The sequence below is a fragment of the Prosopis cineraria genome, unplaced genomic scaffold (genome assembly GCF_029017545.1).
Source record: "Prosopis cineraria cultivar Desert tree isolate PC_DT_omini unplaced genomic scaffold, ASM2901754v1 PC11, whole genome shotgun sequence".
In the NCBI taxonomy this organism is placed as follows: Eukaryota; Viridiplantae; Streptophyta; class Magnoliopsida; order Fabales; family Fabaceae; genus Prosopis; species Prosopis cineraria.
The window spans coordinates 8,370,115-8,592,746 of record NW_026555342.1 but is presented as its reverse complement, the minus strand read 5'-3'; the positions used below and the strand labels follow the sequence as shown (position 1 = coordinate 8,592,746).

General features: G+C 34.4%; 31 protein-coding genes, 1 long non-coding RNA gene and 2 pseudogenes across 43 annotated transcripts; 19 read left to right on the top strand and 15 right to left on the bottom strand.

Annotated features, from left to right (window-relative positions):
• The first annotated feature begins 8,202 nt into the window (after nucleotides 1–8,202).
• On the top strand, nucleotides 8,203–9,043 carry LOC129287262 (auxin-responsive protein SAUR71-like). The gene has a single exon (XM_054923465.1). It carries the CDS (start codon nucleotides 8,227–8,229, stop codon nucleotides 8,758–8,760), a length of 534 nt encoding a protein of 177 aa, XP_054779440.1. The 5' UTR covers nucleotides 8,203–8,226; the 3' UTR covers nucleotides 8,761–9,043.
• Nucleotides 9,044–21,935: 12,892 nt separating this feature from the next.
• On the top strand, nucleotides 21,936–23,771 carry LOC129286067 (uncharacterized). The gene is made up of 3 exons (XM_054922104.1): nucleotides 21,936–22,156; nucleotides 22,327–22,958; nucleotides 23,629–23,771. The coding sequence occupies exons 1-3, from the start codon at nucleotides 21,936–21,938 to the stop codon at nucleotides 23,769–23,771; spliced, it is 996 nt and encodes a 331-aa protein (XP_054778079.1).
• Nucleotides 23,772–26,688: 2,917 nt separating this feature from the next.
• On the bottom strand, nucleotides 26,689–27,678 carry LOC129285692 (protein SMALL AUXIN UP-REGULATED RNA 12-like). Its single transcript, XM_054921469.1, has one exon. It carries the CDS (start codon nucleotides 27,589–27,591, stop codon nucleotides 27,265–27,267), a length of 327 nt encoding a protein of 108 aa, XP_054777444.1. The 5' UTR covers nucleotides 27,592–27,678; the 3' UTR covers nucleotides 26,689–27,264.
• A 3,490-nt stretch (nucleotides 27,679–31,168) lies between these two features.
• Nucleotides 31,169–35,028, bottom strand: LOC129285690 (putative pentatricopeptide repeat-containing protein At3g23330). Its single transcript, XM_054921468.1, has 3 exons — nucleotides 33,163–35,028; nucleotides 31,542–32,239; nucleotides 31,169–31,380 (listed from the first exon to the last, which is right to left on the bottom strand). Exon 1 carries the CDS (start codon nucleotides 34,750–34,752, stop codon nucleotides 33,310–33,312), a length of 1,443 nt encoding a protein of 480 aa, XP_054777443.1. The 5' UTR covers nucleotides 34,753–35,028; the 3' UTR covers nucleotides 31,169–31,380; nucleotides 31,542–32,239; nucleotides 33,163–33,309.
• A 574-nt stretch (nucleotides 35,029–35,602) lies between these two features.
• LOC129286066 (auxin-responsive protein SAUR21-like) lies at nucleotides 35,603–36,062 on the bottom strand. The gene is made up of 2 exons (XM_054922102.1): nucleotides 35,791–36,062; nucleotides 35,603–35,723 (listed from the first exon to the last, which is right to left on the bottom strand). Exons 1-2 carry the CDS (start codon nucleotides 36,060–36,062, stop codon nucleotides 35,603–35,605), a joined length of 393 nt encoding a protein of 130 aa, XP_054778077.1.
• A 1,329-nt stretch (nucleotides 36,063–37,391) lies between these two features.
• Nucleotides 37,392–38,205, bottom strand: LOC129285693 (auxin-responsive protein SAUR24-like). Its single transcript, XM_054921470.1, has one exon. The coding sequence runs from the start codon at nucleotides 38,075–38,077 to the stop codon at nucleotides 37,802–37,804; it is 276 nt and encodes a 91-aa protein (XP_054777445.1). The 5' UTR covers nucleotides 38,078–38,205; the 3' UTR covers nucleotides 37,392–37,801.
• Nucleotides 38,206–42,152: 3,947 nt separating this feature from the next.
• Nucleotides 42,153–49,943, bottom strand: LOC129285691 (auxin-induced protein X10A-like; annotated as a pseudogene).
• Nucleotides 49,944–52,248: 2,305 nt separating this feature from the next.
• LOC129286650 (auxin-induced protein 15A-like) lies at nucleotides 52,249–52,670 on the bottom strand. The gene has a single exon (XM_054922626.1). It carries the CDS (start codon nucleotides 52,619–52,621, stop codon nucleotides 52,370–52,372), a length of 252 nt encoding a protein of 83 aa, XP_054778601.1. The 5' UTR covers nucleotides 52,622–52,670; the 3' UTR covers nucleotides 52,249–52,369.
• Nucleotides 52,671–54,037: 1,367 nt separating this feature from the next.
• Nucleotides 54,038–56,306, bottom strand: LOC129286065 (auxin-induced protein 6B-like). Its single transcript, XM_054922101.1, has 3 exons — nucleotides 56,085–56,306; nucleotides 55,150–55,214; nucleotides 54,038–54,215 (listed from the first exon to the last, which is right to left on the bottom strand). Exons 1-3 carry the CDS (start codon nucleotides 56,304–56,306, stop codon nucleotides 54,038–54,040), a joined length of 465 nt encoding a protein of 154 aa, XP_054778076.1.
• A 13,667-nt stretch (nucleotides 56,307–69,973) lies between these two features.
• LOC129286649 (auxin-responsive protein SAUR21-like) lies at nucleotides 69,974–70,423 on the top strand. The gene has a single exon (XM_054922625.1). It carries the CDS (start codon nucleotides 69,998–70,000, stop codon nucleotides 70,310–70,312), a length of 315 nt encoding a protein of 104 aa, XP_054778600.1. The 5' UTR covers nucleotides 69,974–69,997; the 3' UTR covers nucleotides 70,313–70,423.
• A 2,936-nt stretch (nucleotides 70,424–73,359) lies between these two features.
• Nucleotides 73,360–77,584, top strand: LOC129286897 (uncharacterized). 4 transcript variants are annotated; one of them, XM_054922991.1, is made up of 6 exons: nucleotides 73,360–73,902; nucleotides 76,139–76,435; nucleotides 76,600–76,818; nucleotides 76,920–77,048; nucleotides 77,138–77,178; nucleotides 77,291–77,429. In XM_054922991.1, exons 1-5 carry the CDS (start codon nucleotides 73,648–73,650, stop codon nucleotides 77,156–77,158), a joined length of 921 nt encoding a protein of 306 aa, XP_054778966.1. In that variant the 5' UTR covers nucleotides 73,360–73,647; the 3' UTR covers nucleotides 77,159–77,178; nucleotides 77,291–77,429. The 4 variants fall into 4 exon arrangements, with proteins under 4 accessions (XP_054778966.1, XP_054778967.1, XP_054778964.1 ...); XM_054922992.1 differs by having other exon boundaries at nucleotides 77,119–77,178; nucleotides 77,291–77,398; XM_054922989.1 differs by lacking the exon at nucleotides 77,138–77,178 and having other exon boundaries at nucleotides 77,228–77,584.
• Nucleotides 77,585–84,039: 6,455 nt separating this feature from the next.
• On the bottom strand, nucleotides 84,040–85,082 carry LOC129286064 (probable aquaporin TIP3-2). The gene is made up of 2 exons (XM_054922100.1): nucleotides 84,945–85,082; nucleotides 84,040–84,856 (listed from the first exon to the last, which is right to left on the bottom strand). Exons 1-2 carry the CDS (start codon nucleotides 85,080–85,082, stop codon nucleotides 84,074–84,076), a joined length of 921 nt encoding a protein of 306 aa, XP_054778075.1. The 3' UTR covers nucleotides 84,040–84,073.
• A 1,692-nt stretch (nucleotides 85,083–86,774) lies between these two features.
• LOC129286063 (probable aquaporin TIP3-2) lies at nucleotides 86,775–88,084 on the bottom strand. Its single transcript, XM_054922099.1, has 2 exons — nucleotides 87,866–88,084; nucleotides 86,775–87,479 (listed from the first exon to the last, which is right to left on the bottom strand). The coding sequence occupies exons 1-2, from the start codon at nucleotides 87,995–87,997 to the stop codon at nucleotides 86,775–86,777; spliced, it is 837 nt and encodes a 278-aa protein (XP_054778074.1). The 5' UTR covers nucleotides 87,998–88,084.
• A 1,848-nt stretch (nucleotides 88,085–89,932) lies between these two features.
• LOC129286062 (COBRA-like protein 1) lies at nucleotides 89,933–93,919 on the top strand (annotated as a pseudogene).
• A 3,343-nt stretch (nucleotides 93,920–97,262) lies between these two features.
• LOC129287075 (5'-methylthioadenosine/S-adenosylhomocysteine nucleosidase-like) lies at nucleotides 97,263–102,359 on the top strand. Its single transcript, XM_054923232.1, has 8 exons — nucleotides 97,263–97,486; nucleotides 97,609–97,672; nucleotides 98,491–98,582; nucleotides 99,131–99,237; nucleotides 99,466–99,540; nucleotides 99,980–100,054; nucleotides 100,958–101,050; nucleotides 101,845–102,359. Exons 1-8 carry the CDS (start codon nucleotides 97,435–97,437, stop codon nucleotides 102,040–102,042), a joined length of 756 nt encoding a protein of 251 aa, XP_054779207.1. The 5' UTR covers nucleotides 97,263–97,434; the 3' UTR covers nucleotides 102,043–102,359.
• A 1,623-nt stretch (nucleotides 102,360–103,982) lies between these two features.
• Nucleotides 103,983–105,717, top strand: LOC129286731 (type III polyketide synthase B). Its single transcript, XM_054922737.1, has 3 exons — nucleotides 103,983–104,202; nucleotides 104,343–104,603; nucleotides 104,858–105,717. Exons 1-3 carry the CDS (start codon nucleotides 104,019–104,021, stop codon nucleotides 105,595–105,597), a joined length of 1,185 nt encoding a protein of 394 aa, XP_054778712.1. The 5' UTR covers nucleotides 103,983–104,018; the 3' UTR covers nucleotides 105,598–105,717.
• Nucleotides 105,718–105,850: 133 nt separating this feature from the next.
• Nucleotides 105,851–109,234, bottom strand: LOC129286732 (uncharacterized). The gene is made up of 6 exons (XM_054922738.1): nucleotides 108,759–109,234; nucleotides 107,483–107,682; nucleotides 107,055–107,195; nucleotides 106,880–106,960; nucleotides 106,480–106,604; nucleotides 105,851–106,144 (listed from the first exon to the last, which is right to left on the bottom strand). The coding sequence occupies exons 1-6, from the start codon at nucleotides 108,979–108,981 to the stop codon at nucleotides 106,096–106,098; spliced, it is 819 nt and encodes a 272-aa protein (XP_054778713.1). The 5' UTR covers nucleotides 108,982–109,234; the 3' UTR covers nucleotides 105,851–106,095.
• A 3,118-nt stretch (nucleotides 109,235–112,352) lies between these two features.
• On the top strand, nucleotides 112,353–113,122 carry LOC129286713 (uncharacterized). Its single transcript, XM_054922717.1, has one exon. It carries the CDS (start codon nucleotides 112,511–112,513, stop codon nucleotides 112,901–112,903), a length of 393 nt encoding a protein of 130 aa, XP_054778692.1. The 5' UTR covers nucleotides 112,353–112,510; the 3' UTR covers nucleotides 112,904–113,122.
• Nucleotides 113,123–116,105: 2,983 nt separating this feature from the next.
• On the bottom strand, nucleotides 116,106–118,876 carry LOC129284982 (transcription factor bHLH121). Of its 6 annotated transcripts, none has more exons than XM_054920514.1 (7): nucleotides 118,564–118,876; nucleotides 118,373–118,401; nucleotides 118,168–118,240; nucleotides 117,931–118,054; nucleotides 117,368–117,495; nucleotides 116,801–117,286; nucleotides 116,106–116,705 (listed from the first exon to the last, which is right to left on the bottom strand). In XM_054920514.1, the coding sequence occupies exons 4-7, from the start codon at nucleotides 118,028–118,030 to the stop codon at nucleotides 116,553–116,555; spliced, it is 867 nt and encodes a 288-aa protein (XP_054776489.1). In that variant the 5' UTR covers nucleotides 118,031–118,054; nucleotides 118,168–118,240; nucleotides 118,373–118,401; nucleotides 118,564–118,876; the 3' UTR covers nucleotides 116,106–116,552. The 6 variants fall into 6 exon arrangements, with proteins under 6 accessions (XP_054776489.1, XP_054776491.1, XP_054776488.1 ...); XM_054920516.1 differs by having other exon boundaries at nucleotides 118,373–118,398; XM_054920513.1 differs by having other exon boundaries at nucleotides 118,168–118,401.
• A 2,862-nt stretch (nucleotides 118,877–121,738) lies between these two features.
• On the top strand, nucleotides 121,739–125,330 carry LOC129284983 (translocon-associated protein subunit alpha-like). The gene is made up of 8 exons (XM_054920518.1): nucleotides 121,739–121,934; nucleotides 122,850–123,011; nucleotides 123,127–123,177; nucleotides 123,454–123,542; nucleotides 123,682–123,759; nucleotides 123,861–124,064; nucleotides 124,704–124,772; nucleotides 124,932–125,330. Exons 1-8 carry the CDS (start codon nucleotides 121,865–121,867, stop codon nucleotides 124,980–124,982), a joined length of 774 nt encoding a protein of 257 aa, XP_054776493.1. The 5' UTR covers nucleotides 121,739–121,864; the 3' UTR covers nucleotides 124,983–125,330.
• Nucleotides 125,331–127,522: 2,192 nt separating this feature from the next.
• Nucleotides 127,523–128,322, top strand: LOC129284984 (peptidyl-prolyl cis-trans isomerase-like). The gene has a single exon (XM_054920519.1). It carries the CDS (start codon nucleotides 127,581–127,583, stop codon nucleotides 128,097–128,099), a length of 519 nt encoding a protein of 172 aa, XP_054776494.1. The 5' UTR covers nucleotides 127,523–127,580; the 3' UTR covers nucleotides 128,100–128,322.
• Nucleotides 128,323–133,756: 5,434 nt separating this feature from the next.
• On the top strand, nucleotides 133,757–137,622 carry LOC129287031 (probable magnesium transporter NIPA6). 2 transcript variants are annotated; one of them, XM_054923174.1, is made up of 9 exons: nucleotides 133,757–134,286; nucleotides 135,106–135,162; nucleotides 135,267–135,357; nucleotides 135,441–135,601; nucleotides 135,717–135,811; nucleotides 135,922–136,059; nucleotides 136,646–136,738; nucleotides 136,842–136,959; nucleotides 137,108–137,622. In XM_054923174.1, exons 1-9 carry the CDS (start codon nucleotides 134,163–134,165, stop codon nucleotides 137,200–137,202), a joined length of 972 nt encoding a protein of 323 aa, XP_054779149.1. In that variant the 5' UTR covers nucleotides 133,757–134,162; the 3' UTR covers nucleotides 137,203–137,622. The 2 variants fall into 2 exon arrangements, with proteins under 2 accessions (XP_054779149.1, XP_054779148.1); XM_054923173.1 differs by having other exon boundaries at nucleotides 133,760–134,286; nucleotides 135,684–135,811.
• A 994-nt stretch (nucleotides 137,623–138,616) lies between these two features.
• LOC129285961 (eukaryotic translation initiation factor 4B3-like) lies at nucleotides 138,617–141,076 on the top strand. The gene is made up of 2 exons (XM_054921960.1): nucleotides 138,617–139,800; nucleotides 140,664–141,076. Exons 1-2 carry the CDS (start codon nucleotides 138,695–138,697, stop codon nucleotides 140,701–140,703), a joined length of 1,146 nt encoding a protein of 381 aa, XP_054777935.1. The 5' UTR covers nucleotides 138,617–138,694; the 3' UTR covers nucleotides 140,704–141,076.
• A 758-nt stretch (nucleotides 141,077–141,834) lies between these two features.
• Nucleotides 141,835–144,753, top strand: LOC129285962 (uncharacterized). Its single transcript, XM_054921961.1, has 4 exons — nucleotides 141,835–142,090; nucleotides 143,000–143,177; nucleotides 143,516–143,957; nucleotides 144,045–144,753. Exons 2-4 carry the CDS (start codon nucleotides 143,027–143,029, stop codon nucleotides 144,394–144,396), a joined length of 945 nt encoding a protein of 314 aa, XP_054777936.1. The 5' UTR covers nucleotides 141,835–142,090; nucleotides 143,000–143,026; the 3' UTR covers nucleotides 144,397–144,753.
• Nucleotides 144,754–145,963: 1,210 nt separating this feature from the next.
• LOC129287063 (dirigent protein 23-like) lies at nucleotides 145,964–146,748 on the top strand. Its single transcript, XM_054923203.1, has one exon. The coding sequence runs from the start codon at nucleotides 146,073–146,075 to the stop codon at nucleotides 146,604–146,606; it is 534 nt and encodes a 177-aa protein (XP_054779178.1). The 5' UTR covers nucleotides 145,964–146,072; the 3' UTR covers nucleotides 146,607–146,748.
• A 1,382-nt stretch (nucleotides 146,749–148,130) lies between these two features.
• On the bottom strand, nucleotides 148,131–152,671 carry LOC129285785 (translocase of chloroplast 120, chloroplastic-like). The gene is made up of 2 exons (XM_054921665.1): nucleotides 152,536–152,671; nucleotides 148,131–152,181 (listed from the first exon to the last, which is right to left on the bottom strand). Exon 2 carries the CDS (start codon nucleotides 152,152–152,154, stop codon nucleotides 148,453–148,455), a length of 3,702 nt encoding a protein of 1,233 aa, XP_054777640.1. The 5' UTR covers nucleotides 152,155–152,181; nucleotides 152,536–152,671; the 3' UTR covers nucleotides 148,131–148,452.
• Nucleotides 152,672–157,854: 5,183 nt separating this feature from the next.
• Nucleotides 157,855–159,153, top strand: LOC129287079 (uncharacterized). Its single transcript, XM_054923234.1, has one exon. The coding sequence runs from the start codon at nucleotides 158,084–158,086 to the stop codon at nucleotides 159,035–159,037; it is 954 nt and encodes a 317-aa protein (XP_054779209.1). The 5' UTR covers nucleotides 157,855–158,083; the 3' UTR covers nucleotides 159,038–159,153.
• A 2,043-nt stretch (nucleotides 159,154–161,196) lies between these two features.
• On the top strand, nucleotides 161,197–161,691 carry LOC129286061 (chaperone protein dnaJ 11, chloroplastic-like). Its single transcript, XM_054922098.1, has 2 exons — nucleotides 161,197–161,528; nucleotides 161,622–161,691. Exons 1-2 carry the CDS (start codon nucleotides 161,197–161,199, stop codon nucleotides 161,689–161,691), a joined length of 402 nt encoding a protein of 133 aa, XP_054778073.1.
• Nucleotides 161,692–162,920: 1,229 nt separating this feature from the next.
• Nucleotides 162,921–164,025, top strand: LOC129286595 (glycine-rich protein 2-like). Its single transcript, XM_054922542.1, has 2 exons — nucleotides 162,921–162,957; nucleotides 163,051–164,025. Exons 1-2 carry the CDS (start codon nucleotides 162,936–162,938, stop codon nucleotides 163,689–163,691), a joined length of 663 nt encoding a protein of 220 aa, XP_054778517.1. The 5' UTR covers nucleotides 162,921–162,935; the 3' UTR covers nucleotides 163,692–164,025.
• Nucleotides 164,026–180,542: 16,517 nt separating this feature from the next.
• Nucleotides 180,543–183,555, bottom strand: LOC129284988 (auxin transporter-like protein 5). The gene is made up of 7 exons (XM_054920523.1): nucleotides 183,259–183,555; nucleotides 182,984–183,169; nucleotides 182,787–182,899; nucleotides 182,416–182,599; nucleotides 182,216–182,313; nucleotides 181,155–181,620; nucleotides 180,543–181,065 (listed from the first exon to the last, which is right to left on the bottom strand). The coding sequence occupies exons 1-7, from the start codon at nucleotides 183,412–183,414 to the stop codon at nucleotides 180,757–180,759; spliced, it is 1,512 nt and encodes a 503-aa protein (XP_054776498.1). The 5' UTR covers nucleotides 183,415–183,555; the 3' UTR covers nucleotides 180,543–180,756.
• Nucleotides 183,556–191,769: 8,214 nt separating this feature from the next.
• LOC129286663 (thaumatin-like protein 1) lies at nucleotides 191,770–193,448 on the top strand. The gene is made up of 3 exons (XM_054922640.1): nucleotides 191,770–191,975; nucleotides 192,055–192,727; nucleotides 193,015–193,448. Exons 1-3 carry the CDS (start codon nucleotides 191,921–191,923, stop codon nucleotides 193,274–193,276), a joined length of 990 nt encoding a protein of 329 aa, XP_054778615.1. The 5' UTR covers nucleotides 191,770–191,920; the 3' UTR covers nucleotides 193,277–193,448.
• Nucleotides 193,449–194,386: 938 nt separating this feature from the next.
• Nucleotides 194,387–197,209, bottom strand: LOC129286749 (endo-1,4-beta-xylanase 5). Its single transcript, XM_054922761.1, has 8 exons — nucleotides 197,007–197,209; nucleotides 196,880–196,914; nucleotides 196,644–196,806; nucleotides 196,287–196,459; nucleotides 196,100–196,201; nucleotides 195,863–196,009; nucleotides 195,012–195,650; nucleotides 194,387–194,932 (listed from the first exon to the last, which is right to left on the bottom strand). Exons 1-8 carry the CDS (start codon nucleotides 197,074–197,076, stop codon nucleotides 194,597–194,599), a joined length of 1,665 nt encoding a protein of 554 aa, XP_054778736.1. The 5' UTR covers nucleotides 197,077–197,209; the 3' UTR covers nucleotides 194,387–194,596.
• Nucleotides 197,210–198,158: 949 nt separating this feature from the next.
• On the bottom strand, nucleotides 198,159–202,253 carry LOC129286750 (protein NUCLEAR FUSION DEFECTIVE 4). The gene is made up of 3 exons (XM_054922762.1): nucleotides 201,775–202,253; nucleotides 200,810–201,606; nucleotides 198,159–198,991 (listed from the first exon to the last, which is right to left on the bottom strand). The coding sequence occupies exons 1-3, from the start codon at nucleotides 202,111–202,113 to the stop codon at nucleotides 198,541–198,543; spliced, it is 1,587 nt and encodes a 528-aa protein (XP_054778737.1). The 5' UTR covers nucleotides 202,114–202,253; the 3' UTR covers nucleotides 198,159–198,540.
• A 63-nt stretch (nucleotides 202,254–202,316) lies between these two features.
• Nucleotides 202,317–206,463, top strand: LOC129286751 (uncharacterized). Of its 3 annotated transcripts, XR_008587514.1 has the most exons (4): nucleotides 202,317–202,458; nucleotides 202,897–203,249; nucleotides 203,962–205,952; nucleotides 206,030–206,463. It is a non-coding gene; the product is annotated as an uncharacterized LOC129286751 (long non-coding RNA). The 3 variants fall into 3 exon arrangements; XR_008587512.1 differs by having other exon boundaries at nucleotides 202,897–205,952; XR_008587513.1 differs by having other exon boundaries at nucleotides 202,347–202,479; nucleotides 202,897–205,952.
• The last annotated feature ends 16,169 nt before the right edge of the window (nucleotides 206,464–222,632 follow it).

Genomic DNA, 222,632 nt, shown 5'->3' with positions numbered 1-222,632 from the left:
TTTTTATTATATTATAAAATTTATTAACTTTATCATATTACAAAATATTATGATTTCAATTTTCATCAAATTTTTTAAACTTAGTTTTTTCATTTGATAACATAAAATGATATAAGTTCAAGAGATTTTATAAATAATTTAAATTTAAAATTTGTAAACATGCTTTTTACAATGAAATGATGTGACTGTCAAAATAATATGATTTAGGATTAATTAGGATGAGGGATAAATTAGTAAATAAAATTTTTCAATACAAATTTTAATTTAAAAATATGTTTTTATAATCTTTTTAGAATATTCCTAACAAAGTTAACAAATTAGACTAAATTGTATGTTTTTAAAATAGATGAGAGGTTTATGTAATTAAGGTAAAGTAGAAAGGTGGTCAAAATATTTTACTTTATTTTTTTAGATCAAGTTATCAAAGATCTCCTTATAAATGACATTAAAAGTTATATATATGGAGTGATCATATTCATCAATAACCAATATTTTTAAACCTCCCTGTTTCAACCTAAGAAAAAATAACATATAATTAGTCATGAGTGAAAATAAAATGAGGCAAGTACAAACTATCATAAGAAGTCCTTGCCCTGACTCTTATTAATAGTCATTGCAAATGCTAACATAATGAGGAATGGTCTCCTTCTCATAGTAAATGGAAACTTGAAATTAGATGGACACATAACAATACGCGATATATATACTTTTGTTCCTGCATTTGATCTATCCATTTCTTGAGTCTCAATAACATGTTTTTCAATTTATATAATTATGATATAAATACCATTACACAACTTCATAGACTTATCAATATTTTGTATTAGAATCATCATGACACTCACGTTGAGTCTTATTTCATGATTCAAAAGGCTTGACATTGTAATTGAATTTAAAAAATTTATAGAGTATATGTTATCAAGTGAAAGCATTGAATGAAATAGTAATTAATACCATTTATTTATAATTGGAATTGGAATAATGCCTACACATGAGAAAAATTTGAATTAATACTATCAAAGTTATTAACTTATCCAATATTGGAATTTTAACTGATTAGGCTTTAAATCCAAAATTTAAACCTAAATACCTTTTATTATTAATTACCTTATGTTGACAATTTCACAATGACTAAACATATTGACCGATTATCTTATTCAAAATATAGTATTTCAAATACTTTTAAGGGGTATGATTTATCCTAAAAAATTAATTTTTTCAAAGATACTTGACTTCGATAATTTTTCACATCTTTAATTAATTTTTTTTCCTACACGCTTGACTTATATTGGTTCAACGTTTTAATTTCAAATTCCAATATTTAATAATTAAATTAAATTATCAATTAACAAAACATATGATTACATTAATGAATATAATGTCTAATTAGTTAATATAAAGAACAATTCCTGACTCTCTCTCTCTCTCTCTCTCTCTCTCTCTCTCTCTCTCTCTGTTGATTTGTTATTAATGATTTTTAAATTGCTCTATGATGATGATTTTGGCCAAGCTCTTGTAGCCTATTTGTTGTGGTTTATTTGGAAGAACCGTTGCAGTGAATTGTATGAACATTTTGCTCTTAATCTTTCTTGGGTTATCAGTTCAGCCAATAAGGCTATGCATGACTGCTAGACAGATAATGGTTGGTTTGAAACTAAAGAGAAAGACTCAAGGGCCTGTTCTAATGTTTGTGTGTGGAATTTACCCCCTTATGGGGAGTTAAAACTTAACTCTGATGGTGCTTTTGATGTTATTAACAATCTAGGTGGCCTTGGATTTATTCTGTGAAATGACGTAGGAAATGTGATTAACCCATGCTTCAAGAGAAGTAATGCATCCTCTTCATTTCATAGTGAGGCAGTGGTCGTTTGAAGCTATTGAGAGCGTGCGTGGCAAGCAGATGGGACATATTCATGTGGGATCAAATTGTAAATTACTAGTGGATCTGTATTGTGCAAAGCTTCTTGTCTTGACAGGTAATCTAAACTTTTGGTAGATGAGCTTTTTGCTATTTTTAACATGAATGAGGACATTTCTTTTTCCTTAAGTTATTTTAATAGAGTATATTATCCTTAAGAATTTTTAATATAAAAAAATCTAATGTGGTATCATGTGTTACTTGCTCGGGAATAAAAAAAAGGAAAAAAAAAGAAAAACAATGAAAGAATGAAAAAAAAAAAAGATTAAAAAGAGAGAGAGAGGAGGAGGGGGAGAAAAAGAAATTAAATAAATATAAAGCCTCTGAGACTAAAAAAAGTACAAAAGAAGAGTAAAAAATAGTAAAGAGAATATTAGAATATAAAAAAAGTCTCACATTTAAATATTAGAAGATAAATCATAAATATATAAGTTATTTTGGTAGAGAAAATATTAAGGTAGACTTGTTACAAATAAAGGAAAGACAAAGTAATTAAACATTAGCTATATAAATACACAATGATGAATTGAAATATAATTTTAATAACATACCTGCAAAATAGATTCATCGTCATCATATCATGGATGATGCATGAGTTAATTGAAGTCAAACATGTGAAATGAAATTATTGCTAAACACATCTATTTATAATTGGTATAGTATAAATATTAAAGGAAAATTTAAATTGCTAATCTATTCTAATCTAATCACTTTATATCATAAATAATTATTATGAGTAATTTTAAATTTCAAAATTCAAATAATCAAGCTTTGAAATACAAGTTATTGTATATTCAAAAATTCAAATTATATTTAGCATAAATAATTATTATTAAATTCATGATTTAAAATTTCATGAATTTCAACTATTTATATATCGAAACGTGTGTATTTTAAAATTTACAATTTATCCTCTAACTAGTTAGCTTTTTTTTTTATTGACACTAATTAATTTTTATTATTAATACGTTTAATCATATGAAATTTTAAAATTCATCCATCCTAATTTAATTACAACCAAGTAATTTTTTTATATAAGATATCAAGCACCAACATTTTTTCCTTAATTATAAACAGTAGGCACTACTCACCAAGAGTTGTATCTCTGGTATTTTTTTAATTCTATTTTCTACATATTTGCAACCAAAATAGATAGACTTAGTTAAACCTATAATTGTCTTCTAAATATTTAGATAGATATATAGATATTAATTTGATCAAACGGATAAATATTTATACTTTATTATATGATGAAATTTTTTTGAAATCATGAGAATAGATCTAAATATTTAATCACATTTTTTTAAAATTTTAAATATATAGATATTAATTTGAATCTATATACACAAACTCGATATGAAGATTAATTTTTAGAATATTTTTAGGTAGATCAAAATTTTGGAAACTCATCAAGATATATTAAAAATTTTAAACACGATTCTCCCCTAAAATTTTAAATAAATATATGAAAAAATATAATTTTAAATTTCTATACTTTGTTCATATTTTGTTATTGATCCTTGTATTTTTTTGGTGTTTTAATCATTGTACTTTTATTTTTTACTGTTTTAGATTTCTTTACAAATAAAGTATAGGGATCTTAGAGAGATTTAAAATAATAAAAAATGAACGTACAGGAACCAAAAATATAAAAAAATACAAAGACTAATAACAAAACACGAATAAAGTACATGGACCTAAAGTTATGTTTTTTTCAAAATAGACATTGATTTGAATTGAAATAGATAGACATCTTTGGATTTGATTACTCTTTTTTAACTGATCATATTTAAATTTTAAATAAATAAAAATTAATTTTTATACATATAAAAAATGATAAATCATTATGAAATTTAACTACAAGCCTGAATATTCTATTTTACATACATATAAAAATAATAAACTATTTCGAATCTAACCTAAACTTGACTTCAGAGCACATGATTTCAAAAAAGGTATTTTGAAGTATAAAATTACAACAAACTTAAAAATGGATACATGATATTTTTTTTATAATTTTTAACCCTACTTATATATATATGTAATGATTAAATAATTAATTTTTTAAAAAATGATTATTAATTTTTGTCCAAAATCATAACGATCATTCGGCATTCAAGTCAAATCTATACCCTTTTTTTAAAAAAAAAACAAAAAATCCCAAGCATTACCAATTAAAAACACAGCATATTGTCAAAGAACGACATTCTATCCTCTTCGCGTTGCTGGCTTAGCAATGGTTACCCCAAAGGCACTTCACATCACTATTCGGTATCCTACGTAAAATGTAGCGAAATAGCCCAATCGTATGAGTATGATGTTCGAGTATTATAAAGAAGAACACGCACTAGTAACGTGTTCAAACTCAGCTTTGTAATATGGCATATCATAATTTGGAAAATTTGTAAACAGTGTACTTATATATATTAATAATATATAGAAGAAAATAACAAAACAATTAAGTCGCACAAAGCATACTGAAACTTTTGTCCCTTATGTCCATAGTAATTAAGAAGAAAGTCGGTAAATTAATGTGCTATGCCCACAGATTACTCTCCCTTGTCTTTCATATGCAGTGAACTTGCCACCCAATACACACAAAAATAATAGGAATAGGAATAATCACAATTAAGTTTTAAGGAGACCAATTAATTTAAGTTAAGTCCTAACTAATTTTAAGGTGTCAATAAAGTCCCTTAGTCTTTTAGTGATAATAAGTTTAACATTTTCAAAAATTTATAAGTTCAACTCTCAATTTTATAATTTTATTGTAATGCATTTGTAACTTGTTTTTAAAAATTTAACAAAATTTAAATAATGAGAAATGGAGAAATGGAGAATTTATTTATTTTATTGATAAATAGGCAATAGGCAAAGAATAATCAATAGATTTAATATTTTCAACTTTATATTTGAACATTTGTGTTTCTTATTAAAATTTAATAAATAAATTATAAATTTATTACAATAAAATTGTAAAATTAAAAACCTAACTTGCAAATTTTTAGAGTTGTTAGACTTAACACTTTTTAATATTAAAGGTGAAAATGGTATTTCTTGTTAAAATTAGGAAAACAAGTTACAAATGCATTATAATGAAGTTGCAAAATAAGGAATCGAACTTAAAATTTTTTGAAACTACTAAACTTAATACTTTTCAACATTAAAGATGAATATTTGTATTTCTTATTAAAATTTTAAAAATAAATTGCAAATGCTTCACAATGAAGTTGCCAAATCGGGAGCCAAACTTACAAATTTTTGCAAATCCCTATTTAACTTATTACCACTAAAGGATCATGGAACTTTGTTGGTGTTCTAAAATTGGTTAGAACTTAATTTAAATTAATTAGTTCCCTTGAGATTTAATTGTCATCCTCCCAAAATAATACTCTTTCCAATTTCTTTTATAAGTCATCCATATCAACCTCACCAATACTAATACCAAAAAATATCAAAAATAAAAGTGTAAAAAATTCCAAATATATCTCTGTGTAAAAAATGCAAAATGTGATATTATGTTATTTTTTTATCTCCTATGAAAGGTAATTTTAGAAATATATTTAAATGCTGTACAAAAAATCACATCATGACTTATAAATAAAACCAAATGGATCTCCTAACATGTGCCTTAAAATGGGATTGGAGGAAATACTCCTTCCATCCTAACTTACAAGAAGTATTTTAACAAAATTTAATATATTAATAAATTTTATTAAATATATTTAACATCCTTAATTTTATTTAAAAAATAAAAATTTTCATAAACATTCTTCATTTAATATATTAAAAAAAGAGAGAAATGAAAATTAAACAATAATAAAACATAATATTAAAATAAATTCATTTTATGAAATATTAAATTTTTTAAAGTGTTTTATATTTTATAATATTAAGTTTTTTTTTATAAATGTTTTATAATATGAGATAGATAGAGTAATATTTCCTCTATGTTAACAACTGCTCCCTCTCTTGTCAATGGAAGACTGTCAAGTGTCATGTCGGCTTTTTGTTTTTGAATACATGGCCACAGTAAAAAACTGTACAGGAGGATCAAATCAGATCATGTCCAAAATCAAAAAGCTTCTACAATCATTAGGAACGTCATCTAAAATCATAGTGTCAAAATGGTCGCTAGAAACTTTATGAACTAGAAGATCTGCACAACGATTTGCTTCTCTGTAGACGTGATCCAGGGTGACCTTCCAGTTCCTCATGATGAGATTTCTGATATTTTTTATGATAGTTGAGAGCGGATGACCCTGAAATAGATTGCCATTAATGAGGGATATGGCCTCTGTTGAGTTGGTGTAAACATTAAGACTAGGAATTTTAGCATTCCAGCAGATGGTTAGGCTTTCTAGAATCCTAATAAGCTCAGCAGCTGTGATATGTTGGTAACCAAGGTTTTTAGTGAAACCTTTGATCCAGTTACCCTTGTCATCTCTTATGAGCCCTCCACAAGCTGCGGCACCATTTTGTTTGACTGAGCCATCAACATCAAGTCTCATCCATCCAGGCTTTGGAGGCTTCTAACTTGCTTCATGTCTGATATCTAAATTGTTCGGATGAGCATACTTGGATTGGAGCTGCATGTCAATTATAACTTGTTGGGTGCTAGAAAAGGCAATGTCTTTGTCCACAGTATCATCATCAGCAAAAATTTCCTTGCATCTTACTTTCCAAATGTTCCAACAGGCTTAGGCAAAAAGTTTCTTCCAAGACAATCCTCTGGTATAACTGCTTCCTGCTTCGCTGTTAGCATTCCAAATTATCCAGTCCTGCACAGGAAGAGAGAAAAAGTTATTATATTTGGAAGGGCTAACTAATTTTTTCCAAACCTTTTTAACTTCTTTACAATTTCGTAAGATATGAATAGAAGATTTAGGAGAGTTACAACCCCATCAACAGGTGCTATGCTGTATAGTATTTCCATTAGAGAGCATGACATTTATTTGTAAACGATTAAATAAAAGTCATGTCGGCTTTGAGGATAGTGATCCTCTCCCACATGTTTAGAGTTTTGAACCATCAGACATTGAGAGAGGGGAAGAGTAAAGAACTACTCCCTCCCTTTCATTGTATAAACTTTTTTTTTTTTCTGGTGACTTGAATTTTAATGTTTCATAATATAAGATATTTTTAAATATAATGATTTATTAATAAAATTTATTTTAAATTTTTTAATATTTCATTCTTTAAATATTTTCCCTCTCCGTATTTTTTAAATTTTATATTTCTTTTGAAAAATTAAAATTTCAAACTATGTTTAATTAATTTTATTAGCATTTACAATTTTATAAAACAATTTTACAAAATGAAAGGAGGGCATTATGTTTTAAAATATCCCCTTTGACCACAGTATAGGTTAATTTTTAAAAAAGTTTAGTTGTTGAAATTTTAATCTCTTAAAAAAAATTTCATCTTTATAATTATATTTAGAGATATTCTTGGCCCAATCCTAAAATAATTAAAGTTGATGGCCTCAACTCTTTTAAACCCTGAAACAATTAGACGGGCCACTACTTTAATAAAAAATAATAATAATAATCTTTTTAAGCTTGAAAATAAAAAAATTTTGTCCTTTTAAATTCATTTTTTATTTTTTTAATTTCAATATAAAAAAAATAAATTACTAAGTATTTAATTAACAAAATAAAAACCTTAAACTCATTCTCCCCTCCCTTATTCATTCATCAAAATTTAATGGATGATCCTAACAAAATTTAATTTTTATTAATGTTAATTTTGATATTATTATTTAATATTAGACTTATATATTTAAGTTTTAAATATTTATTATGGTTTAGATTGACTTAAATTTATTTTTCTGAACTTAATTTTATGTGTAATAATTTTTTTAAAATTATAAATATATATTTTTTATATTTTTAAATTGAAAAAAGAGACCTTCAACCTTAAGGGTTAAGGATGAGTTATGCAAAATGAAACTCTAAAATGTAATCAGGTTTATCAGAATTAATCTATTTAAACTCTAATCTTTTAAGAATTAGCTTTTTAGAATCATACTAATTAATAGCTATAATTATGTTTTTATTAAATATCCTGAATAACTGATTTAATAATAAATATTAAAATTTCAACATATCATCTTTTTACAAAATAATAAAGAAATAAAAATATAATTAAAAAATAATTATAAAAAATATTAAATACCTTATGCTAGAGACCAACAAAACAAGGCTTCTAGTCTAAAAAAGATGGGTCGAGTAGTCCAAAAAATTAACAACTGTGAAGAACACAGTGATGTAATTATCGACAACTCCAATGGTATTTTTCCCTCGGCCATGGCCGCCTATAAATGCCCCCAAACCTTGCCCGAGTCTTCGTCAATTCCACACTCTCCACCCGACTTTTCAACCGAAACTACTTTTCTCACAACGATGTCACCAGGCAGCGGAACCTGCATCAAAATCCGCCACATTGTTCGAGTCCGGCAAATGCTTTTACGGTGGCGAAAGAAGGCATCTGCGACGGGGTCTAGATCTTCTTCGTCGGATGTGACCGCCGGACATGTGGCCGTGTACGTAGGCGCCAGGAGGAGGAGGTTCGTCGTGCGGACGACGTACCTTAACCACCCGATCTTCAAGAAGTTTCTGGTGGAAGCGGAAGAGGAATACGGCTTCTGCACTCAAGGTCCGTTGACGATCCCCTGCGACGAGTCGCTCTTCGAAGAGGCCCTGCGAGCCATGTCCGGATACCCGACCCGATTCATGAGCCTCGATGATTTGCAGAAGCGTTGCCACGTGGATGCCTTCAGTAATTTCGATTTTGTTGGAGGAGAATCTCGGCCGTTGCTTCACGACGCGCCGATCTGTTGAAGCATCTTTCCGTTCTCCGCGACTTTGTGGCTCTGCACTTTGGGGTTTAGCTTGCGATTGATTAACCAACTATTTTTTTTTTAAAAAAAGGGATTATTTTGTAACTTTTCCCCTTGTAGTTTTATATGTTTAGGGAGTTTGTTGTACATGCTAGCAGTTGGCAAGTGCAAACCATGGTGTTCAGGCTTTGCAGTGCTTTTTTTTTTTTTTTGAAGAACGACAATTGAAGAGCATGTAAAAAAATTAATGTGAAATAAACATATTTGAATTATAAATTCTCTAAGTTTTAGTTGCAAGATCCTTGATATTTTTTAAAGGTTTTTATTTGTCATTTTCCCATCTTTTATACTGTCACTAATTTTTCAGCATTTTTTTTTGGTCAACACTAATTTTTTAGCCATAGTTCTCTAAAAATAATTTTATCAGCGCACTTTCTCATATTTAATTAATGGATTTACAGTTTTTAATTCTGAGAATTGAACTTACGGACTTCAAAAGCATGAAAATATTGAATTTTTTGTTGAATAATTTTCTATGAATAAAATAAATAGACACCTGAATGTAAGGCAGTAGAACTAGAAATGAAAGCATATGTGATATGTTGAGTCTGTTTGGTTATGTTGTCATTTTTCATTTTTAAAATTTATTTTATAAAACAGTTTTTAGAATTGTTTTAAAATAAAATAAAATAAAATATCTATTTGATTATGTTAATTTAAAAACAATTTTAGAATTAAAAATTAACTGATAATGTCAGTCATTGACAGCAAATAATGGTTCCTTGTGATAATAATTGATGATACTAACTGATCAAACTAATAGTAATTTTCAATAATAAAATGTAGTGTTTTTTGAAAATAATAAAAATAAAATTAAATCAATGACTTGAACATATTTTTGTTTTTTTGTCTTTTTAAAAAATAATTTTAAAAATAATTAAATCCAAAACACTTATTCAAATAAGTTTTTAAAAGTAAAAAACAAACAAACCCATTATCTCCTTTTCCTTTTGATTTTTCTTTTTGTTGTTGACGCAGCTGTATAGATTATGACAAGATTTATGAAACCCACTTATAATTAATTGCTTGTTTAAACCATCATCTCGATCAACTATTTTCGTGTATTCAAGATCAACTATTTTGTGCATATTTAAGATCATCTAATATATTTATTCAAAAAAAAAATCATCTAATGTATAATGATTTTCTTTCTTAAAAAAAATTAACATATATTTTGCGCTTGTGAAAATACATTCTCAGTGACAATCAATGCCTGTTATAAAACATAATTCCCAAATGGTGGGTTATAGTGTTTTTTCATAGAAGTGTTTAGGTCTAAAATGAAATAACATTTAGTTATAGCTTAAAACTATAAAAAGAAAACATCGAGTTTAATAAACCATCCATTAAGATAAGGCATGATTTATTTAATAAGAGACATTTTAAATTAAATAAGTGCTAAATTGTTAAAGAAATATGACACTTACACCTCGAAATGATTGAGTTAAAAAGACCATTATTTAAATATAGTACTATTATTTAGACGTGCCTTGAAATCTCGCAAGAATGTGCCTAGCAAGAGTGGATATTGAGGCATGAAGCAGTCGGCTCTTAGTTTTGCGGGATATAAAGACCTCAAATAAACATTATAAATAGAGCTCTAAAGACACTTTATTACTCATATTATTTTTTGTATTGCTTTGAACTTAGAATTCAGCTCTTATTTTAATTCCTTGTAATTCTATAATTTTTACACCATTAATCAATCTCCTTTCTTTATAATTGTCCCACATCTTTGCATCGGTGCAAATTATGATAAGGAAGTTTGATGATCCTTATTGATATTGTAATTCTGTGTTTCTGACATACTTGATATTTTTTAAAACCACAAACAAGAAAAATTTGCAAATACACGTGTATTTAAAATAGTTTACCAATTTCCAATAACTCTACAAGTTATTCCAAGTCGGGATTCGTCTAGACATAATTACAATTTTCACATTTATCTCAATCAGCAGGTAGCTGAGCTGGTAGAGGGCCATGTTAGTTCATTCAATAATTTCAAATTCAAACCATGTTAGATGTGTAATTGTGCTAAAAATTTGCTGGAAAAGTATGCTATTTTGTTCTTGCTTATGGAGTCCTATTTTTGTTTTTTTAAAAAAAACCACCAGTGTGGAGCAAATAAATTGAAAGTTTTATTACCAACTCAATGTTAGCATAAATGACAGGGACTATTATCACGTAAACAAGTAATTAGGATTTGAATCGTAGCTTTTATATATATAGCAATTTAGTTTCAAAATTTGGCTATTTTAATTTAGTATTTTGATTATAGTAGGTTGTAATGGACAAGGTAATATTGTTTTCACAAAAAGACTACATTATTGAAACTTGAAAAGTATAGAAAGAAAAAAAAATTAATCATTTAATCTTTATAATTTTGATTTGATTGTAACTCAATTCTTGAATTTTGATTTGATATAATTTGATCTTTATAATTTTGATTCGATTATAATTTAATTCTTAAATTTTGACTCTTGCAAATCAATCCTTATAATTCTAATTATTTAAAATATTGGTCCCTAGTTATATTTTAAAAATTAAAATTATGTTAAAATTCAGTACTAATATTTTAAATTACTAAACCTTTTTAATTTTTGTAAAGTTTATAAAGATTAAAACTTTAAAATAGTTTTAATTTTTATAATTTTATTTTGTAAAATATAAGGATAGATATTTTAATAGTTAAAATTATAAAGACTGAATAGGGATTGAGTTATAATTGAGTAAAATTATAATGAGTTAAAGTTTATGAATTAAATTATAATTTGATTAAAATTATAAATATCAAATGATTAATTTTATTAAACTATTGAGGATGCTGACAAGGATTTCTCTGTTATTGGTGTTTTAATAAAGCAACGTCAAGTCTCGTTCATGACTCATGGAATGAACTGTCCACATTATTACGTCAAAATCAAACACTAACAATTAGGTTTATGTATTTCCATTGATTTGATGCAGGAATTGAACTTGATAGGGATGTGTCTGCACTTTTGGGTTTTAATGACGTTGGTTTGGTTCCGTTGTCTTTACTCATGTGATTCTTAGCAAAACAGTTCCACTTTTCCTCGCTACTAGCTCGATAGTTCTTATTTTGTATCTTCAGAATCACGGTTTCACTTGAATTCACACTAGATTAATTACAAGTCTATTCACTATATTTATTTGTTTATTTATTTAATTATTTGTAAATCACGGGTTTAGTTGACTTTGCAGGAAAATAGTTTTGCTTCGATGGACCGTCAGCTTGTAAGCGACTTGAGTATTTTTAAACAGGGATTAGCTTAGCGATGAGACCCTATTAATTAAAATGGGGTTAGGTGGAACAACCTTTGAAAATGTTTATCATAAATTTGGCGTCTTAAGTAGAAAAAGTTTCTATGTATGCATGTCGATGGTTGTTTGTTTTTTCATTCTCATTCAAAGTACCTCATGTTCTGTCGTCTCTTTCATAACTTGTTACAACTGTCACTTGAAATTTGAAAAACAAGAGTTTTCCGATGGAAACTTGTGAGTACTACAATAATATCATGCATGACTAAAATATAGTAATTTTCTAAAACTTAGGATGCATGGACCAGGTAAATAGGACTTATTTGGTTCCTGTTTCTAAAAAATAAAAAAACTTTAAAAAACTTGTTTATATAAGTGTTATGGATTTAATTGTTTTAAATGTTTTTCTCAATTCTTAAGTTGTTTTCATTTTTTTAAAAAGCACACTATATTTAATTATTAAAAAAATATGGTTAGTTTGATCAATTTTTATAAAATAATTAACTGCTTCACCTTATTTTTTAATTCGAAATTTATTTTTAAATTAACATATCTAAATAAAATTTTTCATTTTATTTTGTTTTAAAAAATAATTCTGAAAACTTTATTTTTAAAAATAAAAAATTGGAACACAAGCCAAACATGCCCATACACACCCATACATGTATATTTATTTAATGTGTAATTAATTAATCAACTCATTACAAAATAAGAAGAGCGTCACATATTCTAAAAATTATGATAAAAATGCTAAAAAAATTATAAGCATGAATATAATAAATGAAACATGCTTCTATTAATAAATTTGCAGTAAGATTCTTAGTTTTCTTTAAATGTCGCTGCTGGCTACTGACAGTCTGAGAGGTTTAATTAACTTTGAGAATTGTTACTCTAGAGTTTTTATTCATTTTGGGAAATCTCCTACAAACTTTCACTCAATCTTTTTGGCATAACTTTCAAATTTTATCATTGGTCCCTTACGGGGCATTTGAAATGTTATCATTGAAAAGTTTACCCTTGACAATGACATTATGCTAAAACTATTTATCCACATTTCAACCCAAAAAAAAAAAAATTAACTTGCAAAATTGAGCGATGATATTATAGTTTTGGGGGAAAAACTTACCTGTGACTTTTCAAGGAAGTTATCTCAGCTTTATAAATACTTTTCTTTTCTTGATACAAGATGCTTTCAACTAAGATTAAAAGATACACAATTAGTTAAAAGTAATACGTATAACTCTAAAGTTATACAAAAAAATTACCATTCTTTTTCAAAATATTCATTCCGTCTTAAATTATAAAATATTTTTAAAGAAGATTCAGCGTCCCAAAATATAGGACTCTTTAATAAAAATAAAGTTTTATTAATGATACTTTTTCAATATTACCCTTTTCATATATTTTCTTTCTTCAATATTATTTTATCAATGGAATATTAAATAAAGATATTTTGAAGGTATTTTTAAAAGTTTATATTTTTATCTTAAAAAAATAAGATTGTAAAGTATATTTAATGAGCTTTATTAGTATGTGAGAATTTATTTAAAAATATCTTATAATTTGAGATAGAGAGAGTAATAAGCTAATTAAAAGTAATTTTAAATTAATCTCTCTGTCTTAAATTATAAGACACTTTTAAAAAAAATTTCATACACCAATAAATCTTATTAAATACACGTAAAAACCTTTTTTTTCAAAATAAAAATGTAAATTTTTTAAAATGCCATTCATTTAATAACCTTAAATTTACACTTAATTAGTATTAAATAGAAAAAAATGATAATATTTGAATAAGCCTATTTAATGAAACCTTAATCTTTTCAAAGTGTCTTCTATTTTGGGATGACAAATCTCTCCTAAAAGTATTTTATAATTTGATATGAAGGGAGTACTTTTTATTTCATTTATACATTATCACCAAATACAATACAGTTAATTTAAAGACAGTCATAAAAAAATAGGACTTAGTTCTATTGGCTATCTTAAAATATCTTTTATTTAAGATCACATAAACATCCTAAAATGTGTCTTGTAGTTGTAGATGAAGTATATACATTCAGATAAAAAATCATAAGAATAATTAGCTTCACCTGTCCCATTATTTGTTATTGAAATAACAGCAATTATATAGCCATCTTGTTTCCTTGTACTCCTTCCATCTCAAATTATAAGGTAATTTTAAAAATATTTTATTATTTTAAAATATAAGATAATTTAATAAAAATAAAATTTTATTAATAATAGCTTTTCAATACAATTCTTCAAATGAGAAGAAAAATGAAATTATTGTAGTATAATGACCAATTGTGTAAATTTAAAATTATATTAAATTAATGTCATTTTTGAAAATTTTTATTTTTATTTTAAAAAAATAGGATTGTAAAGTGTCATTATTAAATTTTATTGGTATAATAATATTGTCTAAAATCATCTTATAATTTGGTGTAGGTGAAGCATTGTTTACCTTTAGCTATTTATGAACACACACACACACTGAAAAAACAACAACTTATCTGAAAATAATTCGTCTATCGAAAATGGGCACACCTAAAGAATGCTCAATTGAAAAATGCGATTTAAAATCCAGTAATCTATCAATAACAAAATAGAGATCAATATTGCCGAGGAATTGAATTTATGAATGAAAACAATTCGTGACCTTCGGGGCCTGTGATCTGCAAAAGTTTTCTCATCACTGGCATCTTTGACCCTCTCGTCATCGCGTCTTTGAAGATTCTTTGTCACCGGCGTCTTCCACCCTTGTTGTAGCTTCCTGGTCACTGACATCTTTGATTGCAGATCGGGATAGCTCGTGAATACCGATGGCCGGCATTGAGATGACGACGAGGAAGCAAGTTTGGGTTACGAGATGAGAGTTGAAAGTTGAATGTGGTGGGCAATGGAAGAGGGGCAAAGCGGGGATATTTTTTTTTATTGGGAAAATAAAAATTTTCCTTGGCCTCCTCTCAAGAATCTAAATTCTGTTCTCTCTCCTGAAATTTAATTCCTAAGTAGCGAAATTCCTGCCAACCAAACTAAAGATTTTTCTTTTTTCTCTTTCTTTCTTTTTTTTCCAAGTTCAAATTCCAGCAAACCGAATATGTTTTAAAATTTTTCTTAATTTCAATAAAATATATTAGAACTGAATTATAAACAAGACTGATGGGAGTATTGAACGGTAGATGCAAGCATGTGCCGTGAGTTTGGGTCGCGCAAATGCATTAATTAAAAATAAATTTACAATTTTATTTTATTTTGATAACATTTTTAATTTTATTTTTAATCTCTTCCGTTTTCTAAGCTTTTTTTTTTTTTTCTGTTGCTTTAGCCAAAGGAAGCTAAGTAGAATATACAGTGTATATAATTTGAAGTGTTGATTTTTTGATAGACAGTAAGTGTTATTAGACATTAATCTTATCTAATCCTCTTTTGATCTCATCCTGTCCCCGCCAACATCCATCGTTTTATCAGCAATGTCTAATTTGATTAGATTGATGGAATCATCTTTAGCGTACCTTCAATTATTCACCAAATAACTGTTTGTTTGGATTATACTCAAAAAACATCGTCTCTAAGCACTATGTTCGCCCAAGGTTTACGAATTTTGAAGGTAACAAAAAGTTAAATTTCAATCGATTGATTATTTTCGAAGACGTGCATGTCTCGCCATACGTCTGGCTCATTGACTCTGCATTGATAAGGAAACAAGGGTTGAAAGTAGTGAGCAGATTACAAAATACTATTACGAGTGTTGCGTGAGTGTGTCAAAAAAATAAATTGAGCATGGAATTAATAGATTAAGATGGATAGTTGTTAGAATAATATAGGACAATCACGCACAAAAATCTGACTTTGAAGCAAAAGCCCAAGCATGAATCCAGAATTGGCAGAGAACATGGGTGGGCACACTCACAAGATACACTATTTTTTTACACTCGAGCGTAGATCTACCATCTACCCAGGAAAAGACAACAAATATTTGAAGCATTCTAAAAGAAATTTGGAATTTGTATGAACCATTGATGCAGCAGGTAGCGTTTCTTTATTTCTTTTTGGAAATACATGGCCACAAATAACTGTGCAAGAAAAGGAAATCAAGACATGTCTTGTTTTATAAGGATTTCACATCCTAGAGATAGATTATTGAAAATCAAAATATTAACGTTGTCATTTGGCGCATGACAAGCAAGCTGATATGCACATATGTTGGCTTTTTTAACCACATGGTTGAAAGTAATCATTCCATCCCCCTAGCAAGGTCTTTGATCTTTTTTATATGATGAGAGAATGATTCAGGGTGATGTTGCTTTGAATAAGTGTCAAAGTTTCAAGAGAATCAGAGTAAATGTTTACATTGGCGAGTTTGTTCCTACTACAAAATCTGAGACCCTTCAGGATGTTTAAAAATTTAGTGGCAATGTTGGGTGATAATCAAGATATTTGAAAAAACTTTTAACTAATTACCTTTGTCTCATCATGAATTAAGCTTCCACAAGTGGTGGCATCATTGGTGGAAATTGAGCTATCTATGTCCAATCTAACTCTATCAAATTTGGGTGGGATTCATTTTACTAGAGATCTATCATGGTCCAAGTCTCCATTCCAGAGTTTTGATTGAAGATTAATATCATTATTAATGCCTTGGGTGCAAGTGAAAACAATATATCTGACATGAATGTGTTCTTCAAAATAAATTGATTTACAGCAATCTTTTCAAATGTTCTAGCACAAGTGAGCAATGGGATTTTTCTAGTATTTGAACCTTTAACATTATTTTTTGAGTTTCAAAATATTCAATCTTACAAAAAAAGAAAAAAGAAAGTAAGTTCGGAATACTTAACCAATTTCATCCATACTTCCTTTGACTTTGTGCATCACACAATATGTGGATAGAGGAGTCACGGGGATGGCAACAAAAGGGGCAGGTTCTCATGCAAATGTTTGAATCACTAACATTGACAAATTTGGTGTTGAGAAGTTCTCATGTTGCTTTCCAATAAAAAGGATATAACTTTTTCATAAGTAGGCAATTTTATTCCAAATTTTAAAATTGGTATTTCTTTAATGATTTTCAAAAACTTTATAAGTAGATTTAATAGAGAAGTTATCATCAAAAAAAAGTTTCTAAACAATAATATCATTCTCTTCACAGAGGATTAAGAGGTTGAATAAGTAAAACAAAACTAACCACATTAAAATGAAGATAACACTTTATTTTTTTTAACATTCTATCCACCTGTTGTTGAGTGAAAATTCAAGATTCTAGTATATAAAATGGCATTAGCTTTAAGGGGGCATAAGTAACAAGGGGTTTAGAGAGAGTAGGCCGCTTATTACACTAAAATAATATTTGATATCCTTTGTCGGCTTTCCAACTAGCACGAGTTTTAAAGGCAGTCCAAACTTTATAAGTACAAATCCAGATATAAAAGGTGCTGGAATTGAAGACTATAAAGATAGTTTGCCTATTACATTTGTATTTATAGTAAAGTACCCAAACCCAAAGGTGATTGGGCTTTATGATAACACCCCAAGTGACTTTTAAAAGGAAAGTGATATTTTGATTTTTGATATTTCTGAAACCAGGGCCTTCGCTTTTTTTCTCTTTAGTAATACAGTCCTAAAAAAAAGATGACATTGCTTAAAACATTGAGAGAAGTCTAAAAGGAAGTTACAAGAGCATTAGGCAACATTTTATATACTCTCTTTTTATCACTTTTGACTTATTTTTTTATATAAAAAATCATATTTTTTAATAAATATTTATTATAAACTTTTTAAATTACTCTTCATGATTTTATCATTCATAATCATAAAAATAATTAATGAAAACTTGATTAACACAATTAATTAAGGGTATTGTAGTTTAATTTTTTTCTTCAAACACAATTAATACAAGTAATTAATTTTTTTAAATTATGTGATAGAATTTTACTTTTTTATAAATAAAAATAGAGGGAGTATTTGGTTGGTCATAAACACTTAGAGCCGGTAATTCAAGTAGGCCTAACTTATTCAAATCGGGCTTAAAATATCCTATCTCTTCTAAAAAGCTTATATAATTAAGCTCAATCCTAATATTTTCGGGTTTATTTGGACCGGCCCAAATACCTAAAATTTTTTAAAAAATATTTTTTTCTTTATTTTTTAACCAATTTAAATTTTTAAATAATTTTGTTAAGCATAAAATATTATTTTAAATTTAAAATAAAAAATAATAATTCATCAACTTTGTATTTAAGTAGCTTTGTTACTATCTTATTGTATTATGTATACTTTATTCTTGAATGTTTTCTTTACTTGTAAATTAATGTCTTAGTTGTTTAAATGTTGCTCTTATTATAATCACATATAAATATTTTATATTTTAATTAAATTATATTATTTTAATTATCATCAAGTTAATCTCAATTCAATTACAGTTAGATCACTAACTTAAAATTATTGCCTCGATTAGTCTAAATTTTTTAATAACTTTTGAATAAATTATACTTTTTATTTTTAAAAATATGAGAAAATAGCCATCATTATATTATATAAAAATTATTTAATTATAATTAAAATATTATTTTTTTAGAATTATTTTTTCTTTAACTTTTATATTGTTTAACCCCTACATATAAGGGATATTTACTCTAATTTATTTTTAATTTTCAATCAAGTCTAGCATGGCTGATAGCCAAATAATTATTCAAAAATATTGTTCTATTTAATATTATTTTTCTAGTAGTAGAGTCAAGAATTTGAAGATGACCAAATTTTATTTTTAAAATTAATTATCTTATTTTATAAAAAATATAAAATATATTTTTTTGATAAGCAAATGATGTATAGGACTCAACTTTTTTTTTAAAAAAATTGGGTCTTAAAATATTATTGATTAAAAATAATAAAAAATGAAAATATAAATATTTTTAAAAAATAACTATAGTAATACACTCAAATATAAAATATTTTAGCACAAAATAATATAAAACTTAAAGAATTAATTAATGTTTACTCCATCCGTTAAAAAATATAATGCATTTTTAATCGATTCTCATCCGTAATAAAGTAGTTATTTACTTTTAAATTAATTTTATCTTTTCGTATTTACCTCTATTAAATACCCTATAATAAATATAAAGTCACTATCAATAGGGGCACTTTTAAAAAAAGACAATGATTATATCTCGAAACACTAAAAATATCTTACATTTTTAAATGGAGAGAGTATTAAATTTTATATATTTTTTTAAAAAATTTTATTTGGGTATTTGAGTCAAGCTCGAACTGATCGAGCTTGGCTCAAATTTTTTTAGGCTTAATCAGGCTGTTCGAATAAACTCAAATAATAAAAAATTAATATTTTTTGAATAAATTTGGGCTGATCAATAGGATTTTGTTCAAATTATTGATTCTATATACACTCCTTGAAAGCAAGTATAACGGAAGTTGATCACATGATGATGAGATTTGAACGAGATTTTGGGTTCGACCGAGGTTGAGTGTTTTTGAATGGGAATAACATAGACGTTGGAAGTAGGAACTAGGAAGAGGATTGAGGGAGACCGTTGAGAAAGGGAAGAGAGAGTGTGTCAGGAGGGGTTGGTGCGGGTTAAACATAAACGGTCAACCCAACCAACAGACACAGTCAGAAAAGCATTCATTCATTCAAAATTATGGTATTGAAAATCGAATCGAACCGACCGGGTCAACCCGAAAACCGGTGACTCGGTCCCTTGTCCGGTTTGGGTTTACCCCTAAACCGGTGAGGGAGTGAATTGGTGTAACCCGGTCAACCCAGGGTCAACCCGGTATAACTCGGTAGGTTGACTGGGTTAACCGGGTCATGATTTTTTAGACAAAAGCCCCAAAACGATGTCGTTTTGGGGGATTTGTTTTTTTTACTTTCTTTTGGTCCAAATCTAGAGCTGCAGACACAGACGCCAGACACTCAGCATAAGCTTTCCCTTTTGTGAGTTTCGTCTGCGTCTCACTGTGATTGTCTCCTCTCTCTCGCCCTAATTGGCGTACGACTCTCTGACCCTCCTCTCTCACCTTTCCCTGTCTCCGACCATCCGTCCTCTCCAATTCTCCCTCTCTATCTCTATTGTTCGGTCTCTCCTTTAGCTCAGTGTACGACTTTCATCTCTTAGCCTAATCGATCTGAAATCTCAGCCGGTCAGTTCATGACAGCTCAGTGTACGCAGCTCGCATTTTGCTTCAGGTTAGTCACTGTTGATCATGCTCAACTCTGTTTTTTGTTTCGTGATTCAGCTTAAGTGGTCGACTCTGTTGCTCGTGATTTGTTTCTTGAATCTTGCTTGTTCGGCAGCTCATTTTGTATGTGTGAAACTTTCTGGTGTTTTGTGTTTTTCTGGTTTTAAGGTTTCTTTACTGTTGATCTGTGCTTTTATGTTGCTTGGGAAATGAAGCTATATGTATGGACTGGTTTAGTTTCATAATCATCTGTGGATCTAGGCTTTCTTCTGGTAATTATTTTGTGTTTGATCTTGTTTGATAATATAATGTCAGTTTATGGTTCTGTTTAATATTTCAAGTAAGTATGGAGAGGACTTTGAATAATTGAATCTGACAGCTCAAACCTATGCTTCATGACTTTGTAGATCGATTATGTCCAAGCCCTTTAAAATTAAATAGGGATTATGGATGGCGCTTCCTGATCTTTTCCTAGTCTGTGATCTATTTATCTTGTTTATGATTTGGGGGTTATATATGTTGGTTGGGAAAATGAGATCTTTGCACGTGAATTGCTATTATATAGATTGCAATCTCAAGGCACATGTTATATCCTCTGCTCAGGTTCGTATTGTGTGTGCATTTTAAAAATGTTGTGATTTTCTATCTTAATTTTGAACTACGGATTGCACTATGTTATAGATAGGGCATATCTAGCTTCTTATTTTTCCTTCTTTCTTTGTGGCCAAACCTGAAAACTATGTAGTCAGCATTGAATATGACTAATCAGCATTTGTGTGGAAAAATGAAATTGAAGCTTAGTCATTATTTTAGCTTGCAGGTTAAAATATAATTATTGCATTGATCATGGATATTGGAAGTAATCCTAGTAGTCCTAGAAATGAGAATCCTACCTCCAATTCCAATGATCCCCCTCCTAATGGTAATGATTCAACATATGAGGTCCCATCTATGTGTGGAAAAACTGATCCTACTTGGGCACATGTTGCCTTAAGAAAAGAAGGCAATAAAAATATATATATATACTTGCCTTTATTGTGCATCAAGCTATGGAAGAGGTGGGATTAACAAAATGAAGCAATATCTTGTTGGTTTAAGTGGTCAAGTAACTTCTTGTAAAAAAGTTCCTCATGATATACGTCACAGGATGGTAGAGTCTTTGAAAGGTGGGAGAAAAAGGAAGGTTGATGATAGAAAAGAACAAGAACAAGAACAAGTAGACATAGGGGACCTTAAAACTAATGATCCAATTGCTCCTACTCCAATTAAGATAGTCCCTGAGACAGGTGCCAATAAGAGGCAAGCTTCTACTGTTTTAGTTGAGAATTATTTTACCCCTAGGACAACTCCTGGTTCCCAGCCTAGTATCAAGAGTATGTTTGCAACAAAAGAAGCATAATACAATGCAAAAATGGCTATTGCTGAATGGGCTATCATCAATTGCATTCCATTTAATGCATTAGATTGCCCTTCATTTCAAAAAGCCATAGATGCTATTGCTTCTATTGGGCCAGGGTTCAAAGCCCCTAATGCTTATGAATTTAGAGTCAATTTGTTGACAGATTAAAAAAAGAATGTCAATTACTTATTGGGAGTCATCGAGCTAAATGGAAAAACACTAGATGTACACTCATGGCTGATGGTTGGGTAGATGTGAGGCAACAAACTTTGATTAATTTCTTAGTCTATTCTACACATGGAATGGTTTTTGTGAAATCTGTTGATGCTTTAGATTTGGTAAAAGATGCTAGGACTTTGTTCTCGTTGTTCTGTGAAGTGATTGAATGGGTTGGTCCCAAGAACATTGTTTATGTGGTGACTGATAATGCTATAAATTATGTAGCATGTGGCAAGTTGATTAAGGAAAAATATAAAAATATTTATTGGTCACCTTGTGCTGCTTATTATTTGAACCTTACTTTAAAAGATATAACAAGCTTAAACAATGTGTCAGCACTTGCAACTAAGGCATCAAAGATAACTGTTTTTTTTATAATCATATGATCTTCTTGTCATGGCTTAGGAAAAGATCGGGTTGGAAAGAAATTGTACGTCCTGGTGCAATAAGATTTGCTACTACATTTATCACGTTGCATAGCATATATATGCATAAGCATGACTTGCAAGCTTTGGTGACTGATAATTACTTTTTGGATTACAAATTGTCAAAGACTCAAGCTAGAATAATTGTTACTGCCATCATATTAGATAATGGCTTTTGGGGTGATTGCTTAGAAATTGTGAAAGTTGTGTCTCCTCTTATAAAGTTGTTGAGAATTGTGGATTCAGATGAGAAGCCTTCTTTGCCTTATGTTTATGAAGGCATGCAAAGGGCAAAAAAAGCAATTAAGGCAATATTCAACAATAAGAAAGATTATTACAAGCCTTACACAAGTATTATTCAAGCTCGATGGGATAAGCACTTTAAGACAAATCTTCATACAGCGGCATATTTGTTGAATCCTGCATTCTTGTATGATGAGAATTTTGTTCACAAGAGAAGGTTAATGGATGCAATGCTTGATGTGTTTGAGTCAAATGAAAGTGAAGAAATTGATTATATTATGATGATGAAGCAGTTGAGCTTGTATCGTGATCATAAAGAATCTTTTAACAAAACTTCATGTGAAAAAGCAGCCCAGAAATTAGATCCTTGTGAGTATTCATATTTATTATTTAACATGTCCATGGTAATTCTAGTTATCGTATGATTAACATCTAACTAAGTGTCTTTTATTTGCAAATGAATGGTGGTCATTCTATAGAGGTTCTGTTCTAGAATTGCAAACTCTTGCAATGCGTATTCTTAGCCAAACTTCTTCTTCTTCTGGCTGTGAAAGAAATTGGAGTTTGTTTGAACGCATCCATACCAAAGACGAAATAGATTACAACATCAAAGATTGAATGATTTGGTTTTTACAAATTATAATCTGCAATTGAAGCATAGGTAAGAATTAGAGTTTTAAATGGCAATGTTTTTGTAATTTATAATTGAATATGAATTTTATTATTGCTTATCATATTTAATTGCTTTATTTTTTTTTCAAGGAGTTAATTGAGGAAAAATAAAAGTTATGATCCTATTGATTATGAATCAATTGACAAAATTGACTTTTGGGTGGCTGAAGAAGAGGAAGAGCCAGCTCCTGAGTTTGATTCTCAAGAAGTTACAAATCTTGAAAGTGTCATTCACAATGAATCCATAGCTACTCCATTAACTCTTGAGAGGGACTATGAAGGTTTATTAAATTTACTATCATGTCTAATACAAGTATATGAATTTTTTAAAATGCCATTCATTAGTATTAATTTCTGTTTGTTGTAGGTGATGAATATATGAATGTTCTAGAGCCCCCATCTTTGCCTGATGTTGCTAGTGGTTTTGGTTTTTTTCATTCCAGTCCTAATGTCTCAATGCCTGGAGATTTGAATAAAGTTAATGATGACTTTGGTGTTGGTCAATATTAGTTACCATGGACATGTTAATCATATGATAGAAAGCTTATCATTGTAAGGATAGATATTTGAAGTCTAGTATTTGGTTGAACGTTTTTATAATTAATGTCTTTTTATTTAAATTGTATTATTTTAATCATGACTGGTTTGCCACTGATTCAACCCCCGGTTCAACTCTAATTGAACTACTAACCCATGACCCAGTGCCATGACCGATTCAATGATCAGTTCGGTTTTATGTACCTTGTTCAAAATAACGCTCCAGCCTGCAACCTTTCCTCCTTGCTTTCCTTCTCTTTTGTAGAAATTGCCACCAAGGACCATAAAGTCAAGTTATTTTTAAAAAGTACCTCCAGATCTTTTATTTCAAATAATTCACCTCATCGTCTTTTCTATCCTGCAACCCAAGGGCATGTTTGGTTTTTGTTTTAATTTTTAAAAACTATTTTTAAGAACAAAAAAATTATTCGGTTGTATTAATTTAAAAATAATTTTGAAATTAAAAGATTAGTCAATAGTGATGATTAAAAAAATTTTAGTTTTCAATAATAAAATGTAATATATTTTGAAAACAAGAAAAATAAAATGAAAATAATTTTATGATATTTCTATTTTTTAAAAAAAATTAAATAAAAAATTTCTGAAACAATTAAATTTAAAATACTAATCTAACCAAGATTCATATTTTTTTTTTTGTTTTTAAAAACAAAAACCAAACAAGCCCATAATCACTGCTTCCCTCTCCCCTTTTTAGGGGTGTTCATAGGCTTGGTTTAGTTTTATTTTGGGCAAAAATCAAATCGAATCAAACCATTCAGTTTATTCATAATTAAAACCTGATCAGTTTTTATGGAGCTCAATTTGGTTTGGCTTTACTTTTAGTTTGACTTGATTTGGTTAAAGTTTGGATCAGGCTTCAATACACTTATTTAATTTTTTTTCTTTTTTTTCATCTTCATGATGGGGCTATGTATTAAAATTAAATCTAATTCTTTTTTAATCCTTTTTTTTCGTAATAGAGGTATAAAAATATAATAAAATTGTAATGTGATAACAATAATTAATCATAAAAATTGATATAAGTTTTTAAGATTAAAATTATTTAATATTATGCATTTCCATTCAAGTCTTTGAAAATGTTTATCTATGTATCTATATTTTAATAAATAATAAAAAACTTATTATACAAAATTAAAAACAAAATGCTTCTTATAGATAAATTAAATACTAAGGGTTTCAAGTTGTAAATAATTAAATGATGGTCATGGCATGATTATTATAATTATTTAATATTATACATTTTCATTCAAGTCCTTTAAAAATATTTATATATTACTATAAAAAATTTAAAACAAAATGCTTCTTGTAGATAAATAATTGTATATTTTATAAATATATAAATAGTATTTTTTAATCAGGTCTGACTCGGTTTGGTTTGGTTTATAGTATTCAAACCGAACTTGAATCGAACCAATTGATTCTCATATCATAAAAACTGAAGCAGACTTGATTATTATTCAGTTTTAATCGATTTCTTTCAGTTTGGATTGGTTTGGGTCGGTTCTTTCGATTTGGATCGATTTTGAACATACTTACTCCCTTTTGCTCCCAACCTACTAGCTTCTTTAACAAACATAATACAAATATTCCCTCTCATCATATATATATATATATATATATATATTATAAATCATTTTTAATAAGAATGTATGATTATTTTTATAAATCACTTTGTTTAAAAAGATAAAGTATTCATTACTTTTTCTAATTTTATGGTTTTGTAAATTTTATGAATAGAGTAAAAATATTATATATATGAAATAAAACATACTTTTAAAAAATGACACAATTAACAATTGCAAATAGAGAAATTTATTTATTTTTAAACAATATCGATAATTCAGCCACATTTTTTACGTTGGTCATGCACTTTATCCTCGCTGGCATCATGTCCCTCGGTCTCCCACATCATTTCTACCCGAACAGAAAGATTTTTCTTACCTTGGTTTCGTTCCATATGTTTCCAATGATCAAAACCTTAACTTGACATGCGAATGCAAACTCACTTTATGTTTCCATATATTTCGCTTATGTTCATTTCTGGTTTTTAGTTCAATGTCAACTATTGCATGTTATTGAGGACCTTAATGGCAGACTTTTTAACTATCCAAAGCTTTGGCTTGGTTCTCTCAACTCATATGAGAGATTTTCAATAACTTGGTTCGCCAACATATTCGCCAACATTCATACTTCCTCTGTTTTTATAAAAAAAAACTGCATCATACATTTTTAAAAAATTGGTCAGTTGTAATAATTATATTTGAAAATAAAAAAAAGACTTAAATGCCCTGTGTAAATTATAAGCATACACTAATTATTTTTTATTAGTGTAAATTATAAGGGGTGGTTTAAAAAATGTAGAATAAATTTTATTGAAATGAGTGATTTTATTTATAAAAAATAGAAAAAACTAATCATTTAATATTTATAGTTTTGATCCACTTGTAACTTAATCTTTTAACTTTAACTCGTTATAACTCAGTTTCAAATCAGTTTTTGAACTTTACTTCTTACAATATAGTATCTAAAATTTCAACCTCTTAAATATTAGTCCCTATATTTTAAAAAATAAAATTATAAGGATTCAAAATATTTTAAAATTTATTACTGATATTTTAAATTATTAAACCCTTTTAATATTAAGAATTTAAAATGTTTTTAATCCCTATAATTTTATTTTTAAAAATATAAAGATTAATATTTAAAAGGTTAAAATTTCATGGATTAAATTGCAAGAGATAAAATTTAAAAATTAATTTACAACTGAATTAAAAGTTTAGAACTGAGTTATAATGAATGAAAATTAAAAAATTGAGTTATAATTGGATCAAAATTATAAAGACTAAATAATTAATTTTTTTAAAAAATATAAATAAAAAGTGAGTGAGTATTTCATCTAATAATAAAAAATTGAGGGAGTATATTAACATGGAGGTGGGACATTCTTTTGTTTTGTAGGTGGGGTAACAAAAGGCAACAGCAACTGCGCGCGCACGAGATCCGTACATCTTGGGTACCGCATCTTCTCTGACAAGCTATGCACGCCCTGTTTCCTCTTCTTTCTTTGGTTGTGGGATATTCAATATTTACGATTCTTTCTTTGCCTTAATCTTGCAGAACCCCATGTGGATAAAGAGAGGAAAAGGAAGAGAAGAACAAGTTAAGGGCTTAGGGCACATAGTAAGCGCAGCTTTCATAGGCACAACCAACTTCTCAACCTCTGTGAGGAATATCTCAGACCTTTATACAACTTTTAGAAATGCTCACGGGTCCTAAGTCAGAGTCACGTGATAATAACCCTTAAAAAAATGAAGGAAAGAATGAGAGACGCACTCTTAAAAAAAACAGAGAGAGAGAGAGAGAAGCAAAAAATGCAGCTTCATCCTGGTCATCATCAGCATCTTGTTCTTCTTGTTCTCGTTGAAAACCATGAAGAAAGAGGGAGTCATAGGAGCATTTGGGTGAGAGACTTGAAGACAACTTCTTCACAGGGAATAGTGAGGCCCATGTGGGGATGGAATCCGAATTCCTCTTCAGCTTGCCTGAGGAGGGATTGGAATTGAGGGTGCGTCAAGAAGGAGATGGGCACAATGTACCTTGTCCTGTTCTCTCCCACATACACTGCAAAATGGCCCTTTGGCACGTCCACCGGGATTACCCCATCTTCATCTTCCTCCTCGTAACCTTGCTTCTTTCCTAAGCTTGAACATCTTTTCAGGATTTGCTTTATTCCTGCACTCTGGGGAAGCTTGTTTGCTTTTCTAATGGCCATGTTATGTTCTCTCTGTGAGACACAGGCAGAGAGAAGCAGAGGAGTTGATGGATGAGGATATCAGAGAAGTGGGAACAAGAGAGTTCAGTGGTGATGGCAGGAATGGCTTGGATGAATGGGGTATTTATTATGAAGAGCTTGGGTGGAGAAATTATGGCAGATCAATCTTTTTTTTTTTTTCGGTGGTTTTAAAATATTCAATTCAATTACATGAGCAGTGGGAAAAAACATGAAAATTCATAAAAAGATCCATGAGGGTCCCAATTTGGAAAAAGAAGAGGGTCATCACTCATGTGGAGGGTGGGGGCCATGGACAGACCACGGGTAAGTGTAATTTGGGGAGAACATGGTGGGGCCCAACCCCACTGGCTATTCCTATGTTAAGTTGCTCCTGCATCTGGCGAATGGGCCCCGCTATCCCTTATTATTACTTTTACTTTTATTTTTCGTACACATAATATTTTTTAAATAAAAATAATAAAAAAGATATCTTTGCTGCTAAATAATAATTTGGCTATAATAAGTATTTCATCCGTGGAGTCTTGAAGGATGAATTCTTTTTTTTTTTAATCGTAAAAGGATTGCATTAACTTAGAGAGAACTGTACAGAGATTCCAAAAGTACAAAGCCAGAAAACGGAGAGAGCAAAATTACATCAAAGAGATAAAAGTAGAAAATGCTTTATTATAACACTAACAATTGCCTGGACCCGAATGAGAAAATAGTCCACTGTGGGGGCATCATTAGTGGAGATCCGTAGCCTTCTTGCTTTCCAAAGCTCAGTAGATAATGCTGATCCCCATTTCCATGAGATGTCCAGTGATGTTGATTTTTGGGTGTTCAAGAACCAATCACTAGAGCCAAACTTAGAGAATTCCTGAAATGAGTCAACTTGTAAAATTTTCTTCCAAACTTGAGCGGAGGAAAAGCGGTCTCTAAACACATTGTAACATAGAGGGGGCAACTGCCACCACAAGCCCAAAAAAAATACATATAATGACCCTAAATATTGTGTGGGGTGCAGCACTTTAGTGAATTCCCAAAAAAAATAATGACCCTAAATTTGATTAAATCGTGTGCAGTCCATTATTAGCTTAAGCTTATGATTATGAAGGTATGATGGATGCCTCACTTTGATTCTACCAGAATTCACGGACCCTACAAGATTAACTCTACTCTTTGGGTACAACCCGTGAAGGGTTGTGAGAGTTTTGGCTTTTTCTGATTGTTGAGCCTTGTGATCCTGTGGACTTCATCACTTAATTCCTAACAAATATTTATAACCAAAGTTAAAACCACCTGGATCTGGTTATTAGGACAAAGATTTTGATCACGTTGAATTGATTATGGGCTCTTGAAACTAAATTCATAGAAACTTTTTTGTTTTCTTTCTACTGCAAACGCCATATTTTTTTTCACACGGAGATCCATGCATCTGTTCCTCCTTCTCACCTGATCTTGACCTCATTAACTATTCCATCTTCCTAACAGGCACACTTGTTAGCAAATTACTGTACATAATTTATGCTGCAGTGTCAGCTCTCACATAGTACTTGTTTCTCTGCCCATCCATTATTTCATTGCGTGATCTTAAGCCTATCACCGTCTAATCTATTGCTCTACAAAATTTGTCCTTTCGTTCCTCCCATCCCACATCTCGTGTCTCTGTGTCCTCTGTAATCTCCCTTTCAATTACAATATTACACACAACACAAATAGCTTGTCTAGTAATTTTGTGCTTCACAGACAGATAAACCAGCTAAGCCTATATGCATATATATGGTTTTGCTTCGTATAGGAAGTGGAAGAGGTTGGTTTCATTCAATGAAGGGACTGGTAGGTTGTTGCTTTAGGTCTTGGAAGCCATAGATATTAAAAGTAGGGAGTGAAAACACAAAGTAAGGATGGGATCAGAGAATGACAAAGGTGGCAATGAAAGGAGCAAGTGCATGCTTCTCCATTCATCAACCTCCGTACATTTCGGACCATCCACTAATGCTCTGTTTGTTTCTCAAAATTAGTGCCTTTCAACAATTCTACCCTCCCCATGTAGTCATGTCTCAATCTTTTTTTTTTTTTTGGCCCTTTTTAGTTTTCCTTTACAATGTTCAAAGTTCAAACACAAAATCTCACTTCAAGGTTATTTGATGCATTTCACTTGACTTAACTATCATTGGTAAATATATCATATCTAATATTATGCGCTAAAATGCTGGTGTTTCTTTATGTCTTGCAAAATTAAAAACTTACGATATATTTTTGAAGTTTCTTATAGACAATTTAAATTCATCTTGTTCCTTACCTGGACATGTTTCCAAGGCTCACAAGCTGATATTAGGAGCCAAAATTACAGCAGTGTCCGTCACTTCTAAGATCTGTCCCTCAAGCTGCTAGCATTCTCAATGCCAAACACTCCTGATCTTACTCCGAGGGGCAAAAATTCAAATAACTAATATGCAATTTGCGCATGTAAGACACGCCCTTCAATCTATAGTATAAGATAACCTCTAAAATCTATGTTCTCTATTCATTTACCTCATAATTCGGTACTGTTTATTTATTTATTCATTCCCTGTTTGTTTGTTCTAAAATTGTTATTTGGATGCAAGAAAGCGATCAGTTTTAGGTTTTAATTTTATACGAAAAAAGAGTTGCCGTCATGCTGCATGTCGCCATCGTTCCCAAGACTCTTTCATGTTCTGTGAATGAGATTAATTGGACCAGTTAGAAAGGCCCACCATTTTCTTCAATTTGTGGTGCTCTGTAGAGTCATAGAAATAATTCAGATACAAGTATCATCTTATTGTACAACGATGGAACTAGAAAAATTAGTCAGTGAGGGTAAAATTTATGTATAGAAATGTAAGGCATTTTTTTAAGATAATATATTAAAAAATATAAACTATTTTGAGTCTTTTAATATGTAATTAATGAAGTTCTTTTAAAAATATCTTCAATAAAAGGGTGAAATTAATAAAGTTTTTAATGAAAATTCTATTAAACAAGGATAAACATAAAAATAACTGTATAATTTTAAAAATAATTAATTAACTTATCAAGAATGTAACACGGTTAAAAGTTTCTTATAATATTGAATAGAGAAAGTACAACTAAAGAGCTATGTATAAAATATAAAATTATAATAACATGAAAACTTGCTTATCTTTTTTTGTGATAAAATTTACAACTTATACTATCAAAGAAAATTATTTTCTAAATTATTGCTCCATTCTAAAACTCTAGTTATTCAAGATTATAACATATAGATAAGATTTTGGTGAAGTAATTTTTTTAGGGAATAAGCAAATTTTTTTATTGGGACACATGAATTTTCTTTTCTTTTCTTTTGAAGGGGTTGGGATAGTCAAAATTTTTTAAGGGAAGCAAATGAAATATTTAATATCACTCTACCTGTAATATTTTTCTTGGCTGTGTACAACCAACATAAGGTGTCAGAGCAAACTTGAAAGGGATCAAATTGCCCAAAATTGTCATCAATTCTAGAATTCTTCACAGCAAGTGTTAATAGATTTCAAATGGCGAGCGAAACAGAGTAAAATTATGCACGCGGCTCACATTTCCGGTCTTCTTAAACCGTATAAAGATTGTATAACAAAAAAAGCTAGGGAAAAATAAAATACAAACTCAACGTATCGGTGGCATATATAGGTATTGGTAATTATTGTGAGACGAAATCAAAGGAGGGATATTCTTTTTGAGATGATGGTGACCTGACCTTTCCTTGAGCACATGAAGGCCATGTTTCTCTTGCCTCCAAGATCCTCTGGCCTGGTTAGGACAACATAGTAAGGCACTGTAAGAACATTTACAAGCACTTGAAGGGGAAAAAAAAACTTATCTTCCTCCAAATAAATTTGTACGTCCTTCCCTCCCCACTCCACCCCATTAGGAACATCACACGCCATTGTTGAATGCACTGTACGATTTACCATTATTGTCATTTCCCTGTTGCCTTTTGTTGTCGAATCGAATCAATGCTAAAAATAGAGTACAAACCTCCAAATGTGGGAATGTATATCCTAAAATGTTGCAGATATGGTGGCTGGTTATGGTTGGAATCAGAGAAAATGGGATGCAGTATTAGCTTTCAGTGATATCACCAGGACCATGTGATGCAATAGTGGGTTGTTATGAAAGATTGAATTGAGACGAGACATAGTAACATTTATCTAAAAGAACGAATAGCATCATACCCGCATGAACTCCTACACGTTGGGAACCTTCCCAATCTGAAGCCTACAATTGCGCGAGCCATGTTCTGTACTAGATGGTGAGAGACTACTGATGAAACCACCTGGGGGCTTATTCGTAATGCAGAGTGTGAAAGTTTAGGCTCGTACATGTTAGGTTGCCAGATGTTTCAATTTGATGAAAAAACTGTTAATGATATTATAAAGTTATAATCGAAAATGCTAATCTTTTTCCTCTATCCTTCTTTCATATAGTTAAACCAATCAAATCAAACGAGGGAATCACATGCACAGCCCATCAGAAGCCATGAGTAGCACGAACGAAGGTACCTACTGCCCCAACAAACAAGGGCCCTCCCTGGATAAGAAGCACACTTTGTAGTTTCGTGGCTCTAAAAAGCATCACGGTAGGATCCTTTCTCAAGTACAAAACCCACCTAATTAATTATGCATGTGTTAGTTACATTCCAATTTAATTGCAAATACCTGAACACCACAAGCATCAACCTCGCTCAACCGTACACTAAATTTAATTAGGTCTTAATAGGAGAAAATATTTATGTGTCTCTACACGGACACACACATTAAAACATTTTCTTTCAGTCCCTCCTAACAAGAAAGCCAGCCTTTTTTTACAAGCACTAAGAGGAAAATTACAACATTGCGGACAAAAAAAAGAGGAAGATAGAAAAGAACATCCACCAAATACAGCTTAATATGAGGAATTTATAATGTTTCTATATTGACTAAAAGGAAAAGTCTAAGTCCAAGATATCCTAACTATACCGATGCTGTTCATTTATCAAATTCATCCCTTATCTGAGATTAGGCTTATGAGCTTGAATCCTAGACATCTGGAAATGACTCATCCATTTTTTATTAAGCTTTCGAGGTTAAGATCATTCAAAATCTTCAAGCAAAAAACGTATGTATTCAACAAGAAAGTGAAATTATGTCATCAACCTCCATAGATGGGGATATGTAAAAAGCTCTAGCAGTAAAAGAGATGGAATTACACATGTTAATTACTGAATAAAACCAAGACAAATGCTTCAGCCCGACATATCCTTTAGGGTCAGCGCTAACTTCTAGTTCTCTCCGCTAAATGTTTGAGATTGATGCGTCAATGGCAATGATATCTCCAATTGTATTCTGATAAAAATTTGCAACTGGAGACCAGATAATCACCATATTCATGCTCTTAATGCTGGTGAGATGTGTAAGTTCACAGGTCATAGTGTTTCTGAGCAGCTAAGACCAGTATAAAATACACAGTTCACGACGTTTTATGTAACTCATGAAAGATGTCAAATGGCAAATCAACATTTAGTAATTAATCTGTTTCTAATTGTAGTCTTACCTTCTTTTGGTACAGAGACTTATGTAATAATATACATTACTACATCTAATCAGATGTATCTTCAGAATTTGGAACAGAGGCCTATATATCAGCAAGCTCAGAGAGGAACAAGAATATTACTTGGAGCATTTCCAAGCAACTTAGTGATTAACACGTCACCAGGACCCAACTGTAGCCAACATCTTTTTTTAACCCCCTTTCTCTAATTAACACCCTCCTCAACTTCCCAATCTCATCCCACATGCCAAACCGGGCATATAGGTTTGATAGCATAACGCAAACCCCAACAGTTTGGGGATCCAACTCAAGAGCTCTTTCAGCTGCCAATTTTCCCAATTCAATATTCCCTTGATCCACACAAGCACTAAGTAGCGCTCCCCACATGGATATGCTAGACTTTCCCATTCTCTTGTCGTGTTTCTCACTCAATAGTTCCCATGCCTTCTGCAATTCACCAGCCCTACAAAGCAAATCAACTAGGCAGCTATAATGCTCTGGACCAGGGTCTATTTCAAAGTCATTAGACATGGATTCAAAATACTTGATTCCATCTTGTAACTGCCCTGTGCGACTACAAGCTGAGAGTACGATCAGAAATGCTATCCTATCAATTCTGATACCTTTTGCTAACATTTCATTGTACAAGGCAAATACTTCCTTGTAATAGCCATTTCTACTGTACACCCCAAGCATTGAAGTCCATAATACAATGTCTTTACTTTTTTCACCTCTTATTTGCATTCCAGTCAACTTGAAGACCTGCCAAGCCTTCTTCACCAGGCCACACTTGCCATACATCTCAACTAAAGCACTCAGGAGAAACACATCACTCTCTACGTTATGCACAGCACGAAGCAAATAACTATGCACTTGTCTGCCCATTTCAATTGCAGATAATCCAGTGCATGCGCGTAAAGCAGCTGATAATGTAAAGTGATCACATTTCAATTCCAACATGGGCATTTTCCTAATCAGTTCAAGTTCTTGGACCCATAGTCCAGCCTCACCATAACCTGCCAAAAGTGCATTGAGACAAACAGTATTCTTGTGGGGAATTTCGTCGAACATAAGGACTGCGTCTTTTACATGTGAGAATTTCGCGTACAAATCAATGAGAGCAGAACCCACAAAAACACTAGATAACCAACCTGACTTTCCCCCAACGGCATGAATCTGTTTTCCAAACGTGATATCTTTAGTTTTAGATGAGGCAGTCAAAGAACTACACAGAGTATACGAATCGAACGGGACTCCATTCGTATGCATGAAGGAGAGAGTTCTGAGAGCAAGAAAAGGTAAACCTTTCTGACAGAAATCAGATATTATGGCATTGAAGTACAATGGAGTTGCAGAGTTGATGCATTTGAAGAGATTAGTCAAGGTTTGAAGCTTGCTCCTGGGAAAGCATTTGGTATAAGTGGCTATGAGTTCAGAGTCAAAGTCATGCGAAACAAAGAGCATGCCCGTTGTGACCAGGTAACCATGAACCTTCTTGATAGCTGCGTGATTCTTAGTTAGATGGCATTGTTGCAAAAATTGAATTGTAGAGTCAAATATTTGGGCTGATTTGGAGAAATTCACGTTGGACATATGAAATCGGATGAATTAGAATATATACTTGTTACCTTTGAAGTTTATCATTCATCCATTCCCTTCCCCATACCATTTTTCCCCTTCTACATCTGCTCATCGCCATTCGTCATTTTCTAAATCAATTACAAAGAGATATAATACAAGCATTGAGATATATCAACATTCGAAGTACGTATGCGTATCCATAATATGTAAACTGGTTGTGCATGTAAAAAAAAAAAATTCTTAATATATAAAATAATGATAAATTTAATTGGCACATCCCTAGAGGCAGAAAATAGTTGCGTTTTGCTGACGTCTTTAGCTACAGTGTGCTAATGTGATCCCACACACAAATTGGAAAGCAAAAGCCATAAAAAAGCATGAAAAGTCCTTTTAGATGATAGTGCCCATAATCGTTTTCAACAGTAAAGCTTTCATTATCTTTCCCTAAAGTCATCGGAGACAAGGATAGAGTTTGCAAGGTGGCATAGATTATTTCCAGTTATTAATCGTGTCTAATGGATATGCTTTTACTCATTTTAGTCCAAAATCACTTTGAATTTATGTCATGATACGATATTTTACCCATCTTGTTCTCATATTCAAACGGCTTAATTGATCTTTGAAAGCATTGAGATTTATGAATGTAGACTAGAGATCAGAAAAGTATAGAATGAATGGAGTCATTTGCAAAATTCAATAGTAAATTTCATTTCAATCACATAATCTGTGTAACAATTCACTCCTCCTCGAAAAATGCGGAAAACTGAATAACCGTGTCTCATCTCTTGAGAGCTAGATGTTACTAGAAAGCCAATGAAGGCTTTTGCTTCGAGTTCTGAGTGATCATTGATCCTTGCCTTGATCAATGAAACTTACAAGTATTCTTCTCCACCCAGACGAATGCTTCAACCATGAAATCTCTCGAAGATTGCGCAGCAAACTGCTTGGCATCGTTCTCATCCCACGTTCTGCCACTTGAATATCTTCACAAGTGGTCTCCATTTTTCATGGTTTCATAAGAGAAGCAGATGAAACAAAGAAAAACTTTACGGTGCGAAGCGAGAAGTGAGATTGATGAAGGTATCTTCTCTGCAAGGAATTGTGAGGCCACCCATCGGATGATCAAACCCAAATTCTTGCTCAGCCATGCCCAGCAACTCTTGGAATTCAGGCACGTATAGGAAAGCTATAGGCACCACAAACCTCCTCTTTTGCTCTTCTCCAACGTACACCGCAAAATGCCCTTTTGGAACCTTAGGAGACATGGAAGGCCTTTCTTTCCCTTTTGAAAGAGAACGACGCAGGATCTGCTTAATAGCCATTGTTGCTATGGGAGAAAGTTAATTTGTTTGTGAGAAATGTGAGAAAACTTGACGATGAGATGTGTGAGAATGGTGAATGGGTGTGTGTATATATAGAGATGAATTGGTAGCTATGCAAGTAGGTTGTAATGTCTGCACTATGTGGCGTGTGATAGAGGAGAATTGACATTGGGGAGACATAAGCAAAAGCATTTAAAGGATCACGTGGTTGTGTCTGGAAAAGCCAACGACCGTATACTAAGGACACAACTTATCTGAGAAGAAAGCAAAGGGGGCAGACGTACAAATTGCATGTTACTCTGTCTTGTGATGGCTCAGTAATTAGGCACCCCAAACCAGAAACTAAATTCAGAGACATATATGTCGCAGCTTTTATTTACAATTTAACTGTCACCTGTTTGTGTTTACTTATTGCCATGTTGCTACTGACATATTTGGTAACTTGGTTTCTTAAGAAGGAAAATAGCTCCCGAGAAGAAATCATGTAATGTTAGTGTTAAATAAAGAACTCATCTCAACTTTGGAAATAGTATGGAGTGATGACTGAAGCTCAACCCAATCAATTTTGGCTTTTAACTGAACCTGGATTGAGTTTAGATTATATGACTCACTTTTACCAGCCCTGAGCCAAGATGAACTTGACCATCTGTCCGCTGGATCATTTTTGATTTCATATTCTTTAACTCTTTTGAAGCCATGAAGTTTCATCAATATTGGGAGTAAACCCCAAGAGCTTTAATTTTATTTTGGTGAATTTTTACTCTAATCAGTTAATTTAAGTGAAAAGTACATCCCAACTAGTGCCAGAAGTTGCACAATAGGCAGAAAATGGTTGCATCTTATAGACGTCTTTCGGTGTAGTCACTTGCACTGTTGCTTTCGTTACAACCACAACTTGGAAGACAATAACCCGTGAAGAACAGGAGAGGTCTTTTCCAACATAGTCCCCATCAAAACCTTATTGTTTTCAACATTAAAAGCACTCTCTTATTGGCCTAAAATTCTTGGACATTTAATTTTTAATTGTGCATAATTGGGTAACCTAACCTTGCACTCAACTATCTCGAGTTTTACTCATAGGTAAAAAATATTTATTGTAACAAACCTCGACAGCGATGCTCATATCATGTTATATCACAACAAATTTAATTGAAGTGTAAGATAATTAAGGGATAGGCCGACAATGATGTGTTAAGTGAAGTTCCCTGAAAAAGTTTTGTTACCACTTCTCACTCTATTCTCATATTCAACGTATGGCGTGGAAATGCAGCATGAATAGACAAATAAATGGGTAACATTAATCCAACAGTTTTGAATAGAGAAAAATCATTTCAATATTATTTTTTTTCCAATTAATGAATGAAACTTTACAATTCACATTATCTGTGTTACAATTCAATTTTCCGGATCAAAGAATGAAGAGAATTATTGGGGCAGCTCTGGCATTGTGTAATTATGTCTTCGCTGGGGAGCTAGATGTTACTAGCAGATCAATGGAGGTGTTTCTGCCACCTTCCTTTAGATGAAGAATTACAATTTTTGTTCCCCTTGAGACAAATGCTCCAACCATGAAATCTCCTAGAGCTTAAACAACAAATTAACTGGCTGTTACTTTCACTCTTTCCAAAGTTGTAACATTTGTGCCTGCATTCAACTGCGTAGGCTTTGAAGTCGAACCATTTGTGATCTTGACATGGTATAATTGGAACCTTCATGATCAAGTGCAGATGGGAAAAACATTATGGTACAAGGCGAGAAGTAAGATTGATGAAGATATCTTCACTGCAAGGAATTGTGAGACCACCCATGAGATGATCAAACCCAAATTCTTCCTCAGCCATGCTTAGCAATTCTTGGAACTCAGGTGCGTTCAAGCATGATACAGGTACTAAAAACCTCTTCTTTTGCTCTTCTCCTACATACACTGCGAAATGCCCTTTTGGAACCTTTGTAGACATCGAAGCTCCTTCTTTCCCTCTTGAAAAAGACCTACGAAGGATCTGCTTAATAGCCATTGTTTCAATGAGAGAAGAAGATTGATTTGTTTATAAGCAATGTGAGAAAACTTGATGAGATACATGGAGGATGGTGTGTGGGTGTATTTATAGAGACGGCGGGGGTTGAGTACTTGAGCAGATTGTGATCTCTGTAACGAGTGGTGTGCAAGGAATGTGGAAGAAAAATTGGTGAGAGATGATCTGTGTAACAAGTATTTGAAGGATCACGTGGCTTTGTCCTCAAATCTAGTGGTTGAGACTTTATGTATGTGGGGACACATTGTGCTCAAACTTCATGTGAGAAATCAAGTATACAGGACCCCGCTTATCCCAATGAGAAAGTAGAGGTCCTTGTTGAAGTTGGGCACCAAACTAAGCCAGTTTCTTGTTGTATAGAAGTAAGGGAAGCAGATGGATCAGTTGCATGTGACTCTGTCTCGTGATGGTTAAATCTATATAATTCTGAAGGCATCTTCCCTCAGATAAACTAGTCAGGTGATCATGTCCAAAATCTTCCTCTACTTCACTCAACAAATCATGAATTGAAGTTTAGCATAGCAGGGAATTTGTTTTACGTCCAACATACACTGAAAAATTCCCTCTTGTTTTTCTAGAGGGTTTGTTCATGCCTTGTGCCATAGCTGCTCTTGTTTAAGGCATGTTTCAAACATTACATGGGCCACTTACATTTGTGTGACAACACATACACCCCGTAAAAATTTGTTGATAGCTGTAGGCTAAGTCACTTTATGGCAAATATTTATGATAAATGTGGAATATGTGTTGGACAAAGTACAATATCATCTCATTTTATGATGTTGTCAACCATAACAGAACCTTGCAACTCTCCTTAAAGGAAGATGAAATCAACAGTGTTTCATAAGGATGAAAATAGGAGTCATAGACTAACACGCTCAACTCTGTTATAACCCAACCATGTTATGATGTTATCAACATAGTAGATTTGCTCTGTTCACAAATTTCTCATTCATTGAACAAATTTTATGTGTCAAACCGTTGCATACCATTTTACACACGCGCGCGCGCGCGCACACACAAAAGGAACGGAAAGGTTTGCTGTAAATAATTTGAAGAACATGAACATGACAGAGATATTGTATATAACCATTGAAATTGGACAAAATTCATTGCAACATGACAACAACAAAAAAGCAAATTAAAAAAAAAATTATGTCCGAAACTATCCAATTCAATATTTATTTAGCCTTTTCCTCCTATAGAGGGATGATAAAAAAGAATCCTTCCGTACAAAATCGCCTCGGGTAATTTACGCCACTCTCCCTCAGCATCAATTATAGTCCTTTCAAACAAGAATAAGATCTAAGAACACATCCTCTCTGCACGGAATTGCGAGACCATCTATTAGATGATCATATCCGAATTCTTCTTCAGCTTGGTTCAATAATCTTGAAATGAAGGTTGACTATGATATGGGAATCACAAATCGCTTCATTTTTTTTCTCTAACATATATTGCAAAATAGCCTTTTGGCACTTCCACTGACTTGGAAGTTGGCTTTCTAGCAAAAAATGATGCTTTTTTTTTTTTTAAAATACTAATCAAGAACATCTTATATCATACAGGCACTCATTTCAAAATCATAATACTCATATACAATTTCAAATTTAATTCATTTTCAAATCAATCATTGTATTAGTATTCTATAATAATTTTTCAACAAAAAAACATAAATCTCACCAAGTAATTCCATGTATCAAAGTAAAATTTTTCATAACATAACTCATGTTCCAATTTCATCAAAACATACTATAAATTTTTCAATAAATCATATCAAATTATACATTTAAAAAATAACTTACAAAAATGCAAAAGTATGCACAATAAGCAGGAAATTGGCTACTTCTCACCAAAGCAAATAAAAGTATCACAATTCTTGAGAACCCCATGTTTAAGATTGTAATTAAAATAAGCCTAAATGAGTTATATAGATAATCATTAGCATACAATTTCTTGAAAGATAGTTAAGCTAATATATAAGTTTAAAACCCCAATTATTACCATTTGGGTTCATATATAATTTCATATCTAATTTCCAATCATCATTTAGCCTTATCAATTCAATTGAACTCTTAATTATCAATTTTAATTTTTAATTGATGATAACTCTAAATTTACATTACTCAAAGTTATAAACATAAAGATGTAAAAACGGTAAACTTGAATGTAAATTCATGAGTTTAATCGAATTTGTATTTAATCTTAATTTATGAGTGAATTGTCATGATTTTATAAGTTAAAAGGGTAAAAATGTTAAACTCAGAGGGTCCACTTAAAATTTTGACAACTATGCTGACTTCTTATTCTTAAATTCTTCATTTGAATTCTAAATCATATTTTCTTAGTTCCATCATTCATTGAAAACCTCATTTTATCATTGAATCCTCCAAATTATACAAAATACTGAAAATTCATTAACTTATGATTAACATCCAAAATACTAAACTTTAAATTTTATCATTATACTTCCAATTATATACTCCCTCCATTCAAAAATATAAAATATTTTTTAAAAAGTTAATGTTAAAAATGTAAGGTATTTTTAATCTTTTGGAATATAATCATTGTCTTTTTTTTTTAAGTATCTCTATTGATAAATGAATTTATATTTATTGTAAAAAGTTTAATAGGGATAAATATAAAAAGATAAAGTTAGTTTGAAAGTAGGTAACTACTTTATTGAAAGTAAAATTTGATTAAAAATGTCTTATATTTTTAAATGAAGAGAGTAATATATATATATATATATATATAAATTCAAATATACGAAATGAATCTTATAATTCCAATCATCTTATAACTTTTTTTTTACGTCCAAACTACTCCCAAAAACTACAAAAAAGCTCATATCCCATAGTTATACCAAAAAGTTTATCTTTAGAGTAAGAATCTCAAACAGTTAAGAGAACTAAGATCAATTATAATTATCATAAAAATTTAAATAAGACGCTTATTAGCTAAAGTTTTTAACTGAAATAATTTCTTTGCCAAGCATTGTCTAGATTGCTCATATAAAAGATACCTCAAAAGTTCGCATTAATTCATCCAAAATTAGAAAAATTACTCAAACTTATAATTCAATACCACAAACAATTTCTAATGTGTATTTTTGAGAAGCTCATAATCAATTATCAAAGTTCTAAGTAATAATTAATTTTAAAAATTAAAATTTCTCATTTTACACTTAGGGCTCAATCTTAACGTATCCATATAAAAAAATGCAATCTTATTCAACAAACTAAATCTATTAAATTTAAGTATTCATTTTTCTCAACAATCTTATGATTCTTGATTAGTAAAACTTCATACTTGTTCCAAGCCCTAATCCTTGAACCTACTCTACTACTACCCTCAATATTTATATTGTTAGAAAACTCTAATTGTGTAGGGTTTTTTTTTTTTTGAGTTTTGTCACTTGAAGAGATTAGAAGCACGAAATAGAACTTATAAATTCTTGAAATTAGTCGTTTGGCTTTCTCTCTGTATTGCGGAAAAAGAAGGCGCTGAGGGGGAAATGAATTTAGAAATTATTAGAAGTTGTGTGTGGGGTGTTACCTTTTTTTCCCCTATTATTTCTTCATCTTTCTTTTCATCTCCTCTCTTGTTTATGTCCCCTTAATTCATTATATAAAATTTTTATTTACTCTCAAAGCCTGATGACTAATTCTCAAATCATATTCCAAAATTTAAATGAGCAGACTTAACTTAGATATTAAACAATTATAATCTCTTTAGTAAGAAGAACATTTATTTATTTCCATTAAATTTCATTTATGTTGTTATTTTCTTTCTCTCTCGTTTTTAAAATATTACTTCTAAATCTCAATTTATATTTAAAACTGTAACTTAAAATATTAATTTACTGATTATTAAAAGTCAAGAAACATGAGATGTTATAGAAGTTCAATGCCTTTAATAATCAAAATGATAATTCATGAATTTCTCGTTTACATGAACAACTTTCCACTTCCCCAAAAATGAATAGAGAACAAGGAAATAATCTTTACAAAAATATATTGTCAACTCATATGTGTTAGTCTAATTTCTATACGAGTTAGCATCCATTGAAGCCAGAGGTAATGTTGAGAAAGACATCTTCAGTGCAAGAAATTGTGAGGCCACCCATTGGATGATCAAACCCAAATTCTTCCTCAGCTCGACTTAACAACTCTTGAAATGGAGGTTGATTCAAGTATGATATAGGAATCACAAATCTCTTCATTTCCTCTCCAACATAAACTGCAAGATACCCCTTCGACACTTCACTGGATTTCGAAGGGGAAGTCTTCTTGATTCCAGGTAAACGGAAACCCATTGTTTCACTATGTTAAAGAAGAGAACAAGAAGCAAGTCTTTGAATTTGGATGCTAGAAGATGTTGTGAAAGATTTGTGTTGCTTCCAAATGTTTGCAAGAATGGATATATGTAGATGAAAGGATTTATGTTGCTTGAATAATTGGTGGAGGGAGGGCTACGTGATGGGGCTTATAGGGAGAGATAAGGCCTCATGAGAGATCACATGGTATTGTCTTAACAAATCTTTTCCAAGAATCAATCATATGTCCCACGCTCTTGAGTCCTAATATGATCTGTTTTAGCTATGTACGATTTGACTTGTTGCATTATTGATCTTCTTAATGGAGATATTTCACTCTCTCTCTCTCTCTCTCTCTCTTTCCTTTTTCCCTCTGGCAAACAGATATATAGGGAAACTTGTGGTACAGAGTGGATGTTTGATTGAATTCTAGTATTGCCTTCTTATCAAACGAATTGTCATTGTCATAGTCTACGTTACCAGTAAAAACTGCAGCAATGTGTGCTATTTTTTCTATCTTCAGCTGCTGGTTTTCTTTTTCTTTAAATAGTACAATTCAAACCTAATGTCTGGCTAATGTTTATCGTTGTTGTCATTTTAATTTCAAGACATGCTTAAGACATCTATTATCTTTCTTTTAATTTGATCACACGAACTATGTAGCATGTTGCAGCAGTGTTTAATTGAAGCTATGTACTTGTTGGCATGTTTTCAAATAAAGAACTTTGAGCCTTTTGAAATGTCTTTTGTCAAATTCCAATAAAAAATCTTCTCAGGATCAGGTTAGCGAGTGTTCTGAAATGTTAGCCTCTTAGGGGATTCTTTTTTTTTTGGGCTCATTTATAGATGCAACTAGATGACAAAAACGTAATCTGGTAACTAGCTTGTTAAAATTAGGAAAAATTTCTATGAAGAGAATGACAGTTTGCTGCAGTTGATTAAGTTATTGATGGAAGCATGGTAGTGAACCAACTTTAGCCGAAGACGTTGAACTTAATTATGACTTCTATCAAAAGTATGGGTAAACCTTATTTTCTTGAAGCTAGGGAGAATATACTTTTCGAGTAATTTGTAGAAGGTGGAAAATGCTTTTTAAAATCTCAAATAACTATGTCCAGTGAATCTGAAATAAGAAATTTCTCCCCTTATTTTAAAGTTCTGTTTGATGCACAACGGGCTACTCGAATGAATCAAAATAATACAATCTTCTCTTTATGTAATAATCTATGTTTAGACCGGCTTGAATTTGTCTTATTTTGTATTTATGCAAAAAACGACCTTGATATCTAACAAAATCAATTCTTTGACTAACGTCTAGCTTACAAACATAGTTGAAAGTAACTAATAGATCAAGGAATCTGTGGACAAGAATACTGTAGCAAATAGGCTGAAAAACTCTTATTACATAATCCCAAGGTATGTACACCGATTTATACATGAGAGAAGATAATCAAATCTCCAAGAAATAAGGAGATTGAATCAGGAGAGGATATTTGGGAATAAATTATCTATAAAATCCCTACTTTTACTACCTACAGTATCGCCTTTAATAATAAACAATATTTACATTAAATATAATAAAATGCGGTCAACCACACTCCCCCTCCAATTGGATCATAGATGTTAATCATGTCTAACTTGCTCATACAACTATCAAATGCTGGCTTGTGTAATCCTTTGGTGAGTACATCAGTGGCTTGAAGCTTTGTTGGTATGTAGACGAGGCACACAACTCCTTTTTCAACCTTTTCCCTTATAAAATGTCTATCAATATCTACATGTTTGGATCTTTCATGTTGAACTGGATTTAGTGCCATACTTATGGCAGCTTTATTGTCACAATACAACTTCGGTGGAGGATCAGTCTTGACGTATATCTCATCCAGTACTCGCCTTACCCATAGTACCTCTGATATACCTTAGGCCAACGCCCTTAGTTTTGATTCTGCACTACTCCTTGAGACCACTCTTTGTTTTTTACTCTTCCATGAAACTAGGTTTCCCCATACACATGAGCAGTAGCCTGACATTGATCTCTTATCCTTGTATGCTCCTCCCCAATTTGCATCTATGTAGATTTCTATTGATCGTAGATTTTGCTTTTTGAACAATAATCCTTTACCTGGTGTCCCCTTCAAGTACCTTAGGATTCTGTATGTAGCCTTCATATACCTTCTCTAGGGTCACACATATACTGGCTTACAACACTTACTACAAAAGCTATGTCTAGTCGAGTATGAGAGAGATAAATCAGTTTCCCAACTAGCTTCTGGTATCTTTCTTTCTCCATGGGCTCATTCTTCTCTTCTTCTTCTTCATAATCATCTTCCTCAGATTCAACTTCATCTTCTTGATTTTCCATATCTTTCGTTAATTTCTTCCCTTTCTTCTTCACAATAATGGGTGTCTCTGCAGGTTTACATCCCAACATTCCTATTTCGGTAAGCAAGTCGAGAATATATTTTCTTTAAGACATATAAATCCCTTTTTGTGATCTTGCAACCTCCATGCCCAGAAAGTATTTCAAGTTACCAAGATCCTTCACTCCAAATTCCTTTCCAAGAGCCTTCTTTACTCTATCTACCTCTTCCTCATAGTCACCTGTGACAATTATATCATCGACATATACAATGAGAATACATCTCTTACCACCTTCTATTTTTACAAACATTGTGTGATCAGACAGTCCCTACTTATACCCTTCATTCTTCAAGACTTCTGAGAATCTATCAAACCAAGCCCGTGGTGATTGTTTTAAGCTATACAAAGATTTCTTGAGCTTACACACTTGATTGTTCTTTCCCGCCTCAAAATCTGGAGGTAGTGTCATGAAGACTTCTTCCTTAAGGTCACCATTTAGGAAGGCATTTTTAATATCTTAGCTGATGGAGAGGCCAATCTAGATTTATAGCCATGGAGATTAGGATTCTAATAGTATTAAGCTTGGCTACAGGTTTGTAGTCCAAGGCATATGTTTGGGTGAACCCCTTTACCACTAACCGTGCCTTTAATCTGTCCAACTTACCAGCAGCATCATACTTTGGGGTGAACAACTACTTACAGCCCACAACTCTCTACCCTTTTGGTAGCTCTACAACTTCCCATGTGTCATTTTTTATTAAAGCACTCATCTCCTCCATCACAGCATTCTTCCAATCTGGTATGCTAAGAGCCTCATACACATCATTGGGAATCTTTACTTTATCAAGGTTAGTTACAAAAGTACGAAATTGTGAGGATAGAGTTTGATAACTCACAAACCTTTAAATGGGATGTTGTGTGCAAGTTCTAGGTTGTTTTATGAGGGCTATAGGTAATTCTGTCTCCACTTTTCTAGCTTCAGGAGCCTCTTGTGGTTCGAATTCTGGTTGTGCTTCAGGTATAACAGTCTCCCTTTCTCACCATTTCTTCCTTGAGTAGACTATGGGTGTCTTTTCCAGTGCATTTCCAGCAATTTCAGTGCAATTTGAAAGACTTTTTACTTCAGCTTCTGGCCTAGGAGATTGGATCCTAAATTTAGTGGGCTGTGGGTTTAAGAGTTCAGACTCTATTTGAGGGTTTGCTTGGTGCAAGAATGAAGGGATCAAAATCATGAATGGTGGTAATTTCTTTACCCCTTTACCTCTCACTTTCACTTTCCAAAGACTGAAAGTCACTCCCCCTCTCCCCTTAACTTGAAGTGTTTGGGTAAAAGGACTCATGTTTAACAAAGCTAATGTCTCTGCTTATGTAAAGTTTTTTGGTATGAGGATCAAAGCATTTATACCCTTTTTGTGTAGAGGAATAACCAAGAAAGATACATTTGACGGCTTTAGGGTCCAACTTTTGGGAGTGATGGGAGTGAACATAAGTGGAACAACTAAAAATTTTAAGTGGTAGGTTAGTGTCAAGATGAGTAATGGAGTGAGATTCTTTTAATTACTCAAGAGGTGTGGTAAATAAGAGGACACGACTTGGCATGATGTTGATTAAATATGTAGCGGTAAGAATTGCATCGCCCTAAAAATATTTGGGGACATTATAAGTAAATAGCAAAGCATGTGCAACTTTTAAGAGGTGTTTGTTTTTCCGTTCTACAATACCATTTTGTTGGGGAGTGTTAGGACAAGTACTTTTATGGACAATTTCGTGTTCTGTGAGGAACTTATCCATGGTTTTATTGAAGTATTCAGTGCCATTGTCAGTGTGGAGGACTTAGATTGTGGTGTCAAACTGGTTTTTTATCATTGTATAAAATTGAGAAAAGATAGAGGGCACAGTAGATTTATCTTGTAATAGGTAGACCCAACACATTCTAGTATGGTCATCAATAAAAGTAATGAACCATTTAGTATTTGTATGATTAGCAATACGAGTAGGACCCAATAAGGCACTATGAATAATGGAAAAAGGATGGGTAGATTTATATTCAACAGGTTTGAACACAGATCTGTGATGTTTAGCAAGTTCACACTCAACACAGTGAAATGAAGAAATTTTATTAACTTGAAATTCAGGAAATAAACAACACAGGTATTGAAAATTTGGATGACCCATTCTTCTATGCCATAACATAAGATCATTAAAGTCTTTATTTGTGGAAGTAGATGCAATATGGCACTGGATTCGAGACCAAAGACTACTCACGATTGATTCATCGAGATAGTAGAGACCATTGTACTTCTTAGCACTGCCAATTATCTTCCTCGATAAGAGGCCTTGAAAAATACAATGAGTAGAACAGAAATGAGCCCAGCAATTTGCCTCTTTAGTCAACTTACTTATAGACAATAAGTTACAAGCCAAGTAAGGTACATGTAAAACATGATTCAATCTCATGACTTTAGAAATAACCACACTACCCGTTCCTGCTATTGATGAGGAAGACCCATTAGCTGTACTTACTATTTCATTCCCAACACTAGAAATATAGGTATTGAATAGTTTAGCATCTGAGGTCATATGATCAGTTGCCCCAGTATCAACAATCCATTTGGGGTTGCTATTAGAAGTAAGTAAGGTACATTTACCTTTGTGAGCCACAGATGCAGTAAGATTCAGTTTCTGGTTCTTCTCATTCCTCTGCAACACACTAAGCATCTCAAGTAGCTTACCTAGTTGTTCCTTATCAATTTCAGGTATTGAGTCTAGTTTATCTGGCCATACATCATGAGAAGTTTGATAACTTCGTTGCTTGCCTTTCTTTGGCTTCTAATTAGCTGGCTTTCCATGTATATCCCAACAAGTGTCACGGGTATGCCCAATCTTCTTGCAATGTTCACAAGTGACCTTTCCCTTTTGGTTCTTATGACTTGAATCACTGCCCTTGCTCACAAGTGCAGCAGTGTCTAAGGAAGAAGTTGGGGTAGAAATAGCTCCAGGAGTCATTACCTTGCATCTTGAAGCCTCCCGATGTACCTCTGAGAATACTTCTCTAGTGGATGGAAGTGGTATACGGCTTAGAACTCGCCCCCGAACATCATCTAAAGATTGATTCAGTCCTGTAAGAAACTGAAATACCCGTTCATTTTCTACTTGCTCCTTATAACGGATTACATCGTTACTGCTGGACCATTCTACTTTTGTCATCAAGTCTAATTCTTGCCAGATGGTATTCAGCTCTAGCCAAAAAGTCGTGACCTCATGTTCTCCCTACTGCAGTGACCATGCCTTTGTTTTAAGCTCATATATTCATGCCAAATCCTTCCCATCAGAGTCTGAATCTCGCACAGCTTTCTAGATTTCATGAGCTGATGAAAGAAATATGAAACTCTGTTGAATTTTTGGAATCATGGCATTGATCAGCCATGATGATACCAATAAATTTTCAGTATGCCATCGCTGTAGCTCCTGTGTTCTGGATTCTTCTGGAGTTTTTGATGAGCCATCAAGGTAACCCATTTTCCCTTGGCCTCCAATCGCAAGCTACATAGCCTATGCCCACGTGATAATTTGAGCCATTAAGTTTTATAGTAACCACAGGCACCGATGATCCATCATAACTAGTGATCGACCCGAGGGGACCACCGGCCTTGTCTGGATTGATTTGCAAGGACCTATCACTCTTCAACATTAGAGAAGTATGAATCGAGTGCAACTCTTGTGTCTCGTCCTCGATGCTTTCTGTCTCAAAGTTTTTGGCATCTATGTTTGCTAGAAGCTCTGCTACCATATAGTAAATAGGCTGAAAAACTCTTATTACATAATCCCAAGGTAAGTACACCGATTTATACATGAGAGAAGACAATCAAATCTCCAAGAAATAAGGAGATTGAATCAGGAGAGGATATTCAGGAATAAATTATCTACAAAATTCCTACTTTTACTACCCACAATATCTCCTTTAATAATAAACAATATTTACATTAAATATAATAAAATATGGTCAACCACAAATACTCTCTTGCTTTCTTCAAAAAAAAGGACAATAATCTGAATAGTGAAAGAGCAGCCCTAGAATTTTATTTGTTGTGGCCCTACAATAACAAACAAGCTCATGTGAAGATGTTGTTTGACTCATTAGAGAATTGAAAAATCACTTCAATCATAAAGAAAAAGGGCCTTACAAAAGCAGAGGGAGAAACATGACCACAAATTTTATTAAAAATCTTACTAGTGGCCATTACTTCACAAAATTTACAAAATATCCATTGATAAACTTCTAGACTTCTAGTTTTACTTTTATAAATGAAATGTCACTTAGGATTTCATCCAGAGGCTGCATAAAAATCTATAAATAACATAATGGACCATATAAAATTAATATAATTGCTAGTTTTACAAGTTTTTACGTCCATATATGTTTATAAATATGAGATAATATTATTGATGATGGAAACAGAAGTGATGCTAGCTCTTCCCTAATAAATTGTAATTTTGCTTTGAGAAAAAGATAAAATACAATCATTTTTATTATAGGATTTGTATGAAATGTAGATCCATTTTAAAGTATCAAATAAAAATGTTTTGCTAAATCTTGTTGAGGGTTTCCTAGGATCTACTTGCACTTTTCTACAGAAGGCTTTGGCGCTTGGAAGCAAATCCCTTAATGGAATTTTATTAGAACTAAAAATACAATTACGTATTTCCATAATGTTGCCATAAGTTAAGAATATAAATTCAATAAGCCAAAATTGAAAGTTCAATGCCTTTAGTAGCCAAACTGAGGATTCGTGAGTTTCTTCTTCGTATGTACATTTTTTCTTTCCCAAGTAGGGAAAAGAAGGAAGGGAAATAATCTTTACAAAAATGTATTATCAACTCATCTATGTTAGTCTAATTTCTAAGCAAGTTAGCAGCTGTTGAAGCTGAAGGTAATGTTGAGGAAGACATCTTCAGTGCAAGGAATTGTAGGGCCACCTATTGGTGATCAAACCCAAATTCTTCCTCAACTTGACTTAGCAACTCTTGAAATGAAGGCTAGTTCAAGTATGATATAGGGATCAAGAATCTCTTCATTTCCTCTTCAACATACATGGCAAGATATCCCTTAACCACTACGCTGGATTTTGAAGAGGAAGCCTTCCTGATTCTAGGTAAACGGAAACCCATTGTTGCAATATGTCAAAGAAGAGAACAAGAAGTAAGTGCTTGAATTTGGATGCTAGAAGATATAGTGAAAGATTTGTGTTGCTTCCAAATGTTTGCAAGGATGAGTATATATAGATGAAAGGATTTTTGTTGCTTGAGTGATTGTGAAGGGAGGGGCTATGTGATAGGGCCTTTAAAGAAGACAAGGCCTCATGAGAGGTCACATGGTGTTGTCTTGAGAGGTCTTTGCAATGATCACCAGTATGCCCCACCTTATTGAGGAGTAATATTTTCTGTTTTAGCACAGTACTAGCATACCCGTGGAATTATTGAGCTGGCTGGATTGTGACTACAATTTGGAGTTTGTATGGTCGAGAAATTGCTGGTGAAGAGTTAGCCAAACCAGTGAGAAGGGTCATGTGATGATGTCTTAAATGACCTTTTGTCTCTCTAATGTTTTTCATTGGTGTCATATTAATTTCAATACATGCTTAAGACATCTCACGTCTTTGTTTTATCTTGATCAAGCAAACTGATGTAGCGTCTTCCAACAACACTCATGACATTGAACTTTTTTATGATTTCTTCTGTCAGAAGGTATGGATAAACCTTGTTTCCTGAAATGAAGTTAGGGAAGTTATGCATTATAAATAACTCGTACAAGAAGAAAATACTCTTTGTAAGCTTAAATAAGCCTATGCAATGAATTGGAAGAATGGATTTCTTACCCTTATTTAAATGTTCCTTTTAATTCATGCTCCGCTAGTTTGTTTGATCAAAACACATCTTGTAAGAGACCGTTTCGTGTAGATGAACTACCATGGAACATGCTTTTCCCCTAAAACCATACATTAGCTTGGATATTATAAGGTTTTCATTGAATCCTTGTAGGCTAGTTCCATGAGATTTGGAATTAAATTTGTTACCTCACAATTTTTTAAATTAATGATTGTCTTAGAAACATAATTGAAGGAAGGTAATAGATCAATGAATCTATGGATGAGGATACTCCTTTTTCTTCAAAAATGGGCAACATATTTAATATTAGGGTTAAGGGGCAAAAATGCTCAGTAACTTTTTTTCCAAAAAGACCTAGTATCTTTAAGTGAACAATGGTACAGGAGTACCCAATGAACTTATTTTAATGAGTGCAATCCTTCACAAATTGTGAAAAATGCCAAATGTTCGATAGTTTTGTAGAGTAAGTCTTGCACTTATGATCCATTTCGAGACTAGCGAATGTTTGGCATTTTTCATGTTTTGGAAAAGGTTATACTCATTAAAACAAATTCATGGGTATTCCTGTGCCATTATTTATTTTGGGCAACATCATTAATATTGAGGTTAAGAGGCAAAAATGCTAGTAACTTTTTTTCTAAAAACACCCAGTATCTTTAAGTAAACAATAGTGTAGGAGTACTCATAAACTTGTTTTAATGAATGCAATCCTTCACAGACTGTGAAAAATGCCAAATGTCCGGCAGTTTTGTAGAGTAAGTCCCGCAATTATGGTCCATTTTGAGACTAACAAATGCTTGGCATTTTTCATATTTTGAAGAAGGTTGCACTCATTAAAACATATTTATGGGTATTCTTGCGCCATTATTTATTTCTGGATATTGGGTATTTTCAGAGAAAAAGTTACTAGGATTTTTGTCCCTTAACCCTTAATATTGGTAAAGCAGAAACCATAGCTTCATTTGTTGTGGCACCTAGAAAAACAAGCAAGCTCATGTGAAGATGCTGTAATATTAGATCTATTGTGTTGCTACTAAAAATCAAATGAACCTCATATTTTAGACGAAATCTAACACAATAAGTGGCTGTTTACAAACATCTTGTCTTACTTTTATGGATGAAATGTGATCTCACGTCAAAAAGGACTTACTCCAGTGGCCACAACGTATCCGAAAGCATGGCCCCAAAAAAAAATCTAGAAATAACAAAGTGGACCATGTGAAATCAATATAGCTGATAGTTTTGAAAGTTCCTACGTTCACATGTTTTTGGTAAATTTGATAATATTAATGAAGACGAAAACAAAACTGATTTTGGTTCTTCCCTCCTTAAATATAAGTACAGTTCTGAGAAATAAAGTACAGTTATCTTTATCGTGGTATCGATTATGAAATGTAAATTTTCTTATTGAATCTGTAATAGAAATGTTTTGTACTTTTGCTCATTCAAGAAGGCATTTTAAAGGACCAAAGGATATAATTCTTTTTCCCTCACAATTTCACTGCAAGCTAAGAATATAAATTCAATAAGCCAAGATTGAAAGTTCAATGCCTTAGTAACCAAGCTAAGAATTCATGAATGTCTCCTTCATTATGTACAATTTTCCTTCCCAAGTAGGGAAAAGAGGAAAGAGAAATGATCTTTACAAAACTGTATCGTTGACTTATCTTTGTTAATCTAATTTATCTCCAAGCCAACACCCGTTGAAGTTAGAACTTAGAAGTGATATCCAAGAAGACATTTTCTGAGCAGCGAATGGTGAGGCCACCCATTGGATGATCAAACCCAAATTCTTCCTCAGCTTTACTCAGCAACTCTTGAAATGAAGGCTTGTTCAAGTACGATACGGGGATCACAAACCTTTTCATTTTTTCTCCAACATACACTGCAAGGTATCCCTTTGGAAATTCTCCTGATTTTAAAGATGAAGCTCTTCTAATTCCAGGTAAGCGAAAACCCATTGTTGTAATGTGCCAGAAGAGAACAAGAAACAAGTGTTTGTGGATAGTGTAAAAGAATTGTACGTGTTGCCTCCAAAACCATGGAAGCAATAGTATATATAGAAGAATGGATTTGTGTTACTTGAACAATTGGCGGAGGGAGGGACAATGTGAAGGGGCATAGAGGAAGAGACAAGGCCTTGTTGGAGGTCACATGGTGTTGTCTTTTGAAGTCCTTTTCAAGGATCAACAATATGCCCAACCTTCTTGAGGCCTAATATTTTCTGCTTCAGCGATAAACCACATAACCCTTTGCATTATTCATATGCTTAATAGAGGTATCTCACATTATTTTGTTTTCCCGACAAAGAGATATATAGGGGAAACTTGTGGTGTTCATGAGATGTTTGATTGAAGTCCGGTGCTTCTTCTTATTAAACAAGTCGTCATCGTTTATAGTCGATGCTAACAGTAAAAGCTGGAATAATATGTGTTATTGTTTTCATTGTATGTATGTATGTCATCAAACCCCTGCTTTTCTTTTCTTTTTTCCTTTTTATTTTTTAGAATCTGAAAGTAATAGTATTCATCTATAGCTTGGATAGCATGGAAGTAAGATGAATTCCCTCGGTGCTATGGAAAAATTAGTTTATGCTTCCTGTTATGATTTGGTTTGGTTTGTGATAATTAACTCATAAGCTCAAGTTAAATATGTTGTCTATCAAATGGTATGTGAATGTTCTTCAGTAGTTTTAGTATGTAATTATAATTATTAATTTCAAGTTCTTTTAACTTACATTTCACTTGAATATCCAGTCAATAAATAATCCATAAGCGTATTATGTTTTCTTTATCTTTTCAATTTTCATTAAAAAAAAAAGACACCTTTAACAGTTGTATTTTGAGATATAAATAAAACATGGTTATTAGCCTTCCAATTCTCTCTGTCATGTTTGATCAACAATGTTTAACTCTGATGGTCTCAATTCTTCCTACTCAAGAAGTCGAGATTGTTCATGAATTTGAATTTATTAATCTATATATGATCTTCATTAGTCTGGGACAAAAGAAATGATCAATAAAGAAAAGTTAACTTCCTCTCTAGATCGTCTCTAAGGTATGAATTTGATCCTCATTCCATAAATAGGTCCATCAAAAATGATTTTACAGTCAATTTTAGGCCATTAAAAATGAAAGACAATCAAACTAACACTGAGATAAACAAAAGGCCGAAGACAATGTCATGAAGAGAATCAATCTAGTAGCAGAAAAATCTATTCATTAATTTCTGTAGATGAATACATCTCTCTATTTCTCAGGGAGGGACCAAAAAGAATGAGAAGAAAGATTTACAATATTGTGAGACCTTTTTAGATTTCATATTCTTGGTCTCTTTATGACCTATACAAGCAGGAAGTGAGATCTAGGAAGATATCTTCAGCACGAGGAATTGTGAGGCCACCCATTGGATTGATCAAAACCAAAATCTTCTTCAGCTTGACTCAACAATTCCTGAAATGAAGGATGGTTCAAGTATGATATTGGAATCACAAAACGCTTCTTTTGGTTCTCACCTACATGCACTGCAACACAGCCCTTTGGGACATCCCCATACCTTTGAATACCAGGAAAACAAAAAGCCCATTTTCTTGAAGTTCTATTTGGTGAAGCAGAAGAGATCAGTAATTTCAAAGCACTTATTTTTAAGAGAGTATTTGATGCTTCAAAAATGTCAAGGACTTGACTTGCTTGTGCCTGTAAACCATGACTCTATATATACAGGTGAAGAGAGGACTTTCAAAAATCCATTTGGTTGAGAAATTATTGATGTAGGTTAGCCAAAGGGAGTCTAGTTTAAAGAGAAAGGTGAGAAGGATCATGTGATGATGTCTTAAATGTCTTTGTCAAATATCAAGAAGTATCCTATGAATTGTTCAATTCAAAACCTAATGTCTATCTAATGTTATTTATCATCATTTTCATTGTAATTTATAGACATGCTTAAGCCATCTCATGTCTTTCTTTTATATTGATCACACAAACTCATAGCATGTTCCAGTAGCATTTAATCGAAGCTAAGTAATTGTTGGCATGCTTTTAAATTGAAAAATTGGAACCTTTTTTTTTAAATTAATTTGCAAGAAATAAACTTCATCAAGTTAGGGGAATTTGCTTGGATTATTCTTAGGTGTAACTGGATAATGAAAATGAAATTTGGTGGCTTTAAAAAAAATTAGAAAATTTTCTGATATTGAGGAGAACAACAAAATTTTTGTTGTAATTAATGAAACATGTTCTACTATTAGCTAATCTGGAACAATTAAATAACGAAAATGAATAGGCAATTTTTTATTAACATTAGAAGTATTTATGGATAATGATACTCTCTTTGGTTTCCTCAAAAAATGAGAAATGTCTTCAATATTGAAGTATAGTGGACAACATAGCATCATATGTTGTGGCCTTATAACAAGAAGCAGGCTCATGTGAAGATGCCGCTAAACTAATTATAGAATTGAAGAACGGCTTTTATCATGAAGAAATGGGACCTTGTATAAGCAGGGAGGGAACACCAAAGAGAAGTCCATGTTATATTGGATCTGTGGTGCTGAATCTGATAACAGAAACCAGATCAAATTCATATTTTATATGAAATCTGACACCAAGTGGCTGTGACTTGCCCAAGTTTGTAGAACATCAAGTCTTACTTTTGCGGCTTGATTTTGATCTCATGTCAAAAAGGACTTGGTTCAGTGGCCACAATGTATCAAAGAGGCTGGTCCGAAGAAATCTATATATAACAAAATGGACCATAAAAAATTAATATACTTGCTAGTTTTACAAGTTCTTGCATTCACATATTTTCGTTAAATTTGAGACAATATCAAGGAAGATGGAAAAAGAAATGATGCTTGCTCTTCCATCATGAAATAAATGTAGTTATTTGAGAAAAACAAAATTATGAAATGTGGATTTGTTTACTGAGTCTCATGTAAATAAAATGTTTCATTAACTTAGCGTGAGCGTTTCCAGGATATCCTTGCATTTTTCTGCAGAAACCTACCATGCCCCCAAGACAATTCAAGATTAGTTTTCTTAGACCAAATGATATAATTCTTTGCTCCTCAATTAGCAACAAAATAAGAATATAAATTCAATGATATAAAATTGAAAGCTGAATTTTGGAAGTAGTTTCTTTGGCATTTTAGAATCTATCCTTATGGTTGTTCTGTATATGCAGGGTAGTTGCTATATTTGACGTTCATATAAAAACAAAACAAAAAAAAAAAAAGGAAATTGAAAGTTGAATGCCTTTAACAACTAAAATGGGAATTCATGAATTTCTTATTCCTATGAACAATTTTTCACTTCCATAAGAAAGAGAAATGATCTTTACAAAATTGTATTGTTGACTCATCTATGTTAGTCTTATTTTCTCTTCATGTCAGCAACCTTAGAATCTAGAAGTAATGTCCAAGAAGACATCTGCTGTGCAAGGAATTGTGAGGCCACCCATTGGATGATTAAATCCAAATTCTTCCTCAGCTCGACTTAGCAACTCTTGAAATGAGGGTTGGTCCAAATACGATAGAGGGATCACAAATCTCTTTGTTTTCTCTTCAACGTGCACTGCAAGATACCCTTTTGGCACTTCACCAGATTTTGAAGATGAAGCCCTTCTAATTCCAGGCAAACGAAAACCCATTGTTTTAATGTGTTAAAGAGAACAAGAAACAAATATTTGAATTTGGATGTGGCTGAGGATGTTGTGAGAGATTTGTGTTGCTTCTGAAGGCATGCAAGATGATATATATAGATGAATGGATTTGTGTTCTTTGAATAATTGGAGAGAGGGACTATGTGATAGGGTCTAGAGGGAGAGACAAGGCCTCATGACAGATCACATGGTGTTGTCTTAAGAGGTCTTTTTCATGGATCAACAATGTCCCCCCTTCTTCCCTAAGGCCTAATTTAATCTGTTCGAGCTCTGTACCACCTGACCGATTGCATTACTGATAATCTTAGTCAAGATATCTCACATTATATTTTCCTTTTTATTTTTTTGTCTCAAACAAAAAATATAGGACAACTTGTTGTACACAGGAAATGTTTGATTGAAGACCTGTGTTGTCATCTTAATCAACAAACTGTCACGTTATAGTGTATGGCAACTTTGCAAACTACAGTACTGTGTGCTTTTTTTTTCATTATTTTTATATTAAGCTCTTTCTTTTCCTTTTTCTTTAACGTAATCTCAAACCAATAGTATTCATCTTATTACTAACATGAATGGAAGTATGACGAGTTCTTCAATACTAGGGAAAAGCTACTTCATGCTTCCTTGATGATTTAGTTTGATATAGTTCCTTATTTTCTCGTTAAATACGTTTGTCTATGAAAGATGGTAAGAGATTGTTCTTCAGAGTTTCCACTAGTTATTAATGCTAAGTTCTTTAACTTACATTTCACTAAAATCTAATCAATAAATATTTTGTTAGTTTTCTGTAGCAAGTATGACAAAACTAGCATTCTGATATCTTTATTTTAAATGTCTCTCAAAAATTAGATGCCTTCCAGTGTTGCATTTTGCCACACACACACGCGTATAAAACGTTGTTACTAGGCTTTCGATTCTCTTCCTGCTGTAATTAACAATGTTTTGATTAGATGATCTCGTAATTCAAACTTCCTAACAAGTTGAGAATTAATTCGTAAATTTGGACTAACTTATCTGTATTTGGTCTCCATCATCAGTCTAGGACGAAAGGAAAAATAATTAAAGGTTAACTTCCTCTGTAGATTATCTATGAGGTTTTAAATTCGATCCTTACTCCATAGGTAGGTCCATGTACTATGATCCTTCAGTCAATTTTAGTCCATACAAAATGAATGACAATCCAACTAGCTATGATATAAATAAAAGGCCAGTGAACATTTCATGAAGGGAATCAAACTAATAACAGGAAAAAAAAATCTGTTGATTGATTTCTGTATATGAATACATCTTCTATTTCCCTGGGAGGGACAAGAAAGAATGAGGAGAAAGATTTACAATATTGTGAGACCTTGTTAGATTTCATATTCTCGATCTCTTTATGAGCTATACAAGGCGGGAAGTGAGATCCAGGAAGATATCTTCAGCACAAGAAATTGTGAGGCCACCCATTGGATGATCAAAACCAAATTCTTCTTCAGCTTAACTCAATAATTCGTGAAATGAAGGATCGTTCAAGTATGATATTGGAATCACAAACCGCTTCTTTTGGTTCTCACCTACATACACTGCAACGCAGCCCTTTGGGACATCCACACCCCTTCGAAAACTGGGAAAAAGAAAGCCCACTGTGATGAATTTCTATTTGGTGAAGTAGAAGAGATCAGTAATTTCAAAGGACTTGATTTTAGAGACTATTTAATGCTCCAAAAATTTGAAGGACTTGATTTTCTCGTGAATCCACACTATGACTCTATATAGTTGAAGAGATGACATCAGAAACCCATGTGGTAGAGAAATTATTGATGATGGATTAGCAAAATGGCATTTGGTTCATAGACAAAGGTGAGAAGGATCATGTGATGATGTCTCAATTGTCTTTGTCAAATATCAAGAAGGATCATATGAATTGTTCAATTCATAGCCTATTGATATCTATCTCATGTTTATCATCGTTCTCATTTTAAATTTTAACATGCTTAAGGCATCTCATATCTTCCCCTTATCTTGATCACACAAATTCATATAGCATGTTCCAGCAGCATTTAATTGAAGCTAAGTAATTGTTGATTTGCTTTTAAATTAAAAAATTGGAGGCTTTTTTTAAGTTCATTTTTTTAAGCTCAGGTTAATAAATGTTCAGAAATGTTAGCTTCTTAAGGGGATTTAGCTTGGCTTATACTTAGGTGCAACTAAATACTGAGAACGAAATTAGATTACTTGATTAAAATTGGAATTTTTTCTCATGTTGGAGAGAATGACAAATTTTGTTGCAATTAGTGAAGTTGTTGGTGGAAGCATGCTTGCTAAAACTGTTAACTATGTGCTCTGGTTTTCATACAAACAAAATGCATCCCGCTCTTTGCCATTATTTCTTTGCAACTTTTTTTTATCACTATTTCTATGCAATATTTAACAGAAACACTGGAATTAATACTGCAGAATAGTTAGGCCAAAAAAACTACTGAATAGTTTCTTTAATTTGTATGTAAGATTATACTTAATAGTGTTGTATGGGAATGCTCCTTTTTAAATGAAAACCATGCCTCTATGTTCAAAGTAAAGCTTTCTTCAAAATCTATCTTTGCTCTCTTCTGATTTCCACCGGATTGGCCATAGATGCACATAAGAAAGTGAAACAGATCGAGCAGAATAACTATTAGAACAGGTTTTTCTTTTTAGGCCCACAGAGAACTCTTGAGTTTGTTTTTAAAGATTCAAATGTATTAAATTTTCAGTTCTATATTCTTTGTTGAATTTAGGAATTCGATGAAAATTACAGACAAGCTTTGAACATCAAAATTGCAAAGTTATGAAAGAAAGCAAACTTTCTGGTAATCAGAGGTGAATATTTGACTGGATAAAGCCTTTAATTATGAAATAGTTTGGTGGGCTAATCAGCAGAAAATTACAGTAACTCTGTTCTTGAACTTCTCAATTAGATGGAAAATTTTCCTGCCCTCAGGAGGACAAAAGGGAGGAAAGTAAAGCAAAATCTCCCTTGCTAAGTTTTGAACATTATGATTTGACCAAGACTCGTTGTTTAGATATCATTAACTGTGCTATGTTGTGCTGTTTAGATATCACGAACTGAGGTATCTCACAAACTGCATGGCTTAAGTTATTCGCTTTTGAAAACTAATCATCATGTCCGGCAAACGCACTGAAGAAAAGCATCATCCTTTCAAGTATAGTGGTGTGGGTAGCACACTAATTGCCTAGGAGAATCAAAATCTTTTCAGCAGTAAGTTACATCTTTCTGCAGGAAAGAATGTCCTCTAGAACTAGAAGCACCAGTTAGTGGCAGTAAAAGGAGATTTCGTATGCAAGGATCCTGATGAAAACCACTATCACAAAGAATTTTGTTTTCTTGGTTAGGATTCATGGAACTTAATGACTATTAGTGACTATAAAAAGTTATCATCATTACTCGAGTGACTTAGCAAAAAAGAATATAGTCAACTCTGCACCAGAAAATCTGTTACCAACGATCTTGTTTCAGAATAATTGAGGGTCCATTATCACTCTAGATGTCAGCCTTCACTTGTTATAATAGGAAAAGGCCACAAAATAATACCAGTCTAAATTCGGAGCTCCTTTGGATAAGGAAGACCAGACCAATGCGAAACCCTATTGATTTCACGCTCATACTAGCATGCTATGTCAAGGGCATGTCTAGAGTCAAAAAGTTCAAAGCAACAAGCAATAGTATTATATATCTTTTAAGCTGAACCACACTTTTCTTTTTGGATCCTAAAGATAGTGGGTCCTCGTGTTTTGGCACAAACTAGGCAAAATCATGTGAACCTACCTCAGGTCCTTCACCTGCAATGTTTCTGAGCATTCTGTAGCAAGTACTTTATGGCTTGCCTGCCTCTTTGTGCGTGTGTTTGTATATATATATAATTTGTAATGAAGAGTTCAACACAAGTCTATTAACTCTAGACTGATATTAGTTTAAGTTTCTCCACCATGAAGAAACTTCAGAAACTGCAGAGAAGCCTTTCAGCAAGAATCAAAATGGCTTCAACTAATAGCAGTGATGTCCCAAGAGGGCATTTTGCAGTGTATGTTGGGGAGAGACACAAGAGGTTTGTGATTCCTATATCGTACTTGAACCACCCTTTGTTCAGAGATTTGTTGGATTGGGCTGAAGAAGAGTTTGGGTTCAATCACCCTCTGGGAGGTCTAACCATTCCTTGCACTGAAGAATACTTCATCACCCTAACTTCATCTCTTGGTTATTCATAGACTCTGATGATTTGGTTTTTATTTGAATGATCATTCTCCAATTTAGATTATTACCACAAAGATTGGAACAAGAAAGCCAGTCTCTTCAATTCGTTTTGTACCATGTGATACAACCAACATCATCCCAAGAGGTGTCTCTTGATTGTATATAATTCATTTACCATTCTGTTGAATCATATTGATGACGTCTTTTTCTTTTCTTTTCTTTTCTTTTCTTTTTCTTTTCTTTTTGTTTTTTAGTTATGCAATGGCAAAACGTAATGCAGAGCTTCTTATCCCCTTTACCAAGCAAAATCATCGCAGACGATTATTTCTTTTAAAATATCTTTAATTATCAATTACATTTGGCTAAGTATAAGCTGTAAAGAAATAAGAAAGTGAAGTTGTTGGCTGGTTGCAGTCCACGGTGCCAGCATTTCCGATATTTTCTTATTGAGGTTTGATTTCTTCAGACAATATCAATATATATACTATATAAAATTACATTTATTTATGGATGTGCCATTGTTATAAAATAAAATCATTTTTCTTTCAAAATAATTGAATATTATTGCACGAAAAATATTTCAATTTGCGATTATAAAATTCTAAATGGATAAGTTAAGTCTGTAGTGTATCCTTGAGTTTCTAGATAAACCTTTTTTTAGGCAAAGTCAAAAAGATGTCTTTAATATCAAAAGAAAACGATAATGAAAAAAATTGAATAACACAAAGCATAACTTAATTAAAAGACAGAGACAAGTTAAGAGTGAGATATTAAATTATAGTGTGAATTTCGCGTCATATGTTAGTGATTTAGTTATGTTTGAAAGCTTGTTTAAACTTCAAAGTAAGATTTTACAACTTTTAAGACAAAGCAACACTGACATTTTTATACCAATACCAATGGATTTGCGTGACTTTTAAGATAAAATATTTTCTCACAGCTTTGATCAAAATCATATTTTGACTTTTTGACCAAGACCAATAGGTTTCCAAACATACAATAAATAACTTGCTTCCTATGGTTGCGTAAAATATAGTGAAGAAACAAGAAAATGAAGATAGAAATTTTAAGCGGGGCACAACTTTTATTGCTATATGCAAATTGACAATTGGACCTGTAGGATCATGGCCAAAAAAGGAGAAGTTTGGTTCAATCATTTTACATGTTTTAGCTGTTAGTCATTATTACCTAGGCAACCCTTGAAAACCCATAAAACAACTTGAAACAAGGAACGGTTGGACTGTTTTGACTTTTTTTTAATGTATATGTGTGTGTATATATATATATATATATATGTATGTATGTAATTTTTTATTTAATTATTCTATCACTGATTTGAGTATCAGTTTATTCGATTAAACTATGAGAATCATAACTTGTTGGCCTTTTCAATTTATTGTTTGCTTCAATTTTTAAAATATTGATGCAAAGTGGCAAAACAAAAAATAACATAGAATACCACCAGGCATTTAGATTAATTGGTTAAGAAGTTAATATAACTTAACTAGAGATCTTGAATTCAATATAAATTAGCATGCATCAAAAACTTAGAATATCAGAACCAAAAGGAGAAGAAATAACATAAAATATGCACATGGTGTATGATGTAATACTCAATAGAAAACTCCTCCATTTTCAATAATATAAGATCAGGGTTTTTTACATTATTAATTTCAGACTAGAAATTGAACATCAAATAAAATGTGTGTAACATACCAAAATTTAATCTAAAAGTAATTAAGTTAATTAAGGATAAATAAGTAATTTTTAAAAAATATTTAAATATAAATAATTTTAGTTAGGGAATTATTATTGAATTTAATTTAGAATGAAATTTTAAAATATGATTTTTTTAAAAAAATAGAAATAATAAGAAAAGGGGGCACGGATTTATATCATAGTGTAGGTGGATATAGCGGGGGAAAAAGGAGAGGAAAGAAAGAAAGAAGAGGACTCACTCTCTTTTTTAAAACAACACACGCATTTCCCTTTTCTTTAATTTCCTCTTCCTTCATGACCAGAGAGAGCGGGAGAGAGCGAATCGCTGGCGATAGGGGAGCCGACTTAAAAGGTAGAGTTTTATAATAGAATATTTTTAATGTGATTTTAAGTATTTTAAAGTTATATAAGTGTCTTAAATATTTTTTTATAATATTTTTTTTGAGTTTCTGATTTTGGGATTATAAAAAATTTAGGGTTTGAAAGGCATGAATTTATAATGAATAAATGTAGTTGTTGAAGTTGTTAGGAATATAATAAATATTTTATAGCATTAATTTATTGATGAGATTTAAATTTGAGGCTTATGAGTTAAACTATAAACCTCTATGGGTAGATTTTTTATTAAATTTAAAAATATAAGTTGATTTGTTGATGTTTAAATAATTATTGGGGATGAGAAATAAATTATTACAACTATAGAATGATAGTTCTAGATTTGATACTAAATTTGTAATTTTTGAGTAATTTTAATTGCGAATTTATGAAATAAAAATGAAAATTTTGATACTAAAAAATTATTTGAAAGATAATTTTAGCCAAAATTTTAATAAAACTATTATAAAGGAAGTTATTGAACTTAATGGATAGGTTCAAATACATAAGAATTAAATTTTAGAATTTAAAAGGCTAAGACTAAGGTCTTGAAAAATATATATATATATATATATATATGCGCTTAAGTGTTGGAATATGAGTAAAAATTATATTAATAATATTAGTGACACATTATAATATGATTAATTATAGATTAATTATCATTTGGCATCATTCAAGCTTTAGAAAGCTTTGAAAGTATTGATTTGAGGGGTTATCTTTGATTTCTTAAAAGTTGAGATAATCAAAAATAATATATTTTATATATTTGTGTCTTAATTAATTATTTATGTTTGTAAAACAAATATATATATATATATATATATCATCGAAACTTGAAATTGTTGTTTGTAATATATATGTGACCTTGTGAAATCCTATGATTTGTGACAAAATTAATTATGGCACTTGTAAATAATTTGAACAGGATAGACATATTAATATTAATTTATTCTTTCATGGGATAATGTGACATGATTTAAGCAATGAGATTTAGGGTTGATGATGATGTACACATTTTTTATTATAAATTGTAGATTATACATGGTAATGAATTATGTATGAGCATGTTGAGTTTTCATATGATACTAATGTGATTTATGTGATATCATGAAAATTGATGCATGATTGAGATATGATAATTTTTTATGCTTGCTGAGCATGAAAATTGATAAACATGTAGGATAATTATGAACTATATATGTGAAGGTTATTGAAATGTATTTTTTCATAGGCATGATCATATAGCAGGAGTTCGTCGTAACGAATGAGCAAGCGATTGTACAAAATCTATATAATATTTGGCTATTAACCATTAATCTTAGAGGTTATAGTCGCTCCTAATCTTATAGGGCACTGTAGCCTTGTTCTTATTAAAGGACTTAACCTTATTGGCCTACCTGGAATTTGGGTAAAGTTAATCCTTTGTATGACACCACATAGTGTGTGATTTGGGGGGAAATTGTGTTCATAAGTAAGTAAGGTAATTTTGGCCCAGTAGCCCTTCACGGTATAATAAAGGCTTTAAGTAGTCTCACCACATAGACAATCCTTTTCAGTTGTTAGGCCATGGATTTCATGTCAAAGGAAATAAAGGAAGATATAAAGAAGAGATCGGTCGGACATTTCATTATTATTATGCCATTTAAGTGATTGATGACTATATTTGAGACTATGATTGTAATTATAGAAATGAAAACACATGGTAAATGGGTGAAAAATGTACATGTGGGCACTTGTGCTAATTTTATATGAACATTTAATACTTGTGGGCAGTCATGCTAATTTTATACTTGACTTTATTCTTGAAACTATTCACATAAGTTAGATGTTAATGTGATTAACATGATCCTGATATGATTATTTATATGGTTATCTTGATGAAATTATTAGCCACTTGTATTCATAATTAATTAGCATGCATTTGTATAACTTAGATATATCCTAGTAATCAAGTGGTTGTACCTACCCCTCTCTTTTAACATATTATAAGAATTAGCTCATATGGAAAGAACAGAGGAAAGGAACATCAAGCTAAGTGATAATAATTATTTCTATTGGCCTTCTTTTTTTATTTTAATATGCGTATTCAATTTATGATATTATCAACTAAGACAATATATTATTGACCCATTTACATTATAGGTTTTGTGTTTGGTGGAAGTGTATTTTGAGCCCTTGAAATTATGGTTTGGTGAGTATATTTATATTAGCAGGACCAAATACTTGTGTAAGTGAAAATAATTATTATATGCATAATTTGATAACTTGAATATTGTTATAGTCTCCCTTTGTGTTTTTTATACCCAAGGGTGAGTAATTGATATTAACTATAAATATATGAAAAGGAAAATTTATGCATGTAATGAGCTATTGATGAATATATGATATGCATGGAGTATGATGACTAGATGATAATCATTGTGATAAATGTGATTGAGACCTTAACCCCCCACTGTCAATTATGAATAGATTTGAGCAGACAAGTATTATATTAGTAAATATATGTGTTATATTGGTGAATATATATACACTACGTGGTGTAGAACATAGAGAGGAAATGAGGGGGGATGTTTTTCTCTCATATTGAAATGTCTTTTTTAATACTTAATTAATCTCATGCTTTTATACAAGTTTAATTGAATGATTTGAGGTCTTGAATTATCTTAAAGATTTGAGATCCCTTTACTTTAAATAGTTTGTGAAAATACATATTAATGACTTGTTTAGGTTAGTCTCTTATAGGATAATTATTTTGGATTAATCCTTGATTAACTATGATTAATGTGATGACTTAAGTCCTAATTTAAAACACCCTTACAATGTGAATCTAACATGACAATTTTTTTTCTAAAAATTCATGGAGAAGATTATCATATTATATTTCTACAATTCAATTAGATGCGAAATCTAAAAATAAATTTTTTATGTTGTAAAATGTTTTTTGCTAGAAACCCTCTTTTTTTTTATTAAAAAAGTGGGTTAGTTGACCATTAAAAAGCAATAACAATAGCAGTAATAGATAATATTTAATGTCAGACAAATAATACATAATTCCAATTTTTAGAAGAATTTTATTAATATTCAATTCATGGCACATGCATCGTTCTTCTTGTATTACACTCAAAAGCTCCTTCTTGACTTAATTACTTAATTTTAAGGATAGAGCTTTATCCTATGTTAAAATAAGAAAGGAGAAAAAAAAATAGAGAACTCTAGGTTTGAGCGATTTGGTATTTTTTTTTTTGTTGGAGATATCATGAGAATGAAATCTTGAGTTAAAATCAAAGTAAATGCATTTGTTTACTTTGACAATTAATAAAGTGAAACATTAAGATTGCCATGCACAAACACGGGGTGCAGATGGACATTCTCTCGAGTGTCAAGGTGTTCATAATTTAACAAACAGGGTCTCCTTTAGTGTGGGGATCAGAGGGGTGCTATGCTATTGATATTGGGCCTCCACAAAACAGACACCCTTTGGGCCAAGCAAACATATATACATTCAATTGGTTCATGCTAAATTGGGGGAAATGAAAAAAAGATATTGAAGTCAAGTCAATCATTAAACTAATCATTATTTTAATTTAAAAGTTAATGGATAAAACGGTAATTGAAAAGTGATCAAACCATTAATAAACCAAACATTTTATTAAATAGGTTAATACATTTATTTAACTAGATAAGTGACCCGAATTTTCATACCATATAATAAATTTCATTAACATAGGCAAATAATAAAATATAATATTATAGTATCATAAAATAGGATAATTAATATGAAATCTATAGGGACTTATTTGATAATTTTTATGAAATTATATTTTTAATCTTCTACAAAAATAATTAAAAATGTAATTATTAATAACAAGTACGCTTTATGCCTTAACAATTTTAATTTAAATATTAATAATATAGTTTGTCATACTGGTTAGCTCGATTTTGAGTGAAAGTCGAATTTTTTATTGTTTATTGCTTTAAAGAATATCGGAAATTCCAAAACAATACTATTTGATGGAGAAAAGGTGATAAACAGCGGGCTAAGCCTAATAAATAAGAGGCTGCCAAGCTGGAAATATAGCTATTATATATCACTCTGCTATCCTATTGTGTAAGATGACAAAACAAATATACATGCATGTTCTGTTTTGATTCATCATGATCAAGCACCTCCTTCCCTTTTATTGTTTTATTTTCCATTCTTTTTTATTTTGAACAAAAAAGGTAATATAATCTTATTAAGGCAAAAAAAAAAAATCATTACCTTAGTGCTTTACATTAATTCAATTTCAAACAAACGTATTGCCGCCACCAAGAAATATATACTGGTTACTTTCGCGTAAGGTGACTGATTGGCCAAAGAAAAAGCAGAAGTAAAAATGTGGTGGTAACGATTTAAAAAAGTCTGCTTTTTTTTCTCTTTATATGTTGCATGACAATAAAATATATAGTTTTGAATAGAAAATTCCAAAGATGCATTAATTAATACTCCCCCCATTATAAATTATAAACTAATTTGAGATAAGACCATATATATATCAATAAAATACAATAATAATACTTTACAAATTTATTTTTTTAAATAAAATTATAAAATTTTAAAAATATATTTAGAGTGTGTTTAGATTAGTTTCTAATTAAGGTTAGAATGAGTTAACTGAGGTTATGATGTAAAAAAGATAAAAAAATTTGTTTGGATGAGCAAAATATTTCAACTTCAGTTAACGTTAGGATGAGCTTTTTCTCCAAAGCCATTAAACCTGGCTTATGCATTCTTATTAGCGTCAGTGTTGATGTGTTGCTTGCACAGTCACACTTTAAGATCTCAGTATCTACTCTCTCCATCCCTTGCATAGTTGCACTCTCAATCTCTCTCTCATGGAGTTACGGTTGTCGCTCATGGCATGGTTCAAGCTTACCATACTAGTCACCCTTACGGCCTCACCCCTCGGTCTTGGCCTTCTTATTCCTCTTTGAGTTTGAGTACTCTCTCTCACTCTCACTCATGGTCATAAACTCATGGCTCACTAGTGGCAATCACCCTTACCCCTCAACCTTCTTCTTCTTTAATGAGTTCAAGTTTCTCTTAGTCTCTCTTGCACTCTCGTTTGCCCCGTTCTCAGTCTCTCTTGGCTTCCTTACTTCGCCTTGCACTTGGGAGTATGTGTTCGTTGTTGCTATAGACGTCACTTGTTGTTGATCATCCTTAGTCGCTGGGCATCGCCAGTTGATGGTCGTCCCTAGTCGCCAGACCAAGTCGCTACTCAACTCACCGTCATCATTGTAGCTTCACCTTTATCACTATTTCATCTTCCTTCTTTTTATCGCTTCAAACTTGCAAATCATTTTTTAGTATATAGAAATAATTTTTTTAGCATAGAGAAAGATTTTTTTTTTTGATATAGTCAAGGAGTATTATAAATTTTTTACTTATTAGTTGTAATTTTAAATTTAATATTTGTAGTCAAAAAATATATACAAAAAATTATGTTTATTTTTATTATTAAACATCTCAACTGGCTTTTAAATCAAAACATCCAAACAAATTTTAATTTATCTAACTAACTATTGAAAAAAAAGTATCCAAATATAAATCACGTTATATTAATTGACTTTTCTTCTAACATCAATTTACTAACTTCAGTTGAATCGTAACCTCAATTGTAAATTTTTTAATCTAAATACATCCTTAATTATTACGTTACAATATTATTTCAATTATTTCTCTATTTGAGGGGCAATATTGAAAAAGTATAAATAAAATTTTATTTTTTAAAATTATTTTATATTTTAAAATAAAAGAATTATTTTAAAATTGTCTTATAATTTAAGATAAAAATAGTACTCCTACATTAAAATTGTTTTTAAGAGGTTAGATATTTAAAAATATAAATTATTTTTAATTTTTTAAGATATAATAATTATTTTTTTAAAAAATGTCCCTATCGAATAACTTTATATTTATTTTAAACTAAAACACCTTATTAAATATAAATAAATATAAAAAATATAATTAATTATAAGATAAATAATTATTTTATTAAAAATAAAATTTAATTAAAAATATAAGAGTCAGTAATAATTATGAGTACGACAATAGATGGTTGCATGCATTATTGAAATAGTTGTTATTATATTATTAATATTTGGCTGGAGCTGCAATGTTGCATATCTCTGGCAGGGAGGGAATGATGAGGTACTACTTTCCACAGTATCTTCACAAGATTGCCCATCCCCCTTATCTTCTGACATAATATTAGTATTCTCTTTTCTGAACACAATTTAAACTATTGTTAATTAATTTAAAAAAAAGGTTAATTAAAATTTTGATTTTTTTAAATTTTTATATCTTTTTAATTATGTCTTTAAGTACAATGAACATAATATTTGACTTATGTAAATATTATCATTAATTACTCAATAAGGTAAAAGTATAATTCAAAAATATATATAAAACCTATTCAATATTATATATTTTAAATTAAATAAAATTTTTAAAAAATGACTTATATTATGATCTATATATCCTGCGCTACTCATACTGTAGTTTTGTCTTATTCATTTTTCTGCTCAATTTTCCATTTATGACTCCATGTATGAAATTTTTTAACGTATGAAAAATCATACTGAAAGCACTGGTTCTTCTTCTTCTTCTTTTTTTTTTTTTAATAAAGTTAATGTTGAATCATGATCAACCAGTTATATACAAAGTATTTCTGTTAAAAATCATTCAAGATATTAATTTAGTAATTAAGCATTAAATTGAACGAGTTGGCCTGAATTTTCATTATATGCCTTTTAATCTACATTTTGCTTCTCCAATTTTCGCTGCTTCATTATATATTCTTTGAACTCAACTGATACATTTGGTATTGTTTTGTTTGTGTCTTTCTAGTCACAACCTCAATAAAACTGAACAAAGTTTTATAGAAGAAGGAAGCTTATATTCCAATCAAACAAAAAATATAAGTCATTACTCAATCACCCTCTAAATAAATAAACGTGTAAAACACTCGTTTGGAAGAATGAAGTTTGAAAACATGATTGTGGAATGGGTTTATTCGTTTTCAGTGTACGGCACTTAGTTTTGGTTTCCGACGTCTTCAAAAGAAGGAAAATACGTATGGAGCGATCAGGAAGAGGCCAAGTAGGATACATTAGCAAACTAGGCAAAACCATGGGAGGGTTTGGTTAACTTCGTCTTGGACGTGGTGGGTCCTCGGAACTTTGCCACCATACTCATCAACTTGTACTCACACCATTCACTACAAATATACAATGCCACTGAGCCAAACCCTTCACTTCAAGGCAAGAAATATAGATTTACACTAGCTGCTACATATCAGAGAAAATGGGTGGTCGTCTGCTATCTATGGTTCAGCAAGCGAAGAAAATAATGAAATGGCCGCAGAATCATGTTCATAGTCGAAATCATGACACGTCGTCGAAAAACAAGAACGTGGTTCCGAGGGGACACATTACGGTTTACGTGGGAGAGTTGCAGAGGAAGAGGTTCGTGGTTCCGATATCGTACTTGAACCATCCCACGTTTCTGGAACTGCTTCAGCAATATGAGCAAGAGTTTGGGTTTCACCATCCCCTGGGCGGCCTCTCTCTTCCTTGCAAAGAAGACCAGTTCCTTAATCTCACCTCCCAACTCAGATGATGAGTCACCTTCCCAGATCTTTTGTTACCAGCTAAGCCTATTATATATGTGTAATTAATTTCCCAGTTTATAAAATGCTTAGCTTGTAATTAATTTAAATTCTTCCCTCTCATTCAGTTTAACGACTATTCCTTTCTTTAAGGATATTGCTGCTTTCATCTTGTGAGATTGTCTTTTAATTAATTAATTAAGACATGGGCCAAGGCGTACTGAATACAAAACAATGAAGGAAGAATCCAACCACTCCTGTACATCTTATTTATAAGATGAGGTGTCATTTATTGGATAAGAGAGACGGAATCTTCAGGAGATTCAGCTTTGAGGGGCGAACGGAAGGTGGTGGATCGGAGGGGTTTGATGGCAATGAAGGAGAAGGTGGTGGGTAGGGTTTGCTTCCACGGAAGAGTGGGTTTATAGGAGGAAGGGAGGGGTGGGGTTTAAAGGAAGTAAGTTTGGGTTGCCATAGCTCGTGGATTACGATGGAGAGGATAACATTTGAAAGAGGAAGAGAAGGGTGGAGTGAACAGAGAGGAAGCTTTGTCTTCTGATGATGAGGGGGAGAGGAGGTCTAAGTTGTGTAAGAGACGTAGAATATTGGTCAAAAAAATTTCAGGATACATGGCACTTTATGTGGGACCCTTTTTTTTTTTGGGGGGGGGGGTAGATATACGCTCAACGATAAACAAAAGTCAATATTAATGGAGGGCGACATTGTGTTATGTTTAAAAACACAAGGCTAATATTGTGTCTTTTTAAAAAACGTTTAAGATAGATTTATACTTTAATCATTTTTTAAAAATAAAAATCCATCAAAATTCATTATATATATATAACCATAAGAAGTTATTCAAATAAAAGAAAATGATAAATATAAATTTTTCACTGTATTTCACATCAAATATATATATTAGCATATGAAATATATAAAAGTTTTATCAAACAAAAAATTCATGTAAAGTAAATCAATATTTACGAGATAGAATAAGTACATTATTCCAACCGAGGCGAAACCGAACATAATAATATGCAACTTGAAAACGAAAATAAACAAAAAAAAAAAAAAGGTTTAACGGACAAAAGTCCTAGTCGGAAGTCGTAAGTGCAAATCAAAGACGAGTGATCAAGAAAGGAGTTTGACCCATCCAATAGGCTGAACCCATGTCCCGTAGAAAGAAAATGGACGATGGGGAGCAATGGTATGGTGATGAATGGCCCTGCCGTGCAACTACTCGCTACCAGTACTTACGTATAATATCTCTGCCTTTAAGAATAACTCGATTCTCTCATCTCCTTCGTTTCAATTTTAACTATACCTAATCTCTGTAATTTTAACATATACTCCCTTTAATTCCATTTATAAAGTATATTTTAGAATCTTCATTTAATTTCATTTATAAATTATGACGTAATTTTTTAAATAATATTTAAAATATATTTTTAAAATTATTTGTTATGAAAGAGAAAAAATAATAGATATAACTTTTTAATTTGTTATATAAGGACATATTTAAAATTTTACACATTTTTATTTTTTTATATTTTTTTATATTAATTTTGATAAAGTTAATAGAAATAACTTATAAAAAAAATTAAAAGAGTATTACTTTAAATTGAAATAATATAATTAACATAGTCTGAGATGATAGAATAGATATTAAATAGCTAGATGTTTTAAATAAATACCAATAAAGACAAATTTATCTTATTATTGTCACGTGGACAAATTGATAACAAATGCAACTGACCTCAAATTTTGTGATTAGTTTCTCTTATTAAATTATTTATAGCTCTGCGGACTTATGATTGATGAATCTATTATGATCTTCCCCGACTATCCCCGTGATCAAATCATCAGAATATCAATTGCAATTTTAATGGGAACGGTTCAACGATTTTTGCGCTGCATATATGTACAAGTGTGGTTTGTGGTTCTCTTCTAAAAAAATGTAACTCTTAATTTCTAGTTTTTTTACAAGTTTTCATTTTTTCTTTTTAAATATTCTGAATCTCTACATTTTTTATTTTTCAGTATTCTATTCTAAAATATTAAAAAATATATATAAAAATTTATAATGTGAGTGAAGTGTGAAAAATTAAAAGTTATATTTTTTTATTTTTTTTTAGTTGCCATTTTCATTGAAGCTCTGGTATTTCATGCCGAGAGACCACGGTGTCGTATTCTCCCATTCACTTGGTTGAACTAGATAATTGTCATATTAATCGTTATTTGTTCACTTGTATTGGTGAATTTTGTAAAATTTTATATTTAAGACTCTATTCTCTTTACTGATTTTCTATCACTTCTGGAAAAGTGGCAGGCATTGGCGCATGGTTTAATTAAGTAGCTATGATAGGTGGCCATCGTCAATGGCCCCACGTGTCCCACCCACGAATTGATTAGTGGTCTTCTCCTAATTAGCACTTGTTTGTTTCATCTCAAAATGCAGCTTCCTCCTATCGCATTAAATTATTATAATATCTTCATCAAAAATAAAATTTCAGGACATATGTAATTTAAATTTCAAGTTTCAGGAAAGTTTTAAAAAATCAAGTTCAAACATAATTTTAAATTTAAATAAGTTGTATATAACATTGTTGCTATCTTTTTAGATGCTGTACTCCTAGAAACAATCTTATTCAAAGCCTGATAAGATGCCAACTCTTGATTTAAACACAGAGAAAAATAAAAAGAAGAAAAATACTGGGGAAAAAAACTACGAAATTTACTATTTTTTCTGATGGGTTTTTTTCCCCTGATATTCTTTTTTCCCATTTTTTCAATCCTTTTTTATTTAAACTAGACAAACATGTAACTTCAAAAACTCAAATATTAGTCCTTCCTGCAACACCAACTCCATCGATAATGAAGATGATTATATTCCACTCCATTTACTTAATCAATATGTTAAATAGACTCGTTAAAAAGTTGATTTTCAAAAGCGTGGAAGATTTAAAAACAAAGTTAGAAGTGAGACAAGACAAGGCCAAGAATTTCAAAACCCATTTAAAGCGGTGAGGAAAATTTGAGAGGGGAAATCCCATCCAAACAGGACCTAAAACTTTTCGCAGCACATGCGGTGTTTGCCCTTCCTGGGAAGTAATAATTCTTTGATATTCCTTTGCTATTTCGGGAGGCCATTGCTGGCCCAGTGATCCTTCCTTCATCTTCTCTTTCGTCGATTAAGCCCTGAGACTCTTGCACAGGACAAGGAGGCTTTCAAACTCCGAATCCGAACCCTCCAAGCAAAACACTCCCTCACTCCAGCTCCAAGTTCGCAGGACTCACGAGACAAAGCAAAATCCCAATCAGTTGTACTAGTTAGCTGTAACGTAGAATGGAGGCTGTTTTATCAAGCAAGAAGAGAAGTGTCGCAAATGGACAGGTTCTAGATGGTTCCAGTATAATGGAGTTGGTTGGGAACCATCAAGTATTCACCAATTTCGTGGACCATAAGTTTCGGGAGTTGGATAGAGACGGTGACGGTAAGCTCTCGGTGAAGGAGCTCCAGCCTGCCGTCGCCGACATCGGTGCTGCTCTCGGATTGCCTGCTCAGGGCACGAATCCTGAGTCCGATCACATTTATTCTGAGGTTTTTACTCTGTCCTCAATATTTTTCTTGTTTTGTATGCTGGGAGTGTTCTATACGTGTTCTAGAGTTCTCTTAATTTGGTGATTAAGCTGAAATCGCTTGGAGTTTTAGCAATGTTGTCAGGTAGGTGAGTTGAATATGAAAATTATGTTGGAATATTTATTTATTAATTAACATTAATTAATAAGCTTAAATAAATTGATCTTTATGATCTTGTGTGGACTCTACCACACAAGTGAGCCTAATGGACAGAGATCCAAACCACAGTCCAATAACCATCAGTTATTCCCTATCTCTTAAAGGAGTAAGTCAGAGATGATAGAATATAATTATTTAATTATTTAATAAAATAATTATTGATCTGATCTTCATAAATCGATCAGTCGATAACCACTAAATACACGATACTCTTACTTTCTCCATTATCTCTGCACTCTTTGAAGACTATAGGAGTTTAGTGAGTTGTGCGTCTGTTTACATTCAAAATAATCGAGGTGTCTGTAATAAGTAGTCATGGATTCCATGTTATTTTATTCTATTTTATTATATCATATATGAATTGAGATATTAGATCTAACACGTGGGAATAACTTAATTAGGTTAATTTATTTGGATTTTGAGTTTGGAATCTGCAACATGGGAGAAGAAACATTACTAGTTTTAATTAATTATTAAATGAGGGTTAAGTAGAGGGTCCTTGGAGATGAAGTCATAATTCTAAGAGAAGGATGGAAAGATTAACCGTAGAGCTTATCTATCCTCATTGCTAAAACGAGGGCTTAGATATGCTTAGACTTTTGGTTCTGGTTGTGGAATTCTGTCATTTCAATGTGTTCGTAATAATTATGATTCCTTCAAAGAATTCTTGAATCATTATCATAATCTCATTTCTTTTCATTCTCGTCTGTCGGTTCTTCATTATCATGTTCTTTCCGTGGGTTTTAAGCTTTGTTGTGCCATTGGAAAGAACTAGTCACTTCTTTTTTACTTTCCTTTGTTAAATCTCCTAGTTTGATGCTTTAAGATGCCAAGGCAGAAAGGGACTAAAATTCGTTTCGCTTATGATAAATATAGTTGATATTTTGAGTGAAATAAATGTAGTTGATATTCTTTCTTCTCATTTGATGCTAGTAAACAGTGATATTCTTCTTCTGTTTCAAAGAACGAGATTTCGAAGTCTACTGCCCCACAAATATCCTACATATGGCTATGATAGCTTGGTCGGTCGGTAGCGATATTGTGGACTCTGCTTTTCGAATTCAATTGCTTTTCCTGCTCCGCTGTGCTTTTCATTATCACTTAAGATTAAACTATCCTCAAAATTAATTTCAAGCGCTTGCACAAATTTTTAAAATCATACAAGATTTGAAAAAATAAATTACAATCACATCAATAATGAATCAATAGTAAAATAATGATATCCGATGATTATACTTTTATATAATAAAAATATGTTGATATATTGATTATTACCTTGGTATTTTAATCTATAATTATTTGAATGATAAAAATTCAGAATTCTTATGACATGTTAAATATAAAAAATGTTGAATTTTTTATCTTTCTCATAGATTTGTTTCTTCAGGTATACGTCTACCCCAACCAAATGCAATTCCTGTCTTTCTTAACCATATTTAATATAAGGTAAATACTTAAGAATTTATTATATATTATTAACTAATGGTGATGATCGCTGTTTAGACTATATTAAGATTATAAACTTTACTATTTAGATGTTTTTGTAAAGTTTGTACTCTGAAGTTACAAGAAGTCAATGTGCTATTGTAGTCAATGGCTTCTTGTACCCTCTCCTCTTTTTGAAGGCAGTGCTCTTGTGGGGAGTGGGGACAAGCATGGTTGTTCTTATAGTGGCATACTTTAGGGAAAAGCGAATTTCTTGCCTACTCTCTGCTTGAGATAGATAAACAATAAATATGTAATGCGTAGGATGTCATGACCACAAGAGGAAAAAGAAGTAATATAATTCTACAGTAATTGACTTATTTTGGACCATGGCATCGAAGTGTGTGTTTGGGGGGGAGGGTTCTTTCCGGCCTCCTTTTTTTCTTTACCTTTTTCATTCCTTTAAGTTTGTGAAATGCAAAAAACTATTGTCATGCAAAGTAATGTGTTGGGAAGAGCAAGCTCTATGCAATTCCTTTGATAGTTTCTGTTTTTGCAGTTTGGTTGTTGAATTTTCTATGCATGTTAAACTTTCTATTGACTTGCTCTATAGGTCTTGAATGAGTTCACCCATGGGAAGGTGGAGAAAGTGAGCAAGGCTGAATTCAAAGAGGTTCTCTCTGACATTCTGTTGGGTATGGCTGCTGGGCTGAAGAGAGACCCAATTCTGATACTTCGTATTGATGGGGAAGATCTATTTGAATTTGTTAATAGTCCAAGTTATGAACCAGAAATGGCATCCACATTCTTCGAGATTAAGTCCCCTAATTTATCACTCCGTGACCATATAGTTGAAGCTATGGGGAAGCTTACAGTTGAGCAAGGAATTCCTCCCACTTCTGATTCTTGGGTAATTTATTAACTCAACTTTAATATTGCTGTACAGAATTACGATTTATTTTCCCACAATTTTTTTTTTGGAGTGACTAGAACCATGAATATTAATTTAATGTGTTTGTAAGGCTCTTATTTTCCATTTCGATTGTGAGAAATTCTCAACCTCGTTGCATTTAGGTATTTAACAACATTGTGGATCCCGCGCTACAATCTCCAGAAGGCCCTGATTGGGATGACCCCATTTCTCAAGAGATATTTTTGATGGAATTTAGGAAAGTGGCTTTGAGGGTGGCTGAACATCTTAAGGAGCAACCTGTCATTGTTGCCCACAGTCAAAACACTTTTGACGGATCTGGTGTTAAGCGACTATTATCCAGCAAGTTTGAGTTAGAAAAGGTTTATTTTTCATTCGATTTCTCTATAAAATCTTTCATATTCTTGATTGAATTTTGTTGGAGCTCTGTAGACGTAATTTGCCAATCTGTAATGAATTGCAGACCTTGAACTCGGCTTTGGAGAATCTGCCAAAAGATCGTAATGGAAAAGTGTCGAAGGACTATCTGCGGGTGGCCCTGGATGTGGTGTCTCCATCTGCTGGTTTACCTCCAGTTGGTGCCATTGAAGAGGTATGTTGCTAATGCTCACAGTTAATCCATCCTATATTACAAATTCTTTCACTTTATTTTATCTTGCAAGTTCCTGGAGGATGTTTAAGGTAAACAAGCATGCCAGATGACTGAGAAACTTTAAGGCCTGGTATATGATGCTATACTCTGAGTTACAGTTTTTGTTGTTTTCAATTCAGAAGACGAGCATGTGTAGTATTTTTCTGGAGCCACTTGTGCAAAATCATGTTTATGATTTACAGATGGATAAAGTTATTGAGGAAGTCTTCAAGATGATAGATGCACATGATGGAAAGACAGTTAAGGATGGCGAGTTTAAGAAAATTTTAACTGAGATACTGGGAAGTATCATGTTGCAATTAGAGGGCAATCCAATATCAGTTTCTTCAAATTCAGTTGTGCATGAGCCCTTGGGTCCTTCCATGCTCTTGCAGCCTCCCCGCAGTGAAGCAGCCTAACTACCGAACCGCCCTGATTTAAGTATTTTTATAAAGTGTAAAAGAAACTATTTATGATAATTTTTGTTTTTATGTAAATTATTATTGCCATAATTTGTGTTCTAGGAAGAAGATTTGTTAGCTGAGCAGCATCTTCAAGATGAAAATATAGAATGCCCTTAAGATTCAAGACGGAACAGCGTCCCGGGATTACCTTGTTACCACTAGAACAAAATAACGCATTTTATACTATGGCGGGCCTTTTCAAATAGTTTACTTACAAGTAACATGGAGAAAATGTAATTATAAACAAACTTAAATAACTGTTTTGAAAAAAAAATTTGATGTTTCTTCTAATTTTTTTTAATATATCATCTGCACGCTGTTATAATTTTTTTGTTTCAATTTTAAAACTACCTTAAATTAAGGTCAAGTTTTCTAATAAAAATGTAACCTAATATAGTTTTACTGTTAAGATTGAATCACATGATATTTAAAGAAAAAAGAAAAGAGCCTATGACATTTAATTTAGGAAAAATAATCATTTTTCTTTATAGTTTTAAGTTAATTGTAACTCAATTTTTAAACTTAAACTCGTTATAATTTAGTCTTTAAAATTTTGATTTAATTATAATTTAATTTTTGAACTTTACTTCTTGTAATTTAATTTAGCCATTTAAATGTTGATCTTTATATTTTTAAAAATAAAATTATAAAAATTAAAAATATGTTAAAATTTATTACTAATTATTTAAATTACTAAACCCTTTTATTAAAAGTTTAACATATTTTTAATCTTGATACTTCTATTTTTTAAAATATAGGCACCAATATTTAAGTAGTTAAAATTATAAGGATTAAATCGTAAAAGGTAAAGTTTAAGAATTGAGTTACAATCAAATTAAAACTATAATAAGTGAATTATAATGAGTCAAAGTTCAGGAATTGCATTAAAACTATAAAGATTAAATGATTAATTTTTTTCTTTAATTTAAAACTAAACTTGACTTTATGCTAACTTAATAAATAAAATTGTAATTGGAAACTATGAGCCCATGATAGATAGAATTGAACAAATAAAAGAAAAAAAATGTAATCAAAGACCACAAGATAGATATTTAAAAAAAAGTAATTGTGATTGAGGAGGGAGGAAGAGGACCACACGAATTCAACAAGATGAGAACTTGATAAGGAGCAACTGAGCAAGATGAGACTACAGAAGAACAACTATAAAACCACATAAGTCCATGACAGAGCAACCAAAGAAGAAGAGATGAGTTGTGGTCAAGAGACTAGAGAACAAAGATGAAAGCGACAACATAGTATAGATGCAAAATGGGGAGGATTTTAAAAACTGTATGACTTTAGTTCTAAAAACAAAGTTCAAAACACAATGTTTCATATTTGAGCCATAACTATTACGTCCTAACCATATCTCACTATTTTAAATAAAAAATGCATTGGGCTTGAACATACACATCAAATATAGATATGCCGGTGAAAATGTCATATCCATGCTTCCTTGTAAGTGGTATCAGAATAAGGATAAATTCTATATTAGTACAATTACATAGAGCTCTTACAACCAAATTATAATGAAAGATTCTAAATAACTCTTAAATTTGTAGTACAAGTCTAGAAGTATCATAATCTAAATATCAAAACAAGCATGTGAAAGAATCTTTTGACTAGCGTGCAAGCAAAACAATAACAATTGTCAGCTAAGATATCAAAAACAAACTTTTTTTTGACATGAAGTGTATATATTAGTAAAGGAGAGAGTAATTTCAATGCCATGAAAATATTTGGGTGTGTCAAAATCCTTAATTTTGAAACAAGAATCAAGAATGGCCTTCATATGTGGGATTTTGGCAGAGTCACTGCGAACTAGGATGAAAGTAGAAATGGCATCCCTTGCTTCAACAAGTTGGGAAAAAAGATGGGAAAGGTCACTGTCAATCGAATAAAAATAAAATAAATTGAAGCAAATTGAAAAAAATAGCAAAAAAGTGTTACCTAAAGTGATTGCAACTATAGCAATTACATGTAAATCAATTGTAGAGAATAGAAAGGTAAACGAAGGAATACGAAAATGAACTATGAACTAAGAACGAGCAATACGAAAATGAAACTGACATATATAATGCATATAGGAAATATAGGAGAAACTCGAAACTTGTTGAAGTTAAAAATTAACTATCTATTAATTACTTTAAAGTTTATGTATATGCGTGTAAAAAAAAAGTTCTCATTTTACCCAGGTGAGGGGAGCTATAGGTATATAAATAATAATGAGTGATTTTAATGAATTTAGAAGCAAAGTGAGCTTGAATGCATAATAATAACCATCTAAGATAACAAGGTGTGCATTCATAATGTGATTGATAAGGTAACAATGTCTAAATTTGAAAAAGTTATTGTATATAAGTTAATCTTCAATCAATGTGTGGAATTGAATGAATTAAAATATGCAAATAACATGGAAAAATGTAATTACACACAAACTTAAATATTTGTTTTGAAAAAATATTTTGATATTTTTTCTATTTTGTTAAAAAAGAACTATCTAACTACAATTATAATATACTTGCTTCAATTTTAAAGCTATATTAAAATAAGGTGAAGTTACTAACTTGTGAAATTCCAGTATTTAGTATCAAGTTTTTTTAGTGAAAATATAACCTAAAATGTTTTTACTTTTATAAGCACAAAAACATCAATCATATAGTTAGCAATACTTACATGCAATTAACATGCCAACTTACACAAGAAAGGAAGAAAAATATGTGAAGCCTGATGAGACTCTAATTGATATAGTGTGAGGAATGGGGGCTTTTAATAGGTGGTGTTAGAATTGACTCGTGGTATTAGAGCTTTGACACCACATGAATGATAAATTCTATATTAATACAATCCTATAGAATTTTCACAACAGAGTATAATAGAAGACTTTAAATAACTCGAAAGTGATTATATTCTCTCAAAATATCATACATTCACTTAGTGAACCCACCCACCCATATTTTATTATACAAAGTGATATCTCAAAATGATATATGTTAGTATTGAAGTTACAATGAACATTCACGTTACAAGATTTTAAAAGATAACCTATACTAAAAATTTATTTTAATCAATCAAGTTACCATATCCAAATTAGGAGGCTTGAGAAGTACTTTTTTGGTCCTATTTATAGGGCAGAGAGAGAAGAAAAAAATTAGTTCCATTTATAGTTCCAATGGTTTTCTTTATATTTTTTCCCTTATTTAATGTTTTAAATAAAAATATCAGTAATGAAATTTAAGAATATTTATTAGGAATAAAGGTGAAAACTTATTAAATTTTAAGATAAAATTAATGAGGTTTAAGATTTTTCTTAGTTCCAGTAAAACATGCTAGAAGTGAATTATAAATAAGAATAGAGGGAGTATTAAGGGTGAGAATTTCAATCTTATGCCTCTCTGCAGCAACAATCTCAGTTATATCTCCACCCTTTACAATCTCAGTTATATCTCCACCCTTTATGTTAATCTAATTAATTAAAACTAGTATGCTTTCATTTGAAGCAAATGTAATTTTTTAAACAAAATATCAATTGTCAATAACAGTGCCGAATAGTGTTAAATATTAGGGGGATACAAACAAATGCCTAAACCTAATATATTATCAATATCACCGACAGATGGAGATCAATTGCCGCCTAAGAGTGCCAATAGATAGGTGGCAATCACCTTCATATCTCCCTACGATTACGTTAGCACAAAGAAGTTTAGTATTTCAAAGGACATATTTCATCATACCATTTTATAAAATCCAACCCATAGCCACCTGTTGAAGATAGTCATATCCAACCCTCCTCTTAATTGCATTTTATTGACATGTTCAATGATGAATTTGTTAGACCTTATCTTTTGTTGACACAAATTGTTCAATGAATTTGTTCTATACGTGGAAATGTTCAGTTAATGAGACTTAGTGAAGCTATGTTTAGACAACAAATGCTCAGTTAACAAGCAACAACGACTTGACCAAATTAAAAGATGATTTATTTATAGAATTTTATAGTCTTAATTTTGTGGATGAAATATGATTTCATATCAAAAAGAAAGCGACCAAAATATGCCAAAGAGGCTGGTCTAAAAAATTTTTAAAGAAAAAAGTAGACCTTGTGAAGTTTAAATTATCACTAGTTTTACATATTCTTTCATCCACATTATAATTTGATATGATATTTTTGATAAAAAAAAACAAAAATGATACGAGCCCTTAATTTTCTTATAAGATGTCACCGCTAATTTTAGAAGAAAAAAATATGAAACTATTCAGATTTATTTGTACTTTTCTACAGAAGCCTTTGATACCCCAGGCAAATTCTTGATTGCATATAATAAATTATTGTCATTGATATTTTTAGCACTTCAAGAATCATTTGTTTTAATTTGATTGGATAAAGTATCTTAAATATATACATAAGCCTTCCTCTTAAAATTTCTATTCATTTCCTCTTTTTCTTTTTAACTTAGTTTTTTTTTCACTATTTTCTTAATTTTTATTGTTACCTTGCTGTTATTCGAGCCATGTATATATTAAATGCATTTCTAAAGTGTGCATTCATAATATGATGGGTACAGTAACGAGATTTGAATTTGAAAAAGTTATTGTATATAAGTTAATACTCAATCAATGTGTGGAATTGAATGAGTAAAAATATGCAAAAGTGTAACTATAGTATTATACACAAACTTGAATATATTTTTTTCATTTTTTTAAAAAAGCATTATCTAGCTACAATTATAATATACTTGCTTCAATTTTAAAGTCACATTAAAATAAGGTATAGTTACTAACTTATGGAATTCCAGTATTTAGTATCCAGTTTTTTAGTGAAAATATAACCTAAGATGTTTTTACTTTTAAAAGCACTAAAACATTAATCATATTGTCCGCATTACTTACATGGAGCTAACATGCCAACTAACACAAGAAAGAGAGTAAGATCTATGAAGCTTAATGAGAATCTAATTGAGATAGTGTTAGGAATGTGAAGTTTTGATAGGTGGTATTAGAACTGGCCCGTGGTATCAAAGCTTTGATAACACATGAATGATAAATTCTATATTAGTACAATCATATAGAATTTTTACAACTAATTTGCAACAAAAAGACTCTAAATAACTCGAAAGTGATTATGTTCTCTCAAAATATCATACACTCACTTAGTGAGCCAACCCATATTTTATTATTCAAAGTGATATCTTATTATTTAAAATGGTATCTATTGATATTGAATTTACAAATGAATTTTCATGCTACAAGATTTTAAAATATAACCCATACTAAATGTTCATTTTAATCTATCAAGTTACCATATCCAAATTAGGAGGCTTCAGAAGTATCAGGGGTAAGAATTTCAATCTTATGCCTCCCTTCAGCAATAATTTCAGTTATATCTCTACTCTTTCTCTTAATCTCATCAATTAAAAACTATATGCTTTCATTTGAAGCAGATGAGCCAATTACAAAATAAATTTTTTTATGAAAGTATCAATTATCAATGACAACCATAAATAATGCTAAATACAAGGGGAATACAAACAAATATCTGAACCTAGTATATTATGAATATCTCACCAACAGATGGGTATTGATTGTTGCTTAAGTGTGCCAGCAAACAGGTGACAATTACCATATCTCAGTACAATTACATTAGCGCAAAAAATTTTAGTATTTTACTAGCTTAAATGTGGCAATTAATTCTTTAAAGATGACACTGGGTTCTAGAATTGTAGAATGCACTAGGAGTTACATTTTCACCCTAACTTTTTTTTTATATATATATCATAGTTATCACAGTGCAAATTTTATTCAAATCCAAAATTAGCAATCAGCTTAATAGAATTCAATTAGCAAACTATCTGAAGAAGAATAGTGACCTCGCAACTGTGTACAATATGCAATCAGCTTAACATTTAAAAAAAAATGTGACAAATTTCTTAGTTTTTGCGATAACAAATTTTTTATTATTGTGTTATATAAATAGTGACGTTGCAAATTATTTTGTGACAGATGAGTATTCTGTTTTATGGATAGATATCACTATTTTGTGACGGATAAAAAATTAAACAAAAAATCTGCAAGGAATTTTCATGTTACAAGATTTAAAAATATAACATATAATTTTATTTTGTATTATGGCCAGTTTATTATTTTTTTCAATGATATACCGATGCATATAAATAATAAACTCCTTTTATATCAATGTAAATCAACCATACTTTCAAATTTCAAAAAATTGCTCCATATATTTCAGGCACAAGATTTTGTTTTTTGGCTTAATGGGCCAATTTATCCTATAATTAATGTTGCAAATTATTTTGTAACAGATGAATATTCTGTTTTATGGATAAATATCACTATTTTGTGACATAAAAATTACGTAAAAAATCTACAGTGAATTTTCATGTTACAAGGTTTAAAAATATAACATATAATAAAGATTCATTTTAAGATTGAATTACATGGTACTTTGTGAAAAAATTAAAAAAGAACATCCCTACATAATATGTCTACTAAAATATGTCATAGCATTTAGTCTCTTATACTACCAGCTAATTTTGCAGAACACAAGTCCAAACCTAACTTTAAGATATCACCCTCCCCAGCCACACAAACCAAATCCTCCGTTGGTAAGTTGATGGACACACCATAATACAAAAGACATGCCAAGAAGGGCCCAACCCAGAAAATCCAATGTCCATTCCACAGTGGGCCTCCTTGAAGCAATGCAGGGCCCAAGCATCTTGCTGGATTCAAGCCCACACCCGCATACCCGACTTGCCCGGTCACTGTGATGGACACGAATACCGCTACAGCCATGGCGCCTGCCACCACCACACACACCATTGGCAAACCCAAATCCTTAGACCTCCTCTTGTCAAAAGCCAGCGTGACTCCCACAAAAAGAACCACGAACGTGCAGCAAAACTCTAGCAGTAAGGCTTTTTCTTTCTTCATGTCACTAATAGCACAGCCTCCTAAATAATATGAATCTGCCAGTCTTTGCTGCATGACACTCTTAATGATCAAGAAGCAAATGATTGAGCCGATGCATTGTGAGAATATGTAGATGAGAGCGCGAGAGAGAGTTATGACACCCTTGAGAGTAGCGATGAATGTGAAAACTGGACTCATGTGGCCTCCAGAGAGAGGGACAGTGACCAATAAGAAGAGGAAGGCTATGATGAATACCGCAAAAGGAACAAGAAGCTTGGGATCACTCTCGTGTGAGTCCAAGCAAGCTATAATGGAAGTGGTCAAGGTGAACAGTAAGCATGCTGTTGCTGTTAACTCTGTCAAAGCTGCCTTCCACATCTGAAACATGCATACGAAATAATATAGTGAGGGTAATTAGTAAGTTTGACAGAGAAACACAATGTTGCGCTGTATTGGATTATATCACCTCTGGACTGAAGAATTCATGAGCACCAAGGGAAACTCGAAGCTTTGATTCTAAAGACTTGTTCGCTTCGCGGTTTTTAGCAGAACTGGTGCACTGATCTTCTGAGATGACTTGAGAGTTAAGTGATTGTGAATCCATGAAGCCTCGATCTCAAAGTCAAGAAGGAGGTGTTTGGGTTATTTATGAACCATTTTGTCTAACACCCGAAAGGGATATTTATACAGCTCTCTCTTATTTGATCGTGCTACTTTTTTATTTAAGCGTTGTTTCCTTTTAATTATACCGTTTTACTGATTGTGTGTTTGTACTTGGTTTCCAGATGAACAAGTCCAAAACGTTTGATTTTACAACGTCGTAAGTTTTATGTTTTTTATTTCCTTGAAAGCTCTCTATATTATAAACTTTATTCACAATTATATTTTCTCCCGCGTCCTTCTTATAGCTAACAAGGTTAAATAAAGCTTCCCTTTCAACAGTAAAAAGAAAACAATTCTGATTCCTGGTTCCTCTCATCAGTACAGTGTTCCCTTCGAACAAAGTCGTTTAAAGAATATATACTTTTATGTATTTGACAGGCACACTGAGACACCCGTGGAAAACAAAATGAAATGTTACATGTCATGACAAATGCGAATTCGCCACTATAACAGCTAAATAATCTTATAGTAAAAGGAAGAGAAATATTTAAGGATGGTCATAATCGCATGCGTTTGTAAGTATACATAAGTCTCATTATCTGCTAATAGATGTCCAGCTCTGCATAATGTTAAAATAATGGGAATAAATGAATTATTGCAAAATGTTATATAAGCCGTATATTTTTATAGCAAATGATCAAGTTGTGTTCCACGTTGAAGATGCGCAACGCATCATCATGAAAGGTGCATGCATGTTCTGTGTATTTGTATGCATCATTCAAAGTGATCACATTACACGTCTGATCTGGAAATGTTATGAGGCGCAGCGTTATATTTATATGGCAATCATCTTGTGTAGAGTGAAGTCTGAGAAGTAAGAAATAAAACTCCCTTACGTGTTATTTGTCATGAGACTTCAAAGTACTAACAAAGCACAGGCATACAAAGAAATTTGTTCCTTTCATAAACTATTTATGTACTCATTAATTTTCATTCATGCATTAAATTTAAATAAAATTAATAGTTTATTGGAAGAATGGTTGAATCACCGAGACTTTTTCCCCCCTAATTAAACAGGCCTTTGTTTTACATCATGTATTTTTTAAAAAATATACACATACATCAATTAAAGAAATTAAATGATGACCAAGTCAAATCTCTCACTTCATGAAGCAAACTCAACTGGATTAAGGGAAAGATTTTTTTGGAGCAATTTTACTACATTAACACACTGATGGCAACTGATATGGGTTAAGTCTAATGGTAAAGACTAGTCTTTTACAACATGATAAACCAATATTTAAATTTATATTGAGAGATTTATCTGCATTTAGTGCCTATTCTATCCCAAACAAAAATTACCTCCAATAGAAAAGTATATGTGAACAATAAAAAAAAAAACACGTTGCCAATTCTTCTTCTTTTTAAATAGGTCATTCTTTTACATCATGTAATCTTTTTATACATGAAAATCAATTAAAGAAATGACCTCCAGGCTTGGAAAAAGACTAAAGAAATGACCATAAAAAATTCTCATATTTCTTGTTGGTATAATAAAGTTTATATGAGTTAAGTCTCAAAGCTTCATGATCAAGGCATGTTTCTAAGCTTAAAGGAGTAAAGGATACTTACAAAAATGCTTATAAATTATCCAACAATAACATCATCATATCAATAGTAAGATTAATTTTATTTAAACAAAAACCTCGTTAGGTAAGTTTAAAGAGATAAAATAATAGAGAATACAAGCTAAGAATGGTCCAACCCAAAAAATCCAATGACCATTCCACAATGGGCCTCCTTGAAGTAATGCTGGGCCCAAACACCTTGCTGGGTTGAGGCCCACGCCAGCATATCCAGGCTGTCCAGTCACAGTAATAGACACAAAAACTGCCAAGGCCATGGCTCCCGCAATCACCAAACACACCATTGGCAACCCCAAATGATGGGACCTTCTCTTGTCAAAAGCAATGGTGACGCCCACAAAGAGTACCACAAAAGTACAACAAAATTCTAACAACAGAGCTTCTTGCTGCTTCAAGCCAGCAACAGCACAGCCTCCTAAGGAATACACTCGCGCCAATCTTTTGTCCATCAGAGTCATGATGATCAGAAAGCCAATAATGGAGCCGATGCATTGGGATATTACGTAAATGAGAGTGCGTGTAAGAGTTATGACTCCCTTTAAGGCAGCGATGAAGGTGAAGACTGGGCTCATGTGGCCTCCAGAGAGAGGGACAGTGACCATTAAGAAGAGGAAGACTATTATGAATACTGCAAAAGGAACAAGAAGCTTGGGATCAACCTCGTTTGAGTCCAAGCATGCAATAATGGAGGTTGTGAGGGTCAACATTAGTAAGGCTGTTGCTACTAACTCTGTCAAAGCTGCCCTCCATACCTTCGCAAAAGACAATTGTTAAGATTCATTTCGTACACCAATGCATTGTTACGAGTTCCACGCTAGGAAACACAAAATGAGATTTGTAAGTTGAAAGGCTCTTCTATCCTGACATGTTAGTTTAGTAGTTTTTTAGATAGGTTTTTTTTTGGTTTAATTTCGGCTTGTAACACTTTCACTGAGAGGCTGGTATCATAGAGATAATTGCTCTCAAACAGATAAAATAATGTTTATAAATTTTAAAGACTGTGTCACCTAACAGACTAGTTTTTTAAAATGAGCTTTTTTTTTGACTTGTTCTTATAACGTATGTATACAAAAGAGGGATCAGAGAGAGCAATGAAAGGAAATAAGTGATTTAGGAAGACAGGAAATAATTCAATCACCTCTGGTCTGAAAACATCACAAGCTCCTATGGACCATAAAGTTTTCTTGCTAGCTGAACTCATTTCGCCATGCATTCTATCAGAGTTGCTGGATAATTGATCTTCTGCAACTTTGGAGTTTGATAAATCCATCTGGTCTGAACTCAGAGAGAAGGGAATGGCTGGTTATAATCTCTTTTCAAAGAACCCCGTTGTGGAAGAAGATAAAACATACTTGGATTTTAGCATTGATCTTACGTTAATTTTCCTGAAACATTGGCGTCTTTATTAGGTGGTTGATTCTATAGCCTTCGACGGCCATAATATATATAAATTATGACAAACTAGCCCTCCACGAGGCCGTGACATATTGTGGTTTTAGTGCTTCCCTAAGAGTCATTTTGCGTGTTAAGGAAACTGATTAGATGTTGTCCCCGTGAATGTCTATGATATGGATAGGTTTGAGCTTCACTTCCTAGAATATTCACAGGTCACAAACAAGGTTCTGTGGTTAATAGTTATATCTGCAATTTTTCCATTGATCAAGGCAACTTGTAAGCCCAGATAAATACTAAGTATTCTATTACATCGATAAGTTTCATGTACAGAGATTAATATTAATAGTTTTTTTATGTATATAAATCAATGAAATTTTATCAATTAGAAAGCAATTTTTTTTTTTATAGATTAAGAAGACTTCGTAAAAGCCGTATAAAGACTTAAACTCTTTCTATAACCTAATCCACTAACAGGGATTAATGAAATGCTAAATATTAACATCAAAGTCCTCTAGCATATCTAAACTTTCAATCATCATATTTATTAATTTCTTTGTATAGAAGAGCAGAGGATGTGCCCAAAAGAGAAATTCCAATTCTCGGCTAAGTTTGTTTAATATTGGCAATGAAGCAATTGAATGTTCAAAAGTATGATAAGAGGGAATTTTTGGAGGCTGTTTATGACCAGCCTAAGAAGACTAATTACTCCATCATGTTCTCCATCCACATACACAGTTTGTGTGAACACCAACTCAACATGACGTGTGCATAAGCATAACTGTTCGTAAGACATATCCCTTCTCTGTATTGATTTAGCTCATATAATATCCAGTTTTTATCAATAAAACAATTATACGATCAATCTACCGAAACTCAAGTGTTCATAAAACTCTTAAATACTGACAGTAAAATACACATTATTATTGATAGGTTAGAGTGCCTGTAAATAGAGAAGAGCTAGAATTTGGAAAGCACTGTTAGTCTATTAACCCGACTGGAGGATTTCCAATAAAATACAGATAATAATCACAAGCTACATCCTTATCTTACAGCATCTCCAACATATTTATAATGCAAACTGAAATATAAAATTGATCCTTCCAAGCAGTCAATAATTCGAAAATAGGATCAGAGGCTCATTCACGAGCAACTTCTTCTTGTTGTAAGTTGTATCTTGACATGTTCCCTCTCAATTCAAGCCAACCTGTCTGTGGAAGTGAATAAACTGTGAATCTGAAATAGAGCCGTGTACTTGTAATGGGACAGCAAATTACCTAGGTTTTTAATTTAGAGAAGATGTAAACAATTTAAGGTTCAACTTTTAACAATAACATATATGTATTTTTACTATATTGTTTTAAATTTTTCACAAGTCGTTTTTTTTTTTTATTATTTACCAGCAAAAATCAGCCGTTTGTGTTTTTTTGTCTTGCAAGTTTGTGTTTCAGTTCGAACTATATGAGCCGGCCCTTTATACACACGGCACTAGCAGGTACTAAATGGGACAGAAGGGGCATGTCTGATAATCCATTTTTGCAAATTAGCAAGCATCGACGGGAGTGGAATCTTTGGAAGTTTCCTAGACTATCATCTTCCACGGAGAATTTGCTAAATTGGAGTTAGTTGATATTTCCAATGATCCTTGGTTTGATCCCAGTAAGATAATGAGAAAAAGCGCACAACGGATTTCTCTAGACCCAAACAACTTCCCTTTCTTTCTTGATAAAAGGCGATTCTTTGGATTGGATTCTCCTGACATACCACAGGCAGAAATCGGGGTTTTTTTTGGGGGGGGGGGGGGGGGGGGATGATGCTGAATCTTCATCGCCCACGGCCTCTGGCAGTGAAGTTAATTCTGCTAGTTGCCTTCTGCACTTTATCAGGCACTAACTTCTCGTTTTATGCCCTCTGTTTAGCTCAGTTTGCAGAAGCTGCAATTACGCTGTTAAATGGAATTCTTCTTACTTGTATTGGCCCTTTTCCTTTTTCTCATCTGGTTCTAATCCTAATCTGCAGATTGCTACGACCCTTGGATCCAAATGGGAACATTACAGTGACTATTGACACTTACGGAAGGACAGATGATGGGTATCTGGTCTGTACTCACTGCACATTGCGATCACTCTAATTTGATTTTTGAATCACCTATGTAGGGATTTAGATTTTGAAAATGAAAAATGAAGTATTCCAAATAACTTGTCAATTTTCCACAGTATAGACATGAATTTTTAGTTGATTCTTTCGACTCCAACTGAAATAATTGACTAGCCTTAATATTTTGCATATAACGTTAAGAAGCATAACTGCAACCTAGCATCAACATATTGTACAGGCAAGAGTGACTCTTCAAAACTATCATCAATATCGTCACGTAACCAAGCCTGGTTGGAAGCTTGGATGGACATGGACTAACAAAGAGGTGATCTGGTCAATAAGAGGTGCCGTCGCCATTGATAGAGGAAACTGCTCAACCTACACCACACTCCTGCATGGAAAATCCCACAATAGTTGATTTCAGTTCAGATGTCTCAGAAGAAAGCAGGTCAGAGAATTGCTGCCATGGTGGCCTTCTTTCCGCCTGGGCTATCAATTCTATGAATTCACTCTCTTCATTTGAACTCAAAGTAGGCAACTTTGGCAAATGGTTCACTAGAACAAGCACCAAGAAATCTCAAATTAATGGCCCCTGGTCCTGGTTACAGTTGTGGCCCACTTCTTGATACTGATCCCACGATCATCTCAGATTTTGAGGGACTAAGACAAGTTCCTGCTTACAGTAAGTTCTCGTGGCATATAAACAATATGGGATGTAATGTCCAGAAAGGAAGTATTTCTTTTGTTGTAGCATTTAAGGAAACCACATTCATTTCCTCACTAATCTATAAGTTCCTTTTATAGCCATGAATAGCATGAGAAACACAAAGCAAATTGCATATTAAGAAAGAGGTTTATATAGCTGGACAAACAAAATAAAATTACAAAAAACAATTGCAATATCATTCCTTTCTATCAGTCCTCCTAATTGTATACAACATTTTGCAATCCAGGAACATGGAAGTCAAAATGCACGTACTCCAGTTTTCTAGCATACAATTCACCAGTACGCTGTGCTTCGCTCTCAACATTTTACGATCCTACCATTACATCATGCCCCAGTTGCAGTTGTGGATGCCGAGAAGCGGAAAAGGGTACAGAGACTTGCATAAGGTACACTTGCAAATCCTCATTTTCACATAATGTTAGGAATTTGTCTCGGGTCTAGTCTCCACTCCTCTTACTGTGTGTTTGTCTAACCAGGCCAGTTGGTTTCTCATCACAGTCGAATTATGACAATGATCACGACATAATGCAATGCACTGACCACATGTGCCCAATTCGAGTCCATTGGCATATTAAAAACAACTACAGGGATCATTGGAGAGTGAAACTTACAATTTCTAACCACATCCGCAACAGAAACTACTCAAACTGGAATCTATTGGTTCAACATCCTGGCTTCAGCCAGCCAGCAACAACATATAGCTTCAACAGCACAGTGCTTCCCACAGCTGACCTTCAAGGTACTTAATGCAGAATATTTCATAGATCATATGCCTCATTAAATAATATCCAAGCGTCCTGTTGCTATGTTGTTAAGCCAAGTTTCAACTACAGATACTTTCTTATCCCATACTGTAAGGAAGTGGCAAGCCATCCAGTAGGTTTCTTCCCCTCTGGTATAATACTTATTAGGCCGAATATTTCAAGAGATCCGAATTCCCTCCAGCACTACTATTTCATTGTTCCACCGCCACTGGGATTCATTAATTCTTATTAGAATACTCATTACTACTCTCCCGACCTCGACATTTGAAATTTCATGCTCCAGTTTCTTTCACCTCACCCTAAATTTCCAGCTGCTTAGATCCCACGAGCCCTCCTGGAGACGTCGAAAGCCTTCTTACGAGGAAATGGGACTCTCTTAAACTCGTTCAGCAAAAACTTCTGCACAATTCGATCACCCCTAGTCAACCCACTCACGCCCATTCCATCTGGATCTTGCAGAAGTGGATTACGCAGAGGATTCAGAACCTCCAAATTGGACTTCAACATCTTATCCTTCCTCAGAAAGTCACCCTTCTTATCGAACCACTCACCCCAACCTTCTCTCAGTGGCGAGACTCTCCTACCCACTTTCAACAGGAGTAAATCCTCAATCCCCATCACCTGCATTGCCTTCCTCCTGACCTCCTCGTCTACCGGCACGTCATCGGAGCCAAACGCGGTCTTGCTACGATCTTCCGGCCCAGATCCCGGAAAGAGCCCTACTTGACCATCGTCCCATTCGTCAATCGAACGTTTGTTAAAAGCCCTCCTGATTAACCCACTAACATGATCAAACAAATACCCACCAGTCTTGATTTGATCGAACGGTTCCTCCTCTTCATCGACTTCCCCAGATCTTAGATCATCTTCCTCCTGCTGCTGCTCCTCCACAAAATCGAGCGCGTCGATCTTGTCTTCGCCGCCCAAGATTTCGTCACTGACGGAATCCGACAGCAGGGAGTCGTAATTGATTTCGTGCGAAGGCCTAGGGTTTCGGGGGAGGTAATTGTGAAGGTGAGCATTGGAGTGAGAGAGACGACTGTAGAGCAGAGAGACGGAGAGCAGGAGAAGAAGGGCCGAGGAGGCGGCGCATATGAAGGCGCCGTAACGAAGGCGACGCCGGGATCGGAGATTTCGGAGCATGTTTCGTTTCACAGGACTGGTGGCGGTGGGAAAATTGGATGAGCTAGCAGGAATGAAGTTGCTGGAGATCCGCGCAAAATAGAGACGAACCTGTACGGTGCAATTTTAAAATCTTTTGTTTTATTTTCTGCAAGTCCCTCCATTATTATTAATCATTTCTATGTTAAATTCTTGATCCAGTGGATGGAATACAACTAAATGTCATTCTTAATAATAAATCATGGATAATGTGAAATTATCAGTGTTGTTGCCTCAATAACAAAAATATCATATCGTCTCAAATTATAAAATATTTTAAAAAAAATTATTTTAAAATATAAAACACTTTAAATAAATTAAAATTTTATTAATGCATCAATTTTAATATTATTTTTTCTCTTTTTATAATTAATTTTTATTTTTTTTAATATAATAAATGATAAGTATTTTAAAAAGTTCATAATTTTATTTTAAAAAAATAAAATTATTAAATATATTTAATAAAATTTATTAATATGTGAAATTTTATTTAAAAATATTTTATAATTTAAAATAAAGAGAGAGGAAGTAATATAGTGCTTGGTTTGGAAAGCAAAGTGAGAATGGCCTGTCTCAGAATTCGCAAAAGCTGATTGTCAACTTTTATTGAACATTGCTTTGCATTCATAGATAACCAAAAGTCTGTGAATAATAATGGAATGGTGTGCAGATGAGGTGACGTTGTTTTGGGGGATAGAGGACTACAACGATGAGCTTGTGCACTCTGATGAGGAGGGCTTGGGGTTTGTGAGCACAGAAATACTGCTGAAGAAGGACCTGCTCGGCTTCACTCTGACCAATGGATGGGGCTTTCCCTAAAGAGTATACTTCAACGGAGAAGATTGTCAAATGCCTTCACCTGACACCTTCCCCGCCTTGCCTAATGCTTCTTCGACTCCTTCTCATTCCCTTCTCTCCTCTTTCTCTCTACTTCTTGCTTTTCTTCTTTTGAATTAGAAAGATAAGGGCTCATAATTTGAAATTATAAATAAGATCGATATTTCATTTACAAAAGAACTTACATAACATTAGGTTATTTTGTAGTGTTCATTTTTTTATTTCACCGCTCATTGCTTGAAATCCTGCATGTCTTGTCATTTCATCACTTAGATGTTAACCTTTAATTTCACATTCTATTTGTACATTGATTTTTTAAATTTTAGTGAGAGTTCATTTCACAACCTTGTTATGGTGCACTTTCATCTTCAAAACATTATCTCTCTTTTTTTGCTAATTCAATACTTAGTTTCCTTCATGAAATTGACAAAAACAATTATATGGAATTGATATATTGGCTTACAACTGTTAATTTTTGTAGGAGCCAACTCTCTCTCTCTCTCTCTCTCTCTCTCGCACGCACGCACGCACGCACGCACAGAGCCCAAACTAAACAACAAGCACTCTTGGGCTACGAAAGCCCATTCATCCCATATAATAGTAGAATGACATTGTTTTGAAAGAATAACTTCCAATAACTATTTTTTTATATAAATATCTTTATATTGAAGGCTTTCTTATTTGAAATATAGTTGGGCACTAAGTGTGGGCAACTCTTTCGCAAGATTTGAACCCCAATATCAATAACTTTCGATTGTTTTGAAGTAATTTAAGCTTTTGTCTATATATTTATGCATGTACTTTTTTTATTAATACAATCATCTCATATTGTGAAGCTTGATTAAGATCTGAGAATAGGTTTTCTTGTATTATCCATCTACTTATGATGAAGAATTTATATAAACATATATTATGAAAAAATTATAAACAATAGGACTTAGGCCAAACTCAGAAAGCATGGGCCGGCAAACAAAGATTCTAGGTGTCCATGAAGAACGAGATAGAGTTCATGTGCACACATGATGGCACTGCTTAGATAAGGGGTATGCTTGTGCTCAGCCTAATTATAATTCATTATCATTATAACATAAGTATCAAGTTCAAATAAAACAGTTATTAAAAAGAAAATAATGCAGCTTCTTGGCATTTGGCCTTGCATAACTCTTCTTCTTTTTAGGCATTCATGGTGATGCACATTTTAATTTCACAAGTGCAAGCACAAATTGTTGGAAAATAAATTTTTGTTCTGCAGACCTTTTCCTTTTCTTGGATTTGATTTTGCTGTGGACAATTGGATATTTGAATGCTGGATTTGTTGTTTCAAGGCATCTGCATCATATTCTAGTTGTGCTAGTTAATTAAGCCTCGTGTCCATTCTTTGTGTTTTGCTTTGTTACATTTCTTCACTTCATTTATGAGTTACTTGTCATGTTGTTGACCTTTGTTTATCAAACCAAAAAGAAGTTCGGTTACCTAAACAAGCCACTTTTCCTCCCATTTGTTGTTGAAATGAATCCCACATCTTTGCAATGCTCCTCCAAGTGACAAAAACTCTGACATGCTTCTAACTTTAAAAGTATGCTTATTTCCACATCTATACTTAATTCTTAGAACTTGCACCTAAAGGGCCTTAGGATCCACCATGTTGTTTATGATTTTGTAGTACTTCCCAAGCTAAAAGATGAACTTCTCTACCATTTTCCCCATCTCCCCAAAGAAACTCTCTACTAACATTTGCAATCTCATTAAAAATATTCGATGAAAGGAGGATAGTTTGCATATAGTAAGCAGGCAAAGCTAAAATTTACTCATTATTTCTACCATGCATAAAAGATATAAGATGTAACACACATCAATATTGTATATTTATAATAAGTTTTTCTGTTGAAAATTTGAGAAAAAATATATATGCAAGTTTTTAAAATTTCACTCAATTTTGAATCAAATTCCTATAATTTATTTTATTTCAATCAAGTCCCTATAATTTAATCTATTATATATATATATATATATATATATATATCTATTAACCTTTGAAGGTTGAAATTAATAATGAATTATTAAATTTCACAAAAAAACTGTAAAGTTCACAGAAAATTTAACTAAATAAATTTGGCTAAAAAAATTAATTGTTTAATTTTTTTTGAAAATTCTAGTTGCATTAAAAATATTTAGAAGACTATTTAATTATATAAATTTTGAGATATACTCTCTCCTTTAAAAAATATAAGATATTTTTTGAGAAATTAAATGTTAAAAAATACAAGATATTTTTAATATTTCAATATGTAATAATTATATTTTTTTTTAAAGTACCCTAATGAATAAATCACTCTATATGTATTTTTGAGTGAAACGTTTCATTAAATAAGGGTATGTTAGTTTAAAAATAAGTAATTATTTTTATTGAGAGGTGAGATTCATTTAAAAATAATTTATATTTTTTAATGAAAGAAGTAAAAATTATGTAATTAATTCTAAAGTCATATAATCATTTAATCAAAATATAAAAGATTTTAATTTTATTCTTTTAAAGGAAAAATTTAAGGATTTTAACCTTAAGGAATTAAAAATGTTAATATATTAAACTATAAGGATCAATTAAAATAAAATAAATTATAAGACCTTTTTATATTTAGATTAAAATGATCATATGACTTTAGAATTAATTACATAGTTTTTATTCCACCCTTTTAAAAAGGTAAGGCATTTTTAAGTTTTAAAAAATTTCATCCCCCATTAAAATAATTACTTGTTTTTAAATTAATATCATTTTTTTCATACTTACTTCTACTTAATAAGATATATTATTTTAAAATAAATATAAAGTAGTTTATTTATTAGATGAATTTTTAAAAAAGACACAATGAGCCAATAATTACACTTTAAAATGTTAAAAATATTTTATATTTTTAAATATTTAATTTTTTAAAAAATATTTTATATTTTTTAATGAAAGGGGTGGATGCTACATTACATCCTGTTTTTTTTTTTTTTAACAAAAAAAGAGCGCAACAACCATTCAGATTAATCTAATAGTTGAAAAAAAAAATTAAAAGATAAATTGAAGGAATTGCTGATGAGGGATTCAAGTTCCCATTTCTTTTTTTTTTTTTTACAATTCAAGCTCTCATTTCTACTTTCTAGTTACTTAGTAAATAAAAAAAATGTATTTTCAATAAAAAATATATTTGTTTTGTCCATGGACGTCTGAGAAAGTTCATTATATATAAACATATTCTTTTTGCCATATATATAAAACACACACATTTTATTGATTTGATTTGATTGTTATCTTCAAAATAATTTGCATAAGACCGCAGTGAGGATTTAGATTTGATGGCTATATTTTATATAAATGATATATTGAATATAGAGTATTTATATTATTCAAATTATTAAAATTTATATTAATAATTATAAATTTATATTTTATTTAAAATCAATGGATGAATGGGTGTATTTAAACTGTTGATTTGATTTTTTTTTTTATATTAGTACAACCATTTAATGTCCGTGCCACAGTCACATAATCTAGATCCTCCGTGGCGGTGATTCGTGCATACTGATTTCAGTTTCCTTGAACTCGAAAACCTATCGGGAAAATAGAAGAAAACTAGAAAAGTCAGATAACGCAACGGCAGGAGCAAAGGGCTTTATTAAGGCCATAGGACCCTGGGAGCAGCTGTGGCTCTTCGTGGCGACCAATCAGACGCTGGGAAGGGAGCCATGGCTGACCAACTTCAGAAGCGACCTGTTTCCAATATCGTCATCATCACTGGTAATCTCCAATCACCGACACCCTCCTCCTCCTTCTCTGCAATCTCTGTTTTATCCCTACCTCTTTTTTTTTTTTTTGGCAACTTCTTTTTTGTTGTTGACTACGTTAATTTGGATAAACAGCTATGCAGACGGAGGCGCTTCCTGTTGTGAATAGGTTCCAGCTCTCCGAGGACACTAACTCTTTGTAGGTGTTTATCTTATTGATCCTTGCTTTAGCCTCTTATAATTTCTGGACTGCTTTCATAGAGTGTTTGTAGATCACACTTACTTTGTTTTATTCTAGTCCAGGCACACAAGTTTTTTTAACTTCTGTTGTTGTGTCGGGCGCAGCGCAGAAAGAGAAAATCTTTAGCGTATTGTGGAACTTTTTTAAGACTAAATCAATTAGTAGTCTTGAAAAATCATTTTTCTCTTACTTGGGCCCTTGAAAATTATTTTTCTAGTAATTTGATTCTTTGAAGATAAAGGCTCTCCACTTTATTCTCTAAACATGTTGTTAACCAAAATATCCCTTCGTTAGGCAAAGAGTGGAGTAATAGGCACTTGCTCAGACATGTTATGCTTCAAAATGACATTTTGTATTAGAGCCAGATTTTAGTTTATCATAGAACTGCAAATACTTTTGTAGGGTCCATTCAGAGTGGCGAAAATGTTTGGGGAACAAAATTAAGGGATTTTTGGAGGATCAAGTGGAAAGAAATGTGATCTTCTAGGGGCTAAATTCAGGGGTTTTATCTTTTGAGGATCACTTGGGGAGAAGAATGATCTTTCAATGACTAAGTCATTTTTTTACTGAAGAAAAGGACTTGGTAAAGTTAAACACTTAAAATAGTATCCAAGGTTTGTCCTTTTGTTAGAGTAACATATACATGTGCGGACATGACATATTTAACTTAGTTCTTCCCCCTCTTTATCTAGTAGATAAGGGTAAAATAGACTCTTGCTGTGGATTTCAAGGTTCTCCATATATTTACATCTAGACGTCTTTCCACGATGGTGCAGGTTTCCACAAGGGGTCCCTTGGGTTCGCTATTGTGGTACATACAAAGATCTCAATATAAATTTAATCTGGCCTGGAAAAGATCCAACGCTGGGTAAGCTTTTGTGTTAGTTCTAGCTTATTTCCTATTACTTATTGAGTATCCTGTCAAAGGATATAGATGGCTCTAGCTAGACATTAGCAAACATTATCAATTTGCCTTTTGATTCTTCTAATCTTATAATGCGAAGGTAAAGCGTCCAGCAGTTTTACTTTTTACGACGATGCATTTATTCTTTGGATAGAAGACCTGTGACAATCAGGGAATTTTATTGGATGGGTTGCTATTTGCTAACAAAATCATAATCATTACCACTAAAATGAAAACACAGGCATCTCTTAGTATCAATATATCCCAGCAGCATCGTTGCCCATTTGATTTGCTACTTTCAGGAAAACGAGACTTAAATTTTATTCTGCATGACAAGGATCTTTACTGGTAGCACTTTGCTAAGCATCAGAAGATGCCCCACCCCTCCCAGGGGAAACAAAGAAAAGAACCGGGCATGGGGGGATCATACATATCTGTAAGGAGCATAGAGTAAGAAAATGGGAGTTTTTATTTCAGGATTATGTGCTGAGTCCTGCACGCATTTCTTTCAGGGGTTGATAGTATAGGCACAATATCATCTTCTCTTGTAACATATGCTGCTATTCAAGCATTACAGCCAGACTTGATCATAAATGCAGGCACTGCTGGTGGCTTCAAGGTAGGAGATATCTTCCCCACTCAACAAATTTGATGGGATTATTTTTTAATTATTATTTATGACACCAACTCACATATTATGTCGTCTTATTTCTTTGAGTCTTTCTGATTCATTAGCTTTGAATTTTTTTGTTATGGAATCTTTTTCTTTATTTCTCATAGAACAATTTATGGTAAAATTTTCTGTAATCAATTTTCACTCTACTTGTGCTCTTAATTTTGCTTTCAGGCAAAAGGAGCAAGTATTGGTGATGTTTTCATCATATCAGATTGTGCTTTTCATGACAGAAGAATACCAATACCTGTGAGTCTTATGTTTTTCCATAAATGTGGTCAATCTGCCTGGTTTATCTGTTGCTCTTGTATATAAACTTAAATTCATCGCAAGTGTGTGAGGGTGAGAAGCAAGAAATCTTTTTCCCGCCATTTTCAGCTACACATTGTAGGGATACAAGATAAGAAATCTTATTTTTAATAGTAAAAGGATTTCATTAGAAAGTGAGAGTAACAAAAGAATGGAGGATAATAGGATAAGAAATCTTATTTTTAATAGTAAAAGGATTTCATTAGAAAGTGAGGGTAACAAAATAATAGAGGATGTGAAGTGAGTCTAACAAAAGAATGGAGGATATGATATCCTCCAAGTGAAAGCCCAACCAGGGGTCCAAACAATACGATTGTTCTTGTGCATGCAATTTCGGCTTTGCTATCAACAAACAATCATGTTTAATTTTCTTTTACAGGTTTTTGATTTGTTTGGAGTTGGTTCACGCAAAGCTTTTGAAACACCCAATCTTGTAAAGGATCTTAATCTGAAGGTACTAATGTGCTAAACTGCATATATTCCAATATCATGAATATCTTGTTATGGGTGATATCTTTACCTGAATAGCCTGTTAAAGAGGATACTCAGGCATATTTTTCATTTAAAACCCTCTGGTGTAGTTAGGTATATCTGAGATTTACATGGGTATAATGTTTTAGATAAATCATATGCTATATTGCATAATTGCTATTCATGAAATCTGTTGAGTGAATATAGTAGCTCGTTTGAATTAGATCTGGATCCTAGTTCATGTAAATGATTGAAGTTATCCAGTCAACCAGATATATATTCTTTGTGAACTGCATGATAAAAATCTGTATAAACACTCCACATCTTCTGATGTACTTGTTTGTCTTGTGGCTATTTTAACTAAGATTCTTTCCTGTTTATCACATCAATGCTCTTCAGTTGGCCCAAATACCTACCTTTACACATTAGGGCTTCATTGGGAGGATGGTTTGGGAGAGGGGGTAGAGTAGGGTGAGATGTTTAAAAGCCAATGGGAAATGGTGGTCCCATACCCCAATTTTTGAACCTCTCTAAATTGGGTGGTTTAGGTTTTTATTTTTATTTTTTTTACAAATTTTCATTTTTTCCTAACCCTTCCCCTTACCTTTTTTTTTATCTGTGAAAAGGTTAACGTCATAAAGATAATTTTGGAAATTTCACCCTTCTAACCCACCCCATCCCCCTAATGGTATCATAATAATCACTTGGTGGGGAGTGACATGCCCTTTATTTTTTCATCAAACTTTTGATCAATGGAGTGGGTCATGTCCTCCATCCCATCCCCTCCATGCCACAACAACCCACCTAATTTTTTGAAATTCCTAATCAAGCCCATTCATGACTTCAGGCTATTTTTAACCTTAAACAATGGGTGTGAATATTTCAGGCTGGTAAGTTGTCTACTGGTGACTCTCTGGATATGACACAACAGGATGAAGCATCTATCATTGCAAACGATGCCACAGTTAAAGATATGGAGGTAAACTATTTTGTTGTATCTCTTATAAACCAAACATTAGAAAGGCTTTATGCTTCCCTATTGGCGATTTATGAAATCCGTAGATTCTTGTTCTTTTCTTTTTCTTCCTTCCTTTCTTTCTTTTTTTGTCAGAAGAAATTCACATATTCATAGAATGAAGATTTTTCATATTTGCGTTATAATTTCATATTAGGCTATGCTATATACTAAAGATTCTAGGAGAAGATGCTAATGATGGGTGATATCAGTATCACCCGATTGTATTTTTCACTTTGATTTATAAAAACATTCTCTCCTCCCCTCTTTTTTTTTTTCTCCTAACCAAAGGCAAAGTCTGTAAACCCTAAACTTCAACTCTAACTATCAATTCACTCAATTTCCCGACTAAGAAAGTTAATAGCAAGTGATTTGATGAAACTCAGGACCAAGTTCTTGTCTCATGTGGTTACACCATGATAGAAACTTTTCTGCATTTTGCTTCCTCCATTACCTTTATTTGCATTTCACGATATCCTGCACTAAACACTATATGGTGTTGAATTTCTTAATTTGTGTTTCTGCATTTTGTTTTCCTGCACCATGCTTTTGCCTGCCTTGTCCTCTGTGCTATAGGTTAGGCCTCTTTTTTTAGTTAAGCCTAAATCACTTCAATCGACAAGCTATTGCACGAGAAAAATGGGCAATGTGAAAAGTTTAATCAGTGCCCCTCTATCTTATGTAGCTAAATCCATCTATATGTCTTTGTTTTGATTTTTTGAATCTACCATTTATTCTCCATTTGAACTCATCACCAGGGAGCGGCAATTGCCTATGTTGCTGATCTGTTAAAGGTCCCTGCAATTTTTGTAAAAGCTGTGACTGATATTGTTGATGGTGATAAGCCAAGTGCAGAAGAATTCCTGCAGAATTTGGCTGCTGTAACTGCTGCACTTGATGAGGCAGTGGATAAAGTCATTAATTTTATCAGTGGAAGGTGCCTGTCTGAACTTTGACGATCTAATTACACCTTACACCCCATTTTTAATATTATAACGTTACATTATTGTATTACACTACATTTGTTTGGGATTTTATACTTTTTTATGCACAAATAGCAACAGCTTGTAGGTTGATAAAGATTGGTATTGCAGTGGTTGCCACACTGAGTTAGATAGCCAAAGTATGTCCATTGACATCGTTTGGTGAATTGCATTAAGCCTAATGATTCATTGTTGCCACTGGGGATTATTTATCATAAAGAAACGATGGTTTGAGGAGCTAAATTTCTGAAGGTTAAAGGGTATTATTTTGCCCCTTAACTATTTTGCAAGGAGTACTGTGTACTATAAATATTTATTGGAGTAATATTGTTTTCCGAATGTCAAAATGGTTGTAATGTTACCCTTTGAGTAACTAACATTGATGTTGACTATTAACTTTAGGTTAAAGGGCATTCTTACTCCTAAAGTAATTGTAGAAAATTAATTAGTATCTTAAAGTTTTATAATGTTGGGCAATCGATACCTTTGCATTTTTCATTGAAACATTTATATGTCTCTTAAGGTATCAAATGTTTTGCCGACTCGGTATTTATCAATAAAAATAATTTGATCAACTTGAATTGATGATCAATTAGTAACGTTTAACACGTCACAGGTTATGTATGTCTATCATAACTTGTTAACTGGACACTTTGTAAAGAAAATAATTATTAGCACTAATGATCAATATCAAAGCATCATGTACGTGGTTTGGTTAAAAAGGAAAGGATGATAAAGTTGATTTCATTTAGTTTACCAACCAAGGATTTACCAGTAAAAATGAAAATGGCTTGGCAGCTCGCGCTGTAAGTTGGCGTTGTCACAGGTTATGTATGTCTCCTGATACGTTATAGGATTGAGGATACCTATATGACTTTTGATAATATGGATAAATATAGCTTGGGATGATATTGTCAGTTAATTATTAGCGCATATTTACGAACTTTTTTTTTTTTTTACTATGAATATCTAGTTGGCCATTCGTGCGACATCCTAAGCATAATGTGATGTTTTGATAGAAAAACATGGATGTCAACGACTCCAAATTCATGAAATTTGAAGTGTTAGTTACTTCTCAATAATATTTTAGGGATAAAAATGCTTTTTAACTCAGTTAATCGGTAGATAACAGTTAATGGACAATACTGCAATAATTGTAACACTTAATGAGTGATATTACTCTAATAAATAGTTTAAAATACTAAGTATTTCTTTAAAAATAGTTCAAGAATAAAGATGCTATTTAAACTATTTTTTAATAAATGTTCCTTTTGAATAAGGCTCAAGGTTTCATGTCAATATCGAGGATGTCATAGTATGATTTACTTATTATATTATCTTGATCAAAACACCTCAGGTTGATTGGACCGAAAAACTCATGTCAGCTAGTAACCATGGTCAATTTACTACCACCAATGATTTTTACTCCAATACATTAGTTCGTACCATTGGCATTACCAGCATCCTCGTTCAGTGATTAAGCTGTAAAACTTATGATGAGGGTCTGATAACTAACGTGATCAAGTGGTTCGTTATTAACATCATTAATGCTTAATTGTCCTCTCTATAGATTGTTACTACCATCGGATTTTCTGCAGTTTCTCGCGAATTGTACGAACAAGTTATGCCATTAGAGCGTCGTGAAAACACTGAAAAGAAAGTTGCAAGCATTGATGCTGAATATACACTAACCCAACAGGATGTAATTCGCCTAAAACTGAAACTCAACACCTGCCCAATAGCTACCAGCATGATCTCCATGAGTTTCTTGCTTCCCATCTAATCCACATTTTATATAACAATTGCAAACTTCATGTCTCACCCAATACATTTATGTCATGCCAGAGATCCCATCATGCGCATGCTAGGCGGATTATATAAGCCAGTGTGCTGCCTTGTCTGCGTCAGTTCTGCAGAACGTTCGTTGCAGTTGAATTGAAAGAAGAAATATGGGAGAAAAGGGCAGTGTTCAGAAAGGTGTAACAAAGCAAGCTAACCCTGGGAAGGCTACGATCTTAGCTCTTGGCAAAGCTTTTCCTCATCAGCTTGTGATGCAGGAGTATTTAGTTGACGGATATTTCAGAGACACCAATTGTGACAATCCTGAGCTCAAGCAGAAGCTCGCTAGACTCTGTAAGTTTCTACTTCCCGCATTTTTTTGTTGAGACTCAACCTTCATAGGCTCATTAACTATCTTGTTAAAATGTTTAAAACGTGGCATTCCTGTGAGACTTGCCCGGCTTATTCACTGAGTTTATGGAATAAGCAAACAGGCAAGACAACTACCGTTAGAACAAGGTACGTGGTGATGTGTGAGGAGATACTGAAGAAGTTTCCAGAACTGGCGGTTGAAGGGCTTCCAACTGTAAAGCAAAGGCTAGAAATATGCAATGAAGCAGTGACACAAATGGCAATTGAAGCGTCCCAAGTTTGTGTCAGGAACTGGGGCAGGCCTTTATCAGACATAACCCACTTAGTTTATGTCTCTTCAAGCGAAGCCAGACTTCCTGGTGGTGACCTTTATCTAGCCACAGGTGATGCAGGATCAATTCCTCACTAATCGTGGACTATCCTGTTAAAATAATAACAAATCTATTGTCACATGAAACTATAATATTGAGGTCGAATCTTCATAATTTCACTCTTACTTTTAGTTTAGTCACCATAGATGAAAGAATTGAAATGTACTTGAGTTTGTTATATTTTTGCAAATTTTTATTTGAGTACATAGAAGTGAGTAAATTAAACAGATAATGAATATCTTTCATCTTCTCATATTTCATATTAGGTCTAGGACTCAATCCTCAGACTCAACGAACAATGCTGTATTTCATGGGCTGTTCTGGAGGTGTCTCTGGCCTTCGCGTTGCAAAAGACATAGCAGAGAACAACCCCGGAAGCAGAGTCCTGCTAGCTACTTCTGAAACTACAATTATTGGGTTCAAACCACCAAGTGCAGATAGACCCTATGATCTTGTCGGGGTAGCACTATTTGGGGATGGTGCTGGAGCCATGATAATCGGGTCGGATCCTATAGTGGGAATTGAAAGGCCTCTCTTTGAGCTTCACACGGCGGCACAGAAGTTCCTGCCACACACACACAAGATAATTGATGGGAAGCTAACAGAGGAAGGGATAAGCTTCAAGCTAGCAAGAGAGCTTCCTCAGATAATTGAGGACAACATCGAAGGGTTCTGTGACATGTTAATAGCAGATGTTTTTGGGTTCAAAGAGAACAAGGATTATAACAAGCTGTTCTGGGCTGTTCATCCAGGTGGTCCTGCAATTTTGAATCGGATAGAGAAAAGGCTTGATTTGATGCCAGAGAAGCTGAATGCAAGTAGAAGGGCCTTAATGGATTATGGAAATGCCAGTAGCAATACTATAGTGTACGTGCTAGAGTATATGATGGAGGAGGATCACAAAATTGAGAGCGATGACAGAGAGGTTTCTGAGTGGGGATTGATTCTGGCTTTTGGACCTGGCATAACTTACGAGGGAATTCTGGCCAGGAATTTGAGCGCCTGATTGATTACTTATCTTCATACAAGTTCTGAACTTTGAAAAAATAGTAACAGCCGCCAGTTTACATATATAAATAACTTCTAAAGAGAAGAGTTTTATTAGTTCTATCTCCTATTCTTCTTTCCTAACATTCATTTATTCTATTCTGAATTTATTGCATAAGACACAGTAACATGGGAATGGTGAGCCAGATTTACACTTGTTGCAAAGGTAATTAAAGCTTGAGCATGGCGGTGTGACAGGGCGAAAGAAGAAAGAAAGAACAATCAGAAATCTTGTGTATAAAGTATGTTCGACTACAGAATACAAATGACATACTGTAAGTGTAAACGTAAACATTCCTTTACTTTTTTCGTCAAAGAAGGAATCATCTTTCGCATCATGAGACATCAAGACCTAACAAGTGCATCAACACAACATGCTTGAAGCGAAGATGACCCTAAGTGTTGGCAGATTAAGTTAAATCCAAGTGAGAATGTGCTCGTCGCAGAAGATCTTCAATCACACCACTCCAGAGGGAAGACGAAGAACAAGCTGTCCCCCAATAACACTGCGATGGATCAAACAGGGTTAAAAATATGTCTAAAAATGTTATTACTTAGTAAATTAACAATTAGATCTAGTAATTGTTTAGTCCATTTAATCCTATTCAAGTGCCATAGTTAGCTCTAAAGGATCATAAACTCCTTGCACACTAGTTTGTTTGTCAAGGGATCCCAATATGCTAAGAACACCAAATTCAAAATGTTTGATATTTTCAGACTAACTCGTGCACTCATTAAAGTCTAAACAGGCCTTAAATAAGCTGTATACATATTCGCAGTGAAGGCTGCAAGAGAAAGGTGGCAAGATGACAAAAAAGCTGCATAATTCTATTCAACCAACCTTTTAACGTAGTAGTAGCAAAAATCTGCCAAGATGAAAGTCTGGACAATTTCTGAGAAAAGAACCATTGATGGCCATAAACCATATCCCAGGGCAACTAACAAATGCCCACGGCTATCTAACACCTGTCACAAGAAAGTAACATTATACTAGCCATTAGGACTCCCCATGCATTATTAAAGCAGCTTATTTTTAGAGGGTCAAAACTCGAAACAAACAACATAGAAAAGGTAAATTAGATGCGAATGCAAAGGAGTATTGCTATCATCCAATAAAAATTTTGCCTAGACCAAATTTATCCACATAAATGTGAACATTTGACTGTTGATCAAGAATAGGTGACTAAAGCATATGAATTAAACAGGTACGAAGGTAACTAAAGCAATTAACAAAATTGTACCTGAAGAACCCAATGCGCACAGCTTAGGAATCTTGCCACACCCAATGCAAATACATAATGAGCTGTGAATGGCTCAACAATCTGAAAGTATAAAGTGACGCGAGTTATATAAAAAGGTTAACAGAGTGGATCCTGTGATTGCAGGAACGGTGCTTTTTGAGTTAAGAGAATATACTTTGGTGTTCTGCATAACCCGCAGTTGGGGTAACACTGAAACTGCTTCGAGATATACACAGAATGCCCAGAAAATCCTGTTCAATAGATGATGAGAAGTAGACGGATGAATAAACAAGGCTAACACAGCACAGGGTATCACCTGCAATCAATATTCAGGATAAAAGTACGTCAGAGTAAAGAATGGGATAGCACAATATTGTGCAATTCACAAGTTATTAGTCACAATAATATTTAGCTATTAGAAGAGGAAGATAGATATCATCAAAATAAAGAGATAGTCAAACAGGAAAGAAAAGAGAAAAAAAAAATCATAGGAGATAAACACTCAAAGAACACAAGCTCATAAAAAAATTACATTCATCCTTAGCCTGGGAAAATAATATGGATAAAGGTTATGATTTTTGGAAAAGTATAATAGGGGCTTACCACATAGTATATTGCAAAGTTGTCCTTCTCCTCCATGTAACTAGACTTGAGCTTAAAACGTATCATAAAAATGACCCACAGTGTTGTTGCCAAAGTAGCCATGTCAAGTAGAGTGTGTATATCAAATTCCATGACAAAACTGCAGTACAGCCTAACAGCCAAAAAGATAGCCGTTAATTCCTGGGATTTGAGGGACAGTCCTGTACGTCATTCCAAAGAAGTTAAGTGTTGTGATGAAAGAGAAATGAACAAATGTGTGCCATTCACAGAGAAAGATGACATTATCAAAGAAAACACCATCCCCGTAATATTTGCAAGATGGAAATAACAACCCGTCAGCAAAATAAAACAGTTACACATATCGGTCTCCTTTCTATTCGATTAGAATTATCAAGAAATTGAGTAACGAAATTTGGGGAAAAGAAATCATCCAAAAGTTCCGAAGAAAGCCACACACACACACACATGATCCAACAAGCACATTCTGAACCTTACATGCTCTTGATGCTCAATCTGATTGCCAAGAAAATGAAAAAGAAGGGGACAAAATTAGAAAGTGTGCTCCAGGCACTAACAACCCTAACATTGTAACATTTATGGAAACAGTCATTTTGACAGTCTCTCAGAGCTTTAAAAGAAAAGCAAGTCTTACAGTTACAAATATCGACGAAGTAACGATATTAACAATATTCAAATGTCCAAATGTTTATGAAGGGCATTCTCGACGAATTCAATTTTATCAAGAGAAACTCTGAATAAAAAGTAATTGTCACGATAAAAATGAGATGAAAAGCATGCTTGCTGTTGTTTGTGTAAACAAAAGAATAAGTAGCCTCTAGAAAGAGAGAAAATGGATAATCATTAGCCAGGCTCAATCATGCAGACAGCATTTTCAAACATAGCTACAACAAACGAAAATTTTAATCAGAAAAGATTAATCTTTTTCCTTGTCCAGACTACTTTTGTTCATCAAACTAAACATTAGGCGACTTTAAATGCCCCGAAGAACTCCCAATTATATATTCATCACAGAAAGAAAGGGAGGAGGACGCACCAGCCCAATGAGCCGAAAAACTGGGTCAACCCCATTCTCAAGACCCAGAAAAGAGGAATAAGAAAGGAAAAATCTTGTTTAAAGCTATACCAAATGCCGATTCATAATCAAAACTTTTCACCATGAAAATATTTGCAACTCACCGTAGTCCCAAAAATCCTAAGATTACCAAGAATCAATCAAGAAATGAAATCATCCCAGTCGAAGGACGAAGCTATTTACCAGCACACGTCTTCTCTTTCATCAGCTTATAGATGAGGACGGAAATTCCTAAAGAGTGCACAGCCTCAGCGGCTACGAAGAGGTTATCATGATCGTGAACAATGGCTCGAAGCAACACAAGAGCCGCCATACCCGAAACCACGGCCAGAAAAGCCTTCACCTTCGGAGGTTGTCGCCTCACCCATGTTGAGACGGCGTGGATCGGGTTCCTCTGAGGCCTCATGACGACGTCCTTATATTACCTTCACTTGTCTTCTCTCTCTGGATTTGCATGCAAATCTTTTAGTTTATGGTGGCAACAGATCGAAGAAAATCGATTTTGCTTGATCAATGGAATCGAAGATTCAGAGTATGTTGATTGGGGAGTCAGAAAAATTTTCACTTGAAGTCCCCAATTTCTGAAATAGGGTTGAATTTGAGCCTCTGCTATATTCGAGCGCAACTGCGATTGCAAGGCCAAGAAAAGGAAAAACAAGAGAAGGATAGTTTTATTTTTATTTTTTTTAAATTTATTCTTTTCGACTAGTTTATTTAATAGTAGATCATTCAGCCGAGCTTCGGTAATTTCCTGTCAACGAACAATCTCATTTATACCCTGCTTTTTTAAGAATATCATTTCTCCCTATTGTGATAAATTGAATTGATTTGATCCTGTAATCCAAATTAATAATCAAATCTCGACTGATTAGTTATAACTGACTTGGTTTTTTTTTAACCTATAATCTAATTGACTTGTTAGTTTAAAACCTAAAAAAAAATCAAAATGGACTATGAAAATTGGACTGAAAAGTAAAAACATTTTTTCTCCCTCTTGCAACGAGAGATGCAAGAGGATCTAAAATTTGGTCATCAATTTCAGTTCGCAAGTCAAAGATAGCGTCATAGTGGATCATGAAAAGGATGGAAGACAGGTAGAGATTAGGTTGGTGAAGTTGAAAGATTTCAATAAACTATCTGTGCCGAAACGTTTTCGGTCCTATATTTCAATTTTTTTAAAAAAGAAAAAAGGAATGAATCTTGAGAATTTGTTGACTAAAAAAAAAATTAAAGAGAGAGATTAAGAATATGTTTGGCAACTTATTTTAAAAATAATTTTTTATTTTTTAAAATAAAAGAATAAAAAAATTTATTTGATAATATATTTTTAAAAAGTGTTTTAAAAAATAAAGAAACAAAATATTATTTTTGAGAGTAAAAAAATTAAAATAACTTTTAAGTATTTTGAAATTATTTTTTTGAAGAATAAAAAAAATAAAAAAACTCTTATTTTTATTATTTTTTATTTTCAAAATATATTTTATAAAATATTAATTCTTAAAACAATAATACAAAAATAGTTCAGCTCCTGAAATTTCATGAATTTCAAAGGAAAGCCTTTGGGCCGGCCGATCCCTTAATGTTGGGTCTATGGTGTGGGAACCCTACAAAAGTCGTATTGGGCCGATCCGCTTACCCAGCTTTGTGAATTCAATAAAGCATATTAAATAAAAATCAAAATAAAGCCTGTCAGAGAGCATAATTCTTTGGCAAAGTGAAAAGACACAACCAACAAGACTAGTATAGTGGTAAAATATGTCAAATCAATATTTCAACCCGGAGAAAAGATATGTTAACATTTAGCAGACAAAATAATAATTAAATCTTAAAATATTAAATTAATATTTATTAAATCTTTAATAAAAAATTTTATCAATTGAATTATAAATATTAATTTAAAAAATTACAAATAAAATTTTTTATTACAATTTAAAAATTATATTTAATATTTAAATATTTATTTATAATTAAAACTCTTAAATTTATAATGGTTAAAATTGATATTTTAACTTATTTTTTAAAAAAATTGACAGGAAATTAATTAATATTAATTCAGTATTTTGAAATGTAATTATCATTTTTTTTATTTAGCATTTAACTATAAACTAAAAAGGATTGCCTTAAATAGAAAAACACTTATGCACAATTTAAAAAAATAAAAAATAAAAGGATATACATTATTTTAGTTGAAAAATACTACCTCTAATTTAAAATATAAGTATTTTTTCAGCTAATTTTAGTTTAAAATATAACTAATATCGTATATGTAAAAAAATTCATTTTAACTTTTATATTTATTAACTTAAATATTCACATAAATATATTTCTTACTCATCATAAAATATATTGATAATTGAGATTGAAAGTAAAAAAATAATATATATTTGTATAAAAAAGATTTTATTAGTACGATTTTTTTTAAATTTTTTTTATATTTTAAATTGAAGTTAGTAGTATTTATTTAGTTTTGTATATAATAACAACATCTGAAGAATTTTCAGGGATAATAATAACATACATGTCAAACATTGAATCAATCACACATCTACGGGCAAGTCACATGCAATAAAAAGTAGCGTCATAGGCATTTGGAAAGATCATACGGTCGGTTTATGATTTGTAGAGAGGGTTTTTTTTTTTAAAAAAAAAAAAAAAAAAGGCAAAGTAGAGAGGGTGTTAATTACTCGCACCGTTCGTATTTAAGTACACAAAATCAAAATGGAACGGAAAGATACGGGGAGAATGAAAAAGCATGTGAAGAGGAAGATTCAATATGGAAAGTTGTACCCTTTTTAAAAAAAGAAAGAAAGAAAGAAAGAAATGGTAGAACCATGAGCAATCATAAACGAGACAGGTATGACCCACATGAGCTCAATGATTTTCTTTCTTTTCTTTTCTTTTTCTTCCTAATGGACTCAAAATAACTTTGTTTTATACCAGTCTCGGTCTGAAACGGTTATAATATTGAGGTGCACCTATTTGATAGAAAAACAATGTCCAATAATATTGTATTTTGTGGCCTTAACTACAAATTTTCTTTCTTTCCTTTTTTAATCGACTTGAAATAACCTTATTTTATGCCAGTCTGAGTTCGAAACAGTAATAATATTGAGGTACATATTTTTAATAGAAAAACTATGTCCAATAATATTGTATTTTTTTGTTGTCTAACTATAAATATAGATCTCATATATTGTATGAAATTTAAAATGATTTTGGATTATATATAGTAGTTTATAACTATGAAACAAGCGCTTCGTTCTCAATATCAATAAGATGGATAGTGGTGGGGTTGCTTTAAAGCAAGGCGTGGGATGAAGACATGCAATTCGGGGAGTCTTGAGCGGCACCGTCATCGTCACCATTCATAGCAAATAAAGTTTTTAATGCATTAATTAATTAAGTATGCCTATAGCTGTATGACAACTTATATTTGCAAATTTTATATTAAAAATATTAAATGTTGTACTTACGTTCAAGGATTAATGTTTTTTAAGCCACACTACCTGGATTTCCAAAATACCATTAGTTTGATTAATTGGATCGAGTTGAGAATAATTATAAAGACGATAAAACTCTCTCGGTAATTATTTAATGCAATCTTTTGAACCTTAAATGTAACTGTTTCTTTTATCAAGATCACCGTCTATTAAGTTATTTAAAATTAAAATACTAACCCAGTTGGCAAAAATAATAATAATAAATAAATAAAACACTAACCCAGCAGAAGAAGCTGGGCAATTTAAACCGTTGCTGATTTTGTTTGCTTTTGGACAAAGCTTTTGCACATTTTGCGGGATTACTTAAACGCGTCTTCATATAATTGCTTTGCCTCTCTCATAATGGGCTTCTCACTCCGATACTGATATTCAAACCTACCTCCTCAATCAAATCTTTATCTTTTTTCCGATAGCCAGAAAGTTCTTCGCCAATCAATGGCCTATGGTAGAAGCAGAGCCTCCTCTTTTTTCGATGGGTTCACTCTGAACCCTCTCCCATACCCTGTTCTTCTGATCCTTGCCGTGTTATTCGTCTTCCTCGGCATGTCGTGGTACTTATCCTACGAGGAAGTTGTCGAAAGTGCAGAAGAACAATTGGGTTGGGTTCTGTTTGCTACCCCAGTTGCGATCCTACTCTTAGCCCGGTGGTTGTCTTCCGTAGATACTTCCGATTGGTTCTTCTTCGGCTCTTCGCCATGGGAAAGACAGAGAAGGACTCATCACCTTCCATCAGAGGGAAGCTCGCCATGGGGTGTGGCTGCTCTTATTGTGGTCTTGCTTATCATGGTTCAGTACCAGTCTTCCTTTCTTGAAAGCTGGTTCTTTTGATGTGATTTTAATGCTGTTCTGTTTGTTTGCAAGTTTGTTTGTTTTTTAGAGGTTTGATTTTCTAGATAAAACGATAATTCATTTTATTTTGTTTGTCATAGGATAGAAAACTTCGGATCTAAGACATAGATCTTGTCAGTTGTGATTATTGTAAATATATGATAGAAGATGGTGTTGTATGAATCTGGTTTAAGATATGGAACCTAGTTGATCGGAAAAGTAGCTCTGAATTCTTCCGTCTTGGATGCCAGAGAAGCAAGGAGATTAAAAAAAAAAAAAAAGTCTTCAGATTCCTACCGGTAGTCAAAACTTGCCCCGATAGTCCGCGAAAAGGAAAGAAAATAAACGAAATCGTCCAGCATAAGTTTCCTCTTTTTTATTTTTTTGGTCATAAAAATATTGAAATTTCAATTTCACTTATACTTAGTAATTGAATCACAATCATTCAAGGCAGACAAACTTTCTGTTCACCAATCACCTTTCTTAGATAGGCAACTAAGCATTTTTTTTTTTATTGACAAATAATATAATGCGCGGTGTGTTGCAAAATCTAGATGAGAGAACATGAGCAGAAAACACGCGAGGAGAAAGCTTTAATTTAAAGACAAGGTTCTAAAGGTGCCAACACGATGTGCTAGAATTCTCAGTCTCTCCTGTCTGTGGTAATTAGTCTGACCTTCAGAGGCCAAACCACATCGACTGAAATGAAGATTGGTACCAAAGCAAAACCAAAAGCAGAAGCACCAAGATGGACACACTCGAAGAAGAGACAGACACACCAGGTTGCTTCAGCGAGTCATGATCTGAGTGGAGTCAGACGGAAACTGAGCCTTCTACCGGTCGAATATGAAAGAATGAGGAATATCAGTAAGATGGGCAATAGTAAGAGGAATAAGTGAAAGCTAATGGCTGCATGATGAAACTGAGTTTTGTAATCTGTGGATTGGGAGAACCACAACAAGCTAATGACAATGCCAAATATCATAAGGAAGTGGAGTGATGGAGCAGAAATGGAGGACATGGTGTGCCCTGTCCATCCTTGTTTCCATTCTGCACCCCTCCTCTTGGGATACAACCATTCCATCTCTAATCTCTCTTGCTTATTCTGATGACAGGGATGGAGACAAACCAAGTTGTGGCCAATGATTTATATCACGAGCTTCGTTTGCTTCTAGCTAGTACTTGGTTGGCTTTGGCATATATTCTTTGAGTGTAACTTGTGTCCGACTTGCATGTTTTATCTTGTGCTAGTCCTTGGAAGTGTCCGATGCCAAAGTAATGTCTTCATTGAGAAGGATGAGAGCATTCAATTATCATTTCGTGTGTCGAATAAACAACACAACACGCTTCACTTGCCATGAAAGACACTTGCACGGTAATCCATTTAGATAAAGTAATTGGGTAATTGCTCTTCTTTATATCTACATGATGATATATCTTCTACTCAGGTATGTTTGGATCACGAATTATGCAAAAGAAAGGACCTTTTTTTATTAAAAAAAAATCTGAAATAAACCTTCCCTTCCTTTGCTATTTTCTTCGTTCTCCTTATTCCATTCAAATCTTTTTATGGCAACGTGACCATAAATAAAATTGAGGCATAGTCACTTTGTGCTTAGACTGATATCTACCGTATAGGTCTTGTTATCCAACACACTAACACGTGTATATCAACATCTGTAAATGATTGATTAAAAGCTTTTTGTTTCTGTTATCAATCCTCTTTTTTTATGTGATTATTTGATCGTATTAGATTTGAGCATTGTTAAATTCAATTAGAAGTAAATACTCTAGATATGTTTCTTACATTACTTTCGAGGAAAAAAATACAATTGTTGGAATCTCTCAATTATCAAATTAGTTCTAGAATCTGTGGAAATAAATAATAAACGTTGCTTCAATATAAATTTCTATACTGCTACTCACAAGTCACATCTCCTTAGATTGTTTCATAACAAAATTCTTAAATATAACACCCAAACCACTCTATTAAGATGGTGATAGTTAAACATACCTCCAAGATAATAAATTTAAATAAATAACTATCGTGTGTTGGCATGAGATTGCTCATTCACCTAACACCTCTACTGGCCATCTTTCAACGACTAGCTCTACAAGCCAACCCAGTAGAACATTAAGATGCTAAGTATGTTCATAACTTTGAGAATCATACTCTATTCATACCAAAACACTATGGACTTATTTGGTACAAAGCACTGAGAAGATTGGATTGGTATAGGCAATCCCACCTTTTTCATGTTTGGTATGGGATGATGAAAAATTTAATTCCAATCCCACCAAGTCAATACCATTTACTCTTTAGTATTGAAAAATAAATCTTGATATTGATTATTTTTTGGCCCACATGCCCTCCACCCCAACGCTCTCTCATCTCTCCCTCTACCCTCCACCCCTTCTCCCTCATCTCTTCCTCTGCCCTCCAGCCTCCACCCCACCTAACAGCCACAACGGTGACAATGATGGCGATGGCAACCACGTGTATGAAGAACAACAACGATGATGACAGAATGGAAGAGTTGAGCAAGGATGGACAAATGATGTCTCTTAGTTCCCACACTAGTGATGGGAAAGAGAGAAGAGGAAGGTCTCACTCCATCAGCTTGTCGATTTGCATCACCAATGAATAAGTACCCTTCATGTATCGAAAACCAAAAAGGCCATTTGTATCATTGATCACTAGTGAGCAGATCTCCATCACTTCATCTATCTACATGAAAACCAGAAAAGGAACAATGATAAGAAGAAGAAGAAGAAGAAGATTGAACGTGGCCTTCATGCATGGCAAAGAGAGCAAAGGAAATGGCCTTTTGCACCGCTGTGGTCTTTGGGGGGGAAAGAGAGTAATTGTGTTAAATAATAGCTAGGTTACAATTTTTCTTTTTATTATTTTAAGGACGTTATAGTGTTTTTATGATTTATATTTAATTGTAAAATAAAATAAAGGTAAATATTCTCTATAAATATTACTCCATACTAAATATAATTTTGAAATCTTATTTTCACTACCAATTTCAATCCTTTTAAATTGAGGCCTACATATCAAACATGGCCTATATGCATCCTATCCAGCAACTTGTATACACGTGAGTGTTAAATTAACTTGAATGCTTGTTACTCATATCTCATATAGGATTTAAATTTAACACGGTAGTTCCCAAATCAATGAGTTGACAACACATGATATTCAGAATTTATGAAACCATATATCCGTAGCAATCAAATTACTAGTTATACTGCAATTGAAATGAAATTCCAATTTTATACAAGACCCAGGAAATATAACAATTGAACCAGTCACGCTTCTTCTGATTCGAAGTTAGGTAGCATTTAGAACTTGGAGACCCTACAGTTTATCTTTGAACAAAGGCCTGACTACGAACGTGCCGCATGGAATTTAAAATGCAACATAACACTCCTGAACCTTAAGTAGGTCTTGAACTCTTGATGCAAGAGTAAAACGTGATTCCTCTTACGACTGCTTCTAAGACCTTCGCAGCCAGTAATAGAGAACCAAAGCAACCTAGTCCCAGGAACACTTGCTTGCAAACCTTTGTAAGAATGAAAGCAGAAAGAAAAGCCTCAGATTATATTCAAAAAGCACGAGCACTTTCTGTAAAATTGAATCTCCTCATTCATCAGCTTTTCTGCTCCCAATTACGCTACTTGATGAGCTATCCTGTAAGCTATGAGAGGAAGAACACCTGCCAGATGAACTCCCTTCTGTGTAACCGCTTTCCTTCTTGGACAACCTGCTGGATTTTCGTTTCCCAGATGAAAACTCCTGAAAAACCCAACATGTCGACACAAGTTGAATATAATACTTTTCATAGTTATGGTGAAATCTTCTTCAAAAACTGAACCTAAGAAATAACTAACCTGATCTGTCGTAGATCCAGGAGTTTTCAACTCCAGGTCTGTGGTGACATCATTAGCACATTCATCATTTTCAACCTTGCTCTCCCTGGATGATTTGTTTCTGGAATCTTGTGTTCCTGGTGCATGGGAATGGTTACCTGGAGGAAGTGGGAGGGTTACATATTGCGCGGACTGATGTTCAACAAGAGCATTAGGGGCCGGATAAGGAACAAAGGTTGAACGCGGATTTGGGATGACCCCAGGATTTTGATTTGCAAAGAAGGGGTATGGCTGCATGGGTGGATGCATAGGAATTGGACCAGGAGGGATTGCCACTGGCACTGGCACTGGATATGGATATGAAGGTGGAGCCATCATAACTGAGTGATCCATTGCAGTCCAAGGGAAAGTAGTCCTGAGACGCTGCTGGTATTGGTTATTCAAGCTCTCAATGTCTGATTTAAGAGAGGCCTTCTCTTCCCTAAGATCATTTTTCTCCTGAGTCAACTGGATTTAACAAGATGAGATAGTTAGCTTTATTACTTAAGTCCCACAACTAAGTTACAAAATAAGTAAGGCTACCATTACCTCTTGGGATTCTTCAGTCAGCATTGCATATTCCTCTTTGAGTTTACTAACTTGCGCAGTAAGGTCCTTCAGCAATTGGATTGTATCAACAAGAATGGTTGCTTTGTCATTTTTGGGCCTATCAGGATCTGCATTTCAAGTGTGTTTTTTCAGTTCCTAACATTAAATGACTATCATATGCATATCATATCCTAAAGAGCCTAAACTAATAAAATATTAAGCCAAACCAGGTTACTTCAGAAACTAGAGTGCGAATACAATATCGAAACTCCATTACTCACTTTTCTATCTAGACTGACAATTACTCTTTAAAGCCTCTAACATGTTGATGAAGAAACCCATAAACAAGTATCATCAGCAAGGTATAGATATCACCCACCTATAAAACATTTTTCTGCACACAAGATTCTGTTCTAATTTATGACTCATCTGGAAATATTTGCATGCAAAACGGTCCAGGAGCCAAATAATTAATCAATGGAAAGTATGAAAATGTTACATCATAAATCAAGCTCTAGACCACTAGTAGCAATTTTGTATTTCCAAAAAGAAGGTTTCATTACCTAAAATGCTACCCAATTCTACAAACTGTTCATTGAGCCGGTCCCTCCTCAATTTTTCTCTGTCAGCCTTTTGAGTTTTTCTAGCAGCTGTACAGTCCATGGGCTCAACCTCTCAGTCCTTAGGCTGCAAATGTCAGTTCCAAAACGATAACTAAGAAGGCTTAGGCGAATGATTTCAGCTTTGGATAAGAAAAACAAACAGTCTGCATGGTGTCACAATTCAAAATGCAGATTCACCATGTCTGGAAGTCATGACTCTTGCTTTTGCTTTTGGGAGGAGGAAGGGGGCTCAGACAGTTCCTTTTGGGTTCTGCTTGCATATTATGTTGGCAAGACTCAACAGGGTCATAAGAACATATCGAAAGTCGTAACTATTCAATGGAATGAAAAATCAAAGAAGAAGAGAAAAGTAATTTTAATATTAAAAAATATTTGTGCACACCTCATCCACTACTGGAGCCCTCAATGCTACTTTACATTGCAAAAACAAGCAGGATATGAAAAAATAGAACTGCATTAACTATAATCCAAGAAATATTAAGACATAAGATGAAAACAAAAGATGGATAGCGTCAAGACAAACCTATAAAATAATAAATGGAAAGCAAATCATGATAATACAACCCTTCATACCCGGAATTCGGTCGGGATCTGGTAAACGGAACGCAAGGATAGAGGTGCCGAACGAAATTCAGCGAGGGATAATAGATTAAGCTGTGACGAGAAAGTTTTGTGTTCTAGCTGAAGTGTGACAGCACAAGCGCAGCCGAACGAGCGTCCGTCATCGACGAACTACGCTAAGATTTCATCCCTTGGCTTTTCTCGTTATCTGAATCTCGGCGTGTACAATTGATCGATCGTCGTGTTCTGTCGAACGAGTATACGACGTCGAAGATGGTGTCGTTGTGTCTTTAGAGTTGACTGTTGAGGGTGCATAACGCCTGTGTCTTTTGGCACTCATCATAACTTAATAATGGAGGAAGCATATATATATATATATATATGTATATTCAGAAAAAATTTCACTGCAATTAGGATCGGTAATTCAAACAAATTGAATTTATTTGGATAGAGTTTAATTTGAGCCAACTTATTTAAATTAAATTTGAAATATCCTACTCTCTTTAAAAAGTTTATATAACTAATCACAACTCCAACTTTTTTATGGTGAGTTCAGAATGGCCAGTTGAGTTTGGCCCGAATTATCGACTCTAACTATAATAGTCTTAATTATTAGCAGTTAAATCTAATATTTTCAAAATCAAATCAAATATTAAATCAAAAGGGATTAGTGATTCACGATTTGCATGATCCAATTATGTTGGATCAATAGTCAAATTGATAACATAATAATTAAACAAAAATAATATTAAATATATATAATATATAGAAGAAAAAATTCATAGTATGATAATAAAATGACATGAATGTAAATTAATAATATTATAAATTATAATTTTAAAACTTGTCAAATATAGGTGAATCTTAATTAAATTAAATATAAGTAAACTAAAATGTATCTATATTTACATCTTTAATTGTCAACACTTTTATAAAAAATTGTTTTAAATCATATTTTATACATTTGAATTGTCTAAAAATAAAGTTAACTTTTAGTAAGATCTATTTTTTGAATTATTATGATTTTTTTAATTTTTAAGTTTTTTTAAACATTATATGTAAAATTGTCTGGTTTTCTTAAAACTACTTTAATTTTTAGTTTAATTTTGATTAAATTTGGCTCAATCATGAAAATTGTTTTTTGTCCAAATAGAGCTGTTAATGGCTTTAGTCAATAGTTAAATTGATTTGATTGTTTGATTCAATTTGATTTTAAAATGATTAGTTAAATTCCTAAAATTTTGAAACATCAATTCATTTCCTATATGTCTCACTTTGGTTAAATTGAAATTAAGTTTTTGAGAAAAAACAATATAAAGAACTCCATTCCCCCACTTTAGTTGTCTAGTTCTCATATTGTATTTATTCATTTTCTTTTTTCCCTTGATTAAATAGTGGTGTTATCTTATTAATGAGACAATTACAAATGTTCTCCACTTTAATTGTTCATTTTCTATATACAAATTATTTATTTTTACCTCAGTTATTTTTGTAAAAGGTGGATTGGGTTTATTTGTGCCATTTCTTTAAAAATTTAATTTCAATTTAACCCACGTGGGACTCACATGAATTGAATTGATGTTTACAATTTTATAAAGTTTGATTGTCAGTAAGTCTGATCAAGGGGGTTGCAATGAAAGTTCTCCTTGTTTCTATGTTGTAATTATTTTTTTACTTAACTATTTTTGTACAATTATTTTTACCAACACGTTAAAAACGTGTCTGTGCCATTATTGTTGAAGAATACTTAAGGAGAAAAATAATAAATAGGTCCTTACCTATTTAAGAACTTAATGATGAATAAGTTTCAAAAATTTAATTTGCAGATAAATTTTAGGTAGCAATTAGATTGATGGATTTAAATTTTGGATTTGAAATTTTATATTTAAATTTTTACATTTAAAATTTATGTATTTAAAATTTTTATTTGGGTAGTTTTAAAAATTTTAAATAAAGAAAATGAAAATAAAAATGAATTTTTCATTGAATTGAGCTTACATTCAAAATGAAAATAAAAAATAAAAAATAAAAAATAAAAATTTTTCTATATTTTTTAATTGATGGAAGAAGAGAATGAGAAATAAGAAAATATAAAAGAATCATAGATATATCAATAATAAAAATGTGAAAAGAATGAAATGTTTGAAATGATTATGGTGTCAAGAAGATTTAAAATTACAAAGCAATTATGATAAAAAAATGAATTTAGATTTAAATCAAATTCATATTCATAATTTTTTGTATATTTAAATGAAAGATTTAGTTCAAATCCAAATTTAAATCTTTATTAAACCAAACCAACCATGAGGGATTTTATTTTTACGCTTATAGCCCCTTACCCCAACTGTTCCCAAAAAATTAAGGAATTTGAATATTATTTACAAGGTCTTATCATCCTTAATATAACATTCTTTAATTTAGTTAAATATTTATAATAATTTTTTAAAAATATCCTTATATCTGTGACTAATGTCATTAATATTAGAGAATTAGTCAATAAAATTCTTACAAAAATGCTTGAAGAGAGTATTTCTAACATATATGAAAGGATCAAAATATCATTTGACCACGATGGCCTAAATCCAACTCATAACCATATGAATGCCTTTGCATTTTAATTATAACTAGATAGATTCAGACCCACAGGTGATAATAATTTAGAGGAAATTAGCAATTTCAAGGAAAACAATGAAATGAATTGTTTGACATTAGATATATAAAAATAAACATACAAAATTTTCTTAGAAATAAAAAATATTTAATAATTCATGCATATTCTTAATTTAGATTGTAACATAGAATTTAAATAATGACAGTAACTTAATACAAGATAAGTGTTTATAATGTATTAGGTATGGCTTTATCAATAACGCTTATTTTGTTTTTCTTATATGACTATTTAATTATATTAGATTTGAATATTGTCAGTTTAATCAAAAATAATTTTTTTAAAAGACTTTTTTTTAACTTTGTTAAAAATGCATGTTGTATAGTGTCATCACCTATCACAATTCTGTGTCAAAAAGTGTAATTACACATTTCTCTTGACTATGTTTTTTTAAAGCCCGAATAACCAGTGAAAAAAAAAATTGACACACAAAAATTAGAGAATGCTCCAAAACGACAGCAACATTTAGTTGAACCAGAGACAACGTGCCCTTTCAAGGTTTTCCCCAAAAGCAGTGTTGTTGTTGGTATTTGGTAGTACTAAAAAATCCCCGTCGATTTTATGGTTTTAATTCGAAGGCCACGAGTTTCATAACTGTCATCACAATAGTGCAAGCCAACCCTAGACCTTGGCCTTTTCCCACCCATGGCGCCCCTCAACAAAGTTTGGATTTTTTGTGTTGCTTTCTTCCTCCTTGCATCCCCTCTCTCACAGGGTATGTTACTCGGATTCTAGATCTAGATCCGATTTTGCTTCGGTGTACTTTCATAATTGGCTGGTCAGCTTGTCCGTACTTGCACTCTGTGCATTCATTCCGATTTCCCAGATTTTGATTTTGTTTCTCATATGAAGTTTAATTGATGCAAGATCGATGCTTGCATGCGTATTTGGATATCGATGTTTTGCATTGAGGAAAGTCAACCTTTTTTTATTCATTCCAGTGCCGTTACCAGTCTAATTTCGGACCCAATTCACTCGGAGCAGGATTTTGATTTTTGATCTGAATTTTTCCTCTTAAATTTAATTTTTCTGGGCTCTTGACCTTTGTTGGACCATAATATTTTCTCCGCTTTCACTGCTTATCTGCGGCAGAACTGATGAACATTCGTTTTTAGCATCACTTATGCACAAGTTATAGACAGGAGGTTTCTTTGTCAATTTTGGCCATCGTATTGGCAGGCACTTGTATTAGAAGTTTGTCTTTTTAGATGATGATGCCTATTATTGGAACCAATAGTTTAAACTTTAAAGCATTCGGTTGCATTTAATTAAATTCAATTTAGCTGTATCTTTATTACAAAATAAAATTCTAATTGAATTCATGGTTTCGCATGGGTTCTGATTCAGAATCACTTAAAATGGCGATCAACTGTACGCAACTGGATGTTATTTGTATTTAGTTTGGTTCATTTCATTTTAAATTTGATGTTGAAAGTTCATCTATTCTAATATAGCATCTTTTTCAAGCTGGGAACTCAGTGCAGCTCATATCTGATCCTCTTTGGGACCCTAGTTCTGATTCTCAGAAATATCTTGCTAAACTTTATTTGATTAATATTATGATACATTTTGTGCATGGCCTTGATAAATGTACATGATGGTAGTAAAATATAGTTCTTCTACTTCTTAGTTGTTAGGTGCCAGTCAGACACGAATGATGCTGCAGAGACAACTGAAGAAGTGAGTGATCTTGGCATTGTTGGCGATGATGTTCAAGATTTTGGTGATGGGAGCTTTTCCTCTGCTCCTGGAATTGATACAATTTGTCTGTTCCCAAAAAATAGCGCAAAAGGTAAGAATCTTCTTCTGGAGCTCAGAAAAGTATGGTTTGCCTGTTTTATACTTATAATCTGTTATTTCCTCTAAGATAATTCTGGTGGTTACTTTTCCTTACTCATTTGATGCAGTGGCAACAGCTGGAGAAGAGACTGAGCTACTTGTTGGCGTTAAAAATGATGGTAATTGAATCTAATTTGATGCTCATTATAATTTTTTGCTATTCAGCTTCATGCTCTGTTTTGTATCTGTTGTTCAGCCTCTGTGTCTTTTGTTGGTGTTGAATCACTTTTTATGAAAGCAACATCTCCTCATAACATAGTTTTGCATTGTTTTCTTTCCAGTTCCATGGTTTCCCTGCGTTTGGAGCCATTGGGGGTAAAAAAAAAAAGATGAGAAAAGAAAATATAAGTTATCATAAATCAGTTGATTCACTTTATTGTTCGAACTAAAAACAGGGGAATCAGGCTTAAACGTGATAGCAATTAAGGCCAGCGTCCACATTCCATATAATCACCATCTTCTTGTCCAAAACCTTACTGCCCAGGTAATGTTTTTTTAACTGAATTTCCTATATATTATGCTAAGGAGTTGTTATGTTCATATTTTATTCTAGTATTGCTGTTCTGGTTCAGCAAATTGTATTATTTAAATTATTTAAATAGTAGCCTGTGCTTTGATTGCAGGTTTTTAACAATGGTTCGGTGCCAGCTTCATCACAGGCCACTTTCCCGTACATATTTACTCTCAGCAAATTATTCCAAGTAACTCCTTTAGTTTGGAAGCATGACCCAGTTTCTCAATGAGTAACCTCAGAAAGTGAGTCACTATTCAACATACCTAACCTGTTTATTCTGCTGTGCAGCCTGGAAACTTTGATCTTGTGGGTACCATTGTGTATGAGATTGACACACATCCATACCAGAGCACTTTCTATAATGGAACAATTGAAATTGTTGAACCTAGTGGTTTTCTTAGCATGGAATCTGTTTTCCTTGTTACCCTTGGAGTTGCGCTCATTATCCTCTTTGGGCTATGGGTTCATGGCCGTATACAGAGCCTGTCTAAGGTAATGCAGTTCTTATTCTTCTAGTTATCGGTTTCCATGTGGCCTTTGCTGTTAGAGGTGGGTCACGATACTTCATAATTCAAGGGTTCATCCAAAAGTGAGGCTGAGCATTATTTCCACACTTACAAAGATTTGACGCATAAAGTGGCGTATTAGTAAGAGTATTTGGGTACATATCACTAATTTTCTCGATACTATATCTAATATCAATTAGGAGAATATGCAATAGCTGAGAAATTATGATTTGGAGAGAGATGCTTAGATGACCCAGGAGTAAGAGAACCCTCGTGGATAAATCTGAAGGTGTGAAGGAAAAGAATCTTATCTGCGTGGTTTAAACTAATACATGTTATAATTATTGAACTTTGCTTTGTCATATTTACATGGAGGTAGAGAATTCATCTGCTTCCAAAGTACATAAGAATTTGTCTCTGTGGTTTCCTCTTCAATAACTTTGTGCTTGTGGCAGACTCATTATCTAGTCTTATGCATTTTAGATTCGAGAAGAGAAGCTGCTTTTGAATATTTTTGTTAAAATATCTCATTGGTTCTTTTCTCCCACTGAACCCACTTATATCATGTATTCTTGCTCGTTTGGTGATTCTCATATGTCATATATGGATTTCTCTATTTGCTCAGAAAAAGAGAGCTCCAACTGTTGAAGTTGGCACAAAGACTACAGATGCTTCCATGGATGAATGGCTTGAGGTGTGTATTTGTACTTAATTATAAAACTTTTTTCTATTTGATGTCATGGTGATCACTTTTTAATTCTTTCTTTTTACGCCATTTCTATTTACAAGAAACAATTGTAACCTTTCACTGAATTCTCATATCTCTCTCTTCATCCTGCCTTTTGACATCCAGGGAACTGCATATGCTCAGTCACTGTCAAGCAAATCAAAGAAGAAGAAGTAGATAAACAATTCTTGTCAAAATTCAGCCGTACAAGACTGTACCTTGAGGTGCAGAATCTTGTAACAGACAGGTTGGAGAGTTAAATAGAACGCGAGGATGTAGCTCTAAAGTTTAGGCTGGAGAAACGTGCCTTTTCTGTTGTAGCTTATAGCAAAATTTTTGCATTTTCTTTTCACTTGCGTGAATTGAACTAGTGGAGCTTTTTTATTTATAAAGGGGAAAAAAACTAACAAGGATGAGTTAGCATGGGAGCAAACTTTTTGGAACCAACGGGATTTCAGTTAGATTATGCTTACTCCATCTAAATTATGTTCTGCTCCTTGGTGAATTTGGTATTTTGGTTTCTAATTCTTGTGATGCACTTGGTTTATTTGGAGAATGAGACAGTCAACGTGATTGCCTTTCATGATACAGTTGGACATGAATAGAATGGTGCGGCTAGAATTAAAAAAGAATTTAGAACATTCTAATCTATAAGTAAGGTTTTAGCAACCTGTTGAACTGTGGATTTTGAACTTTCACGTGACCCCACCTCCAAACAAAGAATTAAAAAAATTTTGGTGTTTTCGAGACTTCATGATCTCCCTAGCCCAGTCCTAAAGACAATCTGAAAGGAATATGAAATCTCCGAGTCACATATTTGGCACTTTGCCCTGTCTCATTTTCCCATTTGCTACTGATCGTTTATTGTTGGCTTTATTTATTATTCCTAATGCCCCACTCAGCTGAAATATCCATCAATATGCTGTTGCCATTTTGCTATTAATCTTCTTGGACTTTTTCTATATATACATTAGGAGGGTTATCCTTGATTTTTACCGATTCCTTACCCCACTCTTACCGCTTGTGTTAGCATTAGGTATCTTCTTCAGCATCTTTTTACTCCTCATGAAAAGGATTGAATAATAAATGTTTACATGGTAGCACTGGAATTTAAATTGTTAACATGGATTATATCACTTGTCAATAGACTCGATACTAAATTGCGTTGTTCCAGTGATGTAGGATTTTTGAATTAGTATCTTATAAGGTGCGGAGAACAAAGTCAGGATATAGTGGCAAATAGGATGAAATCTTTTATCGCCTATTGTGAAGCTAGGGATATTGGTCATCCACTTTATGTAGTGACGTGGGCTGTGGCGGTTCTTGTGGCGATTCCTTTTAGGGATTCTGTGAGAATTTCATCGGAATCTTTGTGAAAGGAAAGAAAAAGATGGCCATCGTTCTGGAGTGGGGCAATCATGTATGGGCAGTGCCTTGCATGATTGTCAGTGTCACAGACTCACTCGGTTGGAAATCAATGGAATCCTTTCAGTGATATGGCCTTGCTCCTTTGCTTAGCATCTTGTGCTTATGCTCACTCTCTTTTTGGTCAAGCGGTATCAACACTCCCGTCTTCGCCCTCATTGAATACACTCTTTTGTGATGTGAAGCACTCACACATTGATAAATGTTTAGGTAGATGAGGTACACTACGCCAATTATAATCTGTTTAAATAAAATGTCTCAAATAATTTAAATAACAATTATAATCTGCTTAAATAAAATGTTTCAAATAATTTAAATAAAATTTTGTGTGATATTTTTTAATTAATTTTATTCTTATAACAAAATGCATATTTAATTTCTTGCATGTTTTTCTACTATCATTAATATCAAAATAAATTTATATTTAATATCATATAAATGTTATATTTTTATTAAACAGATCATAAATAACGTGATGCATCCGATCTATTTAAAAATTTTTGCTCAGGCATTATCATAAAATACATAACCCTGTATAAATTTTGGTTCTTTTAATCACTTAAATAAATCCTTTTTAAGCCAAATTGATGTACTTTTAACTCTTAAATACATTATTTTTGTTTTCTATAAAATATAATTCAATCTTTCTAATCCCATACACGTTGGAATTTTATTTCTCCGTGACACTCTCGTCCTTGATGCATGTTTCATCACTGCCTCAGATATTTAATTCACGTGCAAGAAATATGCCCTTTCCTTTGGGCTTGGTCACTCTAGAATGTTCGATCCCCATACCCATACCTTCAATTCAACTTCAAGACCTGACAAAGCTACCGTTTACAATGGATCTACACCGTCCGATCTTATCAAGATGGTCCCCTACATTTAGTAATTTCACCGCCTACATTCAATTGAGATTTGGGAGCATTCATCAGGTTTGCACGTCACCCGCACATGAGAAAATCTCTTTGATTTGTCTGGCTGCCCAAAGGTAAAAAATCTGTGATTGACTGATTTCTTTCGACAAAGACAAACGACGTCGTTAATTTTGGATTCGTAAAAGTCCATCTTGTGACTCTCCTCCAAAATTAATCAAGTCACCCAACCCGTAAAGGACACGACTCGAGCATATCCTTCCGCCCGGATGCCCTCTCTAACCGTGGTCAATTTAAAACTTAACCACGGTTACTAGGCATCCGTCAAAATTCTGCCACGTGCTTCAATCCAACGGCCAGTTCCAATGATATTAGACACGGAGTCCTATATATATATTCCTTCTTGCTGTCGCCGGGTTGCAGATTTTGTCTCCAGGGTGATTAGCCTTTGAAATCCGTTCTCAGGAGAAAGGCAATGGCAAACCCTAAGGTCTTCTTCGACATAACCATCGGAGGTCAGCCCGCCGGCCGCGTAGTCATGGAGCTCTTCGCGGATACGACCCCGAAGACCGCTGAGAACTTCCGTGCCCTCTGCACCGGCGAGAAGGGAGTCGGCCGCAGCGGCAAGCCCCTTCACTACAAGGGCTCCATCTTCCACCGCGTGATCCCCGACTTCATGTGCCAGGGCGGCGACTTCACCGCCGGGAACGGAACCGGCGGCGAGTCGATTTACGGCGCCAAGTTCGAGGACGAGAACTTCGTGAAGAAGCACACCGGGCCGGGAATCCTGTCCATGGCCAATGCCGGACCCGGAACAAACGGATCACAGTTCTTCATCTGCACGACCCAGACGTCGTGGCTGGACGGCAAGCACGTGGTGTTCGGTCAGGTGGTGGAAGGCCTGGATGTGGTGAGGGAGGTGGAGAAGGTGGGGTCAAGGTCCGGGAAGACCTCTAGGCCAGTGGTGATCGCCGACTGCGGTCAACTGTCTTAGAGAAGCGTGCGACTCTGACTCTATGGTGGCCCTAATCTACGCGATCGTGTATCTGATGCGGCGTCGTTTTTCCTCTTTTTAAAACTCTTAGGTTTTACTTCTTGTGATGGCCCGGTCATGTGTAATTTCTTCTCTGGGCTTCCCTTTTTTATGATTTCTCCATGTCACTTGTGATGATAAAATGAGGCCACCATAAATAAAGGTGTGAGGATTATTGGCAAAATTTATGTGGTTGATCTCCAATTTAATTTGGAAGTTCAGAAATCCAAATAATGGTACTAAAAAACCTGGTTAACAGTAAGCATAATAGAAGGGAATGATTCGGGGAGATGTTCCAAGAGGATGACAGATATGAAATTTTGCTGGTAGTGGGTTGGGAATAAAGGGTTGATATTGATACTAGAATGGAATGATTTGATTTCTTTGGTAGGAAATGAAAGGAAAGTTCGGTACTGTGAGACCGCGAGTGATATAGATATGTATCTATATTATAGACAGTAATGTGGGGAGTTAAAATATAGGTAGGGTCCATGATAACCAAGAATAAGAACAAGTGGTGGGGAAAGGTAACGTGTTTTGGGCGTTGAGAGGAGGGGTTGCTGCTTGCCAGGGGTCCCCTGACTGGATATTCCCACCCTCTGGATAAGTTTAGTAATACGATGTCGTTTAGCCTCCCTAGTTAAACCACGGCCAACTTAGTGTTTTTAAGCCATTTGTTGGCCTTTGATTCGCTTCAAAAACAATGAGACCCCAGCCCGTCCTCTCTGTTTATTATTTTCTAGTTCGATGATAACATGTGTTTGAATTAAAAAATTTACAATTAAAATTAGAATTTATTTAAAATAAAAAAAAATATGAATGTAATGTAATTTATATTTAAATATTTTTTTAAAAAAATTAATTAGATAAATTAAAATTTATTTAAACGAGTTAAGGTAAAAATCAGTTGAAATGTTTAATTACAAAAATAAACTTAAATTTTTTGTTTATATTTTTGTTACTAATTAAAAAGTAAAAAAATATTAAACTTAAAATTATAATGTATAACTAAAAAATTTTAATATTTTAAAAAATATATAATAAAAAATTTCAATTCTAACTCTATAATATTATCTAATAAGAAATCAAAATATTTAATTGCAAAAAACTAAAAAAATTCAAGTCCTTATATGCCAAGATCGACATCCCTCTACTGTCTTCAATTCAAACTTTAAACAAGCATCATTCCTCCGCCATCTTCAATCCCCTGATCCTAACACTCCTAACTTGACACATGATCAACAGACAACAGCGACAATCAATTCCATGCAGAGAAGCACAAATTTGACAAGAAAAGAATGGACGACAACGATGACGACACTCTCGAAGTACGAACATTGTGTCAACCCAAAAAAAAGGGACGACGGCATGCAAGAATCAACACGAGCAACACACATGGTTAAGATCAGACAATAGCGGCAGTGCTGGTGGCAGCAGTGGCGATCTCAGGTCAAATTTGGCAGCACAAAGGAAAAGAAGGTGAAAATAATAAATGAAGCAGAGCAAGGATTCGGACAATGATCAGGTCTCGTAGCGATGGAGATCAGGTCTCACAAAGGGGAAGGAATGACGACAATGCACGCGGTGGAGATCAAGTCTCGTAGTGGCTGTGATCTCTTATCAAATCTGGCGACTGAAATGTGATTGAAAGGCGAGCAAGAGATGAGCTAGCATGATTCGTGAGTTTGTGATTGTGAGTGAGAGTGAGAGAGAGTACTCGAACTAAATGAAAAAGAAGAAGGTCGAGGGCGAAGGGTGAGGTCGTAAGGGTGATTGGTATGGTCAACCTGAACCATGCCATGAGTGACAACCATGACTCAATAAGAGTGATTAAGAGTGCAATTGTACAAGGGATGGAGAGAGTAGAGACCAAGACTTCACAATGTGACTGTGCAAGCAAAATATCAACACTGACGCTAACGTAGAAGCCATGTCTGATGGCTTTGGAGAAAAAGCTCATTTTAACTTAATTGAGGTTGAAATATTTTGTTCATCCAAACAAATTTTTTTAGCCCTTTTATATCCTAACCTTAGTTAGAAACTAATCCAAACACACTCTTACGAATTCAAATTGAGTTAAGTTGGGCTCTTTTCAACCAAAGTTCTACTATTAAAGAATTCTTTTGACTCAAACTCAATACCCCTAATTAAGATAAAACAATTCCTTTGCTAGTTGAACAAAGCATCTAGTGATATCCCTAGCTTGTTCTCTTTGGGCTTGTCTAATGCCAATACGTTAGCAAACTATTTTAATTATTTTTAATGTGACTTTGTCACAGTTCAAACCCAAGATCCTTCTCTTTTCATAAGTGCTTTTTGCTAGTTGAGTTGTAATATCCTTTTATTATTAACATACAAAATTTAATACACACACACACACACACACACACACATATAACTTAATTAAACGCATATATTCAATATAATGTATTTTTTGCTGGCAAGAAAAATATATAATGTAATTTTTATTTATTTCACATATTATTAATATGTAAATATTTTGATAATATATATTGTCATGTACTGTACATTAATGCACATAAATGTATAAATTAATATATATTATTAACAAAAAGTATTATGTAAAATCAATCAATATATATTATTAAAATAAATATTTGTATATATCATTTTATATTATCCATGTTATAATTAAAATATTTCATATGATAAAAAATTATTTTATATTTAAATTTACATAATAAAATAAAAAATATTTTTGATTATTTTGTATATCATTTTATATTATTTATTTTACTTATAATACAAAAAATATTTTTTTAATTATTTATTTTTTAAATTTTGAATAATTTTTATATGAATCACTATTTATATTATAATTTTGTAAATTTATAAAATATTTAAATACATTTTATTACTTTTTTAATTAAAATATGTGTAAGTAATACAGAGATTTAGTGATGTACAATAGTGATGGATTTAAATCTATCACTAAATTTATAAAATTTAATAAAAATGTGATGACATTTTATATCCATTATTAATCTATCCTTAATTTATGTAATTAGTAACAAATTTTAGTTCATGAAATGGAAATTCATCACTAAATATTCATCATTAATTCTGATTTTTTTAGCAGTGAGAACACATTCCCATTCCACTCCTTACTTGCAACATAGACATCAAATTGAATATAAATAAAAGGATAAAAGTATATTTTTATTCTTTAATTATTTTTTAAGAAGTACCTAACACCTTAATATTTTTATTAGAGCAATTTTACCTTTAAAGTTATTAAAATTGAGTATTTTTGCCTCTCCCTTTAAATTTTCTAACTGTTAACATTTAAGGCCAATATTGAAAAGTTGACAAAAAGGATAAAAATATTCTATTTGAATAACTTTAAGGGTAAAATTACTCCAATAAAAATATTAGAGTACTGGATGGTTTTTGAAAAATAATTTAAGAATAAAAATACACATTTATCTTAAATAAAATAGCAAGTGGAAGGTCATGCAATGCATGGGCCCCATCTTTGTGTGACAATTTTGTTCGTGGGAAACAAAATTAATTGCAAAGAAGAATTTTCACATGACTTTACATGATCGTATCATCTATAACTCATGGTGTAGCAAATACACTGATTTATTCTCAAATTCAAATTTTACATTGCAAAATCACATACCAAATACCATTTGTACGCCTTTTCTCGGTGAGGAGCGTGGCTTCTCTTCTAATAGGAAAAAAAAAAAAAAAGAGGCATGATAATCCTCATTTGTCACCTCACATCAATATATACTAACAAATTTTATAAAAAGCATCCCATTAATCAAATTTTGAGCCTTCTTATTCGTTGTTATATCTTGATTAAAATTTAATTATATTTTTTCATTAGTTCAATCAATTTTTTATGTGGGCCCACCTATTTTCAATTTCAAATTTTAAATTGTAATTCACAATTTAGACGCGAGCGTTAATTGATTCCATTTTTTTTTTATTCATGACCCATGTTTGTTGCATTTTCCCATGTGTTTAGGTTTTTCTTTTCAAGACATCTTATTTTATCATCATCAATATCTATATATATGCACAAATCTTGTAGCTTCAATCTAACCGGTGAACAAAAAAATTAACCCCCATAACCTTTAATTTTTTTTTCAAAACCCCTTATTGTTAATTATATTATTTTTTCATGAGAATTAGAATATCATTCAATTAAAAAATATTATTAAATAATAATATTATATTATATAACTATTTATAATAAATTTTTATATTTTTTAAATAATTGAGGCATCGATAACAAAAAAATATTATTATCACTGTATAAAATTTTAAATATTCATGTTTATATTAGTTTTATCCATGTTTTTTTTTGTTATCAATGGTACATGATTTTATTATTTTAAAAATAATTTTTTATTTATATTTTTATGTTAGATTAATATAATGTACATGGTTAAAATATTTAAAAGTTTAAATATTACCATGTTAGATTAATTTATCTTTAATATTAAAAAACTATGCACCATTAATAACAAAAAATATAAAAAAAACTAACACAAAAGTAAATATTTAAAATTTTATATGGTGATAATAACATTTGTTTTGGCTATTATCAATGTCTCAACTATCCAAAAAATAAAAAAAATTTATTATAAATAGTCATACAATATAATATTTTTGTTTAATAATATTTTTTAGTTAAATGACATTTAAACCCTCATAAAAAATAACATAATTAACAATAAGGAGTTTTATAAAACAAAATTAAAAGTTAGGAGGTTAATTTTAAATTTTAAAGGTGAAGGGGAGATATACAACTATCTTAAAGTTCAAAAAATTGTTTTGCATTTTAGCCAAATTTAAATTACTTACCATTAAACATTAATTCTCCTCCAATGGGCCATTTACATATTTGGATCCCCTTTGCAGCCCAAATCCAATAGAGCCTGGGTCGCTGTACCCTTAAAAATTTGTATGGATCTCCATCAGATCTTGCACTTATTAAAGATGGAAGAAGAAATTTAATGTCAATTACCTTTACAATTTTTTCTTTATCACCTGCAATAATATTAATTAAATTGTATCATTATCAATTAAATATATGTGTATATGTGTGTGTATATATAAGATAATTAGACTTATCAAGGTTTGGAAGACTGTTCAAATCCGAGCCCTTTTTTACAGAGCTTATCAAGGCTAGACCCTCAAGCTCAATTTCTTAAAAAAATAATTTTTAAAACTCAAATCTTTATTTAAATAGGGCTTATAGACCGACACTTATTTCAAGCTATAGCTTCATCCAAGGTATATGTTTTTTTATTTGATGAGTATACTTATTTACTAGCATTTGCAATTTGAAAAACCGCATCAAAGGTCAATGTAATATTTTTTTTTGGCCAAACAATGTAATCAATTTTGAAATACTAGCAAATTGGCTTGTATCATTTTTCAAGAAAAACATATGCTTATCTCTGCAATCATCAAAATATTATAACTTGATGAAATCAAATGCCATTGGAGATTTTCAGTTCACATAAAATTCCTCGGCTAAGAGACATTTCAAAGGGGCCCACTAACCATCTTAGTGATTTCAGGGGTATTTTCGTAAATGGAGATCAGGCCGCCATGGCCAACATTTTATTTGACGAATCCCAGCCTGGCCAAGGGGAACGTGACTGATAATTTCTCCGAGTGTTTTGAGTATGAGAGCTTTGATCAGGAGGAGAGCGTTGCTCCGCTGGACGTATTGCGAAGCGGAGGATCATTGTCGCGAATAACTGGAAACTTCCGACTAGACGACGGCGGCTTAAGAAGGGTTTTAAACTTTTAATTTACAAGCACATCTATCTATTTATCACTAGCAGTCAACTGCGGTCCGGTTCCCGTGACTCGAGGGCTTCCACACAGGACACCTGGACGATTCTCTCTGTTCTTTGATTTAATTTCCCTGGAGGCAATTCGATTCGATCCCTTCTTGGCGGGAAGGCTGTGCACGACGACGTCCTTGCCGTCGTCTTCCACAATTCAATTAAAGTTGACAGGGACCGAGAGATAGAGATGGGAGTTTCCGAGAATTCCAAGGGTTTGATACTGGCTGTTGCATCTAGTGCATTCATTGGGGGAAGCTTCATCTTGAAGAAGAAGGGTCTTAAGCGTGCCGGTGCGCACGGTACTCGCGCAGGTCAACCTCATGGAAATTCTTGTTTGTTTATTTATTTATTTTTTATGTCTTCCAAATGCTCGGGGGCATCATGGTATTGGTTCTTTGCGGTTTCTTGTTCATTGGCTGGTGAATCATGAAGTTATCTGCTCAGGAATCTCGTGTTTGAATAACTTGTCTGGTGATAGGAGAATTTCTGATTTTATGTTGTAAATCTTCATTTTAGGGAGAATGAGTCTTCTTCCTCCTGCGATTCTTGAAACTCTTCATTGTCAAGCCAGGGTTATCATGGGAAGAATGTCTTTTTGACTTTGTTAATCACATTGGCGTTTGGTATAATTGGGCTTGAGGAGCTGCCTCATCCCAGTTCTTTTTAATCACATCAGCCCTGCAGTTTAACGTCTGGTGGAGATGTTCAACTATATAAATACAATGTTTCTTAATTTTGAGGAACCGAAAGAAGAGTAAAAAATTGCATCCTCATGTTGACTGGAATCTTAGCATTTACTGTCGTTGAGCTTGAGTGGTAAGTAGGGGGTGATGCAGAATTCCCCTATAATCTGTTTGGCCATAATAAATTCCTGGCTTTTGTTCTATATGAATGGTGAATTATTGCTGGGTTTGTACTTAATCTCAGATTCAAGCCTGTTAAACATGCTGGTCAGTTTATCATGCAAGAATGCTTTTATCATGAAAACAACGGTGTCAAGAAATCTGTTGGTATTTACCTTGGTGACATACAACTCTCTTCAACTCCATCGATCCTTTAGGCTTCATACTCTGCTGCTATTAGCTGTGGCTTTTGGACGTTGTCAATAATTTTTGTTTTGAAATTGGCAGGAGGTGGTGGCTATACTTACCTACTGGAGCCACTATGGTGGGCTGGCATGGTGACTAGTAAGTTTAGGATTTTGATCTTTCTCTCCCCCCTTCCTCTGGCTTTAGTGTGCTTGAAAGATGAAACAAAATGCAAATGAAGCTTGAAATAATTGGTTTTACAGTGATTATTGGGGAGGTTGCAAATTTTGTGGCTTATATCTATGCTCCAGCAGTTCTGGTGACCCCCCTTGGAGCTCTCAGCATCATTGTCAGGTAAATTTGCTAGTGCGTAGGCTAATTGAATACTTCATCGCTATGATTTTGTGTTGGAACTAACATTCAGTATATATTGCAAGTGCTGTCTTGGCTCACTTCTTATTAAAGGAACAGCTTCAGAAGATGGGGGTATTGGGATGTATATCCTGTATTGTAGGATCAGTGGTTATTGTCATTCATGCACCTCAAGAGAAAACTCCAAATTCAGTGCAAGAAATATGGGATCTGGCCACTCAACCAGGTTCAGTTCGACCCCCTTTTTTTCCCTGGCACAGATTAGATTTTCCCTAACTTCTACCTGATGCTCGTTTTTCTTTCAACAGCATTCCTAATTTATGTTGTGGCAACGATTTCAGTAGTTTTAGCTTTGATTTTGCACTTTGAACCTCGCCATGGACAAAGTAACATGCTGGTTTACTTGGGAATTTGTTCTCTGATGGGCTCACTTACGGTAATTATGTTCTTACCAAGCATCTGGATGGAAGTTTAATATTTAATGCCACCGTGCATGATCTAACTACCTAGGTTATGGCTCAATGTTAAATTTGTGTAACTATTCAGGTTGTGAGCATAAAGGCCATTGGAATTGCAGTAAAGCTTACGCTTGAGGGAATTAATCAAATAACTTATCCACAGAGTTGGTTTTTCCTCACAGTGGCAACGATATGTGTCATTACTCAGTTGAATTACCTGAACAAGGTGTGTGCAAAGATATGAAGGCCTGATGCAACTTATATAACCAGACCTGTAAATTATCAAGGTTTTGATGGTAAATTTCATGAAATGGGTCCTGTAAGGCATGATTGCCACATATGTCCTCATATTGTAGGACCGAAACTGCTACAAACACCTTGCCACAAACCCTTAAATTTGTTATGGCACTACAAAAGCAAGTTAACAGAAAAGATACGGAAGTGCATTAAAAAGATATAGGAGTACATTAAAATTAAACAAAATGCTTATACTCAGGTACTGGGAATATGCAAAGCTTGCTCTTTAGCAATGTAAACGCTGGATAGTACCTTATGCTGTTTTCATATGTCTAGTGCTGGGAACTTTGTAATTATCTGTTTAGTCTTGGTATCTTTTTCTTCTATATACTTGGTCCATCATTTGCTGACTTGTGAACTGATGAACACAGCTAAAGTAACATTTTCTCTAATGAACTGCATGTTGTAATTCTCACTGTTATGACTGTAATTTTGAGCCATCAATGGCTTATCTCTAACTCTCTGGAACTTTCTAACTAATTGAGTGTGCTTTGCACCATTGAATGATATTTTAGGCACTAGATACATTCAACGCAGCAATTGTTTCTCCTGTATATTATGTCATGTTCACAACTCTGACTATTATTGCCAGTGCAATAATGTTTAAGGTACAGTCTCAGATTCATATTCTTGGATTCAATTAGTTATATGCCAGAGTTTTCCTTTTGGCGAATTATCTTGACTTTGTGTTTTCTTCTATTTTTGTTGTAGGATTGGTCGGGTCAGAATGCCAGCAGCATAGCATCTGAGGTATGTGGTTTCATCACCGTTCTTTCAGGAACAATAATATTGCATGCGACAAGAGACCAGGATCAATCTAACACGCAAGGTATATTTCTAACAACACCTTGAGAACAGACGCATTTTTGTTGTCCATTCATTTGCTAATGCGATTATAGGTTGATATGCAGCCTTTAATTCTTTCACCATAGTTTCTAAACCTGATCCTGCAATAAAATTTTCTTTTTATAATGCAGGGACCTTGACGTGGTACATTGGTGAGGATTCGATGAAGGGCCTTGAGGATGAACACTTGATCCTCATACATGGTTCAGAATATCTTGAACATTGATTTTTCCTGCGAGGTTGGTATGAGAGAACATGTTTTGGCGGCAATCATGCAACAGCTTGATCCCATCCAGTTTTGCTGTTTGGAGTGCTTGGCTTGTCACTGATTGTGGGACGTAGATCTGTGCATTTTGGATTCCTGTAGTTTTCTGACCATTTCTCAGCTTGATGCTGCACAGGCGTGCAGCTACGTAAGGGAGCCCCTCCAGGAATGTGAGATGAGCCACCCTAGATTCCAGCGCTAAATCCAATTGAAACTGCAATGGCACTTGAAGATGTTTGGGGATGATTTCACTGTGTTAAATCCTTGTAACTTTGCTTACCTATCAGGTAGTAACGCTAGGCTTTGTTTATGTACAAAATTACCCGGTTATTATTTTGTTATTCAACTATCAGATTCAATCGATTCTTTTTATTATTATTAGTATTATGGAAAGCATTTCTTTTCTTGTTTGTTTAAAAATTTTCAGATATGCTTAGATTCTTGAGAAAATCTTGATGTTTTTACGGTGAAATTACCTTTTGTGAAGCAGACGCAAATGTAGTTATTAGCACCAACGAGTTAAGTAATGGCGATTTTAGCCTGGTTTTGAATACATTAAGCGAGATGGTGATGCTTTTTAGCAGCCTGTAATCTTATACTCTTTCATTATATAATTTTCATAGATAAAATATTTAAATCTCAGCAGAATCGAACTTTAAATGTATCGTATCAGTAGTTTTTATATAAAATCTACAGTTCCCTTGTATTCGTCTAATTCCATAAACTGACGTTGACATGATCCTGGAGACAATATCCAGTAGATACCATGCTGATCTGTTTTTGGCCCAATTAATTAAATGTAGTATAAAATGTTAAACAACTAATTTTTTAATAATGTTATGATTTATATAATTAAATTCATGGTTTGGGCATCTTGATATCAAATGATTAAACTATCAAAGTGATGCTATTTTCCTTATAAAAATGGCGGAGAAAAATATAGATTTTATAAGATACCCATTCTGTTATTAAAATGTTTTAAATCGATTCTCACACATTAATAAAAATTTATTATTTAATTAAAATTATATAAAAGTATATTAATTTTTTATTTTTTTTAATAATATCATAATAGTGGTGGAAAAAGTATATAATTAATATCTTTTTTATTTTTTTAAAATAAAAATAAAAATATTAAATTATTTAAAAATATTATTGACATCAAGTGAAATGAAAAAAATTAAGCCGACAGATTTGCATGGTGGTCACAAATCAATGAATCAGGAACCCTTTTTTAAAGGAAACCAAAAAAAAAAAAAAACACGGAGCGGAAAAACGATATCATGACCGTCGGGTAAGGCAGAATCACGTGATTAGACCTTCGACCGTCCGATCCGAAGTTACAACCCACAGATATATTCGTCTTGCGCGCTTGTTTTCGCTGCCAGCAAACGCAACCTCGAGAGAGAGAGCGAGCAAAGGATACACGGAGAGAGAGAACCAAAGTATAGCAATGGCGGCTTCTGTATCTGCCTGGTCTAAACCGGGAGCATGGGCGCTTGATTCCGAAGAACACGAAGCCGAGCTCCTTCAACAGAAAGACAAGGATGACACTTCCCAATTTCCTTCTCTTGCCGTCGCCGCTGCCACCAAGCCCAAGAAGAAGAAGGGCCAGACTATCCCCTTGGCTGATTTCACTACCTACGGAGGCCCTAAACCATCCCAGGCCTCTCATTCCGATGGCTTGACGCATGAAGACCTCATGTTGCTGCCAACCGGTCCTCGCCATCGAACCGCCGAGGAACTTGAGCGCGACCGGAGTCGACTTGGTGGTGGTTTTAGGTCTTATGGTTCCTATGACCGGCCCAATAGGAATTCTGGCGGGGACGAGTCGTTCAATTCTCGATGGGGTTCATCTAGGGTTTGTGATGAGCCCAGGAGGAATGGTTCCTTCGGTCGGGATTCGAATCGTGAAATGGCGCCTTCGCGAGCTGACGAAATAGATAATTGGACTGCTGCGAAGAAACCGATCGTTGGGAATGGTTTTGAGAGGAGAGAGAGGGATAGAGGAGGCTTTTTTGATTCACAATCGAGAGCTGATGAATCGGACAGTTGGGTAGCTAATAAGAATTATGTGCCATCGGAGGGGCGCAGATTTGGTTCGAATGGTGGTGGATTTGAGAGAGACAGGAAGGTTGGATTTGGTTCGAGCGGTGGTGCAGATTCGGATAATTGGAACAGGAAGAAAGGGGAATTTAACGGAGGAAGCGGCATTGACAGAATTGAGACCCCGAGTGGAAGACCTAGACTAAATTTGCAGCCTCGATCACTGCCTCTGAGTAATGGAAGCCAAGAAGGTTCTGGGAATTTGGCAAAGCCCAAGGGTCCAAACCCATTCGGAGACGCAAAGCCAAGGGAGGAGGTTTTGGCGGAGAAGGGGCAGGATTGGAAGAAGATTGACCAGCAGCTGGACGCAATGAAGATTAAGGAAACAGTCGAGAAGAACGATGGATTTGGGAGGAGGGGCTTTGGTTCTGGCGATGGACGTGCTAGTTTGCCCGAAGAAAGAGCTGAAAGGAGCTGGAGGAAGGCAGTATCTGATGACAGTCGTCCAACAAGGTTTGTCAGTAAAGAGAATAGGAAACAAACTTAAGTAGTTTCATGTATTATGTGTTTGATTGGCTTTATTAGTTGGTTCAGCCATGGTATGCTATTTCTTTCTTTCTCTTTTCCTTCAATTTGAAGTTCGAGATGGTTTCGGGTAAAAATATATATATATATATATATATGTTCTCCAGACTTCTTTTGATTCTGTGATGAGTCTCTTTGTTGGTCGCATTTTTTTGAAAACAACAAACATAAAAGAAGAAAATAGAGTTAAAAGTCAAGAAATTTTTTGTGCTGTGCGATGTTGCTTTGCTTGTTCTGATTTGTCGCAACAGTTTTAGCCTGTCTGCTAGATCCTTCTTTCGGAAGTGTTATGCGCTCTATTTATAAATTGGACATGCTACAATCTTTCCCCAAAAAAAAAAAAATGGACGTACTGCTGGCCGGTGCCCTGCATCAAGGGGACTAGAATTTTATGTGAAGTCATCATTGGGATCCTTGTACCTTCCTTGGGTAGGAGGATCCGTTCAAAGTCTATTCCAACTATGTAGCAACGACTGCTTTTTAAGGTTTAGTCACTTGTTCATTAATTTCCTATGACTTGAAGCTGACCTGTTATGAGTTATGATCGATGTCTTGGTGCAGCTGGGTTGAACATGTCTTGATTAATAATGTTCAGTCATCTTAATTCATATGCCAATCTGTTTTCTCCCGAAGCACCAGAATGTACTTTGGCTTTGAGTCCCTCAGATTGTTTCTGATATTTGGATTCTGGCCATCACTATACAATCGATTTAATGCTTGATACTTGTACTGATGTGGTGTCTCCCTTGATCTTATTTTGATTCTGTTAATTTGTTTACTTTCTGATGCAGCGCTGAGAAATCCGAGGATGGGCAAGTTGAAGAAAACTGAAGGTTTGTGAATTAGTTTTGTCGCTGCGAAATAGACATGTTGATGAAATTTGGAAATTGAATACGGAGCTTCCTTTTTTCGTGTTATTTTATTTTTCATGACTTTTCTAAAAGCATCTATTCCGAGACACTATACTGAAACAGTTATAGACAATTTTGGTTGGTCTGCATGTAGCTTAGATAGTCTTAGCTGTTATATCTTTGTTCATAGCCGACTGTGGCGGCAATTTTCGCCATTTGAAAATCATGTATTAAACATCTAGTGGGTTCTGAGCTACCGATTTTGGTATTTATTTTCAACTCAATAATATTTGTATGTGCGTTGGACGGATTCCCCTCCATTGTTAATTTCATGTAATTTTGTTTTGATTTGATCCGATTCGGTGGGATGACACGAATTTATAGTGTTATATTATTTATATCCTTATGGTGTTCAGGACAATGATCTGTCACGTGTTCCACTGTTAAATGAATCAGCACGGTTTAAGCTAGTTTAACATGTTTCCGAGCAAAGAAAGATGTTGCATGCGAATGAGGTTAAGATGAAAATAACGGTTTTAGTTGTGTAGTTTAGTTGCTCAGTCTTGTATTTGCTGAATTAAATACTGGTAGCTTCCAATACCGTTGATCATTCTTAAATCGATCGGCCACAGAATCCGACCTCATAAATGTCGGTAGAAGCAGGTGCCTTGTCTTGTTCACTGGAAGAGTGTTGTAAAACTATGAGGTGGATCCTTAATAACGGAGGGGATGATGAGCACACTCTCTCCAGGATGCTAATTTCATTTTAAATTTTTTAATAGCAAGCACCAAAACGTAAAAATAAATTACTATTTAAATGTATGTACATGTACGGTACACACAAGGGGTGGGGTAGGGGGCCAAGTTCTATGTGGCTGTTTTCATGGTGATAAGAGGAGAAATCTAGAGTTTAGCCATTGTATTTTAAGAAAGGTTAGCATAATCCAGAATGCTTCTGATCTTAACAAAAACAAAAGCTTGAGTTGATGTATTTAAAAATAAAAAAACTGAAAGCATAAAGTCCGTGCAAAACTGTGTAACTCATTATAAATAGTGTAACATCTAACGTTCATTTTCTGGGGCACGCGCACCAGGAGGTCTTCTGTTATGCAGAAATTTTAGGCCATTTTATTAAATTATGCAGATAAAAAAAAAATTCATCAAACTCATGTCTACAAGATAATCTTGGGCGAGGAAAAATGTTATCATGTTCTGGTTCTTTCCTCTGACTGAAGAAGAAGAGCAGCAGCAAAAGCAAAGCGATGACAACAAAAGCCAGCATCGACATGTGGTCTGTGTGAGGTTGAAATGGTAGCGATTGAGAGTGAGTGCATGAACTGGAAGCAAATTGGGTCCCTCCTGTGAAGGTGGGTTCACACTTGAAACCTTTTTTTGACTTACAGAAAAGGCACTACTTCTTCATTAATGTTTCTCTACCTTGACGGCGAACTAATACCTATCATCGCCATGGCGTTATCAGCTCAAAATATAGCAGCTATTAAACTATCCCACGTCTCCAAATTTTAGACCAAAATCTTAACAGTTTCTTTCATTCATCCAATAATTCATCCCACATATTTCATAATCATTCATTACTGTTTTGCTTTTGCATTGATGGCCTTTGATGCCTATCACTGTGACAAATATTTCCATGTCTCGTATGATTCGCTCTTAAATTGCTACTTATAGACAAATGGAGAACACTCCATGAGACATTGAGAGCCAATGAAGACACCAATCAGACTCATTTATGGGCTGCCATCTCTGGTACCCTACGTTCCCTGCTTTTTTAAACATTTACCAAACCTTCTCGTGAACGGTGAAAAAGGGCCGAGTTTCTAGTCAGAACTCAGAACCCATGGGTTTATTTTAGTAGAAGACACGATGGTTTCATTGATTCGATGATGAGCTCTAATATAAAAGATCTGCTGATAAATAACAAACTCAAAACCACATCTAATGACAGATGCCCATAACAATTCAATAAAGACTATTAAGATTCTTCATAATGGTTGTTGAAACATTGACACTTGTGAATGTTATTTAAGGCATCTTATATTTTCGACACGGTTTTTCTTTGCTAGCACTGATGAATGAAAACAGTACCCTTATTCCTTTCTCAAAAATTTATTTTCCACATACCTCATTAATTCTGGCAGTTGAAGGTTGAATGTATGCACCTTCACTGCTCATTTACTGGTTCTCACTAGCATTTAAGTGTTCATCCCGCTCTGAACATACCAACCCGTGCCTTTGTGATTTTGGTTTCTCCACAGTGGTGTCCTTGACAGCGTCCAAGATTCATGGACTTTCAGGAGAAGCTCCTCTTCACAGCATTCCTCATTCTTGCTGTGGCCACCAATGGAACCCAGGCAGACGCTATGGTCACCGGCACTGTGTTCTGTGACCAGTGCAAAGATGGCCAAATGTCACTTTTCGATTTTCCCGTTAATGGTAAGATCCATGTCCTTCCCTCACTCCGTTTCTGTTTAAAATCCTTACGTCTTCCTACCGCTTGTTGAAAGCACTCTTCTCCAATCACACAACACATTCTAAGTAAAAGTATTGTGACCCAAAAAATTTGATTCTTTAGGAGACCAATTAACGAACAAAATCTTAGATGAATGCGCCTTTAAGATTACCTGGTAGAAAATCTAGTTGTTTCATGACTGTCGAGCTGCTCGACATTTGAGAAGAGAACGAGTATTAATCCATGGTCATCAAGACGTTGAATGTGTTTCGAAAGTTTGAACTGTAGTGATGGGTTTTTCTGCCACTCTTCCTTCTTACAGGTGCTAAAGTGACCCTGACCTGTGCTGATAGCAACGGGCAAATCAAGATGTCGAGAGAAGAGACAACAAATTGGTTCGGAAGCTATGCAATGAGGCTGGACGGCACGCCGGACTTGAATGGTTGCTCTGCTCGCGTGTCAGGCAGTGGTCAGGGATCAATGGGCTGTGGTGAAGCTGCGGGGCCTCCCCAAAACCTTAGACTCGTGTTTAGGATGTTTGATATGGAGATGTACACTGTGGATCCTCTGCTCGCTCAGCCTGCCAAGCCTATGAACCAATGCTCAGGATCTTCCAATCCTGTGCCTTCACCGCCCACACAACACGAGTCCCCTCCACCTTCCCACCTTCCTCCGTTTGCTGGACTCCCCCCCTTGCCACCTTTGCCTCCTATGCCACCTCTACCACCAGTCATCTTTGCAGATGCTTCAGCTTGTCCTTACCAGTAAGTTCACAGACCTTGGTTCCTTCTTAGATTCAAGAAAAGGTTTTATTATGAAGGAAGATTAACTTTCATTAATTACTTCGTCAGGAAGTGGACGATGCCAGAATACAAGTGTTATTGGAGGGGGGTGAACCCAGAAACGAAGGTGGCTGTAGCATTTGGAATGGCGGCAGCAAGGAGATATGGAACTGACATGACACTGTGGAATGGTCTGCATGGGAGAGGAGACCCTTATAGGACTCTCCTCAGGGAAGGAGTCACTGCCCTTTTGAATTCCTACAACAGCCTTCAGTTCTCTTACCATCCACTTGGCGTGGTCCAGCACATGAATTGGGCCTTGATGGGTTCCACCAGGACTGTCCTCCTCACTGCCCTGCGCTTCATGAGGTCTAATTCTGGTGCTGGAAATGTTACCTGCAAGTTCACCTCTTGCGAATGACTCGTGTCTTCCGCTCCCCACCGCTATATGTGATTTTCCATTCATCTTTATCCTATATGCAGATTCTATCATGTGAGGTCTATACCTACAACGCTGCATAGTAAGGCAGATTATTGTCTCTATCATAACATCTCTGCTGCTCTTTATGATATATAATTCAAGTTGAATCATCATTTACTGGGAATTTTGTGTCTCTCTCTCTGTGTCTCCCTTGGTTGCTGATAAGGACTTAGACGATACAAATAACAGACACAGCTATCTGGAGTTATACCAGTTTTTCTGTTTTACTGTCTCAATATAATCTTTTAATCGTCTTAGCATGTTTTGGCTAAGAAAATTCACTGCCACCTTCATCTCTTCATGTCTCCATTACATATTCAGCTATTTATTTTATATAGTTGTAATATCTTCAATTTATTATTTTCATGTTCTGATTAGAATATAGTCAGACCTGATATAATAATAATCACATCAATTGATTAGGCAAGCGACATAAATAAATTATGGTGTATCTCCTAAGCACAACAAACATGACTTGAACGCAAAAAGGCAAAGAAGGAAAAACAGAAAAATAATACTTACATTTACCATTATAATATGCTACACTGCATATGCTTATACCACTTTGATAACCTAGTCAATTATAAGATATTTATGTAGCCCGATGTTGGGTGTAGAATGTGAATATAATTAACAATACTTGCATAGTCGCCGAAGTTTGAAAAGTATGAACACTAATTTAATTGGTATGGGTCCCATGTTAAATATGGAGTTTGAAAATATACAAAAAAAAAAAAGTCAACTCAACAGTAAATAGCTCCATGAAATCCTAAATAAGCAAGTAATTTAAGTAGTTCGAATTGAACAAAGTAACAAAGACTTCAGTACACTAATTTAATTGGCGGGGGTTCAACACAAATATGGGCTTTTTAATTGGCCAACTATACAAAACATGGGGTTGGGAAAAAGGTAAAAAAAATCAAAGGATGAGAAGTCCGGAGAATAGCTTCACCATCACAGGAGTATATGCAAAGATAGAGTAATTGGTTTAAGGGATTATTAAGCCCAAGTCTTTGACATATCAAACAATCAAAATCACAATATTAGTCCACTCATTTAGAAGGGACAGAATACATCATAACTTCAAGGTTGTCTGCATGAAAGATATAAACTAAAGAAGTCATATACACCTTGATAGAGATTAGAAAAGTGAGCATGTTTTGAAAATGGATCTTCTGAAGTTATGCGAGCATGATTCAAAGAAAGTGACACGAGGATTTAATGGTGCATTATATAATTGGGAAAACTAATAATCTGATTGATCCCGCCAACTCTACAGTGATTTTGCTGCAATTCTGGACCTTTTTCTAGAACACCTAATTTAAATTTCATTCCAACCCCCTCCTTGGTTGAGCATGGTTGCTAATACAGCTAAACGACCACCGGCACCTGTAGTCTGTAGACCCGCGTGGCAACCAAAATCCATCATTTGGTCAATTGTTTGTTAAACGCCCTTTTCAAGCAACCTATCATCGCCTTCTTGTATTTAATTATATATACCCAAACAAGCACAAGGCATTTGTACAGCCACTCTCCCGGTCACGCCCACTTGGTGTAAGGACTCTCTGCGTCTCTGTGCATGTTGCGTTTTCTCCGTAACTCGGGACAGAAAAAAGATGTCAAAGCAGGCTTTTGAGATTACGATGCTTGTTTTCTTAATGGCGACATCGACGAACCCATTAAGAGCAATTGCTGAACCGGAGAACAAGGAGACTGTCACTAACCTCCACTTCTACTTCCACGACATCGTCAGTGGAAAGAACCCGACTGCTGTTCGGGTGGTTCAACCCGCCGAGGCATACAAATCCACCACCCTTTTCGGAGTCGTCATGATGGCCGACGACCCCTTGGCAGAGACGCCCGACCCGAATTCCAAGCTAGTGGGCCGGGCCCAGGGCCTTTATACGTCGGCGTGTCAGCAGGAGTTGGGCCTGCTGATGTCCATGAGCTTCTCCTTCACGGATGGAAGCTCCGTCAGCATTTTGGGTAAGAACTCGGCCATGAACCCCGTCCGCGAGATGCCGGTCGTGGGTGGAACAGGGAAATTCCGGCTGGCGCGAGGCTACGCTCTGGCCCAGACTCATTGGTTCGACCCCGCCACCGGCGATGCCATTGTTGCCTATAACGTCACGGTGATTCATGTTCATTAATTTGAATGTGCTGCGCACTGAATCTATTCTGTTTATCTTAACCGCACTTTTTACCGCACTGAGTTACGTCTTAAATTGCCACTCGATCTGGATGTAATACTATTTTATACTTTATATTGATCATGCATTGTTGGTGATTATATATTGATGTAACAGTAATTATATATTACTCCTGTTTTAATTAATAAATTGATATTTTACCAAAATAAATTACTATATATATATATATATATATATATATATACTTATTTTGCATTATAAAACATTTGGACACTTCTCACAGAAGAGAAACGACTTGGGATCACAATCTTTCGTCCTGAGTGCCCAATGCTTTTTGTTGAGCTAATAGCTTGATGCAACGTTCCCCTAAAACTGACCATTCGTATTGTTGTTAACCCAAACAAACCCACAGCAAAACAAAAATAAAAAAACAAAGTCTGCTCACGTGTATCATTTAACTCAGCCGAGATCAGGAATCTTCTAGGCAAAGCACATTGCAATTGACCCAAAATAATTGCGAAAGATGTCTTTCGAGTTATGAAGCACATTGCCCTCGTCCTGCACTCCCAACGTTCTTAATGTTAATCCACTATTTAAGGTTGCATAAAGCAACACCATAAGATCAATTATTCACACAAGCACAACAACTTAGGCACTGCGTCAAAAGATTCTTAGGAACTTACTTGGAAGGTCCTTCCACATGACCTCTTTACAATAATAAGATGTTTCACAGACAACACAAACCAATCATTTATACATATAATATGAAATCTAAAAAAAAAATACAAACTATTTATAAGCCAGAAACAGTACAATTAATCTTGAACTCCATGTATTACACGAGCCACAGATTGCGTTTAAAATGGTTAACTCATCATTTTCGCTGCACATTTTCCATTACCAGGTAGCCTCAGCCATGCAACTGAGAACCCGCAGGGCATTTAACTGTTGTTGAATCAGCACTCTTTCGATTTTCGAGACCAAATTGAATGCACCACCTCTGGTTAAAAGAAATATCCAGGGGAAGTAGAACTTTATTATCATCTTATTCGATTGGATTATGACGTGCAAGCAGCTTATTTTGAGTCATCAAACCGTCAACGAACTGGTATTAATTTAAATCTAGAATTAATTTACGATAAAAAAAATTAGCTTATTCATATTTGTATTGAAAAAGCTCATCGGACATCCTAAATGAGATGGCCAGGCGTTTGGTAATAGCAAAACAGACAAATGCAGCATAATAACAAGAAAAAAAAAAAAACACACAGATGATCATGTCCGCATTCAACGCTAACTTCTATTCTCCTTCCCAGAGTCTGTTTGCCTCTCCATTCAACAACAGTATTCCTCGGGCGTTCGCCACGGCCCAAGAGTAGATATATAGTGACAAGAAAAGCTGTGGCCTGCACTGTCTTTTAAGGCACGGGATATATGTATATGTATATCTCTCCAGGAACCATAAAGAAACGACAAACGAGAAAAGATTGCTCTTGGGGGGTAAAAAAATTATCGAAACACGCATGAAAGCCAAGGGATAACATCATAAGATGACAACAACAAATTCACACTCAGGCAGATAAGATAGACATCAATCAAAAGAAGCATTGCTTGGACTCCAACAGCAAAATGTAAAAAAAAAAAAAAATACTGGAAGTGAATATCTAAGAAGGGAAGCTACAAAGACTAAGATCAAAGAAAAGATACTTGTGGGTATAAAACACAAGAAGCAACTTAGCATCACTCATTTCATGGTATCCAGCAAGACATGCTATCTTAGAAGTTATTCCTAATGGTATTGCCCTGCAAGTGTCGCAGCATACAAAAGCTAACTTTATCATTGTCGTCATTGTCCGAACTGCTTCTGTTGAGCACAACCAGCAAGCTTCTTAAGTAAAGGGGCAAGCCCAATCAAAGCAATTTGAAGTTGTTCTGAGCTATTTAATCTAATACTGATTTGTCCTGCTCCTCTATTGTTCAAATTGGCACGGGCAATGACATTTGTATGCCTTCCAACAGGGATCTGTGATTGTACATTACAGCCAACCGCAAGGTCCCCATGCCAATCCATAATAGATAGACCAAGTGTTGACAACGAGCGTCCAAGAGGATAATCTTTATCTCTCAATTGAGCCTCCAAACTGCCACCATAAGCAACATCACCACGACTTGTCATTGCACCCCCAGTTAAAACCACCTTGAACCGTTTATTAGCAACCAATTTATCTTCAACTTTGACTCCACCCGAAAATGAATCACCCAGGAAAGTGAAGGAGAGCCCGGCAGTCGCCTTGTTTCTCCTAAAATTACTAAACCTTGTCTCACTAAGTAAAGTATAAGCTAAGTCCTTCCCAACGGTCTGCATGTCAAAACCTAATGAAGTTGCTTTCCCTTCCCCATGCTTTATGGAACTGGCTATTTCCATCTGGACATTAGCGTCCTTTTTATCCTTTGAAATCTGACCAGAGAAAGACAAGGGTACCTTGTCTCTGAGAACAAACAACCTTTCTACATTTATTCCTTCATAACCCACATCATGATCCCATCCGTGAGTTTCAAGGACAGGTCTCACAAGCCACTGGTTGGATGAATCAAGATACCGATACCGATGAGTGGGATTATCAGAATCAAAAGAAGCAGGCAAAGCTAAATCTGGCATAGGAACAGGTACAGAAGCTGCACTGCCACTTTCTTCTTCTGCATTTTCACTATAGTCACTTGGCAAATCTTTTGCAGATTCTGCCATTTTCTTCATCATCTTCCGCTGCTTTTTTTCTTCCTTCAATTGTTTTTTCATGAAAAGCTTTTCTCTGTACTCCAATTCATCAAAGTATGCTTTCTTCTGAGCTTTAGACAGTTTTTCCAGTTGGGCCTTTGTTAAAGGTTTAAATGGTGGCAAGTCATTAAGCTCTGTTTCATCATCAGAATCAGATGACTCATCCAGTTCATCATCAATGCTGTCTTCATCGCCAAACTGCTCCTCTGGTGTCTTTAACTGTGGTCTTGACTGCAGAAGGGATGACAGTAGAAAAGGTAATGGTGGAGCTCTAGCGCGAGCTGTGTAAGCTTTTCCAGGTGGACTATCTTGCAACTTAAGAAGAGCATTTGCTTCGGCAAGAATTTTTGATGCAAAAGACAAAAGCAACAAGTGAGGTTTCCAAACCTGGCCATTCGGCAACACTCTCTGGCCAGCCCTATTTGTTCTGCATGCAGAGTGGTTCTCTACCAATGATACAGGATTCATGAGCCGCATATCTCCAGCAGCTTGACGAATGGCTTGTTGCACGACAAGAGAACGTTGGGTGACAAACGTGTCATAGCTAGAGGCTGTACCATTAGGCCCATCAGGTGGAGCTGATGCTGCATGAGTCAAAACCACAATAGCATTGAACCATATTGATGGCCCAAAAATCTCTGTAATTGTGCGTAACAGAGGCATATCACTAAAATCCCTGCTCTGCATGTCCAATCTATCAAGATACAACACAATATCTGGTGGTGTTTTCTTGATAAAGCGTTTGACAGAGTGAAGGATCCTCTCATTATGTCGTTGATCTGACAATGGAGGTAGAAGCCCTGGAGTATCAATGACTCGTACCTTTATGCCCTGCACAGTTCCCACAATATCCTGCACTTTCTTTGTTCCCATATGAAAAGCATCAGTATTGAACTTAACCTCATCAAAAATAGAATTGATTGTGGCACTTTTACCAACTCCAGTTTTTCCAAGAACCATTATTGTGCAAGAGAAATCAAGAGGCTCCTGACCCGCCGCTTCAAGCTGCTCAGCCATAGCACTAGCACGATCAAAACTAAAAGCACCAACACGGCCCCCATTTCTCCCTCTAAGCTGCTCAGCCAATCCTAGTCTATATAAAACTTGTGCTACGACAACATTGTGTGGAGTCTGTCCGAGCCTGTGAGCCAGCCGTAAAAACTTCACCCTAATCATCTGAAGTTTCTCACGAGTTTCATCATTCTCCTCGGCCTCAGCATTTGAGGAGTCCTCAATTTGTTGTGACTGGATACCAGACATGGAACCATTTACTCGAGGCTGTTGCACTACCCTAGGCACAGGTTCCAATAATGGTGCAGCACGCCCAAGGCCAGCAGGATGAACAGGAGATGGATTAGTAACAGCTGGTTTTCCAGTTGAAGAAACAGGCTCTCCAGCATGCTGAACATTCTGTTCCTGAGTGATCTGAGGGACATGCTTCTCTTTGATATTCTTCTCCTGTAATTTTTCCGGCTCCTCAACAACAGGGGAGGTGTCACAGCCTCCTCCACCAAATTCTCCTTCATCCTTCTGAAGTAGACAACCTTTGTCAGTTCCTTCAATAAGCTCAGCTGCTGTAGCTTGAACACTTTTCTCATCAGGAGAAGAATTTTTTAAACATGAGCTTCCAGCATCCAGATTCATATCCCTTTCCCCCACAGATTCAAGTAGATTGGGAGGAGCTTCTCCCAGTTCAGAAATAGCCTTCTGATGTTCTAAGTCTGATCCAGCTGTAGTATCCTTTGTAACAAAATTGCAATAATCTTCACATTCAGTACTATTACCACCAGATATACACAATCTTTCACTATCGTTATTCTCGTGGATTATATCAGTGCCATGGACTTCATAATTCACATCCCCTGTTGTTTCAACCTGATGTTCTGCATCCATATGAGCTGAGTTGCCATGCACTTCTTCACCTCTATTATCTTCAATTTCATGATGAGGATTACGTGAAGCATTCAACTGCTCCTCAGTCTTGCCATGACAAAATACACTATCCTCAATACTCTCCTCCAAATTCTCAGCCTTAGAACCAGCACCTTCATCCAGAATCTTCTCACCTGGTTCAGATTCTGTATGAGATTCAGAAACAACATTATCCACCCTGTCCCCACTTTCATCTTCCAAGACTAGACCAACGTTTGCTCTTGGAGTCAAAAACTCCTCATTTTCAGTCTTCTCAGTCACTAAACCAGGGTTGATGCTCGAAATGCAAGCATTCTCCCTAACAACTACGTCCCCGTTTAACTCAGATACCTCCTTTCCAGCATGCCCATCTCTACCCTCCAATTGATCCTTCCCTATACTGTATGATTCCTCGTGCAATACACCATCTACAGTCTCCCCAGAGTCAATTCCATCCAAATGAATGCCATCAAGTCCCTCGCCGTGCTCATCTACCCTCTGATTAACAATTACTTCCGCCGCCCCCTCCATGTGGTCGCTAGACTCACAAGAAACGGAAACCGCCTCCTCAAAGTTCTCAGCCTCTTGTGGTGCATCAGGATTTTCATGCAAAAGACTAGAAACCGGAGCACTGACCGCATCAGAAGGATCGTCATCCCCGACAATATTATCCTTGGGACAGTTGTTCACTCCCCGATCATGGGAATGCTCTAGACCTTCTGTTGCCTCCTCCGACATCTCCTCTGTTTTCAAATCCTTCAATTCGGCAGGCCCTATACTAGCATCCGGAGAAGCCTCATCTTCCACGCTCTTCCTCTCTATCTCGTGATATCCATTAGAAGGCTCAGCACCATAATCCATGACAAATACTCAATGATGCTTCCAGTCCTAGATTCACAGGAAAATAATAGATACGAAGAACCAAGAAACATAGTTATCGATGAGTCTGTGATAGAAGCGGGGGATGGAAAGGAAGCGCAACCATTATTCAGACGAATCACAATCACAAGCCTCAATAATGAATTGAAATGGACAACATATATTAAAACGTTAAAATGATGGCACGATAAGCTACAAAACCAGGAAAAATGGATCTGTACGGTTCGACGTAATTAATTAATAGAACGGCCCATGAATAGCAGATCCTCAGTGCAGGGGCGGGCGGGATTAGTTTCTATTAGGGTTTTGCATAATCAAGAAAAGCAAGCATTCAATTAGAGTCGCAATATCAGAGGAGCTAACCTGGTTATGGCCTGGCGAGAAAGAAATGAAAGAGAGAATACAAAGGCCTCAGTGTGGGTTAGATGGAAGAGTCAAAAGAAAGGACCTCCCTCCCCAGCTCTTATCTGCTAACCTCGTGTTTCCACTTTCCGGTAAAATTGATCGACGGGTTACGATGAGTCGGGGGATTTGAAAGATCGAACGGTGGATAGTAATAGAGATGCGAGTATCGGGAAGCACCCCTATAAGATGGTGTGGATGAAAACGAATAAAGAATGAAAAAAAAAATGAAAAATATAATATAAATTTATAGTAAAAGAGATCTACATTTAAGTACTACTTAAATAAATTACTCCCTCCATTTTAAATTATAAAATATTTTTAAATAAAATTTTATATATTATTAAATATTATTAAATATATCTAACATCTTTATCTTTTTAAAATATAAATATAAATTTAAAAAATATTTATAATTTAATATAATAAAAAAAAGAATGAAAATTAATTATAAAAAAAATAATATTAAAATTGACGTATTTAATAAAATTTTAATCTATTTAAAGTGTCTTATATTTTGATATAGAAAAATTTTTTTAAAAGTGTCTTATAATTTAAGATGGGGGGAGTATTTATAAACAAGAACTAACAATAAGTTTTAAATAAGTTTTATTTAAGAAAAAGTTATGTTCTAGTTTTAATAACAATACATTATTATTTCAAAAAAAAACCAATACATACATTAAATATTAATTTTTATTTGTAAATAATTTTTTTAAATGATTCTTAAATATAATTATCTCTTATAATTATGAAGTGACACTTTTACTCCTATGAATATAATAGTTTCATTTCATGCCACCTGTAGGCCTTCCAATTGTTTTCTGAGAGAATGACAATAAAATTTTAAAATAAAAATTTTATAATAGTTGAATTTTGATATATTTTTAAAAAAGAGTAAGTTGTAAATATTAATTCAAATAATTACAAAGATAATCTCAATTATAAACTAAAAGTTATATTTAAAATTTAAATGTTATATTTATAATTATAACTTTTGAATTTATAATTGCCTAAGACAATACTCATACTTGATTTTTTTTCAAAAAATTTTGTCAGAACCTAATTGTTATAAACTTGTTGTTTGGAGATTTTAATTCATTCTCTCTTGTTTCTTTAAGTTAGATTCATTTGAACCGCATTTTCATAAATTCACCCCAAAAAACTATTGCTCTGGAATCTCTAATATCCGGTGCATGCTTCACGTTTAGACGATCCATACCATTTTTTGTACCAGAAATTGAGAAGAAGAGCGGTGCAATTAATCTCTCTTGAGTGGATGGAGCTCCAATTGCTATTTGAATATTGATACGGGCGATTCCAGGGTCTTGAATATGAGTCTTGTTAGGAACGACGCAATGATGTCTGAGCGAAGATAATTATTTTGATAGATTACTGTTGACAGTGTATTCATTTTACAAGCCAGGTGTGCCAACCTTGGGAAATTCTTAGGTTTTAGGGCAGTATTCTCTTGATGAGCATATTCATTATCAATGGCACTCCAATAACTTTTTGATCCTGTGTATGTTTACAATGAACATATTGCCCAGAAAATTGCCAAGGGAATGCCTCCATTTAAGAAAAAACTCGAGAGGAAAAAAGAAAATGAAAGCCTACAGTTAGATTCTATATACGTACGGTAAGAATTTCTTCACCACCCTTCTCTCAAATAAGGGAATCAAACTTTCGTCACCGGGCCAATAAATCCAAAGAACCCAAAATTTATAGCTACATTGATGATTGACTATGATATAATTTGTCCCCAATTGAAACTCTAAAAAATGGAGACACCCATTTTCCAAGACTTCAATATAAAAACGTTATATTTTTTGTCTAAAATCTATTAAGAAAGAATCTCTTTTAATTTAAAAGAAGTGTATACTTAGCGCATGATATACAATGTATTTCCACCAAGTCACAGATCTATAAAAATGCTACAAGTATCTCTTAAAATTAGGAACCAGTGATTGGACGCCGATCCCCGTTAAAAATTCAAGTTACTGAGTCTAATATAATTAAAATAATTTCTACAATATATGTTCAGTATATATATATATCACATACGGTTTCAACGTATAGTAACTTTCGTCCTTCAACAGAAAGCCATACTAACAGCACGTAGCAGTCTCTACCTACCGCGCAATTACAGCTACTTAAATTTGCTACATGTGACCATCAAAATCGACTGGGTAAATATTTTTATCCAACCTAAAAAGCTTGCTAACAAAAATATAAATCAGACGGCGAAGGACATAACTTGTGGTGGTATTGCCACAATGTATAGCCATGCCTCATGCCTGTGTACTGTGACAATATTGTTATTACTATTGGCGCCTTGGCTCTTGGTCCTTTCGAAGGAGAATGACAAATAAAAACTTTATAAGAGCATTAATATTAAATTAAAATTTTTTAATATTAATGCCCTTAAATTTTAGTACTCCTTTTATTATGTTTCAATGCTAAAATTTTTAATTTAATATTAATATTTTTATAAAGTCTTTATTTATCATTCTCCCTCCTTCCTGTTGTGATGGCCGCATGAGACCAAAAAAGCAACTTTTTCATGCCAAAACAAACTGGAGCATGGCCATTAAATCACGACGTAACGTACATGTCATATCATATATATATATATGTATGTATGTAGTCCTTGTCCTATATACATGTTTCTTTCAATTAAATGTCCTATATATTTGTAAACATAATAACAAAAAACTTTTGGGTTGCATATGGCAACAGCATACATCAGTTATTCACACAAATGCGCCTCGTCGAGACTGCCTGGAAAGATTCTGCGGAACTTAATGTGCACAGCCTTCCCCGTGACTTCTTCTGATAACTAAAAAGTTGCTGCATTAATTCACATTCAAGACTTGACACCATGATAATTTTTTGTCTAAATCTCGTTGGATGGATATTTGCCTTAAAAGCGGGAGCGCAGCTGCCATTTTAACCCCATGCATGCACCGTGTAAGCACGAGGAGGTCTAAAAGTCGACTCGTTAATTGAGTGCATGAACACACGCACGCCAGATCACTTCACTATACCATGCTCGTGAGGGTGATGGGTTGCTTGCAAAGTGAAATGAACGCAAAATAAGTTACGTAACCATTCAATTCTAAGTTTGGTATGCTGGAGTTAGGAAGAGAGAAATGGAATCAGGAATTAATGTATTCCTCCTTTAGACATGTTTGGTATGTCTTATCCATGTTTCTCATGAAATTTGATTCTATCAGAAGTCCCACCATTGGATTCCTTATTATGACCCATGAAATCCATTCAATTCCATAGAATCGGTTCTTTGTTCTATTTTACCCTCTCCCTCACACTGATCGACTCCCCCCCCCCCTCCCGTCATCTCTTCCACCTTTCCCCATCTCTTATGACTGTTGTGATCAAGTCACCAGAACGTTTCAGCTGCTGCCCCTCTTCCATCTTCTCCACTCTGACGATCGTCGTGATTCTTCTATCTTTTATTCATAAATCTCAAAAATAATTAATAGCGTCAAATAAAATCAAACGGGAGATGCATTCTATTGATTTTTTTTTTTTTGATCAAAATGCATTTTATTAATATTGATATACCAGAAAAGAGCATGTTTTTATATTATTCCTTCATCTTGATAATTGATCACCCACCTTACCTTCGACCTTGAAATGCTTGAACTTGATAACTTGCAAGATGAAGAAGCTAAGAGCGCGTCTATTTCTTCTTCATTCTCTGTTCGATTACCAAGTCTATAAGTCAAATCCTCGCTCGATTGAAATGAAGCTCCGACCTGAAGATCTCTCAATGCCTATTTCTGATTGAAGCAGAGCCCCACCGCGTCAGGATTTGGATATCTTGGCTTGTTGGAGCAGCAAGTGTCTGTAATAGGTTGATTTCACTGCTAACAAAACAACCAAAAACTCAGGAACGTATCAGTGCCGACGGTGCCTTTCACTTCAGCGGCAAGAAATCCGACAAAGAGCTACCATGGGGGTGATGATAATTTTGGGTGGTGATAAAATCCTGGCAGCTACTTAGCATGTTGGTGTATTGTACGTGGGAGGAGTAAAGGAATGGACTGAGGTAACGCAGCATCTCACATCCTCACATGCATTCATGCGAGCCTTGGACCCACTTCTCCAAGGCCCATAGATCTAGTTAAAGCTATTTGTCACAATACTTCCGCTGTGATACTTTGTTATGATATTTGTAAATATGTAAATATCGATAGAGATTTTATAGACTCAATTCATTCATTGATTGGGATCTCATATCTACAAAATATCTATCTATATTTACAAATATCATAACAGGGTATCACAGCGGGAAAATCGTAACAACTAGTAACAAATAACTTTGACTAGATTTATGGGCTTCTGAAGAAGTAGGCCCAAGGCTTGCATGCATGCATGTGAGGATGTGAGACGATGCGTTACTTTTGTCCGTTCCTTTGAGGAGATCAAAAGGCGAAGTGATAATGAGGGCAAGGGTGGGAAAAAGAATGGATTAAGTGAATAGTGACTTGATTCTATGGGTTGATGATGGGAACCAATTTTGGGACTTTTTATGGAATTGGATCCTACATAGAATAAGATTCATCCATACCAAACATTTCATTAACTTAAATTCCAATTCTAATTTCGTTTACCTTTACCTAATTTTGATATACCAAACAAAAAAATCTGGCTTATTGACAATTCAATTGCTTAAAATACTTCAAGAATAAAATGAGAATAAAAAATTTGATATTATTTAAATATAATGTATACTCACATTCTCAATTTTCAAACACATAAAAATTACGAGTAAATAAATTAATTAATTAACTCGTAAATCAAGTGAAACTTGAATGAGCTTATTTGAGAGGCAGAATAAGTGAGTTTATTAACCTTATATAAATAAAAATTTAGATTTAATGATTATATTTAATACAGATACTAAATGTTTTTAGTATTTTTATCAGTTGAGCTGTTAAAATTTAAATTAACAAATTTAATAAACTCACTTATGTCCACTAAATATTATTATGGAATTCAAATCCACACAAGAAGAGATAATATTAATGGTGTGAGTGAATATAAATTGAACCTAATAATTTCTAATTGATATTTGTGGGAAAAAACCTAATAATTGTTATTAATTACTAAATTTATTTATTTATGATGACGGAATGGATATAAATTTAGCATAATCCCTTTATTCTCGCGTGTTGCGTCCCTTTTCCTTTACGTAAAAAGAGGATTAGGGGAATAACCTGTTCTTACAAAAAAAAAAAAGGTGGGGGTGGGGGGGAGAGGAGAGATGGGTCATTATGGCAAATACACACGAAAGGAACATCATTGAAGATTGAAGATTGAAGATTGAATGGATTGGAAAGCAATGGCGAAAAGAATCGAACCGATTCAGGCACAGGCTTTTGTTATCCAACAAAAAAAGATATGCAAGCTATGCAATTTAGCATGCCTAATCCCAGAGGCAAAATAAGCGAAAACTCTTGCTCTCCCACGTCCGAAGTAGAAGATGGGTTCCGTGATTGCCACGCAGATTGAAAGACGAAACGCACTCGAAATCCAAGACAGAACCCTCTCTGATCTTAAACTTTCCGGCCAAGACTTCCCCGGTTCTCGTTACCACCCCCTGGATAGAAAAAACTGGATGTCCATTCTCAACCCACAAAATCTTCGCATCCATAAAATCGTTTGGCCTGGAACCCACGATTCCGCAACCGACAAAATCGGCATCCCCTTTATCTCCCGCCCTTTTGCACAGTGCCAAACGTTATCGGTCTATCACCAGCTCGCGATGGGCACGCGAGTGCTTGACATCCGGGTTGATGAGAATGGCAATGCCTGTCACGGAATTCTGATCACGTACGGAATTCATGTTGTGATGGATGATGTTAAAAAGTTCCTCTCCGAAACAGAGTCAGAGATCATAATTCTTGAGATTAGAACGGAGATTGGGCACAGGGACCCACCTGGATTCGATGTATACCTGGTGGATCAACTGGGGGAGCTTCTGATTCATCAGCATGATAATGTGTTTAAGAAGACGATCGCCGAGGTTTTACCCGGGAGAATCCTATGTGTTTGGAGGCCGAGAAAATTCAGTCAGCCAGAAGCAGGGGGGGCCCTGTGGAGCGCAGGATATTTGAGGGATGACTGGATCAACACAGACTTGCCGTCGACTAAATTCGAGAGCAATATGAAGCATTTGAGGGAGCAACCACCGCTGGCGTCGAGGAACTATTTTTATAGGGTGGAGAATACGGTGACGCCGGTGCCGGATAACCCGATCCTGCACGTGAAACCTGTGACGGAGAGGATACGTGGGTATGCTAGGCTCTTCATCGCTCTGTGCTTCTCCCATGGATGTGCTGATAGGCTACAGATATTTTCTACGGATTTCATAGACGAGGATTTTGTCGATGCATGTGTTGGTCTTACTCATGCAAGAATTCAAGGGATAGCCTGAACTTATCTATATTCCCAGTTCAGTTCTTGTGCATACCTTCTTTCCATCTTTTCTCGATGTAATCAACTTCATTGACATCACATTCACATTCAAAAAAAGCATTAAACCTTAGATCATTTGGAAGCTACTTTTTAAACGTCTAAATGAAGCAATTAGACTTGTCGACGTAATTTCTATTTTACAAACTAGGTTTTTCCTTTTACAAAAACATAAGGATTTGATGTGAAATTGAGCCGATTTTCTCCTTCTAGCTTTTTATGCTTGTGGGAAATTCTATCATGCAAGATGTATGAGATCTTCTCGCATAAACCATATGAAAAAAAATTGATTTTGTGCTTAACGTGGTACTGTTAAAAATTAGGCGAGATCATGTTTAGCGTGTCAAATTTTAAGAAAATGTGAAGTTCTGAAAGGAAAAATAGATCATGTTTAAGATTTAGTTTGAGTTTTTGAAGGGTGAGAATGATAAATAGAGACTTTGTTAGAACATTAATATTAAATTAAGACTTTTTAATATTTTAAAATTTTAATATTCTTTTTATCATTTTTCAGTATTACAATTTTTAATTTGTCAAGTTTTTTATTTGTCATTTTCTCTTAGAGGGGTAAAACTGTGGAAGTCTTCCTCACATGAAAAAGGAAGAGTAATTAAAAAAAAAAAAAGGAGAGAGAGACCTTTACGTTGCTCATACCTTTTATCTTAGCAGAAAAATTAAAAAATTAAAATAATGCACAGGTCCATTAACCAGTTTCTAGCAACAACTGTTGAGCGTTCCTTACTTTTTCTTTCATCTTTACTTACATACATTCTCTACTTTTGCTGCAACAGCAGCAGAGTTTTCCAAGTTTCAATAGATAAAAACTGTTGTGAATCAGTGAACGTGAACCTGATTACAAATCATGGTTTCTGGCGGCACATTTTTGTTTATTATTATGTATAAAAATTGAATCTTCTTTAAGATGAGTCCTGGATTTATCATCAGAATTCAAAAGTTCAGAAGCCAGAATCTAGACCAGTGCTTTCTGTCACATAATGCAAGACGAGAGTGCTCAAATATAAGATCGTGCATATGTGGCGTTGAAAAGGATAAGGTTCGGGGAGCATGACAATTAAGGGTATCATAAGGTTTAGTTTGAATATCAAAAATATTCTGGAAAGATGAATTATTGCAGCACACGTGCATCAGGGTAGCTTAGAGATGTAAAATTTTCAGTAAGGAGTCTTGTCATCAATCTCTTCATTTCTAATCGTTCTTTTCTCCTATGAGAATATGTGTTCTTTTCTTTCTCTGGATTGATTACTTATTTACCTTCTTCAAATGAGGGTGTCCCTTGTATTCTATAGCAAGATTTAGATCTGTGTGCTGGCACTATTCCCTGCCACTGCGATCAGATAAGAATAAGATTACTCTGCCTCCCAATATTTATCCTAAAGTTTCCATCTCTGGATGAGAATGAGATTCCCTATTCCACGCAGCAATCATCACGCACGAAAAAAAGAAAAAAAATACTTGGGAGTAAAATTTGGTATTGTGAAATCATGCTATTTCTAGATCCAATGCCAATCATCAAAATTTTATTATGTGTGATGTGCGAGAGAATTTTTGCAGTTATTTCTTGCTAAGTTTTTTCTTCCAGGGAAAAAATATACACACTATTCACTTATATTTTTTGTCCAACGGACTTGCAATTCTTTTATATAATATTATTATATTTAATTTTTTTTCTACAATAAATATGAGCAATTCGGATTCCTAACCCCATTTTCAAGCTTGAATTGATCACTTTTGCTCACTATCAAGAAAAGAACATTTGTTAATTGTCGTTTCACATTGAATGCGGATTCCACGCATGTTAAACTGTACAACTTCACGTTTTCTACAGAATGGGTAAACCTGTACATGCCGTTACAAGGATGCCAAAAATAATGTCACAAAAGAAAAGTAAATTTAATTATTTTAAATCCATAAAAGTCAATGTACAATGAACTAGGAAAAGAAAAATAGTAAGTCTATAGATGAAATGTCAGTATTCTTCAATCGAACACTGGGCTCTATATAAGCTCAGTCCCCATTGAAGCCTAGTTTAAGTGGAGCTATCCATATTTCCACATCTTTTATTCTGTCTCCTTTATCAAACTCTGTTCTCCTGCTACAGAGATGGCCTCTCCTGCTTCATTTTACGATGTGCTAGGGATTTCAATGGGGGCGAGCTGCCAAGAAATAAAGAGTGCGTACAGAAAGCTTGCAAGAACATATCACCCTGATGTGGTGGCTGTGAATCACAAGGCGAAATCAGCAAACGAGTTCATGAAGATTCACTCAGCCTATTCAACACTGTCAGACCCTGATAAGCGTGCTCAATATGACAGACAGCTTTGCAGGTACAGAATATCTCTTGAGTATTCATCTCTCCCTTCGCAGAATATGGATTCCATGTCAGGTTATCATCAAAGACGTGCTCAGGCTGGACATAAATGGGAGACAGATCAGTGCTGGTAACAGAACACAATCTGCCCGCGGTATGTGTACTGTTTCGTCGGCCCTGGGCGATGATTCCTTTGTTAATGTTACTTATATTTCAGATTGAAGGCGGTGCTTCCCTGCTTTGAGATCTTTCAAGGTACCTGGGAATTGATTCACCACTCAGTGTAATCCATGCTTTGAACTAATTAGGATAAAAGTAATCTTATAGCACATATCCGAGTCTGATGTTACCTTGGCTTGTAGCGTGTATATGAATGCAAGCCATCACTAAGCAGGGTTTTTGCTGCATGATTAACACTAATTCAATTTTATGCTTATGTTGAAAGCGGGATACATAGGATAAGTGAGCTTTGAAAAGAGAGAGAATGGAAATGAGGGATGACAAAGATGAGAGGGAATAGGCAAGCATTGATGATATATATATATATATATATGCGATGGAACGTGGCACCTAAGCATGGAGAAAAGCACGCACCAGACTTGTTTAGATTAATCCGTAAGAAAGCCTTTCTTTTTATCAATCAGTAGATAAGGGAGGAAACAGAAACGGCACAACCTAAAACTTAGATTGTCTAAATTAGATGAAAGCGTCGGTAAATGTCACGAAGGAGTTACAACTTGTGTAATGGATGATCCATTTGCCGAGGGAAGGAAGGGACAGCGAAGGGTCAGGATCTATGATGGTGGGAGAGACCCGGAAAGCGTGCAACATGTTGTGAATTTGCAATCCTCAAAGAAGCTAGGTTTAGGTCGTCGTCATTGGGGCTTATATCAGAGCTCGCACCACAACAGCCAAAATGCCATTTCTCTCCCAGCAACGCGATTCCGTTGCTGCTTTATCCATCTTGCTCTTGAAACCATTCGCGACATATTGCCATTGCTAGAATTGCCAGCCACACGAGAGTGGCAAACATGAAACTAATCCTCACGCTTGTTTCAACATGAAAATCCTGCTATCAAAAGGAATCAAGACCTCTTTTATGCTTTCAAAACGGTTCAGCAACGGCGTTACTGGAGATCACCCAGTGGCGGAGCGACAGCTACAGTAAAGACGCTCTCCTTTCAATTACAAAAATTTATTCTATTTTTTAATTCTTATTACTAAGGTTTCTGTAAATTTTATCATAATTAATTACTACTTTTTTTAAATAATTACTTAACATTAATATTACTCACTACTTTTATTTAACTTTAAGTAACTCTTCCGGCATCACTATGATTTAAACTCCTAATCAAATCAAATTGTAAAGGATCGGGAAATCAGCGTGGACGATTCCCCTACCAATCAGCATCTCGTGGTACAATTAACAATCCAACGCTCAGTGCTCAATAAATTGAGATCTCTGGCCGTTGGATACCTCTGCAGCGAATCTGAAATCGTCACTGTCACTTGGATCACCGCTGGTCGCAAAATGAGGGCCCACAAAAAACACGGTGATATTAATCAGCGATTTAATATTTAATATTTGATCGCGGGCCGGTACTGACAAGTCGAACCCTATTTCTGATTGTTGCATATAAGTACAGCCTCCCTGCAATTCTGGCCCAAGCGCCAAAACCAGAGACGGGAGAAGCAGATCAGAGGAGCGATGGGTGAGAGGGTGACTGGAAAGGTGAAGTGGTTCAGTGACCAGAAAGGTTTTGGCTTCATAACTCCTGACGATGGCGGTGAAGACCTCTTTGTCCACCAATCTGCGATCCGGTCTGAGGGGTTTCGCAGTCTCGCCGATGGAGAGTCTGTCGAGTTTCTGATCGAGTCCGACTCCGGTGGCCGTACCAAGGCTGTTGATGTCACCGGCCCCGCTGAGTCCGATGTTCAGGGGAGCCGACGCGGTGGGGGCGGTGCTGGGGGGAACAGATCCTACGGTGGCGGCAGAGGTGGTGGCTATGGCGGTGGGTATGGCGGCGGTGGCGGCGGTTACGGTACTAGTCGTGGTGGAAGAGGCGGAGGAGGTGGTGGGTACGGTGGTGGATATGGCGGCGGCGGCGGCGGGGGTTGTTATAACTGTGGCGAGGTTGGACACCTGGCTAGGGATTGCTACCAGGGAGGCGGCGGCAGCGGCGGTGGAGGCAGGTATGGCGGAAGCGGCGGCGGCGGCGGAGGAGGCTGTTACACCTGCGGGGAGTCGGGGCATTTTGCAAGGGACTGCCCAACCGGTGCTCGCTGAGCCTGTTGTATGCACTCTAATGTCTCAACCCGATCTTTTTGTGGTGCCGTGATGGGTGGAATTTGCTTATTGTTATGCGATTCGCTTTTTTCTATAATTTTAAACTTATGTTTTGAGAATGGTAGGGTTCTTTGGGTTGAATCTCTTTAGGCGTGGCTTTACTTTGAAGTTGATAGGATAAGCAGTTAGACTTGGGATTTTGTGTTTCTGGCATAGTGAAATGGAGGGACGATGGTAAAAGGTCAGATGTCGTTTGATGTATACTCTCTGTTTCTAAGTGTTAATACACATAATGAACAAAATCTACCCTGGCTTATTCGTGTTTTCTTTTAAATGTAATGTCTTTGTATGTTCGAGTGCTGGTGCATCTCCATCGAAAGAAAATGTACATGTTTTAATATTTGGTGATTGGTTGATGTAGTATCTGTTCGGAGGAGGTGCATGATAAATGAAAGAATCAAGAAAGAGATTCCTCAATGATTCTGGACATTAGTTTTTAATCTCTCAAGCTGACATCTTCCAATTCCATTGTCTGCTGAGGGTCAAACTAGCATTTCTTTATCTCTTTATTCTCAGCCTAAGTCCCTTCATTCTTGTGCATTTATGCATTTGCATTTTTCAGAGTTGTGACATTTTACTTAGGAAGTGTGCCGTTACCCTACCATAAGTTGAGTCTATTGTGCTAGTCGTTACAGGTAGCTGTAGTTTTGGAGGCAGTTGCATCTTGCTTGATTGCAGTGAAAGCAAAGCCAAGTTTAGGCCAAAAAAGGCAAAAGAAAGCGAAGATTAGTTTGTGAATATTGGTAGAAGAGCTTGTTTTAGTTAATGGTCTCAGGCACCTGATGTTTTTCCCCCTTTTTTTGAGTGAATTCTGATGTTGTAAATGTCTGTTTCCTTTTATTACCCAAAGAAAAAGATATAAGCTTATTCGGTGGACAGAAAACCTGGATGATAGTGGCAGCGTTAGCTGTTGGCTGTCTCAGCAATTCTCGGGGGAAAACGTAATTGGCAAAAGGAAAAAGGTCAAGAAGACAGGGAGACATGGTAATTTGCCGAAGTTTCCCCTCATAACATCCGGCAACATGTACTGTCCACTCTAGTCCTTTGTCCAAAAAATAGATGGAGCGGTTCTCGAGAAATGGAGACTTGTGAAGGGCCGTATTCTCCATGGTTGCCACTGGCGTTTGAATCCCCATCATCTGGCCTCTCCTTGGAAACATCAGCTTTGTAGAGCTAGTTGCCCGAAAATCGAATAAGAAAAAATCAGCCTGAAAGAAATGCGGGCAAAGTCGCGCCTGGCCCAAAGGTTAGGCTGGGCAGTGTTTAGGGTTAGCCTTCCCCGCTTCCATTTCCATCTGCGTTGGACTTCATTTCCATCTGCACTGCATCTTCACGCTTCATCGCATATTCTCAATCTCCACGGGCTTCAACTTGAACTGCATTTGCTTGGGCTCGAAGTGTGCCTTCCCGGCACCTGGCCCTCACACTCTTCCTCTGCTATTTTTCCATGTGTTAAGTTGCTGAAGTCTAAACTCTAAAATCTATGTTCTTCCTCTGCTATTTTTCCATGTGTTAAGTTGCTGAGGTCTAAACTCTAAAATCTATGTTCTCTGTTTTCTCTTGCGACGACCATTTTGCTCAACTAATACGTGAGTTCCATTTGTTTCAAAGCTGTTTTATTTATTATTACAGTAGTTTCCTACTTTGATCTGTTGGGTTTTGATATAAAGATTCCAAGGCTCTAAGATTTATGGTTGAAAACAAGCAAAGGAATGTGGCAAGGGATTTCGTTATATGTCACTTCCTTTTTTCTCCCCTTAAAAGGCTGGCTTATGTTGCCAACATAATAAATAGGAAAAATGCCGAGCGTTGTCTAGTGGGCAGCTGGTTACAGGAAGAATGCTGCTACAAACCAACGCTATAGAAGGGAAAGCCATGTTCCTTCCTCAGCTGTTAATGTTTGGCTGATGCAAAAATCTCTTATTCCATCATCCGAAAACCTATGCTGGCTCTCATTTGAAGAAATAGAGTTTGCATTAAGAAATTGATGAAAATTAGAAGTTATTAGTGGTGATAGTGGATCAACTAAATGTAGATCTAGAAATAAGGGTCGGCCTGGTGTTTAAAAAATATAAACTCATTTAAAAAATATAAACTCATTTTTATGAAGAGTTTGGGTTTTAAAAAATAGTATTTTTTAAAGAAATCAAATTTTAAAGCTCAGTTTTATTAAGCCTTTGAAAAAGAGAATTGGGTAGCATGTTCAAGTCTATTTTTTTCTTACTCATAAAAAGTAAAATATTTTTAATTTTTAAATTAATTTTATATGTTAAAATATATGTTTACTTTTTAAAATTAGAATGTCTATTATTTAACTTTGAACATTGTAATATGTATTTAAAAAATATAAAATATTATAATTAAAAATTTTAATTTTAAAAAATTCAAAAAATAAAAAAATAATAAAAAATGACTAACTAAATGTTGAATTTGGTGGAAGTTTCTGCTTAAAAAATGATCAATTTGGAAGTAAACCTTAAACCCATTTTCTGACGCTAACTAAATGTTGAATTTGGTAGAAGTCTGTATGGTTTTTTCTTTTTCTTTTTTCGGGTTAGGGACTAAACATAACTCATTTGTATAATGAGTTTCAAGTTAAACACAATAAATGTTTATTAAATAGACAAACCCATATCTAATCCACCCATGCATAAGCTTAGGTTATTAGAAATTTGCGGGGTGAGGAAGGAGCTTAAACTTGAGTGCATAGATGGTAGCACTCAATCAAACAGACTTGGAAGGAAGTGGAAATTGTATAAGGAAGTGTTCACGAAGCATCCTGAGGGAGTAGTGGAGGAGGAAGATTGGTGGAGTGGGGGGATAGATGGAAGAAGAGAATTACTGTGAGGATAACTGAGAGAGGACTTGACGTGATTATTCTTCTTGTTGAGAAGGAGTGACTCATGAAGAAATGGATCAATTCTTTAATAATGAAGTTGATAGGCTGTATGGTGAACCCTAACCATATGTCAACAAAAGTGCAATAGCTGTGGGGGAACAAGGTGAGGTAGAGGCTATTAATGTAAGGGAGGGATTCTTTGCAGTGCAATTTTGGCCCAAAGATGATTATGAGCTAGCCCTAACAGATGGTCCTTAGTTACTATATAATCATTACCTTGTGTTTGGACTAAATATGAAACGTCACTTAAATAGATCATGAGGCTAGTTGGACTAAGTAGTTGAAATGTTAGGCTCAATATAAACAAAGAGGCCGGCTTTGAAGCTCAATAAAGTCCACAACACATAAATATGTCAAAATCCCGTCAGTTTCAAATATCAGACCGTTGGCACGAAGACACGATCCTAAGTAATACCGAAATCTATGCCCAAGTAGTTCGGTGAAACGGGCTGTTGATCAAAATAGAGAGGCCGTGCCATAAGTTTCATGGGATTCCTAATTCTTTAGTGGAACGTGCTAAGTCTCAAAAAAAAGGCTTCTGCTATCAGACACTATAAATAGAAAAAAGAAAAAATAGAAAAGTCATTCAACATTCGATCAAGACTCACATAATTTACATTTACTAGCCCTTTTCTGCTCTTAGTTTTTAGTCTGTAATTTTCAAATGCTTTAATAAAATTACACACTTGTTCTATCAAAGCCTACTATCATTTTATATCCGAGCAAATTGTGGTAAGAGCACTTGAGACCCTTTTGTTATCTATTGAGACCCAACATCTCTGGCACACCTGGTATTTATTATTCAATCATGAACAATTTGTGGCACGCCTAGTGGGACCTGTATAACAAAGATGGCAAGGATGCGAAAAGATAAAAGGACTGATGAAACAGGTGTTGGTTCTCACGAACCAGAAGGGATCTCTGCGCATGTAGGATCGAACACTTATCGCCCGATGTTGGAGCAGCTAATCATCATGAGCACGTAGTGCCGGTGATAACAGGCAGTAGCAGCACGAGCCCTGGCTCCAAGTCAGGAAGTGGCCAACCTAACCCACTGATCATATCCAACGAACCTGTGGCAGAAGTACTGTGGGAAATTCAAGACCGAATGGATAAGCAGCTAGAAGAGAACCAGAGGTTCTTTGCAATATCCTTGGAAATATCAGAACGCGGGGAGAAAGAATGACAACAGATCATGATGCAGGTTCTGCATGAAGGCATGAAGAGTATAGCCGCATCATTGAAAGGCACTTATCAGGAAGCAAGCTCGAACATAGGGTTGCTTGGGGGGCAGCAAGCTGGAGTCAATATAAGTGCTGGCCATCGGGGTCGCACACTTATAAGAGACATTCCTAACCACCAAGTATTTGCACACACTCATTCGTTAATCCATCCTTCGTATTATCTACAGGATCCTGGCATGAGTGGCACGGGGGGCACGATGGTGATCCCTAAACATGTGGTCGAGCCTCAGAACCAACTGGTGAACATGGAGGCTCTAAGGGATGCCATTCAAGATATATACGGACCAGGGTTGAGGCCAATCGGCTGCCCCACTTTCTCAAGACCTTATGTAGAGTATATAGACAGGGACAACCCATACCCTCGGGGGTACAAGATCCCTGACTTCACATTGTTCTTAAGAGACGGTACACAATCAACCCTAGAGCACATTGGGAGATTCACAATTCAGTGCGGCAAAATTGCTAATTATGATAACTTCGCTAACTTAAAGCTGAGATTGTTTCCAAATACTCTCATGAGCCATAAGCTAATTATGTATACGTTGCTATCTCGCAACTCAATCTTCAGTTGGATGGAGATGGAGCAAAAATTTCACATCTAATTCTATAAAGCAGAGCCAGAAGTTAGCATAGCAAAACTCTACAAGCTCACACAACGGGCAGGAGAGACAGTAGACGAATACTTAGTGAGGTTCAAATGCCTGAGGAGTAGGTGCCATGTGTTGCTTCCAGAAATTAAATTTATCAAGCTAGCGCAGGCAGGGCTAGATATAGAGCTCCAAAAGAAATGCCAGGGGATGGAATTTCAAGATTTCTATGAACTTGTGGCCAGGGTATGGGGTTATGAGGAATTACTCAAGAAAGAGGATTATCGCAGATGAATTACAGCTGGGACTTATTTTGGGGACTTGGACATAGTGATGGCAGAATTGAAGAATGCTGGTAACTATATATGCTCGACCGAAAAACTGCTTAAAAGATTAAACGCAATCCAGTACACCTTTGATACTTTAAAAACAGAGGAAATTTTGGCTTTCCTTCTCAAAGGAAAACTTCATCTCCCTGCCCATAGATCATAAAATTCACTCGAAGGAAAAACAAAAAGGGAACGAATACTGCAAGTATCAGCACTCATAGAGCCGCAGTACCAAGGCATGCTAGGGATTTAAGAACGTCATCCACGACCTGATCAATAAGGGAGTTTTGAAATTTTTTGAGAATCCATAGTGGTAGATGAGGACCCGTTTTCCCCATTTGTTATGGTCAACATAGTGCAGATAGCCTCTAGCAAACGACGGCTCAGAATAAGGGTGAAGTAACTCAAAGAGACTCTAAAACAGTATGGGATCGCCTGGGGAAGCCTACGGGCTAGTCCAATAAAAATGGGTCTTCCAAATGGGATGTAGGCCCGGAGGGGCAGAATATGAAAGGCTTGAATGGCTGCAAAGTAGTTTGGGACCGTTTGGGGAAAACCCAAAATGGAGACAGTCGGTAGAAAAAGAAGAAAAATGGCAAATGACCCTTAAGATGGGATGTTGGCCTAGGAGGATTAGTGATAACAGAACCAGATGGATCTAAAGTGGTCTGGGACCGTTTAGGAGAACCATTTGGCAAATTTGACTTCTTCGTAAAATACTCAGCATCCCTTAGATCAGGTGAACCGTTTGTGAGGACACAAACAGCTGGGATGTAGGCCTCAACTGCATACTGTTACCACCGTTAATGCTATCAGAAAATAGCACAGAGCTTCCTTCAAAACCAAAAGCCGCTTAGGGCTCAGGCAGGATTGTTACACCGCCTGACAACGTGCCACTTCTAAAATGAAGAGTTGTGAGGCATACAAAATTCCCAGCTGCATTAACAAGAACCCAAAAGTGATGTCTTCAGCAAAAATGGGCTACATAGAGGTACCTTGAACAGCAAAAAACTAGGGTACAGGATAGCCCTAACATTCAACAGGAGGTTAGCAAGTTCAAAAGAAAGTCCATCCGGGATGAAGACGAAGGGAGCAAGGCCGAAAATTAGAAAAAGGGACCATTCACATTAGAGAAATACCGCTCAACCTCTGCTATGTGGTCTCGTTAACACTACATTCTCAATTCTGGTCTACCACTGGCAATACCAAGGACTAGCAAGAGCAGAACTCCTCAGGGCCGACACAGACAGGCCTGTATCATTATTACCCAATGAAGCCAAGAAAAGAGGAGGAGTACGAGCCTATAAGCATACAGGCACAGAAAGAAAAGATTGCCAAGCCTATCTGTCAAATTACTTTGCAAGCGATAGAAGAAAACCAAAGCGGACTATCTTGGAGAAACCCAGTGTGAAGATAACTCAACACCTGAAGCCCTTATACATCAGGGCACATTTTGATGGGAGATCGATGACTAGGTTCCTTGTTGACAATGGCTCAGCGGGGAATATTCTGCCAGCTCGCATGATGATCAAGATAAAACGAGAGGATCATAACTTAATGCTGATTGAGGTATCAGTGGTAGGGTTTACTGGGACTACATTTAAGGTCCTCGGCGTACTACTGTTACAAGTTGATGTCGGGACCAAGTCGTCACTAATGGCCTTTTTCATGATCAGCACTATAGGTCAATGCCAGGCTCTCCTGGGATGGGATTGGATTCATACCAATGAATGTATACCCTCTTCATTGCATCAAATGCTCCTTATGTGGAAAGAAAAGAGGGTAGAAGTGGTCTGGGCTGAAAATAAGCCATTTATAACAGCTACTGACTTCGTGGATGCAAGGTATTACGATGCTGACATGAGCTTGTTCACATTTCAAAAGGCTCAAGGAATCCTTTCATGTAGGACAACAACAGACGCTATAGTGCCTCTAACCTGATAGAGGCATGAGCCCATTATAGAACTAGTTGATGACTAGAGCAATTGAAAGAAAGATTGTAGTAGTTGCAGCCATCCAAAAGTTATGGTTGCATAATCTACAAGAGAAACTAGAAAACTACGGACCCAAGGTCTGTGGGACTAAAGTTGTATATGAAGATGAGACTCAAAAGATAGCATAACTGCACGAGCTAGACCCTGCACCTTTAAAATTCGAAGACATAGCCCCAGAGGTCCAGGATCCACTGAAGAAGTAAACCTCAGATCCCCAAAAGAGTTGAGGATCACATTCATTAGCTCACTACTAGATAAAGAATAGAAGGATGCCATCAAGCTAACATTACTAAAATTCAAGGACTGCTTTGCATGGGACTATGATGAAATGCTAGTGTTGGTTAAGCAGCTGGGCGAACATAGGCTTCCTATAAAGCCAAACTATAGACCGCACTAACAGCCCGCCCGGAGAATGTCAGTAGAGGTAAAGCTACGAGTAAAAGAGGAGATCAAACACCTCCTATGGGCTGGATTCATACGGCCTTGCATGTATGCTTAATGAGTTTGCTTAGATTTTTGAAACATAAACACGGCCACACTTAAAGACGTGTACGCAATGCCTATTACAGACAGGTTAATAGATGCTGGGGCCAGAAATGCTTTATTGTCATTTATGGATTACTTCTCTGAATACAATCAAATATTTATCACAAAAGAAGACATTCACAAGACCGCTTTCGGGTGTCCAAGCTCTATTGAAACTTTCGAATGGGTAGTTATGCCCTTCGGACTAAAGAATGTCAAGGCCACCTATCAACGGGCTATGAATGCCATCTTTCACGATATGATAGGAAAGCACCTAAAAGTATATATAGATGACAAAATGATAAAATCTAAGAAGGCACATGATCATATCAAACATTTGAGGATGAGCTTCTTCCGAATGAAGGAGGTCGGCTTTAAGTTAAATCTACTAAAGTGTGCTTTCGATGTAACTGTAGGTAACTTCCTTAGATTCTTGGTCCATAAAAAGGGGATTGAAGTAGATCGAAACAAAGCACAGGCCATCTTAGAGGCAAAGCGCTGAACAACAAGAAAGACCTTCAAAGGTTCCTGAGGCAGGTCAATTATCTCAGGCATTTTATCTCGAACCTTGCAGGGAAGATGAAGGAGTTTTTCGAACTCTTGAAACTTAAAAATGTCGAGGAATTCACCTGGACCGAACATCATCAGGAGGCCTTTGACAAGATTAAAGAACATTTGACAAAACCTCCAATCTTAGTAGCCCCGAGGGAGAACATCCCATTTCTGTTGTATTTAGCTTCTACCGCCACGTTTATAGATTGTATGTTAGCCTAAAATGTTGATGGGAGACGTGAGCAGGCGGTCTATTATTTAAGTAGGTATTTAACTCCCATTGAGACCAGATATTTAGCTGTGGAAATAGCTATTTGGTGCTATATTATGCTTGTTCTAAGTTAAGGCATTATATAATAAACGCAGTTGTGTATGTGGTTTCTCATTCTGATCTGATTAAATACATGCTTAATTGGCCAGTCATGATAGGCCATATAGGAAAATGGAGTTTGGCCTTGGTAGAATTTTCTTTGACATTTTTATCTCAAAAATTAGTAAAGGGCCAAGCATTAGTGGACTTCCTGGCTGATCACCCTTCAGTCGGATTCCCTGAAGATGAGCAAGAATTACCAATGTTTTCAATAGATTTGGATACCTGGGTGCTTAAGTTTGATGGATCTAGCACTGAACAGGCATCTGGGGCCGGTATAGTGATAACCTCTCCTACGGGGATAAAAATGATAGTGTCTCTTCAATTAAATTTTGAGTGTACTAACAACCAGGAGAAATATGAAGCATTGCTCACAAGGCTTGGGATTCTCAGTTAGTCATCAAACAGTTAACTAGCAAGTACAAGTGAACGAGCCCAGCTCTAGTGATGTATTATGCTGGGGCTTTTGAGATTCTAGAGGAGTTCGAAACAGTAACATTGATTAACGTCCCTCGAGCTCAAAACTGGGAAGCTAATGAACTGGCTCAAATAGCGTCAGGGCTAAGGTTGTCACCTGAACTCACCAGAAAGGTAATTGTGGTGGAACGAAAAGAACATCCCTCATTCATTCAGCATAGTTTGATGGTACAGTGCAGTACGTTCTCGCAAGGGTTAGTCCGGGACTGGAGAGATGATTTTAAGAGTTTTCTTCAAGATCCCAGTCAACGTTACCCTTACAGAACAAGGATACATGCTCAACATTTTATTTTAATTAGAGATGAATTATACAGGAAAGGCCCCGATGGGTTATTACTTAAGTGTTTGGCCTTTACTTATTATATGCAGGTTTTAAGACAAGTACATGAGAGAGTCTATGGGGCTCATCAATCGGGGCTAAAGATGCAATGGCTAGTACATAGGCATGGATACTATTGGCTATCGATGACAAAAGACTACATCGAATACACTGGGAGGTGTAAGAAGTGTCAGACTCACGGGCCAATTCAACAAGTGCTAGCATCAAACATGCATTCGATTATCAAACTGTGGCCTTTTTAAGGATGGGCCATGGATATAATAGGGAAAATCTATCAAGCCTCGTCCAAGGGCCACTCATTCATCTTAATGGCTATAGATTATTTTACTAAGTGGGTTGAGGTCGTCATTATGAAGAAAGTAGAACAGGATGATGTTATTATCTTCGTATAGGAGCAAATCGTGTTTCATTTTAGGATTTCTCAAACAATTACAAAAGACCAGGGGACAATGTTCACCAAAAGTAAATTCAAGGCCTTTGCCGAGGAATGTTCACCAGACAATGTTTACAATATTACCTTCAAGCAAACGGGCAGGCCGAAGCTTCCGACAAGATCATCCTCAAAATTCTAAAGAAAACAATTGAAGAGAATCCTCGAGAATGGCACGAACGATTGGTCGAGACACTATGGGCGTACGGGACATCTAAAAGAGAAGCTACAGGTATGAGCCCGTACGTGTTGACATATGAGCATGAGGCCGTTTTGCCTATGGAAATAGTAGTTCCCTCGCTACGTGTTGTGAGTAGTCTGGAAAGATCGTTTGACGACTATAATGAAGCCATGATGAACGAGTTAATCCAGTTAGACAAAATTCGCTTACAAGCGCTCGATCATATGATCGTCCAGAAGAAAGAAGTTTCAAAAATATATAATAAGAGGATAAGACGGAAACATTTTCAGGCGGGCGAATTGTATGGAAACTTGTGTTACCACCTGGTTTTAAAGACCGAACACTTGGTAAGTTTTTACCTAATTGGGAAGGATTGTTCAAAATAAACAAAGTACTTAAAGGGAACACATTCATGTTAGCTAGCGTCGACGAAATTCCACACAGACGGGTTGTAAATGGTAAATATTTAAAGAAGTATTGGCCGTCGTTATAATAAGAAAGAAATAAAGGACCCAAGGCCTAGAATGGTCTTTGGGCATGTAAAACTCACACAGTGAGAAAAAATGTTTGTTCTTTATTTCTATGATTGAAACGTGTTACAAGGAATAAAGAATAAACAAATAAATAAAAAAATATGTGTATTTATACATAAATACACTATTTACAAAGGTTGCGCATAAGCTCCTATGTTGACAGAGCCGAGTCCAGATCTGCAGAAAAGGTCTGGTGACATGTAAGGATCGTTTCAAACTCAAGTATAGCTTAAAGCTTATCATTCAAGACGATCCACACCTCATCCAATACCTTGGTAGCAACCTCCAGCTCGGGTTCTATTGGACCATCCTCAGCCTTCGCCTTCGCCAACTCTTCTTCAGCCGCTATGAGCTAGTGCCTTAAGTCTGCCACCTTAGTTCGTAATGCCTGAATATTATCAACACAGGGGCAATCTCCTGGACCCATTCGGTAGCAGCAGTCATCCGGGTCTTGGTGGCCAAATACTCATCCCTTACTGCCCAGTTGTTCTTCAAATATTCAGATAGGAGGGGGAGTTCTTTGTGGCACTAGTTGACAATGCCATAACATGCTGGGACTTTAGCTCACAGGAGTGCCAACTCAGACATGGAGATTGCCTTTGCCATAGCCTCGAGAGCTCGAATCATTTCCTCAAAATTTTCTTCAGGGATGAAGAAGGGATCACAGCTGAGTTGGAACTGGACGACTCTCCAAGCATCTAATATAACATCCATCTTAAGGACGCGAATACAGGAGAAGAGAGCATCTATAAGTATCACCTCCAATACAGCCAGCTTAATAAAATAAAAGAACATCAGCAAGAGACCAAAACAAAGCTAGCAGGAGTGGAAATAAAAGTAAACAAGACTACCTTGAATTGAGTCCACAAGAGTTTTGTCTTTGCTCGTGGAAGAGGGAAGAGTGCGTATAGACCGTACCGTCGAGCGCAGAGCTTTCTTCACATGGTTCGTTAGAGTGGAAGAACCCACTTGACCCTACATTGAGCCACCTTGAGCAGAGACCAAAGTGGTCAGAGCATCACTCAGGGGCTTCGCCTGTAACCTCTCAAAGCTCCTACCCTCTTGCATATTTGTTAAGTAGAAGGGAAGGATCAGACTGAGTGAAGAGATCATCTGGGGGCCTACAGTAGTAGCAGGGTCCTGGATCTTAAGCTCCAGCTTGTCACTCAAAATAGCAGCAGTAGCTTCCCCTTAATCAAGAGCAGCCACGATATCTCCTGAACCACTTAAGGCTGTGGTAGACAAGGTAGCTCCCAGACCTACATCACGGTCTGCCACTCCCTAGGCCACCTCCTGAGCAACTTCAGCTAGATCCATGGGCGTAGGCTCAAGAGTAGTGGTGGCTTGGAAGGGGACCATTTAAAGATCAGGGTGCCGGGTCTCCTTCTTCCCTTATTGAATTGAATTCACTCTGCCATCATCAGAGTCTACTGACAGGATTATCATCTATTGGCGCTTACGTGTGCACCTTCCCTTTTGAGGTGTGGGGCAGATTTGGAGTGGGGTGGAGGCAGGTTGGTCAAGCAACGGGGATGTCATCTTCTTTCTTCGCTTAGCCTCAGCAAAGGGAGACAGAGCCTGATTCCTCATATCCGGAGTATCTCCTTAGTCAGGATGACTGGAGGAGCTCTTCTTGGCCCCCAAACTTTTTAGAGATAGGGGGAACAAAAATTTAGGAGGAAGCATCGTCTTGCTCCATCCCCTAGACTACAGTCCTCACGGAAGGGGCCGTTAGAGTCTCAAAAGCGGTGAGGGTATTAATGTTGCCCCTTAAAAAGGTCACCAACACGTGGGACTGTTCCAATCACGACCTATACAAGACAAAGCAGGTTTAGTCTAAGGAAACAAAATGAAAAGGACAAAAATAAGATAGATCCGTAGGAAATACTTACTGGTGTGGCTCTTTATTATGGGCCTAAAGCACTGGGGCCACCATTTGTTGAAACAGAGGCAGGCATCTCTATCTACAAGTTCTACCTTGCACTACCTCTAGATGGTGAGTGGAACGGCTATCTGATCAATAGCCTTTCTGTCCAGTAGCTCCACGCTGATTTGGGGGGACAGGCCTCGAGAGATGCACTGGCTCAGTCTAAACTAGCTCGTTATCAATTAAGGATGATAAGACTCTAAGTATACTCTGAGAGACTTAAAGGAGGAGCCAGTGTATGGCAGCCACATCTTTTGGGGAGTAGTGGCTGAAGGAAAGACCTCGTCCCTTAGAGGGTTAGCGAGCTTGTTCTTCTTCTCCACCATACACTTATACCATATGGGAAGGCGGCGGTTGAGGATGTTGAAAGCTTTTAAGGTCCTTCCCAAGGACCAACTCTGTTGACAGAAGAACTCGAAGAAGTTTTTCGACTCCACCAACGGATGACCACCCAAGAGACAGGTGAAGGGATGGTTGGCATGGGAATCATCTAGGAAGGGCTCCCACCGAAGGTTAGAAAAGTAGGCTATCATCCACAACTTTAAAAACCAAACGGGCCCACTGAAGTTGTTAAAGGGCTTCTTGATCAGCGACTCCCTCATGCCATAATAGAGACGGCATAAAAACATAGTCCCCAAGGCTATTTGATTGCCACAAAGCAAAAACTAATCAATCTGGACATGCAGCTGCATGGGCTTTCCTGTCCCCGGGCCAAGATCCATTGGCTGAATAGGATCCAAATAAAGACCAGGTGCTTTATGGTAGTGATGAGCTCGGAGGCTGGTTTCTCAGAGAACAGCTCCATAATCTTTGTATAGGAGCCCGCGACCCTGATCTTGCTCTCTAAGTCAACAGAAGGGCGGTGTAAGAGTTGTGCTTCTCGGGGATGGCATAGAAGTTCTCTTCCTCGGTGATGGGTAGCCCTAGGAACATGAAGACGTCTCATAGGATGAGGGACATTGGGCTGAGCTCAAAGATGAAAGCATTACAGCCTGAAGCCCAGAAACTGAGGAGGGCTGTTAGAAGGTCCACGGGGACGTCAATATCAGCCAGAGACAGTTGGATTAGGCCGTATAGACCCATCTCCTTTCACTGGGGCATATGATCTGACTTCAAACGCTCCACCCAGTTGACCCAAGCACGAGGGGATCAAGGCCAGTTCCTGAGCTTTCTGCAGGACGACTTGGGGAAGGGTGAGGTCGTCTGGGCCAAGACCAAATTGCAAAGAAAGGTCAATGGCCATGGATTCAGCTGCGTAGGGGCATTGACGTCAGATAAGTCGAGAGAAATTATCAGGTGCCCGACGTCGCTTTTGTTAGAGATTTGAAAACTCTAAGGCGAAGTGCTAGACAAAAAAGGAGCACAGTTAAAACATTCAATGAAATAGAAGGGCTAAATATGAGAAGCGAGAGACTTACCAGAAAGCCACCGATTCATGAAATGATAAGCCCTCTTGAAAATAAATGAATGAAAATTAGGATAGGAAACCAGTCTAATGGAAAAAAGGTTTTTTTCAGACCACAAAATACATACCATTACGAGCTTGCCTAATTGGTTTATCGGGTTTCAAATAGTTGCCAGAGAATCCGGCAAACTACCAATGGAGGTGGAAGAAGGTGCAGTGGCAGAAGAAGCAAATGAAGCCATTTAAAAATTAAGGTAGGAAAAGTTTTAGCAGACTGAAGACTTGAAGTTCAAGAAATGGCAAAAAAAGCAAGAGAAGTGACCAAAACCTGGAAACAAGTTTATATCGACAGAGGGCGCACAGAAATGAAGCAACATTTTGATTTTTTTTCAAACGTGCCACTTGGCTTATATTACCAGCCATTGACACGTAGGGGCATTGTTTGGGCTAAATATGAAACGTCGCTCAAATAAGTCACAAAGCTAATTAGGCTGAGTAGTTGAAATGTTAGGCCCAATATAAACAAAGAGGCTGACCCTTAAGCTCAATAAAGTTCACAACACATAAATATGCCGAAATCCCGTCAGCTTAGTGAAGACACAATCCTAAGTAATACCGAAATCTATGCCCAAGTAGTTTGGTGAAACGGGCTATTAATCAAAATAGAGAGACCGTGCCATAAGTTTCATGGGATTCCTAATTCTTCAGTAGAACGTGCTAAGTCTCAAAGAAAAGGCTTCTGCTATCAGACACTATAAATAGAAAGAAGAAAAAACAGAGAAGTCAGTCAACACTCTATCAAGACTCGCATAATTTACATTTACTAGCCCTTTTCTGCTCTTAGTTTTTAGTCTATAATTTTCAAACACTTCAATAAAATTACACACTTGTTCTATCAAAGCCTACTATCTTTTTACATCCGAGCGAAATGTGGTAAGGGAACTCGAGACCCTTTCGTTATCTATTGAGACCCAGTGTCTTTGGCATGCCTGATATTTGTTGTTCAACCACGAACACCTTGATATACAACCTTGGAAAGAAGACTTTAAGCCCGATAAGGAGAGGGTCAGTAAGATTGCTACATGGGTTAGAATCTCAAAGCTACCTCTTGATTATTATGACAAGGGGATCCTGTATGTCTTCGAATCATAGATAGGCAGGGCGTTAAAAGTGGATATGACCCAATGAAGTGTAAAAACGATCGATTGGCCTGTTTGTATGTAGAACTTGATCTAGAGAAGCCACTAAAGCCTATTATCTTGATAAATAAGAAGGAACAAAAAATTGAATACGAAGGAATTCATCTTATTTGCTTCTATAAGAAATAAAGCCATGATAAGAACCATTAGCCGATAAAGCATGCAGTAGGAAGGGATGCGAGTGGGACGAGCACAGGGCCAATAGTGATAAGTGGTGTAACATTCTTGATTTTAAATTTTGAATTTTAGTGTTTAAAAATGATAAATTAGTAAAAATTGAGTTATTAATGAATTAATGCGTTTTTGAATTGTTAATGAGGTTATTAAACTTTTGAACAGCTTTAGAAATAAACTAGGATAGAGTTCAGATCAACTAGGCATGAATGAGTCGCCTAAAATGGCACATTGGTTTGCTATGTACAACTCATTTTTGAAATAAATCATATATGAGCTATGTCTAATTTTAGTAGAGGAAGAAAAGAGAAATAGCAAGAGGCAATAAGGGACAGATCTTGGGCACCTAGGACTTCACTTTTAGACCATATTTGAGGCAATCTACACTAGTTTAACACTTAAGTAAGCTTCCTATTTACTCTCCTCCTCTCATATGCCAAATTTCTATTAGTTTGGAAAGTGTTGAGTGTTTTATTTTCATCTCTCCTTTAGTTTAAATCAAACTTATTGGCTTAGTTAGGGCCTTGAGGAGTTAAATCAAACTTCTAAATTAAGGTTTGATGATTTTATAATGATTTGAAATTTTTGATTAAGGTTTAAACTAACCCTAAGTGAAAATTGGAAAATTAGAAGTAATGTGGGTGAAGAATTGATGTTATTTAAGTCTTTGAGTGCTAGATTGAATTATTGGAATGTGTTAGAAGTGTTAATGGTATTAAAGAGGCAATTTGATTATAGTGGATACTTAAAATTAGACTAAAAAAGAGGTTTAATTAGAGTTATAATTAATTATTAGTGTCTAATTTTATAGATTAAATATTGATTGAGTCCCATTAAGCTAATGAACTATTATGGAGTAACTATTACCACGGTAACCTTTTTTGTAACAAAATAATTGAAGTAATCAAATGATTTAATCTTCTTACTTGTGTGTTTGGATGGTTATAAAAGTTGTGGATAATATATGTATTATTGTCTTGAACTAGTTAATATGAACATGAATGTTTAATTGAGATTTTGAAATGCTATGTGAAGTGGAATGGCTATTTGTAAAGGTTATATATATTTGTAAAACATGCAATAGAAGAAGGACCTTGTTTGGTTCAAAAGGGAAGGGAGGAAAAAATAATTATATATGAACTATTATATTCTTATCTTACTAAGATAATTTTTTTCTTATTTTTTTATAAATATTTAATAAAATATACATGTGAATTTAAAAAAAAATAAGGATTCTTCTCATAAGCTATGACATTAAATATATATATATATATATATATATATATAAAATGGGGCCAATCAGAACTTGTAAGTTGTAACATGCAATATTAAAATTTTTTATAATTTTATTTTAATTATAAAATATTAAAAATAAATATAATCTTCTAACATGCACTTTGAATTAATAAAAAATTTAAATTTATATTGTGTATAATATATTAGGATAGTCAATTAATAAAAATTATAAAATTTTAAATTTTAAATTTGGAAGGCTGTTCAAATTGATGATTATATTTTTTAAAATGTTTTATTGTGATAAAATAAAATTAAATATCAAATCTTAATTTGAAGAATTCAAATTTTCTTGAAGGTGCTAGGAAGAGAGGAGGAGGGGAGGTGCGAAGGAGAGAAATGATGTTGGCTTTATTTGGGGAGGAGCATTTTTGGATTATGAAAATATGACATGGTAACAAGGGACGAGAAATGAATGATGAGAAATGAAGTCCTGGAGTCAATTCACCAAAAAAGACTCTACAAGAGACAGACAGCACCGAAGAAGCAAAAAATACATAAATTTGTTTAGCAGGCGGCCAAATGGGCGGCATTCATGATATGCATCTACGTATATATCAACGGGGAGGAAGTTGATCGATGGGGAGGGTGAAGAGCCGGCGAGGGCGCGGGCGCGGTGGCATTGAAAATTAGCTGCGGCGGCGGCGGCGGCCGCGCGGGTAGTGACGAAGGGATGGGGCACTGATAGCATTTGGTGAAGAGGCCGAAGGTGTCGATCTGGTGTATGAAATTAACCATGCTCGCCCACCCACCGAATCCAAACCCTACCACCATCACCCACACTACCACTATCACGTTGATCGTGAACGTTCCCACCCACCTTCCGACGAACTTTGGGGGCTGCTCCACCGCATTCTGCAAATTAATAAACTGGTAAGTTCCATTTGTAAATGTTGAAATGGATTCAGTGAACTCAGAGTGATATATAGACCAGGCGTACAGACCTGTCGGGAAGAAGGGGAGAGGAAGGTGAAGATGTGGGCCAGAGCGGGGATGATGTAGACGGTGAAGCTGACAAGGAGGGATCCGACGGTGGAATTGATGGGACCGAAGAAAGGGAAGATGATGGCCAAGAACCAAATGGGGATAACGACGGGCAATCTGACGGCGGCTCGCTTGCAGAGGCTGGTGGAGGAGTGCATGCCGATGGCTTTCTCCCACACCAAGTAGAGAGGCGTGCTGGCGAAGCCGAAGGTTATGAACTGGTGGATCAGCATCAGTATCACGGCGGCATCTCGGAAGGCCGATCGGGGAAGCAGAGAGAAGGCGTTGGAGTGATCCAAGAGCAGGTCGCCGAAGGCCCAGTAAACTGCCGCAGCCGACGGAAGCGTCAGCGTCAGCACATACGCCGTTGCCAATAAGTATATGCTCTTGAACTTCTCCGGCTTCCACATCGCGTGCATTATCTCCCTGTCCAATTTTTCTCATCAATTTCTAGTTCATCGCAAACGTGTGCTTTACGTTTACCACATTAATTTTGGTTTGAGGAGCCCTTACTCTCTCAAAAATCCTTGAACATAAGTCATAAATAGAAGAATGAATCACACATAAAATTATATATGCTTTTATATCATTCTAAATGTGATCCAATGACGAGTTGAATAGATGCAAATTAAAATATCAAACCATAGGATATTATATTACGTATGCAGGCTGAATGAATCCAATTCAAAATTCTTCACACCAATGTGGCCAGAGGGCAAAAGGGAAAGAGAAAAAGGAGAAAGCTTTTGGCATGACATGAGAAAACAGAATGATTCAGAGAAAGGAAAAGAGAAGTTACTTTCTAAGAATCTAAAAAAGAATTGGCAGGGAAAATGGCAGTTGCTTTTTCCCCGGACAAGGGCATTTTCGGTACAAATCCTCAATAAAATCGGATGGATATCATGTAGTCGTGCTGATGTTGGGAAAGAGTGGGCCAAAAATGAAGAGAAGGCCTCAGGAAGGCCCCAAAGGCAGAGCCAGACGGGAATTAGATAAACGTGAAATTAAATTACTGTCTTACACTGTAACAGCATGTCCCCCGAATGTGTAGAGAATGTTGGTGGCCCCCGTGAAGTAAAGTACCAGCTTGGTGGGACCCGAATGCCTCACCCCTTCCACCTACCCAAATCAGTTAATCAAAACCACATTAGCATGATGTATTGTCATCGATGACCACAAATGATACTCCATGATTCTCAAAGTTGAAGAAACGATGATAACCTGGCCGTGGAGAAGAGAAGCGACGGTGAGGTACCAGGCAGTGTAAGTGGTCATGAGGAGACCCAAGAAGGACCAGATTCTGTAATTGTGAAACGAAGGAATGAACACGCTGGTGGCACAGCACGCTCCGAATATGTAAGTCCACGTCCTTTTGTCCAGCTTGTCGTTTATGTAGTATATGTTGCTGCACATGTAATACCACCCAAACCAAAACGCTCGTCACGGATCTGCATGTACTTTCTTTCCCCTTTCCTTTATGATCATAACTATAATATATACTATTAAACGCAACATCGCTGATGAAATTAACTGTCAATACACACGATCATCAAAAACAGTTAAAAGCATGGGTTAAAGTTCGATGGAGGTACCTTGCGCAGGCGATCAGCTGGATGACAGATCCGAACAGTAGGAAAGTGCAGTTAAATGCCAGGCCCACGTTTCTCCAGTGCTTTCCAAGCAGTCCATCAAGAACTTCGAACCACTGCCATCAAAAACGGCCAAATGATTCACTTTGAAGAGAAAAGAAAAGCGAGCAGCAGCCATGGATGGATAATTGGATTAGAACCTGGATGACATGGTTCCTGAAATCGACTTTCTCTCGCGCTTTTCTGGTTCTGTATTCAATGTAGAGGATGCTGATGAGGTAGGCGGTCCAGCCGCCCAGCAAGCCGTAGAAGAGTTGAAAAAGTACGCCGGACAGCATTCCCAGCTGGGAAAATGAGTAAGGCAGCGTAAGCAGCACTTGAGCCACCTGCCAAATTCACAACCCATCCAATCCAAACTCATACACCAGCTCACACGAAATCAGAAACGTGTAAAAGGAAGAGAGCGGGAACGAACCTGGTTGGAAGCACAGCTGAACCATGCATCGTAAACAGAACCGCCGTGCCACAAGAGCTTGGACAGCCTGGATTTGATGGTCCTGGGCTTTCCTTCGCTCTCCATTTCTACATAGTTGCCGACCATGGCAGTTTCCACCGCCTTCTCCGATTCCATCTTCTCCTGCGGGCTGTTGGCTGTGAGTGAGGCTATCAACTATCAAGGCCTGACTATATAGATAGAGAGGGGAGTGTTGGGAGTATGTAACTTATATAGAGGAGAGGCACACGAGTCTGTGATGAAGTTATCCGTATCTATCTGAGGAGGGGGGTGTTGTGGAAAACGAGTGAGTCGGCTTTTTTTGGACAAGTTAAATAGGCGGTTCTTACATAATTCACTGGTCCTCGAGCCCTCTTTTTGATATTAACAATAGTTTTGTCATTTGGCTATCAACACTTTTAGGTGTTCACTTTTGTGACATTTCTGTGGGCATAACTTTTGGCACATATCACTCTCTACGTCACAAACTTCTCTTCATTAAACTAATACAACACGTCCACAATGACTTCATTGTCACATATTAACTTTTATTTACTGACTAGGCACAAGCATATGCGCTTCACATAGCACCAGAAGTAAATTAGACTATCCATGAACTCTTCAATAATTCAACCTTGTATAAGTTTTATACCACATTAAACATAGAATAGATTTTGCTGTATAATGTTTTCCATGCTTTTTTGTGCTCAAAATTCAACGATTTTACGACTTTGAATGGCATGGCATTTATTGTGCCGCTTAACAATAGCATTAAAGTCGACAATCGTGTGCTTTGACGGTTGACGCGAGCATTATTTTTTTTTTCCTTGTAAAGTGGGGAAACAGAAGAAACATTGGTGGTTTGCAGGAGGAAGAGCTAGGTAAACTAGGAAGAGAAGGAAAAGCGATAAAAAAGAAAGAAAAGAGGAGAGGAATAATAACAAAATAGACCACATGATTGCTTCCAAACGGGCGTGGTCTCTCGGGGACTCCATGGACATTGCTTTTATCACATGCAGCACCTCCGGAATCCCCCTTCTTCAATCTTCATTACACTTTTCATGCTTTTCTTGGTACCCTAATATTCTCTACTCTACTGTCTCCTTGAAATGCCAAAACATTAAAAATACTATCCTTCTATTTCTTAACTATAAAATAATCCTATTCATTTAGAGTCTTGCCCCTCCTGAAAGAAAACTGTTGTCTCAAAGATTCTCTCTACTTAGCCTCTTCCTAGCTCTGTTTTTCTTTTTTCTTTTTTTTTTTAATCAAATGAATAATAATCCCACCATAATTATTCGTTATGGCCTACCTAACTTGGTGTTGTTGTATAATTAATCACCCAGGTGTGTCTGAATTTTTCCCAATATCTAGAAATTCTCTGACAATATTAGAGAAAAATACAAACTATGTCAAATTTGTCTGGTAAACCCTACGGACTAAAGATTTTTTTTTTTTTTTTGGGAGGGGAGGGGGGGGGGAATGAACATATCCTCAATGATTTATGCCCCCTTGAGCATGTTCAATCTGTTGTGAAGACTGAAGGTTTTTCAAATTTATCCTAAGCATGATGAATATCATAGGCACACTGATAAATATCTGCTCTTTCTGAGGCCAGGAGTTGTAATAGTCATGTTTCCACCGTTTTGGAATCAAGTAGAATTCACTGTCAGGTGAAGTGGGGTTAATGTGGGTGTCTGCATAATTAAGCACGTTCAGTATTGTTGTGCACGTTTAGAAGCAATTTCGAAGCAAAATGATGTTTAAGGCAAATCCCATGTTCCGTTTCAATCATGAAACTTTTGGTTCCCGTGATTAGTATTATTTTTGTATGACAGTTTTGCTTCATTCTCACGCCAAAGTCTACAGTTTAGTGGTATAATTTGACTATTTGGAGATCACAACCCTATTGCGACCGTCCGTTATAGTCATTTTGTTCGAAGTTACTTTTAAATATAAATTTCTCAAGAGAAGACTGAAGACAAAACTTGCTTGTGGATTGTCACTGACAGAGATTATTAGTGTCCACTGCAACTATTACATATCAAGAAAGAAAGGAAGACAGGGAATGTTGGTTGCTATATGTTTTGTTTCTTGAATCATATCATTGAGTGTTTAACGTAGGAGACCAAAGATGAAAAGTTCGAGCATTGAATTTTATTGGCAACTTTGCATGCTTGTGAGTGTCGCAATCAACACACACCTAGCAATCCAGTATTGTTCCTGAAGGTTTGAAAGAACTGAAGGACACAGCTTGCTTATAATCATCCCATAATCATCTGTCACGATTATAAGCAGAAAAATACAAGTCTGAAGTTTCATAAAAGGCTCTGAATTCTGTAACTATATAGAGACTATAGCTCATGTTATGACAAGACCATAGTTGATTTACTGATTAATTAATGGGTGTGGAAGCAACAACTTGAGGTTATGGCGAAAGAAAGGCGCATGGGCCAGCAAATTAAGCTGCAATGAGTTGTGTATGGATTTCATAAGGTCGGTTCATAGCGGTTCTGCTGGCATAATTGGGGAGTTCTTTTGATGCACAAACACCATCATAGTTGCCCATCTTTAAGGCCTTCATGCTGGGACCTCCCCTGTATCATCAACCTCTATTTGTGCTTCACTTTAATGCCTTCCTTTCCCCAGTCAAGATCTGACAAAATATTCCGGTACATGACGTATCAAAGATGCGGTGAAAATCATCATTCATATATTGGAGAACTAATGTGGATTGTCTACTAGTCTTTAATGAAACTCTTTGTGCTAAGTATTCCAAGTTTTTAAGGCGTACACGTATTGCCATGTTATTTTAGGAACAGAGGAGTGAATATGTATGAGCATGTCTTGTGATGATATTTGTTGCGGTTGTGCTTGCTTGCGTGACACGTGGACAAAAATGTCAAACCGGAAGAGGACAGGTGCCATATATGAGTATGTCTTCCAACGTACGATCTGGCCTACTGTAACTAAGTGCAAGGCCACTCTTACAGGTTACAGCCTCTTCCTTGTCCTCCTGTTACTTCCTTTGCCCTTGCTTTCAGGGAATTCGCGAGGCGTTTCTCATCTCTCTCTTCGATTGCCGGAAAGGGATCCATATTCTTCTTCCGTTGGGGATCTTCCCATTCATAAGTTCACTTTGACTATAAGTTGCATTGGCTGGGATAAATTTTTATTATTTTCAAGAGAGAGAAGAGCAGCTTTAAACTCGTTCTTGAAAGATCAATCACCCCTTCCGTCAATGATTCATTTATGTATTCCTGGTAGTTTCTGCTTATATGTTACAGTTCCTAGTTGAGTGGATAGGCCCATTTCTTATGTTATATCTATATTTAAAAGTTTTTTATATGCTTCTTGTTCGTTGGCCCGGGTGCTCCATCAAAGATTCTTGCAGAATATCCTCCATTGTAGCGGAAACCTTCTTTCGGTCTTCTTGGCCTTGCAAATTCAGTTTCCCACTTTTATTCTTTTGATGAATTATTTCATAGGCCGCTTGATTAAGATGCTCGTACGGTGTGGTGTGACTGTGATGTGATATTTAATATATACTACATCATGCCAAAATGGAGATCATAATCCTCCTCTCTGACGATTTCTCGGCCAACCAAAGGCAGAATGGGCACCCGCTCGCCATGCATGCTTTCTTCAAGTTCTGGTTAAGCAAAGCGAATGTGGAAGAACAGCGCAATAAATTCGAAAAATTAAGTTATCAAATCATCCTCTGTCGAGTAATTTTGTTCAAGTGCAATAAATCACGGCCACAAGTCATATTTAAATGACGGAAGGTGAAGCTTGCTAAACCGTATTGAACTATATATTGTTCAACCATTGTGTAATCTCTTGGATCGCGTCTCTCGTTTTGGCTTGCGAAAGGAGGAGAAAGAGGCATTCGAAAAACTCAACTTCAGAAGAGGAATGGCAACAGAAGGAGGAGGAAACAGCAACAGTGAAACAGGTGGGCTCCCTTGGATTGTGACTGGTCGCAGGTCTGCAAATCCAGCAGAAGAGAGCAGATCCAGAAAGCTACATACATTTGATCTTTGGTGGAGGAGTTGGAGGCAATGAATGAGAGTGAAGAGAATGGTGGTGGAGTTGGAGGAGGATAGTTAATTGACCATGAAAAAGCCCAAGAAAGCTACATACATTTGATCTTTGGGGTTGGTGATGGAGCCCATAGAGACTTGGGGCAGAAGAGGCTTGAGGCCCTTGGAAAAAGCGTTCTTTCCTGCAGTGAAACCGTGTGAGAAGGGCATCCTCATCATTCCAAATCTGGACAGCTGGCCTTTTTCTTTCTCCTCTCTCGCCTGGGACATCACTGGGAAGTGTGAAAAATCCAAAAATGAAAAGTCAAAGACATTTGAGGCTCCGATGGCGGAAAGAGCATGAAAAGAAGAGACCTGGAATCCTATGCCTCTGCCAACTACACCCTGCCCTGTCCTTGGCTTTCTTCACTCCCGCAAAATTGCAACAAAGACTTTACTCCTTCAATTTTTTTTAATAAATTATTTCGATTAATTTTATCAATATTAATATAAAAAATAAAAATATATAAAATTTTAAATATTTTTATATAATAAATTTAAAAAATAATTTTATATTATTTTTTCATAAAAAAATAATTTTAAAAATATTTTTTACATATTATTTAAAAAATCACACTTTAATTTATAAAAAGAATTAAATGAATCTTTTAAAAAATGAATTTGGAGGAAGCACTGCCGCCTATTTATTTTATTTACATCGTACCATTGTTTCGGTCAACACTCCATCCATGTAATTGTATTCCCAGTCTGCTGTATGGCAACACTCGCCCGGTTCTTCAGCGGCCTGCTGCTATTTTTTTTAATTAATTTTTGTATGCATCCTTGTGTACATTTTCAAAAAAGTAAAGTAACAAATTTAATTACATATTATTTTTTAAGAAATATTTAATAATTTAAATTATTATATGGTATAAAATAAATTATAAATTTTAAAAAATAAAGTGTCAATAACCTGCCGTTAACTTTAATTAACAGACCTTATGTAGAGCTCATAATGACACGTAGCATGATATGGGCATAACACATAAGAGCATGATAAAAGTATAAATTTAATCACGAATTATTTTTCAATGAGTGTTGGGTAGTCTTAGATATAAAAAAATAAATCATCCAACACTTTTCTCTTAATTTTGACTAAATACCATTTATTTTTATACTTTAAAGTCCAAAAAACATTAATTTCTCTAATCTTTTCACCTTTATTCTCAATATAAGCTTCAAAATAAGAGATTCAATGAGTTCTTATTTGAAAACACTCACAAGGAAGATGTCAATAAAGTGGAAGCTTAATTTTACTACGCATGAGAAAAGCTTGATTATAGCTTAATTTGGTCAAGAATTATTTCTTCTACTTTGTTAACCTCATATTCGTGAATATCTTTAGATAAGAACTTTTTGAACTTCTTTTTCTCAAGCTAAGATTGAGAGCAAAGGCAAGAAGATAAAAGAGATTAATACTTTATGGGCCTCATAAGTATGAAAATAAATGATGTTTGATCAAAATTAAGGGAAATGTGTTGGTTGGTTTATTTTTTTATAATACAGGCTATCTAATACTCATCAGAAAATAGTTCATGACTAAATTTACATATTTACCATATTAATAAGTCATGCCACGTGTGCAGGCTCCATATAACGTCCGTGAGTTGAAGTTAAGGACATACTATTAAATGTTTCATTTTTTAAAATTTATAATTTATTTTACAACATCTAATAATTTAAATTATTAAATACTTTTTAAAAAATAGTTTGTAATGAAATTTATTACTTTACTCATTTTCAAAACATTGGTGAGTGTCCTGAATTAAGAAGCCTCCTAAAATTGCATGCGCATATAAAATGGCAGTGGGGTCATTCATGTTTCTGTTCAACAACTACACGGTCATGGCCCCTGCCATGTCAGTAAAATTTACGAGTCCTTATCATAATGTATGTCTCAATTTAATTAACGAACAAAATTTACTCATTACCCATCATGCTTACTAATAAAAGTAACGCCCCACCTTTATCCGAATGATAATTAAAAACTTCCACATTAACATTTTTAACATCATAAAAAAACTATTATAATATAATTTTTTAAAATATATACATATTTTTTAGGAATGTTTAAACTGAAATTGAAACTATCACCTATCAAAAAGCATAACTTTATATGGGTTAAGTAATTAAAAAGTTAAGCTCAATTAATAATCTTTCTAAGAGAAAGATTCAATTCGATAAATACATTAAAATCTCGTCAATTGCAAACTCACTTCTTATATCATTGGTACATAAAATCACAATCTCAAACAATTTTAAATCTTACAAAGACATCATCATCGTTTCCAAATATCTTAGAACCACAAGTTAATTGTTCAAACACATTGATAGTACACTGTGCCATGTATTTTGCGGATCATGCATAGCCTATCCTTGATATCACCCGAGTGCGTTTTGAATTTTGTGAAAGCAGCCGCCGTAGCTATGTGACCGCAAATAAAGGACCAAACCACAAAAAGAGGACACGAACATTGCTCCAAAGGCTTGCATTTTGTATCTATAACTCTTAAATTTATCAAATATTTTTTTATTCATAGCTTTGAATTTTATTTCTAAATTTGTAATTCTTTATGTTTTATAATCTTTTAATATAAATCAAACACTTGTTTTATTAATTCTTACATATTTTTTACATTTAGATAAATTATGATAAGGAAGTTCTAAAATCTTTTGTCATCAATTGAGATCCAGCGTCTTTAACACACCCGATAATTTATTATTCCCAACAAACAAGAGATAATATATCTGTGAGTCCTCATAATTTCACTCAATTTTAAATTAAATTTCTATAATTTATTTTGTTTTAATTGGACTCTTATAGTTTGATCAATTAAAATTTTCAATCCCTAAAAGTTAAAATCCTTAAATTTTTTCTTAAAAAAACAAAAGAACATTTATATTTTTATTTAAGGATTATATGAATTGAGAATTAATTACATCATTTTTATAGTTGAAAATTTATATAATTAGATTTTCTTTTAAATAATTTTATACATAAAATTTTTTTATAAAAAATTTAAAAAATACAAATAGTGTATTAAATCAAATTTTCTTTTGATATTGATTTGGGCTAAAAAGTTTAAGAGTATTTTTGTTTTGTGAAATTGAATAATTCATTATTAATTTTAAACTTCAAGAGCTAAAAAATATAATAAATCAGATTATTTTATTTAATTAAAATAAAATAATCTACACAAATTTAATTTAAAATTTAACTTGTAAATATATTTTCCTTTCTTTTAATGAGAAATGGATGATAAAGGCATTCAAAGATGATTCACCAACCCCAAGTCCTGGGCGATCCATCCCCCTCCTCCAACCAGTCAAGATAAAGGTTATGGAAAAAGTATTAGAAAACTGCGCTGCGTGCAAAATTAGGCCCGTCCTTAGAATGCATGCATCATGCGTGGAGCCTAATTAATTGATTTTATTATTCATGATTGATAAACAACTTAATCCAGACAAAATTTTATATTATATATTAATATAAAGGATAATGCATCATGTTATTTATAAATTATAAATAAAATAGAGCCACAGGAAAATTTTACTGTTAAATTATATATCACAAGCATTTGAATTCCTAAACTCTTTTTGGATTTAATGTTATTTTTTAACTCTTGAAGACAATATAATATTACCTTTATGTTAAAAAGTTAATTTTAATAGTTAGTGTATTAAAAAAAGTAAAAAAAGGACCTAAAAAATAAAAAAGACTAAAAATTAAAAAATCTAAAAGTTATAGACAATAACATAAAAAATTACAGAAAATGATCAAAAAAAATTTTTAATATTTTTTTATAAATTTTCATATTAATTAATTAGTAAAGTCAATGTTTGTTAATAATCAAGATCATATTATATCATTTTAAAATAGTAAAGGAAAACACTACATCAAAAATAAGTTTAAGATTTCAAACTTTTAGAAATATATAATTTAGAAGTAAATTTATTATTTAACCTAATAAAATATTGAAATGAACTCAAACTTTGGGCTTTCAATTTCGTTTATATTAATGTTGTGAGCTTCATCATATATGCTACACACTATATATTTGAAAAGAATCAATTCCAACCATGTTTGTTGATTTTAAGAATGAAGTAAATATAATATAATGATACTTTAACACACTGTAAAAAGTAGCTTTTATTTAAAAAATAGAAAAGTAAGTAGAATGTTAAAAATAAAATAGACAGCACAATCAATTCAATATTTTCATTTAATATAAAATTTTGTTCAAGATCATTTGGAGTTCAATTTGTGCTTTTTGTTTTTCGCCGAAAGAGTTAAGTGGATATTAAAGAAATGAACGGAGAATAAATAAAATATAAAATAATTGAAAAAAAAAAGTGCGTAATTAAAAAATGCCGTTGCGGGGTTCCCACCATGGTAATTCTTGTTCTCACTTCTCACCTGTCTCCGATGATCCTTAAAGCTGCTTCCCACAAACGCTTTTGTCGTTTCTCAGTCACCTGCTCTCTCTAGGGAAGCCATTGGAAGGGCCTCCGTCCTCATTCTCTTCAGGTTCACAGCCATAGGCTCCTCATCAATCCCAACCATGGATTCCTTCCCTCTCATTCTCACCTGCCTTCTCCCACTCCTCATTCCCGGAGGTAAACACACTCTTGCTTTACTCTGCATAACTTAAACAAGCCTCTTTCTTTTGTTTCTTCTCACTCTGTGCATCCGCAGGTGTTCTCGCCACTACGTTCACATTTGTAAACAGATGCGACTACACTGTATGGCCGGGTATTCTTGCAAATGCAGGAAGTCCAGGGCTCGACACCACCGGATTCGAGCTCCCCAAAGACACTGCCCGTTCATTCCAAGCCCCGACCGGGTGGTCCGGCCGCTTTTGGGCTCGAACCGGCTGCATTTTCGACGGATCTGGATCCGGTTCTTGCCTTACCGGTGACTGCGGCTCCGGTAAGGTCGAATGCGACGGTTCCGGGGCAGCCCCTCCGGCCACTCTCGCTGAGTTCACTCTCGGTACCACTGGTGGCCAGGACTTTTACGATGTCAGCCTCGTGGACGGCTACAACCTCCCGATGATTGTGGAAGGAACGGGCGGGTCAGGTGTCTGTGCTTCCACCGGGTGCATTTCCGATCTGAACCTGCAGTGCCCGGCGGAGTTGAGAGTTGAAGACGGCAGCGCTTGTAAGAGCGCGTGTGAGGCTTTTGGTAGTCCGGAATACTGTTGTAGCGGCGCTTATAGTTCACCAGCGACATGTAAACCGTCTGTCTACTCCCAGATGTTCAAGGCCGCTTGTCCGAGGTCGTATAGCTACGCCTACGATGATGCTACGAGTACGTTTACTTGCGCGGGTGCAGATTATACAATCACCTTCTGTCCATCCTCTCCAAGGTCGACTAATCTTTCTATATGAACAGTCGCTTTCGACCTTTTGTCTTTTTTAGCTCTCTTTCAAACGGCCAAATAATGAAACTTGGACGCTTACGACTATGAATCAATTGCTCATTCGTTACTTGGCATAAGTGGGTCTTTGCTAAGGTTGGTGTTTTCGCCTTTAATGGTGATTATGACACTTGCCCTTTGCAGAACAACCCATTATTTGACAGGAACTTGAGTAAAGTTTTAATCGTTCTATATGAAAAAAACAAAATAATGATTGCCCCTCTGTGATTATGCAGCCAGAAATCTTCACGAGACATGACTCCGATGAACCCAACCATGACAAAAGGGTCAGGGACGGGTGTGGCAGCAACTGGTACCGGGTCCGGGTATGGGTACACGGACACGGGTTCTATGTCGAGTTCGGGATCCGGAGAGGCCGTTCTAGCAGATGGGACATATTTAGCTGGTTTAGCCATGGGAAACTCTGCTAGGACGCTCCCCTTCTCTGCCTTCATCTTCATTTCTAGCTGCTTTTTAGCTATTTTGAGCTTCCTTTAGCTTCGTGAAGCATCATTTTCTTGACTTCGTGCTTATCAGATGTAAATGAGTCGTAGGATTTTGGGAGTAAGCGGGTTCTTGGATTTTGGCTTGCCAGGAAATCTGACATTCTTCCTGATTGTAAACCAGCCACCTCAAGATTCTCCAGGAAAAAAAAATATTCTGTTTCATACTTGGTAGAGTATTTTGGTGTTTAGTTTTATTTTATATTATTTTCTGGGAAGTATTTATCTCTCTTACCAGAGCTTTTCGAAGTTCTACGATTATGTAGTTCATAAAGCGAACATTTTTCCGTAATTTTGAGCCGGCTTTGTTGGTTTTCACATGCGTAGGTCACCATCTCAAATACATGGACAATGATTTCTATACTATTATTGCTTGTTTTCTAAATAAGAGAGACACGAAGGTCTGGGAAAGATTCTCAGCGTGAACATTTTGCCAAGGAAGCTTTCTTATCTTGTGTTTAAGGGATTTTTTCTTATCTTGCTTTTAAGGTAGAGGCTTGATTTTTTGGTCTCACAAATTGTATTTTTGTTTCCCTGGCTTTTGGTTTGTCTGCTGGGGAAGGAGGATGTGATGTGCTCATTTGTGTGATATTATCAAGTTGAAGAAAAATTACTCCAACGAAACATTTTTAACACTGAAGATCTGTAGAGCAATAAAGTCAATTAGAAAGATCATATAATGCTGAAAGTTGAAAATATACTCCACTGCCATGATTCTAATTTGATTATAATTTATTTTTAGTATTTTCAATCATTATAAGAATTAAAATTATTGAACAAATTAAAATTATAAGAATTTATAAAAGAAACAGTCACCTGATTTTTTTAAAATTATAGTAATTGAAAATACTAAAAAAAATTATAAGGGTTAAGAGCAGAACCTGATAAAATTATGAGAAGTGATTATAGTGTTTTGTCTTTTAATTAAAGGTCTTTGACCTTTTTAGCATATTTCAAAAAGGTAAGATTAGCGGTCCGCGTAAATCAGAGGGTCGACCACTTTGGTATGCGTGAATTTATGTGGACTTTTTGGACAACGCATTTCAAGACTTTTCAGCACTGGATTACTTGATGTGAGCACAGATTCTCTTTTGGCTTGCTAGTCTTCTCTTCTGTAACAATCAATTTAGGTTCAACATTTTGAAACCAGAAAAGGCAAAGGGGACTCTATTTCTGGCATTACAAAGCATACAGTTATGAGATTTATGTCATACAAATTAATGCAGCGACGAAGGTGATAAATAAAAACTAGTGCATGGCCGGCAAAGTTAAGATGCGACTGCTGCAGGATTGATTAAAAGAACATTGAGGCGAGTCACAGTGTAATTGTAAAATGTCTAGTTTCTTGACCTTGAGAAAGGGAGAAAGTTGAATTTGCAGTTTTGTTGCCATGGTGGGCACTGATTCTATATTCTCCTAAGAACCCATAAAAGCTAAAGGAACCGTGTTGATCTGTCACTCCCTTTACACTGCAAGTTTGCCATTCTCGAAGAAGTTTATCCACCACATCACCTGCTGGAAGATTCCTGAAACCACTGTCGGTGAGGCACATTTGATAACACCCTTGAGGATGAAATGCTGTCCATAGCATTATTCCATTCACACTAGGGTGACTGAACCCTTCTCTCAGCACGTCTTCCAAATAGCTACCCTGCATGCACAGAATAGATGAGGAATTACACCACATTCAGTCAAAGGGAAGGGAAGATCAATCAGCTTATGTTGATGACCTGTGTATCTTCATCAAGAGTCTTGCTTATGTCAACTTCGGTAAACCAGATGGGGATTCCGAGTGTTGCCAACTTGTCTAGGATTGCCCTAATGAGAGGAGGATTTGGTATTGTGAAGTGACCTTCTAAGCCAATCCCATCCATAAAGATACCATTTTGCCTCAATTCTTGTAGCCTCGAGATGTAGGAGTCAACAGTGGAATTTACATCACAGCAAGTCTCAACGACATTAAAGTCATTCATGAACAAGGTTGCTAATGGGTCGGATGTATGTGCTGTCTGGAAAAAATGCAAGGAGGCATCAGGTCCAAGTCGTCGCTCATAGAAATCAAAGTGAAGCATCTCGTTGCTGACATCCCAGTGTATGAACTCATCTTTGTATTTGCTCATTAAACTTTGGATCCGAAAACTCACGGCAGATTGTAATTGGGGACTGGTTAGGTTATGAACCCATGCTGGTGTGTATTTAGGATCTTCCCAGAATATGTTGTGGCCTCTTGCTATGAGCTTGTTTTCTCTCACAAATTGCATCATCTGATCTGGAATGTTGTAATTGACCTTGCCTTGGTCAGGCTCCGTAGCGTACCATTTGAGCTCGTTTTCAAATACTACAGCATTGAACCGCTTCACAAACCATTTCTGCATGCACAAATGGGAAGATTTTCATTTTTTATTTTTTCATTTCTGAGTTGTCAAAAATGTCATTTGACCCACTTTGAAATATCTAATCAAGCCCAAACTATGTAGAAACTGAGTAATAATGGCTTTTCGGTTCTAATTATGTCAGCGTTCCTTGAATGGACTGGGTAACTTGTAGATATAAACGAATGTGGGAGGGGGTAGATAGAAACCTGGTATGGCAAATTGCCAAGAATGGTCTTTGCTATGGCAGATCCGAAAGGGAAGTCTTTAGAGACCTGCTCTACAGTGATGGAAGCTCCTGGCAATCTGTCTCCATTTGAATTAGACACATGAATAGTTACCGCTCGCTTTCTTCTCTGCGAATCACAAAGTGGGGACAAATTTTAATTCTGCTGATACATGAATCAATTATATGCAGAAAAACCATTAAATTTGAATGCACTCACAGTGTTGATGATATACTGTTGGTTCACTCTCCATTGCTGTTTGGTAAATGGCTGCAAAGAAGGGCTGGCCAGGGCTATTTTGATGTCACTACCATCAGCGTCCTGCAGCACTAGAACAATCAATCAAATATGCTAATGGATTGAAGCTGTTTAGGAAGCTTCAAAATTTCAACAAATTGAAAGGTACCTGAAAGAAGAGTACTGATAATTTTGATGGGGAATCCAGAACAAATCCACCTTTAAGAAATGACCAGCATCCAAGCTTGGCCAAAACTGTGCCAATGCAGTCATATGTCACATTTTCCGTTTGGAGGGTTGCCCTTATTAGAGCTGAACTTCCACTTTCAACTCTTACCCAAACTGTAAAATATGATAGGCATCAGCATCATGACAGTGCAATACCAGCATGCAACACCTAATCTAACCCGTCAATCACATCACAAAAATATAGTTCGAGATACATAGCAAAGAGGCTAAATTTCTAGATGTCTGACGTATTACAAAAATTGAAGTAGGAGAAAGAGAGTAATGAAGACCACGCAACTGGAGAAGCAGTAGATTGTCCCCCGAGTGAGGTTTTGCAAAACCAATGAAGGCATAATATAACCATGGCCTTCCTCAACACTCTGATTCTGAGAGGAAAACTGAGGGAGATGATTGCCGAGAATTCCTCCCCCGTAAAGCGGCTCCTCGGGCTCCCTTTTGCACTGTCAAGAGAACAGTAAGATTGGAAACAAACACAACATCAATCTTCTCTATCCCATGCTGAAAATATCTTACCTCTGCGTGCGCAGTGAAGTCATAGATGGGTCCATCTGCAATGCAGAAGACAAGTAACATCACACACTGGGAATCCCAGTCAACTTAATAGTTGTCGCTCAAATTAGGGTGGGAAAGGAAAGAGAACCGTATGAAGTGGAAACCAAGGAAGCACAGACGAAGAGAACCAAGCCAAAGAATGGAATAATATTTCCCATGTTTTGGACTTTGGAAGTTGAAGGCGGTCACTTTCCTTCTGAAACAGTGAAAGCGATGAATTAAGAAGTCCAGACTGTGGTGAAAGGGAATGGTTTAGCATATATATACAGAGGCCCTGTTATTGTCGGATCTTGGACCTATTCTTACTCTTAAAGAAAGAAAAGTGTTAACTTTTAGTTTTTAGAGGTTAATGACAGTGAAAGTTGACATCACAAGGGAACAGGAGAATTCTGAGCAGAGACCCGTGCTAGGCTAATCACATGGCTCTACGTGAGACATAAAGCTTCATGTGACTATTAAATGAGTGGCAGTTATATAACACAGCCTGTGTTTTTTTGTGCTTGTATGTGAGTGCGATACTCCATAATGCTCTGCAGTTGGCAAATTTTACTACTTCGGTTCGTGTTTTCATTGATTAGCAATTTACCAGGCGCACACTATTTCGCTACGTCATTTACAACTTTCCCGAGACATAAATTGCTTCATTCGGCATCATGGATCCAGACCTATTCTACAGTCTTCCCCTCTCGTTTTGCTTTTTCATAGTGTATACGTTTGGGCTGGTTCTTTCCCATTGCGAAGCTGGATTTAGGTGTTAATAGCGCTGGGTACAAATAAGGATCCCAATGACATAGTAGCAAGGCCCAATTAATTCCTATCTAACTCATTGAAACTTGAACGCAATTCATTTTCCCAACCTTGGTTTGAAGTAGTTGGATCAATTACGGAGAGATGGCATTAAAACTCATGTAAGGCCCATTTTCAGCCATGATTCGTTTCCTGCCACACCAGAGCATGCTTTTCTTTCTTTCGTTTCCTTTTATTATTATTATTATTATTATTATTATTATTATTATTTCCGAATAGACGCTGGTAAAAAGTAGAAACTGTAACGATGAAGCTTTCATGATTGCATTAATTACTCAGTCGCATGCGAGCTCCCTCAGGGTCAAATGGATATGGAAATTTGAAACTGCTCGTGAATTTGATAAGTAATAGACATGAAAAGGATGACGTGTTCATCATAAATGTTTTTCATTTTACCTTGAGAGATTTATTTTTGTGGGGCGAGAAGAGCGAATGGTTGAACTAATGAGGTGGTGCTCACTTTATCAAATACAGTACATGTGGAAGAGAACAATTAATGAACTCATACTCTGACTAGGGCGTGTTAAATACCCAGATTACAGTGATAAATATAACTAACAGATCTTAGTAAAAGAATGATTCAACAACAACAACAACAATTCTGACTTGTAGTGGCAATTTTTTTTTTTTTTTTTTGGTTCTTTGTGAATAGAACTAACAGATCATACAGGGGTGCAGCCTGGCTATGAGAAGTGGGGAATGAATAAATAAGCTTACTGAGGCCTAAAGAAATCAGGATATCACCAGGCAAAAAGCCCATCAATCCTATGATTCCTGAGCCGTGTCTGCACTCAAAGGCAAAAGGGACAATGGCGCTATCTCCTGCCTTTGCTGGCAGAGATCTTTTTGTAGACATTATTGGTTCTGATTGACAACAAAATGTCCAACAAGAAGCCAACAATACAAGCAACAGCCATGATAATGAAGACAAGCCTGTAACAGTGAGCACCCACGCAGGTGTTGCCACCTCCTGAAACGGCGGTAGCCTCTATATCGTATAATATGCCGGCGAGGAGGCCAGAGAAGAGGAAAGAGCCGAGGGGAAGATTGAGGATGAGGATGTTGTAGATGAGACCATAGTATCTGAGTCCGAAGAGCTCGGAGGCAGTCGGGACAGTGATGGCGAGACGCACTCCGTAGCAAATGCCAACCACCACGGAGCCAACATAGAGGGAACCAGGCACAGCCATGGCCATAAGTACGTATCCTACACCCATCACAATCTGCGAACCTGCGTTCCACAGAGGTCTGGGTGTTGCAGCTTTCCTGTCCGCACGCACGAGCCACATATCACGTCAGCTATGTTTACACTAAATGACAAAAGTTCAACCCTGACAACCAAGCTGGGTTACTTTCACTTGTCACTTTCCTCTTTCATTTATGACCTTTTACCCAACTTCCTTGATTGCACCATTGCCCAAGACATTACAATAGATAACGATTAAAACACAGTCAATTCAATATTTTCTTTCCTACTTAAAAATCTTGAATTAGAGGGGCAGACACGGACTACATGAGATTAGAAGCAAGATTGAACTTACAATCTCCCTGCCGAAAGCCATCAGGATCAAATCCACAACCTTCCATGCCAGGAACTTACACGTCACTTGATTATAAGATTATTGAATTCCTATTAAAAGTTTAAAACCACGTGTATAGAACAATATCTAAAAGTTTTTAATTCAACAACCCATCGATAGGCTATTGTCTAAAGCAGGTAAGGCAATTCAAATAGGTGGGTTTAAAATATCCAAACACATAAAAAAGTTATATATAGCCAAGCCCAAACTCAAACTTTCGGACGGCCTGAATATTCAAATTATTAAATATTTTATTATTTTATATTTATTTTTATCTAATTTAAATTTTTCTTATTTTAATATTATTTTATTAATAATAATAAAAAAAATTCAAGTATTTAAGTTAAGCTCATTTAGGTTTGGGTTTGGCCAAGTTTTTTATTTTTTAAGTTTACTCAAGCGGCCCAAATAAGCTTGGAATAAATAAAGATTAAATTTTCAAATATGATATTAAGTCTTGGTTTGAATTATCACCTCCAATATTGTTATTAGTATATTTATTTTATTATAGCACCCATAAAACGAGAAAAGCAACAAACACGAAAGTCAAAAACCCGTAAAACTAGAAGAAAACATGCCGATAAGATTATAATACTCGCTCCGCCTTGATATTTTTAAAAAAAATTTCTTATCTTAAAATATAAGATACTTTAAATAGATTAAAATTTTATTAAATACATCAATTTTAATATTATCATTTCTCTCTCTATAATTAATTTCCAATATTTTTCTTTTTAATATATTAAATAATAAATATTTTTAAAAGTTTATATTTTTATTTTAAAAAGATAAGGTTGTTAAATGTATTTAATGAGATTTATTAATATATAAAATTTTATCTAAAAATATTTTATAATTTGAGACAAACGAAATATATTATCAGGTGTAGAAGACATTCAAGTACTATAGGAGGCGCTTGAATAACTCTCAGTTCATCTCAAACCCTTGAAGGCCCGAAAACCCAAAAAAAAAAATGAGGCGCTATAAATGAAAGAGTTATTTGTAACCAAGATGGATGCATGCATACATACAAATAAAAGCTGGACCTTTTAAATTTAAATATTAACAAATAAAACCTGTTGTGAAAAGCCGCCGCAGGCAACCATATGCAAATTATAATTAGATTGTGGCAGGAAGCTTTACACGGATTCGCAAAGTTTGGGGTCAGTTTATTATAATTATTATTTATTGTAAATCTAAATTGTGCAGATTTTTAAAGATTCTGTATCAAAAATATAAATATTGGGATACAGATGATTTGGAGGGAGCTCAACTGCTCTAGCACCAGAGTTTCATATCATATCATAAAATAAGTAGGGCGGAATGTTTGGTGCGAACTAGAAAGTAGAAACCATCCCCTGTTTGTTATTTAATTTTTTTGTCTTTGTTGCCTTTTCGGCCGAAGTCCTTTTTCTATTTTAATTTATACAAACAAAGAAAGCGTGAGAGATGGAAATTTGACCGTGCAGATGTAGATTGAGGAAAGGTAAGAACGGTGACTTACTTGATAAAATATTCGGAAACCGAACCAGATATGATCCGCCCGAAGAAACCCCAAATACTCGTGAGCGACACAAAGATGGAGACGTCGGAGTATCCGAGTGCCAGCCCGATTTGACCCATGTTGTTCATGACCGCCAAGCCCGTTCCAACTCCGCACAGAAACGACACGAACAGTATCCAGAAATCAATCGTGGCGAGAGCCTCCGCTATCGTGTGTTCCTCTCCCACCGCTGGCCTCCTCTTCCCTGCAACCACCTCATCCACCCTCGCCTTCTCCTCATTTCGAAGCAACGGCTCCTTCCCCCGCTCTTCAATATCCAGAAGGGGTCTCAGGCCTTTGAAGTAAGAGTGCACCGGAATCACCAGCGGCGACGCCAGCAGAACCAGTAAACCAACGGCGAACGCTCGAGACACGAGCATGCTGGGATTGGGTATGAATCCAAAAATCAAGAGATAAACGGCGACGATAACTGCAAGCACGTTCAATATACCGAAATACTTGGATTCTTCTTCGTTCTCGGCGGCGGTAGAAGCGGGGGGTGACTCGCGGAGGAAAAAAATTCCGGCGAGGCAGACGGCGAAGGGAATTATGGAGAGCATGATGAGGAAGGAAGAGGGATCGTCGGCAAACAAAGCAGAACAGAGATTGGTGAATATTCCGGTACTTAAACCAACAAACCCTTTAAGAATGCCAGACACTGGTCCCCTGTTTTTCCGAAAGTTTCGTATGGACGTCACTAAAACCGCCGTGTTCATCCACGTCGTGCTATTCCCTCCCATACACAAAAATATGCACATCTAGACAGAAGCAATGGAAGTTAATTACAGAATGTAAAGTTATTCAGTACACAGAGATTCGCTGATGCTGTCGGAGACACAAAAGTGGAGCCGCTCCGGAGTTAATGAATTTGATGAGGAGGCCCACTGGACAGTTGCGTAAGAAATTAGATTGAGCGTATTGATTACCTGCCAGTAGGGAAGGGGCGGGATCCGTTGACTAACGACGAGCCATTGGACGCCATATCCGAGAAGACCTTCGAGGGAGCCGATGAGGAGGATGACCCACGTGGGGAAACGATCGGAAGCGAGGCCGGCGAGAAGCCCGAAAGCCTTGCCGACATCTTTAGCGACGGAAAGATTGTTGAGCTCGACCTGTGTGAGATGCATGAGGGACTTGAGAGCGTCAGAGTAGTTCGAGAAAGTGTAGTTGTTGCCGGAAATTGATTGAATCCAGACGGCGGTGACGAGGCCGAGCCATTTGCCGGCGGTGGAACGGGAGATAGAGGATGAGTGGAAGAAGCCCATTGAAGACAAGGAAGAAAAGAGGAAAAGCGGATGACCGGGGTTGGAGTCCGCAGTCGCAGAATGTATATTTATAGCAAAAAAAAAAAAAAAACTTTAGAGGCAAGTTGCGTCGGGTCGGCCGAAGGGAAGTCGATGATGAATTGAATTGATTTGTATTCTAGAGAGAGAGAGAGAGAGAGGGAGAGGGAGATGAGAAGTGGAGACGATACGATGGCTTTGGTCGGGGCCCACACGAAGGCCGTGCCCCTTCATTTCAATTCAGGAGCGAGAGCATTGACCGTACGTTACTTGGTGCTTGTGTCATCTATGATGCGCAAATGGCAGGCGCTTCTCAGGATCCAACCAGTAAGCAACTTGACATGGAAAGTAATACTGTTATATCTTTTGTATAATTAATTAATCATAACGATTCTGTTGATATTATTACGTGTCTGTTTGGATAAACACAAAAATCATTTTTGCATCCCATAATCAATTTTTTAATTGAAATTACCCAAACACTAGAAAAATACAATAACCAATTAAAGAGCTTAGACGCACGTTAATTCATAATCTATCAAAACCAGCTTCAAGTTTTTAGCTTTTTACCGTTATTCATGTGCTCTTTCTTTGTGAAAGTTGAAAAATCCATATTACCCTTCACGTGATTTCTCTCTCTTCTTTATAATCTTCATTTGGTCTCATTTCTCATCATTCGCGGCTTCATTTCTCATTTCTCTCTTCTTTCTCATTCCGCATTTCTGATCTCCTCTTTCGTTCGGTCTCACCTGTCGGTCCTTACAGTGGTGCCGCCTCTCTGCCGTCGTCCAACCGTCCCCAACTTAGTCACCATCCACCATCTCACTGTCGTGCTATCTTTGCCGTCATCCACCCACCTCCAACAGGTGTGCCGTCTCACAGTTGATTCTCACAGAAGCAAGGATCTTTCGATCATCTGCCAACTCTATGCAGATCTGTGGTCCTCATAGCGTCTCCTCCTCTGTCCGCCGCCTCCGAGTTGCTTCCAGTGGTGGTGATCTCTTGCCATAGTCGAGGATGCAGTAAGCTTTATCTATACTCTGTTTCCAAGATCTGCTCATGGTCGGCCGTCCGTCGCTGATCTACTCGTGGTCCTCTTCAATCGGTCCAACTTAGAGGTAAATGATCTTCTCTAACCTTCTTTTAGACGATCTTGGTCAGGTTTGAAATAAGAAATGAAATATACACAGATAGAGACTTCAAAGCACGGATCCAAACCTTATCATTGTACTAATCAGCAGAGTAAAATGATGCATTGCAACAGCACACGTTTTTCTAGCAATACAGCGTAGAAATAGAGCCTCACGTTTAAGAAAGGTCGCTCAAATTCTGTTTTCCTCTCCACTCTGATCTATGCACGGATGGATTTGTTCTCACGATTGCTAGCTTAGTTTTGTATGATTTGAACCATTTACAACTCTTGAACATTTGCAAATAATAATATGGGTGAAAGTTGATTTTTCATGCTATTTCTGTGTTAGTTTTGTGCCTAGTTGAACTTTGTGTTGAAAATGGGAGACCTGTTAAAAGTTAATATTTTAGCTATTGAAACCTAATTTTAGTCAAAATGTTATACATTTGCAAATTGTGGGAAAGCTGTTGAAAGTTAATTTTGTGCCAAGTCGAACTCTTTGCTGGTTTTGGTTTGTGATCACTGATTACTGAAGCTTTATTCTCAAACAATATGTTTTGCATATATAGGGGTCATTTAGTCAAATTTTTTGCTATGTAAGTCTCTGTTGAATTTGGCTCCTCTGAAAATTGTCAAGTTTTTGTCATGCAATATTTTAATTATAATTTCTATAATTAATATGTTAGTTTTTTATATAGTATAATGAGTAACAACAAGTCAAAAGCTTCATGGGATCGAAGAAATACTAGACTCTTTATTGACATTTGTTTGGACCAAACTCGAAAATCGCAAAGAAATGGCGGTAGTTTTACCAAAGCATGATGGCTCAACATAATTTCTACCTTCAATGAGAAGACTGGACAGAAATATGAGAGACAACGATTCAAGAATAAGTGGGATAATATGAGAAAAGAGTGAGTATTGTGGGATAAGTTGGTTTCAAGTGAGACAGGATTGGGTTGGGATTATGCAAACAATACTGTGGATGCTTCAGATGATTGGTGGGAGAAGAAGATATTGGTATGATGTTATTATATGAGGCTTTATATTTATTTTATTTATTTGTGTATTCTGTAATATTATTGATAATTTATGTGCAAGAAAATCCATTATATGAGAAATTCAGACATAAAGGATTACCATTTGCCAATGAATTAATCGAGTTGTTCCAAGGTATTATCGCCAATGGACCTAGAGCATGGGCACCTTCAAGTGGAGTTTTGCCTAACATTTACAATGGGAATGAAGGTAAGGATGAAGAGGTGTATCGGCCAGATATGACAAATGAGGGTATTAATTTGGAGGAAGGTTCAAGAGATAGTGATGAGATCTTAGGAACTACTGGAGTAAGCGGTGAATTTAATAGAGTAGTTCTAAATGCTTCTCAAGGAACCTTAAGTGGAGGCAGTGGTAAGAGGAAGAGGGGCGAAAGCAGTAACGCTAGAAAGAAGAACAAGTTACCTAGTACAAGTCAAATAGCAGATGCAATGAGTGTGATAGCTCAGACAACAAAGGAAGAATCTCAACAGGCCAAGGAAACATCAATTCCCTAAGTCATGTCCATAGTCAAACAATGGGAAGAAGTTGCAACTAATAAACATTGGGTTTCACGATGCATGTCACTCTTCATGTCCTGAGAGGCTAGGGTGATGTTTTTGACAATGAAGGATGATAAAGAAAGTGTTTTGGAGTGGTTGAGATATGAATGTTACAAAAATGGTTGATTATTGGAGTTTCAAAACTTATTATGAGTATATGATCTTACTTAAAGAGTAGTCTAACATATTTGTATTATATTGTAGAATTTGACTTATGTAGCCTCTTGAACTACTTATGTACTTTTTATATGTGGTAATCAAGTAATATAATGTTGTGGAAAAGTCATTGGTATTTCTATAGATGACTTATTTAGATGTATCTATAATTGAAATTAAGTGCACGTATTATTTATGTGTTTGGCTACAGATAACAAGACATATGGAAGAGTCATCTAAAAAAAGGCTCAATAGAGCCCAAAAAGTTAGTGCTCTCATTGGGTTGTATGCAACAAAACATTTGTACAAAGAGCCATAAAGAAATAGTGAATATACAGGTCATTTATGGGTGAATGAAATTTTAGAAGGACACCCAGTTCGTTGCTATGAAATGTTTAGAATGGAACCACATGTGTTCCATCAATTATGTAGTGAATTGACACAGCATGGATTGAAGGATACTAGGCGAATGAGAGTACAGGAGATGGTTGCAATTTTTTTAAATACAACTGGACATGGGTTGGGAAATAGGATGGCACAAGAAAGATTTCAACATTCAGGAGAGACTATTCACAGACATTTTCATGAAGTTTTAATGGCTTGCTCGAAACTTGCAATGGAATAAATCAAACCACAAGACAGGTTCTTTCATCATGTATCAAATAAAATAGAAAATGATAAGCGATATTGGCCATTCTTTAAAAATGCCATTGGAGCAATTGATGGCACACATATTCCATGTGTAGTCCCTACTAGTGAGAAATCAAAATATATTGGAAGAAAAGGAATCCCTACGTAAAATGTAATGGCTGTGTGTGATTGGGACATGTACTTTACTTTTGTCTTAGCTGGATGGGAGGGCACTGCACATGATGCTCACATTTTTCAACATGCCCTAACAACTCGATCCATGAACTTTCCACACCCGCCTTCAGGTATATTTGTTTCTTCAATTTATTTGTGTTAGACTTTCCAGCTTACAGGCACTAATAGTAATCTTTTTTTTTGCAAGGTAAATATTATTTGGTGGATGCTGGCTATCCATCACTAAATGGATATCTTGGTCCGTATAGACAGGAACGTTACAATCTTCCTAATTTTAGAAGATCAACTGAATTTGCAAATAATAACGAGGTCTTTAATTATTTTCATTCAAGTTTACGGTGCACAATAGAAAGAACATTTGGAGTTTGGAAGAAGAGGTTTGCAATTTTACGCAACATGCCTAGCTATGACTACGATATACAAGTTCAAATCGTTATTGCATCAATTGCGATACATAATTTCATTAGAAGACACTCTAACTCTGATGCTGATTTTATGCGTAATAAGAGGAAAGATCAGGAAGACTCTAAGGATCAAGAAGACCATGGTGTTGATGAATATTTATCCATGACATCTTTTTCATCAGCTATGACTAGTATTCGTGATATTATTAGGGACCAACTTGTATATTATCATCTTCATTAGTTATTGTAAAATTACTGTTTTATATTTAAGAATTTAATTTTCTTGTCTTTTATTGAATTTATTTTAAGTAAGATATATTTAGTTATTTATTTACATAAATTTAAATGTTAATATTAATATAATTTAATTTTTTAATTAATTATATTTGTAGTTTAAATAATATATTTTGCTTCTTAAATAAAATGTAACAACTTTAATACTATTAGATACAAATTTATCAATAATTTAAATTTAAAAAACAATGTCCTTTATGGTAATTTAAACAGCTAAAATTGATTCTAAAAAAATTATCCAAATATCTTCAGTTCTGTTAAAATTAATGTTAGAAAAACAGCATCCAAACATATTGCGTTCTAATATAATCAATTATGATTAAAATCTATCACTTAATTAATTATTTTCATAATTTATTATATCCAACTGAAATTCAAACGGACCCTATGAGGTTGGAACTTAAGACTCCGTAGAAAACAAGCAGTGCAAGAAAAGCAAAAATTAGCGGATAATGTTCGATTCAAAAAGTACGTAAATTAAAATACATCACATTAGATTTACAGTGCTTGATGTTTTCCGTTCAAATTGCCATCGCGGTAACAAAATCTGTCACTTGCCTTTATCTTGAAGCACATTGGGGCCCTTCCGAAAAAATCTAAAAGGCAGAAGAATTTTCAAATAATGCCATTTTCATGCTTTGTTTTGATGGGATAAAATGTGGGAGGAGAGAAGATGTGAGTAGAAAATAAGAAAGAAAAACATACTTTCCTTGTTCGAATGAAGAAGGGCGAGAGGAAAGAAAAGTATAAGAAAAAGTAAGATAGTTGACCCAGTTTTCTCTTCATAGTTCATATATGGAGAGATTTTAAGAGAGAATTTATTATTTTATGAGTGTCCTTCTCTCTCCCACTTTTTTGTTGTCAGAATTCCACGATGACTGTCTGGCTTCTTCTCTCTCTCTCCCCGCGCGTACACAAGCGCCACTAGACCCGTGCCCTTCCTTTTCTTCTTCCACTCGTGCTGTCACCAAAGTCATGCCCCACTGTATAGATTTAATTTCAATTAATTATTATCATCATATTTTAATGTTTTAAATAAAAAATAATATATTTTTGCTAAATTATTTTTTTAAAATATAATAATATGAAAATATATTTTTAATAAATAATTTAATTTTAAATTATTTTGATAAAATTATTTTTATATATATTTTTCTTTTAATTTATTTCTATAAAAATAATTATATGAACCATTATATTTTGACATAAGAATATTATAGTCATTATACTATTTACTCTTTTTTTTTTCATTCATCCAAACAGTAGGAAAAATAACATTGTTTTCTATAGGAAAAATAATATTGTTTTCTCCGTTTTTTTTTGTTTTTTTCTCAACCTTTTTTCCATCCAAAGGAAGGGTCAATGAATGATTCTAGCGATGATCACTTTTTTAATAAAAAAATATGTATAAGATAATTAATTCCCAACAAACTTAGGCGGAGGGGCTTCTAGTTTCCTACCTGTATTTTCTTTGCTTGATGCAATTTTCCTCTTGCCACAACAAAATGAGAGGTCTTGCATTAGGAATTGCATTGATTAAGACATTGTTTTATCATATACTCCTTCAGTCTCATTTATAAAATATATTAAATATTTATTTAATTTTATATATAAGTTATGTTGTGATTTTTTAAAAAATATTTAAAAAATATTTTTAAAATTATCCTTCTTGAGATAAAAAAGTAACATAACATTATTTTTTAAATTTATTATGCAGGAGTATTATTTTACATACTTTTATTTCTTATATTTTTTTATATGGGTATTGATGATATTAATTAAAATAATTTATAAATAGGACATGAGTATGTGTTAGCATAGTTGTCAAACTCTTGAGTTGACTCTTCGAGTTTAACATTTTTACATTTTTAACTTATAAAATCGTGAACTCACTCATAAATTCAGACTAGATACAAACTCAGTTAAACTCATGAGTTCACCTCTGAGTTTATCATTTTTACGTTTGTAACTTATAAAATCGTGTTAACTAATTCATAGACTTAAACTATATGCAAGCTTAGTTAAACTTATTAAGCTTATTATTTTTTTTAGTTAAGCAAGTTGAGTATATATTATGAAGAATTTGATTCATGAAAGTTATAGGATCTAATCAAAGAAAAAAAAAACTTAAAATGTAAAAACTAATATTAATAATAATAAAAACAAAAAATACCAAAAATAAAAAATAAAAACAATAAATAAGTTCCCTATTTTAAATTTTATATGTTTTATATATGATAATTTGTCAATGTAAATTAGTTTAATTTCAGTTATTTATATTTTAAATATATTTAAATTAAATTATAATTATATTTTTATAGTTATTTATTAATAAAGATGAATTTTTATGAGTTAGCCATACAAATTTATATTCCTGTTATAAATTTATTTAACCTTACAAGTTTAACAATTTTGTGTGTCAGACGAAGGAATGCGAACAGAGACAAAAAGTCTTGATTTCACGGCGACTTCAGTGAACTACGGACTACCCACGTTACATCCGGGCAGGGAATATTAATAGCATGGTGGATCTCTGCTACATACATATTTTTTTTAATTGTAATTTAATTTAATTTCAAACCCAACAGATTACAGGCTCATTTGATTTTCCTGCATTTCACAATTAAAAAATAAAATTTTATTTTTAAAATATTAAAATTTATTTAAATAAAATATTTTATAAAAAAACACATTTTAAAAGTACTTCTAAATAATGACTGAAAATAAATTTGAAAAATGTAACTAATTAAAATCTTTTAAAAATAAATTTAAAAAGTAAGATGTTATATGATTATGTTACCTTAAGTTTAATCTTTTATTTTTTATTTAAAAACAATTAATTTATTAAAAATATAATTATTTTTTTAATAATAATAATTAGGTATCAAGTTTTTAGCATTGAAAATTGAATAATTAATCATATTAATTTTTAGCATTAATATATAATAAAAATTATAAATCTTTATTACATTTTCTAAAATTATAAATAAAAAAATATAAATAATTAGAGATCAAATTTTTAGCATCATAGATAAAATTTTATGTTATTTAAAATATTTATCACATTTTTAAATATTTCAAATATATTATATTTGTATAATAAAAATTATAAATTATCATAAGTCAATGTCTTTTTTGATAATTGTACATTTAAAAGTACATTTTACTATTATAATCCAAATAATTTTTAATGTACCAAACTAACTTTTAAAAAAATATATCTAAACATAAATTTTATCATAATAACTGATTTTTACCAAATAAATTTTTATCAAATGAATTTTTAATAAATTAAAAATCAAACACACAGCATGTTCTCACTTGCACAAGTTGTTTGTCCCAAGTTAATTTGAAATTACGTTGATCATGATTGGCACTGAAACAAGCCAATTAATCATTGTACGCGGCTCGCCCACACGCAGACACGGGTTATGGAAATTAAGGCATGGCCAGACTAATATGAGCTTTGGCAATATGTATAATCCGGAGTCAATATCAATACCAATATACAAATATTAACCTGTATCAAATCTCGCAATTCACAAAATAGGAAAAACATTACTCATTCCGCAATTTATAAAGTATCACAAAAAAAGTACATGCAGTTTATAAATGGAAAATGACTTTGGATATCAGGTATCCAGTTGCAGCCTGCCTGAGAAATCACTTATCGTCGCGTAAAGAATTAGAAAAATTTAATTTTGGTTTTGTTTCTTTATTTGATTAAAAAAAATAAAGAAACAAAACCAAAAATCTACGGGCAGTGCGCATACAGTTCAGCGCCGCTGGCAATGGCATGCGTCGTCCCGCAGCTTCCTGTGATGTTTCGTGTTGCTAAGGCTGTCCTCCGTCAACGTTTGCATTTCGCTCAAATATTTGTATTTCATTCTCAATTTTCAATTGGAATAATTCAAAATCAAAGTTGTGTTTTATTCAATAAAAACTATTTGCATTATAATAACATTACACTGGAAAAACAAGCTAGTGATAGCTACAGTTAGAATGAGATGGTTGGGATAGAACGTAATTACATTTTTAAATTCCTCATGTTTTACGCTTTATTATAAAAGATTTCAATTTTTTATAAATAAAAATATTCCATAATTAAGTCAGATAACGTTGAAACATTTCCCACATTATCTAACTGGATTGTGGGAACTTTGCCCACAGTTGCACTGTCTGAGTTGTGAGAATTTCTCCCCACCAGCCTTTAAATTTCAGACTCTCGACCTTGAAAATTGTATTAAACATTTTATTTTGATAACATAATTGAATATGATTATAAAATACTAGTACAAAGCCACCTGAATAAGACTAAAAGTTGTATTTTAGTTATGTTATTGTTTTATTTTTGAAAAATAAATATACCAGATGGCTTGCATATTTTTTCCTCTTCTCTTCCTTGTATCTTTATAAAATACAAAACCATGTATTTTAATTATGTTAGTACCCACAAAAAAAAAAAAAACTGTGGCAAAATTACGTAAGCCTGCAGGCTATTTCCCATAGTTGAATAATTGAACTGTGGCAATTTATGTCATTTCTATTTAAGCCCCACCACTTGTGCTTAGTGTGAGCTTTATTATTTTCTCTCTGAATCGCGCATATAGGCACTCGTGAGTTTTTCTCTTCTCCAGTAAGTTCTATCTTTTCCACTCTAATGTTTTTGGTTTCTTTACTCTCCATCCCGTCTCTTTATTCTATTCATTTGGCGCATTTTTAATCTCCTCTCTCCCATTCTGTGTGTATTTCCACTCCCCCATTCCTTCCCTCGCCTGGATGTTCAATATGAGTCTGCATCACTTCTCAAGTTTTATTAATATATTTTTTATATTTTATTTTGTTACATGTTTTTCAGTTATTTTAAAATATCTTAATTATTTATGTTTTTTGGGTAGGTTTGAGGGAAAAAATACTTTGGATCCAATATTCAAAGGCACAAAAAGAACAATTTCACAGCTAAATTTTAAAATAATGTATATTTACTGTATTTTTTATTTTTAAGCAATAATATTTAAATTATTTTTTTATTATATAACATATGCTTTGAAAATCAATTTTAATTTTTTTTATTTTAAATGGATCGTCCCATGATTCGGTCAGAAATCGGAAGAAAACCAAGTACCAGAATTCCTAGTAAAGTGTCCCGCAGTTCCTGAGAAGACCATGGGATCTTGTATCTAACAAGAGAAAGTCCTACCGTTTTGACAGTACTGTGAAAAATATAACCCATGATTCGTAATTCAGTAGTTTAGAAGGCGTTTCGTACAATTGAAGTAGCCACATTTTGATTAAACGGTAGGATTTTGACATTTTCACATTCTGAACCACGGAAATTGTACCAAGAAAAGCATCGGGGATTGCGCACTTTTTTCTGTACTGAATTACCATCACATTGATTGGATTTATTCCAATGAGGGCGCCGCCAGCCGTGTCATTGAGAATATAAATTTAACTTATTGTCAGAGTTGCGTTCTAAATTTTCTAGTTTTTATTCAGACGATGCCCCATCTGGGCCCACGGCCTCATGAACTTATCATCCCAGAACCAATCCCCCGTGCTTCTCACCTCGATGTCTTCGAGAGAGATAAGTCATCCTTCTTCACATGAAAGATTCCGTTTCCTTCCTTTGTTTTTTTCTTTAAGCAAAACAATTACCCACATAAAGTAGAGAGAGCATTTTTTTTAAATTTTATTTATAAAATATATCATTAATTTTTTATGACAAATTTTTTCTTTTATCCTCCATTAAATATTGAAATATAAAAATATATTATTAATATATATATTTAATAAAGATAAAGTTAAAAACTTATTAAATTTTAAGATAGAATTAATGAGTTTTAAAAGTTTTCTTAATATTAATAAAACATATTAAAAATAACTTATAAATAAGATCAGAAGAGTAATTTAATAGTTGAATAGCTAGTAAAAAAAATCAGGAGATCAAGTGAGTTGATGATCAATAAATTCTACCCAAATCGGGCCATTCAGTTCAATACTTTCTTCTAAAATTTAATCATGCATTCATGTTGAAGCCATGTGTAGATGGTTCTCCACCTTCACCCTTGTCTAGGGCGGGGCCGCGGGAGCTGTGTTCTGCAGGGATGGCCTCCATAAAATAATCAGCAGCAGTGTAATTTATATTTAAAATAAATATTAATATTTTCATTCAAAATAATTTTAAATATTTACTATATTGTAATATAGATATAACATTATAAAATTAAATATTAAATATTAGAAAAACAATGCGTGAAGTTTAACATTATGATAAAATAAAAGAATGTATTCAATTTATATAAACATCTTTTTATATTAATTAGCATCTTATATTTTATTTTAATTAAATAAAATTTGTATAGCTCTCCTATACAGAAGAGAATTTTGTTGGGATATTTTTTTTTTCAAAACAAATTAGTTTTAAATTGTTTTGTAAAGTAATGTTCCACTTATTGAGCTTGTGACAAATAGGGAGAGCATGATAGACAGGAATGAGAAGGCTGCAGACTATGTTGATCCTAGAGGTTAATGAGACTTGCAAAAACTCAATTATGGGTTATAACCTAATGCAATGGCCTATGTTACCAATACCCAGCAACCTAGTAAGGGGAAGGGAGGGAGGGCATAAACACTTTTGAAAACCATCCACAGATCGTTGCTTTAATGTTAAATCTGCTCATTGTTTTATGTCTACAAGTATTAGGAGGAACGCTGACAGTATTTGGAAGAAGATTTGGAGATGGACAATATTAGAGAAGATCAAATGATTCATGTGGTTGCTCACAAACAGGTGAGCACATATGATGGAACTAGGACAACTAAGAGGTTTAACAACAACGAAATAGCCCATTTGGATGCATGTGACACTTTGGAAGACTTGATGCACATGGTTCATGATTGTTCGCACACCAAAGAGAAGTGGAAAGAGTTTATTCAATAAGCACGCTGGAGCATGTTCACTAGCCTAACTAGGGTGGGGTGGGTTAGTTGGAATCTTTCTCATGAAACCAAAAAAAGCTACACGAAGAAGGTGAATTGGGATATTCTCTTTAGGTACATATGTTGGGATATATGGGTAGAAAGATGTAGGAAATCTTTTGATGTGGATTTTGTTGAGAATAACTACACTACACTATTTACCTTTTTTTGAGCTTGTTCAGAAGTGAATTTTATCAGATTAGCTCCCTCAAGAAACACTTGCCAAGAGTTAACGCTGCTCACAAAAATGGAGTGGTTAGACTTGAGGTGGATAGATTTGTGAAGCCAAATGGTAGTAGTAGGTGTGGTGGAGTCATTTGGGATGAATAGGACAATTGGGTTAAGGGTTTCTGTAAGCTTATTAATGTCCCTTAGATGATTGCGAAGATTTTGGCTATTGTTCAAGGTCTTCAAGTTTGCTAGTCCATGGGTTATAAAAACCTAAAGATATATAGCAACTACACTCATGCCATCCAGTTGATTCAACGTAGGTTTGACGATAAGTACCCCTTTAAAAGGCATTATTTAGATGCTAGATTACTCTACCACCAAGATTGAAAGCTTCCGATACACCATTTTAGTAGAAATTGTAATTCTAAGGTTGATTATCTTGCTAGGCTTTCTCAAAGCTTAGATGCTAGTTTTTGTACCTATGATCTCCCCCCACCTTCTTCGTGGGATGCCTCGATAGATGATAGTAGTTCTGTTAAAAACTTTATTAGTTTGTAATCTATCTTAATCAATGCATGCTTTTTTAGTAAAAAGAAATTATTACTCATCCATTATAAATTATTGTTAGTTAAGGTGGTAACACATTTATAAGATTTTAGCCTTTTAAGTCATAATTGTTTTTGATGGGATGAGTGAATTTTTTTGGGGGGAGAAATGATTTTTTAAAAAAATTGATGGGGTAAGTAATATATTTTAAAGGGGCGAATGAACATTTTCTAGATTGTCTTACGTGATTTTTTTTTTTTACAAGCTCGTGGTTGCCCCACATGCGTTATCATGGTATTATTCCTAATATAATGTATTAAAGAAATAGTCAATTGAAAAGGCCATTGTGAGAAAAATAAATCAAAAGGGAGAGAATTATATACAGGTTTTATACGAGAGAATTAATTATTATAAAGTTTATTAACAATTAAATTTAATAAAATAATAATATAATATATTATTAATAAATTTTATAATAATTAATTTTTTTTGTGTGAATTTTTTACGCAATTCTTCTTTTTAAAAAGGAAGCCTGGATAAGGTTGGTGGTTCCATCGATAGATTCAAGTACGAAGGATAAGTTATGAGGCGTCTGGGGTAGATAAGCGCGCAATGCTCCCAACAAATACTCTATAGATTTGTGGCCAACACTGCGACAACAATGCAGGGGGCCAATCTCAAAATTACAGATCCAACAATTCCTAATTTAGACCCACAAATTCACCAACCAAGACAAATTAAAGAGAAAGCAGCCCTTTAGTCCACAGAAATATCTTTGCATCTGCGGCGCTGCTCGAATTAGCGAGCCGTCCCATCACTCTGACCTCGCCAGTTGTTCCCGTCCTTCTCACGTGGTCTTATTTTCCTCCTTTTCTCTCCATTTGGGTCCTCCTTACCCCTTATCCCTTCAAAATGAAATTAATGAGATTTTTTTTAAAAAAATATCAATAATTAAAACTTGGACCTATAATATTACAATGAGGGAGTGATTTTGGGGGGGCGGGGGGCAGTGAAAGCCAAGTTAATTGATTAATTAAGGAAAGGGTAAAATAGGATGAAAGAGGAATAAAACACGTGAGGGATGGATGAAAATAATTGGGCAGGTGAGGAGGGCCTTGCCGTGACCATGGGACGATTCTAAACACCTACCAACCCAGCTCATGGTTACATACTTCCCTTGTTTCCACCAAAAAATCAACTCCACTCCTCTCCATTCCTTCTTCTTCTCCCCTTCAAATATTTTATTCATTTTCTGTATACCGTGAAAATACCCACACTAGATATTTTCAGCAGAAAATTTAGTTCGTACACTTCATTAAGCCGGACTCATGGGCAGGACAACAACTGTATTTGGATGCAAGCTAGCTCTGCAACACATGGCTTGTCCGATTTCTACAGAATTGCGTGCTCATTCCTTCAGAGAAAAAAGCACTCCTTTTAACGTCCCCATCCATCCGAGTGTTGCCGCGTAATTAAGCTTATCAGCCTAACATTACATCAATATCATGTCCCGTGCATATAATCCCCCCTGGATATTTATTTCTGCTTGGCTTGCCATGTTATGGAGTATCGAGTTGTTAGTTAGAGATATGATTTTAACAAGTTAAAGCAAATACAACATATGGACTTTAAATTGTCGACAATCGGTTTCCGGACGGACTTGGGGATTTGAAGTTATTATTCCCGGAAAGCAAAATAAAAGCATGGCGTATCTTGCACGATCAAGCATCGTAAATTGGCTTGCCAAACGGCTTCTGTATCCCTGTCTTAACCGTCTTAAATATATTCCGTTCCATGACTTAACCATCCTATGTTTGGTGTTATACCATGTAACCCTCAACACCGAGTTCCTCCTCCTGTCGTGTGATAAAAAAATAAAAGGTTAATGAGGAAAAAAAATAACATTTAATTGATGGATTTTACTGTCTGTTTCAGAACTGAACCGGAAATATTATTTTTGTGAGGTGTTTTTCTCATATAATGTTTGGGATGCTGTGATTTGTCGTCTGAGTTGTTGTTTTTTTTTTTTTTTAAACGTTTAACTGTATTAAACTATGTACAGAATATTGAAAAATAAACGAAGTTGCCTGCCAATCCGGAAAATATGTGAATCATTTTAAAATAATATAAATAGATCGTTTAAGAGAAAAATTATTATTTTACAAGATACTTTTAAACAAGTTTATACATATCAATAAAGTTCATTAACTATACTTTACAATCTTATTTTTCAAAATAAAATATAAATTTTTAAAAATATAATATAATAAGAAGTGGACTACAATATTAAAAAAATAGTAAAGAAAATTTTATTTTATTAAATTGTTTTATATTTTAAAACATTAAATTATTTTTCAATCTTAATTTATAAAATAGGACAAGGGGAGTATAGGGTTGAGGCAAATTTGATTATTTTAAGGTGTGATCGGCTTGAGGGTTTTGGATGGGAGGAGAGCTTCTCTCATTTGGTTTAGAAATTTTGAAGAATACCCCTTCCTTTCCCTTCATTTTAGCTCATTTTAGATTGGGATTTTTTGGAGGAGAGTCAAAATTTATGACTATTTTATCCTTTATTTATTATTAATTATTAATATTTTAAGAATGTCCAACTACGAAACGTACTTTTGCACTTGTGACCCTTCTTCTTCCAAACTGAGTCACCATACTTTTTCTTCTTACAGGTCTGTTCACCCATGGACCTTGCTTTCTTGCGCACATGGTGTGGAGACACAAATCATCCAAAGCTCCCACTTTGTGAGGAAGAGACTGACGTGGGTGAATGTCAGCTAGGGTGAACCACTATTTCCGTTATGTTTTAAGAAATATTAAAATATTAAAATAAATTTAAAAATTAACAAATAAAATAATTCTGCTCTAAAATTAAAAAAAAAGAAGAAGAAGAAGAAAAAGCCGTGTAAATTTGACATAATTATTGATGAAGTTTTAAGATGTGAAATCCTATAAACTTTTTCATTAAAAGTATAAAACTCAAATGGAAGGATATAATAATCAATTAATTAATATCTTTTCTTTTTAACTAAATAAGAATTCATTACCAACCACTACCCTTTCCTCTCATGTAATAAAATTAAACAAGATAACATTAAAACTCTTCTTTGATTCTTAATCTCTACGCCCTTAAGTCAAACACGGCCTTGAGGTGAGGTGAGGTGGGACGAGGTGGGGAGGACATGGATGGAGATGCATATCAAATGCGGCCCTTGGGAATTTTTGGAGCCACCGAAACCAAATACGGAGCCCTATTTTATTGATCTCTTCTGTCTTTTTCGCTGGGACGCTGATTGTCATGTTGTCACTCACAATTATCAACGTGCCTTAATGACTGCCCTTTTCTATTAGTCAGCACGCACAATCAGTCTGCTCTGGAACCAACCCAGACCTCCCCCTTTTTTTTATCATATCATTTTCCCTTTATTTTTTCTAATCATAAATCAACGCCATTCGTCAAATCTAGGATTAAAACAGACTCAATCAATATAATGATATTAATAATTATGATTAGGAAAGTAAAAGAAAAAAGGATGATAAAAAATAAAAGGCTCTGTTTCTGCTTTGGATCACCCCTGGCCCCACCCTTGTAATGTACACTGCATTCGGCTAGATAAGGGGGTCCAATTTTCTCTTATTTTTCATTTTCTTTCTTTTTCTTTCATCATCATTGGATTAAAGTTGTTTAATGATTGTATGTTAAAAAAAGTTGTTTGATGATTAATATTTAAAATTTTCTAAAATTTTTATTATATTATAATTTTATAAATAATATATAAATAAAATGTTATGATTTTAATTGTTTATATCAGTTTTTGAAAGTTCAAGTTTATTTATATATTTTTTATGTAAAATTAAAAAATTGATTTTATTAAATACTAAATCAAAATCATTAAAATTTTGGTCTAATGCAAAAAATGAGGGAATTAAAAAGTAATAGAAGAGATTCCTTTCTCTTTTGGACTTACCTGCCGTATCATTTATATCTCGACATTAATTATTTCAAAATCTTCCCAAATATAAAATTCAGGGAGTTGTCAGATTTACTAGTTGGTGTTGTCTTACTTGATTAGATTAAAAAAATTAACAATATCAGACTTTATCTTTCTCCCCTTTAATGAAAGGGCTGCATCACCCAATTTCGTCCAAACCAAAGTCAAGCACAAGCACTGCAAAATTGTCCTTTCACATATCCGTCCATGTCATAGCTACCTAATGAGCACTCAGCGAAAACAATACATTACCTACTTAGATTCTCCCAGGATATCTGCATTATTATTAACATCTCAATTAACAATCTAAATTGTGATCTCAAATAGTCAAATGCACGTTAATCATCATAGTTGACTCTGGTCTATTCAAAAATTGAACATACTACGGAGATATGCTTATAATCATTTCAAACCAAAACAACAAAAACAGAAAAACAAACAGGTACTACTTCCCAGTGTATGACAAGAAACAAGTTATATACTGCATTAACTATAACTAGTTTTAGCCCCAGGGAATGCACGGGTTATTCTTTTTCTTATATATAACTTTAAAGAGAATCATATATTAAATTTAATTTGATACAAATTTGTAACTTATATGGAGATTTGAAAAGGTTGATGGCATAAATCAAAATGTAAAAATCAAGCTGCTTAACAGTAGAGTTATCTTATGCAAAAGAAAATTATATCAGGGCATTATATCTTCCATAAAAGTAACACATGTACCTTTAGGCCAAAACACAACAAAAATAAAAATCAAACCAACAAATTGAATCAAAAGTAATAATGCAAACTTGCAATCAGTGTTAAAATGTTTAACATCATATGCAACCATGTGAATAAAATAGTATTAACCATTGAATTAAGCTTTCACCCTCAACTTATAATCTATATCTTATGTTATGAATCAAATCAATATCATTTCAAAATTCAACTTAAATTCAAAGCCAAATTAAACAAAAGGGCAAAATTTAAGTACAACTTTTTATATTTTGACTATTAGGTTATCGCAACTCTATATATATATATATATTAAATTCATATTCAGTTTAACATAATTGAGTATTTCAAAGAAGCAAAGGTAAATTTGAAATGGAGCTATAGAACACGTAGTAAGTAAACTTACTACCTCTTTTCACCCTACATTCCTCCCCACTCAAAATACCTTTGTTCTTGTCAACTCTATGGTATCATGCATTTGTTGAAGTCAAAATTAAACAGACTCAAATTAACATCTTCAAAGTAGTCTCTGATCTCAGGCAATGTCCACCTTAGTATCAGAAAACTAACAAAAATATGATATATATCAAGTGTACCAATAGAAATATAATTGAAGTTTTTACTACTGAGCTGAATTTGATATATGGACATATAGAATGAAAGTTGTAGAAGTAGAACCTAGATTGCACCCAAAGTATTGGAAATTTTCCTCTTTTTTAAAGTAAAGAAAATGCAAGCACAGGCAATATAGATAAATAAGCTTGCCACCTCTAGCTGTCAGAAAATGCTTGGGCAAAGCTTTTTATGCCTACTTATTCTTGAGATGAAGATGGAGGTCAAACCTTGTTTTCCTCTTTAGTAATATCAAAATCAACTTGGTTCCATACATACTACAGATATTGATCACAAAGTCCACATAACAAAACATGCAGGTGTGTATTATATACAATCTATTACTACTTATTTTCCTATTAGATAGCTAAAAAGTAAACAATTTCTTGCTTCAACCACACATAGACATGATGCTGATCAACAAGGACAAAAAGTAATAGCCCCAACTCATGGTTGAAATTCCAGCTCAAGTATGCCTAAGCACACGAATTTATTACAAGGGGACTATTAGAAATCAAGTAATGGAAAAAAAGATATTTATATTAATCTTAAGCCCAAAATAAAAAAAAAAATTGACTATTGAATGAAGGAATCTAATATGTAATCCAATCAACCAAGCTTTAGTTTGAATTTGAAAATATCAGTTTGATTTATACTAGTCATTCTAAACATCCTAGATGCACAAAAAACCGGACGCCTGTCGGAAGACCAAAGTCATAAAAATTAAAACAGATAAAGATTTGATTGGGGGGGATGGGGATAATGGCTCATGGATCCTTTCAGTGATGTGTATAGCAATGCTAACTATCAAAACACCATCCAAGTTTGGAAACCAAACATCAGTATGAAAAAATATTAACATTTATCATCAACACAATGAAACATAGTAACCATAAATAACAGTTTCTCAACTTTCTAACTCTGATTCACTTTTTATGGTCTTTGCCAAATATACAGGGAAAAATTTGTACGGTGTAGTGGGTCCATTTAAGTGCTCACTGGATCCTAGCCTTCTGTTTACTCACTTGAAAGCAATGATATTTATCACAAGCGGCGTTGTGCAACATCAACAAATGAAATATAGAAGCCAGTACTTCTCAAATATTTCATATCATGTCAATGATTGCAATTTTGCCGCCACATCTAAACCAGCATACGTTAGGTCATGTACTCTAAGTGGTTGATTTAGAGCCTTCAGCTTAGATTGTTTTTGGTTCACATGAATAATGTTGTTCAAGTAAACCAGCTCATGGTTTTTCTTAAAAGTCACCTCCTTAATTTTTTTAAAAAAAGAATCGAATGTAAAAAGAAACTGGCTTCAATGCTTACTTCCCAATGGTACTTCTTAACTCTTTATATGAATGACAATGATAAAGGAAATAATTTAGAAATTTGTGTTTTTGGTAGTTGTCAAGTGATGCCACCATAGCCAATATCATTAACATGGAGGAATTGGGGAGTGGATTGAATTTTGTTTTTGAGATTTGAATTTTAAATCACTACTAAAAATATAGTAACAATAATATATGTATATATTCAGATTTGAGTTCTAAATTATCTACTAAAAATATATTAAGATTAATATATTTATAAGAGTTCAGCCTCATAAAACTTGCAAAAATTATTTCACCATCCGACTATACCTAGACACAAATTTTAGAAAAATTAATGCATTATAACAATTAAGAAAAAACGGACTAAATGAAAAAGAATGAATCAGCAAAAAATAAAAATCAACTAATGGCCAAAGCTTATGATGAAAATTCAACTTTATTCAGCATTAAAAGATATTAAAAAAACACCAAGGCAATGGAAAATAGTAAAAAAAGGAAATAACAACCATGGGTTAAGAGGGTGCTTGTAACACATCAATTTTTTTTAAATAACTTAACTCAACCATAGTTGGGTTACAGCCACCCAACATATTTTATATCAATAATTTTAATATAAAAATATTTTATAATTGGTTTCAACTCGCACAATACAACATTTCAGCTAAATTTTTCCCTCCCACATGCCATTAGGCTAAATCACATTTGTCCATCCTTATACTCCCAACAAGTAAACTAATCACATTTGTCCATTCTTATACTCCCAATAAGTAAAATAAATAATTTAGTCAATTTTTAAAACAAGCCAGTTATTTGGCCTCGTAATCATGCCATTTTAACCAATTCAAAGTAAACCAAATATTAAAATTACAGTCATCCAAAGTGTACCAAAAATAGAAATAGTTTGAAAGGCATGATTACATTTATATATTTATATAATTGTCAATAAACAAAAAGCTTTAATATTGGCAATATAACACATTATAAATCATAAATCAAATACCCAAAAGAGAAAGTGGATCTATGCCATTAAGCCTCTGGGACTCCTCCACATGTCACTCGTGACTCTTCTCCTGAAAATTGTTAACCACATAATGAGACTCAAAAGTCCCAATAACCAATACCAATTTATGATAGTGTGTACAAACAGTTAAGTGTGTACTTATTAAGTGAGAATTAAAAATAATATAATTCTAACAAATATAAGAAATATTACAATACACACAAACAACCATCCTCATATACCTCCATTAACCTCGAGCCGTAGCCCTCACTCGGTGCTAAATTACCTGGCCAAAGGTAGATTAGCTCGAGCCCTTACAAGCCACCTATTGAGCTCCAATAGGGGCGTACCACGTGACACATAAATACAATAACAGTAGCAAATCTCCCAACACCTCCCACAATAATCAAATAAATTCATGATAATATTGCACAATTATACAATATTACAAAATTCATAATTTTCTCAATAATCACCCAATTAACATGAAGTAACACTAATCACAAATTAAAAGCATGATTACCTCGTGGCTTTTTTAATAAATTATTCCTTACAAATTTCTCTCCCACCACAATCTTCACCAATAATACAATCTACAAATAACATATTATTTATAAATATTAGTTTCAATTTTTGAAACTAATAAAATAATTCTAATAATAGAATTAAAAATATAACATAATTCCTAATCTCAATCTTAATACAAATTTAGAGTCAATACTATTAA

Coding starts and splice junctions, on each gene's coding strand:
- LOC129287262 (XM_054923465.1), top strand. CDS start 8,227: ATGGCCGCCTATAAATGCCCCCAAACCTTGCCCGAGTCTTCGTCAATT.
- LOC129286067 (XM_054922104.1), top strand. CDS start 21,936: ATGGCTGATGGTTGGGTAGATGTGAGGCAACAAACTTTGATTAATTTC. Junction 22,157..22,326: donor AATTATGTAGCATGTGGCAA/GTTGATTAAGGA, acceptor GTCATGGCTTAG/GAAAAGATCGGGTTGGAAAG. Junction 22,959..23,628: donor AGCCCAGAAATTAGATCCTT/GTGAGTATTCAT, acceptor TGTTTGTTGTAG/GTGATGAATATATGAATGTT.
- LOC129285692 (XM_054921469.1), bottom strand. CDS start 27,591: ATGGCCATTAGAAAAGCAAACAAGCTTCCCCAGAGTGCAGGAATAAAG.
- LOC129285690 (XM_054921468.1), bottom strand. CDS start 34,752: ATGTCCAACGTGAATTTCTCCAAATCAGCCCAAATATTTGACTCTACA.
- LOC129286066 (XM_054922102.1), bottom strand. CDS start 36,062: ATGGCTATTAAGCAGATCCTGCGTCGTTCTCTTTCAAAAGGGAAAGAA. Junction 35,724..35,790: donor CTCACTTCTCGCTTCGCACC/GTAAAGTTTTTC, acceptor CCACTTGTGAAG/ATATTCAAGTGGCAGAACGT.
- LOC129285693 (XM_054921470.1), bottom strand. CDS start 38,077: ATGGCTATTAAGCAGATCCTTCGTAGGTCTTTTTCAAGAGGGAAAGAA.
- LOC129286650 (XM_054922626.1), bottom strand. CDS start 52,621: ATGGGTTTTCGCTTACCTGGAATTAGAAGAGCTTCATCTTTAAAATCA.
- LOC129286065 (XM_054922101.1), bottom strand. CDS start 56,306: ATGGGTTTTCGTTTGCCTGGAATTAGAAGGGCTTCATCTTCAAAATCT. Junction 55,215..56,084: donor CAATTCCTTGCACAGCAGAT/GTCTTCTTGGAC, acceptor TTCTGTTATCAG/ATTCAGCACCACAGATCCAA. Junction 54,216..55,149: donor TCCCTCCCTGCTTATACAAG/GTCCCATTTCTT, acceptor TGGTATTCAAAG/GTATGGGGATGTCCCAAAGG.
- LOC129286649 (XM_054922625.1), top strand. CDS start 69,998: ATGGGTGGTCGTCTGCTATCTATGGTTCAGCAAGCGAAGAAAATAATG.
- LOC129286897 (XM_054922989.1), top strand. CDS start 73,648: ATGGAGGCTGTTTTATCAAGCAAGAAGAGAAGTGTCGCAAATGGACAG. Junction 76,436..76,599: donor CTCCCACTTCTGATTCTTGG/GTAATTTATTAA, acceptor CGTTGCATTTAG/GTATTTAACAACATTGTGGA. Junction 76,819..76,919: donor GCAAGTTTGAGTTAGAAAAG/GTTTATTTTTCA, acceptor AATGAATTGCAG/ACCTTGAACTCGGCTTTGGA.
- LOC129286064 (XM_054922100.1), bottom strand. CDS start 85,082: ATGGATTCACAATCACTTAACTCTCAAGTCATCTCAGAAGATCAGTGC. Junction 84,857..84,944: donor ATGAATTCTTCAGTCCAGAG/GTGATATAATCC, acceptor TGCATGTTTCAG/ATGTGGAAGGCAGCTTTGAC.
- LOC129286063 (XM_054922099.1), bottom strand. CDS start 87,997: ATGGATTTATCAAACTCCAAAGTTGCAGAAGATCAATTATCCAGCAAC. Junction 87,480..87,865: donor GTGATGTTTTCAGACCAGAG/GTGATTGAATTA, acceptor TCTTTTGCGAAG/GTATGGAGGGCAGCTTTGAC.
- LOC129287075 (XM_054923232.1), top strand. CDS start 97,435: ATGGCTGACCAACTTCAGAAGCGACCTGTTTCCAATATCGTCATCATC. Junction 97,487..97,608: donor CAATATCGTCATCATCACTG/GTAATCTCCAAT, acceptor TTGGATAAACAG/CTATGCAGACGGAGGCGCTT. Junction 98,583..99,130: donor TGGAAAAGATCCAACGCTGG/GTAAGCTTTTGT, acceptor CATTTCTTTCAG/GGGTTGATAGTATAGGCACA.
- LOC129286731 (XM_054922737.1), top strand. CDS start 104,019: ATGGGAGAAAAGGGCAGTGTTCAGAAAGGTGTAACAAAGCAAGCTAAC. Junction 104,203..104,342: donor GCAGAAGCTCGCTAGACTCT/GTAAGTTTCTAC, acceptor ATAAGCAAACAG/GCAAGACAACTACCGTTAGA. Junction 104,604..104,857: donor TGACCTTTATCTAGCCACAG/GTGATGCAGGAT, acceptor ATTTCATATTAG/GTCTAGGACTCAATCCTCAG.
- LOC129286732 (XM_054922738.1), bottom strand. CDS start 108,981: ATGAGGCCTCAGAGGAACCCGATCCACGCCGTCTCAACATGGGTGAGG. Junction 107,683..108,758: donor GAAAGAGAAGACGTGTGCTG/GTAAATAGCTTC, acceptor AATGACGTACAG/GACTGTCCCTCAAATCCCAG. Junction 107,196..107,482: donor ACTTTGCAATATACTATGTG/GTAAGCCCCTAT, acceptor TATTGATTGCAG/GTGATACCCTGTGCTGTGTT.
- LOC129286713 (XM_054922717.1), top strand. CDS start 112,511: ATGGCCTATGGTAGAAGCAGAGCCTCCTCTTTTTTCGATGGGTTCACT.
- LOC129284982 (XM_054920513.1), bottom strand. CDS start 118,030: ATGGACTGTACAGCTGCTAGAAAAACTCAAAAGGCTGACAGAGAAAAA. Junction 117,287..117,367: donor TGACTGAAGAATCCCAAGAG/GTAATGGTAGCC, acceptor TGTTAAATCCAG/TTGACTCAGGAGAAAAATGA. Junction 116,706..116,800: donor CTGGATCTACGACAGATCAG/GTTAGTTATTTC, acceptor TGGGTTTTTCAG/GAGTTTTCATCTGGGAAACG.
- LOC129284983 (XM_054920518.1), top strand. CDS start 121,865: ATGGCGCCCCTCAACAAAGTTTGGATTTTTTGTGTTGCTTTCTTCCTC. Junction 121,935..122,849: donor TGCATCCCCTCTCTCACAGG/GTATGTTACTCG, acceptor TCTACTTCTTAG/TTGTTAGGTGCCAGTCAGAC. Junction 124,773..124,931: donor CCATGGATGAATGGCTTGAG/GTGTGTATTTGT, acceptor TTTGACATCCAG/GGAACTGCATATGCTCAGTC.
- LOC129284984 (XM_054920519.1), top strand. CDS start 127,581: ATGGCAAACCCTAAGGTCTTCTTCGACATAACCATCGGAGGTCAGCCC.
- LOC129287031 (XM_054923173.1), top strand. CDS start 134,163: ATGGGAGTTTCCGAGAATTCCAAGGGTTTGATACTGGCTGTTGCATCT. Junction 135,163..135,266: donor GTGGGCTGGCATGGTGACTA/GTAAGTTTAGGA, acceptor TTGGTTTTACAG/TGATTATTGGGGAGGTTGCA. Junction 136,739..136,841: donor CCAGTGCAATAATGTTTAAG/GTACAGTCTCAG, acceptor TTTTTGTTGTAG/GATTGGTCGGGTCAGAATGC.
- LOC129285961 (XM_054921960.1), top strand. CDS start 138,695: ATGGCGGCTTCTGTATCTGCCTGGTCTAAACCGGGAGCATGGGCGCTT. Junction 139,801..140,663: donor GATGACAGTCGTCCAACAAG/GTTTGTCAGTAA, acceptor TTTCTGATGCAG/CGCTGAGAAATCCGAGGATG.
- LOC129285962 (XM_054921961.1), top strand. CDS start 143,027: ATGGACTTTCAGGAGAAGCTCCTCTTCACAGCATTCCTCATTCTTGCT. Junction 143,178..143,515: donor TTTCGATTTTCCCGTTAATG/GTAAGATCCATG, acceptor TCCTTCTTACAG/GTGCTAAAGTGACCCTGACC. Junction 143,958..144,044: donor GCTTCAGCTTGTCCTTACCA/GTAAGTTCACAG, acceptor TTACTTCGTCAG/GAAGTGGACGATGCCAGAAT.
- LOC129287063 (XM_054923203.1), top strand. CDS start 146,073: ATGTCAAAGCAGGCTTTTGAGATTACGATGCTTGTTTTCTTAATGGCG.
- LOC129285785 (XM_054921665.1), bottom strand. CDS start 152,154: ATGGATTATGGTGCTGAGCCTTCTAATGGATATCACGAGATAGAGAGG.
- LOC129287079 (XM_054923234.1), top strand. CDS start 158,084: ATGGGTTCCGTGATTGCCACGCAGATTGAAAGACGAAACGCACTCGAA.
- LOC129286061 (XM_054922098.1), top strand. CDS start 161,197: ATGGCCTCTCCTGCTTCATTTTACGATGTGCTAGGGATTTCAATGGGG. Junction 161,529..161,621: donor CATAAATGGGAGACAGATCA/GTGCTGGTAACA, acceptor CTTATATTTCAG/ATTGAAGGCGGTGCTTCCCT.
- LOC129286595 (XM_054922542.1), top strand. CDS start 162,936: ATGAGGGCCCACAAAAAACACG. Junction 162,958..163,050: donor GAGGGCCCACAAAAAACACG/GTGATATTAATC, acceptor ATATAAGTACAG/CCTCCCTGCAATTCTGGCCC.
- LOC129284988 (XM_054920523.1), bottom strand. CDS start 183,414: ATGGAATCGGAGAAGGCGGTGGAAACTGCCATGGTCGGCAACTATGTA. Junction 182,600..182,786: donor CAGCTGATCGCCTGCGCAAG/GTACCTCCATCG, acceptor TTACATGTGCAG/CAACATATACTACATAAACG. Junction 181,621..182,215: donor GGGGGACATGCTGTTACAGT/GTAAGACAGTAA, acceptor AAAATTGGACAG/GGAGATAATGCACGCGATGT.
- LOC129286663 (XM_054922640.1), top strand. CDS start 191,921: ATGGATTCCTTCCCTCTCATTCTCACCTGCCTTCTCCCACTCCTCATT. Junction 191,976..192,054: donor CCCACTCCTCATTCCCGGAG/GTAAACACACTC, acceptor GTGCATCCGCAG/GTGTTCTCGCCACTACGTTC. Junction 192,728..193,014: donor TTCTGTCCATCCTCTCCAAG/GTCGACTAATCT, acceptor GTGATTATGCAG/CCAGAAATCTTCACGAGACA.
- LOC129286749 (XM_054922761.1), bottom strand. CDS start 197,076: ATGGGAAATATTATTCCATTCTTTGGCTTGGTTCTCTTCGTCTGTGCT. Junction 196,807..196,879: donor ACTTCACTGCGCACGCAGAG/GTAAGATATTTT, acceptor TTCTCTTGACAG/TGCAAAAGGGAGCCCGAGGA. Junction 196,460..196,643: donor GACAATCTACTGCTTCTCCA/GTTGCGTGGTCT, acceptor CATATTTTACAG/TTTGGGTAAGAGTTGAAAGT.
- LOC129286750 (XM_054922762.1), bottom strand. CDS start 202,113: ATGGGCTTCTTCCACTCATCCTCTATCTCCCGTTCCACCGCCGGCAAA. Junction 201,607..201,774: donor CGCCCCTTCCCTACTGGCAG/GTAATCAATACG, acceptor GCTTCTGTCTAG/ATGTGCATATTTTTGTGTAT. Junction 198,992..200,809: donor GTTTCCGAATATTTTATCAA/GTAAGTCACCGT, acceptor GCGTGCGGACAG/GAAAGCTGCAACACCCAGAC.